General features: G+C 45.0%; 14 protein-coding genes and 1 non-coding gene across 18 annotated transcripts in view; 9 read left to right on the top strand and 6 right to left on the bottom strand.

Moving 5' to 3' along the window:
- Nucleotides 1–53901: 53901 nt before the first annotated feature.
- LOC119174309 (protein SpAN) lies at nt 53902–83591 on the bottom strand. Its single transcript, XM_037425160.2, has 11 exons — nt 83084–83591; nt 82164–82229; nt 80864–81029; nt 79299–79425; nt 72303–72369; nt 68008–68205; nt 66630–66759; nt 61857–61976; nt 60939–61045; nt 59078–59199; nt 53902–56501 (listed from the first exon to the last, which is right to left on the bottom strand). The coding sequence occupies exons 1-11, from the start codon at nt 83147–83149 to the stop codon at nt 56357–56359; spliced, it is 1314 nt and encodes a 437-aa protein (XP_037281057.2). The 5' UTR covers nt 83150–83591; the 3' UTR covers nt 53902–56356.
- Nucleotides 83592–89681: 6090 nt separating this feature from the next.
- LOC119174311 (sulfotransferase 1A1) lies at nt 89682–148367 on the top strand. Of its 2 annotated transcripts, none has more exons than XM_075895791.1 (2): nt 89682–89727; nt 147196–148367. In XM_075895791.1, the coding sequence occupies exons 1-2, from the start codon at nt 89697–89699 to the stop codon at nt 148161–148163; spliced, it is 999 nt and encodes a 332-aa protein (XP_075751906.1). In that variant the 5' UTR covers nt 89682–89696; the 3' UTR covers nt 148164–148367. The 2 variants fall into 2 exon arrangements, with proteins under 2 accessions (XP_075751906.1, XP_037281059.2); XM_037425162.2 differs by lacking the exon at nt 89682–89727 and adding an exon at nt 146184–146342.
- On the bottom strand, nt 95371–115084 carry LOC119174310 (protein SpAN). The gene is made up of 11 exons (XM_037425161.2): nt 114626–115084; nt 113460–113525; nt 110113–110278; nt 108875–109001; nt 106879–106945; nt 101218–101415; nt 100312–100441; nt 99087–99206; nt 98582–98688; nt 96892–97013; nt 95371–96314 (listed from the first exon to the last, which is right to left on the bottom strand). The coding sequence occupies exons 1-11, from the start codon at nt 114689–114691 to the stop codon at nt 96170–96172; spliced, it is 1314 nt and encodes a 437-aa protein (XP_037281058.2). The 5' UTR covers nt 114692–115084; the 3' UTR covers nt 95371–96169.
- LOC119173785 (uncharacterized) lies at nt 122441–135247 on the bottom strand. Its single transcript, XM_037424569.2, has 7 exons — nt 135057–135247; nt 134005–134111; nt 131386–131439; nt 128566–128598; nt 126495–126617; nt 124255–124296; nt 122441–122509 (listed from the first exon to the last, which is right to left on the bottom strand). The coding sequence occupies exons 1-7, from the start codon at nt 135190–135192 to the stop codon at nt 122468–122470; spliced, it is 537 nt and encodes a 178-aa protein (XP_037280466.2). The 5' UTR covers nt 135193–135247; the 3' UTR covers nt 122441–122467.
- Nucleotides 148368–148438: 71 nt separating the features above from the next.
- On the top strand, nt 148439–152641 carry LOC119174312 (sulfotransferase 1C2). 2 transcript variants are annotated; one of them, XM_075895792.1, is made up of 2 exons: nt 148439–148569; nt 151530–152641. In XM_075895792.1, the coding sequence occupies exon 2, from the start codon at nt 151565–151567 to the stop codon at nt 152519–152521; it is 957 nt and encodes a 318-aa protein (XP_075751907.1). In that variant the 5' UTR covers nt 148439–148569; nt 151530–151564; the 3' UTR covers nt 152522–152641. The 2 variants fall into 2 exon arrangements, with proteins under 2 accessions (XP_075751907.1, XP_037281060.2); XM_037425163.2 differs by having other exon boundaries at nt 148519–149926.
- Nucleotides 152642–155244: 2603 nt separating this feature from the next.
- Nucleotides 155245–158875, top strand: LOC119173787 (sulfotransferase 2A2-like). The gene is made up of 2 exons (XM_075894360.1): nt 155245–155757; nt 157809–158875. The coding sequence occupies exons 1-2, from the start codon at nt 155700–155702 to the stop codon at nt 158771–158773; spliced, it is 1023 nt and encodes a 340-aa protein (XP_075750475.1). The 5' UTR covers nt 155245–155699; the 3' UTR covers nt 158774–158875.
- Nucleotides 158876–160480: 1605 nt separating this feature from the next.
- On the top strand, nt 160481–166926 carry LOC119174314 (sulfotransferase 1C4). Its single transcript, XM_037425164.2, has 2 exons — nt 160481–160833; nt 165021–166926. Exons 1-2 carry the CDS (start codon nt 160791–160793, stop codon nt 166010–166012), a joined length of 1035 nt encoding a protein of 344 aa, XP_037281061.2. The 5' UTR covers nt 160481–160790; the 3' UTR covers nt 166013–166926.
- Nucleotides 166927–172308: 5382 nt separating this feature from the next.
- On the bottom strand, nt 172309–172380 carry TRNAT-CGU (transfer RNA threonine (anticodon CGU)). The gene has a single exon. It is a non-coding gene; the product is annotated as a tRNA-Thr (tRNA).
- A 1578-nt stretch (nt 172381–173958) lies between these two features.
- On the top strand, nt 173959–185076 carry LOC119173788 (NADH-cytochrome b5 reductase 2). The gene is made up of 4 exons (XM_037424573.2): nt 173959–174186; nt 175222–175437; nt 183231–183496; nt 184309–185076. Exons 1-4 carry the CDS (start codon nt 173959–173961, stop codon nt 184532–184534), a joined length of 936 nt encoding a protein of 311 aa, XP_037280470.2. The 3' UTR covers nt 184535–185076.
- A 1535-nt stretch (nt 185077–186611) lies between these two features.
- On the bottom strand, nt 186612–188353 carry LOC119173415 (uncharacterized). Its single transcript, XM_037424244.2, has 2 exons — nt 187618–188353; nt 186612–186703 (listed from the first exon to the last, which is right to left on the bottom strand). Coding segments are annotated over exons 1-2 (513 nt in total). The 5' UTR covers nt 188129–188353; the 3' UTR covers nt 186612–186701.
- A 16273-nt stretch (nt 188354–204626) lies between these two features.
- LOC119173789 (membrane metallo-endopeptidase-like 1) lies at nt 204627–217680 on the bottom strand. Its single transcript, XM_075894544.1, has 5 exons — nt 217513–217680; nt 216626–216742; nt 212287–212605; nt 208338–210081; nt 204627–204894 (listed from the first exon to the last, which is right to left on the bottom strand). The coding sequence occupies exons 1-5, from the start codon at nt 217678–217680 to the stop codon at nt 204627–204629; spliced, it is 2616 nt and encodes an 871-aa protein (XP_075750659.1).
- Nucleotides 217681–225785: 8105 nt separating this feature from the next.
- On the top strand, nt 225786–229925 carry LOC119174315 (amine sulfotransferase). The gene is made up of 2 exons (XM_037425165.2): nt 225786–225957; nt 228342–229925. Exon 2 carries the CDS (start codon nt 228406–228408, stop codon nt 229354–229356), a length of 951 nt encoding a protein of 316 aa, XP_037281062.2. The 5' UTR covers nt 225786–225957; nt 228342–228405; the 3' UTR covers nt 229357–229925.
- Nucleotides 229926–252910: 22985 nt separating this feature from the next.
- LOC119174316 (sulfotransferase 1C4) lies at nt 252911–262288 on the top strand. Of its 2 annotated transcripts, none has more exons than XM_037425168.2 (2): nt 252911–253115; nt 261021–262288. In XM_037425168.2, exon 2 carries the CDS (start codon nt 261092–261094, stop codon nt 262043–262045), a length of 954 nt encoding a protein of 317 aa, XP_037281065.2. In that variant the 5' UTR covers nt 252911–253115; nt 261021–261091; the 3' UTR covers nt 262046–262288. The 2 variants fall into 2 exon arrangements, with proteins under 2 accessions (XP_037281065.2, XP_037281063.2); XM_037425166.2 differs by lacking the exon at nt 252911–253115 and adding an exon at nt 256166–256326.
- Nucleotides 262289–268975: 6687 nt separating this feature from the next.
- On the top strand, nt 268976–276259 carry LOC119174317 (sulfotransferase 4A1). The gene is made up of 2 exons (XM_037425169.2): nt 268976–269357; nt 272138–276259. The coding sequence occupies exon 2, from the start codon at nt 272268–272270 to the stop codon at nt 273216–273218; it is 951 nt and encodes a 316-aa protein (XP_037281066.2). The 5' UTR covers nt 268976–269357; nt 272138–272267; the 3' UTR covers nt 273219–276259.
- Nucleotides 276260–278371: 2112 nt separating this feature from the next.
- The window catches only part of LOC119174318 (sulfotransferase ssu-1), a 9767-nt gene continuing 4635 nt past the window's right edge, over nt 278372–283503 (top strand). Inside the window, exons 1-2 of the mRNA XM_037425170.2 lie at nt 278372–278579; nt 282247–282920. Coding sequence (XP_037281067.2) covers nt 282247–282920 — 674 coding nt within the window. The 5' untranslated portion in view covers nt 278372–278579. The remainder of the gene's footprint in view (nt 278580–282246; nt 282921–283503) is intronic.

Genomic DNA, 283503 nt, shown 5'->3' with positions numbered 1-283503 from the left:
CAAAGGTGAAAGCTGCTTTGCTGAAGCGATTTAGATTTACTGTAGAAGGATTCCGGGACAGATTTCGGACAGGAAAGCCAGCTGATGGTGAGACGGCTACGCAGTATGCCGCCAGACTTTGTCATTATTTCGACAGATGGATTGAACTTTCAGGGACAGCGCAGGAGTACGATGAGCTTAGAGAGCTGCTAATTAGAGAACAATTTCTTACTAGTTGCCACCCAAGCCTGTCACTGTACTTAAAAGACAGGAAGGCTGACTCACTTGAAGACATGCTTGAATTGGCTGATCAATTCTTGGAAGCGCAAGGTGGCACTAATTTGGCCAAGGTAAAGAAGGAGTGTCCCGATGATTCGAAGAAATTGGCTCCCGAAGAAAAGAAGCGTGCACCAGAGAGCATTCCGCGATGTTTTCTGTGCAACCGAGTGGGTCATCGCGCGAAAAACTGTCGAACGATCTTTACGAGCCCTACGGCAGTAAAATGTTTCAAATGTGGTCAGACTGGGCACAAAGCAGATGCATGTCGGAACGGAGTGAGTCAAACTCACCAGGTATCCTGTGTGCAAGCAGCACCGAAATCTGATAATAATGCCGTCACTGATGGATTCGTAGGGTTGAAGAATGGGGAGAAAATTCCTATTGTGGGTGCTGTAATGTCAAAACAGCCAACCGGTGTTACGAAAGGAATGCCAACGCTGCCTGGAAAAGTTGCGGGCAAAAAGATTACGGTGTTAAGAGATACCGGCAGTTCCACTGTTATCGTGCGGAGAAATTTGGTACGGGAAAGTGAGTTGACAGGCAGAACGAAACCGGTTTGCCTAATTGACCGTACAGTTCGGCTGCTTCCCGAAGCAGAAATTGAGGTTGAAACCCCGTACTTCAGCGGGAAGGTTACTGCTTTATGCATGACGACCCCCCTGTATGACCTTGTCATCGGAAACATCGACGGGGCGCGAGGGCCAAGTGATCCAGAATGTTTGGGAGAAGACCCGAAGATAGAGCCCTCGCCAACACAGCGGCCGCGAGATACAGCGGAGGAACATCCCGTGACGGATCTCACTAGAGCCCAAGGTGAAGCTGCGGCGCAAGAGACAGCGAAGGAGAAGACGATCGTGTCGAATCAGTTCACGGGCCGAGCAACCGGACTTACGTCGGCACGACCTCAACCGACCGACAGTGTAAAGGAGACGGAGTTGGCCAGCCGGGAAAAATGTAGAGGCATGATCAAGCGGGTAAATAAACAGACAGGACCCGTCGAATGTAATGACGCGTTAACGGTGTCGGAAGAGACAGCGATGGCTGAGCCGACGCATCAGATATCGTCGTTGGAAAGGGCTCGCCGAACGTGGAAACACAAGAAGAGATCAAGCGAGCACCGCAAGAAAGGGCGCAAGCGCCGCTCAAAGTACACAGGATAAGTGCTGAGGTCAAAGCAGAATGTGTTTGGCAGTGTTGAGTGCCATATGTTGTGTTAATGTTGTGGTATCCCGTGTCACAAGTGTCGAAGTGTTGTGCTGTGATGTGATGTATAGTTTTGTACCATTGTTGTAGTGAGAGAACTTTGTACATTTGTATTATTGGGAATGTGTGGTGGAGTGTTGTACTCATGTGCTTGTGGTTGTGTTTTCACGTGTTGTGTAATTGAATTACAATGTACAATCGTATTGAGTGATATATTGTGAATGTGAAGTGTCATGAGCGACGGATTGTGTTACAGTCTGTGAGAGTGTGTGGTGACTCTTCGCGCTCGTTTGTGTGGTTTTGAATATTATGGGATAATATTCTTAAAGTGGGGGGCAGTGTCAAAGAACGAGCGCTAAAAAAGAGCGCGCCGCCAAATTCTTGCGACAACGGGTGGGAGAAACGCCGCGAGGTCAAAAGAAAAAAAAAGAAAAAAAAGAAAGCAAACGTCCGAGGCTCCCCGGGCGCGCGCTCTCCCCGCGGAAGCGTGGCGTCGCAGACGAACCTCCTCACCCCGCATCGGCGGCCCAGCAAGCCCGCGATTTTTCTAGAACGAACGGGGCGGGGTCATACCGAGTTGAATCATCCTCCGGGGAGGGCAGTCGAACCGTCTCGCACCTCTCCCCAGCTTTCGCTGCGTATCGCGCCGACGAAATGGCAAGAAGCGTCTGGAATGTCGCGCGCAAGGTATTTAACCGAGCAGCCGAGATGAGAGATCAGGAGGAGACGGAAGTTAACGCCAGAGCGCGTAGGGATTCCGCCGTGTAGTCGGCGAAGGTTTTGGTCCATAGGGACGAAGCCGGAGATGAAGAGGATTTCCACCTGAGGGGTGAAGGCTCGGGCTACAGACAAGAGCGTGTGTTTACCGCTTTCGAGCGAAGACCCGTGGCAACAGCTGCGGGTGTGAAGCCGACGTGTTCCGGCGAAGAAGTTGAAGTTTGAGGAGTGGCCAATTGAAGACGGGAGGTTTCCTGGAAGAGAAACTTCGAGGGCGGCGGAACGACAACAACGCTGGACTTTGAGTGAGTGATTCTCGGAAGAGTATCATTCAGACTTTTGTTCCAAGGACTTTGGACTGAATAGGTTTTCTATCTCTTTAGTCTTTAAGTGTCTTGGTTGTTCAATGCATGCGACTGCATTGTAGTGCGTATTGTTGTCCGTGTCCGTTGTTTCAAGTGTGGCTGATTGTATTGTGTAATACGTTGATTGATTGGTTTGATTGGTGACATATTGTATGCAACTATGTGGAGTGTGCATTTTTGTGTATTGTTTTCGATCTGCCATTATTGAGAATATAATTTGTTTGTTTATCAACTCTCGGCTCCGACTTGTTCTTTGGGCCACAGCCGGCGTCCGCTGGCGCGCCAAAAAGGACCACTTCTAAATTGTCCACGCTTTCGTGGTGCGGTTCGGGGGGCCGATAATTCGGCCTTTGGAATTAGCCCGGCGATCGCCTCCCTAATTAACGGGACCAGTGTGACACATGCTGAACAGACGTGATTGGTTTTATTGCCCGACGCGCAAACGCCGCTGCAGATTTAACTGAGGCAGCCAACGTTTACGGTAAAATATCTAACAAAATATCCATCCCACATGTCTCATCTTTGTTTTTGTCCACTAGATTGCGTTTTATCTTACCAAATATCCTACAAATACGTGTTCCGCATGGATAAAACTTTGCTAACTCAAAAGGCTTGTGGACTAAGCGTTGTTATATTGCATCTCTACACTAATTTTGATATTTGTGACTGGGTGATATGACAGAAAAGGTTTTTTTTCGTCTTCCTGAGTGCACATGCGAAACGGAGTCTCAATATTACGTTATTGCATCTTTATGATAATATATTTTTGATAGTAAACCCAACTGCAACACGAGTTCTGCCTGTCACTACATAACAGAAATTCGCGCAAAACAAAAGACAAAATGCTTGCGGAAAGCACCTTCTACCCTTCCTGCGTCCAAGATATTTGTAGTTGTCAAATACACTTATTTAGCTCCTACGTTTTAATCATGTCATTCGCCGTTCATTAAGGTGTGACTTCTATAGGATGGCAGGGCTGTTTTATGCAGTTCAGCTGCTGATGCTGAATTTGTGTCATTTTGACCCGGGCAGCAATCATGGTGTGGGTACTCTGGTACCAAATGAAACAGGCGATGCGGGTCGTCAACGGAAGTACAAAACTATGACTGAGAGGTCTTAAAGTATTGACGCAGCGAAAATTACGTCCACGAAATAAGACAGACTTCTGCCATCCTGTTTCAAGCATGATAAGACGTCAGCTTAATGAGGAAAATGCACAGCGTTTGAAGAGTGTTTCACCAGCCTCTGAATACACAAAAAGAAACAAAGAAAACGAGCGCTTCATTATCTGTGGATGTTTCCCACTTTCCTGGCTCACATCGTGACCCAAGTTCAGCGATTTCCGTGACGTCTGTATAGAGAATACTCTCGATTGATCCATATAGGCGAAAGTGTGAAATGTTAATTGTATCCTGCGCTGCTTTGCCATACAGCCATTCATTCGTTCTTCCTCGTCTTTCTTGACTATCGCGTGATATCAACTAATTTCATGCCCGCTAATTTCGCTTCATTTTGTGTTTTTCAGACAGCGCAAGCGGAGATCACGATGTGTAGCCGACAATCGCGAAATATTGTAAACGCGCAACGCTTAGTGCTGACATTTAAACGCGCTTTTAAGAAATGCCGATGAGGACTGATTGCCTGCAGGAAGGGTAGCCAAAGCGCGGAGGAAACCAGTACTTGTCTTTGAACGAGGAGCAGTGAGAGATCCTTTAAGACAACTACTTGTTCCGAACAGGTGGTGTCCACATTAAGATACTCGTCTCCATTGGAAGGCTAGTAGGCATGTTAAGTTTTATTTCATTGATTAATTTGTGGGGTTCAACGTCCCAATATCACCATAAGATTATGAGAGACGCCGTTGTGGAGGGCTCCGGGAATCGCAACCACCTGGGGTGCACCCAAATCTGAGCACACGGGCCTACAACATTTCCGCCTCCATCGGAAATGCAGCCGCCGCAGCCGGGATTCGATCCCGTGACCTGCGGGTCAGTAGGCGAGTACCTTAGCCACCAGGCCACCGCGGTGGAGCAATAGCAATCTCCTATAAGTAACATTGTACTCATGTTAACAGAAGAAAGGCACTTGTTCTCTAAGCAGGCACTAGGTACTCTAAGTAGGCTTCGAGGTTGGGGAAGGTACCAGTAGAATATTTGCTGCAAGTGCTTCCACTTGAAATAAAAAAAAGTACTAAAACAAAAAAATAATAATTTTACACGTATTAGTAATCTTGCATCATAAGACGATCACCACACTCGTTACGAGAATACGCTTCGCAAGCTTTCCGCACCGATATCCAGGATGTCAGATTTTCACGGTGCTCTAATCGGCAGAAATAAAGCAAAATTTAGTCTGATGGTGTCTGAGACGTTGAGTCAATGTGACACACACACACACACACACACACACACACACACACACACACATACACACACACACACACACACACACACACATGCACGCACGCATCCACACACACACGCACACATTGAGAGAGAATAAAATGAGGGAAAGGCAGGGAGGTTAACCAGAAAATGGAGCATCCGGTTTGCTACCCTGCACTAGGGGAAGAGAAAATGGGGAAGAAAGATTGGAAAGAAAGCGAAGAGGGAAATAGACGCGCGCGAAAAAAAAAAGGGGGGGGGGAGGTGGGGTGCTACAGTCTATACAATAGGCCGCTGCCACGCAAAAAGTTCATTAAGGCCTTCACTGATTTTCTGTGAGCACACAAATCATGTCGTCTTTCCAGCACTGATTGTTCAGACAAAGGTCTGTCGTCAAGGCGAGCTAACGCAGCAGCTAGTTGCCGTCTTTGCACGCTGTAACGAGGGCAGTGACAGAGAACGTGCTCTATAGTTTCATCGCTGCCGCAATGACCGCAAGCAGCACTGTCTTCCATGCCGATTCGGAAGGCGAAAGCTTTGGTGAAGGTGACACGAAGCCATAGTCGGCAAAGCACCGTTGTCTCGAGTCGAGAGAGTCCAGACTGAGGCCGGAGTCGACGAGATGTGTCCAGTCTACGCAGTCACGTGTGCCGTAAGCACTCGGTGTTCCTCAGGGATTTTAATTCTGCATAAGCGATTTTTCGGATGGTCATTGCAGCATCAGTCCTTGAAAATGGTATAGATTTTTCTTCACCATCTTCGTGTGCTGATCGGGCAGCTGCATCGGCATGTTCGTTGCCCAATATGCCGCAGTGACTTCGAAGCCACTGAAACGTGATTCTGTGTCCTTCGTCGAAGAGGTGGTGAAGCAGCTCTCTAATTTCCAGCACTAGTTGTTCATGAGGTCCCCGGCGTAAGGCGGATATCAAACACTGTAGTGCTGCCTTAGAGTCCGTGAACACGCTCCATTTCTTGACTTCTTGGTGTTTAATGACTTGAATTGCGCTACGTAGAGCAGCAAGTTCCGCCGCTGTCGATGATGTCTGGTGGGATAAACGAAACTTCACCGTTGTCGCTGTTGCAGGAAAGATCACCGACCCTGCAGACCCATCCACTTTAGTTGAGGCGTCAGTAAATAGATGAGTATGCTCACTGTATTTCTCATATAACAAGAGAACAGAAAGCTGCTTTAGCGCTGGAGACGAGAGCCGGGCTTTTGACCCTATGCCTGGAACCATGAGTTCAACATGTGCATAGGTCATACTCCATGGGGGAGTTGAAATCCTCGATGGAGTTGTATATCCCGTAGGAATGCGTGTGCGATATGACAAGACTGTCTGGCAAAATGAGGCACGAGGTCGGGCTTCTGGCAGTGAAGCTAGATGATAGGCGGGGGGCAAGAGTAAGATGCCTCACCTCTGCTCTGAGCACTTCCATCATGATATGCGTCTTTAGCGGGTAGTCATTAGCGATCTCGACTGTCTCAGCTGTTAATGAACATCGCGGTAGCCCCAGACAAACTCGCAGAGCCATAGCCTGGATGCTTTCGAGAGTCCGAATGTTGGTTCTACAGGTGTTGGTCAACACAGGCAAACTGTAGCGCAAATAGCCAAGAAAAAGCGTCTTGTACAATTGCATCATTGCATGTACTGAAGTCCTCCAGGTTTTTCCTCCGAGATACTTCAATAAGTTAGCAATTTCTGTCAGCCTCTTCTTCAAGTGGACCACATGTGGGCCCCAGAGAGGTCTCTATCAATGAATACGCCTAGAAATCTGTGCGTCCTGACATATGGTACGACTTGGCCATCGATTGATATAGCGTATAGTCTCATTGGCTTTCGACTAAAAGCAACCAATGCGCATTTCGCTGGCGAGATTTTCAGACCCTGGTCCTTGAGGTACACTGATACCAACGTCAGAGCTTTCTGAAGTCTTGCGCGTACCTGAGGTCTTGTCACGCCAGATGTCCAGACGCAGATGTCGTCAGCGTACATGGATAACTTGACCACACTTGGTAGTCGTTCTACAAGACCAATGAGAACGAGGTTGAAGAGGGTTGGACTCAAGACGCCACCTTGCGGGACTCCACGATGCGTTGGGTGTTGGGAGGTTGGACCATCTGCAGTGTTCACAAATAAGGTCGGCCCTTGTAAATAACTGCGTGTCCAACAATACAGTTGCCCGCCTAGGCCCACTGACTCAACGGCTTCGAGGATGGCGTCATGTAGAACGTTGTCGTATGCTCCTTTTACATCAAGGAACATGGCTGCAGATAGTCGTTTACCTGCCTTTTGTTGCTGGACATATATGACGAGATCTATAACATTGTCGATCGAACATCGGTGACGGCGAAAACCAGCCATGGCGTTCGGATATATCTCATAGTATTCCAGGTACCATTCAAACCTGGCCAAGATCATTCTCTCCCTTACCTTTCCTACGCAACTTGTGAGTGCGATCGGTCGGTAAGAGGCAATGTCCAGGGGAGATTTGCCAGGCTTAAGAATTGGTACCAAGCGGCTAATCTTCCAATCTTGCGGACATACACACGCACGCACACACGCACACACACACACATACCCCACATCCCCACACACACCCACATCCCCCCACACACACGCACACACACACACATACACGCGCGCACGCACGCATCCACACACTCACACACACACGCACACACGCACACATACACACACACACGCATGCACGCGCGCACGCACGCATGCACACACACGCACACACACACACACGCACGTGCACACATACACACACATACACACACACACACACACACGCACGCGCGCACGCACGCGCACATGCACACTTTTTTGTCACCACTCTCAGAGGTTCAGGCGAGAAATTTAAAACTTTCTTTTAAATTTTATACCGTTCTAATGAATTTTCATCAACGACAGGAGAGTTCCCACAACATGGTTTATCATTATAAATAGATTCATTGTGTCGCTTTAGTGTGGGTAGTAATGCGCAATGCGTTGGGTGCATGTAGTGCAAGGTGATATGATAAATATACGTGTTCCATTGAACGCGATGGTAAGAACATAAAGAGACATATTTAAATAACATGTGAACGCGGTCGTCACACGTTTCTTGTTATCTTAATGCATATTTATTTATTTGTTTATTTAGTTGCTTTGAATACCCAGAAAACACGAAGGCACTGGGAAAGAAGAAAAGGAGAGAGAAGAGGAATGTTAAACAACCAAAAGCATAGATCTTGATGCTTCAAGAAAGTCACTGTGATCACGTGGTTTGCACTAGCTCTTCGCCATCGATGGCTTGGAAAGGAGTTACTTACTTCCCCTTGCAGCGACGTGGGGCTAAGCAGTGTCAAACACAGAAATTGAAAAAAAAAGTAGTTTCGAGGTTTCTAATTCTTTGGCGTTTGTTTAGATAAAATAGCATTCCTATTCTGCAATGGGTCTGCTAGCTCAGTTTGTTAGAGTGTCTTGCTAATAACGCGGAGGTCGTAGGTTCAATCCGTGCGCAGGCCATGCTTTTTTTCTTTCGGCTAAAGTCGGGCTGAATTATCAAATGTCTAATCCTCTCCCTCTTATTTTAAATCTAATGTGTTTTCTTTGACGTTTTAGAGAACTGCCAAATCGTTATATTTTGAAATAACGCCTTGGGCGCTGGCATCCTAAATGACGCCTTCATTTAGTAATTTATTTGCTTCAACTGCGTTGATCGTAACAGTGCTCGAGGAAATGTGGCAGTTGCAAAATACTAAATAGAGTAAGCAGAAGTGGGAAGAGTGTACCCAGCATTTTACGTTCTTTAGATTCTTTACAGAGCGAAAACAGCGAACACGTTTGAAAACCGAGACGTTTTTCTTGATCGAGGCATTCTAGCCAATGGAGATAATATTATCTTAATATATATCCAGTAATAATATTTTCTGGAGATAATATTATTACTAATATTATCCCTACCCGTACTATACCTGCCCTATTTAACTCTTGTCTCTCTTTTTGTCTCTTTCTTTGGTTTTGTTATCGGTTAGCTTCACACTAACTCGGGATTCAGCAATAGAGTACCTATTGATAGACAAATTTTCCGTTGTCTCGTTGAGGACCTATATCATGCAGTACTATGTCTTCCATTCTCCATACGCTTCTAAAGAGACCCTAGTGATTTCTTGAAATTTGTTTTCCTAAATATATAGCCTTCTTCCATGGACTCGCCCGCACACGTTTGCAGGCGAGTCCATTCCTGGTCAATGCCGCATAATGACCGCTGTGGCACGGAGGAGAGCGAATGTAGAGCTCTCGCAAAGGGTAACTCGACCTCCAATCACTTAGCAGAGCCTACGGTATCGGTTGTTACCGAAATAATCTTATCACGTCGTTTAGATTTTTCTAACTTAAGGTAATGCTGGCTCTCATGTAACTGCTCCACTTGAATACGCGCCGATGTGGCATGAAGTGAAGATTGTGGAGAAGACAGTGCGCACAGTGCGTAAACCAGTAGGCGTGCCCAGGGTCCCCAATCAACGGGGGGGGGGGGGGGGGAGGTGAAGGTTCATCACAGCGCCCTCCATCCTTCCCCAGTTAATGTACTTGTCAAATCTTGCGCCTCACCTTTTAGTGGCTAGGAGAGCGCCTTGCCCCCTAGTCAATCTATGGAGCAGGTCTTGCGCCTCCTCCTTAGGTGACGAGGGGGGGGGGGGGGCGCCCTCTCTGCCTCCCTCATGCACACGCCTATGGCCTATGGTACGGGGGAGGCATTGTCGTTGTACTCGCTCATGTTTCCTATTACAGAGCCAGAATATTGTGTAAGCTCCAATTCAAGTGCCTAGGGCTTCATGGACCCGAGTTAGTCTATCCTCACGGCTGATGTGGCATGACCAGGTCCAAATAAAGTGGTCAACACAGGTTTTGGACAAGGCTAGTAATGCTCAAAACAGCGTTGAAGTAAACGAGGAAGTCCAAAATAATATAACTAACAGGAATAACGAAAATGTAGGGGAAGTAATTAACTTAAGCTTCCTGAAAACGCTTGGAAAACAAGCGCTTGACTACCAGCCGCCTAAGAGAAGGCGCCATCATCTTGCCGAAAGCGCGATTTATTCTCCCACGGGTGTTCTCTGGCGCGTTCGTCGCTACATCTTTACAGGGTGAACAACTTGACCGAACTCGCTGCGAACGACACGTATCTCAACTGCCGTGAAAAGCAGGAAGTCGATAAAGCACCGCAAAAACTTGCGCACATGTCACAAACCGAGCTCGCGAATCTCACTAACACGATTCTATTCTTGTCGGGCAAAGCCTGTATACTTACCTTAAATATTGATGTTGCTGATGGTTTCGTAAACGGAGCAGCGTGTATATGCTACGAACTTGAACCGCTAGGTGCTTGTGCTACGCATATTTCAAGTTTTACACATGCGGAGTATTGCATTTAGCGAAGTGCTTAAACTACACCAATCGCTACACGAGAACATTTTTCTAAATGCGAAGCATTTCTTAGCGAACTTCGGCGACATTGAGCGTATCTATCTATCTAGCCGCCTACAACTTTTAGCTGTCCTGGCCGTTTCGATATTGGTATTGATACCAAACTTGGTATGGCATGACATGACTGTATGAAGAACATATTTCACTAGTCATAACATGAAAATCATGACGTGTATGTCATGAATGTCATGATATACATTTAATGGTACTGCAGCTTTTGCGGTGGTTTCGTTCACATGGCGTATTTCAAAACTGGTATGGTATGGCATGATTGCATGACGAAGAGAAGGAACAGACCCTAAAATGAAAATCATGACATATGTGTCATGTAACAACGTGGCTACATGCCACGGTCATAATGTGCTTGCGGTCGTTTCGCTAGCGTCATGTACCAAATTTGGTATTACAGTACGTGAATGGTTGACGAAAGTATGTGACTGGTGCAAACATGATAATCACAAGATGCGTGTAACGTAAAAACACGACTACATGTCACGCTCATGATGCACTGGTGGCCGTTTCGTTAGCTTCACTTATACCGAAATTGGTATTACGGGGCGTGAATGGATGACGAAGGTATGATACTAGTGCAAACATGCTAAACATGAGATGCGTGTTATGTAACAACATGACTACATGCTACGCTCATAATGCGCTCACGGCCGTTTCGCTGCGCTCGCGGCTGTTTTGCTAGCTCCACATATACCGAATTTGGTGTTACGTGACGTCAATGGATGGCGAAATATATGTCTGGTGCAAACATGATAATCCTGACATGCCTTCCATGTAAGAACATGACAACATACCATGCTCATAGCGTGCTCATGGCCGTTTCTGTAGCTCCACATATAGTAAATTTGGTATCACGGTACGTGAATAGATGACGAAGGTATACGACACATCCAAACATGATAATCATGACACGGAAGTCATGTACGGCATCATTTACCTCCGCTTCGTAACGTATCGCAGATTTTAAAGTGACATATCAACATTCGTCACTCGTACTTCGCATATCATCGATTCCCACTATACGCGGGAATCGCCCATTTTTTCATCTTGCATGTACCTCTCCAAAATTTGGAACAATGGTTTGCCACGCCTCTCCTATATGAGCATTCATAAACGAAACGTTTGGTGTCTCTGTACTCGTCTACTTTATCTTCCTGTTACCGTTACAATGACAGCCGTGTTAAGCGACTGTTTACAAGCATCTCCTTCCGGCCATTTAGCACCTGACACGCACCGCCGCTCCCAGCAACATATGTTGGGAACAACACGTATTTCTTCTTGCTTTTTTCCCTACGTCACTATGTCAGGCCGGTCAGTCCCGGCTGCCGAAGGCTGCAGCGCGTCGGATCGTGATCTTCTGCTTCGCCGTGAATTAGCATACGCGCAGGAGGCGGACAGGGCATCGGCTTTCGCTTAAGTGCGTTTGTTTTCTTTCTTTCTTGTTTTTTGCCACCGGGGCAGCTGCCTGTGTTTGAGTGTCGTATAACAAACAAATGAGGGCAGTATGAACGAGAGAGAGAGAAAGAAGGCTGGGAAATAATCGTAAGGGAGAGGTCCACGTTCGGTCTGACGCCTTGGTAGACATTCAGTGCTTAGCGGCAACTGCAGCGCGTCGGCGTCGTATCACGCCCGCACTGGCTCCGTTCGACATGCGAACCAGCGAACCGGCTGATGTCGTCCGGAGTGTGTCCAGGGTTGTCGGAATTTGTTTTGGTGAGCGACGTGTGCTGTCTATTTTTCGTGCCCTCCCTTCGTTTAAACACTCAGCAGTGCGTCACTTTTGTTTTGTCGCTTTGTGACACACTATCGGGTCTGGAGACCAGAGGCAAGCTTCCACGTTTTTCAACTAGTCTGCGATTACTACCTCGTTTTTTTTTTGTTTTGCCCTGAACCTTGTTTTGTTAACTTATTTTTTTGCGCTATGTCATGAACTTGTTGGAAAATTTGTATTGATTAGAAGAGTCGTTGTGTATAGCGTAGGAAATCCTGCCGTTAGTTCAGAGGGAGTCGTGTTTTCGCGTAGTTTAGTCATTTGAAAAGCAAAGACTGGCGTTTATGTCCCTTTTTGGGATTCCGCGCCGTATTTCATTGTAGAATAGACGAAAATGAAGATTCTGGTGCGAATTTTGTGTGGGAATAGATGGTTTTAACCATACGAGCGAGCGATAAAAAGAAAAAAAAAAAGCCTGGAAAATATTATGGACCATCTCCCCGAAGAGAAAACTAATGGAATGTGAAGCAGCAGTGGTGTGAACAGCGTTGAAACGGTTGAAACGGGCGTTGACGCGAGTGCTGGAATAACAGTTAAAAGCGAAAATCGGTGTAGCGTTTACTCGAGTGAACGTTTGTTTGAAACGCAAAGACACGGAAGGCGGGTTGGGATTCGTGCTAGTTTCATTGCAGAAAGACTACTCGCTTGACGCACACTCGAACGTTGTGAGCGGTGGAGAGGGTGAAGCGACAGAGTTGTCACGCGGCGAGTGGCGACAGGCTAGGAAGAGATTGACGTCAACGCGCGCGCACTGCGAGGGAAGGCATGACCTACTTGGCGTCGCCCCAACACCTGCGGCAAGGGCAGCGCCTTGCAGACGGAGGTACAGCGTTACACAGGCTAGTCAAAAAGCTGCTTCGCATCTAAAAAAACTGCTAATTGAAAGACTTTTGCGTTGTTAGTCACTGTAAGGGTACACCTACGCCTAATAGCAGTGAAAGATGGAAAACTAAACCATGTGTTACGGTTGCATGTCAGGATGCGGCATCGGTAAGTTCGAAAACTTGGGTTTGACTCGCAAATATAGACATGGTGTCTGCGTTTTTATCGGAAAGAAAGAATAATCTTGCGCTTATAATATAAACATGAAATTACCCGAAGTCATACCACATTACGGCTTGCCTCGCAAAAAAAAGCATATCGCCCTTATGAAACGTAAGATCCTAGAATATATAATAATGCTTACAGAAATTATGACAGCCGGAGGTTTAGTCCATCGCAACACCATTTCTGGCCGATTGACGGGCTACATCATCTTTTTTTTTTCACTTTATTCAATTTCAGTCATTCTGTCCTGCTACGTCAATGACGTTACCGTGAGTAACACCAGAGTTTTTTTTTGTCTATCATTGTTCCCGATAGCATTTAGCAATAGCGTCTACCAAAAAAAATTTCAGAGCCACTAATACTCATGTTATACCCTTGTTACACAGGCAGCCTAAAGCACGGTTACGCTAACCGCGGAACCACGCTTATCTGGCCTACCCACGGTTAGGCAAGCTAAGCGCGGTTACGACCAACCACGGTTAACCGGGTTCAACCGCGGTTAGCGCCAACCATGCTACGCTGATGTTACACAGCTACTAGAGAGCTGGGAACGCACACCGCGTTTCTTGCGACAGAAAAGCGTCACCCGCGTTCACGGCATGAACTCATCGGTGGTGGGCGCCGACATTTTCTTGGTTATCTACCTAACCGAGGATGCCAAGCACGGTTTCTTAAAACCGCGTTTAGCAGCATAATTGTGGTTTTGTGTGCCGTTTAACATCAGTGAACAACGGTTAACGTAACCGTGCTTAGCGTAGCCGCGGTTTAGGCTGCCTTTGTAACATATCTATTATTCGGTTCGAGAACATTAAACTTGGCTGGTTTCGATGTCCACTTGAGCTCATGGCTCTGTTTCCGCTTGCTTATCACAATACTGAGTGGGAACACCTGCTCAACCTGAATGATGGACGTAAAATGTTCAGTAACCAACACATAGTTCCACATGACCCAGAGACCTAAGTTGTCTATTGCGATGTGCGTCCGGCAATGCAGCCCGCGGAACACACTAAATGGCATACACGAATCGGCTCAAAGGACTGAAGAAGGGACTAGACATATATCGATAGGTGCCTGAAATTTCCAAGCAACGATAACAGCAGTTTTCAGCTTGTAGAACTTCCCCGCTCTTCATGCAGCAGTGGTCCTCACGTGGTGTAGTGTTTGAACGTGAGGTTTTGCTCCGTCTGCCACATTTATTTTCCTAATCTGAATAGGAGACTTAACAAGTAAGGATAACTCAATCGTGAATTAGTAACAGACCAGTGGCATCAGTTAAGTCACACCAATCAGTGATCATCTAGCAAGCTAAAAACCAAATACTCACAAAATCACTTCTCAGGGGCCCCTCTATGTGGCCTTGCATTCATTTTTGCATTGGTTCAGCCTTCGTTCGGCTCGCAGGCCGTGCCACCAGCAATGCCACAGAACGCAGGAAATAGAACTGCACAAAGAAAATTACTTGTACTCTGATTTTCGTTATCCAAATTGTAAAAATAAATCGCCCACATTGTAGCCCTGTGCCGCTTTACTATACAGCGAAGGTCATACAGTAAGTGTTAAAGTATGCGAAGGCCGTTGTTTTATTTTGTCTTTTTTTTTTCGGGAAACAGATGGCAAAGAGGCCACTACGTGAGTACTTCGATATTTACATGTTTCGTGGTAGTCGTCATTCACGCAGGCGCTATAATAAGTTGTATTTACTTTGCACGGAGAGCCTTGTGAACGAAACGCCTCGAGAAGACAGTAGGAAAAGATAGTAGTGAACGCAATTTTTTTTCCAATCAATCAATCAATCAATCAATCAATCAATCAATATCAGCATATTCACTGGAAATGCAGAAGTGCCTGATCGCATGTAGAAACTGAAGTGTGTTCGGTAAAAGATGTTAGTAGTAGCTGTATGCTTACACTTTGATCATGTCGTGAAACCCGTCTGGCGAAGATATGGTTTGTTTGTCAATATTATATTAGGTTCATTGTGAAGTTACACTGAACTATTCTAAATGCACTTCAGTTTGGGGAATCTTGGAAATGCTAAGTGATGTGGAAACTCGATGTTTTCTACGCATGCCACATATGACAACGCGTCATGTCATTCGTAAAGCACCAATGTACAGCACCATCAAATTCTACACTTGGCTTATCTATATATTTCAGGGCTACCTGTTCTTGAGTGTCCTTACATTTTGCTGGAGCGGTTTAGGCAAAAAAACATTCCGCCGGTTCAAACAAACTGTCCCACGTGGCACATGAAACTCTAACTAATGTAAAATGTGATCAAAGCAATAGATGGTATGTAAAGTGGTCACCCTTTTTATATAGAACAGAACATACGCAAACTTGGTCATTACAGCTTGAAAATAGTACTGAGGTACTGATGATCGAGATTTCGTCCAACGGCGCAGTACGAAAATTTGCGCTTCATATGTGACGTCGTCGACGAAAACTCTGAGACTTGCTTAGTGTATGTATAAGCGTCAAAACAACATCAAACATTATAATCTATTAGGCAGTATCGGACAGCTCGAAAAACTGTAAGTGTGCCTTGAAAGCCCGGGATAAGTCACCCTGTCAGCACACATCCCACTTCAAGAGTGAAAAAAAAAAAAACTCACTCTGTATATTTACATTTTATTCCATTTCAACTATTCATGTATTCCCCTCTCTTTTTGTCTTTCAGTTCCCAATCTTCTTCCACAAAAAGAGGCAGCTAGTCAGTCACATACACGCACCACATGAATTCTCTGCCTTCCAATAAAAAGTACTTTTCCTCTCTCTCCCGTACTTAGCCCCCGTTCATCAATACAAAAGCGTGTACACTCAACAAAAAATTCACAAATATCATTGATGTGGGCGTGATGGTGTCTTATTCACGCCGATTCATCAATGTATGAGCCTGGTACCTGTTGCGGGCAAACATGCGCGTGTCCAGAGCTCATCCTAACCACCGATGTGTACGTAAAGGTACTACCGTGATTCAGTGTGTTGTCGAGCCCGACAGGTGTCATGAGCGTGTCACTCGGGTAGTGCGGCTGCCTCCTCAGGTGTTTCCCTCGAAAGCACATTTTTTGTGACCGAGGCCTTGACTCAATGAGAGATGCCATGCATATACAAAAAAGTGCGCGCAATGAAGCACGCCTGTGGTAGAAGTGACGAGATATTTCGTGCAAGCACCTCTGTATGGATTAGTATAAAACTGTTCAATGTTCCCTACATTATCGCACTGTAATCCTTATCTAGAAGGCTCGGGTCTTCCTCGTCCTTCCTAAGTAGTGCTAATTAATGATGCAATTCGTGGCTGTAATTATTACACCCATTGTGTTTTAACCTGCACGCTTTTATTCGCTGTTGTGACTGTCCCGCCTCATTGCGCTGATTCTTGTGTACTCACTTCATCTCTCCATTAGCCGAAAAACTTTTTGACGAGGTAAGTGCACGATTACATGTATGCCAGTGAAGTTGGCATCTTCTCGTGATGCCACTGCTTATCATTCCTTATGGTGGATGGGGCAGGTGTATACCAAGCTATACCGTAAGTACCTGCATTCTTCTGGTTTCATATTTGTGATGTAATACAACAAGTTTAGTTACGAGGTAACTAATGTTAGACTCGGCATCCGCGCTTTGGTGTAATTTTTGCTGCAGTGTGCTGAGTCATTAGGGTTGTGAATAATCTCCCTGTTAATGTTATAGCGAAGCAATATATTAGCTGCGGGTCCTTTACATCAGCCAAACACATCAATTTACAATATAAGGAAACTGATTTTTTCATTTGCAATAAATTAGTCGCTAATTTTCAGATTGCCAGAAAAATGACCAGTTATCCAAAAAACATTGAGTGAGGCTTCCAAATACTTTGCTGAGTTTATGGTCAACAATTAAAACATGTCGTGTTAATATACGTGTTGTTAGTATTGTATAAAATCAGGTTCAGTAAAGCAAGTAGCGATTAAAGGAAGGAACCACAATATGATTTTTAAATTGAACCCTGCCGACATTTTTTGTTCTCTCTAAGGATTCTACAGGTTTACAGATCAATACGAGGTGAGTAGCATTTCAAAATCTTTGCAATTAAGCAAAAATTATCGAATGAATCAACGAACACATGACGCCATATTAGCCAAATTGTCAGAATACTCATCTTATGTTGACCATTTGAATCCGCATAGTCACTCATCTAACTCAATCTGTAAGATCAGCGCTAATATTTGAGGGGTGTATCTTGAAACGTTATTATTGAACACGAAAATTAATTTCTTGAACATTTACGACTGATTTCGTGGTTTCGGGATGCAGTCTTCCATATCGGAGGACCTCTTCAGAAACCTCATAAACCGTGAGTACCTTTTTTACTTTGAAATGCAGTACTGCACTCAAGTCTTATCGAATCAGAAAACTAATTCTGGTGCAACAAAAATACAAAGCGTCCATAACTATAATAGCATGAAGCTATCATAAGTAAAAAAATGGATATGTTGCGTATTGTGTTGACAACAGTGTGTACGAGCTGGACAGTCAGTTTTAAAAGTGTAGGGACCACAATGCCTGAGAACATTTTCAATTTCCGAGCAAAAGAGGTACGACATTCGGTCAAACAGCACAGTACGCATTGTTAGCGCGTTTTAACTCGCGGCTTAACAAGAGGCTGCGAATCTTAACTCTTGGCTGCGTGCCCATGCAGGGGGAATATTCAGGTTCTTTCTTATGTTTATTGGTGTCTTCACATACTTAACACTAACCCTACGATGAGAGCAAATGTACTAATGGTCTGCTGATGTCATGAAAGAGTTTGACACAGTAATAGTTTCTTGCAATCTCTCGACATCCGAAAAAAATTCTGTCATAGCTTGTTAGACTACTTAAGACACAAGTTAGATGTTAGCATCGGAGTTGCACATATATATATGAAAGCAAGTACGCAATTAAAGGAAGACGCTCAATATGATCGAAAACCATGCGAAATGAGTACAGAAGAGGCATCGTGGCGTCAGGAGCCTCGCAAACAAGATGACTTTCATGTCACATATTGGGAAATCTGACAGTGTTTTATGAACATACAACGACGTATCTCAGAGAACATGAAAAAAAAGAAGAAAATGCTAAACCTATAAGAAAAGCAACAGCAGCTCGCCTAACCACTGTCAGGCTATACCATACTTAGAAAAATTACCCGATGAACCCCGATATACGACTTATAGAAGATGCTATGTAACCTTTATTCAAGGAATATCTTATTTTGCCATAGTGACTGTAGCATGGGTGTTTGTAAATATCGTATTTTGTCATAGTGACTGTAGCATGGGTGTTTGTATTTGTATAGGTTTCGAAATTCTGATATTTAAATATCGCCACATGATTCACTAACGATGTCATTTCAGATTATGAGAGCATTATAGCCTTTTCCCCTCTTATATTTCACTACACATAGGTTTCATCATCATGGCAAAGACCCTTGAGGTAAATCACCTTTGCTTTACCTTTAAAAAAATAAAGGAGGGGAGGGGTACGTGCCCGAAGCACTGCCGCACCTGTTAAATACACCGGGGAAACTGCTCAATAACTCGACGCGATTCATATAAGAACACCAATTATTTAATGAAGCTCAGGTACGATAAACCTGATTGCATGCGTGTAACCTGTGAAAATGGTGCTCAAAAGAACTCTAAAAGCAGCCCTCTTAAATGTTCAATTATCTATGCACTAAAGTAAAGAAGTTAGTTACTGTAAGACTCACAAATTCTGTAAGACTCACTACTGTAAGACTCACGTATCTTGGGAATCGACGTTATGCGAAGCATTCGGAGGGAAGGTGACTGTGTTGTAAATTTTCATTGAGCGACACGTCATGAAACGCCGCTGAATATAGAATACATATGTTGCACGCACAGATACATGTAGAACAGTCGGAGATTCTTATATACCCAGTACTTTGCACTCGTGCAAAGGTGCCAACAGATACGTGAATACTAGCCACACCAGAAGCATTAAACGGACATGTAGTGTGCGTGCTCGCGAGGATGGTATCCCTGAACATGGCTACATCAATCAACTTCAGAGAATGACATATAACAATTGACGTTTACCTGAGGCGTACATATGTAAAGTTTATAAAATTGGATCGCCAGCATCGCAACCAAAATGGTTGTTTCACGAACATTAAGGTGTACTTTAAAAGTAGTTCCCACACCAGGCGTGGCTCTGAGGTACAATACGTGATTGCCACGTAGGATGCTGGGCTTCATCCTGACGTTTACACTTTGAATTCATTTGGTCAACGCTGCCGATGTCAAGTTTTTGTTAATGCTCACGCGTTAATATTACCCATGTGTGTTGTTCGCCGTTCCTGAGTAGATACTAAGTGTCAATTATGTTTGGCCCATTTCCGCATACCACTGGCACACACCCGCGCACGGGTGTATGCTACAGTCCTGCGGAAAGTGTTTGATCACCTACGTGACGGGATTATGACATTATTCATGTCTTGACTAGCACGTCATGTTAGTCAAATCATCTTACCCTCCCATACTAATTTAGGTTCACGCCAAGTTAGGGGATTGAACAAGAGAGCACGCAGACGTAAGCGGCGAGACAGACAGACAGACAGACAGACAGACAGACAGACAGACAGACAGACAGACAGACAGACAGACAGACAGACAGACAGACAGGCAGGCAGGCAGGCAGGCAGGCAGGCAGGCAGGCAGACAGACAGACAGACAGACAGGCAGGCAGGCAGGCAGGCAGGCAGGCAGGCAGGCAGACAGACAGACAGACAGACAGACAGACAGACAGACAGACAGGCAGGCAGGCAGGCAGGCAGGCAGGCAGATAGATAGATAGATAGATAGATAGATAGATAGATAGATAGATAGATAGATAGATAGATAGATAGATAGATAGATAGATAGATAGATAGATAGATAGATAGATAGATAGATAGATAGATAGATAGATAGATAGATAGATAGATAGATAGATAGATAGATAGATAGATAGATAGATAAATAGATAGATAGATAGATAGATAGATAGATAGATAGATAGATAGATAGATAGATAGATAGATAGATAGATAGATAGATAGATAGATAGATAGATAGATAGATAGATAGATAGATAGATAGATAGATAGATAGATAGATAGATAGATAGATAGATAGATAGATAGACGCCAAAAGTACTTGGTGCACGTAGATCAATAGTCTTCGTATTCAATAGTCTAACTGCATACGATTATTACTACTAGTATGACTATGTGCTGTAGATCGTTCTATGTTCAGTGTATAATAATGCAATAATATGCCTCGTCACCAGACAAGCAAAACTTAGGCTCCCAGTATTAAGAATCCGGCGTGCAGCCATTCAACGCTCACTCATTAGTTTCTCTGTTCGTTTGCAGGGGTTTCTGAGATCAAAGTACGTCATCAAGGTAACGTTTTATAAATAGACAGAATACAGACATTATGCTATAATACGCTTAGCTAATCGGCTTCATAATCATTCAGCCACTCGATTTTCTAGCTTTTCACACTTTAAATGAAGTATTTCTTGTTTGTTTATGCGCAATGTCATGAATTCCAACTCTAAAAAGCTATTTGATAATAAACTTTTTGTTTTACGAGTTATAATTTTGTTGTAATCGTTGTAAAATTTCTGGTACTCATGAACAGCTGTTCACTTTAGGTATTGTTGACTAAATAATTAAAATTCATTAGTGTCTTCAATTTTTCATTGTTATAAATGGTGATGTCTTTGAGCGCTAACCGAAGACCGATCACTTACTTGCCGTGATACTTTTCTGCACTTTGTTAACTCGTCACTTCACATTTCACGTTAGGGTGAGCAAAGCAGTACTGCTCTATTTCCGATCTACAATATTCCCGTCAGAAGTAAGTAGACAATTTCTCAGTTTTTCGCACCATCCCTCCAACCATCATTGGACACTTATCAAAGAAAAGCAGCTTCAGACTTCTGATGCCGAGAACACATGCGCCCTCTCGTTTCAGCTAAATACAACGTTGACGACGTAAGTCGCGTTTGGTCTTCTTTTTAATAGCTACAAAGCTTATCTCAATATTGACCACGGAAAACTCCCCAATAACGTTGCAATATTACTTATGCTTTGCATCAATTTTTCTTCTCCCTGAAGGTCAACCGGAAGGTGCTTGGTGAGTGAAATTTAAGAAATGTGTCTGTTTTGAAACGACTCTCATCTGTAACCAAAGAAATCTCTTCTGTTTGTGATACTAAAAAGTGTACTTGTATACTTGTGACAAGATAATATGGCGCCACGCTGTAACAATACGTGTGGATGTGCGGCGGAATCGTGTCTACTAACGCCAGACAGCCGGTCGGCTGTCTAGACAGGCTTGTCGTCGCACGAAAGTATCGTTTAAGCTGTACGTCGATGAAATGACGGAGTTTTTCTTAGCCGATGCTTGGAGGGTAGCAAAGTGGGGGAACGCAGAGGCGGAGACCCATCTCTGAGGAAAGGGCAGTTGATTGATTGATATGGGGGGTTGAACGTACCAAAACTACCATATGATTATGAGAGACGCCGTAGTGGAGGGCTTCGAAAATTTCGACCACCTGGGATTCGTTAACGTGCACCCAAATCTGAGCACACAGGCCTATACAACATTTCCGCCTCCATCGGAAATGCAGCTGCAGCAGCCGGGATAAGAGCCGGGATAATCATCCTTTTTCTTTTTCAGATTACCTAAGCACACTCGCCCAACTCAGGGTAAGAAAGCTTTATTTGGAATCTCATTTCTGGAATATTTTTTTTGTGTATGTAGTGAACACACTAAACTTAATCTGGGTTAGTCGTAATCGTTAAATTGAATCGCCCTAGTAGCGTCATAGAACGATATTTACTCAGTGCGGAATATTAACAAACGTTTTCGTGCCGAAATTCCGGATTGCAGAATAAAATTAGCTAACTAATTTATCGTGCAACGCCGCTGCCCGCATATTTCACTACCTAGGCAGAGTAAAGCTTTACCCTGTTTAAATTAGCACAGACGTTTTATATTACCATCTACCACAAGCAATAAGCTTCACTAGGACAGTCCGTTGTGTTAGTCAGTTTGACTCCGTTAAATAACCTTTGCGCGAGATAATAATGCTTACACACCGAGAAAGAAAACACGACAGACGGGCTCGTATGAAGCACCGCGTTCAAAGTAGAGACATCAAAAGATGTTGGCCGACGGATTCACTAGAGAACTTATAATGTACCAACCCGCTGAACATACCTTCGTCAGCTTTGTCGAAAACGCCTAATTGACCCTAGCACACTGATGCCTCAGTAGGGCTTAAATATAATGGAAACACTCAGGGATGCACTCAGGGATGACAAGGAAGACGAAGAAGCGTGTTTTGAATAGGAGCTACTCCGGCGTATTTCAGTTGTAATTTAAGTCTGTTGATCAGTTTTCGCTGCTCCCTTGGAGGGGATGGATGTAGACCACCCCAGGCGCCTGCCGGCACCAGTGGCGTCAGCGGCGGCCGCCTCCAGGAAGCGGATGGGACAAGCGAGTGACAGCGACAGTGAAGATACTCATGCTTACTATCTCAGCAGTGAGGACTTCTCAGATGACGCTTTCAAACCTGTGCTGAGCCGTAAAGCGAAGAGGAGGAACATGAGGACATCCTCATCCTCAACCATTCAAACTGTAAGTGAAGCGCCAAAATCGAACACCTATACCATCCTGTTTCTGCCTGCACTTCCTACCGTCAGCATGAAACGCCTTAACAGACAGTCTGTGTCGAGGTCTCTGGAAACGCTCGTGCCAAAGGAGATCACGGACATAAGAGTGAACGCCAGAAAGAATATACTAACTGTGGACGTTTTGCGCGCAAGTGCGTTGGGCGTTCTGCGCAGTGTAACTCACTTGGACGGCAACCAGGTGCGCTCTCATGTTCCCTTGGGGTGTGATGTAGTAAGCGGCGTGATCTACGACATAGATGTGGCTATTTCCAATAATGACTTACAATTACTTGTCAAGTCAACAACTGATACTCCAATTGTTGATGTCACACGGCTAGGCAAGTCTCGCTGTGTGAAGATTGCGTTTAAGAGCACATCACTCCCCTCTCATGTGAAGGTGGGGTACTTCAGACATGCTGTGCGGCCTTTCATTCCAAAGCCTTTCCAGTGCCGTAAATGCATGAAACTTGGACATGTGAGCAGCGTCTGCGAGAATTCGGTGGTATGCCACCGCTGCGCCGAGCACCATGAAGCGGATAAGTGCGTCGCAACTGTCAAGAAATGCTCTAATTGCAATGGATCCCATGAAGCCACATCGAAGGACTGCCCGCGGATTCAGAAGGAAATCGCCATCTTGAAGGAGATGGTGCGCGATCACTCATCTCGTCGAGAAGCCGCAGCAAAAGTCAGAAGGCGTCGTTCACGTCGACGTCGGTCTTCGAGGACGCCCGCTACCTCCTCGACACGTTTGCCAGATCCCTCATCAGTACCGCCTCCTTTCCCTCCCAGACCACATGCCATGGGAAAGGCTATAAAGGACAAAGCCAGTGAGCATACCCTAACTGCGACAGAGTGGCCTGCACTTCAAAGGGAAGCAGCGTCAAGCGAACCGAAGGAGTTTCATGACGGCTAGTCCGCGATCCCGGTTCGAGATCTTTCCAACCAAGACAAGCAAGTGACTGCAATCGTGCAATCATTAATTGCCACGATTCGCACGCTACTGAGCAGCATACAATCTCCGTCTGCTAAGAGTGCACTGCAAATACTGGATGCACTGAATCCAGTTCTTGCTAACTTCGTATAAGCACAATGGCTTAACAAAATTTTATCTTCCGCACTGAAGTTAAAAGTGCGTCAATTTTTCAGTGGAATGCCAGAGGCATGAAGTCTCGTATCTCGGACTTTCGCCCATTTGTTCGGGCCAATCAATTTCCTATACTTGTCATATGTGAACCGAACGTATCAACGCCTTATAGATTGTCCGGTTATGAAGCTTTTTGTTCAGCCGCTTGCGAAGAACGAAGCAAAGTAATTGTTTACATTCGCACAGACTTGACTTATCTTACGCACCCCATAAGTTCAAATGACGACAATCACTACTTGTGTCTTTTGTGAAGAAGAATGCAGTTTCGTTCACGCTTATTGGTGGATATATATCTCCGTCATCGCGATTTGACTGCGACAGATTAAAAGACATCCTAATGAGGACCGATTGGCCATGGATCATCACCGGTGACTTCAACGCCCATCACATGCTTTGGGGGAGCACTAGGATGAATGACAGGGGCCGGAACATTGTTACATTCGCTTCCGATTACGACCTTTCCATCATGAACGATGGTACCCCCACATATCTGCGCGGTCTGACGTATGGCAGTTGCCTTGACCTCACATTGGTGTCACGGTGCTTCTCTCACAAAGTTAAGTGGTTTTGCGATAATGAGACTCATGGGAGTGATCACATACCCACCTACGTGATCATAAAAAATTTCTATTCCGGTGTTGCAATTGGCACTGACTGGTCGATGTTTACATCGCGTGTTGAGAACGCTTGCCAAGAAGGCCTCGCCCGCAGCCTGGAAAATACCATAGCGGAAGCTATGCAAGCGTCCAAATGTAAATTACCATTTTCGTCTAAAATAACACAGTTTGACATCAAACTGGAGAAATTACGAGCTATACGAAGGCGTGCTGAACGACGATGCATACGCACAAGATCAATTTACGATCTGAGGGAAGCAAGGCGGCTCCAGAAAAAGATTCAGCGACGCATTTACAAGCTGGAGAGCGAACGCTGGAAAGCATTCTGTGAATCTCTAGACCCTCATAAACCGCTGTCATATATCTGGAGAACAGTTCGTGGTCTTCGCTCCTCTCCGCAACAACGGCACCCTTTTAAAGCTTTGGCACTCCATCATGGAAAAACGGACCTCGAGGTGGCTGAAGAATTTTGCACGAGAGTTGCCGGGAATAGTAGGAACGAGAGCATCGACGCCGTGATCGTTCCTGAGACGCGATCACCAGAAATGGACATTTCATTCACCATTAAAGAACTGGAAGGTGCTTTAGTCGCTTCTAAGCGCATGTCATCGCCAGGTCCTGATGGTATTACTTATAGTGCGTTGGGACACCTTGGACAAAAAGCCAGAAAATAACTTTTAACATGCTTCAACAACTCCTTGCTCAGTGGCAGTGTTCCCCGAGAATGGAAAATAAGTCGATTAATACCACTTTTGAAATCGGGAAAATCACCATTGGACTTGACAGCGTATCGCCCTATTGCCCTCGCAAGCTGCCTCGGAAAAGCGATGGAAAGAATGGTTCTATTTCGTCTCGAGTGGTACTTGGAACGATACACCAAATACCCTTCTTGCATGGCAGGCTTTCGTCGGGGCCGCTCCTCCATCGACTGTGTCCTTGACTTATTGACATTTGTTCAAGAAGAAAAAAGTCGCAAGTGCATATCAGTGGCACTATTTCTTGACGTGAAGGGTGCATATGATAATGTAGCTCACGATGCCATCCTCACTTCTCTCGCAGCAATGGGCATTGGTGGACGAATGTTTCAATGAATAAAAGATTATATAACTGGCAGGGGTTTCTCTGTACAAACATATGAGGGTACAACTGCTCAACATTACACCTACTGCGGAGTACCTCATGGAGGTGTTTTAAGCCCCACACTGTTCAATGTTGCCCTCATTGGTCTGGTGAAGGTTCTGCCAAAGTCGGTGTGCCTATCCATATACGCCGATGATATTTGCCTCTGGAGTGCTGCAGTTACTAGCCCTCAGGTGCGTGCACGAATACAGCGGGCAGCAACCCTCACAACAGCCTACCTTCAGAAACAAGGCCTAAATATATCAACTGTGAAGTGCGCGTTCATGGCGTTTACACGCAAACCAATGACGCCATACCCTGTTTACATCAATGGGCAGAGTGTCAAATATGCACGGGCGCATCGTTTCTTGGCCATAATAATCGACAGAAGTCTTTCGTGGAGCCCACATTGTGCGTACTTGAAGAAGAGACTGCTATCTATTGTGCATATCATGAAATTCTTGTGCGGGAAAGCATGGGGAACTTCTGTGGCCTCCATGCTACAGCTGTACAGGGCCCTATTTCTGGGTCTATTGCACTACAGCTTGCCGGTACTGACTAACACTTGCAAATCGAATACTCATTCATTGGAGAGTTTGCAGTGTCACGCACTGCGTATCTGCCTAGGACTGCCCCGATGCGCTTCTACTTATGCCACAATCATGCTTGCCAAAGACCATCCGGTCAGGACATATAGAGTTGTGGATTACCTCAGAGCACACATTCGACATGCTAGCCGTGTTCCCGACCACCACTTGGCCCTTCTACCTTCCGGAAGACCACGTGCTACGTTTTCAGACGTCATAGCCAAGCACCTGCACCTAAACAGCATTCCATCAGGATATACGCCAGCTGCGAGAATGACATGTCCTTTGTGGTGCCTTGACCAGCCGCAAGTACGTCTAGAAATTCCGGGAATCAAAAAGAAAAGCAATCACTCCAGAGTAGCATTGAAGCAAGCAACACTGCTATTATTACATGAGTTGTACTTAGACCGAACGCAGATATACACTGATGGGTCCGTCTCGTCCAGCAGCTCATCAGGTGCCGCTGTAATTTTTGCTGCAGAAAAGACAATCAAGTTTAAGTTGTCGCATATGAATACATCCACGGCATCAGAGCTTGCTGCTATAAGGGCTGCTTTACAATATCTCGTTCAAGAACGTCCACGAAAATGGCTCATATTCTGTGATTCGAAGACAGCGCTTCAGAGTTTTCAGTCTGCCATGCGTAGGAGGAGTCATGACCGATTGGTACAAGAAATAAGACATTGCCATCATGAAGCTCTAGCACGAGGGCATGATATTATATATCAATGGCTGCCTGGACATATCGGTATTACCGGAAATCAATTAGCCGATGATGCAGCCCACTCAGCCCATGAAGAAACCCGTGTAGTCCCGATTCTTCTATCAAGGAATGATGCAGCAAGACAACTTTACCTGCTGGCTCGAGATCTCACACGCACGTTCTGGTCGTCTACCAGCTTCCAAAGGTGTCAATTTTATGAACTGGATCCTTCGCTCAAGCTAAAGCTACCATCACAACTTTCCCGCTCCGATGCGACACTGTTATGCCGCATCTGGTTGGGTGTTGCATTTACAAATGTGTACTCCTTTCGCATTGGTATGGCAGACACTCCTACATGCGACTACTGCGGAGCTGAAGAGACCATTGAACACGTCCTGTGCAGCTGCGCTTGCTACGACACACAGCGATGCCAGCTCCGGATGGTTTTGAATCAACTTGACCCTGGACCATTTTGTGTGCAGAAGATACTAGGACCTCTGGCATCTGCCTCAGTTGCGCAGAAAGCAACTAAAACACTGCTACTTTACCTAAAGTCAACAAACCTGAGCGACCGCCTGTAGACTGTGTGTGCTCCCCGAGTGTGCTCGTGATTGTGTGTACCTTCTCATCTTTCTGCAACCTCTTTTCTCCCCTTTATCCCTTCCCCAGTGCAGGGTAGCAAACCAGATGTGCGTCTGGTTAACCTCCCTGCCTTTCCTTGCATCTTTATCTCTCTCTCAGGGATGACCCCCATGTACCTATTTATTGAAATATCTCTATTTGTCAATTTTATAATCCAAAGAGACGAAAATCATGGTTTGAGATAACATGCCGTACGGCTGTACATCCCCGAGAAAGATCACCGGGTAAAAATAAAAACAAAAGTGATAGAATGGAGGCGCTTAAATACCTTTTGATGGGCTAAAAAAACAAGTCGTTTGTTCTTATAGCGCAGATTTCACAAAACTATTGGGATGTGAATGTCATTCACTATCAATCTAGTGAATGCCTTATCACGTTGACTGGAACCATACGTAGTGGGTACACGAACAATGGAAATGGAAAATACATTTGTATAGAGAATAGGTTCTGCTCGTTCCTCTAGACATTGCCCACCGAAAAAAGGAAGTCACTATATAATTGGGCCGTAGTGACAGTTGCCACGAATAGAGACAAGTTTAGCAGAGCAATTGACGTCCATATCTGCCAGGACGACCCCCCCCCCCCCTAGAAAAACAAATTATCGCTGTCATCTGAAAACGCAACTGCCATGACAGCTGTGCTAAGCTGGCTAACAGACTTCATAATTCTGTAAGATCATATTAAAGAGTATATCCACGCCACAAAGTAGCGATGTGATTGAGAGAACCACCTTCTCGACATCAATTCAAAGACGTAATTGAATACGCAGCAATTAATCATTTGAAAAACGTAGCAGTTAAGCACTTTGTAAACCATGGAGCTTACCTGAGAGTGTGTGCTTGTAAAAACCACATCCTCATGTCTACCATCTTCAGGCCCAGCGTGTTGCGCCGAGTGCGGTGGTGGACACTTTCGACAAAGGTATGTGAAATCCAAACAGCTATGCATGTTCTGGGGCAAAACGCAGTACACCACGAGGCTTAACAAAGGTTGCGTTCTGTTGATGCGTCATGTTTACTTCGTATGAAGTATGAACTTACCGAGATTTCAGGCGCATAACCTCATTGCGCCGAACAAAATGATCCCTCAAGGACGTTTCACATACCCCGTAGTGAACATGCACGACACGTGACATTTGACCAGAGCTCTTTACTTTCTGAGGAGTAGATGCTGTCAGTATGCAGAGCTGTACGGCTAATCGTCATGACTTCACAATACGACCTTGTGTGCTCACGCGTTGCCAACAATTATAACAGCAACAAGCAGTGGCTACAAAAGTGGGCTTCTTCAAGCCCGCTTTTAGAATGCGTGGCCAAAGTTATTTGGTTCTCCATTCCAAGCTCCAAATTTTTGTGTTGTGCCAGTTATCCTTAACGAGTGCCTTGAAGCTCTGTAATGTTAACCCAAAGTTCGATTTCTTATTGTTCGACCGTGATTTGTATCAAAGTCTTTTTTTTTCTTTTTTCACCTGAAAAACGAACATTTTAATCATGGACCATGAAACATTTTTAGCTACCCAATTTGAAGTCTCTTGAATGCATGCTGCAATTCGTCGACCGGACTAGAGAGAATCCACCTATTTGAGCTCATGTTTAGGACTCAATTAGTTTATTTTTTGTCGAAGTAAATAATGACAAGAAAAAAAAAGGTCGCAGATAGACAAGCTTTCCTGACCTGCAATTGTACGCATATGCTGCTCAATGCATAGGAAAGGAAACTACAAATATGTCGCATATTTTGGAATCGGATAAATACAAAGCCATCCTGAGGCTGGTACTTTATAACTATATGCAACCAGACGTGGTGCGTCTACATTTGTTTTCATTTTATGTATAACGGGTAACACAAAGAAACGCTTATGTATCACAAGAGTCACAACTTGAAGGTCATACAATTAGCTTTTATGTTTGTGCGCTTGAGACGTCGTGCTGAAGCACTCCCCTCCACTACAACTTGCTTAGGTGGATGCACACTGCGATATGTCGGTGATTTTAACTCTTTTTTTTTCCGAAACAAGATCTATTTTGAAAGGTATAGATGAGGGCAGAAACAACAAGTACGTATAATATCGGTAGTGTCACAGTTAGGACATGATAATTAAGTTTAATGCTTTTATATCCCCTCTTAAACCCACTCACAAAGTTCAGTGTGGGTGGCCAAGAATGTGCTCATATGTAGTGGCCGGAGATGGGTGGCAGGCCTAGCCCCAAAAAATTGAGTATGAAAAAAAGTATTTGTTTATGATTCGATATTCCGTTAAGACTTCTTTGTGAATTATAGATGCCTTTGGAGCAACACTACGCATGTAATAAAGGAAGATGGGTGACAATTAGAAAGCGGTATAAGATACATCAAAGCTGAATTTGAAAGGTCCTGTATCTTGTTTATTGAAGTTAGGGTGCTTTTTGCGGTCAAAGTGGTGCGATACTCGCTTGCTATGGAAATGTTATACCTGTCACTTTTTCAGGCACTACGTTCTTTTTTTTATTATGTGAAAAGGAAAAGCTTCATTGGAACGTTTTGTGTTGTTTTCAGTATACGCCGAAGCTATGGACAGCATTATGGTGAGGCCCTAGGTTATTTTAATACCTATACCTCGTCCTGCGATTTCTGACCCCTGTGTCTACACTTTTCTTAGTTCGTCTAATTGCACCCCCCCACCTCCGCCATCCAAACTTCTAAACCTACTAAAAGGATCCCACACCCACATTCGATGACGTGAGTTCTAAATTAAAATACGTGCTTGCTTGATCTGCGTACCCGAAGATGAACGCAAAAAGCTTATTCCTAAAATTGCCACAGAAAAAAAGATTGCGTGGCTTAACCCTTCGCAAAGCACTACCTTCAAGCAAATATTTGTTGCTTACAGTAAGTGAAACAACATTTAAGATTACTTAAGAAAATGTTTGACACCATCTTCAAGAATGTCGGCAGAATAGATTTCGAGAAAAAGAAGTACATATATGTACCACTGCTTCATAGCGCGGTCCAAAAGGTGGTACATATTTTTATCTGTCTTCAGCATGTACCAAACGAAAAAAAAAATCCTGAACAGTCGCGTTATTTATCAATTAATTGCGGCTCTTTAACTTCGGAATTGTTACAAGCATTCAATGCTCAACAAAACTTGGTACTTCTGGCGCTGATAGCTACTGTGCATTTATGCCGAGGACGTGCGATGACGACCTGCCACAGGTCATCATCAGCCAACGCTATTTCGCAATTACAGTAATCAGACGCACCTCAAATGGACCGCGACGAAAGCTGTGCTTCAATAAAAATGGAAATGATGCACATATGCGCAACTCTACCAGTACAATATCTGCCATATTAGGGCTAACACCATCAGCCGAAATCAAGAACTGAAATTTTTCATTGAACAAAAAAAATGAATAGTAAATGCAGTAAAAATCTTGGTGTTAAAAGTGAATCCCTATGTTCTGTTCACTAAACAAGTAAAATGGAACTCTTCATAAATGTTCAAGCGATGCATTTTTTCAAGACGTTCATTTAGGGCACTTTGGCGGATAGAGAGCAGTAATCAAAACACATGACAAATCACACCATATCCACAGAGTGTATGATGAACGAGGCAAAGCGTCCATCCGCCCGTCCATCCACCCGTCCCTCCGTCTATCTGTCCATCCATGCGCCCGTCCCTCCATTCATCCATCAATCCATCCATCCATCCATCCATCCATCCATCCATCCATCCATCCATCCATCCATCCATCCATCCATCCATCCGTCCGTCCGTCCGTCCGTCCGTCCGTCCGCCCGCCCGCCCGCCCGCCCGTTCGTCTGTCTGTCTGTCTGTCTGTCTGTCTGTCTGTCTGTGGATAGGACATGCTGGAGGCGTCGTAGGGACGCAGGACTGCCCTAGGCCATAAGGAGCTTCGCCCCTACGCCCAAACCCGAGGAGAAGCGCAAAAGCAGCTCCGTCGAGCCCTGCACTGTTTTCAGGGAACCAACTTCCAGCTGGCTGATGATTTGTGTGCTAGATACTTATGTCGCGCCACGGATCCCAACAGGAACGCATATGAATACGCAGGTAGAGAAAACAGTCAGCTCGATGCCCCTTTTGAAATGTGCGATCTGAAAGCAGCACTGAAAAAAAATGCGCAGGGGCACTGCCCCGGGCCGAGACCTGATCACGGTAAAACTGTTAGCAAATCTGTCAGACGATTCTTATCGGCATCTATTGCAATACAATAACGCGATCTGGGATGGCCAACCACTGCCAACTGAATGGAAAACAGCAGTTGTCACATTCATCCCCAAACCAGGCAAGCAAATCAGCATGGACAACCTCGGACCTATATCATTAACTTCATGTGCCGGCAAATTGATGGAAACAATGGTTAGAGACCGTCTCGCCACGTAGCTCGAGAGCAAGGGGCATTTCGCAGATTCCATGTTTGGCTTTAGGCCCCACCTGTCTGCGCAAGATATCCTCTTGCAACTAAAACGAGACATTATCCAACCCATTCCCTCGACGCACAACGACAGAGCAATCATTGCACTCGACCTTAAAGGCGCATTCGACAACGTTAAACATGAAAACATCCTGAAGAACTTGAGTAGTGTCCATTGCGGCAAGAAAGTATTTGCCTACATCAGAGACTTCCTCTCTGAAAGACTGGCGTTCATTCGCATAGATAACGAGGAACATGGACCATTCAAAATGGGGACGTGGGGAACCCCGCAAGGAGCTGTCCTGTCTCCGCTGCTATTCAACATTGCCATGATGAAGCTCCCGCAAGCATTGGCAGTAGTGGAAGGAATTTATCATGCAATATACGCCGATATAACAATCTGGACGAATCGGGTCAGTTTAGGAGAAATTGAAGACCGCCTGCAGCAGGCCGCCTCCATTGTGGAGGACTATGCGGCCCAGTGTGGGTTGCAGTGCCCTCCAACCAAATCTGAATTCCTGCATATCAGAGAAAACATTAAAGATAGGACGACCCTGAACTTGATGGTATCAAGATCAACAATACGAGAGGTTTCAGAACTACGAATCCTTGACGTTCTGATTCACAACAGAACAAAAAACAGCACCACGCTAGACAAGCTACGGAAAATTGGAGAACAGGTAGGGCACATAATCCGCCGAGTGTCAAACAAGCGCGGGGGGCTACGAGGAAGGGACGCGATTCGGCTCGCCAATGCTTTTGTAACTAGCAGGATTCTATATTCAATACCGTACATACGAATGACTAAACACGAAGAGAACAGAGTCGATGCTATTCTTAGGAAAGTAATTAAGCGCGCACTTGATTTACCCATCAGTACTTCAAATCAGAAACTCTCTGCATTGGGAGTCTTTAACTCTATACAAGAGCTCCGAGAAGCCCACCTCACAAATCAATATACGCGTCTTACGCAGACGCCCCCGGGCGGCGCCTACTGGACCGGTTCTTGATCCGGCACGAATGCGAAATCGAAAACGCGGAGCGTATCACTGAACTTTGGCGAACAAAACTCTGGGTGTCCCCGCTTCCCCGCAATATGACCAGGGAGGCGCACCAAGGTAGAAGGCAAGCGCGCGCTGAGGCACTTGAACAACGGCTTGGCTCCCGTAATGGGGTCTATTACGTCGATGTGGCCGGGCCGTCACCTTGCGGATACTACACGGCGGCGGTAATACATCGAGGAACGCAGGTGGACGGCCTCACTTTCAAAGCCACAAGCTCAAGTAAGGCGGAGGAGGTGGCCATTGCACTGGCAGTATCCCATACAAACTCAAAAAAATAGTTACAGACTCTCGAAGAGCCTGCGAGAGCTATCTTGCAGGATAAATCTCTTCATCCCTACTGAAACGTTCCGCATATACGGATCCGTACATACGCAATTATTGGACTACGGAAAGCCGCATCATGCGGAAAGATGCGAACATCGGCAGCTTACGGAAAGCGCCATATCATGCGAAAAGATGCGGACATCCGCAGCCTACGGAAAGCGCCATATCGCGCAGAAAGTTGCGGACATCCGCAGCTTACGGAAAGTGCCATATCATGCTAAATTACCCGATAAGCAGCTTACGGAAATTAGCATAATGCAGAAACTATGCAGCTATCTGCTGCATCTTGCAAAGATCAAATGGACATCCTAGATCTCGAGTAAAAGCAATTGGCCATTCACGTTGTTTGCAAAAGCAAATACTGTGTAGAAATATATATGAATATTTCATTCTTAATATGTTGCATGAAGGTGAAATATGTTTGCTATCTGAAACAGCCTTGATGAGTAAACAAAGGCTTGAAAAAAACAAATGTGTTAAGAAGCTACTTTATGAGGGATTGAATCATCGGCATCTTTCTAATTGTCGTGATGCGGAAGCAAAATTACCTTTCAAATAGAATACATTACAAAACTACTAAATTAACATGCTAGCGATCATAAATGGTGGTTACATTGCAACACATTAATGCAGTGTTCTATGCAAGACCTAAAGAGCTTATAAAGTTATTATTATCAATAGAGAAGCATTATTATACACACCAGCCCTGCTACAATCAATATATTTTTTTATTTGTCTGTATGCTCCAGCTGAGAATGGTGACATTGCAGCGTTGATGGTACACAAATGAGGTGACTACACCGTAATTTCACGAGCTCCACCTAAGCCACAGGATGGTGGCACAAAACACAATGTAACAGCAATTTTAGAACGAAATGTTTAAACATAAATAATAATCATAGCACTGTGAAAGTGTGGCGCTGTGTTTGTATCATGAACGCCTTGTGGAGATCGGCGAAATGCTGCTTGAGGCTCCGGCACCACTGTAAATTTGAAAGGTCACTGCCATAGAACTTGTGTGTCCTTCATAAGCACCTGGAAATGAAAATAATTGGCACAAATAATGTCAGAGACACATGTTAGCACATTAGTTCACATACACAAGAAATATAACACACAGAATGAAACTGAAAATGTAAGGCGCACAATCCTTCATGTTATGCATATGTGAATAATAGAAGGAATGAGTGTATAAATTAGTTCTGCCACATCAAAAAAAAAAACAACATGCTTATCACAGTGAAAATAACTAGGTTGTCACGCTTTTCAATAGTAGAGATAATCAATTAAATGTCCTTATGAAATTATGATTTAAATGCTTCCTGCACAGTAAAACTTTAGAAACTGCAAGTGAAAGCTCTCAATGTACATTTAATAGTGTGTGCATGTATATCTGCTGCCTTTATACTATACAGTTTGTGCACAAAATTGGCATCTTGAACAATTTTGAGAGTTAAACCTATGTAACTTATGAAGGTTAAAATCACCATGAAAGCAAGCAGGACAAGGCAGGTGCCATTAAATATCTGTGCAAGCCAGATAACTATAACCGAACTGCACACATATAGGGGAGCAAGAGTACCAAAAATTCGGCTGCTGACCCACAGGTCGCGGTATCAAATCCCGGCTCCATTTCCGATGGAGGCAGAAATGCTGTAGGCACGTGTGCTGATTTGGGTGTACGTTAAAGAACCCCAAGTGGTCGAAGTTTCCAGTGCCCTCCACTACGGCCTCTCTCATAATCATATCGTGGTTTTCGGACAAGAAACCCCACATATAAATCAAGAATAACAGAAATAAACTGCCAACAGAAAAGTTGGGTGCATGTGCTATCTGTAAGTGCTTACACCTTACTACATACAGCATGCTCATTCCATTTTAAATACCAATTTTGAAAATAACTGCTCTATTAGGAATATAAAAGGTAAGGTAGAACTGAACGACCCTACAAAAAGTGACCCTATTATGACAACACGTTTTCTTATAACAAAATTGACTAAGACTCTGAAATATCATTATGCAAGAAAACATCTTCAAAAGAACAATCATGTTTGAAGTCATATATTTTTAATATGGCTACTATGACTATAACCAAGAAATCGACCTCAACATGGCTAATGTCAGTTTTTAAGGCCTCTGTTCACTAGACAACGAAATATACCACAAAAAGCACAGCGTTCAGGCAGAGCACCACACAAAAAAAGAAAGCAGTCCTTTTTGTTGTTATCTACAATGCCTTTAAAATGGTATTTTTACCTCTACTTTCCACTTTTTATCGAAGTAACTGGTGTGAAACAAGTTAGCTCAAAATGCACTGTGCCTCCAAAACCTGTTGGTTGAATCTGAATTTTTTAAAAATGGTGAAGCTTGCACTAAATTAGGCTCCACAAGCCTTGGAACAGCGAGACTGCACGACTCTTAGGACTACTTTGGTTACTTGTGTTTTGTTTCTGGGCCTAAGCATAAAGACAAGGGCTTAACTGAATTGCTGCTAACAAACAAATGCTTTCGAAATTGCCGGAGCGTCAAAGGATGCTCAGACATTTGTTGTTTTTCGCACTGGGCTATTCTACACCAAACATACAAACCATACTGCCTGGCGACCATCACAGATGTATAGTTTAAAAAATTGATGGTAATTTACTCTTCTGAAAATAGCTATTTGCAGAAATGTTTTGAAGAGGAAAAAGTAGTGGTCACGTGGGTACCATCAGAATTTCGCAGAATGTCGTGCGGGTGTTATTTGTGAGAAAAATTTTGAAGTACCGCTTTTTCTTGCCATATCAAATTTGATCTACATATTAAGTAAAGGTGCTTCTTAAAGTATTTGAAGCCGAGTAACATTAGTGCAATTTTTCGGCTACATAGGCTTTGAAGAATTCAGCCAAACTGTTTATCGTTTGCATTTCTTGTATGGCAATACTGCACTTTGTATGAATATTTGAGCCACAAATACTCACTGCACAGAAGTTATATTTCACGAAAAAAAAATAATGTTAGGTCCAGATTACAAATATCACTATATAATCGTTTTTGTCCACATTGAGATGCAACTTGAGCTGTGTGTTTGTCTAATTGAATATTACTTTTATGTGTAAGTTGAAAGCAAATAAACAGTTCTTGTTATATGGCAAGTGTTATCATTACAATTTTTGTTTAAATGAGGAAAATGATTTTTGAAGTCTCCTATTGAGGGCCATGGAGAACTTCGGAATGGAAGCTGTCGTATATCAAATGCAGAAAACAGCCATCATAAGAAAACTTCAAAAATTCATTTCTACTTTAAGACAAAGTGTAATCATATAACTTGCCATATAAAGAGAACTGCTTCCTTGCTTTTGATCTGGCAAAAAAATTGCACTAATATTACTGAGCTTCATGCAATACACACAATCACCTTTACTTAATACCTACACCGAATTTGGTGTAAAAGAGGCAGTATTTTTGAAACACTTTTTACTTTTCACAAACAACACCCAGACGACATCCTGGGAAGTCCAGAAGGCACCAACGTGGCCTAATATTTTGTTCTCTGCGATATATTTTAGCATTTTGCTGTTTTCAATACAGTAACCGAGCACAATATTTTTTTTTTAAAACACATTTAGTACGGTTGGCAAAATGGCTGGGATGTTTGATGTGTAATTGCTTCACTGCCAGCATTTATTCTTCCGAAGCTCAAGCTATCACCTCTCTGTTACTGCCTCCCTCACATACAATGCCTGCATAGGAAAGAAAAAGAAAGGCAGGTCTGACAAAGTTTGCAAGGCAAGATATTTTCAAGTTGGATAAATTCATTACCATAAACAGCAGCAAAACAACATTCATTTTGAGTAGTCCAAGACACAAGCTATATACCAGCATACTAAGAGCCAAGCACAAACTTTTCATTTGAACATGTGTGGTGATAGACAGGAAGCACTTATTGCAAGACTGATCAGTCTGTAATTAACTGAATGAAGTACAATGCACTGTTCAATCCAACACCACATAGGCATCTTTGCTATAGCAAAGCCATGTGTCATTGATTCATGCATTAGATGGGACAATGCCAATGTAACAAAAAGGGTGAAAAAAGAAAACAAGGGAAAAAAAAGAAGAAAAGGGGGGATGCAAAGTAGGAGCAGTGTAGCACTACTTTTACTTCATCCCCCTTTTCTTTCTTCGTTTCTCTTCTTTTCTATCATTTATCTTTTTTTGCTTCCCTTACCCCCAACCTCCGACAGGAGAACACTTTGTATCAGCGCAACCTAACTTGAAAAGAAGCAAGGGCTGCACTCTTCTGCGTTATAGGTTTTTTTTTCTTTCAGACAAACATTTCCAACAGGCACACACGCCTACACCAAAAGATGATGTCATTACTGACCTTATTTAAGCTAACACGCCAAGGATGACAAGGTGACTTCTAAAAATTAGGTCCTCCTTTCGCAACATCGGCCAGCCTGTCTGAGGCACTTCCACTGTTCACCCTGATTATTAGATGTTTCCATCTGTCGACTCACATCTTCACTTTGGATAACACTAAGACGCGCTTACATTGATGAATACCCACGAAAGTTTAGTGATGTATCATGTATGAGATTAAGCAACTCTGTTAAAAAATTATTGATAGCTTGCTTCCAGGCTTTTTATACTGTAGCCTAAAACTTCGTAATGTCTTCTATGAACATGAACCAGATTGACAACGTAATGCACAACATGCTTAAGAATACTGCGAGGAACATGATAACGACAAAACGACCGGCCACCCAAATTTTTCGCTGTACATGTTTATAAAATGTTCATGTACACCCAAACGAGGTGCTTATGATACAAGCCGAAAAAACCTACAAGTAGGGCCTTGGAGCCTTCTGGAAGTAGACGTGTTGCATTTTTTCTGTGGAGGACTTTACACCCATAAGTGAGGAACAAAACTCCTATATAATGAAGAATGTTGGCAGCTATCAGTTATAGAACAACCTAATGCAGCTAATCTTCCCCGACACATCTGTACATTTAGAGAGGTGACGTAGCTTCTGTGATTGTGGCAGTAACTCCAACAGGACCAGTGCGAAAATTGGCACTACTTGGCTAGACAAATGTCCAAACATGCCTGCCCGACTCCCTCTAGCAATCCCGGCTGAATCTGACACATGATTTCTTAACTGCTGGCTGGACAAAAACAAAACCACTGAAGCACTCACAATACACAGCGTGAAGTTCCTCTGGAGTGGTCAACTTCGTCTTCTGCGATGAAAGAGCAGCACAGTGTACTGATAAGGCACTCCTTGCAATGGCTTTCAATGCCACACAGTGACCATGATGTTCCTGTCGAAGAGAGCTTCGGGAGCTTGGAGGGTGCTTGCTCTTTTCTGGGGGCTGCTGCTGCTCCTCGTTTTCTGCTCAAGGTCAACCTGCACAAAGTTGTAGACGAGGCTTTAAGAGTTGTATATAATGATATGCAAATTTTCGCTGAACACACATTTCCTCGTGGCACACTGAGCAATTTCTTATAAAACTTCAGGCCTCGCATATGCAAACATTTACAATCGATCCGAAGATGCACTCGACTCTAAAGGAGCAAGTTTGTTATGTAGTGTATATAAAGAAAGGTCATTCAGCACAACCACAACTACAGTTGCACACGAAAACGACATTTTACACGATCCTGTTTATTTACATGGTCCATTTTATTTTATTTACACGGTACATTTTACACGGTCCTGTTTTACACGATCTGGTCTGCATGAACTCTTGAACCGGGCACCATATAGATTGAAAGACACACACAGAGTTTGAGACAAACCTAGTTTCCCGTGGAGCATCTTCTTGCACTATAACAACACATCTCAATTTAGTTAGTTGGTCAGAACGAGGTGAAAAGAGCTCGCACTTGAAAAGCACGGGCAGAAGGAATGACGCCTGCACCCTGTGCTCCCTGTACATTCTCGTTGAGGGTGCAGTTTTCACCTTATCCTTATGCAATTTCGCATTTATAACATTGTTCGCTGCATAATCTTTGTGGCATTAAAGTGTGTGATACCGTCATGTGTATCCCATGTAATTTATAAAAATAGAATACAAGATAGCTTGATTCAAAAATAACAAAGTGCATCCAGTGCCATGTCCTGTAGCCATTCTTTAGGCAAGTGGCAGAATGATTTATTCTTCAAAACATATCTTACTTGTAACCACTACAAGAGCTAACTCGTGCACTGGCAGATTCTGTTTGCCTCTTCAGATTATAAGGTACCTTTGTTACACCAGAAAGTCTTCAAGAAGAATAGAAGTGTTGTAATTGTGAAGAAAGAAAAGTAGAAGGAAAAAAAGATAACCTGCCCTGTACAGGGACCGAGCCTGCGAACTTCGAATAACATGTCCGATGCTCTATCAACTGAGCTACCATGGCGGCTATCCCTCTTCCATTTTGTACGGTATATATGTGCATTTATACATGGAAGAGTAAGTCAGCGCTGCTTGTTACCATTATGGCGAGTGTGGAACACCTTTTTTTTGCCTACTGGCAATTACATTACGATTGCAATTACCTTACGATTACTTCCAATATCCCTATACTTCTTTGGCAGCATTATACATCTGTCAGTTCTCAGAAAATCTGCTAGTCACAGGAGGTGGCAATGGTTCACCCTCCCACCTAAATGCATGTACTTGAACACATGCACAACTGATCAAAAAAAAAACAAGTCACACACCGCTAAGATTACTGAGATTCACTGTTTCAGATTCATGAGTAAAAGAAAGAAGTATAAATTTAAGGGTTTGTTGTCTTTGTTGAACACATTATAATGAGAACTAGTAGAAAATGATGCCAAACAAACTCTAGGAGATGTTATCAAAAGTAACTTTAACAAAATTATGAAAAGAAAAGTGAACAAAAACGTAACTTGGCAACGTTTCTTGACAATTGAATTGACATTACTTTTTATACCATCCCTATATTTTACTGGGTAATGTTGTCGGGTAATTCTCATTATTAGAGTGGTGAGTAGGCTGACAAAGAAAGCATATGGCATTGATACTTCTTTTGAACACCTAATAGTTTGAGGACCTTAAAAGAGCGGAAGCTATTTTGAGTAGACCAGAATATTTAGTTGGAGCGAAAAAAAAAAAAACGTACACACATTTTTACCAGGCTTTTTAACACATTTTGAGACATAAAAGTGTATGCTGCCAGTAATGTTAAGTACCATTACTTTTGTCACACTATGCACTGTAGCAGGTGTAGTTAGAGTGGTGATAGTGAAGGATTAATCAAGCACGCCACCAACTGTGTTCACATCAATGGTCGCGTATTTTAAAAATAAACCTGCTGTATAATAAAAAAAAGTTTAGAGCATTTATGTTTTTATCAAAATCAAGTTAAACCAACTGGGTAAGCAAACCATTTGCATAAAATCAAAAGGCATAAAGTGATTCATGTATTATAACTATGTGAACAATTTCAGCAATGCAGGGCAAAGTTACAACAGTTCTATTAAAAACCCCTCTCATTATAACATGCATGAAAAGCACCACACCAGAATATTTTATAGTGCATGTAATATCGAGACTACTAGACTGTCTATTGACCTTTCAGAAGAAGGGTATCTCCTTCACGTTCAAGGGGCAACCACTTAGCCTTTTCCAGAGCTTTTCTGTGAATATTTCCTGAATTTCAGATATCATTGGGATTGATTTAGAGTGAACAGATTTTGCTTACGCATTGAAACCTAGTTCTGTATGTAACTGCAATTATGGGTGCCAAACCACCTCCAATTAATTTTTAACATTTACCTCATTTTTTAACTGCAGCAGCACAACTAGCTGTGGGTGCCCAAAATGTAGCTAGAAACAATACCTTTACCTCTTTGAGCCTTTCAGAAGTGTTCAGCTTCTCAGTGCTCACCTTACAACATTTTTTTTAAATACGTGTTTGTGTGCCCACTACTCTTGCTCCTTGTACAGTGAGGAGGAGCACATGGCAAGAAGAGACAAGAAAGAAGCATTGCGAAAAAAAGCGAAATAAGCGAGGACCTCTTTTGTATCGTACAATGTGTGTAACATTACTATTGCGACAACATATAGACAAATTATCACGGCTATGCATCCATTGTAGAATCATACACAGCTGCAACACCAGGACTAAATTTAAACCTTGTGTTGGTTTAGTATCCCTTTATAGTGGCAAGCTAATGATATCTGCATTTGTTTGGCACACATTGAGATGCAGCGAAATGTGATATGGTAATCTCATTTAGAATGCACGTCATGTGGCTTCATTGTATATGTGGCCACAAGTAACTCTGGTTGCAAAGCAATATGGCAGAGCCTAAACAGACGTCACCGACCACTCCAATCTGAACTTGCCTTTGCTACTTGCCCATTATCATCCCAGCAAAAAATGAATAATTGAATCTGCTACAGGTATGTGCTAGCTTATGCTAAGGACCAAGTATGAAGGGTGTTTTGTCATTATTGAGATCAGTTATTTGTTCAAGAACACTTGCTGTCAAACACAAATACATTGCTGTCGAAGCATCAAGACTCAAATATAAAGCAAAAAGAAGTGTCTCTTTAAAAATTACAGGCCACAAGGTGCAAGATAAATATTTGATATACTTGGGATGTAAGGCACACACAAGAGGTGCTGCCATATTATACTTTTTCTTGTGTTGAAACCTGCTTGCTTTACTCACCCAACACATCTGTAAAGATGCCGTGAAAACACCAAGGAGCTGATGCAGCAAGGTTGAACACATGTCCAGGAATTCCACCATTCCTAAGCAGCCCTACAGCCTCCACAGTCCTGCAACCATTTGTAAGAAAAATATAGTTCTACCCAAAGTTCTTGGTTTACAGACACACATGCAAGACGCATAACCACTCTATAGGAAGTTTGCATGATAATGTGCTGGGTAGCAAAACGGATGCCAATATCAAGTATGCCGGCCTGCCGCTTCTTTCTTTCCGTTCTTAATTAATCAATCCATGGTTAATAAATGTTCCCCCAATGTGAAGTGTACTGGCAGTCCGGTGAAGAATTGCAATGTATTTCAAACACAGTCCAATTCATGGCAAGTAAGCATCCAATAGCGTTTTGTCAGCTGTTCAAGAAAAGAGCATGAAGTTTAGCTACAACCCATGTTTTTTATAAACACCATTCAATTTGATATAAAAGTTGTGAGCATTATGTGAAGGAACACGGATTAATGTTTAATCAATGATTTCTTATAATGTACTGATATGAATGCAACTAACTGAATATGAAACGATAATTTTTGCTTGAGAATTTAGAGTTATGAACACTATCGCACTTGCCAGCTGCATCTTGTCCAAAACAGCAGCAAGATAGGCTAGTTTCTGTAGGTGAGCAGTAATGAGCAGTGCAAAGTAACAACAAGAAACACCAGTAACAACAGTATGGAGCAAGCACAGACTGCCAACTGTATAATTTATTGCACAAAAGTTCGCCTGAATATCAGTCAGACAACTCGTGCAAATGAAGGTCCAGTTGGGAATGAACAAGTTACGAAATCAACAATGCCTGCTTTCACTAACAGGACCCTCATTCACATGAAGTATGCAGCGATAGGCCCCTACTGAGGTACGTCACAGCATGATGTCACTGGCACATGTAAAAGGTGTGGCTGGAAAAACACTCCCGCTGGTGGCTCAGCCCGGTACAGTCGTGCGGTGTTTGGGGCAAGTTTTAATTTTTCAAAGCTTACACTTCACGTTACAATGTCGACATTAGCTGTAGTATGTGTCAGCAAACATCTAGCTGTGTGGTAAAATATTTGCCACGCTGTCTGTTTATCTTGAAGAAGTGAACACACGTGGTGGCCTGTGCGAGGAACAGTGGCATAGTCTTCAAAAATGTGCACTGTTGATTGCGGCACGTAGTGTGCATTGAAAGGTATTGAGAATATTGGTTCAACTGAGAATATTGTGTGTGGTGTGTGCAGTGTCAATAACAATGTGTCTTGTTTGCGAAGACGTTAGCACTCATGGCAAGGACCGGTAGATGAAAAAACTTGATTCGACATTTTAGTCAAGGTAAATATGCACTTGACGCGACCATCTGCGAGTGGGTACATCTCGATGTTTGCGCTATGTGCAGAAAAAAATTGCATGGTCACCGGGCTAGAAGATACCATTTGCTGAAGCTGCATGTATGAATCGCCCCGACGAGTACGCAAGCCCAATAAAGGTACAACTCGTTTTATCGAAGGCCTCATATGTCTTCATTTAATAAGCAGAGATTCTTGTTTCACATATACTCAGTACCTTTACCGCTCGATATTCATGAAGTGACAATGCAAACAACAAGTTTGTGTGTTAGGTCCTAAGGGAGCAATGTAAATATGCAAATAAGTTGTAGGTGTCAGATGCACCGATGTAACTGCGCAAAAGATTACGTATATATTAGGCTACAGGTTTAGAATCGCATACATCTCAGTGGTCTATCAGGAACGTCACAAACAACTTCCTTGCCAACCAGCCCTTGCACAGAGGGAGGGAATGGCTGGCACGGCGCTCGCAGTGACGTCACACTATTTGCAAACATAGAGAGGTTTCTTACTTAGGCAACATTTTGCACAATATATTTTCTAGATGCACGACTGTACTCGTCCACATTAATCATACTGATGTCTTTTGTTGTTACTTTGTGCTGTGAATTACTAGGCATTTAGTCACCATGATCTTTAAAAGCTAATTTCAGTGTTCTCTCTCATATTGCTGACAATTGTGTTGTTGCATAAATTGGGCAAAAAAGCAACACAGAAAGGCTGTCACAATAAATACACCAACATGGGTATTTTCCTGCAAACAAAAATCGACACTCGTCCTGTCATTACCCGTCTTCCTTCTCTCTTTGCCTTGTTTGTGCTGAAACAGCCAAACACCTGATGAGTTAGATGAGAAATATTAACGCATCAAAACTATAAGTGCTTGCATCAGCAACTACACAACAGCGTGATAACCGCACCCCTGCCACACAGCAGCGAAACATATTTTGAACATGCTGGCAGTGTATTATTTGATAAAAAGCAACTCTGGCAGATTACAAAATCTCACATTGTGCATGCAAGTTTTCTTCAAAGTCAGGCGTACAATGTAGGTGCTGGCCGGTACATTATTAGTTACAAGCTAAAGCGTCTTGCAGGTACATATGCAGATTGTACGAACACCTCTCTCTCTACACTAGGCACACACATTATATCTTTTAACAAGCACACGCCACTGTTTAGGGGCATAATAACGCTCTACCGTGAACGTATGCTAATCAACCCACTTAGGCGGTTGGCTAGGTGAATCGAGCCAAGTTACGAATTGTATCACCCGCGAACGTAAACAAAATGCTGCTTTCCATCAAATGGCACTGCAGGCTTCGTTTAATCAACAACGTAGCAAGCGCCGTGTGCGTCTTCCTCACTACACTGCACATAAGAAAAAATCGATCACCATACACATGCATGTTGCCGCAGTTGTCTCGAATGAGCTCCAGTAAGGCCGCGCCGATGCGCCATGGCTGTGCTAGCGTTAGCGTTGTCAAAGCGAATCGGCAACCGCACTCGCAAAGGCGCGTAAGGTTGCCGTTTCACGACGCCTCGTTCGAGTGCAGCAACACACACTTGCACTGAGTGGCATATTTGGTCTACATAAAAAAGTGTCCCCCTTACCTTTAGTTTCTTTCACACTGTCCTGAGGGAAGCAACCACTGGCGTCAGCCGTCACCTCGGAGTCCTTCGAGCGCCCGCCCAACCCGCCGATTCCTTGGACGACTCGCACTTGATCCACACTCGAACAACCGCGAGAATAGGGCGCAATCTTAGCACATCACACGAACGAGGAACGGCGCTTCCTTGCGTAAATTTAACATTTCGTGCTCTCGTGTGTAGCAGCGCGAACACAGGAGAGAGCTACCCACGGAGACAAAGACAAACAACATGTGGCTTTAGCTGTGAATGGATTTGGCTTGGATATCTGTGTGAGAAAAAAAAAAAAACATCTGTCGCTGCTATAAACTGAAAAAAAAAATGTATGTTATCTGGCAAAATAACTTTAAAAGTGATAAACGGTTATTCAAAAAACAAGTTACAACTTATGAATATTTTCGCAGGTTTTTGTTTTGTTTTTGTTCTAGCAGACGACAGCCTCCTACTGCTTCTACGACAGACGTAGTGCGGTTTCACGTTCGGTGCGTGTCGCCGACGCAAAGCTCTACAGTAGTGATATCAGAGTTATCAATTCTCAATGAATAATAGCATGGCTACAAAGCAGTAACATTTTGACATAGTGCAGTGCGCAATCTTTCAAGGTACGACATTTCTTTGCTCTGAAGCAAATCGAAGCAAGCCGGCCGGCGCAATCAGCTGATGTCGCCGCTACGCGAGGCATGGTCGTGCGCAATAGCGTCGCGCCCCGCGCTCGATTTGTCATCAAGCGATAGAGCTACTAAGTGGAATACAGCTAGATGCAGGGATTAATGGCGTATCACTCTAATTCCCTGTGGTGGCCGACTCAATCTCAAGAGAGCCCCGGGAAACAACCTTCAACTGCTCAAGCTTGTGTGTGGGTGTAAAAATACTTGTTTTCATCCGCGGCGGGGCAGCAATCTATAGTTGAAAGACATGCGAAAAGCATGTGACGTATATACAATCCCAAAACATATGCACACAAGAATAGATAAGATCGCATATCGTACATAAATATGCCAAGACATAGCGTGTAAAGAGCAAATTTATATACTTAATTTAAACCCACGCACTACCTTCAGCGCGAATAGCTTAGCAAGCTAGCGCACTCGGTTCACGTGCACGAGCACAACTAAGTGGCGCAGGTTCGAGTCCCGCCAAGTTTAATTTTTTTTGTTTTTTTTTCAACGTTTTTATTGTACTGCTATCTTTTCTAATGCCTTAGGTTATAAAACAAAATAAAAGCAATATTGCGTTCAAGTACGTATGTGGGACTGTGTTTTTTGCGCAACAGTTATTAGTATTTTTATTTTCATTATTAATTTTTTATTCATTTCATAATATAACAAAATTAAGGACTAAGGGGAACAATGGGTCTGCTTGATTGTGAAGGGACTCGAGAAGTGAGAAAACTCAAACGAAAAAATTTATTTGAGAAAAAACTGAGCATTTCACAGCCGGACCAGTTTCTTCAAGGGTAGGCCCTAGGTATGCGCGAGACTTGCTATATGACTCCTCTCAAGCTGTGGCAGTTGAGGGAAGGCAATATCACCGAGAAGCAGTTCCAAAATATATTTTGGTTAATGTTTTTTGATTCCTCTAAAATAAGGGCTGCACAATTGTGATCGAGCCAAACCAAGAATTGCGGGCACGAAGTCATCAGACAGAAAATAAATAATGTTGATTGTTTGAAAAATTGCCCTTAATAAAAGGAAGAGTTATGGAGTGCTACGTAGCTTAACTCGCAGTAGGAATTTTATATATACATATAGATAGTTTAAAATGGACAATGTTGCACACACAGACATTGGTTAAATTTCTTTGCAGCACAGTTGAAGCATCTATGTAGAACTGAAGCATCAAGAGAAGCTCATGCGTCCTCACTTTATTGCGCTTTACATAGCTTGTATGCGTCCATGCAGCCATGATATGATATATTTTGAAGCATTTGTTTAACCTATAATTTTCTTATTCATTAAAGCTGGCCCATAAGTTGTGTCTTATGTAGCACTACAATTGAAGCGTAATCTGCATGGTGGTCTGAAACGATGCTTTTGAAGATCTCAAAACGACCCAGCTCTATACACGACCATCCGTGCATCAATGATAAGCACCATTATGTGTTTGTACATATCAGTTGTGCTCTCATACTTAATTATTTTTCTGACCACTCCCTCTGCCCCTACCTCGTTTCTGTCGTGAAGCTGTGGCAAGTTGTGTATAGCTGTATCTATATTGTAGGAGCACATATACTATCAATAAAAAATAATTTTTAGGCTACATGCAATTAGTTTTCATAGATTTTCATTTCTTTTGTTGGTGCTCAGGAGATCTAAGCTCATGGTCGATATTGTAAAATGACATTTCTCTTTGCCAATGTTAATGAGAACAGTTTCATTAATATTGACAAGTTCATTCACATTGAATTTAGTTCTCATTATTATTGTTTCTACCAAAAACAAGCCCTTGAAGTTATGCTTTGCTTGCTTAATTTGTTTTCGTGTGACAGCATGCAAGTAAAATGACAGTTATTGTCATTCCTTGTGAATGACACATTTTCCGTGTGACAGACTTTAGCCCCTGGTCATCTGCAGAAGTTGTATTCATTCTGGAAAAGGGCGAACAGTGGTTACTGACAACACAGACTAGCCTGCGTTATTCTTTTGTACTATATATGTCACTGTGCATTCATTTATAACTTTATAGAGCTTGGATTTCCTGCTGAAAATGTGACAACAACTAGTACAGTTTCCACATTTTTGCAACAATCCACATTCCTTTCATACACTATTGCACATTTTCGTAAGCACCTTACAAAATTTGTATATTTCCGTAAGACCTTACATTCTGTATTTTCCTTATGAAAGCTTCTGTACACTCAATACACTTTCCTTATCCTCCCATATCTTCCATAATGAACTCTCCGTATGCTTCATAAGTCTCCTTATCTTTCCATATTTTCCATAAAACTCCCTCCATCCACGCCATAAAACTTCCTTATCCTTCCATATACTCCAAAAAAAGCATTCCATATATGCCATACATTTTCCTTATCTTTCTGTATACTCCATAAAAAGCTTTCCGTATACGCCATACAATTTCCTTATCCTTCCATATACTCCATAAGAAGCTTTCCCTAAATGCCATACAACTTCCGTATATTTCCATAAAACTCCATTAGTTTTCCGTATGTAGCATAAGGAAATGTTACGGAGTCCATATATTTTCCGCAAGATTTCATACGGAACTTTTCAGTAGGGATTGGCTAATAGACTTTTAAAATTCAGCATCAGGAACCGCGATCCTACCCCAAAACGTCTTATATGGACTCCGGGACATCAGGGTCTACAGGGTAACGAGGCTACACATGCAGCGGCCCGCGTGCTTACTTCCCAGGAAACTCCCCGTTCCCCTGATAGACCTGAACGTCCCACACCTTTAACACGGTTTCGAGAAATCAAAGAATACTACATTGAGCAACGCCGCTTGTATCCCGCACCAGCGAAGGGACTCTCGAAAACGGAGGATCGCATCCTGCGGTGCCTATAGACAAATACGCTGCTCTGTCCAGCCATACTAAAATATTATGACCCTAAAATAAGTGGGCAGTGCCAGTACTGTGGGGAAGTGGCCAACACTTACCATATGGTCTGGGCCTACCAAATGAACCCAAAATTAGCCCCCTTTCGCAACCCCACCCAAGAGGACTGGGAGACGACCCTACTCAACAGCTCCACACTAGAGGAACAGCGAACTCTAGTGCAGCGGGCTCGGGTGGCGGCCTCGACTAATGACGTCCCGGACTAGGGATGTCAACCAGCCCGGTGGGGATAAAGGCTATCTGGCACAGCCAGCATCAATAAAGATTTTTTCCTCCTCCCTCGCCCCTACAATCCAATTAGCTCTCCACGCCGTATGCCATAGCGAAGTAAAAAGCTAAAATAACCTCCTATACCTTGGTAGATGGTAACACCAAAGAGAGCTCCGCCAAGCGTGGCCATTTTCTTATTGAGAGTGCTTGACACGTGGGGAAAATGTGGTACACATTTGTACCAGTACCCCTCTGTGTGGTGACCCCTTGTGTGGTGGTTATGCGGACTTCGAGCATCTCCGTTGGGACTGTGCCATGGCTTGTCCTCCGTTCCACTCAGAGGAAATGAGCAAGCTGATTAAGGCCCAGGACCTGAACTCTGAAGTCCTGGCCGTACAGAGGGTCCTCACGATGGCGTTCCGAGTGGGCCTAGTCATGTGACGTTGAGTTAAATCGCGTCTATTGTGGACCTAATAAAGTTGTTTTATTCTCTCCCTGTGGCTGGGATTTTTGCAGCTCCCGCGTGTTCCGAGAGTTCGGCATGACTGACAAATGACAATCACATGCGGTGCAAGAACGGAAGCCAGAGCGGGGTTCTAGCTCTATGGTGACGACGGCTGAAAGCACTAGCTTTGTCTAGTAACAGTCAAGGCATGTCGCAGTTCGAATCAGTCAAAAGCCACGCTTTCAGCTGTTCCCGTTTCTTTCTATTGCGTCAGCACGTACCTGAAGAAGTTGTTTCCGCAGTCTGCAATGCACATACTGTAGACAATTCGGACTGTTCAGGAAGATCTCCACGTTTCACGCTAGCCCACTTTCCTGCTTCACTTCAGTTTCACAAGAAAACAGCCCAAATTTCCAGAGGGTGAAACGCGCTAAACGCTAAACGCCGCTGTGCTCGGGTTGGAAAGTTTCGCGTTTGATTTGTAGAGCGTCTACTCACATGACAGTTCAGGATGTTGCTTCACCGCGATTGCGACAGATGGTGTGGCGTGCTGCCTAACATGGCTGCACACAGTGAACTTGCTCTGTTCTGGTGTATAGGGTTGCATAAACTGGGTGCCTTTTTAGGAGCGAAGCTACTTAGGTCCGCACTCCGCCGTCACCGCCAAATCTTTTTTTGCCGGGCAAGCGCTCCGAGCGAAACAACAGGCGTGCTCCAGCTGGGCAGCGCGTCGGCAAAAGACCCGTGCGCGCCGCACACTCATTCACTCAGTCGTTTCCGCCACCGAGCGCAGTAGGCACTCTCCCCACCCTTTTCCCACCCCACCGCCAAGCCAGTAACGAGTTCAGGCACTTAGTCGTTTGCATACCGTTTCTCAAGGAGCTTCACTCATTGGCTGTATTCGTACACGGAACAACTGCTGGTTTTTTCCACTTTCCTTCTGATCACAAGCACCCAGTGGAGTGAAAAATATCGTGTCACTGTCAGTGTTCAGGAGTTTGTGCTTTCATAATTGCGGACTTTCTTTGTTCTCTGAATGAAGATCCCCTCGACAATGATCCAGTGAGAGCTAACGCTAAAATAGGCTTGTCATCCTCGAGGCTACTGCGACATTGCGCAAGAGAAGCCTAAGTTAAGAGCCGACAAAAAGAATACCTGAACAAAAAATTGAAGTAGAATATAGCCTGATGAAGCACGCTAGAAGATTCGCCAGAAGATTGCCTAGTTGAGCTGGCTGCATTTTTGTAGTTGTTGGTTCTCACTATAAAGTGTTCCCGTTTACTTTTCAGAGAATCCTAGATGACTAACCGGTGGCATGAAGATTCACGAAAATGCATCCTCCAAATGAAGCAAGAACGCCCAGTGCATAGCGGCCAACGCCACAAGAAAAATACACCTCTTCCAGGCACAATACACTGAACTGGCAGCTCACATCATACGCTTGCTGACACAGACATGAGTTTTTCGTGTTTTTTTTTGTTTTGCTTCATGGTATATATGTCACCAGTATACCGGCCGTACTGTGCCACGACAGTATGACGTTGAAATTATTCTTATTTTTTCTGTCCCATCAAGAAGTGGTGATTTGCTAGCACTGTTGCCAAGATCAGTAGATTGAGATTTTTGGACGATGTGGAAGAAAGAAATCGAGTAATAGAATAGCTGATAACGTATACTGATTCTGAATTGCAGTTGTAAATTCAGAGCACTTCTGGAGCAATGCTCGCTTAGCGGAAACGCGCAAATGTGATTGCCGTTTGCAGTTAAAGGGCAGAGGCAGCGACCATGTGGAAGCGAGCACACGTATCTTCCGTGGATGATGTTTGCACATCACACTGGCACAAGTACCACGCCGTCCAGCAACCAGAGCGCCCTCCAATACGGCGGACTAAGTTTTCTTCTGTGCCACCTTCATGTTCGACTTCATCTCATGCGAGCACTTTTTCATAAGCCTCCGAGCTTACTGGGAATGAATTTCTGGTCATCTGAGGGGGGGGCGGGGGGCGGGGAGATCGCATTGAGGAAGTTTGCTTGCCGGCCTGAAGCGACATAGCGAATGGCCCCGCACTCATGACCCGAAGTCTATATACCCCTAAAGTATGTGAAACTGATACCCAGTTACAAGCAATGGCGTGCTTGTCTCTAGCAAAGCTCGCGATTCTTCCCACTCTTGTGCAGCCCCATCTTTCGTTGGTCACATTCGCTAATGGCTCAGTGGTAAGTCATACTCGACATTCACAGCAGTCATACGTCACACGACATTAGGGACGTAGTACGAAATTCTGGAACGGCCAACCTCCTTGCCATGTACCCTGGCTATAAGTTGATGAGTGCTCCTGACAACCACCCTCCATTTCTTTTCCGCCCTTGCCGGAAGCTGTCTTAATCTTGCAAGACCTTGTTCGCGCCACTTGAAGACTCGTGTCATACTCTGTAGCTGATTTTGGCACGCTATGTGTGACGTCGAGAGGTTAATGATGACCATCGCCAATAAACATCTCGAGCCCTATACTTACACGAGCGACTTCTAATATAGCAGTCTACAATGCCACATCCTAAACTTCACAACCTATTAAATTTTTTATTCACATCAAAACTAGGGGAATGAGGTGAACCTTTCCAGAGTGCAGGTATTGGACTCGGTATCAGTAAGCAAGTATGCTTGTATTGGGCTATGATTTCTGGGGATGATAAGAATGAATGGTGATGTATGATGAAAGGGGGATAAGTTTTTCATGCAGGGTGGTGCTGTAGTATATCTTGCTAAATAGACACATGCAAAAGAACTTATGGCGACAGGCGAGTGACGAAAGTTCTGAAGACTCTTTCATTGAAGTAATTCCTGCGGTGTGACTGTATTGGATTGGATTAGATAAACTTTTATTTGGTCCTCCAAAACACAGATCACTGTGTTGCGGGCAGCGCCTACGTGGGTACTGAAATGCCGAGCTCCTCAGCCGCCTCGCGGGCTTGGTGGACAGCCCAGAGCCTGATCTGCCAAGTATGAGCTGCGGATGGCCGCCTCTCATCTGGCAGAGGTGATGTTCGATAAATGAGCGAATTTGGTACACTGTCAGAGCATATGTTCTAATAAAGCTATTTCCTCACAATGTTGGCAAAGAATACTTAGGTATTGGTCAGGGTATATCATGTGTAACATTTTCAAAGTAGGGTACATCCGCGTTTGCAAAAGCCTTAATGTAAGTGCTTAGGGCCGAGTTAGATTTTTCTGAGGTGGAGGGAAAATCCTTCTAGACAGGTAGAAATGTTTAGTGAGCTTGTTATATGTTGTAAGAATTTTCCTGTTATCCCCTTCACCGGTAGAACGCATCCCCGGGGAGGCACGGTTGGAGAGGTCTCGCGCCGCCTCGTGTGCTACTTCATTTAGTTTGGGAGGGGAGTCGTTGATTTGTCCAAGGTGAGCTGGGAACTAACTCAGAAGATGATGCGTTATGTTCTTGCCATGTGGTATTCTCAGCGTTTGTTCTGAGACCATCTGTGAAAATAAAGCAGATGGATTTATATTTGAACTAGCTCAAGAGCGGAAACGTTATGTGCCCTTTGTTGATGCTTTGCTGATGCCGATGAAGAGTTATGGCTGAGATTTTTTAATAGGTTACAAGAGTTATTTATATTTATTTATAGATATATTTATTATTTATTTTTTAAACACCAAGGTGTTTTATGCCAGAGTCCAACAAGGCTTCAGTGATGTATTTCTGTCACAGAAATGACGTCGAAAAAAATGCACATGATCAGATGGCGAAGGCAAAAAAAGTTTCATCGCTGGGAGTAGAACAGACGACCTATAGGCCCGCGACAACTGATGCGAGGCCAGCTGTTCACTGCGCCCTGGTCACACACTCTGGATACTGCACAAACACAACTTTTATATCTCAGACTTTCCTCTTTCAGTGTTCTTTGTCGGCGTGGTGCTATCACCGCCAGGGATCGGCAACGCGAAGTAATTGATCGTGACCGTGGCATCCGAGATTCGCTCCTCCAAAGTGTCGTTTCCACGCGACTGTCCTGTTTGGCGCGTTTCAGTAAGAAAAGTGCAGATTTGTCGACGCCTTAACATGCGGTGACGTGGCTACCTTAGCCCAAGCCTTTTCCTCGCTAATGACATCTATCCATATTAAAAATGGCTCGGCGAAGCACATCTGCATCGGTTGGCTCCGTGCTTGGCTGTAACACCGCCTACGCCGATCACGCTTACCCCAAGAAATATTTCAACCGGACTAGACGGTAAATATGACGGGAATCGTCTTTCCCTCTATTCCGGGTGATATTAAATAGTTATTTAACATTCCGTAGGGTTGGCGGCCTTAGTTCGAGTTCTTCTTGGACTAAGGCCTAACGACGCTCTTCTGGCTGCCACACCGCTTCTTCTGATTACACTCTCATTTCATTTCATTTCATTTATTTTACCCGCAATCGCACATAGCTTTACAGAGGGGAGTGGGGTACAAAAAATGATAAACTATAAACAAGAGCAAACATAGTAATATCAAAATAATAAAGATTACAAGACATGTAAATTAGATGTTGGGCAATACACTGAATGTATGTGTAAGTACCATCAGGAACATGGGGGAAACAGAGTACAATAATATAAATGTACAATATACACTTCACGCGTCATCATGTAAGTACTCCTGTATTGTAGAAGAAAACAAGTCATGATTTGACATGGAAACCATGTCCGAGGGAAGGTGGTTCCAGACGTTGGATGTGCGTGGGACGAAGGAATGATGGAAAGTGTTAGTGCGGCTACTAATGACGTGTACCTTTTGTTGATGATCTAAACGAGCTGAGTAATAGGCAGGAGTGGTAATGAACTGAGATTTCAAAAGTGGATGATTGAATATATTGTGAAAAAGTATGAGACGAGATGCTTTGCGACGTGATTCAAGTGACTGTAGAAAAAGGCTGTGTTTCATTGACGTAACACTGCTAGTACGACGGTAGTTAGATAGAATGAAGCGTGCTGCATTATTCTGTACCATTTCAAGCGAGTGAGTTAAGTTCAGTTGAAAAGAGTCCGAAATAGAGCCTGCATATTCGAGTTTTGGACGAACTAGTGTTTTATACATTGTTAGTTTCATGGTTTGAGGGGCACGGCTAAAGTTGCGTCGTAGATACCCTAGCATACGGTTGCTATTGTTAATAACATAGGTAATATGATGTTTCCAGTTCAAGTCAGATGTTATATGAATCTCCAAGTATATATACGAAGTTGCAGACTCCAGATCAACGTCATTTAAGATGAAGTTAGCAGGGGGTCCGGTAGTTCGTGAGATACGTAAAACTTTACGTTTGTTAGTGTTGAGGTCCATGTGCCAAGTTCTACACCAGCTGGCAATAGTATTAATGTCACTTTGGAAAGAACTAGCGTCAGAGTTAGATGAAATTTCTCGGTAAACAATGCAGTCGTCGGCAAAAAGGTGAATCGAAGAAGTTACAACATCGGGTAAATCGTTATTATAAATAAGGAATAGTAAAGGGCCCAACACAGAACCCTGGGGCACACCAGAAGTAATGGGAGAAGAGGGTGAGCTGTTGTTGTTAGCAAGAACGAATCGTGAGCGATTAAAACAAGAATTCCGCCATCACTATTAAGGGTTCTAAGCTTATGAAGTAGTAGGTGATGATTAACCTTGTCAAAAGCGCCTCAGAAAAGTCTAAACAAATGCAGTCAACCAGTGAACTCCGACCTACAATGATATGTAATGAATGGGTAAAACAAAGCAACTGCATTTCACATGAGAATGACTTCCTAAATCCATGCTGGGACGTGCTAAAGAACGAATTTGATTCTAGAAAGGAGACCAAGTTAGAGAAGATTATGTGCTCCAAACGTTTGCATGGTATAGAAGTAAGTGAAATAGGTCGGTAATTAGAAGCAGAATGCTTGTTTTTTTTTATTTGTGTAGCGGAACTACCTTTGCCCCTTTCAAAACGCGTGGCATCACACCTTCATTCAAAGACTGTTGGAATATTTTACACAGGAACATAGATGAGCATCGTTAGCTACCACGCTACAACAGATGTTTGTTTAATAATCAATCATGGACGTTAGTGAGCGGGATGCAGATTTGCTGCGAAAAGACAATGGGGATGCATGTACGTTAAATGGGGCTATGGCTACGAATCGCGAATAAAAAGTGTTTAAGCTCTCTTATATCAATTCACATTAAACATACATCTGCTCTAAAGGCAAGTTTCCTATGAGGTAGGGGTCAACCATGTTTGTTTCTTGCTTCGCGCTCTAGCGGTGACGGACACCGCTGGTGGTGGTGCCGGACAACTGCTGCGCCAAAAGAACACCTGTTGTTCTGGTTTCATAACAGCTTTTGCAGAAAAACACAGGAATGTGCAAAGTACACCACGCTCTAGTATTTATTCTTATGTAGAGCTGCGTAAACAATAAATGTGAGTTAAGGAATATTCATTTCCGTGCTACATGATCGTGCATACGAATCGTGTATGATAGTATGTGAATATGATACTAAGGTTCAAGTCACATGGATTCAGTAGTAGTAGCTGGCGTACGTTGCACGCAACAAAGGCATTCAAGCACAAACAATACGAGAGAGAACACCCGATAGGCATGCTGTTCGTCCTTCATGGCGAACATGAAAGCATTTAGCCAGGTGAAATCAATAGACCCACAGCTACATTCCGCATGTTATCGTGTTCTGGAGACACCAATAATCGCTATTTGAAACAACTGGTCATTCTGCTCGGATACTGTTCATTGATGTGACGTATAATTAAAATCAATCTTCTCATCACCAGGGCTTTCAGTGCTGAGGTATGTGAATAGCATGAACTCGGCGTATCGTGCCGAGGTATTTGTCACTGTTTTCTCGTCTCAACAGGAACAAACTTGACTTGGAGTGAGAAACCACGCTTGAACCAGGCGTATGGCCTGTACTCGATGATCACGTTTCGACCCACCGAGGTGACCACTTTTCCTGGCTTCATTTCGTCGCTGCAGAACCTGCGCACGTGTAGCATTAGGTTATTTAAACTGTTAATTGAGGGATGCAATTTAGCAATGTCACTATAACTATACTCTGCATCATACACCGGGCGAAATGCCATGGAAACTATGCGATACTTTCGGTCAGCAAGTCCGCGTGTCACACGCTTAGATTTGGTCGTTCTAGACGTGGACTTCGCGAACGGCCGTGGCTGCTCGCTTCTGGAATTATTTGTAGAAGCCAAGGAGCAAAAACGAAGATACACTAAGTGATCCCTAACAATCTGTTGACAACCACATGAATAACGGGAACAGGTTATTTCTGAGGCACGGCAATGTGTTTTTTCTTATTCAATCTAAAAACGAGGAAAATATAATATTATAGGATGTAAAAATAATTTTAGTGCTTCTTGTGCGAACGCACATACTGTATAAGAAGTCCCGTTGGCAATGATAGCGTTGTACATGACCTATGAAACGAAATATGGGCCGCAGCAATACTTCTTAGCAGACGCGTTCACGCTTTGAGCAATAAAAAGATGAAAAGAGTAAAAAAAAGGTAACTAAAATAGAAGTGCACACCTTCCGATTGAGCAGCAAGAGATGGGGGCCCTTGCTTCAACTGTGGTGCTTTTTTCATGGCTACGCGTGCGGTACCTTCTTAAAGAAATCCTCGCTTTGTGCTCATCCAGATGGCGTAGCGTGGCATGTCTATACACTGGCTTCGATAACTGACATCAGGCATTTGGTTGTCTGCACTCTTTCATGTCTCCCTTCTTTTTCTTTCTGCTTGTGCAGCTAGTCGAGTTTTCAAGGAATATGTGTGAAAGGGAAAGATAAAAGCTCAATCATCAAAAGAAATTATAGATTAATCACTAATGATCATGCGTCGGCAAACGCACTTATGAGTCGATTCACTCGGACTCGGATCGATTCACGTGTATCAGTTTGGGTGAGTCCGGGTAATTAGTATTTTAGTGTGTAGGAATCCGGGTGAGGCCGGCCGAGAAAAAGTTTCTTGAGTGTGAATCTTAGTGAGCCCGCTATAGAGAAAAAGTTTGGTGAGTGTGAGTACGAGCGAGTCTGAGCGGCAAAGTATATTTCATGACTGACTCTTAATGAAGTCCGTATTTTTGTGCCGACCTGTGGTGATGGACTGATAACTATTGAACTGCTGCATTATTACCGTGTCTACATCGGCTCGCGTATATGTTCGTACACTCTCACATACTTAAACTGACTAGCGTTCATACCCCAGTACAATATTGTTACGGGGAAGATTTATTCGCCGACAGCGGGTCTTGCTAACGCAATATTTATTGATCACTATTTATCAATATTTATTGTAATAATATTTATTGACCAGAGGCCTGACTCACGGGCGCATGAGGTGCGTCGACCTCCGTCAGTAAGTATTTCACGGGAATTCTGGACAGAAGTATCTCGTGGGGCATATCTTTTCATGAAAATTCTCGTGCTAGACTTCAACCCCTACTCGCTCGTATTTCAACATAAATGATTAAACGGGGGCGAGTGGATCACCAATGATGCGAGATATCACTGTGAAAAGGCATTGAATATTTGGCCGGAAATCCTTAATTTACGCTAATGGACTCATGAATCGACTCACTAAAACTCCATCAGACGCAGATCGAGTGAGTTCGGGTGAGAAAGACATTGGCGAGATTGAGTACGAGTGAGTTCGGTTAAAATATTTGTAGTGAGCCTGAGTCCGAGTGAGTTCACGGGAGGAAAACTTCGGTGAGTGTGAGTGAGTCCAAGAAAATAAATATATTTAATGAGCAAGTCTGAATAAGCTCCAAGTTTTTCGCACACCTATGCTAATGATTATGCATTAAATAATATATTATGCAATAAATAGTCGCAACGCAAAACTACGTACTCTTGAAGGGCCAGCCAACAGGCTTAGTCTTTTTTTTTCTTTTAGACCCCCCCCCCCCCTCCCAAAGAGGCTCGGCAATCTGTATAATAGACGGTGATGATCACGTTTTCCGAATATTGCAGCACAACCCGCTGCGCTAGAGCCTCCATTCCGAAAAAAAATTCCCGCGCTCCTTTCCTACACCTGACCAATCCTCCTTTCACACGCAGTGACGCAAAGTCGCCGATCAGCGACTTGACGTAGCACGGAGCTCGTCGATTGGTCTAAATCAGCCACAACGACGGGCGGCGCTTTCCCTTTACTGTGAAAGATAAGGGTGGTGAAGCCGCGCGAAAATTTGAAACGAGCTGAAATAAGTTTTCCAACTGCTGTTTATAGCACGTATTCACAAAATTCTTGAGACATGTTCACAAAGCAAAAGTGCACACAGTTCTATATCATTTTTTAAAGCTCGGGGCTGTTTACTGGCCCTTTAAATGTGCCCGGGTCCTGGTGAAAACACTGGTTATAGCTCGAGGCGAGATGTCTACACGCCAGCTTTGATAGTTACGTTCGAATGACGTAGACTTCAACATCTTGTGCTGATTTACATATTATGACCAGTAGGGCCATGTATCGGTTTGGAAACGAGTGATAGGAATCTTGTTTAACATTGTTTTCACAAAGAAGCGTACAGTGTGGCCGTACTCACGTTTGTCCCATGTAGAGCGACTTCAGTCGGATTTCGAACCAATCGCGAGTGCAGAACCCGCTAACTCGGCCGTACAGGTCAAAGCCCCGGAACGTGAGTTGAACCGTCTTGTTTCGTGGAGCCTGTGGATGAGTAAAGTCGCAGGAGCTTCATTTCTCATGCTACTTTCTGCAGTTCTTTTTGCCATACTACCGACAACGAAGTATGGCACGTTCATTTCTTAAGGGCTTCAATAAACATCAGCGTCATTACGCTCTTTGTCACTGCCCACGTTACAGCGTGCAAAGACGGCAGCTAGCTGCTGCGTTAGCTCTCCTTGACGACAGACGCTTGTCAGAACAGTCAGTGCTTGAAAGGCGACATAATCTGTCTTCGCACAGAAAATCAGTGAAGGCCTTATTGAACTTTTTGCGTGGCATATAATGGCCTATTGAATAGGCTGTAGCACCCCAGCTCACTTTTTTTTTCTCTTTCGTGCGTCTATTTCGCTGTCGCTTTCTTTCCCATCTTTATTCCCCATTCTTCCTTCCCTTAGTGCAGGGTATCAAACCGGATGCTCCAATTTCTGGAGAACCTCCCTGCCTTTTCCTCATTTTATTCCCTCTCTCACTCTCTCACAGTATCACTACTTTTGAATTAACGTAAAAAAATAATGCCATTAGGCTCACTTTGCGGAAAACGTGCAGCGAGCCTACAGTTCCGGCATTTATCAAGCACGCGAGGTATGCACAAAAATGTTCGCCAACGTCACACCAGTTACCCTGTGATTAAGCTTGCTTCGACTGAAACCTTGCTTTACTTAACTTGGTTCGACTGCGAAGTTAGGAAGTTGAACATTTTCTCAAGTTGATATAACCATGCCACGGGCGCATCATATGTTCCGATATTACTGCGGCACGCTGAAGTCCGAGGTTTTGCTTGCGTAAAGCGCTGAGACGCGCTGCAGCGAGAAAATGCGAATGAATTACGTCCACCAGCTGGGTTCTTTAATCTGCATTTAAACTTTCGGGGCTTTTAAACTTCGCCGCTGTTAAATGTGTACGCCATGCGTGGCAATCGATTTCGTGTTATTGAGCTTAGCAGCGCAACAGCAGTGCTGCGCGACAGCATGACCACTGAATTAAAATGGAGGGTGCGTTCTTGTAGGTACCTCCATGCCACAGTCTTACTTACTTACTTCGAGACGATGTTGCATGACCAACAATGGTTAGGCCAAATATAGCCCCTCCTTCCCCCTGCCCCCACCTCCAAAAGAAGAAAAGACACGAAAGTACACTTGACTTTGTCCAGATAGCTCCTTAGGAATTAAAAGCCTATAGGAGAGCCTTAAACTGAAGAAAACCTAGACTACATTATACGCGTTTCCATTATCCGAACTATGCAGAACTTCAGGAGAAGATGGAGATGTGAGAAAGTGAAAAAATCTTGAAAAGAAAGGTCTTGCTGAAAAGAACATTTTCCCAATTATACCTGTCTTTTTCGAGATAGCAACTGCCTTGAAGTACAAAAGACCCATTGTTAAAACTTTGCTCGGCTCTATGGTAACCAACCGATGAAATTTTTGTTTTATCTTTTCAAGCTTTCACCATGACAGACATCCACCAATACATGCTGCGCCATGACATGCCTAAGCTGTAACGCGCTTGAAGGATGGCAATACAAAATCTGTTGCTCTCAAAAGACACATCCAGTCTTTCGAAAACCATCATATAGATAGTTTCGTTCTGAAATACTCTCTAAATGTGTCGTTACGACGACTGATTCGAATAAAGATCGCTGCAATAGCATCCTCATGTGGTCGGCAACCAATCGCCGCTGCTGTGCCTCCAGTGTCGGTGAGGCATTCGAGTCGTTGACTTACTTGTATCCACCAGACACAAGTTCCAACCTCCGGTATCTGCATTTTTGGGTAGCCAGGAGAAGAAATGGTTTGCTCGCGAATCACGCGGCGACCACACTTGGTTCGGGCTGCAAAGAAATGTAGGGGAAGCCTTGATTAGCATTTACAACAACCATTGTGCCTCTCACATTCATTAACTTCTGCGTAACTGGATTACATTAGTTGGAGTTTACGAAACGTGAAATAGTTGCCACTTTCCTAATGTTGACTGTGAAGTTTTAAGGACGCACTTCGACGCACAGTTTTATCTGCTGCAGGTTCAAGACATCACCTTAAAAGAAGCATTCAGGTAACCTTGCCGAAGTTGAAGCTCAGCCCCATTTTAAAAAGCTATTACCACTTTTTAGGGGCGAAGCTCCTTAGGGCGTGGGCTGTGCGGCCCCTGTAGCCTGTATGTAGCCACCTCTTGTTTAGTTCTTGCAGTGTTCACTAGATGGCGGTACCGTCCCCTGTATGTAGCCACCTCTAGTTTAGTTCTTGTAGTGTTCACTAGATGGCGGTACCGTCTCCTGTATGTAGCCACCTCTCGTTTAGTTCTTGTAGTGTTTACTAGATGGTGGTACTTGTAGCTGATGATGAAAAGATGCAAGATGTTATAAACTAGAAAACGGTACTTGTAGTTGATGAAAGACGCGAGATCTTATAAAATAGGAATGATGTCACATATGGCGCGTGTCATTGGTTGAAGGCAATCGTTCGATTTAGTGCGGCGACGTACGCTAGGGGGAGCGATGTAATAAAATCGAGTGGGCAAAATGTACAGAGGATTCATGGTTTACCAGGTTTACCTCCGGAGCTTCGCCCACTCATCATCATTCACTTCGTGGATATGGCGGAATTTTTTTTCTTTTGCGCGATAGTGTGCTGACTCGCACTCACGATAGTAAGAATGGCGCCACTTCTGGCAACGCTCTCCTTTCGTGTTCGGCGGGCAGACACACTTGCAGGTGTGATCGACGAAACCTTCGTTTTCACACACTGGTCTGCTCTTGCATGCGGCTGCAATGAAAAGAGAAAATAATGGCATAAAAGATATGTATAAAAAACGTGGGTGATTCTTTTATATAGGAATCGGTATAACGCGAAAGTGAAATGTGTCTTTACATAGGTAGTTGAGCGTTTATTGTGCATTGTTTTAGGAGCGGCAGCTAATTGCAAAGTCACGTTGAGAATGGCCAGCAGCTCGAATGAAGCACACCTGAAGCAGGAAAGCACGCATGAAATTAGCATACACTGATCGAGCGCAAACTAACAACTGTCACAGCGCGATACTGAAAGCACGCTGTTAATAAAGAAAGAAAGACGCACGAAACGAGCGCACAAAAATACACAGGACAAGCACAAACAACTCCCACCCTTCTTCCTGCGTCATGTGTCAGCAGCGCGTGCCTTTCGAAAACGCGGCTGCGCAGCGTGCGAAGTGACCTTCGTTCTCTCCCTATATACGACTCTGATAAGCACAAATGCAAGGGAGACCACGCACCGTGGAGGCAGCGCTGCCTGGAGGCGTCGACCTTTAGAGCACGACCAACGTGAGCCCGTCGCGCCATCTCGCCACTGATAACAAAAGCGCGCTTAAGTTTCCAAGATTTGAGGACCACCAAAACGGTGTACGATGTATATAAATGGCTTGCCGTTACTCGCCCAAACAGCGTACGTTCCTTGGCGTACAGGTTAGCACCGCGCGCTGGGAAACGAGAGGTGACTGGTTGGATTCCGTACGATGATTCCTTGCATTTTTGTACTATATATTTCAACGTTACCTCCGTGACGGAAGCATGTCAGTGGATCCGTGGTGGACCCTGGCATAAAACAGTTTCGTGTTAAAAACGACGACTGGGAGTAGCCATGAAGTGCCGCTGTACATAGGTTTGTTTACCTATAGTGCCTGCTGGACGTTTTTGCTTGAATCTGTCAGTGAGGTGCATCGTTTTTGCATTAGTCTCAGACATATGCGTGTCATCGACACTATACAACTCATTCGACCACGCATGCTTATGAATTGGTCTATAGACTACCGTAAAATGCCGAGCAAGCGCCTTTTCGAGGGTACAGCATAATCCGACAAAACTTCGTTTGGTTTCTTAGGGGGACGAAGGGCATTTTCTCAGCCACGAACCGAAATTAAAGCTGGCGGCGGGATAGCCGCTAAAAACAAAAATTGCCCTTTCATGCTTTAATGAACTTCTTCATTATTGTACTGTTCTTATTCTCACTCATCACTGTGGAACTCGTCAAAAAATTATAAATCGTCAAACTTCTCGCTAAAAACTGGCGCTCTGTTGCTGAGGTTCTGCGGGGGGGGGGGGTGCATGTTTGTCATTTTATTTTCATCATCATCAGCCTGACTACGTCCACTGCAGGACAAAGGCCTCTCCCATGTTCCGCCAGTTAACCCGGTCCTGTGCTTGCTGCTTCCAATTTATACCCGCAAACTTCTTAATCTCATCTGCCCACCTAACCTTCTGTCTCCCCCTAACCCGCTTCCCTTCTCTGGGAATCCAGTCAGTTACCCTTAATGACCAACGGTTATCCTGTCTACGCGTTACATGCCCTGCCCATGTCCATTTCTTCTTCTTGATTTCAGCTATGATATCCTTAACCCCCGTTTGTTCCCTAATCCACTCTGCTCTCTTCTTGTCTCTCAAGGTTACACCTACCATTTTTCTTTCCATTGCTCGCTGCGTCGTCCTCAATTTAAGCTGAACCCTCTTTGTAAGTCTCCAGGTTTCTGCTCCGTAGCTAAGTACCGGCAAGATACAGCTGTTATATACCTTCCTCTTGAGGGATAGTGGCAATCTACCTGTCATAATTTGAGAGTGCTTGCCGAATGTGCTCCACCCCATTCTTATTCTTCTAGTTACTTCAATCTCGTGGTTCGGCTCTGCGGTTATTACCTGCCCTAAGTAGACATAGTCTTTTACAACTTCAAGTGCACTATTACCTATCTCGAAGCGCTGCTCTTTGCCGAGGTTGTTGTACATTACTTTCGTTTTCTGCAGATTAATTTTAAGACCCACTTTTCTGCTCTCCTTGTCTAACTCCGTAATCATGAGTTGCAATTCGTCCCCCGAGTTACTCAGCAATGCAATGTCATCGGCGAAGCGCAGGTTACTAAGGTATTCTCCATTGACTCTTATACCTAACTGTTCCCATTCTAGGCTTCTGAAAACCTCCTGTAAGCACGCGGTAAACAGCATTGGGGAAATTGTGTCTCCCTGCCTTACACCCTTCTTGATTGGTATTCTGTTGCTTTCACTATGAAGCACTATGGTAGCAGTTGATCCCCTGTAGATTTCTTCCAGAATGTTTATATATACTTCATCTACGCCCTGATTCCGCAGTGTTTGCATGACGGCTGATATTTCTACTGAATCAAACGCCTTCTCGTAATCTATGAAGGCTATGTATAGTGGTTGGTTATACTCTGAGCATTTCTCTATTACCTGATTGATAGTATGAATGTGGTCAATTGTTGACTAGCCTGTTCGAAATCCTGCTTGTTCCTTTGGTTGATTGAATTCTAATGTTTTCTTTACTCTGTTAGCCATTACCTTTGTAAATAGCTTGTATACTACAGAGAGCAAGCTGATCGGCCTGTAATTCTTCAAGTCCTTGTCATCTCCTTTCTTATGTATTAAGATGATGTTAGCGTTCTTCCAAGACTCTGGTACTCTTCCCGCCAGGAGACACCTCGTAAACAGGGTGGCTAGTTTTTCTAACACAATCTGTCCTCCATCTTTCAGCAGATCTGATGTTACCTGATCCTCACCAGCAGCTTTGCCCCTTTGCATGCTCTCCAAAGCTTTTCTGACTTCTTCTATCATTACTGGTGGGGTGTAATCTGGGTTACTGCTAGTTCTTATAGTATTAAGGTCGTGGTTGTCTCGGCTACTGTACAGATCCCTGTAAAACTCCTCCGCTATCTTAACTATCCTATCCATATTGGTAGTTATTTTGCCTTCTTTGTCCCTTAGTGCATACATCCGACTTTTGCCTATCCCAAGTTTCCTCTTTAATGCTTTGACACTTCCTCCGTTTTTCAGAGCGTGTTCAATTCTCTCCATGTTATACCTTCTTACATCGCATACTTTACGTCTATTAATCAACTTCGAAAGCTCTGCCAGTTCTATTTTGTCTGTTGTACTTGACACTTTCATGATTTGACGCTTCTTAATTAGGTTCTTCGTTTCCTGTGAAAGCTTGCCAGTGTCCTGTCTAACTACCCTGCCTCCAACTTCTACTGCACACTCCATAATGATACTCGTCAGATTATCATTCATTGTATCTACGCTAAGGTTGGTTTCCTCACTGAGAGCCGAGTACCTGTTCTGCAGTGACACTCTGAATTCCTGTACTTTCCCTCTCAGTGCTAGCTGATTGATTGGCTTCTTGCGTATCAAGTTCTGTCGTTCCTTCTTCAAGTCTAGGCGAATTCGAGACCGTACCATTCTATGGTCACTGCATCGTACCTTGCCAATCACTTCCACATCCTGCACGATTCCAGGGTGTGCACTCATTATAAAGTCTATTTCGTTCTTATTTTCGCCATTAGGGCTCCTCCATGTCCACTTGCGGTTTTCTCGTTTTCGGTAGAAGGTATTCAAAATCCGTAAATTATTGCGTTCTGCGAATTCTACTAGTAGCTCTTCTCTGGCGTTTCTAGTACCAATGCCATAATCTCCTACTGCCTGGTCTCCAGCCTGCTTCTTCCCTACCTTTGCATTAAAGTCGCCCATCACTATAGTATACTGTGTTTTTACCTTACTCATTGCCGATTCCACGTCTTCATAGAAGCTTTCAACTGAAGCGTCATCATGGCTGGATGTAGGCGCGTAAGCCTGTACTACCTTCATCTTGTATCTTTTATTCAGTTTAATTACAATACCTACCACCCTTTCATTAATGCTATAGTATTCCTCTATGTTGCCAGCTATGTTTTTGTGAATGAGGAACCCCACTCCCAGTTCTCTTCTGTCTGCCAAGCCCCGATAGCAAAGGACGTGCCCATTCTGTAGCACCGTATAGGCCTCATCTGTCCTCCTAACCTCACTGAGCCCTATTATATCCCATTTAACACCCTCTAGCTCCTCGAATAGTACAGCTAGACTTCCCTCACTAGATAACGTTCTAGCGTTAAACGTTGCCAAGTTCAGGTTCCAATGGCGGCCTGTCCGGATCCAGAGATTCTTAGCACCCTCTGCTGCGTTGCAGATCTGACCGCCGCCGTGGTCAGTTGCTTCGCAGCTGCTGGGGACTGAGGGCCGTGAGTTATTTGACGTAATCATGTGGGAGGTAGTGGCCAGATACTGCACCAGGGTGGCCAATCCTTCTCTGGTGAGGGAGTGCGTTCTCGGCGGTGTTTGCCGGTGAGGCCGCACCCCAGGCCTCTTAATGCAGTTCCATCAACACGCGGATTTTATTTTAATTTATAATATATCTAAGCGTCATGACTCTAGGACACGATTATGCATGATAACGTACTTCAATCAGTTCTACCGGTTTCGAGAAACAACTACATTGGAAGAGCATCGTTTAATCAGGATAGAGAACGAATTAGGCAGCAGTATCAGCGGAAAGACAGTGAGAACCTTGTATTCGCATAATATCTGGGCTGACAGAACATCTAGCAGCCACTGTTAGTCGGCTTACCGTCGCAACGGTAGAGGAAGTTTGCCTTGCGCCTGTCCCGGAACGTCAGTTCATCCCGTCTGCGGATCAGTGGTGCAAGAAGCGGGTTGACTGGACTCAGTGTTTTCACCCCTGGTGACACTGCGAACGCCTGCAGAGTGACAGTTGGGCTTCACGATTAAGATGTGCCTAATCTCCAATTTAACATCTGTAACACAAGGCCATACGATATACCTTATAATATCGAAGCCCACCCCGATTCTAGTCAGCCCTAACGGCCGTCAAACAGATAGCTGCATGGCGAAAGAACTACGTCTGCGATGGGACGGACAATGGATGGATGATGGATGGATGAAAAACTTTAATGGGGTCCTGAAGGATTCCACCCCCGTTTTATAGGGGCAGGATCGCGGGACGCTCCCACGTAGGGACAAGAGAAAGTTGAAAATCCTCGTCTAATCTTGAGCTATAGTAAATAGTCCTGCCACTCACGGGAAAACATCCCAGAGCTATCATGGTACAGACTCCGCTAACGCCGAATGCCGGGCTTGTCGCGTTACTTTGATAAACTGATTGCTTTGAGGGCAAACTCTAAGAAAAGAGCAGGTGAAAGTGCATGATATCCGGAAACGCGCATTAGCTAATCTTGAAGTTCTAAACCCATTGCACGGTGACATTGCTCTTCCGGTCTGCTCCAGGAGCTTTCAGCTCCGCACCCGGTGTCACACTACCCTCAGGATCGGAGGCAACGTCACGTTATGACGTCATAACACGACGCTACAAAATCTCGCTATTTGTGAAGTCATGATGACGTTACTATATGAATTGATGAGATGGCCTCTAGTTACATTTAGTCCTTCGCGACTTTTTCGATTCACAAGTGCTTATGCCAACTGCGCAAAATTTTTCGACTAGCGATTGTATTCGTCAATTGCTCACAGATAAAGTTTCCTAACATTTTATAAGGGGATCCTGTCGCTGCGATCATTCAACCACTTCGGAAATGATGGGTGGTACACAAATTTGCCTATAGTCTTCGTGCTTGCGGGCTTCGAACGTACTTGTGGCTTTGTTTATTGTTGTGTTTTGGTTTCGTTTCAAATGAGCAAAGTAAATCATTGTGAACTTCTTGGCCCGATTTGAATATGGGAGCCTAATAGGTTAATGTGGAGAAGGGCAACAGCTGCACATTTATTGATTGCTGTCTCGCGAGGAAACACATACAAGCCACGCGAGCATCATTCCCATGATTGCTGAAGCACCGCTTTTGAAGCTCCCACACACACTAGCACCAGAGTTCCTACTAGTGTATTTACAGGAAACTATGCTCACAGAGACTGCATTGTAACACTAGCGTGGATAGCCGTATCAGGCCACGCGCCTCTCGGAAGGGTCTTACCGTTGGCGAGTAGTGCATGACTGAGGTGTAGTCGTATACCGCTCCGTACTCCCGCCCTCTCTGGTCCGGGTCAAACTGGCTGTGCTCTCCTTTCAGGATGTTGGCGTATTTCACCACCACGTAGCGGTCGCGGTCGGCGCGTGACTGCTCGTGTATGAATCCGATGGCATGGCCGATCTCGTGCACCACTGTCCCCAGCTGCCGAGAGAAGCATGGTTAAACAAAACAAAGCTTAATCACGTGATGCCAACTCAAAGTATGGATTGGGCTTCGTTCGATTTCACAAATGTGAGTACTTTCTCTCCCCGTCTCCAGCTTAACTGATAAGCAGTGAATGGGAATCTAGCTTCTACGCACGAAATTAGCTTACACAGGACGAGCGTGGACTAACAACTGTCAAAGCTCGGCACTTCAAGTGCGCCGTTCAAACTGAATGAAAGACGCACAAAATGATTGCACTAATATACACAGTACGGGCGTGAACAGCTGTCAGAATTATTCTTGCGTCATGTGTCAGCAGCGTGTTCTTTTCATAAACGAAGCCACCGTAACGTGCAGAGTAACCTTCGCCCTCTCCCGAATTACGAGTCTTATAGCGTACGCGCAGGAGAGACCACGCTCCGTGGAGGCGGCGCTTCGTTAAAGCAACGACCTTTAGAGCGCTCCCAACGCAAGCCCGTCACGCCATCTTGTCACTGATAAGAAAAAAAAAACGCGCTAAAGTTTCGAAGCTTTGAGGACTGGCAAATGATGGTGTATATAAATGGCCTGCCGTTAGCACCCCGGACAACGTACACATCTTGGCGTGGTATTTAACGTCACACGCTGAGAATTGAGGGGTTGCTGGTTCAATGTCACGCGACTAATGCTTGGCTTGTGGTATTTTTACCTCGCAATATATTTATATATATCTTCAACGATTTTTGCTGTGACCGAAGTACGTCAGCGGAGGCGTGGTGGATCCCGGCATAAAACACTTTCGTTTTAGAAGCGATTAAAGTGCGTTTCGTTTGTGCTTGAGCAGAAAAATCAGAGCAAGTGCCCGGATAAGGCTTCCGGATAAGGCTTCTGAATAAAGTTTTTCTAAACCCCCTTCAGTGAGATTAGGAAGTTTGCGGGCCGCAGCAAGCACAAGACCGAGTTGACTGACGGAACATGGAAGAGGCCTTTGTCCTGCAGTAGACGTAGTCAGGCAGACGGTGATTAAATCACCTCCGATGATTTTCTAACTTTTCATGAAAACTGGCGCACCCAGTTCTATATGCTGTCACGTGATATCTACAAAGCCAAACGCAGTAGCGCAGCGAGTCGTGGTCGACCCACAAGTTTTAAAGGCCTGACCACACGTACACGTTGCCGTGTGTCAGAATGAAGTTTTTTGACGCGACGCCGCGCCACTCTCTCCATGGAGGGAGAAGGCGCGCAGCTTCGCGTAGCCACACACCCTCTCTCTTCGCATGAAGAGGACGTGGCACCACGTCTAGAAAGCCACGCGCTGACACGCCGCAACGCGCACCTGTAGTCGGGCCTTAAGAAACGATTGCTTTCCTTCCGCGTAGGGTCTTTTAGCAAGTAGCGGGAAAAACCGCTACTTGCTAAAACCGCTATGCAGATATAGTGAGGCCGTACGTTAGGGCTGCTCCTCCTTCTCCAGGGTCAGTGTGTCTCCCAGAGGACAGGTCTATCTTTAAAGGCGCCCTCAAACTTTTTCTTGAGTAACCGTGGAATTAATTCACTGGAAAAGCGTATTGCCTCTCAAATTCAACGCCGCAAACGTTTTAATAATCCGTCCAGTACGAGCGGAGTTACAAAGATTTGCCGCAGGCTGCGATCGCATTCTCTCTTCTCTCGTCCCGACGAAAGCGCTGGAAGCTAAGCAGGGAGGGATGGGAAAGGCAAACGAAAAACGTCACACACGCCTCATCACCTTGAGCACCGTATTTCTTTGTTTGTTTGTTTTTGAATACGCGGCATTTTCAGGGTGATCGTGCGCGCACGCGTAGACAAGTGACGGCCTCTCGCGGTTATCTCTGTTACAACCAAACGCACCATGTTCAATTCAGCCCATGGCTGACAGATGGACAATCTACGTGTGATTTTCGAGTGTCTGCCATCATTTGACGAGAGAAGAGAAAACAATTTTTAGCTGACTTTGATAGGTTATTGTGAATTCCAGGCGGCGCGCTGCTCTATAACATTCGGCTCATATGTTCTAGGGAGCCTCTGCTACCGATCGACACCGTTTTTTTTAACCATGTTGAAAAAGTGTTGCAGGGCTCACTTAACAATGCATGGACTGACAATTCACAACGAAGTGTGGCAACCCCGCAGTAATTCTTGGCAGAACCTTTGGAGTCTTGTTGGGGTGCCTTTGCTGGTAAAGGTCAACCACCGGGAAAGGAGAAGCGGTATGGTAGTACAGTTCCGTATTTGCGTAGCATATTTCCGTAACTCGATAAAACTGTCTGGTATCTTTCGGTGACCCGCATTCCTTAACGTTTGGCGTGACGTCATCGTGCCATTCGCAATACTTCAACAGTGTACAAAACTGGGCTAGGTGGTTTAAGTTCATAGTACAGCAGCGCAAAAAGACGGAGACGCGAGATGAAGTACACAGGATAGGCGTTTATTCTGTGTACTTCCTTTGATCCTGCGTACTTCTTGAGCTCCTGTCGTGCGTACTTCATTTCGTGTCTTCATCTTCTTGTGCTGCTCTCTCACAATACTTGAGCAGAGTGACTTGTTGAGCGATCTGGTTCATTTTTAACGTAGCTTACGGCGCGAAAAAGAAATCACAGCATATCCACGGAGTGAATGATGATTGGTGGGGCGCAGCGTTCGTCAGTCTGTCTGTCCATTCGTTCTTGCGTCCGCCTATCTGTGTGATCCTTGGTGCATCCGTCCGTTTGTTCATTCGTCTGTCTGTCAGTCCATCTCTTTTTGCGGCCATCTTTCTGTCTGTCCATCCGTCCGTGCGCCCCTCTGTCTGTCCGTCCGTGCATGTGTCAGTCTGTTCGTTCGTCCATATGTCTAGAGAAAACTCCAAGCACAGCCATCTTACATCTTTTCATCATGTATTCATCATATACAAGTGCCCCCATCTAGCAGACATTGTAAGGACCGCTATTTCGGGTATGTGCCACTGGTGGTTACGTACTACGAGGGACGCACAAGCCACGCCATAAAATAAGGAGCTTCGCCCCTGAAACGAGAGAAGGGCTAGCGCAAACTATCAACTCTCAACAGTACTTGCTGGTCTGCCCGTATTTACGCACGCTCGCTGCTCATCCTTCTCGCACGGTGAAAAGAAACACTCAGTCAGCAGGAGGGCTCTTTTTATATCATCGAACGCGTGTAGCTCCGTCATTAATGCACCATTTTGAAAATTTATCACGGCTGCGTGTTTGCTGTAGGTTAGTGCACAACTGCAACCCCACAACTGAATTTTGACCTCTGGGTGGTTTATGCGCCACATTAAAGCGAAGATGAAAAAAGAGATAAATGGAGAGGAATGGCAGGGAGGTTAACCAAGCTTGCCTCTGTTGGCGACCCTGCAGTTTGAATAGGGGAACGTTCGTGGTTACCAAAGTCCATGGCTAGTAAAGAGCGACATTATTCTCCACGATTTCGTGATCTGGTCCGCAATCATTGCAGCCGGAGCTTTAGAATACGCCAAAGATAACTTCGTTTTGCTCCGCCTGCACGAGCGTGCTGAAAGTGTGGGCGCGCAAACCCCCGTCATCTTTGTTTCTTCGGAAGGCGTCCTACTGCCATCCAACGGATTCTTTCCGCCGCTCACTCACCTGAGCTGTGAGAGCGTTAACGGAAGCTCTAGCGCGTATAGCGAAGTTCACAGTACTGCTGCTTGATTACGATGTCTGGAGTACGAAAAACGGCCGAGCGCTAAACGAGCGCTTCTCGTATCTTCAACCTCTGTCACTACCTCGTGATGGGCTGTTGCTGGAGATAATCACGAAGGCCATGCTTCAGTAGCGCTGCTGTTGCAGATAACGCGGCATACTGAAGATGACGTCAATAAGTTCGCTCAGCATATTATGAAGCCTTGTGGCCGCCGCTGCCTGTTTTTTGCCAACATTGCTAGTTTTGTTCACTTTTGAGAACGCTGACATCGCTTTCTGAGTTCGGATAGAATCAAAGTGTTTTACATTCTCCAAAGTCATTTCTTCAATGTTTTTAGCTTTACATTACGGTAAACTATATAGTGACAACTGAGAAAGAGGAAGAGAGGGGGCGAAAGGTATTTCCTTGCGCCATCATCGGCTAAGTCCACTTACCTTCTCACAGCCCTCCCCAATAGATATCTCCTGGACAGATCCTTTGTAGCCGAACCGGGACCAGCACCTACGCCGAATAAGTGAAGAGTATAGAACAGGTCTTAACGTCACGTAGTGCGTTCAACACACTTGCAAGGCGGCAAGGAAATTTTCTCAAAATGCCACTCGTGGGTTACTAGTATGGATCCAGTGACTATGATATTGAATTTCATCAGTGGAGGAATCGTGGTGGTTCAGCCAGCCGGTACTAAATAGATTTCCCTTAAATTAATCCTTCTAGGTTGAAGTGATTCGGTTGATACTGGTTAAGAGATAATTGTCAAGAAGCTATTACGCTACGTGTGCGTCAACATGTTCGTGAACCACAACAATGGCGCGTATATGCATGAATAATGGGTAAAAAAATAAAAAGCTGACCAGAAGCGAAGCATTTCAGGGAAGGGTGTTTCAGATCCGCTAACGTGTTCGGAAAACTGCGCGTGAAAACAGGTTACACTCAGGTTGTGTTTATATACTATTTTTCTTTTTGCTGCATGCCCGGCTTCAGTTACCTACGACAGGTAGGGAAGGCTGTTTCAGCCCTACTCTTTGTTGGGCTATCACCTTTTGAATTTTTGTGGACAAGTTACTAGTAGCCATATTTACCAGACTTTTGTGCACATACATGTTTTTTTATGATGAACCGCGATGACATTAGACGCCGACAAGATGAACGCTGAGGTGCATCGCAGCGTCATGATCACGTCATGATTACGTCACTAATTTTGTCAACCTTGCGCCGTCATGATGTTATAGTAGGATGGCGTCATCACGCGATGATAACATTATGACAACATTATGATGGATTGAGACTACATGACACTCCGTGACCACATTAGACGCCGACAAGCCGAACGCCTATAGGGTGCTTCGCTACGTAAACTTGAATTAGAGAATTCAGAAAGAGTATAGGCAATGTAATATCATCAATGGCTGAATAAACACGCAATACTACAAGATAAATGTATGCGAAAACCGATTTACAGTGGCAACTAAACAGTGGCCGCAGTACAGATTGCCCTCGAAAACGTCCAGTAAAGTTAGTAGTGAGTGTTTTTTTTTTGTCTTTGTGGCGCGTACTAGCGCTTTATATATATATATATATATATATATATATAGTGGGAGTAATAATTCAATGGGCCAGTTAGTCTTCGTGAAGGTATGGGATATGGCACAACGGGAGCGTTGTCAACAAGGATAAATATATTTATTTCCCAACAGTTTCGGGAGGGGACCTCCCTTCATCAGGGGATGAGTTATACTGACATGAACTTATACTGACATGAACTGTTATACTGACATGAACATATATATATATATATATATATATATATATATATATATATATATATATATATATATATATATATATATATATATATATATATATATATATATATATATATATATATATATATATATAACTACTCCTCTTAGACATCAAAAGAACATGGATTTTCAGCCTCGTTATTATCTTCATAGGTCTTATCAGCAAGGCGGAATAACATTCAAGATGAAATAATTAAATGGCGCTTCCACCAGTGTCGCCGCACCAAAAAGAAAAATAAGCAAAAAAAACTTTGCAATCCTGAAACTTGTTGTTAAATGAATTAATTTTATGGCTAGCTTTTCAACTGCTTTTTGAGCCATGAAAGCGTCCCTTGATTCAATCTTGACTCAAGGGAGCGTGAGGGTCACTGCTGCGCCTATGAACCGTAGTGAATGTATGAGGCTGACTACGTAAAAGTAATTTACTGTGCGAGTACCGTAAAGTGACCAAACGGACAAACATACTAAATGCATCTCGCTCAAGTCACATAAGACTGTTAAATAATAGCGCGGATAAAATTTGCTACGCCCGCGTGAAACACGCAGCACAGTTACAGTGAAAGCTGGACGAATGACCTCTCTAGAGCCTGTTGTAAACTCTTCTGTAGGGACCGTTAAACGGTTTCAAGGTACCCCCTGTGCCTTAGATCACCATAAATTTGCTAACCGGGGAAGTGCCACTGAGCCACTATTCAGCATTCCGCGGAGAAGTGAGGAACCCGCCCTAGATCTGTAAGACATTATGTGTGCGCTGTTAACGCTTTGGCAGATGACGATGAAGAGAGAGGGTAACGGACGCAACCCACGTTGACGAAAAAAGAAAGGAGAACAGTATAGAGCGTCTACTTGCAACCGACTTTTTGAAAGAAACCGAAAGTCATAGATTTGCCGCAAAGGGGAAGCAACAAACGCGATAGCAACTAATTGGAAGGTCACGCGCAGAAGGGCAAGCAGATAGAAACGTGTCCCGCGTTTCTCACGCACAAAGGACACACGAAACGTACCTAAAGTCACAGATTCCTCATTAACGCGAATAAAGAAACCCAGGTGAATAAAGAAACCCAGGTGAATTTGAATACACAATAAACAGCTCTCCGGTAAAAATGGTGCGCGAATACAAATACCTAGGTGTTTTCTTTTGCCCCTCTCTATCATGGAATCGGCATGTGGATTACACTGTAAATAAAGCTTGTCGGAGCTTAGGATTCTTAAAAAGAAACACACGTGCTTTTCCACAGCAAACCCGAGAGGTACTATACAAAACATACGTGAGATCAGTACTGGAGTACGCATGTTGTGTGTGGGACCCTGCAACATCATCAAATAAAGAAAGATTAGAAAAAGTTCAGTCTATGGCGGCGAGATATGTGTTTAATGCACCTATGTACGACAGACAATTCAGTGCGACGGAAGCTAAGCTGAAGTTAAAATGGAAGTCTCTGCAGCACCGAAGGGCATCGTTTCGACTGAAGCTATTGCACAGCATATTTTATTCTCATACTCGAATTCCCTGTGACGTATACATAAGCCGGCCTCACTACATTTCAGCCCGCAAAGATCATGAACACAAGATAAGAGAATATAAATGTAATACATCGTCCTTCAGCAACTCTTTTTTTCCGAGAACTATCAGTCAGTGGAATCGACTTCCTCCCACAATTGTAGAAATTTCTTCAACGGATGCGTTCTTTTCTGCAATAAAAATGATTGAATCTTTGGACCGCTAAGCCCTGTAGACTACGTGTGTGCGCCTGGCAGTCGCCATGATCTGTACGGTAGCTATGTTGTTTTGTTTTGGTGTTAATTTGTCCTTGTGCTAGACGAATGCTGCACTTTGTTTTAATTATCATGAGATTTTCATCAATTTTTTTTTCTCTAATACATATGACTTTTCTGACGCATCTGTGCTCGGTGCAACTGTGTATGTTTTTGTATTTTGGAAATCTACTTCTTTTCTCTTTTTTACTTATGTGAATGCAATTATGTGAACTTATGTGAACCTGCAATTTTCATGTTCTTTTCTGTACCCCCCCCCCCACTATAATGCCTGTATGGGCGCTGTGGGTACTAATTAAATAAATAAATAAATAAATAAATAAACGACTTAGTCGTTTACTTTTCTGTGTCTGAAAAGCGCGCCCTTTTCGCAAACCGAGCCTGTGCAACGATTGCAGTGACCTCTGTGTGCCCTGTAACTACAAGACAATCGTTCCAGTGCAATCCCAACGCCAGCCAAGACGTATGATCCTCCCCACCGGGAGATAAGGGCGCGCGAAAAATCGTCCCCTCCCCTCATCTCCGCGGGCCAAAGTACGCATCACAGATGAGAGCCGCCGCGCGCTTATTGCGCCATCTTGCTGATAATACTGAAAACACGATAGTTCCCCACCCACCAAGATGCCCGCCAACAGCGGTAAGTGGTAGATATAAACAGCTAGCCATTGGAACTTGCAAGGAGGTAGCCTTCGGTGGCTCAGTGGTTAACGCCTCGCATTCACGACGCGGTGATCCCACTTTCGGTTCCGCGCGCCGGAGTCTTTTTCCTACATTTTTTTTCTTTCTTGCATGATTAAATACGCTTCCAAAAGTTCTCGCGCTGCAGTGTTCTTGCTTCTTCCAAGTGTAACATGTCTGTATGCTTATAAAAATAGCTCTTTATTCTAAAATAAACTCTGTTACAAGAAGGGGCTTGAACCAACTATAGCCTAACAAGTTTTAGTAAGACGATAAAGAATTACAGCTGAGCCACTTGTAATGGGCGGGAATCCTTTAAACCATATACTCGTTACGCAACTCGCATTGTGCGACGCCTAGTTGTTTTATTTTTCTACCACGCTACATTACGACTGTTCGCGTGGTTCTTCGACGAACATTTTGCCATTATATGTGTTTTTTGCCAACAAGTGTCACCCATATAAAAAACCAGCAGGAGTACTGTACTTTTTAGAAAAGCATGTCCCGCATTATCGAAGTAGAAAAAAGAGTAAAATATACTCTTCTTTGTTGGGTAGCTGGCCTATTTCGGAGAAGTGAACACACGTGGCGGCCTGTGCGAGAAACAGCAACATCGTCTTCGAAAATGTGCAGTGTTGTCTGTGGCGGGTAGTGTGCGTTGAAAGGCATCGACAATATTGGTACACCTTTACGGACGGTGAAACTGGGAACATTGTGCGTGGTGTATGCAGTGTGAATAACGTGATGCATCCTGTTTGCGAAAACACTGGTATTCGTTGTGGGCCGGCTTCAGTAACCGGTTGTTGATGAAACTTTACGATTTGACATTGAAGCGAAGGTAACAATACATTTGACGCTATCATCTGCGAGTGGGTACATCTCAGCGTATGTGCGGCGTGATGAAAAATAAAAGTGCATGATCTCCGGGTGATATATACGACTACGCATGAGCTATGAGCATGTTGTAGCGTTGCCGAATCTCCATATATGTTTCACCACGGCTATAACTCGTATTATCGAATACCTGATACGTGTTGACGGAAAAAGCGGAGATTTTCGTTTCTTATCTACTTTGTACTTTTACGGCGCGATTCTTATGAAGTTACAATTTGCATTAGAAGTGTGTATCATGCCTAAAGGAGCAATGTAGGTACGAAAACACGTTATAGGTGTCAAATTCAACAAGCTAACTGTGCCACATAATAATATATATTATTAAGATGTCGGGTTTTACATCGCATGGCATTTCACTGGGTTAATGAGAAACGGAGTGGCAGAATTTCACTTTGATTTTCATGTGGATATCTTAACCTCAGCCTGACTCATGTCAAAAAGTGTTTCTTTTTTTTTAATTCACATCCGATGAGATTTTTGGGCAATTAGTGACAATCTTATCCATGACGTCGCGCACAGCAGCTCAAAACCATGTTGCCGCCAATGCTGTACCTCGTTTAAAACTGCATTGCACATGCCACGATGGAAATTGAATACATTTACATCCATGCCATGCAAATATTTCTCAAAGTGTCAATAACCATGTGTATTCAAAACCTTCGCTTTCGAAAAAGATCAGATTTTTTTATGGCTGCCATCTACGTGGGTGAAACCAACTGCGTGCTAATAGTGTCTCTCAGTGCGCTAAACAAAGTTTCTCCATCCATCCAACTACGACGAGCAAATTTGAGCAGTGACCCTTTCGTGACACCCTTCTTTCAAAGCTACGACTTTAGAACATAGCAATGTAGAAATTACTGTCGAATGAATGCAGACATGCAGCTCCGCTATGCAGAAAGATGTCGCCGGAGGAACTTTCTTTCCAACCAGCACCTGCTCCGAGAGAGGGTATGGGGGGTGGGGTGCCTGCAGTGACGTCACACTGTTTGCAAACAGGGAGAGGTCTATTCCCGTTGATGGAACTTTTGTCTTCTGATAATGCTCATTTTTCCGCACAGAAAAAAAATTGACAGATTCCACGTACAAAGCGAATCGAAGACATGTGAAGCACGGATGAGAAATGTTGATATGTCTCTTTAAATACAGCACAACGTTACGAGGTGCAGGTAAATGATGCCGTACATAACTTTCGTGTCATAATTATCGTGTTTGGATGTGTCGTTCACCTTCATCATCTATTCATGTCACTTGATACCAAATTTAGTGTATGTGGAGCTAGCGAAACGGCCATGAGCACGCTATGAGTGTGGTATGTTGTCATGTTCTTACATTACACGCGTGTCCGGATTATCATGTTTGCACCAGTCATATATTTCGTCATCCATTGATATAACGTTACACCAAATTTGGTATATGTGGAGCTCGCGAAACAGCTGCGAGCGCATCAAGAGCGTGGCATGTAGTCATGTTGTTACATGTCACGCATGTCATGATTTTCATGTTAGGGTCTGTCGCTTGTGTTCGCCATGCAGTCTTGCCATAAAATACCAGTTTTGCGACATGCCATGTGAACGAAACCACTGCAAGATCTGCAGGACCATGAAATGTTAATCACGGCATTCATGATATACACGTGATGATTTTCATGTTATGACTAGTCGAATAAGTTCTTCATTCATTCATGTTATGCTATACCAAGTTTGGTATCGATACCATTTTCGAAACGGCCAGGAGAGCTGAAAGTCGTAGGTGGCTAGATAGATAGATAGATAGATAGATAGATAGATAGATAGATAGATAGATAGATAGATAGATAGATAGATAGATAGATAGATAGATAGATAGATAGATAGATAGATAGATAGATAGATAGATAGATAGATAGACAGATAGATAGACAGATAGATAGATAGATAGATAGATAGATAGATAGATAGATAGATAGATAGATAGATAGATAGATAGATAGATAGATAGATAGATAGATAGATAGATAGATAGATAGATAGATAGATAGATAGATAGATAGATAGATAGATAGATAGATAGATAGATAGATAGATAGATAGATAGATAGATAGATAGATAGATAGATAGATAGATAGATAGATAGATAGATAGATAGATTCGCTCAAAGTCGCCGAATTTCACTAAGAAATGCTTCGCATTTATACGTCCCTGAAGTCTCGGTGGACTCCGGCATAAAACGCTTTCGTGTTAAACGATAAATGTGAATGTGAGGTATACTTTTTGTGTCATGCAAAACAGTCGTGCACGTACCCTTCACCCTTGAAGAAAAGGATGTAGTCTGTGGTTATTTCATCCTTCTCGAGCTCGCGGAACACAAGGCACGTGTTTTTCATCCAATGTGCAATGCCCTGCCGAATAAGGTGCGCCTCGTCGGACACTGCGCAGAAAGGTCAGCGACACATTGATTAACGCAAATCGCAAAATTGTAAATTAGAGACGTATAAAAATTAAAGGACATATCTCAGTCGCACAAAATTCAATTGCTAACCTTCGACTTCTTCAATGCTACCCACTAGACTGACTCAGTAATCCTGTAGATGTTCGCAAACTAAAGACGCCGCCGTATACCTCTCTGATATTATAGTGCTACCATCCTAGAAGTTCCTGGATCGCTTGTTGGGTTGCAGTCACTAAACTTTTAAAAGAACCGTCTGCCGTTATTCACTGCTTTTCTGTTTTGTGTCGCAATAAAAAGCGTACCATCTGAAGAGTCTAATATTGCTGTGGTTTTTCTGGAAAAAGTAGAAATTTCAAAAACGATTTTTCTATCTTCGTTCGGTCTCCATTCATCGGTGGGATGAATGCCCACAACTCTGGTCGGTGGAGGCGATGAGAATTGTACTGCCGGCGAATGTCGGAAACTGAAACCACGTGTGGTTTTTGCAGGCTTTATCAAATTTCGTTTATTAAAAATTCAAGTACTTTAGTTGTCGTTTAAGGCACGCATGCACTTTATTCTTGTTGTTTTGAGCGGCGTCGGATGCCATGCAGGTAAGTGAGCACATCACCGGCAGCACCACTGCACCTTTTAAACGCGTGAGAAATAAAAATAAAAAAAAAGTCTCTGGCGCAACATAAAGCAGCCTCAAGTGCTCAAAATGCAATTTGAAGATATAGATGTTTGTTTTTAAGTGAAACAAGTCCACCTGTGAAAATTTCTTGTCCTACCAGTACATTGACCACATCGCTGTTCGGTGATGCTAGCGGTATTTATTTCTTGACTTTCAACTTCAATTTATAATTTTATTTTCTTTTTTATGAGACAAAAGCATGCTCGTTTCCTTCGATGTGATGAACAATGTTCTCAATTGTGCTATAATGAATAAAAAAAATTCCAAGCGGTAGACAGTCCCTCTAAGCTTCTGCAATGTGAAGCATAGGTGTACGTAAACAAGATGTGTGGGCTCTATAGATGCGCTTGAGGTAATAAACTGTTTGAGCTCCACGACAGGTCACTTTGCGTGTGTAGTGTAGTGTCCGTAATGCTTTCATTTGGGCTGCTAACATGATTTACACTTTCCTTCTAAAATTTGGAGAGTCATTTGTTTAGCATGAGGAGAAAAATGCAAAATTTCTAGGGTTTGTTAGTTATATGTTTTAGTTATATGATGGAACTAGAATTTTATTCGGAAACACTAAGACCGAGAATTGCGAAAAAAAACTTGAATGGCCTGATAATATGTGCTTATTCTTTTCATTTATGAACAGGAAAGCGAACAGCGATTCCAGTCAGCGGGCAGATATATACCATGGATTCATCAATCAGCACTATATTTTTGCTGTTCCGTCCTACGGATCGCACTCGCAATACTCACAGCTCTCGTGAATCTTGTACGGTACCATGCCTCCGGGCCAGGTTTCATTCTTAGTGGGGCTCATGGCATACATGTCCATCAGGTCACTCTTGGTCATCATCATATCACCCTGGTACATAGCCTCGCCACCATCCATCTTCTGAACATCTTGCCACATTCGTTCAAACTGTGTATGACAAAGTAACCAATTCGAACGAGATTACTATGCCGAGCCACGAAAACGTGGTTTCTGACCCGTCATTGTAGTACAGTGGCTATGGTTTTCGAATAATTAACCGAAGGTCGCAGAATATGGTCGCGGCCATAGCGGCCTCATTTCGATGAACGCAGACGTAGAGACCCGACTACCTCAATTTACGTACACTAGAAGCTTGAAATTTACGAAGCCTTCCACTATTGTGTCCCTCATAATCAGGCCATGGTTTTATTTATTTTACTTTTAGATTCTGCAGCCCCAACGAGAATATGGCAGGAGCGTGAAAACAACAACAACAACAACAACAACGACGACGACGACGACGACGACGACAACAACAAATCAACATTCAAGAAATTTTTGATGTGGTAGTGAACGAGCACTTCCGGGCAGCGAATTCTAGGCTTCTAAAGTTTGAGAGCAAAAGCTCTATTCAAACACGTCAGTGTGGGTGAAGAAGGCAAAACCTCTACAATTACTGTAATGACGGTAGCTGCAGTAGGAAAAAAAGAAGACTGGTGAGGACGATGTTGTACGTCCTAGTTACCAACTTAAGCGAGTCTTTTGTTTCAACTAGATTCGCGCGAATACACTTTTCCCAATGTTGTGGCATAGGTTTGCTGTACGTTACCGCAGAATGTTGCTAATTTTCGCAGAATATTTTTCACAGACCATCACTCTTGGTTTCCCTACAAACTGTCGTTTCTTTACGTCGAGAGTATGCCCAGTACACGTGTAGTAGACACGTATTTGTCCACTACGCGAATGCCCGGTGAATAACCTAAATTGTACAATAAAATATCTCTAAATAAGCACAATGAACTTCTCCAAATAAGCCCAAATTACACAAAGAACCGAGGGACACTTGAATTTTGTGAAAGACGAAAAAAAAAGTTAGGCGATTGTGTGCTGGCGATAAATTTGATTGCCAGCCTGTTTTCTCTTAAGCTTTACCAACACATGTCATTACATGTCACTGAACTCTCCATTTGGAGAGCACCCTAAAATAGTTTTTTATTGCTTTATCTCGTATATATTGTCGTGTAGACTTCACCGACACTTATATTTAAAAAGCGGTGTATATATATTTATTCAGCCACTTACCATTTCAGATTTCTCTTTTTGTTCTTGAAGCACCTCAGGCTGACCAGAGACGAGATGCTCAATTGACTGTATCGGGGGAAACGCAAAATCACATTAAGAGCATCTGGAGCAGAATGAGGGGCGAACGCAGCAGTATACTGATACCTTTACGAAGCTAAATGGATATTGACATAACCTAAAACTGCTTGTCCACACCAAGGAAAATAAACAGTTGCTGATAGAAACAACGGCGGTTACAGGCGCAGGGATGAAAACAAAAATGGGAAAGGTAAATTGCCAAAGGTAGCTCATTGGGAGGCAGTACTGAACGTTACGTGTAATATTCGTTAACGCAGTAGCCACTTCGTACTGTACCGCAAAAAGTGGCCCCCTGCGAACAGAATTGCCATGTTCGCCTTGGCTTTTGGCTGTCTCCACAAATGAGTACATACAAAAAACTTCGAGTGGCATTTGGGTGAACGAGATTACAATAAACAACCAAACAACAGTTCCTAAACGACAAAAGCTGCTTCTTTAGCAATTTAGCTCCAAAACTTCACTCTTTTTTACTACTGTAGGTGCACTTCATTTAGCACTTGTGCATGAATGAAAAGCGTATATATATCCCATCCACACATATGACTACTCGATAAATGTAGGTCCCTCAGGGCAATGTTGATTTAAGTACGTGGTGATAAACCTCCAGAGTTCTTCTCGAGATTTCGTTGAGTGTGATTTAGTCGCCTTACCAAATTTTCATCACTGTGAAAGAGAAAACAGTGGTAACGTTGAATTTCTTTTTTTTATCAGGCATGAACTTCGAAATACACAATTAAACCAGCTATATCTCGTGGGTGCGAGACTAACAGTCGTAAGCGGCATGGTAGTCGACAATGACGATAAATTAAGGTTCTACCTATGATGCACATCGAGTTTCTTACCTCTTCATACTGCGCACATGTCAGTCCAAGCAGCGCGAACAAAAGCGTTGTTCGTCTCGGTATCATTGCACCTGAGGAAACTGTTCCAGCAGTTGATGCCGTTCACCTGCAGTGACGTCGTTTGCGGAAGCCACCAGCACGGAATGAATGAATTATCTGCCGAAGAAAGCTCTTAGTCCCGACGATGAGTCTGTGCAACAGTTTCCATGGGTTTCTTGCCGTAAGTTGTTAATAGATCGCATGCATAACTAGAAATTTCGGCTCATGGAACTTCCTTACACGGGGCAGGCTTTCCGCCTGCTGCAGACTGGGTGAACGTTTCAGTGGCTTAAAGCTGCGTTCCGCATGTATACTGTGCCAGTACCCCAGTAAAACGATGCCGAGCTTATATGTGTTTCCAGCAGGAAGCGTTGAGTCGGAGTGGACGGAACCACGAGAGTACGACCGCAAACACGTGGGCGATAAGGGGGAGTTACTGCTGTCGTGCGACATCTCGAGAGGGAAGTGATAAAACGGCGACGTATACTCCGTTTCATGCATCAAGTTCAACCCTTTGAAGTCTAGGCACACTTCCGGCAATAGACTTATTGAAACAAAAAAATAGCACAATGATTTAATTACCCGGTATATCTTCACTTTTTTTCTTTTATACTTCGAAGATAAACAGGTCCTCTTATAGGCACCTTGCAGTCGAGTTTTCCGGTGTAACTGCAGCGCCAGAACACACAGCCTAGCAAATGAAATTACACCTTTACTCACTAAAGGGGACCATCACAAGAATGCAAAGCAGTGCTTAGGTAGACTTCTGTTCATCGTGGGCACCTTGCCCGATGCTAGCACACCGTTGCTGGTAGAGTACACCTTGAATCCACTGTAGTTTCTGTTGCTGTTGCTCGTCCTGAACTCTTGTTGGAGCACGTGTGTCAATCGACACATCACGCGGGAACACGTTGGCTCACCGCGCGTCTGCCTAATCTCGTTCCCCAATGCCATCGCGTGATTACGGAAAGAGTGTAAGGGGGAGAGGACAGCACTTGCACACGCGCTATAGCGCATGCCAGAATGCGTTAGCACATGTCAGCGCGTTCTGACGATACTCTGTTTCAGCAGCTACATAATGCAGCACTGTACAGACTACTGGACTCGTGAGCCAATAAAAAGGGCAATTTGCCCCTATTGCTGAATCTTGTTACCCACCACCATCACGTGACTACTGAGAGAGTGTAGGAGAGAGACCACAGCGTCTTACCCAGCACCTTACGCAGGGTGGAACGCGCTGGCGCGTGAGCCTGTTGTGGCATTGCTGGGGCCAGATGCTGCGCATGCGCAGTAAAGGTGGTCACGCTGCACAGCACCAGATGGAACTCCGCCATCAGCTGCTTCCCATCTCAAATCATCATTGAAACGAGGCCGGTAAAAATGGAGTGTGATGTATGGGTCTTCCTCCTAGCATGATTGAACTGATTGTAGTATTACGCGTCTTTCTTTTCTGCGTGCCTATAACGGCCAAAGTCATCGAACTTTAGACGGGCCAGGGCGAGCAACGCAGCTCCTTATGGTCAGCAGTGGACGGCGCTAAGCTCAAGTTTGGGTGCGATGCCCACGCGGCCGAGAAATTCGTTACTGCGGATATACGCTGTCCGCGAAAACGCTGTGTCACTGGATTCAGAAGCGGTGGAAAGAAGGACGTGTACGGGCATGCGCTTTAATTCGGCATTGTCCATTCTTAGTAGGTAATAGTTACATTGTGACGCACCACATCAGATGGCTCTGCGCGTGTGCGGTAACAGCGGCTGCAGTGTTGTACCGATACAGGGGCGCCGCGTTACGATAAGAGCCGTGGCGCTACTGGACGCCGTTTGGAAGCCTATACAGCTGCACTAAGTTGCTCTGAATCACATAGCGTGTATTTGCTTTTGCTTCTTAGGGTTATTTGTAGCATGTTGTGATGCTATGCGCACGCATTCGCGTTCGACTCGCGCGAACATGTACAACGATGAAAGGCAAACGCAGGACTCGTGTTGTCCCATGTCTTGCTAAACAAGCTTCTGGAATAGCTTCCGCAGAGTTGCACTTTATAAAGAAACGTAGTATAAATACTCGGTGGGGAACCCTGCGGAAAGCGTCGTGCAAGGAAGCGGTGGTGAGAGCGGAAGTGGACACGGAAGGCTTTCGTCGTGGCGCAGGCGCAAAACAACAAGCCCCGGTGGCCTCTTTGATCGCTTTAAGCATTGCGTAATTTCCACTTCCTGCAAATAAGGCTTGTCTTCTTAGTTAAAACTGGTTAAAATGCTATCTGTCGCCCAGTTTTATCAACTGACCTTATATATTACGTTCTGCTGAGCCGTGCTCCCAGCTGGGTCTGCATGCAGAATTAGCATCTTTTCTTCTCCTCAACATCTCCTCCTCCTGCTTATCGTCAATGACAACCATGGGTCGTGCTATTAATTATGAACGCTTCTGTTTGTTTTACTAATTAATAAAGCTAGTGCTCCTGAAGCTGAACACGATATTTATTGACACTGTCATCTTGTTGAGTAATGGCAAAGTTATAATAAATGAACAGGCGTTTCATGTATATGCTGCAACCGTGATCTGTGAGAACTTCTGCCTACAAGCTATTCCTAATAATGTTGGGAATCGTGACTTCCCGATTCTTGCAAACTCTCTTTCCGAAAATACGTCCAATGTAGAAGGCAGCCCATGGCTACATACGCAGAAGTGAAACTTGGCGTATTGGACGTTGTAATCCCACACTCGACCCCAAGCGGAAATAAATTAAGGTGTCCCTAACGGTAAGAAAACATATAGCGTTGATGCTATACCTAATAGGGCGCTTTTACGTAACACATTCATAAATGACTTCGGTAAAAAGATAACGCACCACGACACCCGTGTAACGACATTGCATTTTATTCTGTTATCGCGTCTCTTAACTGCACCTATCGATAATATCCCTAGCATGCACATTTTGTGCAGTAGATGTACAATTGGAGAATAGGCGCCATTCTTCGGTACATGACATTTAGGTGCCAGCTTCTCAACTTTTTCTCAACAAGCAGCCTGCACTTGTATGCCAACCACAGCCCTCCAGAGTTTACCCCTCCAATCCTACTGCAAGACAGCTATGCGCAACTTCACGAGTGGCCTCATCTCACCGCTAGTGAACCGCATACTCGAAATCACATCCACATCTCGTCGCCACGAAGTTCACGCACTTGGGTTCCGGGCCATTTGGGCCTTGTCGAGTACAAAAGCTGCTCACAGCGCTGTCCGACAAATCGTACGCCAGGCGCGCCACTCATCATCAGAGTAGGTATACGCTCTCGACGAGTACAGCTGGATGAGGACGAGGAAGTCGAGTCCTGGTGCGACCACGCGAAGAACAGAATGGTCACGTGTAACAAAGTTATGCTTTACCGCAGGGCATCATTGAAGTACTCACCCTTTGACAAGTTGCTAGAAATAAGCACTGGTTGTCAACATGGTGGTTATTACTGACACGAAAATTCCCCACACACCCACACTGTGTAGTCGCATATACAGAGACGTTTATTCACCACAACGCAAATATTGCGGGCCGTCTCGCTACAGTCACGGGGCTGCCCCGCACTGACACACGCCACTAAACACAAACTACGCTTAGGATAACGCCCGAGCAGTGGGATGCCATGCTGCTCAGTGTGTTCTGAGATGAGCAACTCTGGGCAGACTGGCTGGCCGCAGACGCCACCAACACGGGAAGTTTATCTGCCTGCTGGGGCAGGGGTGCTGCGGTATATAGTATTGGTTTCCTGGCCCCACTTCTCGACCCCAGCAAGGACAAAAATAAAGATTTGTCTCCCTATCTATCGCTCTCTCCAGATGATTACTGCTGTAGCATCAGCTCATGCAGCCGCGAGCGCACTCTCCGACCACGCCGGCACCGGGCTCGACGAAGGCGAGTCTTTAGAGGGAAGGCCCACGAGCCCAGGCGCCCGCCACCTATGATGAAATTACGACGCACTATTGATTGATAGTTTATTCATTTTATTTAATTTTATTTCATAATACTGTCAGCCCTCTCATTAGGGCTCTTACCTGCAGGGTACAACCAACTACAAACCAACCAATATGCATTCTATGTGAGGTGGTAGCGCTATCAATTAATACATATGTAACACTTAATCAAATCGGCAAACACTGCCTGCAATTACAGCAACGCTTGGCTACGCATCACAAGGCTTAAACGTAGCTGAGAGAAAGAAAACGAAGAAATTCAAAGCAAGGAAACCAGCAGGCTTATAATCTGGCAGCTCTATCACTCAAATACATGTCCAACAATTTTTGGGACTTGGCAAAGATCGCTTGCATATACTACAATGCCGGGCAACGCATTCCAAAGCTCGATCGCAGCTTAAAAAAATAACAAAACACATCTATCCGACTGTACTAAAATACAGTCGTGATTAACCCCACTGCTTCGTTTCCCTGGCACTTTTAGGTACAAATCTTCGTTAATTTTCAGTTGTCCTTGCAGTATCCTGAAAAGAGCTTTCAACCGGTTCTTTCGTCTTCGTGCCTCAAGTGATTCCAGTTCACATGACTCCAAAATCTGCGTAATAGAATCTAACTGGCGGTAATTTCAGCATATGTGGGGTTTAACGTCCTAAAACCACCCCATGCTTATGAAGAAGCCGTAGATGAGGGCCCCGGAAATTTCGACGTCCATCCGTCCGTCCGTCCGTCTATCTATCTATCTATCTATCTATCTATCTATCTATCTATCTATCTATCTATCTATCTATCTATCTATCTATCTATCTATCTATCTATCTATCTATCTATCTATCTATCTATCTATCTGTCTGTCTATCTGTCTGTCTGTCTGTCTGTCTGTCTGTCTGTCTGTCTGTCTGTCTGTCTGTCTGTCTGTCTGTCTGTCTGTCTGTCTGTCTGTCTGTCTGTCTGTCTGTCTGTCTGTCTGTCTGTCTGTCTGTCTGTCTATCTATCTATCTATCTATCTATCTATCTATCTATCTATCTATCTATCTATCTATCTATCTATCTATCTATCTATCTATCTATCTATCTATCTATCTATCTATCTATACGCATACGTGTTCGTTCACCCCCTTAACTTGGGGGAACCAAACTTACCATGGGAAAGTAAGATGGTTTGACGCGTATGACTGGCTGGTCATGACATAAATAAAAACTTATCCAGTCGGATATGTCGTCAAGTCCTTTCCGCCAGACGTGTGGCGCGTATACCCGCAGGCAGATAAGTGCCACAGGTATGCGACAATGTGCCACAAGTGTTTGACAGTTTATATCCACCAGACCAGTCATTGTTAAATTAAATGCGAGAGCGCTAAGAAAAACCTACATTTCCCATTTTGAACCAACCAATGCACAGCATGATTGTAGTAAGCCCAGCAGAAATCGATACTAAGCAATATGCGCGGAATTTCAAGTATTCTATAGCACGCCAACTTTTGAAACTACTTTTCAAACATACATTACTAATCGTGAAACTTTAATTGTAAATGCAGTAGTGGCTATTCAATTTTATAAACTTTACATACGTACACGTATAATAGAGCCGTCAGGTTGAGTTAGCGTCAATTCAGAGTTAAGCGCCATCCGCTGAAATGGATTTATGTAGAAGTGTCCAGGGCTACCATCCTCGCGAGCACCAGTGCTTCAAGTGAGCTTACCCCATCTGATGTTACTAATATACATTACCCCACAGCATACAAACATATATGTCCGTGGTGTGGGGCCACACCAACTCTGTTTCACATCACGTGGGAGTGTACGCATCACAATGAAGAACACCACAACATGAACAACACAGAGGAACAATGGGAGGCGCTGCTGTCCAGCTTGGCCATTGTTGATCAGCGCTGGCTGCTCCAACGGGTTGAAATGATGGCTAGAGCCAGCGGAGACATGGAATAGGGGCCCGACCATTTGGATTGCTCCGCGTTATGCGCAAATAAAGTTTTCTCTCTCTCTTTCTCTCTCTACTAATATATATGTTGCTGTTGGCATCTTTACGCATCTGTAAATCACTGGGTATATAAAACATATGCATTTGTCTAACGTATGTTTTTCCGTGCATTTGTACGTATCTTTAGCGCCAGTTGGTAAGGTAGCGCAAAATAAAAAAAATATACAACACAGTCACCTTCTATCCACATGCTTCGCATATGATCGATTACCAAAGTATGTGAGTGGGATCTGCTGAATTTCTTTTTCTTTCGAGACCCAGATTTGCCTCTTCATCACCCCCAAGCAACAAAATGCGTCATTAAGGAACAATGCCATCACGAAAACGCTTCCCCTAATTGAGAGACCACGGAAGCGCTGATAAGCACTCATTGTTGACTCGATAAGGACTTGCAGAATTTAAACTGACCTGCGTATGCATGAAAGGTGAACGTGGCATCTACGTGGTCGCGGTATCGTGGTCCGAGGTGCTGTCGAAACGGGCGTAGTGCTGGTGATGCTGAAATACAGCCACCCATTTTTTTTTAACCTACACGCGCGAGCGTCGACTGCCGAGTCTGTAACCTCCTGTTGCGTCCCTCCTGGCAACCGGTTCCTGGAACAGCCTCGCAGAAGACAGATGCAGGGGACTGTTCATTGCAGGCATGCAGGTATTCGCGCTTATTTTGCCGCTGGGCTCCGTCAAACGCCGCTTATAGACTGGGTTGTCAATGCTCGCACGTTCAGGTTAAAAATATGGGTGGCTGCACCTTTGTGCTGTGCTTCAGTTTATAAGATTCCGTGTAGCCAGTTAAATAATATGGTTGTTTCCAGAAAAGGTGGTTTTTAGTGACGGTCTCCGAGAATGGCCGTGCACCTATAGCGTAGAACCCTTCATCTCGGTGGCTTCATTCACCAGTTGATAATACAATCGCAAAAAAAAAAGACGCGACAAAAAAAAAAGCTTACAGGACGAGCTCTGTGCGCGCTTTCGTCTCATATTTCTATACACTGTACTCATGTGGCTGCGTTGCGGCTGCCATGATACCACGCTGTTGTTCCGACTTTCAGATCAGCAGGCAACGGATGTGTAACCTTATCGTAAGAAGCAACAGGCTATCTGTGCTATCTGCGTTCAAGTACCACTCATTCAATAGATCGCTTACCATTATTGAGGAGGGTTCCACCAATCGTACGCTCACTTAGTAGCGTTTGCTGCTTTTTCAAAGTTTATGTTTCATTTTTGTTTATTAGTATAATTTTACCCAGTCAGGCCGGTCTGTGTCAAATATGTTTAATTAAAATTTTTGTTTTTGGCATTTTACTGAAAGTTGTTCGAATGATGCGCATCACTTGTCCAGTAAGAGTCTTTACTTTTCTGCAGTTCTTTTTTACTGCTGTTACAACAAAGTTCTACCAGCTAGCACCCACTTCAACACTTGTTCGTCAGGCCCGGTATATACATAATTTTTATGGTTTATCCCGGTGGTGCGATACCACAACTGACGGCAAACTGTACGTCGCATCGATCCGCATAAACATGTAAATGGAAAGTGGCATCCACAGAATTTCGGTTTCGGAGCCTGAATTCGCGTCGGATATATCCAGTTTTTGGTGGGATTAGACGAAGCAGTAATACTACAGGAGGAACTAGCCATATTAGTGGGTCATTATCCACATAATTAGAATATACCGGCAATGAGAACGAGGACGAAAGAGAGCGAGGCGCTGCGTATACGGTGAATGGCGGTGATAGCGAAAAGGGGTAACGAGACTGGCGAGAGAAAGAACGACAGTGGTGAGACGACAGGTTCCGCGACGGCCACCCGCGGCGTCACATAGAGTTACTGTATATGCTACCTTTATGTAGCATATACAGTAACTATAGCGGATGGATGGATGGGTGGATGGATGGATGGATATGGCTGGACCCTTTAGATCAGGCGGTGACTAGCGCCACCAAGCCGTAATACTTAATGAACCAAAAACTATATTTTTTTTCTATAAATAGTGAGGTTGAGGATTCGTACTTTGCAGCGAAGGGTTCAATTTTCACTCGTGCCTTGACTTTAGCCACCAATCAGATAACCTCCTTCTAGTTAATTCTACCCGCTTAAAGTCTATTTTGCCCTCACTGTCCCTAAACCCCAGTGCTTTGCAAAACTCTGCGCCATCAACCTGAACTACAGGGTGAAGCCCTTTACAGAACATTATCAAGGGTTCCGCAGTTTTTTTCCTCTTCTTACGCACTGCATACTGTGTCTACCCCTTCGTATTTGGCCCGATATGTCTTGGTTCGCAATACTCCCGTCCTGGCCTCAAACAGTAGAGAACTACCCCGAGTATTATCATAGATCCTTTCCTTGGCTATTTTCTGCTTAAAAGTTCGATAGATCTCTAGCGCGGACTTCTTAATCAGTGCCACAGTTGTGCGTGCGCCATCATGTGGTCACTGATGACGTCAACGCCAAGGTATGCGGCGAGGGCGCGCACTGATATCATATATGAAGCATTTTTTCCCCTAAAAGAGCCAAATGAGGAAACCGAAGCTAGGCTAAATTTCTCTGGAACGTAAAGCACGCCTAAGTATTTTCAGTTTATAGAACAGTTATAACCAAAATGCGGCAAGTCCTCATTGTGACAAGAGGTTAAAAAGGCAGTTTCTAATAAAAAATGAGCCAAGTACTCCAACTGTTTCAATCAAAGTGAGCCATATTCTACAAACTAGCATTTCTCCAACAAATATGATCAAAACAACCAACATGGTCCCACCCAAGATGTTTCATTCGTGTCTTAGTTGTTTTGCTATCGTGTTTACGTTCCAGAATTAGGGTTTCTAGTGCCAGTTGGCATTTACTTAAGGACATGATGTTGGATGACAAAACTCGAATGTAAAAAGTAAGAGGCTGACTTGCCTACTTCTTTTTGTATCTTGTCATTCTTTTCCACTTTAGCGCAACAGTATCTTGTCCTCCGTTCACTCCAACACAATATATTTCAAATAAAATTGGCATGAAATAAAGATATTGGGCATCTATCTATTTCCTAAGAAAGAAGTGGTGAGCAATGGCATGGCATAAAACTAACTGAAACACTTTTTAATGCCTTCAATAGATGCCAGAAATAAGAAAACATTGTTGACAGTCTAGAATAGTGCTCCTATTGCCGCGAAGGACCACTCGCTTTTCAAGTCTAGTAATCACCATTACGCCTATGCGTCGAAGCACTTCACTGGTGGATGCACAAATATGATGTCAATTCTATCGCAAAATATTTCTATACCCTTCATTCGAACCGTTTTACACTTATTTTGCGAGCTAATTCATGACCAAACGAAATGTTTCAATCTATATCAGCCAAATACAAACTTTACTCCACAATATTGACGATATTTGTCTATGTAGATTTTAGGCACAATATAGATTTGTGGTACTTATAGGAGAGGAACATACAGCAAAAAAGTTACTTGGGTAGGCCCAACCATATCGTCAGTGGAAAAAGAAGTGCGTTTTTATCAGTTTCATATCGAGTGCATTTGGCTATTTTATAAAAAAAAACCCCGCCTCATATGAAAATAAAGCGCAGCATCAACGGAGGTCAGTTTGCGGCGGATGCAGTGGAACGCGCATAGGCGCTGTCTTTTTCAGCTTCTCGGTTTGCGACCCGATCGTGCTACGCTCAGTGTGTCAATAGGAGTGAAATCGGCTGCACGAAAATGTCCGCGACAGTCACGCTACTCGCGGCGTGGTACGCAACTCTCTACCAATATGTCTGCCTCTAATCATCGCAGAATTAAAACAGCCATACAGCTGCGCTCAGAATTATAATTAGGCAGTATCATAGCTGTCCTTGCATTTTTTCCTCACTGCATGACATATGCTACAATATTAGATGAATTAGATTTCTTCTATTGCAACTAAAATCATAGCTTAAATTGCAAGTCGGGTATACGCCATTAGCGAAGAAACAGTAAACATACCGAAACGTAAACGTTGCTCATAATTAAAAACCAAATAAATACTAGGAATGGCCATTTCAAAGCAAAAGTTTCAAATTCCTATTAACATCACAAAAGAATAAAGTAAAGTTACATGTATTTCCATGAAGCACAAAATAACTGCTCTAATATCACGATTTTGCACAATTATACGGCACAGTCTTTTTCCTATCCGGACACCATGCCGTTTACAGTAAAACGTTATTTTTTGCTACACGCTAATGCTTTTATTTTTATTATCCGACCCTCTACAGGTTTCCCAGAGCGAATGAGAGCCAACAATTAAAGTATGTGCCTCTGCGTAGTTGTAGTGGGTTTGCCCCACGCAACCAACTGTCAGCAGGCCAACCGAGCTGGCATGAACGTTCTTCCGACTAACTCGCAGGAAACCTTTAACGAGAAAAGCACGCACTTCGTGAAAAAGCGGAGCGACACCTTTATCTTACGGGCTATACTGGTATTCGGCCTACTCTTCGTCATTCTCGTTGTCATGCAACTGATCTTCAGAAGGCGAGGGGAGAAGCTTGTCGGAATGTCCGACTTCTGCTGCATCGACGAGGCGAGGCTTTTGCTTGACGACCTCAACACCAGCGTCGATCCTTGCGGCAGCTTCTACGACTTCGTGTGCTTGAAAGGCCCTCATGTTGGCGATTCGTCGCGGAAGTCACCCGGTCTTCGAAGCCTCGAGATAGAGTGGGCTCTCGTCGAAAACCTACCGGACGTGGCCAACACGTCCATCGGCATCACACTGTGGCTTCTGGGGCGCAGCTGCGCCACGCAAGACTGGAGGCCCCAGCAAGCGTTGCCCGAATTCACCAGGGCTGTCGTTGCCGCCGCCAACCTCTCTCGCTCCGGAACGCCTCTTCAAAACCTCACGAGCATCTTCCAGTTTATGGCCCTGATGGAGTTCAGGTTCAACACACCAGTAGCTTTGTCTTTTACCGAAAATAACCGAAGTTCCGCGAGTGACGTTTCCGAACTCACAGTGAGATGGCAAGGTGTCTCAGTGCAGGAAAGAATGGACCTTTGTAGCATCTGCGTGATCGCTGTCGTGAGAACGCTAAACAATGGCTCCGACAGCAACGAGACGCTGCCTAGACTTCAGAACCTCGAACTGCCACCACCTCAGTACCCCGACGACGAAAATCCAGCCGACCTAGAACAGGTCAACATAACGAACGTAGCGCCGTTCAAAGGCGTTGATCCAGCTGGGTGGAATGCCGTGTTGGATGACCTTATGCGACCAATTTTTCCCAGAGTCCAAGTGTTAAAGCGTCGGAAAGGGAACAACGATATTGACAAAGTGCTGGGGCGTCTAGCGGCTGACGCTTCTGTGGGTGCAACTTTCGTAATCCAACACACCGTCATAGAGTTATACGGTCAGTTGCTAAGTTACACGATGTATGATGTAATAAGAGACAGGCGAGAGTGTTTCGCAAATATGCTGAAGATCCCGTTCGTGGAGGAAGCATTCAGAGCGCAGGTGGTCAGTAGCCCTTTGATTGAGATGTACTTGCAGAATCTGTTCGCACGTGTGAGGGAGACACTAACGAGGCAAACGTTATCCAACCCTTCGTTCACCTCGAAAGACGACGCAAGCTCCGCGGTGATTTTTCTGAACAATGTCTCGCTAGAGTTGCCCGACGTCCCTGGAGTCATCGACCAGCCCCCGCCTAGAATGACTTTCTCTTTCTCCTGGAACCTGCTTCATGTACGGTCTTACAACTTCGAGATAGCCCGGCTGCGCACGGCGCGCAAGCTGCGTGAGACCCAGAGTGCTGTGTCGTCACCCCACGTGACACGAAGCGGTTCGAAGATCTTCGTGTACGCCGAAGCCTACGCGCACATCTTCTTCTGGAAGCGCGAATCGCACGTCATGGACTTGCCAGTCTTGGCAGCTCGCATGGCGAAAGAACTTTGGTCGATGCTCTTTGAACGAATGGATGCCCGTTCCAACGAGACGGCGCAGAACGCCACCACGGCATTCCGTGAATGCTTCAGGCGCGCTTATTTTCCCCATGCCGCGTCCGACGAGTACGACGGGTTGGCCGAGTGGGCAGCGGCGCTCGGAACCGTTGTCGAAGCTGCGGACCCTCTCAGGTGGAAGCGAGAGGTTCTTCTAGCAGCGAACGCGCCCATATCCGAAGGCCGGCTCTTTTATCTGGAGTGGGCAAGTGCCATGTGTGTCGTTACGCTGCCGCGAGGGTTCGGTACGTCAGGTGGCGTGAACGTTCCGCTGAGGCACACCGCCGATTTCGCTGCGCGCTTCAAGTGTCCTGAAGGCTCTCCCATGACTCAAAGAACTCATTGTCCCACGTAGGCGAGCAGAAGGCACTTTTCTGTTTATTTATACCGGAACATTGTGTTTGAAAAAGAAAAAAATGCGGGGCTGTATATGACGACGATGGCGTGCTTTTGGTTAGTATTGCCTGTTGCCCAACCGCCTTTTAAGTTATTGTTCGAAAAACTAAGAAATGCACACATTTTGGGCAAACTGTCTACCGTTTGGACTTCGCAGACATTGTTTTAGGTAGAACGTATGGGGTGTATTTCTCATAAGTAATGTAGCAATATTACACAAAACAATTTTAGACCTACTGTAGGATACAAAATGCCTCCGTAGATGGTGTGGCGCGGATCCTTGAGAAAAATGTAGCATAGTTTCAAGCTCTGTGCACGGCTAGCATTTCTAAAGGATTTATCTCTACTAAATGATGATGAAAGAAATCATTGGAATTGAAAGGAGTATCCGTTTATCTGCTGCATGATCTCCCGTGAATCTATGAATCGGATGTTAACGTTGACGACCAGGTCTGCACTGGTGACGTCTTAACACCCAGGTGCGCAACGATGAGGGCACTGCTGTGCGTCTTTTACGGGGAAATCAGAAGTGTTGAGCCGGGTGAAATCTAGTGATCGAAAGCTACAAAGCTACCTTGCACAGGTTCTCGTGTACAAGAGCCACCAATAATTGCTAGCATAAAATAACTAGTTGTTCTCCTATTACAGTTTTCACCGACGTAATCGAAATTTAAGGTCAATCTGCTCGTCGCCAGGGCTGTTTTGGCTCGGGTATGTGAGTAGCGTGGACTTTGCGCATCTTGCGGCGGTATTTGTTACTGCTGTCTTGTCTCAACGGGAACGAACTTGACTTCAGCTGAGAAACCGCGCTTGAATGTGGTGTATGGTCTGTACTCGATGACCACGTTCCGACCCACTGAAGTGACGACGTTGCCAGGCTTGATTTCGTCGCTGCAGAACCTGCAGACGTGCAAAATAATATTATTTAAAATGTTAACAAAAAAACTAAGAGATGTAGTTGGGTGATATCACTAGAACTTTACTCTGTTTCATACTTCAGATGAAATGCTCGAGAAGCTGTGCAAAAATTTCGGTCAGTAAAATGCGTAAGTGAGCACGTTCAGTGCACGAATTTCGTCGTTGTAAACACGGCGTCAGTGATCGGCTCCGCACTGCACGCTCTCGGAATTGATCGTGGAGGCCTCACTTTGAAAACTGAGACGCTAAGCAATTCAGAACAACCTTTTCAGAACTGCGTAAGTAACGGCGATTGTTTATTTCTAAATCGCGAAGCATCGTCATTTATTACTCCGTCTGAAAATGCAAACAAAAAAAATTACGGGTAGGGAAACTATTGGTGTGCACTAGAGGTGTGTGAATATTCGAACATTCTAAGTTGAATAACGGAGATTTCGAGATCTTGCGCCGATTGCCCCGTGAACACAAGCAAAGCTACATATTGGTTCCGAAACAAGTTCTAGGAATGTTGTTTCATTTTGTTTTCACAAATTAGCGTGCCGTGTGCCCATATACTCACGTTTGTCCGAGGTAGAGTGACTGCAGTCGGATTTCGAAACGATCGTAGATGCACAACTTGCGGACTCGGCTGTACAGGTCGAAGGCCCGGAACGTCAATTGAACCTTGTTGTTTGGTGGAGCCTGCGAATGTATAAGGTCGTGGTGACTGTGCTTCTCACAGCCATTTTCACAGTTGTTTAGCCCATGTTACACGCGGAAAAGCATGACATGTTCATGCTTTATGACTTCAATAAACATTATCAACCCTACATGTGATTTCGCGATGAAAAACCACATGTCATTATAGGCTCGCTTGGCCATCGACTCACAGTGAGCCTACGATTTCAGCCCTTATTAGGCACGTTTTGCAAACATAAGTGAGTTCACCGGCCTAATACTGTGTTTGAGATTACTTCTAGTGAAAGATCAATTTGCTTTAACATTGTTCAACTACGCAGTTCAACATATTTCCTCGTTTTGCGTCATAGATAGAGATGATATGACACAAAGCTTAACTTTCATGCCTTACGTGCTAAGAGTAACTTTTTATGACAGAGAGACACGCTGTTCTGAGGGGCACACAAGAAATTTACACCATGACCTCGGCTCCTTCAAATGCGCCTAAATAGAATGGTTTTTTGCATTTAATGTCTATTAAAATGTGTACGCCCTGCCCGGGGTCGATTCCCCGTCGTCAAGGCTAGGAGCGCGACAGCTTGGCCGCTAAGTTACAACGGACGATGCCTTCTAGTCAGCACTTCCACGACGCACTTTCTTTTACTTGAGCCCATATTGCATTGCAAAGAACGGCAATGCCGAAAGGACCCTCCCTTCCCCTCCCCCACCTAAAAACAATAGAAGTCGACGGAAGTCAACAAGATTCTGTCCAGTCGACTGCCTATCTATCTAGACTGCATAACGCACCTTTTCATTATCCAAACAGCGAGTATATAGTTCCGCTGAAGCCAACATTTTCACAATAGTTTCTGTCTTTTTCGAGGCAGCAACTGCCTTGAAGTAGACAAGAGCAGTTGTTGAAAATTCGGTTCCTGTGAGACCCGTTATTAAAGGATTTTTCCACTTTTGATGCCGTCATGATGCCACACATCCATATGAAATGTCATCTCATGAAGCGTCTACACTCTAAGGCACCTAAAGTACGGCGATTCAAAATCTAGTGCGCTGAATACTCAGATTAGGTTTTTCGAACACCCTAGTATTGAATTTTTTTTTCTTAAGTGTTCTTGCGGTTTGAAGCCACGAGGATGTATTTAAATAAATGTCGTGGCAACAGAATTCCCATGCAACGCTTATTCGATCATTCCAGTGACTATAGGCGGCATAACGGTAGGTCAAAAATGGCGGACGAGACGGTGCTCAGGTGCGCGTATCAGGCAGCAAAGCTGGTCAGACTCTCAAGTTTCGCTGCAGACCACACTTTCTCTCGCTAAATAGACGCATAGATGTTGGAATGAAAATGAATTATCGCTTATGAATACCGCGAGACCAAACTGCGTCGCAGATTTATCAGCATGTGCCAGGTTCGGAGGAAAGCCGCGTGGCGCCGCCTGCGTCGCTAGAATGACCGAATGGAGAGCGTACATGACCGGCGGTCGTGAAGGCTCGCTAGCAACGCTATTTTCAATATTATTTAGCTCGCGATTCAGTTCAGCGCCACTGTGAGAGCGACATTCGGGTTGTTAACTTACTTGTATCCACCATACGCAGACGCCATCCTGTGGTCTCTGGCTTTTGGGGTAACCGGGAGAGCTAATCGTTTTCTCGCGAATCACACGGCCACCGCAGTTGGGTCGAGCTGCGAGGAAATCGACGCGACCACTTGATTAGCTTCTCCCTCTGTGCCTCCCACGTTGGATAACTTATTGTTTGATTGGCAGTGTATTCAACTGTTTAATGATTATTTAAGTATTTATTATTTTGTTCATTCAATTGTGCTATTGCTGCGTATAATGTGACTGTAGAAACACGAGAGTCACCGTTTTTCGCATCGCGGTGACAACAAGAAGGCACATGAGCTGAGACAAAATGCTTGCTGAGCCTTCAAAAAATTGCCTCAGGAGAAGCTTTCAGGCAACCTTACGGAAGTCAAAGCTTATCTTCATTTGTGAAATTCATTATTATTATTATTATTATTATTATTATTATTATTATTATTATTATTATTATTATTATTATTATTCAACTTGTACTCACAGTAGTAAGAACGACGCAACCTCTCGCATCGCTCTCCCTCGGTGTTGGGCGGGCAGACGCACTTGCAGGTGTGATCGACGAACCCTTCGTTGGCACACACGGGTCTGCTCGTGCATGCGGCTACAACGACATTAAATAAGAAGGCCGTCAGGGGAATAAGCAATAGCCACTCAAAATAAGCATGACGTGTCGCAGGCATGCACGAACAACGTGCGCCTATTAGATCTTCCTGTTGTCGAACAATGAGAACCCACCACAACGGTCAAGTGGTTTCGACGCTCGACTGCTGACCTGAAGGCCGTGGCGGCCGCATTTTAGATGGTGCCGAAAGTGCTTGAGGCTTGTGTACTTCGATTTAGCCGCACGTTAAACACCTGATATCCAGAGCCTACAGCGTCCCTCGCAATCATGACGTGGTCTTGGGACGTTAAACAGCAACAATGATTAAATATGAGTCAGTGAGAAGGGACGTTTGCGCGTTATTTGCAATTCCGACGACGCTCTCGATGGGTGTACACCTCAATCTATGTCTTGTGTGTTGCGCGCAACGTTAACTTAGTGTAGGTCTCACTCTGGGGCGCGGTGTCTTGCGGCGGTTTCGGACTCTGACGTGGAAAGCCTAGGAGCATGCGCCACCTATTAGGCATGCTTCAAAATGGCAGCGTTGAAAGGTGCACTTGTTTAAACGAAGAAGCACGCTCCCTCGGGGCGCTTGTGGCATCTCGATTCCAAATGATCATGCGTCTTGGCTGAAATGCACGTCATCAAGATGATGCAATCACCCTGAGGAAGCGTGCTTCCTCCGTTAAACAGCGCACCTTTCAACTCTAGTCACTCGTAAAAAGCAGGCCAGCATGTCTAATGGGCCGCGCGTGCTCCTGGGCACAACATGTCAGTGTATGCAACGGCCGCAAGGTGTCGCGCCCCACACCAAGGCTACCTGCTCACGCGCTATACACGTATACGTGGACGCGGCTATACGCACTAATAAATATTATATGATCTTTGAGTTATCGAATGATGAGTGAAGAGCATCATAGCTTGCCCACCCACTCTGTGCCACTGATGGCGCACGTTAGCAAGAGCAGTATTTTTGCCACAGAGCCCTCAAATCAGCGATCAGTACCATATAGACTACAAGACTTACGGGCATTCTGTGGAATCCTTGCGTTCGCGCGAGATACAGGTCTGCAAGTGACTGTGCCACCGCTGGTTGTTCGCTTACCATCGCACCGGTAGAGGAAGTTCGCCTTGCGTCGGTCGCGGAACGTCAGTCCGTTCTGCCTGCGGATCAGCGGCGCAAGCAGCGGGTTCACTGGACTCAGCGTTTTCATTTCCGGCGATGCTGCGAACGCCTGCACCGCGGTAGTTGGGTTTTGGCACTAAGTCATGCTTACTGTCGAATTCCACATCTCTAGCCACAAACTGCCCTAACCTCGAAACGCGCCACGATGCCCAGCAATTAGTGCCGTTGAACAAGTGCCTACATTGCGAAAGCAACAATGGTTTCGTTAGTAACGCGGTCACATTCACTAACTGCACTGCGACGAAAGAAAAACGCGATACTTTTGGTGTGAACTTGTACTGGGACACAAACAACTCGTCTCTGCCACGTTACAGGCTCCGTCGTCGATAAATGTTAGACCTGGGAAGCTGCGGTGAATAATTTACAGTACATTCAGGACACGCTAAGAAAAGTGCAGGTAAAAGGGCATGAACATCCGAGTCTCTCTTCAAGTTACTTTGACGTACTGAGTCGGCTGAATTGCACCCCTCCTTTCCAGAAGATTTATGCGCCTCACTTTGAATTGCACTAACCTCGGGATCGCCAATAATGTTATGTGATGACGTGATGAAATGGCAGCGCAATATTCTGCATTTGATTACAGCGTGAGGACCTCACAATATGTCGTCACGAAGAACGCCATGTTGGATTTTCTTTTTGTGATAGTTTTTTTTGCGTCCTCCTCATCAAACCGAATTCACCTGATTTTTCGACTCTTGGCACTCAGCAGGCTTTCGCCTTTTAAGTATTCCGAAACGGTTACATAGGTCAAATACTCATAGAGGCTCTATTGTAACATGTGCATTGGTTTTAGCGTTATTCGTGTGTTTTTAGAAAGGGTGTTACCGTTGGCGAGTAGTGCATGACTGAGGTGTAGTCGTATCGTGCTCCGTACTCCCGCTTGGTCTGGTCCGGGTCGAACTGACTACGCCGTCCTTCCACAATGTTAGGGTAGTTGACCACCACGTAGCGGTTGCGGTCGGCGCGCGACTGCTCGTGCACGAACCCGATGGCATGCCCGATCTCGTGCACCACTGTCCCCAGCTGTCAACAAAGTGCAGTAAAAGAAAACAATGTACTTGGTGTAAATGCGTAACTCGCATTATTCCTCGTTCGTTTTTATACCACAAATAGAACCCGCTTAATCATTACCCTTTCAGTCCCCACGTGGGAGCTGCCCGCAACACAGTGATCTGTGTTTTGGAGGACCAAAAAAAAGTTTATCCAATCCAATCATTGCCCTTTCTGGTTAAGTAGAGTGCAGGTAGCTTTACGCTAGACTTTATGGTTCTTCGCTCCTGTCGTACCCATTATATGCATCCTACTTAGCAATGTAAATGGTATGTTATGGTATGCAAAAACTTTACTCAAGTCCGTCGGGGTGTGAACTAGCACGTAGCGGGCCGCTCCCGCATCGGGGCAGATAGGCCCAACCCCTCCGCCACGTCGTGGGCCCATTTGACTGCCCATAGCTGCGTCCTTAAATCCGTACTGTGTAGCGCAGCATCCCACTTTGACGATGTAACGTATTCAACCCGTAACGCAGGGCACCGCCAGAGCATATGATTTAGGCTGGCAAAGTCTGGGCAAAGCGCGCAAGTGTGTGACGTCTGAATTTCAAGGTAAATTTTGTGCAAGAGTACGGGACTGGCATATGCCCCGACCTGCAGGAGTCTAAGCGTCAATGCCTGAGGCCTATTCAGTTTACTGTGCCGTGGCGGATACTTTCGCCTTCTCTGATAAAAGTTTTTGCAAAGTTCATTGTATCGTTGGGGGATCTTCTATGTCCAGAACGTCGTCGGTGGTTGGACAAAATCAGCATGTCACACAAGCATAATTATGTTAGTGTGGAGGTTGAGTTTTTCTCTATCTACGCGACAGACATTCCGTGTGCAAATTTGTTCGGTTCGTTCAAGGACTAGCTCGCGCTGGCGCCTTGTACAACACGCAGTGTCCATACGATGCGTGCCATTCAAGAAAGCTGTTCCTTGGTTTTGGAGACAAAACGCGCCATATGTGCCAATGCTTATACTCTAATAAATACACCATGTAGTCACTACAAAACTGCGCGAAAAATCGACAAGAAACAGAGAAGGCACACACACAAGCGCAGACTAACAACTGACAGTTATTGAAAGAAACACTTATATACCTAAAGAAAAACTATGACGTGAAAGATTAGAAGTTGGCAGTGAGATAATCAATCTCTAGTTGGTGCAAAGTCACCGAAGGCCTCGCAACACACGTGTCGCCATACTTGTGTATATAAAAAGCCTCCGCAACTTCTCTCGCTGTCCTATCCCTGTGCCGTGACAACACCCTTGTTTCGTGAAATAAAGGGGAACACTTGCAATCCCTGCAATGTAGGCACAGATTCGACGAAGGGTGGGCCTTCAGCGATGTCCTGTGATCCATTAATCGGTTGTTCAAACATCTTCCAGTTTGCCCAATATAGCACCTACCACATGATAAGGGGATAAGATACACCGCACCAATTCCACACTCTACAAACGTTTCCCGGTGTTTGACCACACAAACATACCACTTTTTTTCTTTTCCTTCAGCTTTCCTATCCACCATTGCGCACACTCGGCCCAACTTATTCCTGGACGAAAAAACGACATTAACACCAAATCTATGTCCCACCTTTTTCATGCGGTGGGAGAAGGCATGAAGATAAGGAATGCACGTGTAAGGCAACCGTTTATCTATGCCCGCTCTGTCATTACCTTCCCGTTTTAGTTTCTTCAACAATCTTTCACTTAGAAGACCCAGCCTTCCTTCTGGGAAGTTCGATAACCTAAGCCTAGTAAGCTGGTCATGAAAAGCCTCCGACATCTGATGCGGGCACGATTTGCACAAAGCAGATTCGAGACACGAAGTGGCGACACCATTCTTGACCAGCTTTGAGTTACAGGAATGAAAATCAAGAATGGGCTTAATCGACCTCGGCGAATACCGCCAGCACGTGTGCTCCTGCCCAATCCTAATTTTCAAATCAAGAAACTGAATGCAGCCATCTTTCGGGACCTCAAAGGTAAATTTCAAACCCCGTCCTTTCTCATTAAACATTTTCAGCACATTGACCCTGGACCTGACACAGTTGTCCATTTCAACAAACACTAGATAATCATCAACGTATCTCATTGTCTTAAGCGCTAAACTTTCTAAGCCTCCCTCAAGGTCTCGATCTATCCTCCCCAAGTATACCTCACTCAGTTTAGGGGCAACACGGGAACCTATGCACACACCCGATTTCTGCCTATACACACCACCTTTCCATTCTACCAAAGTCGAGCGAAGATACATCGACAACAGTTCCAAGAAGGACGCAACAGAAACTCCGCACTCATTTTGGAACTGTAGGGCGTCGTTGTGGTCCTGTATGCAGTCTCTCACACTTTTCATCAAGGTTTCATGCTCCAACGAGTAAAAAAGGTCCTCTACATCTATGCTAAACACTGACATAGGACCGGGGGGTACCGTCCTCAGGAACTGAACGACTTCCTCGGAATTCTTCACCCGAAAAGGATCCTGCACCTTTAGAGATGATAGGTGCTTTTGCAGAAATGCTGATACCAAACATTGCCAAGTTCCGCGTTCTGAAACAACTACCCTAAAGGGATGGCCCTCCTTGTGTGTTTTGACGGTGAAGAAAAGGTTCAGCAAATTGCCTTTCGCACCTCGCACCGCCGCAGCCAACCCTTCAAGCCTCAGTTGTTCCAGTAAGGCGACGGCCTTTTTCTTCACCTCCTTTGGTTTTTCTTCAACCTGCTTGAGGTTCTTGTGAACAGCTTGCATGCCCTTCTCAGAAAAAGTCCTCTCATACATGAGGACGAAACTCCCTTCCTTGTCAGCAACTAATGGCCTGATGCTGCTTGAACCCATGTAATCCACCAAGGAACTGTCAGTTGTTAGTCTGCGCTTGTGTGTGTGCCTTCTCTGTTTCTTGTCGATTTTTCGCGCAGTTTTGTAGTGATGATTTACCAACTCGCCCAGCGTTCAGTACACCATGTAGGGTGCAATGTTGGCACACGGCGAAGAACAACAGACGCTCAAAACTTCAGGAGTCCTCCACTTTATGGCGTACCTTATAATCACGTCATGGTTTCATCACGTAAAACACCAGATAATGTTATTTTACAATTCCATGTGCTTAAATAAATGATCAGTAACAGTGTTCAGGAATAACATGTACTGTAACATCCATGGTTACAAATAACATTACTACCATTGATGATGTTTAAACCCTACTTTTCCCAACTTGCTGCCTCTTGAGACACTGAGGTAAGACCACGTTTACTTGACATTACTATAGAAGTGATACGAAAGAAGCAATATGTATGAAGAACACTAACTTAGTAAAGCTATTAGGAATAACTGTCACTAAACATAAAATAAGGTAGCACGAACCACAAATAAAATATCTATATTCTGTCAAAATATGCCACTGGGTTCACGCTTTATTTACTCGCGCTTTGTTTCATTATTCACGCTTTTTATTTATTCGCGTGTTCACGATTTATTTATTCTTTACTTGTGTATTCAAATGTAACCCCGTATTACTTGTAGGCGTCAAAAAAGAGAAGTTAGAGCAAGTACATGGTCATTACATCATATTTACCACACATTTGCATTTAAAACAATTTCATTATTTAAAGTTTCTAACAAAAAATATTTTGCGAATAGATTCATCCTGGTAGCAATTTTCTTATTTTTAAAACATGGTCAGTTCTAGGTGAATAGTAATAAGGTTCCTTAAGGTATTTTTCTTTGTTAATTGCTGTTAGGCCGTTATGTATCTAAAAAAGAACTTCAATCGCAGTTTTTGCCCACTCGAAGAAAGCAGCTCTCACCAAAATTCACTTTTCATTGGAGCGCAGCTCTCTCCTCTCTCACTGTTCTAGGACGAACCAGGCCACGTGATTTTTAATTTTCTCATATTCATCAACGTGACGTACGCAGAATCTCATACGGCACTTGCATAGCCTACTATGGCTCGAAGAGATGTTAAATAAACTGTACTATTAAAGTTCACTTCCGAAGTTTTTAAATCACGTTGGATAAAATTTATCGCCCTTCCTGCTTTGCAAGCCACATCGCCTACGTGGGCATGCGCATGCGCAGTTCGACGAAAAAACTACAGCAATGTATTTATATTTGACTGCTCTTGCACTCACTCGTTGTTTAAAGTATACTCTGTCGCCATTGGTTCCTGCTTCCTCGTCAAAGGAATGTGGGCACACTTTTTATTATTTCTGTTCATTTTCCACATGGAGCACCAATTCTGAACATATTACCAATCAATTTGCAGTTTGGGTAAGGTCAATGGCACTATTTGTTTGTCTATATACAAAGAACCATCTGCAAACAATCTAATGTGTGGTGAAGCACCTACTGAAATATAGATAATATAAATTAAATAGAAAAGTGTCCCCAAAACAGAATCTTGTGGAACTCCCCATGTCACATCAATGTACTCAGGTCTTTTGCCGTTTTAAAGGATGCGTCTTAGGCACATCCTCTGGGAATGTGAGGTTATATGCGAATGAAATGCGGTCTCCCCAGGTGAAGCTGCGGCGCGGCGGATGGCTGCGTTGCGAATCTAGAACATTAATGATCGACTGTGGGCGGCCATCCAGTGATCCCGTGAGGCAGCAACGAGACAGGATATGGTCCTCCTCGGGGGCTGCCCAAGCCTAGGCCACGAATTTGCCGGAGTCTCTAAAAAAGTTTTTACCACCACTACTGATTGTGGCAAATTCTGCCGAGCAAGTTAATCTCAGGCCCGAATAATATTAATACATGACACCATCTCCCACTAAACCGAACCATGTGGAGATTCAAAACCACGGGCGCTAACGCTTACACTGGTGGCGGCGTTGACGCTGGCGCTCATCGCGGAAGAGAAACATGGGAAAGTGCAAAAGCACGCAGTCATAGACCGCTGTTTTCTGCTGTAACATTCCAATAGCCGCTAATGGGCAATGACAGACAGAATACGCCGATTGGACACAGAGACCCGCGGTTTGCTTCTAGATGACGCACGTGCGGCTAATTTTAATTGTTTCGCAACTCACAGGAGAAATTCCCCACCGGCACTGCTTTGGAAGTCAAGATCCAATGCCTATAACATGGTGTGGCCAGTGCACGGTTGTGCAGTGGGAGCAGTTGGTTTTTGCAATAAAAGAACTCGTTAGAGGATGCTGCCTGCCTCGACGTTGTGAGGTGAGAGATGGGGAAGCTTAGGAGAGGACAGAGAGGTGCAGGGGACGCGCAGGTGCAGTAAAGATGGTCATCCCGAACACCGCATTGAACCTCGCTCTCAGATGCTTTCGTGGCTAAAAAGGGCTGAATAAACTCCAATGTAAGGCTTCCGAATAAACTAAAGCAATAGAAAAATGAGGCGAGAGAAATGAGCTGAGAGGGGAAAAAAACTGCATTCATGTATGTCTCAAGGTGTTATCTTGCGTCGCCATCAGCAACAATGCATTCGCGTCCACTCACCGTCTCACAGTTATAACCAATGGAAATGGGCTGAAGGGAGCCGATGTGCCCAAACCGGGACCAGCAGCTGCAAAAAAAATTAATAGTAAGGAAGAGACCGCGTATTGCTGCGCTCATCACGCTTTGAAGGTGATAATGAAGTTTCTCTCAATATATCACTCGCGCTAGCTCTATGACATCAGATTCAGTTTTCTACCGACGGAAGCCTGCAGTTGTCCACCTCGTTGGATCAGTGAGTAAGGGGGTCGGCTGCTGCATGGAAGGTCGTGGGTTCGATGCCAGCCGCGGCGGTCGCATTTCGATGAAAGCGATAGTATAGAGGGCCTTGTACTGTGCGATGTGAGTGAATGTTAAAGAACACTAGAGGGTCAAAATGTCTGGAGCCCTACACTATGGCGTACCTGATAATGATATTGTGGCTTCGGGATGTGAAACCTCGGACATAAAAGAAATATTTGCCTGGAGTTGACGCTTAGGATATTGATTTCCCTAAACTTGTTCCTTACATCATCAATCATACTTGTCGATTTTGGTAAATAATAATTGTAAACTAAGTGGTAGGATACACAAGCGACGATTAGCTATGGGCATGCAGGCATGAAGAGGGACATATAACTTATTGTGTTTAGAAATATGGGATTGGGCCTGCAAACTGAATTAGTAAAGACATCTAGAGCATAGTCAGTAAAACTTCAGCAATCTCTTAATCAATGCTCACTGCGGTTAGATAAATGCATGCAAAGCCTACATTTTTAGTAGCAACTGAACAGTGGCAGGGCCACAGATTGCTCTAGTGATTTTTGCTACAAACTTTGGGATAAGAATGTTTTTTTTTGTTCCCCGCGCACAAGCCCTTTATCATCAAATACAACCACAATTCTTGTAGGCAATACCACAACTAGGGTTTTCAACGTTTCTCACTATTTTTTGCGCGTTATGAGCAAAATAAAATTACGTTAATGTAAAGAAAACACGTGTACCATCTCACCCTCGTCGCTACAAGATAAATTAATAGGAAGTGAAGGTATCATGCAACGACGAAACTTCATTGTCAAATGAGTCCACTTTATGGTGAGCATTCTAGCTGTTTGGCCGCTCACAAAAGCACGAATATCACTCTCTCTTCGTCACGGGAACGTGAAGGTCACTTACTGCGCCTTCGAACCATGGCAAAGAAATGAGCTTGGCAACGTTCAACTTTGCTACTCTCTGAGCCGTAAAGTTATCAAGGAAAGCCATATGCATAATGCATGTCGCTCTTGTTGCATTCATTTGTAAAACAACAGCGAGAAAAAATATTTATGTTAAACGGTTGCCAAACACTCAGCAAAAAGCTCAGTGCCTGCTAACATGTTGGGTATAGCACAAAAATAGGAGGCATGTCTGGGCACACTTCTCAGCCCCGCGAGAATAGAAAGAAGTTCATCGACGTGCGCTTTTAATAAGTATGGACGACTTACTAAGTTTGCCTGTGGTGGGCTAACCGTATAGTGAGCAATGTTACAGACATTATACCTCCTGATGTTGATTTCAGAACTCGGCAATAAGATGAAAATTGTGCGTGTAATCTTTCAAGTGCTACGACACCCTCGTCTTGTTGCTCAATGTCAACATTACGTTCGTTACGCAATATTTCGGAACAATGTCGTCGTTTGACTATATACAATACGCTTAAAATTAAATTTAGTTGTGCATCCAAATCAGAGTACTTGGTAATTCACTAATGCCTGGCCCCGTTGTCAAACACGCACAAAATATCTTAGGCTAGAGCCTTTAAAGTACTTTTTTTCAGTTCCTATCATCAGCAGACGCGAATTAAATTTCTTATGCATCACTGGGGTCAAAGACAAGCAGCACCACACACTTACAAACCAAAAGCTTCGCGAATTGAGGCGTTTGCTTTTTTTTTTGTTATCAGTGCTATCATTAAAAAAACAAAGACGAATGTGATAAATACCCGTATTGTCTCTATACTGCACAGCAGTCATGAACGTACCCTGCTCCCCTGATGAAAAGGATGAAGTCTGTCGTTGTGTCGTCCTTCTCAAGTTCGCGAAACATGAGGCACGAGTTGTTCATCCAATGTGCGACACCCTGCCGGATGAGGTCCGCTTCATTGGCGGCTGCGTAGAAACGACGTTGAAATTTCGATTAAGGCAATAGAAAACCGGTAACTTAAGGATGAAAGAAGATGTCGCATTTATCAATCCCGCAAAATCTAATTTGCTATTCGGAGATTCTTCGGCACACTCCGGTACGTTGACGGTCTATCACAAATGTTGGCCTACAGAAGTGACATTCTTACCTTTGCTGCAGTGTCGTAAACTTTCCGAAGGGGAGTGAGGAAAAGAGTACAACTATAGTTTACGGATGTTGGTTTGTGCGTTCGTATCTGTGTGCGTGCATATATGTACACAGTTGAAAATTTTGGCGGGGGAGGGAAAAAGCTTGACACTACAGCTCCTTCTCTTGGCTATGCCACTTCTTTCCTGACATTCGCAAGCCACAGTGCTGCTCTCTTAGAAAGTACGGAATGCTTGTTGGGTTTCAGTCAACCAACTACAAAGCTTCCAAAAACAGACTGCCCGCCACGGTGGTCAAGGGGTTATGGGGTTAGATGGCTGACTTAAGGGTCGCGGGTTCGATTCTGGCTGCCGCGGTCACATTTTTGGTGGAGGCGGGAAGGCTTAAGAGCCGCGAACTTCTATTCAGGCAGACGTTAAAGAATACCAGGTGCCCGACATTTTCGGAGCACTCCATACTACGGCATCTCTAATAATCGTATCGTGGTTTTGGGACATAAAGCACCAGCAATTGCTATCATTGTTATCAGAACAGAAAAGCCGGCGTACATGCGCAAGATGTTTGTTGTTCAAAAGTCATGGAAGCAGCCGGACTTGTCCTATAACATGTGCAGTGTAACACGGGTAATGTTTGAATTTGTACTTCTAACTCAATTGATACTTTCCGTCTCGAATATGTGTATGCATTTGGTGGCAAGAGCTGAAATGTGCCACGTTCTCAGTTGTTTTACTGAGGTAGTGAAAATCGGGAAACATGGAGACCGAAAATGACACAGGGAACTGAAATGCGCGAAAACGTGAGCATCTTCGTTACGCTTATGAGCTGGAAGGCAGACAGGTTCCAGTAAACCGGGAAGCGTGTACCAGGTTTCTCTCAATCACCACTATTTCATTGGTTTTCCATTTTTGAGGCATCGTCTATAATACTCACAGCTCTCGCTTATTTTGTACGGAACGATTCCCCCGGGCCACGTTATGTTTCTCGAAGGCACCAGGGCGTACATGTCCAACAGGTCCCGCTCGGTCATCAGCATGTCGCCCTGGAACATCGCCTGGCCACCATCCAGCTTAGGAACCTCGTACAGCATCTGCTGGTACTGAGCACGACAACAGAAAAAGTCAACGTCGGTGCAACAGTTGTTGTAGTAACCAAACTGAAAGACCTGTGAAGACACTGTTATTAGGTGCCAATTTCCAATGTAGATTGTGTTTTGATCTTAATAGCCGCAAGGATTCTCGAAGAACTTCATGCAGAAAAATTGTTGTGCGTTACCGCAAAAGGCTGCTTTTTTCCCCCTTCAAGTATGAAACCCTTTTCGTACAGGCTGACATTAGCTTACGCTAAGATCTTCATGCATGGCTGCGTGTCCGACGTCTATCTTCTTAATATGTGCGCAACCTTAGTATCCCGCTTTTTTAAACTAATGTATGATTGATGACAAATTAGACTTTTTTGTCGGTAGATCGATCTGGCTTCTTAGCTCGGTATATATAAGAATAAAGTTCTCCTGGAACGTGTCAAAAAGTTACAACACTAATTATAGGCTGTACTGCACTCTTAAAACAGGTTACTTATAAAAGTATAGCAAAATAATTATTGACTATTGAAACTTTCTGCAGTGCTTCGACTCAAATATGTTTACGCCAAGACTCTACATCTAGTTCTCAAGATTTTGGTTTAAAATATCCCATAAACACTTGATTCATGCCCCTCATTGATTACAATTAGTTTACTGTCATGTACGTCTCATTTCTTACCTCGTCGAGCAGATGGTACGCCGGAGAGAGGAACAGCGGTTCTGCTAAAGGCTATACTATACTGAGGTTACCTTGGTTCCATCAAAGCTGGATAACTTACATAATACAATTTTCTCAGTCAGAAGTTTGGGGGGGGGGGGGGGAGTCGACACGCTTAGGCACAGTTTTACCCAAATTTAATTAAGGTCCCCATTATCCACGAAGTTTGTAGATCGGAGCGTTTTGCAGTAGGGAAACCAAAATGTTCTTTGTGGTAGTTATATATGAAAAATGCAATTTAACATAAGCAATATAGCATATGCGTCCCCCAGCTTTTGATATTCTCACGCGCCACTGTTCACGTCACTGCATGTATTCTATGGTGAAATCAGCTAACTCGCGTGAAACGATTCAATGCCCAATGTGACTGTGCACGGCAGCCGTTTATTCAGGCATGCTGTCAAGTATCGTAATAGAGAACTAAGATAGAGTCTAACGGTTTACATTGTATTTTGTACTGCAGTTGTTTGAAACGCCCAGGGCAGCTAATTCAGCAGCCGTGAAAAGATTTGTAATTGTAAGAAATAAAATGTGAGAGCTTTGCCCTCTATTGGCTACATACACTTTAGCGCAAATTGTACAGTTGATAGCTTCTCTGTGTCTAACAGATGGTGAAAATATTTGGTTACTTTTCGTGCACGGCAGTTCATGGGTTTTTACGCTGGAATAATTATATTGTCGCGGTATAATATAATAACGGGTCAATATCATGTTAACGCGATAGCGTCGAAGAGCTCGTTTCGTAGAAATTTCGGCGTTGGTGTTGGTGGCTGTGAGCTAAAAACCATCATCGTTGCGTGACCAATAAATCGAAAATAATACAAATAAAATTATAAAAATTCTGGTTCTGGGAGGGGTTGAACCCGGGCCGCCCGCATGACAAGCGGGTGTTCAACCACACAGCCTTGTCTCTGCTTGTGAATACAGTGAACATTACTTTAATGCTCTACAAACACACGCGTCACAGTACAACATAAAACATGCTTCGCAATACATAATTCGCAATACCACATGGAATATTGCCATAATAAAGCATGGTACATTGCCATTGGGCATGAGAACATGAGATTAGCATAATGACTTCATATTTTGAAGCCAGATACCCACTGCGAAAAGCACACATGCTGCTACACCCTTAAGGCCACATGGTAGGCGCATATCAAGTTTGCAAAGATTTCCTACACGAGGTGTTTGATGTTAGCACCAGTAAAATGAAAGCATATGCACGGAGTGAATTATGATGAGTGGGACAAAGCGTCTGAGCGTTCGTCCGTTCGTTCGTGCGTCCGTGTATACATCCACGCGCCCTTCCGTCCATGCGTCCGTCAGTGCAACCGTTCGTGCGTCCATTCACCCGTCCGTCTTTTCGCACCTCCGGATTCCACCGACGAGCACGAGCCGCAGCGGCCTTCCGCAACCAGCGCTCCTCGTCGTCTATGATGTGCCAAGCAGCACGATCCGGCAAGCGTACTCGTGTACGGTGACGATCCAGGTGAATGAGAGATAACGGGCGCGCCGGCGAAGCCCAGCGCAACCCGCGCAGCATCCAATCAGAGAGCGGCTGCACCGCCAACGCCATCTAGCGTACCTTCCATTAAGAACCATACTGTACGCATGTCGATCAAGGGCCTTTACGCACATGTTTACGCATGTGTATGGGACAGCGCTCTCTCGGAGACGAGACGAGAAATGGAATGCGTAGAGCGCCAACTAGCATATCGTCAACCAACTGTAGTTTGCATGCATCTCTGTGGGACTACGGGGTATCGACGCCGCTTGACAACCAGTCAGATCTCGCCATAAGAAGTTTCGCCCCTGAAATATCGCTATCACGTGAAACTCCTAAAGGCGAACCTTAAGGGTCCCCAAAATTTTTACGTGCAGGGTATTTAAGTACAGTTTACGTACTCACTCGTTCACTACGCCCATTTCGGTTGAATACCTCATCCGGCCTACCCGTCATGGTGGTGCAGAGCTTGAGGTGGTCAATTACTGATCCGCAGGTCACGCTACCGAATGTGAGACCGCATTTTCGATGTGGGTGACAGTACTTGAGGTCAACGTATTGATATTTAGGTGCATGTTAAAGAACCCCTGGGCGACTAAATTTTCGGAACCATCCACTACGGCGTCTCGCATAGCCATATAGTGGTTCACGACGCATTACCACAACTTAATTATATGTTATCCAACTTACAGCATTGCGTGAAACAGGCACAGCCGGCTTGAAGTAGCCGCACACATCCTTGTCATTTTCGTGAGGACATCGAGAAAGACATACAACTAATTGTACAAGTGTATGATGGCAGTGGCTTTGAATATCATAGCATGTTTCTTGCGCGTCACTGCTATCTGAGTGTATTGATCACCTATAGAACGTTTTTTATGTAATCTCTTTAGTCTTGTTAGGTATAATTTCCTGATAACACTTCTTAACACTTAACACTTCGTTTGTACATACAGAAAGGTTTAGTCACTTACCATTTCGGATTTCTCTCTTATGTCTTGGTTCACCTCTGGCTGCTCAGGAACGAGATGCTCAATTGACTATATCGGAATAAAATTTAAACCACATTAGGAAGAGCCAAAAATTAAAAGGTTGTGAGCAGGGCAGGATATTTATTTGAATGGTAAGGACAATTAAGGGGTTATTGACCTAATTAGAAATCGCTTGTCAGTACCAAAAATAAAAAAAAATGAACAGTTGCTTAGCGACGCGATTGTGGTTGTGAGCACACAGTTCAATACAACATCGACAGCGCACAACCACCAATGTCAGGACAACTTAAAGCGGTACCATAATTTTCTTGAATTATCTACTTGCACAGAGAGGAGTTAATTAGTGAGGTAACTGGGGAGGGGGGATACTGCACTCTTTTTTTACATGTCTGTATATATGCACGCACATAAAAGCACACGCATGAACATCATAAAGAAATAACAGGAATCCCCCTCCCTGGCTTTCTTTCGCGAGATATAAACTGACGGTTCGCGAACGCAACAATCATTCTCGCCTGGACTTGGGGAAGTCGCCCATAACGATTGCTTAGAGAAGTACTTTGAGCGTTCATTCCCGTGATTGAGATTATCGAAACCAAGGACCAAGCAACCATTGTTACTTGACACAAAGTTCTTGTTTGTCTACTACAAAATATCAGTGTCACATTCTGCTGTAAGCGCTCTTTCTGAATTAAGCATTTGAGCGGGAATAAAAAAGCCTAGTATGCCGCATCCACCCGGTCCATTTCCGCTCAAATGTAAGCCCCTCAAGACAGCGGCGAAAGTTACGCCTCGCGATTTCGCAAAAACAAGTCCTGTGATAGGTGAGCTTTCTTGAAGATATAGTTCAATAGAATTTGATTACCCTGCCATACGCGCCTCACTCAAAAAAAAAGAGAGAGAAAAAAACCAAAGTTAAATCTGTCTTTGACATGAATGATGCATTTTTATTGTTGTCGTTGTTGCTCATTTGTTTTCTGTCCGACGTGCGCTTATGAATTCAAGATTAAATGTACTTTAATTAGCGACATTGTGAGCTCTGCCTGCAGGTCTATTGCTCACGAGCTTTAATTCATGAAGTACGAAGTTGCACTTCAACAACTAAACATGCTCCGAAATACACACGTGACATCCATTCATTTTCTCACCTCTTCATACTGTGCACAGGCCAGTCCAAGCAGCGCGAACAAAAGCATCGTCGTTCTCGGTATCATTGCGCCTCTTCTTTTCGAGGAGTCCCCAGAACGGAAAAGATGAAGTCTTCGAGAGGTAGCACTAACTGCCTGCGGGGAAAATCCCTTTGTGAAGATTGTATATCCGTGTAACAATACCGCTGATTTGGAGCCGTGAGTCCTTGAGATTTGTCATGTAGTAGAACTCTATAAACTTTGGGCTAAGAACCTTCCTTTGCGGAGCAAGTTTGCCGCCTGCTAACACCCGTGTGAACGTCCCGGTGGCTCGAGACTGTGATCTGCACATGTACAGCAGATGTCCCCGGTAGAGCAGTGCCTAGCTTATGCGAGTTTCCACCAGGAAGCATCGGAAGTCAAAGCGGACGCAACTACGAACATACGACGGCAGAACATGGGGCACGAAAGGCGTATTACTGCTGCCGCTTGGCGTATTGAAAGGAAAAATGATAAAACTGCGGCACACCTTAGCCACTCGGCGGGGCATCCTGCGGAAAGCACCGTACGTTGAAGCGGTGGGTGGCAGAGCGGAACTGGAGGCGGAAGCCGGGTGTCGGGGCATTGGCGCAAAAGACCAATCCCCAGTGGCTGGCTACCTTGGTCGCTGTACACAGGTTACGGAATTTCGACTGCTTGTAAGTTGGACGAGCCTTTCTCTTAAAACTGATTCAAATGTTATGTGCTTACCGTTGGTGTACAATTGGCGTACTCAAAACACGACACAAACGAGCCTGGATGTTCCAACGCCTCCCCACCCCCTTCTTTTCTTGCCCTCGAAATGTTTCAGTTTTGCATCTGTAAACACACACGCACACGCACACGCACACACACACACACACACACACACACACACACGCACGCACGCAATAGATGGTTTAATACCCACTTGGATTCTAAGTTATCCCCCCCCCCCAAAAAAAAAATCTTCTGGCTATGACCATGCGTGTCGGCAGCCTTCGGGCTTGAGGAAGCCAAACTTGCGTTGCATCGCACCAAGCGCGGAGGGAGCGCTGTTGGAACTTCGGGTACAGTTGCTTGAGGGGGGGGGGGGGTGCCTTTTTTGCAAATCCCGGCCAACACCCATGGCAATGCCCTGCTGCCTACTCAGTTTCAACGAGCCTCACTGTACGCTACGTTTAATACCTATCGTGACCGTCGATATTGAGCCTCGACTTAGTCGCATTCTTTAACGAGAAAGTGTAATTCATTCATCGGCAGCCACATTAAGGCAGATTTTCGACTTCTGTTTTTATTTCTGGTTGTTTGAGTTTTTTAGCTTGTAGCTTTACCCTGTATATCTTCATTCCTGGTTTTTCGTAGTCAAGTGCGCACCTTCGGGCCACATTTCAAGTTGTGTCATTCTTGCGCATTCATTGCCTCATGTTAGTTCGCCTCGTTTTTTCACGCCAATGCCTCCTGTCGCGTTCAGCTCTGCTGTCTTTTGTTGCTTCGCATCAAATGTCTTGTGCTCATGCGCATATTGTGCCTAAGCTGCAGTGATGCTTGTCGATAAATATTCACACTCGTTAGGAAAGCTTTGAACTGTCTGTCTCATCTTTCTTATCCCATCAATCGCGCTTTATTTCACTAAGTTGATCACCTTGAACGGGATCGTAATATTTCAAAACGCTCCTGACGTTTTAGTGAATGATATAGCTAGCAAGCTCGTGGTCAGACACTCTTCTTTACTCTGCAGGTTGCCAACTGGTGCAGTATAAGAATTGAACTAAATGAGGGTGTTCCATGTAGATGCTGCAACTGCGTCCTATAAGATGTGCGCAGTGAACCACAGACGTTTACAGACCATGCGAACGCGTGGCCAATTAAGAGCCTCTTCACGACATTTTCGCTACTTAAGTTGTGACCGACATCAGCGTCGCGTTCAAGACTCATCTACCGCTCTTTCTCTCTTAATTGATTAACTGACTATTTTTCTACTGGGGGCAAATATTTTTATTTTAATGCATCGCGCCCCTCAAGAGCCGTGGTTACGTACCTCTATCACGAGAATAGTTTATCAACACAACTCTTATAATTTGCAACCTTTCTTGCGAAGTAATACTAAATTGTGGCACACCATTCAAAGGACAACACCTTAGCTTCAATTCTGCTGTCAAAGTAGAAGAATGACACTCATAACAAAGATAAGTGCTTCGCGTGAAAACAATGAACTAACAGTATCCAGCATGGCAGGAGAAAATTAATATATCTGTTAATAACAAAGAGGAGCCCTTTGCCGCCAAGTTCTGTGGTCGATGGTAGGTGGCGCACCACTTGGTGGCATGTACAGGCAGACCGCCTGTTTCTTACCAGTGTAACATTCTACTGAGTTGTTCATTAACTCCAACAGACTGCCATCAGAGCATTCAACAAAGAGTCAGTACCAAAGTTGAGCACATCAACCCAAACTTGAAGTAAGCTTTCGCTTTCCCGGAGCGTCTCCGGATTGAATTTTTTAAGACAAAAGTGTTTCATGCCAGTGTCTACCACATCTCCGCTGACGAATTTCTGTCGTGGATATTATGTGGTAAAATAGGTACTAACAAATCACAAAGGTAAAAGAAACGAAAAGTAAACATCCTGTCGCAGGGCGTCGAATGAGCGACATCTCAATCCGCAGCTCTCGGCGCTAACCACTTGTTGTCAAGAATACTAAAGGCGCATACGTTGTCAAGAATACTAAAGGCAGCTGTTTGTATAGGGATTCATTGGCAAATAGTTTTCCCTCGGAGTCTTAAATTACAGTGACGCTTGCCGCAAACCTACGTCATGAGTTGGTTGCTCTACGACGGATCATGTTTACATAGATGCGACGCGGGTGGACAACACAAATTCACGGTTTCCTGTTGTACCGTCTGTCATTCATTTCACGTAGCCTCCAATCAAATCTTCGAACCGTGCCCCTCCCTGGAAGTTCGCAACGAGCGGAGCTGACAGCCGTACTCCCGCATTCACTCATGTTGCTGTTCTACATAAACGTGCTACTCCTCGAACGTTCGCAGAAAGCACAGCTTACCCTATATTTGCTAACGATCCCGTGCCAACGCAACACCTAGACTCAAATGACATGAACAAACATCTAGTAACGAGTGTTTCTTTTTCATCCATCCACCCATAGATGGATGGATAGATGGATGAAAAAAATGGATTGAGGTCCAACAGGTAGCGCTAGTGTTCCATTCCGAAGTGGGACGCTTCGGCATATAGGGTTTCCCTTAGCTAATTTTGCGGCCGCATCGCGGGCCCGTTGGACTGACCATAACTGTCCCTCTAATTTCGAACTGCGTAAAGCTGCGTCCCACTGTTCTTTAGGGTTTTTCTTTGACCCTGAGTAACGCAGAGCAACGCCTGGGCGCACGAGTGAGATCTATATTGTCGTGGCATTTGCTGTATCTAGTAGAAAACTCACGACTACAAGCCAAGACACCCAGGTCCGAGCCACCAAACTCGCTGACGAGGTGACGACCAGGCATGGCCTGACAGCCCTCGCCACTTAGGAAACCGTCAGCTGCCTTAATAAAGTTGTTCACTACTACTACTCCAAATAAATCTTGTTACTTAAAAGTGGGTTTCCTTAGGTTCTTGTTTGTCAGAGCCTTAGCGTAATGACATTAGCTCTGTGTTTTAAATGCTTATAGATTCTTTCACTCTCACAAATGCCGCAAAGACGAAGTGGACGCGCAGCTCTTGTTCACCCTAGAGCACCCTAAGGTGCACTCTAGGTGACGCTCTTGGTGACGCTTGGTGATGCACCCTAGAGGACGCTAGAGGATTCTAGACGTAGACAGAAGGCGCAAAATCAAGAACGCGTGCCATGTACGAGCTCCGCTGTAAAAGAACGCCCCTAATCATATGGCTAGAAACATTTGCATAATTTTGATTTATGATGATGTAGTTCCTTACAAAAATGCTTATAGCGATTTAGTTGAGGCTAAATTGACTTTTTTCCATAGAATACATTGCATTTAAATTAAGGGCCTATTGACTTTTTCTATTGAGTTACAGAAGAATATTGGCCACCGTGTTTTTATTTAATATGATTTTTGCGAATGAGTTTGTGTCTTATGAGCGCGTCAAATGGGATTAGTGACCAGTTAGAGACCGAGTGTCAATTGAAAGAATTTAAGGGAGTGTATATTGACTTTTTTCTATAAGATGTACTGTGTTTAAATTAAGCGCCTATTGACATTTTCTGTTGGGTTTTACAAGGATATTAGTCACCGTGTTTCTATTGAATATCATTTTTTGCGGAAGAAATGGAGCGTCTTTTGAGCGAATCAAAATGAATTTTGACCAGCTAGTGACCTTCTGTACCGAGTGTCAACTGAAACAATATAGGGGAATGTATGTTGAACCCCTATTGTGTTCGTCAAAATAATCTGATATGCAAGCATGTCATGCACTTATCCAAAATTCGCGCTAACATTTCTTGAAAATTTCCCAGTTGAATATTCTGTTTCAAAAGTGGTACCGAATTAACTACTATTAGTTCGTTCTTTAAGCAGTTGCTAGCAACAAAATAAGGCTGATCATTGAAAACTCGCCCGAGCGACAATTTCTTGTCGCGTGCGTTATTTCAATTAGAAACACGTTCAGTCCCTCAAACAAAATATAAACTGGGCGATAATCACAAATTGGGACACGGGTACACAATTCACATGAATAATACCCCACACGCACGTAAACAGTGATGCACGGTATTCTATAAATTGTACAATTCAAGAAGCAAAAGAAAGATCTGTTAGCATCTATGTTTATTTTTACCAAAACGACAATAGAGACGACTAAAATAATTTAGTTGGAGGAACGCCTGTTTCCGAATAACTAGGATGAGGCCTACCTGTAAGAAATGCAAGAAAGAGAGAAGTTCTTCTTATAAAAATAAAGTATCTATTAGAGAACGGCTTATTATAGTAAACCCAAATAATTACGCAGTTGAATATTCCGAGAACATCTATAGGCACAATACTTTTTCAGTTTTTATAACTTACGAATAGAATGTATGAAGCACTGAAAATGACAAACTTACCTTCAAAAATATTCAACTGAGGCACGTGGTTTGCAGATCCAGCAAATACAGTCAATGTTGATCACAAATCAAGGTGACGGTGTCTATTTGTGTAGTTTGCAAAAAGGAAGGTGCGCTGGAGTCTCCTTGCATGTAAGCGAGGTGTCCATTTTTGCGCTGGAAGGTTGCGATGTTGGGTCTGATGAACAGCCGTGCCGCCGGCACAAATGTCCATGTACCGTAACAATTGCATCACATGTGGCGGAGTAGCTTCTTCACTTTTGAGCAGATAGTCTGCGTAAATCACGGCACTGCACTTTCCCCGAAAGTAGGCCAAGAAAGATCAAGTGACAAGCACGAGCCGCGCGTGTGACTCCAGTGAGCGACTGTGAAGAAAGAAGTGCGATATGGAGGGATGCACAACAGCCGCAAAGCGGCCATCTCAAACTTACACTTCACACGGGTGTAACTGGCAGCTAATAGCGTGAAGCTTGTTTGAGAACAAAGTTTCAATGTTTTAAAACACAATGTTGAACACCCTACAAATTATTTTTTTCTCGTTCTATTTTCTTTATTGCAACCAAAAAAGGGCTCAGGCGCCTTTCCACCCATTCAGTGGTCTCCAACTCCTCATGGTTCCTCCACGTTAGTGTCTGCACGTGCAATGACCGCCACTCTCAACTTACTAAAAAAAGAAAGAAAGGGGAAAAATGGCCCCGTATTTGCATGGTACACTGGAACACGCAAGACTATCGTCGAAAGACGATAGTCTTGCGTCTGGAGAGAGTGAACAAAACTTTTATTTGATGTTCCGCGCAAGAAAATCGGTGAATGGTATTCTGGAGGCGCTGCATTTGAGTGCCTCGAGCGTGCAGCGGAGGCGAACGAGCGCATCAAGTCACGTCGCACGTGAGACATGAGCAATATTGCGCAGTTATTTTGGAAAACCAAGCCCGCGGCGTGCGTGCCTGTCTCAAGGCGTTGAGGTGTAGTACGCAAGGCGACGGGTAGGCGCCACCACCGTGTCGTCTTAGCAAAGGGTTGGAAACACTTGCCTTTTCGTGGAAGCATTGCATTGCCAGCGCAGCGTGATAAGCGCTATGGTCCTTAGAATTACTTATGTATGCCTTTTCTAGTAAAGAGACTCACATACAGAATATTGACGTGTTGTTCCTCATATATGCGCAATAATTGCTTTTTAATTGACAATCGCACAAGTACGAACGCTAAACTTTAAGCAATATTGGTGGGCGCTGCGGATGGGGTCGGCCGTTTGGGGTATCATTTGGTGCCGTTTAAGGTATCACTTATGGCGGACAAAGAGACAAATGTGCAGACAGAGACACACAGACAAGCATACAGACAAGCATACATACATACATACATACATACATACATACATACATACATACATACATACATACATACATACATACATACATACATACATACATACATACATGCATACACACACACACATACATACATACATACATACATACATACATACATACATACATACATACATACATACATACATACATACATACATACATACATGCATGCATACACACATACATACATACACACATACATACATACATACATACATACATACATACATACATACATACATACATACATACATACATACATACATACATACAGACAGACAGACAGACAGACAGACAGACAGACAGACAGACAGACAGACAGACAGACCAAAACTATTGCTTCGAAGGTCTGAAAGAAAGACTATCGTCTTCAAAACTAGTCAGACCGGCAAGATTTCGAACAATGGAGGGTGCATTCCACACACCCCACTCCTCTCCCCACACAAGTCGACAGGCTGAGGGGGAAAAGGCCCGACGTTTGAAAGACGCGGCGAATCTGCAATCACTTCGCGTAGAACTGCTACCACGATATGTCCTATCCACATGCTTACCATACTTTTAATGAATAAATAATAATAATAATATATTATTATATCAATTATAAGAATAGTAAATGAACTGCCTCTCAGTGCACAGAATCTGCATTGCAATAAAAAACAACGAATGAACGATATTTTTGCTAATCTCAGAAGGCAAATTTTTTTTTTGCGTCAATGAAGAAAACACATGTACCACACTTGACTGCTACACGCTAGTGTGTATGAAATAAATATCCGTGTATGCAGTTCACAAGCACGTGTGCCACACAGCTAATACCTGAAAACATTTCTTTGCATGTAGTTTTATGTAATACATTGCTGCTTTCCGGAGGGCTGTAACTGTATGCATGATGCAGGGCCCATATTGACGAACGCATCTTGCAGAAATATACCCGCAATAAAACGGCAGTACACACACACACACACACACACACACACACACAGACACACACACACACACACGTTTTGTGCGTTCTGTTCCTGACGTTGATGTAGCTAGGTGTCAACATTCATCATCAGCTATATTCTTCATTGAGAGTGATCAATACCAGGTCAATTAAACATGTAGTCACTGTGGTTCAGTTGAACGTTTCTTAACGCATGTCAACAAAACTGTAAAGAGTGAGAGTGAATTGTCTTTTTCGTAACTCGTGTCAAAGAACTTTTCAATGAGTGCACTCATAAGAAGATGCTGTTTAATTGACAATCAATTGAGTCGAAAAGGCCTCGGTACGTGGTCAATTGAAACTCAAAGTCCATTTTCGTAGGAGATGGATGTCCGAACTCAACTTACCAAGAGTTGTTTTTTCTCCACAAACGAAATATCTATTGATGCCAGACAAAGGAAAACTGAACACTTTTATTGAGTCCCTGGAAGCATCTTGCAGACCTTGTGAAGCGTCTGCAAAATACAAAAACGTAAGAATGTATGCATCGAGTGCGACCCTCATGACTAAACAACTCGCCGCTAAAGGAGCATCATATCTTACATTCATTGATATGGCTACTGGCATTGCTTCAAACCGTTTTTTTATCAGGGCAACAGCTGTCACTTAGGAAACTCAGATTTATTTTTCAGTAACTGTGAAGATTAAATTAGGCTAGAGAGATTGCATATATCGTCAATCTAAAACCGAGGCATTCTTTGAATATTACATTACCACTAAGAGACCCTTCAGGTGGCTTGCTTAAGGAACTTGCTCTAAGCGAAAGCTTTAACCTCCCTGATTTTGCTATCTCTCATGACCTAAATATCAATTGTAAGGTCGATCGCGCTTTTACCCGCGTGATCATCCTCTTTATGAGTGAACACAAAAAATAAAGAGCTTTTCAAGATATATGTATCCCCGGAGCATTTGAGGAATCGCAGAAAGACAAAAGATACTTAGAAATACTGCTTAATAAAGGTGTTTTGTAATTATAGTAATGGACATACTACTTGACCAAAAGCGAAGAGAAAGACTGCAATTAGCGATCGTTACCCACGCAGCTAGTTAGCCCTTGTGGCAGCAAAAGCCTGTGTCACGTTGCCACGACTCCTGCCATTAAAACACCCTCGTTTGAGTTTACACACCTCCTCGACCCTTTTACCAGTCAGTTACACAAACATAAATTCACCAAGCGAATCATTACACTATTGTGGAAAGAAATGAGCAAATTAAAATAATCATCCAGTTACAAATGCAAATACCTAGACCTTCCAAATAGGCGTAAACCATCAGATACAAAAAAAAAAAAACGTCCGTGTCATGTATAAGCGATTCTCTTCTTCGTTATGCGGCCACTCCGTCTTAATCTAAGATATGCGAATGAAATTGTTTTGTGTCCCGGATGAAATTTTGAAATATTTTATACAGCGTATCGAAAGTTCCGGTCACGCCTACTACAAGAATAGAAACAGTACTATAACACGGCGAAGGCATGCGGACATTTTCGAAGTGATTTTCGTCCTAGACAAGATCGGTTCACAGGAAAATCATTCTTATAAATGTAGCGCGCTTTTCGTGTCTGACAAACAAGGCTATCAATACCAAAAATCTTTGAAACGACTTTTAGGAAGGCACACGAACAGATGTACGATGTTGTGATGCATTCATTTTATGACTTGATGTTTCGTTGCTTCCTTTCATGGATGGCAAACGTTTTATACGACTGGATGCAACATTAAGTTTCTTTTGAACATTGTCTCCACTTAAGAGCCAACACTTTTAAGATCTAACGCAGTTTTCTATCAACGTACCTTTCAACGACTTTCTTCAAGGTGCCTCTAATGAGTAATATGGTTGATCTCATGATTTGCGCTGGCGGATTATAGGCACGGTTTTCGATTATTTTCTCAGTGGCGCGCACGGTGGATTTGCCTGGCTTGGTTTGAACGCTGTTTTAGGAACATAGGAAACAGAATTCATTCTCACTTATAACTAGCTGGCATATATATGTCACCGACTGTGTCATGAAAAAAGCCAATTAAAAGAAAACCTTCCGGCTAGACTTTTTTTGCCATATACGAACGCCACAATAAAAAAAAAAAGAGTTAGCCCTATCCGTTTCCGATTAGTCTTGGACGCCTGGCCGACAATAAAGCTGGCGATAATATGTGTGACAGAAGGAGCTAGGCGCGAGAAAATTGCCACATTAAGTGCTCACCTTGAGGACGGCTGAGCTTGAACACTGGACCCACTCTTCCATCTAAGGAGCAGAGTAAATGAAACGGCACCAGCAATGTCAGATCTTCAATCAATTCTTTCCATAACTTTGTTGCCAAGAGGGGCTAGGAAATTATCAAGCGCCGAATTTCTGCATTATTTTACGAAATACCTACCTAATATGAGCTAAACTAGCTGTATCTTCACAATAGCGACACGCATCGTCAGGGTGCGCGCCCGGAAATATTTTCTGCGAGAATGCCGGGCATGGGTATGTGCCCGTCTGAAGTTGCCTGAACGCGACCTCTTCTGCTTGCATGCTCTGGGGTTGAACCCGGGCACCGGAAGCAAGGATCACTAAGGAAGAGTGGGACCGAGCTCTACGCAGCTCGGACCTTGAAGCACAGCTCTGGGCTGTCCATTGAGCCCGTGACGCAGAGGAGGGACAAGGTCTCTCTGTTCCAACGTTGGAGCGGCCCGCTGCGCGCTAAACGCACGCACCGAAGGACCATAATAAAATTATTTATCCATTTATCTATCCTACTTAATCTCCTTCGGCATAGCAAGTTGGTAGTTGTTTAGTCAATATTTTTATTCGCAAATTCTGAGACCTTCGCCGTACATTAAATCTAGGTGCCTCAATGAGATTCTAGCTGGGCGTGAGTATAACGGAAGAGGACAGAAAAACGCCAGCGGTCGCAGAGCATCAGAAACGTAATTCGACGGGAAGCCTATTTTTCTTGTGCACTTTGGTTCATTTCTATTTCTGTCGTAATGACGGCTCTGCAGTTCAAAGATACTAATAATCTTCTCCACATGATTTTCTTCACTTCACTGTTTGCTTGATTCACCCAGTTTGCGTCTTGCAACAACAAAAAAAAAAAAGACAAGAACATCCATTAAGAAATTTCACTGCTTCTGTACTCTCTGAGCACCTCAAATGTAAACTTTTTTTCTGCACTGAGGAGGACAGGATGAATGGAAATAACTTTAAGTTCCGTGCAGGTTGATGCCACCTGCCTGGATAATCTAATGTCGGGACAGAGAGGTCATGCCTCCTGGCCTGGTCATTGGCTTACAGTTTTACCAAGACTATGGAAATATGGTCGTGTGACTTGATAATCCCTGCTAATAATTCCCGGGAAATGCCAAGAATATTGCAAGGCTACTTGAGGTGCTTTCATAACGTGGCCAGAGTGTATAGAACTCTTGATGCTGCCTGAATTTCTTTTTTCTCAGTAACATAGGTCAACAAAATTTGTGGAGCTTATTCGGAATCACTCACGAAATATATTTTGAGCTTTGAACTTACTCGGACTCAGACTCACGAAAAGTTTCTTCAGTCGGACTCACCTGGACCCAAACTCACAAAAATTTTGCTACCCACCCGCACCCACTCAGACTCAGACTCACGGCTCAGACTCATGGCTCGTTCTGAGTCTGAGTGAGTTCGAGTGATTCGGCTCATGAGGCCGTCAGCCTAGAATTTGCTTCTTCGACAAGGTGTCAATGCCCTTTAAAACCAATATCTCATGCAGTCGGTGCTTTTCTTGGTGCCGTTTGACGTAGTATCTTCGAAAACGGGTTATGAGTGTTTCAAAATCAGTAAGATCACTTTGTTTGAAGAGATGACAGCATAAGATGCAATAATTAAGAAGTTCCCTGCAAGAGTTGGTGGGGGGAGGTCAAGGCACCCTCTACGTAATTCACGCCTCTAATTAATAAATGAAACGATGCATGAACGGCACTGCATTCGAATACGTGTGTGACTAGGCTGGCGTGTAAACGTGAATTCACGTAAGGCTGATAGTAATGCTCAAGATGACTAGCTAACACCTTTGGTCAGCAAAAGAAAGTGGAGCTCACTCAGACTCAGTAAAAAAATATGTTTTGCGATTTGGACTCACTATAGGACTCAGGCTCAACAAAACTTTTGCTGAACCAAACTCGCTCAGACTCGCACTCACCAAAATTTCCTTCAACCGTACTCACTCGAATTCACACTCACGAAAATATTTCTCACCCGGATTCACTCAAACTGAGACTCAGGACTCGATCTGAGTCTGAGTCGGAGTCCGAGTGAGTCGACTCATAAGTGAGTTCACTGACCTATGCTTATTAGGGTATCTAGTATTATTGAAATCATATGCGTGTCATTTCTCCCATCAATGTGCAGTATTTTCGCTAACAAACCGCCACTGATTCTCAAGCTACAACAAAAGCTACTGGTATCACACTTGCCTTCTTGAAGCAGCTGCAACCGACAAGGTCCGTGATAAGCTCATGGAAAAATTCAGAAACGTGGCCGATGCGACTGGTGACGTACTTCTCGATGCCTTCCTTGTTGCAGACGCCGTTCACCGACTGCGAATGCGGGGAGTAGGTAAACATGTCAGCATACTGGTTTTAAACATAGCAGTTACCGAAGACAGTTCTGCTGAGAGTAGCTGAAACTTTCCTACAGCGCTAAGATACAGCGGCAGAAGGGCCGGGGAAGCAATGAAGTTGGAGCGTCTTGGACCTTGCATGAAGTGAGGTGCCATTGTTCGTTATAGTCCAAAAGCTTAATTGCAATGTTGCATTCAACTTTGTCGAATATATTTTCTTTACTAGGCACGAGGTAGCAAGGAATCTATTCTACATTATTGTGCACCCGTTGGTAGACCTTAAAAGTCTTACGTTTTTGACGCATTTTGTGTGATGTTGAAATTGCCTACTCATACAGCTCACAGTTACCACGCAGAAAATGAGTTCACAGTGAGCCCCAACTCTATCTGCTAGCGCATGACGCGCATGGAATATTTAATAATAAACGCCTGATTGTATGGCCGGGCTGATTAGAAATTAGTTTTGACATGTGGATAAGAAAATTAATATTTTGTTACAGGTAATTTGCTAATAACTTTAGCTGGGTTAGTTGCTAATCAACGAATGCTTCCGTAATACGAGCAATCACACACAAAGACTACACTGAAGAATACAGGAGAAACACTAAGCTTCAACCCTTCCCTTCGAATCAGTTGAACTCGGGCGGTTGTCTTGTGTTTCATTTCGCTGTGATCGTTGTGTACGTTTGCCAACATGACATCATTCACTTTAATTAACACTTGTTCCCTTAACGCACCCAACTGCTTCTCTGTAAGCTGAAACATCTTGAATTGAAGGAAGCGTGCAGACTAATTCGGTTTGCCATCTGAGAGCCACATCTACCGTACATACCGACTGCATGCATCAAACCCGAACTCAATGAATCACTTTTTACTTGTATTAGTAAACTTGACGAATAGTTTACCCTTTGTAGGGACTCTTGTTAAGTCAATCATGAACCTTATGAATTGCGATCGCCACAGTATTATCAAAAATAAAAATAAAACAAGTAAAAAGTTTATGTTGTATTCGCGATTACGAACAGTGTGCTCAGGCAGTTTTTCTTCTTCCATCGATATCATTTAGAAATGAAAAAACCCGTCACCCAAAAAAAGTATAACGGCCAAGTTACAAGCAGTGTCACGACAACCATGAGACAAATATTTGCGTCAAAAGCAGCAAAAGCCATCAATGACATCAATAATGTCAGGATCAGTGACTTCAGCAGGCCTTGTGCAATGGTGTGTCGATTTTAAGGTAATTTTAGTGGAAGCCCGACTACACCACCCTACCACTTCCTTTGAATTCAATATCTCCGCAAGAAAGCTAAAAAGCTTTCCGCGCCTTGTTATATCTGGTGAGTTAGCGTCTTGGAAACCTGGCCTCAGATTATTAGTTGAAAAACTGCACAAGCTCTTGCATATATGCAAGAGCTCTTCTTTTTTTTTTGCTATTTTATTTTCTCTCCTTTTGTCATTCAAGGCTGCTAAGATAACATATTGCGGATGCTGTGAGGAAATCTCGCACCTAGCTGGCCTTGCAGAGTCGAACGAACTAGTAGTACTGTTAATGTCAAAACTATTGGTATTGTAACTACTCGCAGGTAACGAGCCCACCTTGGTGGAACAGTGGCCGAAAGGCCCATGGGTTCGATCCCAGTTGCGACAGTCGCATTTCGATTATGTGAAATGATGTAGGCCCGTGTACTGTGCGACGTTAGTACACGTTATAGAACACTAGGAGGTCGAAAATTCCGGAGCCCTCCACTACGGCGTCTCAGATAATCATATCGTAGTTTTGGGACCTATAATTTTACATATTACTAATATTACTGGCTGTTAGTGATAGGAACGGCCTCCTTTGGTACATCGCGCACACTGTTGGCACTTTTGCTTCATACGAGCAAATGGCATTGATTAGCTTGTAGTTGAACTTTTGTACTTACGATTCCCGTCGTATCGGTAAAGCAGGCTCTCATCTGTTGAAACGATAAAAGATATAATATTGCCAGTTTTAGATGACGGCTGTGAAGACTACAACAGAGTAGCTGTCAATTCTACATGCGCTCAATTTAGCCGAGTCAGCGTTAAGCCTGTGAGCAAGGTCTAACATGCTAATGTTATCAAACAGTTAATATGGCTTGTTGTCAGCAAACACATTTATAAGCAGTGATTGTATTTACAAATCTGTGACAATTCTTGTTAGCACTGATGACACAGCAACCGAAAAAAAACATTTAGCGTGAAAAAAACTGTAGGTTGCTTTTAGCTGCTGTATGCGTAATCTAATACTTTAAGTATATCTTACTTTCATTACACAAAAATTCTAGTATATACGAATAAAACTTTACTACAGCACGGTTTTTTGTGTTGTATGGAGGTTAAAAACATACAGTGAGCCATCACAAGCTCAAAAAGAAAATAATAATAAAGACGTTGCCCAGACGATTGCTCTTCCACCATGGATGCGTCAGGGACCCCTCTTGGACTGGTCGAGGTGACCATTAGTATGACAAACCCGGAAGAAATGGAGGGGGGGGGGAGGGACGTGCTTGGTACCATAATAAAAGAAATACAGAAGAAGTGACAGATATTCAGTGGTTTTTTGGCTGTTGTAGCAGGCTCAGTTTTTTCTTATGATGTAGGAAGCAGCCGAGGTGATCTTCATAATGTCGCTGCGGTTGTTGCTACACGACATGAGAGTGAGAATAGGTGAGAACTAGCCTCCCAAAGCTTTTTTTTTCCACCAGCTGCGGCGTCATAGCACCGCTCAAACGGTTTCCTGGAACCCCATTTGAGAACCACTGGGCAAGACGTTCGAGCGTAAGCTACGATAAACTTGATTTATACGACTAATCTGGTGGCTGACCGATTCGAAAGCCAGAACAAAGGATTCATGTGTGATTTGTATGACTAAACGCGTGGCTGACCGATTCAAAGACAAAAACAAAGGAATAATGGATGATTTGTATGACTAAACACGTGGCTTACCGATTGATTCAAAGGCCAAAACAAAGGATTCATGGGTGAATTGTACGACTAAACACGGGGTTGACCGATTCGAAGGCCAAAACAAAGGATTCATAGGTGATTTGTATGACTAAACGCGTGGCCGACCAATTCAAAGACAAAAACAAAGGAATCATGGGTGACTTGTACGACTGAACACGGTGTTGACTGACTCGGAGGCCAAAACGAAGGATTCGTGGGTGATTTGTATGACTAAACGCGTGGCTGACCGATTGAGAGGCCGAAACAAAAGATTAATGGGTGATTTGTATCACTAAACACGTGGCTGACCGATTCAACGGCTAAAACAAAGGATTCATGGGTGATTTGTATGACTAAACACGTGGCTGACTGATTCAAAGACCGAAACAAAGGATTCATGGGTGATTTATGTGACTAAACACGTGCTTGACCGATTCACAGGACAAAACAAAAGATGAATAGGTGATTTGTATGACTAAACACGTGGTTGATCGATTCGAAGACCAAAACAAGAAAATAATAGATGATTTGCATGACTAAACACGTGGTTGACTGATTAAAAGGACAAAACAAAGGATTCATAGGTGATTTGTATGACTAAACACGTGACTGACCGATTCAAAGGCCGAAACAAAAGATTAATGGGTGATTTGTATGACTAAACACGTGGTTGTCTGATTCAAAGGACAAAACGATGGATTCATAGGTGATTTGTATGACTAAACACGTGGCTAGCTGACCGATTAAAAGGACGAAACAAAAGAATAATGGGTGATTTGTATGGCGAAACACGTGGTTGACCTATTCAAAGGGCAAAACGAAGGATTCATAGGTGATTTGTATGACTAAACACGTGGCTGACCGATTCAAAGGCCGAAACAAAAGATTAATGGGTGATTTGTATGATTAAAGACGTGGTTGACCGATTCAAAAGACATAAAGAAGGAATCATGGGTGATTTGTATGACTAAACACGTGGATGACTGATTTAAAGGCCGAAACAAAAGATTACTGGGTGATTTGTATGATAAAAGCGTTGTTGACCGATTCAAAGGACAAAACAAAGGATTAATAGGTGATTTGTTTGACAAAACGCGTGGCTGACTGATTAAAAGGTGAAAAAAAAAGATTCCTAAGGTGATTTGCATGGCTAAACACGTGACTGAGCGATTCGAATGCCGAAACAAAGGATTCATGGGTGATTTATATGACTAAATGCGGGGCTAACTAATTAGAAGACCAAAACAATGAATTCTGGGGCTAGAACCTTGACTTAATTGCTTTGCCCACCAGACTGTGACCAATAGAAACTATCTTTAGTCTTAAGGTATTTAAATTAGAATGGCTTTCAAACGCTTCCCTGATCATGTCAAATGTGGGCTTGCAGTTAAAGAAACGTGTGCGTCCAGGGCTAAAAACCGCTTCGCAACAACAAACGTAAGCAAGCGTGGCCATCCAACATTCCATCATAAGCACAAATTGTTTAAAGGACAGTAACCTGAGTTTGTTGACAGGATCTCTGCTATAAAAATAAATCACGAGCTAGCATAAAAACTTAATCACCTTATCGACGAAAAGAAATTGAATCGATAGCACAGTTTATATTCGTCATAAAATTATAAAACTGCAAAAGCACGACGTGGGTCCAAGCCAACCGTGCACAAATATTTATCGGATTTTACAAGTCATGCATAACAGAAGCTTACCCGAAAATGTAAGCGCCGACGTACGTTCCAAGAAATTGAAAACGTACGACTTCTGTGATGTTGGCTTACCGTGTGTATATCTTTGTTCCCCTTGGCGTAGCAGTCGTCAATGACGGCTGTGTCCTGCGATTTAATGTAAGAGTGGAAGACGTCATTGGATCACCCGTGCCAGACCATTTTCTTCACTTTAGCGACAGAAACCACAGAAGAATGCAGATGGCTGCTTCATGCTTGACATGTTTTAAAATGAATGGCTGAGTTTTTTTTTCTACTTTTATATCGCATTGTATTCCGTAAACCATGCGTTAAACGAAGTGAAATAGTTGGATTGCACAAAGATTAGGTCCAGTGCGCATGATGTATAGTAAAACAGGCATTACGTATTGGAAGAAAGAAATGCTAGAATCACCGTTGTTTCGTGCTCCTGAGAACCCAACCTAATGTATCAAGGTAAAAAGAAGTGTCTTAGAATTAGGTGATATTCCTTTGTTCCTAGTTTTCTTTCCTTCATGCCACCACTTATGAGCCAATTTTAGCCTGTCAAAGCAGAGCACAGCCCTATATCAGTGAAGAAGAAAAAGAAAGAAGTAGAAATAGGTAACGTAGACGAATTTAGACGGACAATAGTATGCGGGTGATTAACGTGAGAAGTTAAATTAGGGGCTGCTCTGATAGCTTAAAGGGGAACTCTAGTGCATTTTGCACCATATTGAGATAAAGCAATTTGCAAACAGTATTAACAATTTTATAACAGCTAGGGTGGTTCATTTTGCTGATAGACTCATGCCCTAATTTTACATAGGCGATGAACTGTGAGTCAAAACATAACCCAAAACAGGGAGCTGTTCAGCTATGAATGCGTGATGATGTCACAAAATAAGTAATACCCCCCCCCCCCCCCCCCGGCTGTCCAGGGAGTAAATATAGCGCACGTGCTTCTTCTCTCACGTGAGAAGCAAGCCGGCGAAGTCTTTCGACCTAAAATCAAGCTGAGACATCCCGTCTGAACTTATCAGTGACAGGTTGAGCGATGATGGGAGCTATACTGTCTGCGCTCGGAAGGTGCGTGCTTTAATTTTGACCCGCCGGCGCGTCAAGTTGCTGACGTGCCCTGCATCGATCTCCTCGTTGCTCAGTGTTGTGCGTGCTAACTGTAACACGACTAACACGACTAACAAAACCAAACTGTGCTTGCGTCGTGGTCACATCGTAGAAGACAGAATGTGCTGCATCCGTCTGATGGCCGAGACGGGGTCACAAAACAGTGGGCACGTTACGTCCCGTACACAGGGTGGCCTGCGTTTATCGGCGTGATTCCGGAATTGGCTGCCAATTTTTAAAGATCATTTTATAAAAGACTATGTGACTAACGGTTGTATAACAAGACACGTCTCATTACGGTACCAAAAAGAATATATGTTGAAAGCTTTACTGAAATCAATGAACACAATAAAATGATCGGAGGTCTTCTTTAAGTGTTTGAAATACAATTAAACTGCTTTTGTATCATAGGGTAATACCAACAGTGCATGTGTATCGGCATGCAGCGCTTTCAAGTGCTCAGTTTTCTTTACTCATTTTAGTTCCGGCCAGTTGACGTTTAGGCCGAATATTCTTATAAGTCTTATTGCGATGCTTTCGTTTTCCTCCTTTGCGTAGGTAAAAGTTTAGAGCAATAAGCAATGATGAAGTACCCGTGCACCGATAGGCATGCGCCCGGCACGAGAGGCAGAGGGGGTGGCCACCACCGCCTGGTCACCCAGGCCCCAGGGGGGGGGGGGGGCGCAAAAGTCAAACTTATACAATTGCCTAATAGGGTGGGGAGCGCTACGACAAACCATTACCCCTACCCCTTAAGAGGAACCATTCGCAAGCTTATGCGCGCACTCCTCACTCTAGGCTGACTATGGCTAGTTCTTTTAATTGAATAATTACTGGGAACTAAAGTCACACCTTCTTATCCATAGCAATGTTCTATTGCACTTTTGTTATACTCACGAGTGTAAGCGTAAAGAAGAGTTAGTCTGCTATAGCTCATTGTTAGCACGATCTTCTACCATAGCGTCGTAACGATCCCTCTGAAGAAAGATGTTTGTGTCTTCACATCAGCAGTGTCAGCATTAGCATTACCTATGCGTTAACTTCTTCCTATGGGGCGAAATTCGCCAAATTTTTCATATCACGCAGAGTAAATCATTCCCACAAAGTGGACACGACTTCATCTCAGAGAGAATTTAGTTCACGGTCTTTCATTCCCCGTATATCTCTTCCAGGATCAGCAGTCGGCAAACGGGAGAACGCCTCTTCCCGCAGAAAGTTAGGCAACATTGTGTGAGGCCAGCAAAAAGGAGTTAATTTGTTCCGTAATATGTCCCCGGTCTTGTTAGTAAATACATAGCGCAGTATATATCACTGTATTACATTTTTTTTCAAAGTGCAATTTTTACGAGCAGCCGCCTCTGTAGTACCTCTGATTTTGAAAGCATAAATAAATAAACAATAAAATAAGTCGAAGTAGCTGAAGCAGTTTTTCTTTAGCGACAACTAGAAGATGGATAATTATTCTGAAATAATGTATAACGGGTTTTACCAAAATGGCTTAATCAATTGGTTTATTCAGTTACCACTTGGTCTCAAATACAATGCAAATTCAATTAGCACATTATATGCGCAGAGTTCTCTTCCTACCTTGGAATCGACGTTTACCATCCTCAGAAGAGAAAGCACAAGCCGGTTCATTTGCGGTTTGTCCAAGCCGCTGTCGACGGCGTCGTAGACCAGCTGAACACTGAAGTCTGCACACACGAAAAATGCCAACGAAGTCGGGAACCAAAGGCTGTATCGTAGTCGTCTGATATCTTTTCACCCAATTAGAGAGGGCAATTCCGTCCAGCTTCAGGATTCTAGTACAGTACAGGCTCCCTCGTCAATGTGCGATAGCGTTTGAGTGAACGAAATTCACAGTGTCCATTTGAAAAAGTGCTAACAGCACATACAATTAATAGAACCCTGTTGTCTCCTCCTTTCCTAATCTATATATGCGATGTTAACACTTTCTGAAACGAATCCTCACAAACTTTCTCAAGCGTCAACACATAAAACTTCAACTACGACAACCCGAAGGCGAAAGGCACTTTCATCTTCATTTTCATTTTCTCCTTCTCATTCTACTGTACCTCTATAGGGCTAGCTCACCTCAGCTAGATGACCACAGTAATGAAAGACAGCGCCCTGAAAAGACTGGGACTGAGCTGATAGGGGAAAAGGGAATAAACAGTACACCTAGTATCATTGCCGTATGCAAGAAGTCCTTTCCTAAAACACACAAATCGGTCATCCCTGAAATATATTCGGAACAAGCATGGAAGCAACATGGGTACTGATTTCCAGAACGACTAAAATTAGGAGACTTTCTCTGAAATGCAGTTCTCCGCACAGGTTTACACCCGAGTGGACCTCATTAGGTGCCTCACGCTTATAATGCTTGAGACCACAGTCACGTCTTTGTAGCTGATGAGCGTGCTTCTTAAGGAAATAAATGTCAGGGGAAAACAATCGTGTTAAGGCAGGGCCGCTAGGTAAACGTTCTAGGGCCGCATGCTGGCCGTGCGCCACGCGTTTGAAAACTCACTTCAGGGCTAGTGCTGAAGAAACATTCTCGGAAGAAAAAGAAACCCCAGCTTTCTGTTTTTTTTTTCGAGGGCGTAGCAACATGTCACTGCCTTCCGAGCACATCTTACCCAGGTCATTTTCGCCAGAAGCAACGACGATAGCCAAAGCCAACAGAACCAACTGCGTTACTCGAACCATCGTAACTGAGCGCGGAGCGCCTTTCCTGCGTACCTCGCTCGAGCTCGACTTGTAGTGCACGGTCATAAATCGCGGGTGCCTTCATGGAGGCTAGACGTCGCGTGTTTGTACAGCGGCATACACGACACGTATGCGATGAGTGCCGGCTTACAACTCATACAGCGAACGTCGGGGCGAGCATGGGAATACAGGGGTCGGATAGGACTGTTCACTTTAGGTCGCAGAAAAATCCTACGCACTTTGCTATTTTGTTTTGGCTTTCTTGTCCCTCTCGAACTCTTCACTAATTCCCCCCTCTTCAATGTACCCAAAACATTATTAGTTTAAAAGATATCTGAAGGCCGACTAATAGAATTCCGGCTTGACATTGCTAAGCTGCCATTCTCTAAACTTCGCCCGAACGGTCGTGAAAGTTGTCGAAGTGTCTGTGCAGCGGTGGGCACGCCTGCTTTTCGTTTTCGCGTATTTCTTTCCTGCTAACGCATTACAAGCATTTCGGTTATGCTATTACTTGCGAAAAAGGCATCCATTCGGTTTGAACAGCGTGTTTTTGTCCGGGACTACGGTTTTAAAAAGTCTCAACTCTAAGTACGCCCTCACGTGCAAACGCCATACAGCGTCAGACCATGCACACCGGTGTACACGTGTCCGTCGTTGCCTCACGCAGGAGGCGTTGTTTGACCTTCAGCCTTCTCTCAAGGTAGGGGTGTCACGCCAACAGCTTAAAAGCTGTCACAGCCCTGTAATGACCTCAGAGGAAGGGGCGGGTCTGTATTTTTGTTTCTGTAACATTCATGACGTACATTATAAAACTACAGAACTGGGTAGAGGAGCAGATGTCGGTTATAATAACATATTTGGTTCTACGTCCAAAAACCATGATATGATTATGAGAGAGAGAGAGACACCATAGTGGAGCACTCCGGAAATTTTGACTGTCTGGTGTGCACTGACAACACATAGTACACGCAGATCTATACGACTTCGCCTCCACCGAAATGCAACCGCCACGGCTGGGATCGGCTCCACTACTTTCAGCCTCCGATCACACTAGCTGGTTCTCCACCACGGTGGTGGACCAGATGGCGGCGATCAACTGGGGCATAAGTGGCTACGCGATGAAGGGTCTGTGGGCGCGTGCTACGTAATCATGTCACTGTATCCGAGCTTTTCCGCCGTTGTGTTCAGTATAGGTGTCGGGTCGCATTTGAACGTGTCAATTTGGTTTCTGCCATACTAATACGGAAGAAGAAAAGTGCTTTTTACAGAATGACGATCACGTATGCAGTAGTCTCCTGTTGTGTGACGTTTGCAAGATGCAAGAAAATAGCAAGCTTCATTTAATTTTATTTTACGCTTCTAGAAAGTCTACGTGAAGGAGAACTCGTCTTTACACTTTGGCAGGTGTATTTTTGCGCTTAAACACGTTTCTGTGAAGCTTACTGCAGTCACGAAGTGGGTGGAAGAAAACGCGAGAACCTCATCACGAACAAAAGAGAGAGAGAGAGAGAGAGAGAGAGAGATAAAATTGTTTCTGTTCAATTTCTCAAGCCCTACCAGAGGCTCATTCCTGATTTGGCATTCGTTTCAGCTTCAATATGGTAGTATGTCTCTACAGCAAGAGCTTCACACTGAAAGCATTTACACTCTTAGTGTGTTTTGCAGTAAGCTATCAAAAGGAAGCCAATATCGTGTTCGAAGAAGTGGATGTGGACGTTAATGCACGCTTTGGCGTGGTTGTGCTGACCGATGACAGCCGTCAGAAAAATGAAATTTCACCGGAGTTACGCTCGGCCCAAGTCCACGGACGCTTTAAAAGAGCGGATGAAGAGGACGGAGGCGGAATCGAGGAACATCACGGCACCATCGGGCACGATGACGCAGGCGGTCACACTGGGCACGGAGAGTTCTCCATTCAAGAGACACCCGTAGTGGTCACCTACGAATCTGACGCTGCGGAGACCGGGGTCCCAGAAATGGCCGTAACCTACGAAATGGACAGTGACATTGCAGAAGGAAGCGGTGTTGGTGGTGGTGACAGTGGTGCGACGTCAATAAACCATGGCAGCAGGCGCTACCTGACACCGACGTCTGGCAGTGGCGGAAACGTTCGTCTAGGACGCATCGTGTATCGTGGTGGCGGCTTGCAACCGGGTTACGGCCCGATAGGAACGTACTTAGGAACTGGCAGCCATCTTGCGTACGGCCTTCAACCGGTACTGGCGACGAGTGGTCTAGCATTGCAAGGTTCACCAGCAATGGGCATATACGGATCTAAGCTCGGACTGGGAGGCACAAGACTTGGTATGGGGGGGAGTGGACTGAGTCTTTTAGGCACAGGTGCTGGTAGCGGATTAGGCTATGACTTACAACAACGCCTAGGCTATGGAATAATGCAGCAGAGAACGCCAGCTTTATCCACAATGGGCACTCAATTTATGGGATCACCAGTTCTTTACACCGGTGGTGCTAGAGCAGTTGGCTACGGAGGCGGTTTAGGCTTATCTCCCATGTACCAAGGTGGATACAGACTAAGTGGCGGTCAGCTAGGGACTATGGCCCTAAGAAATGGCTATGGAGGTGCCCTTAGCAGTGCAAGGTTGGCCATGCCGACTGTAGGAGGCTATGGAATTCGTAATGGAATGCGTTTGAGTGGTGTGAGTGGGCTGGGAGGACTCCGAAGTGTCGGTGGTGGTTCAACAGGTCTTGGGAATGGTATGGGTGGCTCTTTGGTTACCTTAGGTAGTGGTGTCGGAAACAGACGCATTGGTCTAGGAAGTGCAGGAGGAGCAGGTGTTATGTCCCTTGGTAGGCTAAGAAGTGGCTCTCTCGGTATGAATATGGGCGGATCAAGAGGATCAATTGGCGGTGGTGGAATGAGAGGGGGGTCGATAGGTATCAGAAACGGTGAGCATGGCTCCGGCGGCTCTCTTGGCATGGGCGGTGCGTCCCTTGGAGGTGGAATGAGTGGATTGGGAGCTAGCAGAAGCATTGGAGGAAGCCTGTCCGGGGGATCTCATGGTGCATCTTTAGGGGCGAGTGGTGGTGGTCTGGGAGGTGGAGGAGGCCTTGGAATGGGTTTAGGAGGTGGGTCTGGTGGTGCGATCGGGGCCAAGAGTGGGCTCGGATCTGGTGGTCTCGGTGTTGGAATGAGAGGAGGCGGGGGTGGAGGGGCTCTGGGCGGTGGCCTTGGGGGAGGCTCGCTTGGTGGTGGCGCTGCAACTGGCTCTGGTGGAGGAGGGCTCGGCTTGAAAGGTGGCTCGCTTCGTATGGGCGGGGCAGGCGGCTCTGGTGGCCATGGAGGTGGAATGGGTCAATTGGTAGCTAGCAGAAGTATGGGAGGAAGCCTGTCCGGGGGATCTCACGGTGCATCCTTAGGGATGAGTGGTGGTGGTCTGGGAGGAGGAGGAGGCCTTGGAATGGGTTTAGGAGGTGGGTCTGGTGGTGCAATTGGGGCCAAGAGTGGGCTCGGATCTGGTGGTCTCGGTGTTGGAATGAGAGGAGGCAGGGGTGGAGGGGCTCTGGGCGGCGGCCTTGGGGGAGGCTCGCTTGGTGGTGGCGCTGCAACTGGCTCTGGTGGAGGAGGGCTCGGCTTGAAAGGTGGCTCACTTCGTATGGGTGGAGGAGGCGGCTCTGGTGGCCTCGGACTCGGAATGAAAGGTGGTTCAGGTGGATCGTTTGGCAGCGGACTTAAAGGCGGTTCGCTGGGGATAAGTGGTAGTGGAAACTCTGGTGGCCTGGGATTAGGCATCAAGGGTGGCTCAGGTGGGGGAATAGGTAGCGGGCTTAGTGGGGGCAGCACGGGATTGGGTGGAGGCACAGGTGGCCTCGGCCTGAAAGGTAGCGGTCTAAGCGCGAAGGGTGGAGGTATCGGCATGGGTGGTGGCTCAGGTATCGGGCTGAAAGGAGGATCAGGATTCGGGCTCAAAGGTGGGCCATCAGTCACCGGTGGAATAAAAGGGGGCTCCTTGGGTGCCAGTGGGGCCAGTGGCTTAGGAGGAGCTGCACTTGGTAGCCTCGGCGTCAAAGAAGGTGGCGGGATCGGGGGTGGTCTTGCCGCTGGTACCAGTGAAGGGCTTGGGGCGAAGGGCGGTGGTTTAGGAGTGAGCGGTACTTCAGGTGGTGTCAAAAGTGGGTTAGGCGTCGGTGGTAGTGCCGCCCACTAAGTGAGAATAACTCAGCTAATTTTTCGGCCTGACTGAATAGACAGAAAGGTCGTTTTCGGTGAATAAAATTTCTTATGCTAGAATTATTATTATGTGCTTACTTCAGCTGATTCAAGTTTCGGACATATCCTTATGTACGCAACTCATGAATAGAAAGCGAAAGACAAATTTCATGAATTTGGCTCAAGGTGTACTAAGCAGAGCCACCCCCACTCCATTTCATTTTGCATGCTCATGCGGAAGCCACAAAGTTAATCAAGGAATGGTGTAGGCAGGAAGGTAAGCTACAAAAAAGTAAATAACACCCCATTTACAGGAAATGTACTCAGACTATACTAGGGAATTAGTGCTATGCCCTGTTTTCCGAAATATCTTTGTTTATCAACCATGCTTCCACTCACTATGATACATCAACTCATTCGTAAGGCAGCCGTGAGGAGCATATATAGTTCACAGAAATTTTGGTGAAGGCATTAGTCACCTGATAATTTTACCCTGCAATATCAGGCAACAATTATACACCTTCGAATTTATTGTATGTGTTAGTTCGTGCACATGATTCTAGATGATACGTGTGCTGCTCAAGCAATCACAGCAGCGAGAAGGAATGGTTGGTGGCGCAACTACCTAATGTTGTTGCTGTCGACAATTAGGGCTTTCACTTACGTCGCAAAACTCTTCATTCTAAAAAGTGTTCCCCTTTTAAAGATGATAGCTTTTCTTGTGATGGTTCAGCGCCGAACGCTTGCTCTGTCCATCCGCCCATTCTTCCATCCATCCATCCGTCCGCCCGCCCGCATGTCCGTCCATCCGTTCGTCTGTCTGTGCCTGTCGGTCTGCCTGCCTGCCTGCCTGCCTGCCTGCCTGCCTGCCTGCCTGCCTGCGTGCCTGCCCTGCCTGCTCTGCCTGCTCTGCCCTGCCTGCCTGCCAGCCTGCCTGCCTGCCTGTCTGCCTGCCTGCCTGCCTGCCTGCCTGCCTGTCTGTCTGTCTGTCTGTCTGTCTGTCTGTCTGTCTGTCTGTCTGTCTGTCTGTCTGTCTGTCTGTCTGTCTGTCTGTCTGTCTGTCTGTTGGTGCTTGTCCAACGATTCTTCCGCTCAGCGAAAGTTTAAGCCCGTGCTCTTAGATATTTAAAACACTGTCTGAAGAATAGAAATTGTACCCGAGTCTTGCAAGCTCGTTCAAATCATTCTTATCGTAAAACCAGCTAAGATGCCCTTGAGCCTTCAATACTACCATCTAATTAGTCTGACAAGTTGTTTATGTAACGTAACGAAAAAAATGATTGATGCGTAACTTCAGTGGTGATTTAACAGAACCGGTCTATTATCCAACTACTTTACAGGATTTAGGAAACAGAAAGTTATAATGGATGCACTGCTGGACACAGTAACGTATGTGGAGCATGAAGGCACCTGTGGTAGTTTGACTATCGCAGTATTCGTAGACATTGAAAGGGCATTTGAAACCGTCAGTCACACTCATGTTTTGTTAAGTATGTTGGAACCCAGAATATCCGGCATGTCTTCGCGGTGGATCTTTAAATTTTTATCGTATCGCAAAGTATTCGTTCAAATGAGCGGAGGAAAGTGTGCTGAGCACGACGTCAGGCAGATAGCGCCACAGTGAAGCGTACTCTACCTTTTTCTTCTCAAAAGTGCTATGGCTGATTCAGTAAAAAGGCAGCTTTATCAGTTGAGATACTGACTATATGCTGATGCTGCATGTATTTGAGCACCTGGGACGTACTGAAGTTCAGTCAAATCAGATGGCATTTCAAGAGGGCATAAATATTATTAACCAATTTTAAAGGAAACACAAATGATTCTGTCGCACGCAAAGACAGCTGCAGTGTATTGCCCTTCAGTCGTAGGAAGCTAAAATTTTGCACTCTTCATTTAGAAGCATAAACACTAAATACAATAATACGGCATCAATTTCATGAAATTTATAAACATTACATATGTTTTAATATACTTTAAATTTGATAAACATTACATATGTACTCCTACAATAAACTTGTGACGCCGGGTTGACGTCAATTGTGTTATATGTCATGCGCTGAAGTTGATTTACGTAGCAGCGTCCACGGCTACCATCATCGTGAGCACCAGCGCTTCATATCAGCTTATCGCTTCTGGTGTTTCAAATACTCATGTTCCTGTTCGCATCGTTGCGCAAGTGCAAACTGATGATTATGTAAACATCTGCAACATATGTATGTGCGTGCAACATTTCATTGATTGATATGTGGGGTTTAACGTCCCAAAACCACTATATGATTATGACAGACGCCGTAGTGGAGGGCTCGGGAAATTTAGACCACCTGGCGTTCTTTAACGTGCACCCAAATCTGAGCACACGGGCCTACAACATTTCCGCCTCCATCGGAAATGCAGCCGCCGCAGCCGGGATTCGAACCCGCGCCCTGCGGGTCAGGAGCCGAGTACCTTAGCCACTACACCACCGCGGCGGGGCATGTGCAACATTTGAGATATATATATATATATATATATATATATATATATATATATATATATATATATATATATATATATATATATATATCCTGATGAAGGCCAGACTCTAGGCCGAAACGTAGAAATAAACCACGCTGTGACCGCTCACGAAGGATCTACTGGACTATATATATATATATATATATATATATATATATATATATATATATATATATATATATATATATATATATATATATATATATATATATATATATATATATATATATATATATATATATATATATATATATATATATATATATATATATATATATATAGACCACGCTGGCAATGCGGCGCTGTGAACAAAAAGTGGGTGTATCCAACGCTTCGCTGGATGGATTGATGGATGTATATGGCTGTACCCTTTAGATCGGGCGGTGGCTAGCGCCACTAAGCCGTAATACTTAATGAAACAAAAACTAGATTTATTTTAGGGGCGAAGCTTCTTATGGCGTGGCTTGTGCGTCCCTCGTAGTACGTAACCACCAGTGGCACATACCCGAAATAGCGGTCCTTACGATTTTGACCTCCAAGGTGGTTCCGGAGAGAGATTTCTTCTGTGCGTTGTTGAACAATAAAAGATAGTGCTCAATGCACATGTTGATGGCTGCTAAGGGGGAATGAAAGACAGGAGCATTCGGCCTTTAGGTAACGTGCACGCTGCGATCCCCATTAGCAGCTATTGGCATGTACATTGAGCACGATCTGACAAGAAAGGGTTGCTACGTTATACTCGCTGAGCGTAACCTCCTTGGTTTTAGAAAGGTTTAGCGAGCGTTGGGCCGCAGAGCCAAGAATACAGTGAACTAGTATATACCATGAACTCGAGGTGGTTAAATGTGGGAAGTAAACCCGAAGCGCAAGCCGTAAGAAAGTGTGCATGTGCCACCTCCCGTTTAGTCCTTGAAATGTCCGCTGGATGGCGGTGCTTCTATATGGAGAATATGTGATGAAAAGATGCTAGATGGTGGTACTTGGAGTGCTGAATAGATGGGCGAACGGACGCACAGACAGATGCATGGATGGACGCATGAACGGACGCAGGCGCGGATGCATGGACGAACGCAGGGACGGACGCACGAACAGATGCACGCACGGACGGGTGGATGGACGTATGGACGGTTACACAGACGTACGCAGTAACGGACGGAAGCAAGAACGAATGGATGGACGAATGCTTCGCCTCACTCCCCATCATTCACACCGTAGATATGCTGCCATTTTCCCCCCTTAAATAGTGAGGATGAGGATTCATACTTTGCAGTTAAGGGTTTAATTTTCACTCGTGCCTTGACTTTAGCCACCAATCAGACAACCTCCTTCTAGTTAATTCTACCCTCTTAAAGTCTATTTTGCCCTCCCTGTCCCTAAACCGCAGTGCTTTGAAAAACTCTGCGCCATCGTCCTGAACTATAGGGTGAAGCCCTTTACAGAACATTATCAAGTGTTCGGCAGTTTCTTCTTCCTCTCCACACGCACTGCATAACCGTGTCTACCCCTTCGTATTTGGCCCGATACGTCTTGGTTCGCAATACTCCCGTCCTGGCCTCAAACAGTAGAGAACTACCCCGAGTATTATCATAGATCCTTTCCTTGGCAATTTCTTGCTTAAAAGTTCGATAGATCTTTAGTGCGGACTTCTCAATCATGCCAACTCTCCACATATCGGTCTCGGCTTCCTTCACCTTCTTAACCGATAATTCTTTTTGGTTTGGCCCCCTGCTGTTTTCCAAGTATTTACCAGTCAATTTTCTGGTTCGCTTCCGCCATTTTGTATCGACATTCTTCATGTACAAGTAGCTGAATACTTTCCTAGCCTAACGCTCCTCCCCCATTTCTCTCAACCGCTTCACAAATTTTATCTTGCTACTAGCTTCCCTGCCCTCAAATGATGTCCATCCCATATCACCTTGTACTCCCTGATTTAGTGTATTCCCGTGAGCTCCTAAGGCAAGCCTACCTATTCCACGTTGCTTAATTTCTAAGCTATCAGGACCCGGTGCTGCCACCTATCAGTAGTTTCCGTGCAAAAAACTTTAGTTTCGTCACAATATCGCCCGATTACACCATACCTCATGCAGCACTCACCAATCTTCTCGCGCAGATTGTCACATAAACGTTTTATTTTCCCTATCCAGTCACAACACTATGGTCTTTCGACCTCCTTTGCAGAAAAGCACGCAGATAAGCAGCCAGTTTTTAAGCAATCTACCACTTACTGGTATTGAAATTACTTAGTTTCTGCCGGATTACTTGTAAACAGCAAAAATTCAGCCCGGAGTAATTTTACATGCGAAGCATTTTTTGCTTGCAAAAAACACTTTGGCCGTCTCTCTTACGGGCCACCTACATCTGGATGCTCTAGTGGTCGTTTCCTTAACTTAATGCCTACTGAAATCAACATAGAAGGAAACAAATGAGTGAGGAAGCCACACCATGATAGTATATAGTGGCTAAAGCAATCGGCTGCTCACTCGTAGGTCATGGAACTGAATCCCAGCGGCGGCGGTTGCATTTTCGATGGAGGTGAAAGTGCTGTAGGCCCGTGTAATCAGATTTGGGTGCACGTTGAACAACCCAATGTGGTCGAAATTTCCGGAGACCTCCACTAAGGAACCTTTCATGTCATAAGGTGGTTTTGGGATGATAAACCGCACATATTAATAAATCGATGAGAAACCTGACTCACACGTCAGGATATGAATAATGTGGCATGGATGTCACGAGCGTTGCGGTACGTTTTTTTTTTTTTTTTGCGACGTGCGCGCTTACGCGCTTTCCAAGTCGCTGGGGATGCGGGAAAGTGGCAAACGCAAATTGCAGTCGATATCACCTTGAAAACAGCTAAATCAGGCTATGACGATCTTAACGCGAGACCGTTCAGTATCCCTTATCACAGAAAATATCATGTCAGCATTGGGAGCGTTGTTAGTGACGAAAATATCAGATGTGTGGCCAGTATATATCGATACAAGTTGCAGTTAAAATCCAACCCATGCAGTCTACGTATCACTCAAGTATTGCACCTTGAAGCAAAGCCACTGCTTGAAACAGCGTCGGCGAAAATTTCTATGCAGTCGTTTTGTCACGGCCACGTCAATTCTGGTTACAATGTTGGTTATCCACTTTCGTAACAGTGCGATAAACATTACATATGTGCTCCTATGATTCGGCAAGCTGTAGTCAACCGTTGCTCGAAGCCGGAGGAATAAAGCGAAAACGGCTCTTGTAAAACGAGTTAAACGGACATCACCACACCGTAGTTCGCACTACGTTTCCAGAAAGCTGACCTCTATTCTATAATGTAGGTGCCATCGTTACGTTAGAGTGACTGCGAGCTGCCCTTCACGCATTAGAAATTGATTGATTGATACGTGGAGTTTAACGTCCCAAAACCACCATATGATTATGAGAGACACCGTAGCGGAGGGCTCCGGAAATTTCGACCACCTGGGGTTCTTTAACGTGCACCCAAATCTGAGCACACGGGCCTACAACATCTCCGCCTCCATCGGAAATGCAGCCGCCACAGCCGAGATTCGATCCCGCGACCTGCGAGTCAGCAGCCGAGTACCTTAGCCACTACATCATCGCGGTGGGGCGCGCATTAGGAATGCCAATGTCTTCTGAAAATATATACTCGCATAGCTAGCTAAAGTGCAAGGACACGTCCATTCGCGTCGCAGTGCCTAGAATACACAAAAAAAATGTGGCATAGGCTGCTACTCGCCTACTCCTTCGCATAACATCGACAGCCACAATGAGTGGAATCTGCTGTGACTTTTTAAGAACAATATATTCATCGAGCGATTGAACAACGTCACGACTCATTGACGTACACTTTACAAGAAACAGGCACGTATTTCTGAAAAAATATCACAATGCATTTTCGAATGACAGCTGAAGTCACACATAGCGCACTCACATTCGTCCTAATGCTACGGTGCTAAACTAGCTTCATTCATTGACTTTGACGCAACGTAACCATTGCTTATTTGTGAATCGGTACAATTTGGAGTATAGTAGAGACTCCATCGAGACCATAGTGGTTGTTCCTGTTTCCACGTATCCATGATAGCCAAAGTAACACCGAATAAACAAAAGAGTAAGCGGCATTCAAGCTCCACTTTGGAATTCCATATCGTCATACCACAACATAATCACGATAATAATGGTTAGAGTCAAAGGCGGGCTCAAGCTGGTTATTATATCGTTCCCTTGTCTACGGAAAGGTGCCTCTTCAGCAGACTTCTGTCGCGACGTCGACCACGCCAGATATCGCATATGAGCTATTGTTTAGCGAGACAAACAACGAGATAAAGAGGAGAAGCACTTATTTCAGCCATCGCCACCCTAATTGCAAACATTCGTTGTTAGTAACATTAGAGACTAGACACCCTGCTGCGTGGAGTTCGACTTAGATAAATCAAAAGGTCCACGAAAGTAACGAAGCTTTTAGCGGCGAGCTTTCCTTTGCGTTTCTGCTTGAAGACTTGCGCGACCATGAACAAAGAGGAGAGCTGTCCTTGTGAGTATTCGCATGTTTTGTTTGTTGGTCGGAAGTACTGTCCAGTTCTTGTGGTTGTTTTTTTTTCTCTGTTCCTGATAATTGAGAGACGTCAAGCCAAATCATGAGCGACTGGAAATTTTCCTACTACTAAAAATTCAAACTAGCTAAATGGTTGTGCCTTCACTTGCGAGTAAAATGTGAATTTCTGCATTTTTTGTTTTGAGCCAAACTGCCGTGTTTTATTGATTGTCCAAAGAGAGTACCTGACTTTATGAAACACAACTAAAGATAGTAATATCACTTATACAATCAAGTAAAGGAAAGGTTCGTTGTTGCCGAACTCCGACAAAACAAGTTATTTATCTTGCATTTCTATACTCGTGTAGGAGCATCAGTTTTCCAATAAGTAACTCTCTCAGGTTTTCTTATACTGAAAGATCCTTATGCGCGCCTCAGGAGGAAATTAATCGGTTGTAGTCATTATCTCTATTGAGAAGAAAGTGCATAGCTTTTGATAATCTCATTACTTGTTACAAAACGGTCCCTATCCATCTTTAAGTTCAAGAGTGAAATAACACCAATTTGATTGCTGAAAGAGTTAGCATAAGGTTAAGTTTACAGTTTCTGACATTTGGAGCACTTAACTGTTTACAGAAATATCAGAAAGCTTGAAGAAATGTTATTTCAATGCTTGAGTTTGTGCCTAACAACGCAAAATTTTCGAAGAAAATAACGAAATGAAGCAAGCATTTTGTTGCATATTGTGTCACGTGATTTTTTTTATGTCATCACTGCCACGTGAAAGATTTCAAAGCGGAGATTTGTTGTTTTTGTTAAGAGTGCTAATTGCAATTTTATTCTTTTATCGCAGCTTCGAGCGATGTACCGAAGTCGAACAAGCCGTGTCTTCAATACTACAAGGGTGTGCCTCTGCCTGGCTTCTTTCCACGAGAGTGCATCGAATCAGCCTGTAAGTACAAACCAACGAAGGACGACTTGTACATCGTCACGTACGTCAAGTGCGGCACCACGTGGACACAACACGTGGTGTACTTGATCCAGACGGGAGGCGTGCCACCTTCTAACGCGGAAGAATTCTACAGGGCTAGTCCGTACATCGAGGCCTTCGGAGCCGAGTGCGTAGAGTGGATGAAGAAGCCCGGAGCCCTGAAGACGCACCTGCCGGTGCAGTTGCTGGAGTACAGCCCTGAGGCCAAGTACCTCGTGGTCGCCCGCAACCCTCGTGACGTCATAGTGTCTCTGCAATATCACTGGCTCTCCTTCGTCGGGTACCACTACAATGGTACCTTCGACGACGCATTCGAGCATTTCATGAACGACGAGATTGACTGCGGTAACTTCTTCACTTTCTACAAGGACTGGTACGAGCGAAGTCGCGACACCAACGTGCTTTTTGTCGTGTACGAGGACCTTAAACGCAATCCCGAAGAACTCATCCTGAGAATCGCTCGCTTCATGGGCGAAGAGTACGAAGCCAGACTGCTCAAGGACGGCCGCAAGAGACTCCATGACGTCATCAAATACAGCAGCGTGGAGGAAATGAAGAAGTACACCAACGACATCATCCAAGAGTTTTTTCGCGGTAGCTTTGACTTCCAGGGTCCGGAATACGAAGGATTCAGGCAGTTCCATCACGGTATTCATTCAGCTGGATTAGAAGCGGCGAACAACATCAACTACGTGCGCAAAGGAATTGTCGGAGACTGGAAGAACCACTTCACTCAAGAACAACTCAAACGACTGAATGAGAAGTTCAAGAAAGAAACCGAAGGAAGCGACATTGCCGAGCTCTGGCCGGAAATGAACTTCCTCGAATGAGACAAACTGCAGCACTCCATCCACGAGGACCAAAATGCACAGTGGCCCAATCTTCTTACTAATTAGCAAAAACTTTCGGTTACAACGTAAATGATTGATCATTTGTACTGTCATATGCCCAACAAGCGTATTCCTTATGCATGCAGTATTTAGCTGTTCTGTTTATGGATGGTGTTGCGACAACTGATAAAACTGCAAATGTTAGTTTTGTGGCTCATTGTACTCTGATCTAGTTGGCTCATTCAAGACCTAATGCAATTGTTGCTTTAAAATGCTTTTTTTTAATGTCTCACTTCTCCACCCTTCCCGACACCTGCCTGGCTTTTTGCTCTGTTACGTTGATGAAAGCGCTGGCATTCCCTTTCCCTCGGTGACCATATGTGGCAGTCGCCCTATGCATGGTAAGGTGAGTCTCCCAGAAACTCATAAAAATGATTGAAATCAATCAGTCAATTAATCAATCAACCAATCAATCACTCAATTAATCAAGTGACTTAGTTCAGGAACAAAGATTATAACATTTGCCGGTTTAAGTTGACTTCATCATCGCATATTTTTTGTTCGCTGTTTGAAATTGATTTAAGCTAAAGAAATGTAACATGGTTTTAAACAACACAAACTTTATTCCTTTAGATGCCTTCAACTCGTATTCCAATATCGACACCAGGGATTGAACCGACTATTTGGGCAACAGATGACACGGTGCACCAACGAGAAAAAGCTGAAGGGAAATTCTGATGCCGTTTGTATGATTGATGATTGTATGATGATGATAATACCTTTGATGATTGATATGTGAGGTTTAACGTCCCAAAACCACCATATGATTAGGAGAGACATCGTAGTGAAGGACTCTGGAAATTTAAACCACCTGGGGTTTTTTAACGTTCACCCAAATCTGAGCACACGGGCCTAGAACATTTACGCCTCCTTCGGAAATTCAGCCGCCGCAGCCGGGATTTGATACCACGACCTGCGGGTCACAGCCGAGTACCTTAACCACTATACCACCGCGGCGGGGCTTATAGTTACCTTTAAGAAACGAAACGAATGCGAATTTAAATTCCTAGTTTTGTATGCGTTATTTCAGTATTTTTAAAGGCTTTTCTTACTGGCACTTTAACTTATATTCCGAAAAAGATTGAAGTGTCTCATCTGAATCAGTGAAGCACAGTTATTGCACTATTTATGTTGTGAGTACGTTGTTATTCTCTTCATATCAAATTCAGTAACCGATAAATTTAACAAATTCATATAATAAATCATGGCCAGTCTCTCTAAATGGTATGAGCCATGTTAGAGGTCACAAGAACGACAACAAGGAAAGGAGCAACACACAGCTATGTTATTCCTTTTTGTCGGATAAGCTGTCCCTTTATTTTTATTTTTGTGCCACGCAGGTTTAAGAATGACAAACCAACTTGCCCAGTCCTAAAACATCACCAGACCACCCAGGTAGCACGCAAAGTCAACTCGCCGATTGTCGTACGTGTTCACAATCGGCCCATAAAAAGGTCAAGTTATCGCTGATAGCACGCCTTTACAAAGGAGTCATTCATTACACCTACCCTGATAGCCGCAAAATGGAGCGCATTGTTGACATAGACTGATTAGATCGCACCAAGTGAGCGTTTAATACCACAAGGTGGAAGCTGCACAATTGGAGACATATTCGCTCCATACGAAAGGTTGGCACTTTCCACCGGCGTCTTCTCAGCCGCGCCACGTCACCAACGCTATGCAAGCGACGCAGGAACACGATGGTAAGCTTTAGTGTAAGCCACGTCGGGGCAACTTGAGTGTTTTGTCATATATAACGGAAGTGCCGAAAAACAATAAGGTCGTTCAGATGAAGGTTCGAATTTCCAACCATCGTAAGTTGATTTAAGATGTGCACCACGGGTCTTAATAACTCGAGCGTAAAGTTTAGCCACAGTGCATATATATACACCACAGTTAGTGCATGTATCTGAATGTCCATGGCACTAAGTTAGGAAGACAAGTAGAATAAACTGAAGAATTGCCGCTGTATATTTTTTATCCTTTCTAGCTCATTTTATGATCTAGCGCGCAACTTGAGACTAAGACTGATTGAGAGCTGACGAATGCAGGCGCCTGTGTTTGTCTAATGCCACTCAGTACTTGCCTTAAGTTGTTGTTTTGTTGTCTTCTCCATTACCTTCTTGATCGATGCCTTCAGTTCACACAGAGCTACAAAAACTGTCAATAATTATTTCGGCTAGCATGGCTTCTAAATAAAAAGAAATTTATATTCGATAACGCGTTTACACAGCATAATACTCCTTTGTAATTCTCATTTTACGTAAACTCCACATAATTTCAAGAGCTGTGCGTTTGCGTTATGGATTTTTAATGAATATGTCAGCTCCGAAGTGTCGGTGGCGAACTCTCGGCCCCCATGCATTATAGTCAGCTGGCGTGCACAGTTCTAATCGCAGCGTAAGACTGGCGCTGACATACTAACGCTGGTTACTGCACCGGCTGTCCCGAAAGGCAAACACTGAGGATTACCTTTCAAAGAATATTTAAAGCAAACTGCGGTGTCTTCCAAAGTTCTGCTTCTACTGCACCTGTAGATAGGACGACAGCAGTGTTATTTTTGTTCTGACCAATTTTTGTGCATACACGAAAGCCGGTGGCCGTGACAAAAATGTATACTTGAAGATTCAGCTGTAAACCTTATTGTTTTTCCATAGCCTATTAGCTATAACATCTATCGTAGAAGAAAAGTGAGAGTGATAGATATCTTGCTGCTAAGAATCGGGCTTCAAGTTCAATAGCACGTGGTGGCCGTATATTACTGAGGGGCAAAACGCGGGAGGAGTTGGATGAAACTTCATTTTGAGAATCCGGTGACCTCGATGGTGCGGATACCCCGCCTTGTCATCAACCAGGAGTGCTTGGGTCCCGGCGTCATCATGTAGCTAGACGCACGTATTTGGCAACCTGGCCGGAGAAACTATTTCGCATCGTGTCACTGCAGCATGCTTCATAATCAGATTACAGATTTGGCTCGTAAACTATGAAAATCGTCTTTTAGCTAATGCCCGGAGAAGTAATTCTTGCGTGCCGAGAACCCAACCTCTATTGGAACCTTTCGTAAGCCCCACCTGTTCGTTCTCCTTGTTTCAGTAAGGTCGTTTCGTAAATATCACGCAAAAATATGCCGGATATAAAGAAAATAGTTATATTATATATAGGTAAAAAAACCTTATGAATCGTTGGAAAGGTACACAAAATTTAGGTAAGAGCGCCAAAATGTTGCTTTTAAATGAGTATTCCTCATTAGGAAGTCTGAACATGCAGAAGAAAAATGATTTTTTTTTAATTTTCCACTTTGTTCAGGATTCAAAACAAGCACCAGAAAACAGCCTAACCTGATGATGGTGAGGGGTACTCCCTTTGCGGGGTATTTCTATCGCGAGTACATCGAGTCTGCTATGGATTACGTTCACCGCAAGGACGACCTCTTCATCGTCACCTACGTCAAATGCGGCACTACATGGATGCAGCACATCGTGTACCTTATCCAGAACGATGGAGTGCCTCCAGCTAACGCCGTAGAGTTCTACAAGGCTTCGCCATTCATCGAGATCTGCGGTGCCGACTGCATGCAGTGGGTCAAGAGACCCGGTGCCGTCAAGACCCATCTACCGCTGCACCAGATGCGCTGCTCCCCCGAGGCTAAGTACATCGTCGTTATAAGGAACCCATTCGACGTCCTGGTGTCAATGCACCACTTCTGGTTCATGATATCCGCCTACGAGTACGAGGGCGACTTCGACGACTCGTTCGAGAATTTTATGAACAATTACATGGAGAGTGGAGATTACTTCGCCTTTTACAGGGACTGGTACGAACGTAGTGCTGATCCTAACGTGCTATTCGTTGTCTACGAAGACATGAAGAAAGACCCTGAGGCAGCCGTACTCAAGGTCGCAAGGTTCCTAGGGCCTGAGTATGAGCAACGCCTGCTGGCTAATGACGGAAACATTCTGAAGGACGTGATCAAGTACAGCAGCGTCGATGAGATGAAGAAGTACACCAACGATATGATACACGACTTCTATGCGACCGATTTCGCGTTTCAGGGAGAGCAGTACTCTGGCCTGCGTAAGTTTCACGAAGTCGTCCACAACGCGCGTAGTCGTGAAGACGGACCTGCTGCATCTGCGGACAAGATATACTACGTCCGCAAAGGCATGGTCGGAGACTGGAAGAACTATTTTTCTCCGGAACAAGAGAAAAGGCTAAAGGAAAGGTTTCAAAAGGAAACGCGGGGATCCGGAATCGCTAACTTGTGGCCGGATATGGGATTCCATGAAAGAAAGGAGTGACTTGACGGCAACAACCAAGAATATAGCCAAATAATTGTGCTAGTGTCGCTTCTGTAGTGCTGACATAGAGTCAACGTCACTTATCGTATGTAACAGAAATGCAATGCGTTTGGATATGTTTCCCATTCTCCTGTGTGCATTTCTTTTCACCTCAAAGTAACCAAGACTCAAGTGCCTCCGTCGTGCCCCGTCACTCCTTCTACAAAGCGGCTTATTAAGCTGGACATACGTCCTATAACACGTTCATAGGGTAAGTTGAGCCAGACACTTGCGAAGTCACACTATCAGCATTCTATTGGACACTGCATGAACTTCGTCTTCTCTGTCGATCAATCGGTCAATCAATCAATCAATTAAATTTTATTTTCCTGAACAGAAAATGCATACACAGAGGTTATTCTGATCGACAGCCTAAAGTGGTCAGTGGCTGGTTCAATAAAAAAAATGCAAGAAGGTGCGCATGTATACAGGTAAGCAAAGAGCTAACAAAAATGCATACATGTTTATGCAAGTATAGATTTATTCTTGAAATACCGGAAATAACTAAGGAATAGTTTAACAACTGGCCCAACGGTACAGGCAGCTGCTACAATTGTCTACAATGGAAGATTTTATTTGGCCATTACAGTTGCAAAATGGGGTGCATAACAATGTTTTCTTCTACTTGCGGTTTAAATACAAGTGCAAGAACCACGGTGATGAAAATTATTGCGAAGCTAGCCTGCCGTCACCTGCTTAGGCCTGTTCACGGTGACCTTGCTTCACAGTCAAACGCTAAGACATAGATCAGAATCAGGTGTAGTTAAAAAACTTAAAACCTCAGAGTTTCAGCTTTGTTATTTATGGCAGTCTTTTATTTCGCCGTTAGGACACATGAGGTGCACAAGTGGGTGGCATATGCTCTGACGTAAGAAAGCTTTTTCCTAGTGACTCCTTAAGTGTATTACGCAGAAGCATTTTACTCATTGCAAGGTAGCAGCGATAAGAAAATGAGTCGAAGATGCCTGAGCTTCGATTCAGGAGTTGAACGCGACGGCATAATCAGGCCTTCTCAATCAGTGGCCCAATCACTCCTCACTGTGTGCATCAGCAATGCCGAAAAAAAAAAAAAAACGCCTGTTCGAGTAATGTTGGTTTTTTAAAAGTACCCTATAATCCCTACGTGGGACCAGCGAAGTGGCACGAGGCCTCCCCTGCGTCTCCTGTTAATATTTTTTGTGCACCACTTCACTAAGTGTATTCTTCCGTCATGGCAAGAAAAGTTCGTGTTCCGTAAAATCACCTGCGTATAACGCAACGTTGCGAATCTGCAAAAAATCTTTGAGTTAAACTACGTGCGCATAAAATAAAGCACATTACTGCGGTGAAGTTTTTTTTTTTCTTTCAGAATTGCCGGACAGTACCTCCTTCGGAGCATATTTCAGGAAAAACTTCCATTGATCAGTTTTACGGTGGCTTTTAGAGCAGTTTTTGACACAGATTCATGTGCCCTCGTTAAATAATTTCAGTTGTTGTACAAACAATATCGAGCCATTCATGCGTATGTGCAGCTATCTATGAACTATTTGCGGGTAGGGAGAAATAAACATTATTAGAAAGAAATGAGAGTCTTCACAGTGGGCAGTCTTCTTAGTCCGCAAAACTGCAGACTCTAATCATCTCCCTGCTCAGGTCGACCTAGCTGCGGTGCAGGCCTCCCAGCTAGGCTTCCCTCTGTGCTCGGGCCTAACCTATTGCATTGCTGCAAGGCACCACTATTGTTTCAAGCTACAATATAAATTAAGTTAAGCGAGATTAGTATATCGAACACTATAAAAGCACGCCATTTTTACCTCTCCCGGCTCAGCCCCCCTGAAACACGTATTTCTACGCCTTCGTTGACTCACGGCAGCTGGGATATAAAAAAAGCCGTGATTTAGTTTGTTTTCTAGATAAGGTAATGTTTTTTTAGATAGGGTAAGGCGGGAACAACGCGCCACAAAGGTAAAGCATTATCCGCCTGCTTCGGCGTGATCCATGACGTAAGTTTGGGTCGGGCAAACCACAATGAAGGTTTGACAGAATGGTGTGACGTTCTGTAGCCCCTGCTAAGCGGTAGCTTCCTCTGCACTTTTCGAGCGTAAGGCACGAAAGCGTTGCATGAGCGGCCCGCAATGCAGAAGTCCTACAGGGCACGGCCTCGAGACACGGAGAAAACCTCACAAAAAGCTTGGAAAATATTGTGAATTCTCGTTATACATAATTACGTGACTGCTGCGCTGAATGAAAATTTCGCCTAGTTTCGTTTCTCAGTAGGCAGCCGAGAAGGACCACTGCCCAAGTGTGTGCGGGGAGTGGGGGGGGGGGGGGGGGGGGGGGCTGGCGCTCCGTTTGCTCTTTTGGGAGATACGCCTATGGGTTTACCTGAGCCTTTTGACGTAAATTCAAACGAACGAGACCTCTGACGTCTTTAAAAAACTTTTTGTGGAGATAAAACATTGCAACATAAAGCTAAGCGTCTGCGTTCTTGAAATGTCAAAACTCTGTTATTTCTCTAAAAAAACATAACGAATGCTTGCATAGCTTTATATGGCGCTTGACGACGAAAGCACTGCCGAACACCGATGTTTAAGTTTAGCGCTGGACCGGCAACTCTGAGAGTTCGCAATGCTGAAAAATATAGGGGAAGTAGTTTTTTTTTTTTTATCAGCGCTTGATTTATGTGCGCAAATTATGTGAAACTCGACAGTCAATGAGTAACTATATACGACTCAGGAAGCAAACACGGGGGCATCAAAAGTGCCGCATGCCACGCGTGTGCATGATGAATATTAATTTGAATACTTTCATTCAGAGGTGAAAACGTAACTCAGATGTGTAGTCTGGAATCAGACCCGTGGTCTCGCTCTGCACACAAAGTCGCAATCTTTGAACCGTCCTGTCGAAAGAAGCGAATGGTATCTTCACACATGCCGATGACAAACGCAAGCCGAGACACTTTATCTCTGATGGCCCGGAATTCCAACACGGTCACCGATTACGTCTTACGCTGACAGCCACGAAGAAAAGTGCGTGGCTCACTTCAGCCCATAACATTGGCGTGATTAGTTTGGTCTGGGCAGCGCACGAGTGGCGTGAGGGGTCAGTCACATAGTCAGAGGTATTGTCGCTCCCGAATAATAAGTGTCACGTGAGGCCGATGTCTTCTAAGCCAAGTCACGTCGTTGACGAGATGCACAGGACACGCGACAGAGAAGGTAAGTGCTAATAAAAATACCCCTCAAAATATACATGCGTGTAGCACGGTATACAGCGACCAAACAATATTTTTCTATAATAGAAGAGAAAAAATGAAAACTAAAGCAAATTATATAAGTTGTTTCTCATTTAAGTTTAGTATTGCAGAATACAGAAGATTTTGCTATGACCCAAGCAAAGTGTGACGCCATGGAAATTGGCGTAGAGCTCCCAAAGTGTGGTATTCTCAAACATAGAGTTAGTACAGACTACGGTGGAAGAGCTCCCCATAGCATAGAAGTTCCAATAAATACACTAAGGGGGACTCTAGAGTTAGGGTCCATGGAAGCTACTACTACAGTGTACCGCTATACGCACGCTGCTTCAGCGTGCATGGGGATGATGGGTAGTACACAAATTCATATCTTCAAGCTTTCGGCTCCGTTCAGCTTCGCGTGGCTTGGAACTGCTTTGCCACGAAACGACAAGCAGCAAAGGTTAAATAGTTGCACTTCACCGCTTTAACCTTGCCGGTTCACTAATTCAAATCGGGGGACGAAGCTCAAAAAGGTCCTTCTAGTACTTGTAACAAAATCCAAAACACGGGAATAAAAAAGCATCAAGTGCGTTCGAAGCGTGCAAGCACGAAGCCAAGGCGAATTTGTGTATTACTCATCATTCGTATTGTGGCTGAACGATCGCAGTGTCAGCGTCTCTTCTAGTTAATTTTAGGAAACTCTATGCTCCATAGGGACCATGCATTAGAGATTTTTCCCTCTCAAGAACCACTATGAGTCTACAGCCCCAAGGGCACCACCATTACCGCCATTTCGCTACCGTATAAAGGAGCACTATACCACCTCTTTAGACGAGTGCTGGGCTCTACGTGGGTGTTCAGTTTTCATCGTAATTAATGGAAGTGAGCTGACGTCGTGCAGTGTTCTAAGTACGCGTGAATAGAAAGTGCAGACGACGGCACACTGCGACGCACGGTTCAGTCAGGAGACGCGCCATCGACGGCGATTTCGAACTCAAGGGGGTATGGCGGCGCCATCTAGCATAAGTGCGCGCAAGCCTATCATGCTACGCCGCGAACCAAGCACAAATTGCTGAAATAGCCTTGGATTTTACCTGAAACTTTTCTAAAAAAACACTAAGCACTGCACGCACATTTTAGTTGATCAAAATGTCCATGTTTTATTTATAATACTAAAATTATAAACTGCTTATTTTAGCCAACATCTAAATAATTGTGCCCCGCCGCGTTGGTCTAGGGGCTAAGGTACTACGCTGCTGACCAGCAAGTCGCGGGATCGTTTCCCGGCTGCGGCAGCTGCATTTCCGATAGAAGTGGAAATCTTGTAGGCCCGTGTGCTCAGATTTGGGTAAACGTTAAAGAATCCCAGGAGGTTAAAATGTCCGGAGCCCTTCACAACGGCGTCTCTCATAATCATATGGTGGTTTTGGGAAGTTAAACCCACATATCAATCAATCAAATCTAAATAATTGAAAATGTAACTATGACAATGGCACAATAATGGCGGTGTTCTTGCGGTCAGCGCTCTTGAGGCCCAACTTTTCCTTTACAGTCTGTACTGACCATATATGCTCTTAAACGAGGAAGCCAAACAAAGACTCATTAGAGCTTGATTTCTATAGATATCATGGTCTAAACTTTCAAAAGCGCCTGCTTAGCCTCTTTTCAAGCGAGTAAAGGTTTCTCTTAAGATATCCTGCGTCAGCGTGGTGGGTAATATGTCGCGCTTGGTACATGTGTCCTAACTCCAGTCACGGCTGCCGCATTGAAACCGGACTCCAAAGCAAGAACACTTGTGCATTAGATTTTGCTGCGCGTTCAATCAACCTCTGTCGTATGCCTGACAATTAGCTTGCGATCTTCGCGCGTAAGATTACAGAAAACTTTCTTTCAATTTAGCGTTAATTAGTAAAGATATAATTTCAGCAGCACGGAGAAGTCCACCTCAAAATTAGAGCAAGCTAAATGCTTATTAGTCACTAAGGAAGCATTAACTTATTGCAGTAATCTAATCTGTCGTACCTGTTACCCCAGTGCTACAGGCAAGCAACAGAAAGAAGCCCTACATGATGGTTGTCAGGGGTACTCCATTTGCGGGCTACTTTCATCGCGAGTACATCGAGTCTGCCATGGACTACGTTCATCGCAAGGGTGACATCTTCATAGTCACCTACGTCAAGTGTGGGACCACATGGATGCAGCACATCGTGTACCTCATCCAAAACGATGGCGTACCTCCAGAAAATGCTGTAAAATTCTACAGGGCGTCGCCGTTCATCGAGGTCTGTGGAGCTGAATGCATGCAATGGGTAAAAACACCCGGTGCCGTCAAGACCCATCTACCGCTGCACCAGATACGCTACTCTCCCGAGGCCAAATACATCGTCGTCATAAGGAATCCATTCGATGTCGTGGTGTCGATGCACCACTTCTGGTACATGATATCAGCGTACGGTTACGAGGGTGACTTCGACGACTCCTTCGAAAACTTCATGGACAATTACATCGAGAGCGGGGACTACTTTTCCTTTTACAGAGACTGGTACAAACGCAGCGCTGATCCTAACGTACTCTTCGTTGTCTACGAAGACATGAAGAAAGACCCTGAGGCAGCCATACTCAAGGTCGCAAGGTTCCTCGGACCTGAGTACGAGCAACGATTGCTGGCCAATGACCGAAAGATTCTCAAGGACGTGATTAAGTACAGCAGCGTCGACGAGATGAAGAAGTACACCAACGATATGATACACAAGTTCTACGCAGCGGATTTCGCGTTCCAAGGACAGGAGTATGGAGGTCTACGTAAGCTACACGAAGTCGTGCACAATGGGTCTGCCACCTCCGCCGACAAGATAACTTACGTCCGCAAGGGCATGGTCGGAGACTGGAAGAATTACTTTTCTCCAGAACAGGCGAAGAGGCTGAAGGAGAGATTTCGGCAGGAAACGAACGGCTCTGGTATGGCTCTTTTGTGGCCTGATATGGGATTACACGAGTGAGAGGATGGAGGTGCATGATTCCAGTGTTAAGTCTGTCGCAAGATACCGTGTCCTAGCATCACAGCTGTCGTGTAGGCAAACAAAAATGGACTTTACTTTTCATTTTTTGTGACTGCTTCTGTGTCGTTTCCTGAGCGGTGGCTCAATCAAATCTACATTTCACTGCTAAGACGACACTGAATCAATTTCGTAAAGCTTTTCAAGGATGCTCAAATTTTGCACTCGTGTTGTTCATAACCTCTCTATGTGTGAACACACTTCTGAGCACTTTTAGCAAGATAGTATTTTGCACATCAGGTATATATATAAAAATTAGTCTGAAAAACCATTTTTAGAATTCAAAAATGACCACTAGAACTTATTTCGACGTATGCCAATGTCACAACCAACTACACGTTAAGACCTATAGGGACCGTGATAAAGCGGAAGAACACAATTAACTATGGAAACCAATATTACAATGACAAATTGCTAATCTCCTCATTGACGAATACGCGTTATTTAAATATTATAGAACGTTTGCTCTGTCAACATTAGGAAAAAGTCAAAACAACACTTTCCGGAAAATATTTTGTTTTGTTCAATTGCTACATCCTGTGATTGATGTTCTTCTCAGTTATTCATTTGCTACTGTGTTCTCAAAAATATACCGCTTTTATCATTTAAAAACAGTGCATCTATACTTCTTTGTTTATTGTTTGTACTTATTTGGTCTATACATTTTTTTCTTAGGTTGTACTGAATATGTACATTAGTAATTGCGCCATTTAGGTAGTACGTGTCCGCATATGTATATAGATATGAGCGTGGGTGTTCTTTTTCCTTTCTTTCGTGCAGTTGGGCGCGGTTGTCTGCTGTACTCGTGGTGCTAGTAGCTTAGTCAGGCGGGCGTTAACATGCCTTTTGCTCCAGCACTATAACGATTGATGTATCATGTATTGCCAGAACTGTAAGTAAACTTCAAACAATTGACCAACCGAGAAGTATCACATCCCATTCCACCAACTTCATATGTTTCTCTGTATTGATTGCAGAAATTCCACATATTTTCTACATTGCTGCCTTATATTTCCGTAACTATTTTCCGGAAACATAGGAAATTACTGAGATGAAAAATAATGAACCATTTCACAAGTGTAACCAGGTATCGTAAGTTCTTCCACTAACGGTCCAATAAGCGTCCTGACCCCACCGCCCAGTTGAAGACACCGAGAAGGAATATCACGGCCGACAAGAAACGCCAATTATTCACAGCTCTCTTGACACGAGACTTCTTGTTTCAATGACACCTGAAATTATTCACTGCCATTCTACGTAACCGCTTATATATTATCAAGAAAACCGTGTCACGGGCACTTTAAGGTGTAAGATCAACGAATCGTAGGTAGGCTGCGTTAGCCTATTCGATGGAAAGTAGTCCGTCTTGGGCTGAAGCACTCCTATAACCAAACTACTATTCCCAGTGGAGCAAGAATGAGACGGTGGTCACTCGAAAGTATTAACATACCAACGCGTTCAAAGGAAAAACACGGCGCACCTGCGTCAACAAACACAAGTTTCCTTCTTCGATTGGCCATCGACTCTACCAAGAAAATAAAATCACTTCCTTGTAGGCAATACACTCCACGCGCTGATGCAACTCGTGGCAGTTTCTCGTTAGCTGAGGTCACACCAGTGCCGTACGAATCCCTCACACTCCCCGCTCACTCTCCTCCGATATCTACCACACAATCCGCTAGGCATTCTGAGCGAAGAGCAATGCAGAGCCAATCATCGGCCTATATCACCGCAAGCATAGCCAAAGTGTTTTTCTTTCGCTGATCATTGTTTTCCCTGTGTCCTATTAGTCATCCGTTGGTCCAATCTACCTGTGACGACACGTGTGTATGCCCTCAGCAGATTAGGGACCCCAACCCCCCCTCCCAGTGTCTGATACGCTCAGCTGCGCACTCACAACAAAGAAGGAACACCACTAGGAGAGCATACTGTTTTTTCGTCAGCCAATACAATAACAAACATGCCTCAAGCCAAAGCCACCGACGACACTCTAGCGATGCAAGGTGAGAATTTTTATATGTGTATTTAACTCGTTTGTGCGGCCTTGTTTTTTCTTCAAATTTTATTGAAACAGCATCGCTACAGGCAAGCCAGTCGTAAAGATCTGTCGTTGGCTCTGTCTTGCAGTTTTGTGGGGACATAGCTTAGTAAAACTAGGCTACGCTGAGCTACTAGCTTATGACAGAACGTGTGTTACTTCTTGCGAACCTTCCAGATTCATAGTTTGAATTTCCACTGTCTTACATTTAACGAACAAAAGTATCTTGCAAGGTAACGAAATCGGCTATAAGTGATATAAAACCTGCAGAGAGCGCAAACAGTCACTGAGCGCAGCCATTTCTTGTTAACAGGTGATGGCACAGGATGTGCACCCGTTTCTATATATATATATAGATGATCAGAGTTTCTTCCGGCTACCGTAATAAAAGTTATAAACTTCGAGAATAGTGCAGTATAGTAAACAAAACAATAAAATACTTATTTAATCCTAACAGTTTCGGCTGGTGGACCAGCCTTCTTCGGAGGATCTAAGTGAAATGGTACAAGTTCCCGTAGCAGAGGGTCAGCCTCACAGTTTGAAGACCCTCGAAAAAAAAAAAAAAACCGATGCAAACGGGCGAACGAGGTAGCAACAGACAACAAGAAGCAGAAGGAGGAGAGAAACTAGAAAGGAGCGACGGAGAGCCGCCGGAAACGAGCGTCGCTCCGTCCCTCCGTCGCTCCTTTCTAGTTTCTCTCCTCCTTCTGCTTCTTGTTGTCTGTTGCTACCTCGTTCGCCCGTTTGCATCGGTTTTTTTTTTTTTCGAGGGTCTTCAAACTGTGAGGCTGACCCTCTGCTACGGGAACTTGTACCATTTCACTTAGATCCTCCGAAGAAGGCTGGTCCACCAGCCGAAACTGTTAGGATTAAATAAGTATTTTATTGTTTTGTTTACTATACTGCACTATTCTCGAAGTTTATATATATATATATATATATATATGGTGGGGTGATATTCAATGGATCCGGTGGAAAATGCAGTATAAAAAGAGGTCGACAAACGTGCGAAATAACACTAGTTTTACTAACGTTTCGGCAGGTGGGCCTGCCTTCGTCGGAGTGAATCAGGACATTCACTCCGACGAAGGCAGGCCCACCTGCCGAAACGTTAGTAAAACTAGTGTTTTTTCGCACGTTTGTCGACCTCTTTTTATACTATATATATATATATATATATATATATATATATGTATATATATATATATATATATATATATATATATATATATATATATATATATATATATATATATATATATATATATATATATATATATATATATATATATATATATATATATATATATATATATATATATATATATATATATATATATATATATATATATATATGTGTGTGTGTGTGTGTGTGTGTGTGTGTGTGTGTGTGTGTGTAAGTGTGTGTTTGTGAAATCTAGCAGACAATAATGCCAAGTAAAGTATGGGATAGGGGAGGTTATTAGACCGAATTGTAAGGTAAACGTGAAGAAACAAAAGTGCATGAAAAGATAACTTGTCGTGGGGGCAGTAACCGAACCTGCGATGAATAACGCGTTCGATGCTTCATTCGAAGGTCGCAGGTTTGGTGCCTGCCACGGCAAGCTATCTTTTCACCCACTTTTCTTTTTCACGTTTACCTCACAATTCGGTCTAATAACCTCCCCAATACTTTCCTTGGCATTATTGTCTGTTAGATTTTATATTTATTGTGTCAAAACATGGAAAAACGAGCCCTTAAGTATACACTTTTTTCTTATATATATATATATATATATATATATATATATATATATATATATATATATATATATATATATATATATATATATATATATATATATATATATATATATATATATATATATATATATATATATATATATATATATATATAGAAACGGGTGCTCTAGCGCACTCCCTTCCGATTGTAACTTTATCATTCAAAAATATGTTAATCTTCATGCGTGTCATATCAGGTCTTAATAAGAGAAATCCGAAATTGACTTCGGGCTCTATTAGCGCTTCAACTTCGCACTTCTCGCCTCCATACTCCAGGCATATACTTCCACCCATCTGTTACTACAGTGCCTCCGCCTGTCAGTCACCGCGGAATTTGCGATATGACCAGAAATAGCAATGTTTTTGAAGTCGGCGTAGAATGCTTTCTCCCGCCTTATGGAGACTGTGCTCTACATATTTTTATGTCTGAGCAGCGGTGGTTGAGTGGTCCTTTACGTGGGTCTCACATCAGGTACCCAATGAATGAGTGCTCGGGCTGTCACGTCAGCGTCCTTGTTCTTTCCAAGTCGATGATGACCTGTGGGGCGTACCAAACGCTTTAGAGTGATGACAGAGACCCTCATGCTCGAGTGCAGAACTTTGTAATGTTTCTGTGCGCACCTTAGACAGATAATATTGCAACCAGTTAATTAGCCAATCCGTTAGTCAGGGTGTCCACACAGAGCGTTGTTTTTCAGCAGAGGGGTCACTGTTGCGAGGACATATCGTTGCTGGGAGCTTCCATCTTGCCAAATTGACAAAAGAACGAAAGGGGAAAAAAGCGACGAAACAGAGACCGCTAAGATCCGTTGACGTCGATCGCTTTGGAGTTACCAAAGGCACTCGCGCTGCACCGAGCTCCGCCTAAAAGTCGTTAAAGACAACTGTGGTTTGCTATAACGGCCATTGCGAATGCCTGCACACCAAAGGTGTTGTAGACTTTCGCACTTTGAAGGCCTATAACCTCTACACCGTTAAAACGGCTAAAGCGACTACATGAGACTTATTATGTGTCTCCAAGTCATCGCAATTTTTAGCGTGCAAATCTCATACCATGAGCTGCTTAAGATGCCATGACACGTAAAATAAATACTATGCGGAAAATCAAGTATGTGTACGTTCAGAAAGGGGGCATGTTGCAGCACGGCCTTAACAAATAACCGTATATAAATACTCGTACCTTATAGTGAAGCTTCATCCCTCATCAAAACAATGTGAACGTCTGAAATCTTGTCAACGTATTTCTGCTCACTGTGGTTAGCACGATTTTTTTCCTTCCTCAGCAATGAAACCAGTTGCCACGAATATTGATCGCATTGAATCCCGTGTCTTTTATTAAATCAGTTTAAGCGTTACAGCGCCTGTCCTAGGCCGAGTACGTCGGTAGAATATTAGACTTTATGTCATATACTTACGCTAATAGATCGCATTGTATTTTCTCAGTTTTTCTGCAGTTATTACTGGTGAAACGGGGTTTATTGGCGCAAGTAGTACTTGCACAGCAGGTCTAGTGATGCGGAAAGCGGGCGGCAGCAACGGACCCAGAAATCACAGCACTCGGGGCAAACGCTCGCGCTTGGCTCGTCTCGCAAAAGGCGTGACTCACTGCGGCACATAATCTTCTTCCTCTCTACACTGGCTACAGTTCCCTCCCCGAGATCCAAAAAAGCAGGCATATTTCAATGCATAGTTTGTCTGGTTTTACACGAAGGACTGCGAGGCTTCCAAAAGGTTGTCCGCGCCCCAACCACTACATGATTGTGGCCCGTTGCGGTGGAGCAGTGGATATATGGTGCTCGCTAGCAGACCCGAAGGCCGCAGGTTCGATCTCCGCTTCGGCGGTGGCATTTCGATGGAAACGAAATGGCAGAGGCCCGCGTTCTGTGTGATGTCACTGCACGTTAAAGAACACCAGACGGTCAACGTTTTCGGAGACTGCCACTAGGACGTCTTCAAAAATTATATTTTGGTGTTGAGACGTAACACCGCAGGTAGTATTATCACAGTACAATTATGATGAACGCCGTCGTGGGGGACAACTGATTAATATCGACCACCTATAGGGTAATTTCACGTGTGTCTACAGCAAAATTTCCAGAAAGTAACCACTTTCCCTTTTCTAGAGATTCAAAATATGCGCAAGGAACTTAGGACTGTCTCGCACAATGTTCTCCTAGACAACTGTTCGGCAGATGAGGAGGCTACCAAATGTTAACACTTCCCTCCTAATTTCTCGCGACTTCTGCAGCTCTACCGGCCCCTTCTGTTCTCGCGTGCAGCGCTGTTCTTTCTTTCATAAGAACATTTTTTTTAGCTTTGGTTATGTTCTGAATGACAACATCTGTTGTTTTTATTATTGCTTTCAAACAGGTGACCCAAACGTCACGATCAAGAAGCCAAGTCATCAGATCGTCAGAGGCACCCCGTTCGCCACAGCTTTCCGTCGCGAGTGCATAGAGTCGGCCATGGACTACGTGCACAGAGAAGGTGACCTGTTCATCGTCACTTACATGAAGTGCGGTACGACGTGGATGCAGCACATCGTCTACCTGATCCAGAACGGTGGCGTGCCTCCGGCGAACGCGGCTGACTTTCACGCTGCGTCCCCGTACTTCGAGGTCTGTGGCTCCGAATGCCTGCGCTGGGTATCGGGGAGACCCGGTTCCCTAAAGAGCCACCTACCACTGCACCAGACAGGCTACCGTCGGGAGGCGCGCTACATAGTCGTGATACGCAATCCTTTCGACACTGTCGTGTCCCTGCACCACTTCTGGCGCATGATCGCGTCGTACGGGTACGACGGGCACTTCGACGACTCCTTCGAAAACTTCATGGCGGGCACCGTCGACAGCGGGGACTACTTTGACTTCTACAAGGGTTGGTGCCGACGCATCGACGATCCCAACGTGCTATTTCTAGTATACGAAGGAATGAGGAAGAACCCTGAAGCAGCCGTTCTGAAAGTCGCGAAGTTTCTGGGACCCCGGTACCAGGAAAGCCTGCTTGCCGATGACGGCAAGGTGCTCAAGGACGTGCTAAAGTACAGCAGTTTCGAGGAGATGAAGAAGTACACAAACAGGATGATCTACGACTTCTACCGAGAAGAGTTCCCGTTTCGAGGCAAGGAGTACGACGGTCTGCGCTATCTACACGCAGTCGTTCGTGGTGGCTCCGGCTCAGCGCCTGCTGACGACTCCGGAAGTTCGGCCGACAAGATCGACTACGTGCGGAAGGGAGTGGTAGGAGACTGGAAGAACTATTTCTCCTCGGAGCAAGTCAGGCGTTTGAGCGAGAAGTGTCGTAGGGAAACACGCGACACAGTTATTGCCGACTTGTGGCCAGAGTTGAATATTGGCAGCTGAGAGAGATAATTATAGAGAAGGAAAGGGAAATCAACCAATCCCGGATAACCGGTTTGCTACCCTACACGTGGGAACAAGACGGGGCAGATCGAAAGAAGGCGAGGAAAGGAAGATGAGAGACAGAAGGATAGCACATCATACTGCATGTGCTTAAGCACCTGGTCAGTAAAACTCCATCAATATGGCCTAGAAATGTGACATTACTATCACAGCCAAAGTTATTCAATCATATAGATAGCGCAAGTGAGCAGACTGTCGCACCATCTATTGACAGGAAAACTAACTAAAACACGCAATATTCTGTGTTTTTGCATTCAGCAGGATTGTGAGCGCCACCGCATTCTGCCAAACAGCATGGCAGCGCCTATAACTTGTTCTTCGGCACGACCTCATCTATGTTCATAGGTGAGTTGGTGCCCAAGAGTGCTGAGCATGTTACTTTGACGCAGTGGTGGAGACGTGACAAAAGATAGAGGAGCTCCTTTTTCTCTTATTGTTCTGTCCTTTTTCACGTTTTCCGCATTGCGCTAGCAAGTAACGTGGCTATAGGTGGCGTGTTCTTGCGTTGAACGTGCTTTTTGTTATACTTACGTTGCGCAGAATCCGTCGCCGCTCAGTTTCATTGACCACACAGCGTAATGGACGGGGCAGTGAAGTCGGTAGTTTACCAGATTCATGTGTAGAGCCCACGATGTTTACATTCCGGCAAAATGACGAGTGGTAAGGCGTGAAGCAAGTGGGATGCAGTGTTGATCCAGGTGGATCGAAACTGTAGGTCTGTCAATGGCAGCAGACGACGTTGCCCGAGAAGCGAACGCTGGTGCCTTCGGAAAGACTCCACGAACATCGCACCTGAAAAGAAAGGAGCGCTTGCAGTGCTAGTTGCAAGTAAATAGGAATGTTCAATGTTCCCACTTTTTTGTCGTCGTACTTACATGATTTTATGGTATCACAGCCTGTGTTTTATTGGTTTCGGTATTACTGGAATGCGACCACTGCGCGCAAGGCAAAGCAGCCAACTCACGGTAAGTACTAATTGGTTGTGTTGTGCTTTAGTTCGAACTCCACCGTATCAGTGTCTTGTTTGTGCGACGGTCACTCACGTCGTGTTTGTGAGACACATCGTGAAACGCAGAGCGGAACGCTCGGAGGATTTGTCATCTCAAACTTCCCGCAAGCAATCTGTCTCGAGCGCACGCTTTCAAACGAGGAGTAACAAATAATGAGGGCGCCGCGTTAGAACCATAGAATGTAATGATAAAACTTTATTTCAGTCCTGCAGGACGCGCTTAGCGCGTAGCGGGCGTCTCCCATGTAGGGACCGATAGGTAGTATACCTGGCCGCCGCTTCGTGGGCCTGCTGGACGAACCATTGCTGGTCGGCGAGAAGTGAGCTCCTGAGGGACCATTTGTTTAAGGTAGAGTCGGGAGGAGTGTTTCTGCACTCCCAGAGCATATGTTCGCGTGTCGCCGTGTGTTCACACGAGGGGCATGTGTCACTTGGGTAAGCATCAGGATAATAAACGTGAAGCTTGGCAAGGTTTGTGTACGTGTGTGTCTGTAGTAGGCGTAGGGCTAGCGCCTGCGGTCTGTTAAGTTTTGGATGTAGGTGTGGACGAATGTGGTGTTCAAGGTAAAAGTGCTTTGTTATGTCGTTCTACGAAATGGCTGCATCCCGATTGGTCTCTAACTCGTGCACCATGGCGCGTAGCAGGTGCGTCCACTGCTAAAGGCTTAGAAACGCATTAAACGCATTAAGCGCACTAAAAACGAGAAAATACACGCTTTCGCAGGCTACGGCGCGCATGCTCCCAATTCAGACACTCTATAGATCTTCAATACCATGAGACTACAGCGCCGCCGCTACTGTCACCCGCCGGAGAATCAGCCGAGATACGGCGCAGCCGCCTCGTTCATTCCACTGCCACCTTCTAGTACACTGTAGACGTGCAAGCCAGCGCCATTGAGACGACAACGCCAGTGTTGCATGCGGCGTTGATAAGCCTATAAAAAGCGCACGCACTGGTGACGATCCAGTGTTTTGTATTGTCGCTCCCAGATGGCGCGACGGTCAGTTCACTCCCGACAGTCAGCAAGGTCGGCCAAGTGCATGTCCACTTTCGCAAATTAACTCATATGATTGAATAACTATGTATCAAATCCCCTGTCCTGGTCAGTTTTTTTTTTTTTTTGAAAAACCTCAGCAGTATTTCAGTCCCCTTCATCAGCAATATCTTTAGTCGACGACATGCTAAACGAATTTCACAGACATTTGTCTATTGTGAAGGCGCGCTATAGAGCGGACCGGACAATGGTGAAGGCTCTTCTTGTGCCTTGTAAATGTTCCATTATGGGTATTTCATGGTGAGTTATTCATTAATAAGCGTTCCACCCAGCGCGTTTATGTGGAACGTGCAGATACATCTTCTAAGACGTGTTTATGTGTGTTGTGGTCTTTTTTTGTGTGTGTGAGTGTGTGAGAAGATAAAGTGACCATAAAATGAAATTCAACGTACCAAATATTTAGTTCGGAACATGCGCTAAAAGACTAACAAAGCATTGTCGAAGGGCACGCAAGAAAGAGAGCCGCTGACGAAACACCACATCGTCATGAATTCTGACACCAGACCCATACGGCGAAATCCCCATCGCGTCGTCCGAAAGAAGCGTGAGGTAATTCAAACACAAGTGAAAACTTTGCTGCAAGATGGCGTTATTCGGCCATCTAACAGTTCTTTGGCAAGGCCTGTCGTACTCGCCAAAAAGAAGCACAGCAGATTGCGTTCCTGCGTCGACTACCAGCATCTCAATCAGATCACAAAAAAAGTACGTCAATCCTCTGCCACGTATTGATGATTCATTGAATATACTACGAAACACACGCTACTTTTCGTGAATGGCCTTGAAAAGCGAATACCGGCAAATTGAAGTGAATGAGAGAGATCGTGAGAAGCCCATCTTTGTCTTTTTATGAATTTCAGCTATTTTCTGTTTGTGTTCGGCGCCAGCAACATTTCAGCGTCGCGTCTGATGGGCACATTTACCGTCAGGAGTTAAGGGGCAAACGTGCTTGGTGTACCTTGTGGACGTGATTACCGTTTCTGCGACATTCGTGGAACACTTACAAAGGCTCGAAGCAGTTTTAGAAGCGATACGCTTGGCCGATCTTACACTAAAACCTGAAAAGTGCCACTTCGGCTTCCACAAACTTCAATTTCTCGGTCACGTCGTAAGCAGCCAATGGATCCGACTTGACCCCGATAAAATGGCTGCCGTGGCGAAATTCCTGGCTCCATCAGACAAAAATCAGTGCTAAGTATTTTTAGGACTCCTATTTGTTTTAGGCGCCTATTGCCGGTAGTGTATTGGTAGTTTTTCACGCATAGCATGGCACACAGCTCACCAGGAAAATATTTCCTTTTCCGTATTGTTAATTTTTGGGTACCGTTCTGTATTATTATTTTATTTTTCGCTGCAGAACTTTGTGATATGGAGTAGCCGAGGCAATAGGCTCCTCAACCTCTTCACAGCAAAACAGTTAAAACAGAACAGAACATACCCTTCACATAAGGCGAATACCAGCAGCGGGCACTTTAAGAGCTTCGTCAGCGCATACAAACACCTCCCGTGCTCGCCCTCTTCATTGAAGACGTGCCAACAATACTACTACATACGGACGCTAGTATAATGTTGGCATTAGAGCAATGCTCGTGCGGTCGCAGGACGACCACGAAAAGGAGATTGCCTACGCCAGCAGGTCACTCTCCAGAGCAGAAGTTCACTACACTACGACATAGAAAGAATGTCTCGCAATCGTATGGGCAGCCCTGAAGTTTCGTCCTTATTTGTACGGTCGGCCATTCATTGTTATCAGTTATCGCTACTCGCTCGGTTGGTTAGTCAACTTGAACGACTGATCTGGTCGTCTTGCTCACTGGAGTATTCGACTCTAAGAATTTGACTGTTGCCTACAAGCTGAGAAAACGGTGCATCGATGCCGACTGTCTTTCTCGGTCTCCTGTTGAGACGGCAGCCCGGAACTACGACGACGATGACACCACCTTTTTTGGGAATCGTGGACACTGCTGCCTTTTCTCAACAGCAGCGGGACGACGCGGAACTGTTACTACTCGTAAATCACCCAGAAGGACGAACGAATAGCGTGCCGAAGTTGTTTGCGAGAGGGCTGGCGTCGTACTGCCTCCATGACATCGGCAAAGCTTTTAACTAATCGGTGGAAGTAAGAACGGAGGCCAGAGAAACTGCGAACGCATCTAGCAATATCCATGTTGAAGTTGGCATTGTTATGCAACTGTGAACAACTGCTAATATAAGATATATGCGGCTGTTTAAAGTATGTGTGGGCGTGGATGTGTACATGCGTGCCTCTTTTTTTACACTTTACTGTACATGCTGAGCTGTAATACTGTCCATTCAACCTTTTACTTTGTAATCATTTCTTTTCTTTTGTACTCTTCTCAATTTGATATGTATATGTACATATAATTTGTACATATAAATAAATATATTGAGCGACCCTTCCTAACGTCTCGCGCAACAAAAAAAAAATACTTTCACCTTGCTTCCTCGTGCTTCGCATAATCTTGATTCCCAAGGCACGTGGGATCTGCTTTTTTTTTTTTTTGGCAACAAGCGAGCATTATTTTGTGAAACAACAGACACTTTCAAAAATGTGCTGAGGTATAGCCGGCATTCTCTTTTTTTTTTTTGTAGCTGTAGCTGAAGGCCTCGGTGCCTTTTATTGTAGCTAGGCTCGACAGCCTAGCTATAGTACGTGAACTAGTTCACTGAACGCTACAGCACAGGCTAACTAAAATAGAGAGCCTTAGTTGGTATAGCGGGAAACAGCAAGGTCAAGGGTCTAACGTTAGCGTTAGCTTTGCGTGTTCCAAACTGACCAGGGGCAGAATGTTAACGTAGCCTGAAGTTTAAGCACGAACGCTATTTCCGGAATGTAGCGTTCAATGATAACGCACGCAAGATATCATGTACGTAGTACAAGATGGCGGTGATTGTTGAAGCGAGAGCCGTTCACGTCAAACTTTATATATATATATATATATATATATATATATATATATATATATATATATATATACAAAAAACAAAAGTGATGCTGGGTCCGGGAAATATTATTCGTATAGGAAAGAAGACGCACGTACGAAGTTATTTTATTTGACGTTTCGGCCGTGGGTCCGGCCTTCATCAGAATACAGTTTATGGCACGAGTGCTGTTTATATACATGTGCATATCAGTAAGATACAAATGTCAAAACCGACATGAAAGGCTATATATGGGCATATATATATATATATATGCAAGTCACACAATTTAAAGAGCACCTAATCTACGAGTAAAAAGATATTGCTTCCATGCGCGAGCACGTTGTTTACAAATAAAAGATGAAACGCATAAAAGATAAAGCACATAACATGAAGAGTAGTCCGACCGGTAAACTACTCCGGTCGGACTACTCTTCATGTTATGTGCTTTATCTTTTATGCGTTTCATCTTTTATTTGTAAACAACGTGCTCGCGCATGGAAGCAATATCTTTTTACTCGTAGATTAGGTGCTCTTTAAATTGTGTGACTTGCATATATATATATATATATATGCCCATATATAGCCTTTCATGTCGGTTTTGACATTTGTATCTTACTGATATGCACATGTATATAAACAGCACTCGTGCCATAAACTGTATTCTGATGAAGGCCGGACCCACGGCCGAAACGTCAAATAAAATAACTTCGTACGTGCGTCTTCTTTCCTATACGAATATATATATATATATATATATGTATATATATATATGAGATCTAACAGACAGTAATGCCAAGGAATGTACAGGAGAAGTTATTAGAACCAATGGAATGTAAATAAGAAGAAAGAAAAGTGAATGAAAAAATAACCAGCCGTGCAATTTCCTGCTCACGGCTGGTTATTTTTCATCCACATGTCTTTCTTCTTATTTATATTCCATTGGTTCTAATAACTTCCCCTGTACATTTCTTGGCATTACTGTCTGTTAGATCTTATTATTATTGTGTTAAAACACGGAAAAACGAGCCCTTAGGTATACACTTCTTTCCCTTATATATATATATATATATATATATATATATATATATATATATATATATATATATATATATATATATATATATATATAATGAGATCTAACATACAATAATGCCAAGGACTGTATAGGGAACTCAATAGAACCAATGTAAAGTGAATAAGAAGAAAGAAAAGTGGGTGAAAAAATAACTTGCCATGAGCAGGAATCGAACCTACGACCTCCGAATTACGCGTTCGATGCTCTACCACTGAGCTATCACGGCGGCTATTCCCCCAGCCACTTTATTGGGTTTATATGTGAATTGAAACGTGGGAGTGTCCGTTAGATGTCATTATATTGTGTCAAAACACGGACAAACGAGCCCTTGGGTAAACATGATGATTTGTGGGGTTTAACGTCCCAAAACCACCGTATGATTATGAGAGACGCCGTAGTGGAGGGCTCCGGAAATTTCGACCACCTGGGGTTCTTTAACGTGCGCCCAAATCTGAGCACACGGGCCTACAACATTTCCACCTCCATCGGAAATGCAGCCGCCGCAGCCGGGATTTGAACCCCTCGGGTATACACTTCTTCCCCTTATATATATATATATATATATATATATATATATATATATATATATATATATATATATATATATATATATATATATATATATATATATATATATATATATATATATATATATATATAGTCATCCTGCACTGTTGAACTCCTATACACTCTCAAATACTTGTCGTAGTTGATTTAGATTGCAGTAATGAGGCTTCGCCAGTTGCATAATGCCGATAAAAGAATTACGTTTTTGAGAGACACACTGGATACTCGATTTGGTGTGCAAAAGGCTTTGAAAAATTGACTAAAAGGTTCACTCATGTTTTCGGCAGTCACGCAGACATGGTGATGCCGTACTTTTTCCCTTGTTTCCAAGATACGCCAAATGTGCCCACAAGTCAACCTGAGCCATGCAGGTAATAGGTATCTTGAGGGATACTCGATTACGGCATACCTCTAATAATAACGGTGTGTTTCGGACAGTCAGGCGCAACACTGAACCAAGCTTGGTACGGCGACGCAGCAATGGTGACTTCGGGTCAACTCGATTAAGTGGCGCACTTGAAGTTTCTACAGTGCATACAGTGTTTTTATAAAGAGTTGGCGCAGTAGGTGTTTTCGTTTGCTCTAGCGGGAATGCCTTACGTTGGACTAAAATACCACCAGTTGGCGGGCGGTGCGTTCTGTTGTAGTGTTAACGCTGAGATACATGCTAACGCGAGCGTCTTGCGTTATACTAGAACTCTCTAATGTCAAACAGCGACAAACCCGCGTAGGCACCAACGTTAAAGCTACCGGGACACGATGGCTGAATGGATATGGCTAGCGCGCAGTACGGCAATATGCATGGTCAGCCACAGTCAACATGTCAGTTTACGTTCTAATCTTATTGTGCTCTTATTAATCATTCGTTTTGTTTTGAACTAATACGCGGGACTATCAATTTTTATTTGCGTTATTTCGTTGTTTTTTCAACGGTGCAGGACACACCTGTCCTGTAAAACAGGACACCGAGAAGGAACACACAACAACAAAAACGCTGAGTAACAAATGGTTACTCGTTCTCTGTTCTTTCTCATTCTCCTACTTTATGCGCGCTGCACTTTTGGAGATACTAAGTGATAAGTTGGGGATCCCGATTCTACTAATTATGTGTGCACGCCTTTCGAAAAGAACTATCATCACCATCGTCCATCAGGTGACACGTATATGCCACCATTCCTTTCGTGGCCGCAGTGACTTCGCTTTTTCGTGTCACCGAGGCTGATTCTCGATTATCTCAATGCTCGACCAGTTCGACACGAGCACTCATCAAGCGCTGCTGCTTCTAGCGGCCGGCGCCGGCATCCTGATCCTGTGGGCTCGGCGCAACGCAGAAAGCTCGGAAGAGAAGCCCGACATTGTGCTGCTGAAGAATATTCACTGTGACTACATCGTCCACTTGAAGGAGCGGGTGCAAGTGACGCACAACACGGTGCTGCTACGCTTCGCGCTGCCCAGCGAGGACCAGGTCAGTAGCGGGCCCCACCGCGATGGTCTAGTGGCTAAGGTACTTATTTGGCTACTGACCCGCAGGTCACGGGATCTAATCCCGGCTGCGGCGGCTGCATTGTCAATGGAGGCGAAAATGCTGCAGGCCCGTGTGCTCAGATTTGGGTCCACGTTAAAGAGTCCCAGGTGGTCGAAATTTCCGGAGCCCTCCACTACGGCGTCTCTCATACACATATGATGGTTTTGGGACGTTAAACCACACATATCAATCTATCAATGATCTCTTAGCGGGAAAATTAAAACAAGCGAAGGATGGTGGGCTCGTCGATAATCTACTCTTCTTTCTTCCTCTCTTTCTTTTCTTCTCTTTATTATGTTGTGAAACCTTTCTTCATGCTGACAATGGGCCCTTGACACGCACGCTTAGCAGTCAGCAATATTTCACATGCTGCCGGCAACAACGCTGGCATTTAGTCAACAGTGAAAGGCAAAGCAAGGACATGCAAAGTTTCCAAGGTAACTAAAAATTGATCTGATTGGATCTGAGTGGAGTTTAACGTCCTCAAAACAACCATACGATTATGAGACGATGTAGTGGAGGGCTCCAGAACTTTCGACCACCTGGTGTTCTTTAATGTGCACCCAAATCTGAGTACACGGGCCTACAGCATTTTCGCCACCATGTAAAATGCAGCCGTCGCAGCCGGGATTCAATCCCTTGACCTGCGGGTCAGCAGCCGAGTACCTTAGCCACTAGATTACCCCGGCGGGGCCCAAGGCAACTGAAGACCTTGCTTGGAGAATTATAACGGCGAACGTCATAGTAGCTTGCGAGTTGTTTGCACATGATCTTGTTCTTGTAAAACCGAAGCTACAGTCTTGGACGGACTGTATATTATAGCTTGGGCTTCCAGCTCGTAAATGCTATGACCATGTATTGTCAAAGGACTTTGCTTTCAGAATTATATATGTGACATATAGAACCTGGTAAGCGACCTGATAAAAAATAACGTTATTTTTTCTGCTTCTCTTTATTTTTTGTGTGCACAAACAGGTGCTCGGTTGCGCCGTTGGACAGCACGTGTACCTGAGCCTGTACAAAGGGGAGCGGCTGCTGGTTCGTCCGTACACACCTGTCAGCCTCTATGGCCAGCGTGGCACTTTCGACATCATCATCAAGGTGTATCGGCAAGGAACATCATTGAAATACCCAGATGGTGGGATTATGTCGCAAACGCTGGACAGCCTTTCACCGGGTGATCCCGTGCAGGTATGTGTTCGGCTCAATGACGCCTACTGTTCCCAGTACAATAGTCTTGAGAGCCTTATGAGATGTGCGACAATGGCGCTTCGACGGCGGCGCTCGGTGAAAGCTATATAGCCACCTAGCGCAGGCAAAATTACCTTACGACGTCATTGTCTAGCGCACCAGCGCCACCTATTCCGGGTACTGTGTAACTGTGTTCCTGAGGGCGCTGCCGTTTGACATCACAGGGCCGCCTATCATATTGCATACAAGGTGTCCCAAATAACTTGAACCAAGACTTTGATAATGAAAGACACTACAGTGGCGAATTAAACCAAATGCGTACTATAGAATCGCACTGGCCTACTCAGGCTACTTTTATTTCTCCCCCCACTAATAATTAATATTTTAATTACCGTTTTTAATTATGGGGTGGAAACCCAAAATATGAACACTGAGATGTAGAGCATTTTCAGAAACCCCCGACTAAATTGGTTCTTGTCGATACGTCTATAGCACTGTTATATGTAGAGAATTTTCAGAAACCCTCGACTAAACTGTTTCATGTAAGATACGTCTAGCACTGTTATTTTTCCCACGTTGTAAAGAAAGCTCGCGAAATGTGAGAAGAAGCCATGTGACGGACCGCGAGCGCACTGCTATAGTGCTGCTATAGGCTTTCTTTACAACGTGTAAAAAGTAACAGTGCGAGACGTATCGTACAGGAAACAAATTAGCCGGTGGTTTCTGAAATGCTCTACATCTTAGTGTTCATATTTTGGGTTTACATCCATAATTACAAAAATATGTAATTGAAAATTCTTATTAATTAGTGTGCGGAGAAATTAAAAATAGGCGGAGTACCTACTGGCTAGTGCGAGTAGTACACGTTTGGTTCAATTCGCCACTGAAGTGTCTTCCATTTTCAAATTCTTGGCTCAAGTACGCCAACTTCCTAAGCTTCGTCGTTCGCTGAGATTTGCCGAGCTCACTTCAGCTCTTCATTTATGTGCACATTTATCATATAGACCCGAAACACGCACAATTCGTGCTGAACATGAGCATCAGGAAACCCCTTGAAAATCCTCTTTTGTACTAAGCAATGCGATGTCCCTTTGAATGTGCGCCGAGTATACGTTATACACATAGGCGTCGCCATACTGGGATGTCAAATAAATGTTTTCTAACGTTCGTATACCGCAACGTTAATTAATGTAATGAAACGTCAAATTCACCCAGCCAACTGTTTTCATCCATCTGCGTGTATACTATAATAGTGTTCGTATAGACTTAAAATGTGCAAAACTGCAAGATTAAGACCAAATACGGGGACACCAAAGTGAATTTATAAAATATTCTACAAAACAGCGCATTCAGCCGCCATTGTCAATTGTAAAAGATACAGCAGAAGGTGCCCATACTCGAAACCATGTCTTCTTCACCTGCATCATTTCAGTGGTGTACAGGTTGTCCAAAAGTAAAACTCAGCACGCGAGGGGCTCCAAATTAGGCAAGACTAGATGCCACTGCGCTCTATCGGAGAAGTGGTTCTTTATTTATAAACAGAAATGCGTCAGAAGATTCAGCGATTATTCCCGTTACTAACCACTTCTTTGATTAGCAGGCTGGCATGCATGCAGTTTTGCGTATAGTTTGGCCACAGATGGTGGGTTCCGCTTCACTCTTGGGGCACCTGTATGTTAAGGGACCACGGTGTCAAAGATTAATAGCTTACTGCGTTTGATGGAACACCACCCAAGCATCGATAGTAGGAAACATGAGCCCCTTTGAACGGAGGGAAGCTGCGAGGGTGTTGATAGAATTGTGAATGCTCACAAAGTATACTCTCGACGTGCGAGCGCGGTCTGGTACACTCTGGGCCTTGTGAACGCATTTTCTATACTTAATTTCACTCGCTAGCTTTCATGCTCATTTTCTGTGACAATGCCTCGAGTATCTGCAGCATCAACGGAACTAAAATAGCACACGTGAGTGGCGCCCGGAACCCCTCAACGCTGAACTGTGATATGCGGTGCTGTCGTTCACGAACACGCCGATATAGGGAGATTCCAAAGCACACTCCATTTCCTAGCAGGGATCCGGCCAACGAACCGGCGGAAAGCAGCCCACTTCCTGTTGGCTCATCCGAAAGCCCACATCTTACAGAAAGGCTTGTTCGTTGCTTTTCTCGTAATGTGGCTGTGCGTGCGGTATCCTTCTTGTTCTTGGTTTCCTGCTTTCGTTACCATTGCGAGCAACCGTATCCTGAAGGCAACTTTACAAAAAAAAGTTGCCTGTTTGAGTAATTTCCACCGGCCACCCCTGCTTTGGAAAATGGACTGCGCGCCTCGGCACTTTAGGCGAGCAAGACCTCGGACTCGAGTTTGCCGCGGTAATATCGCAATATATGATGCGCCCACAGATGATTTGATTGATGTGTGGGATTTAACGTCCCGAAACCACCATATACTTATGAAAGACGCCGTTTTGGAGGACTGCAGAAATTTCGACCACCTCGGGGTCCTTAAACATGCAACTAAATCTGAACACATTAGCGTATACAGCATATCCGCCTCCATCGGATATGCAGCCGCCGCAGCCGGAATTCGATCCCGCAACCTGCGGGTCAGCAGCCGAGTACCTTAGCCACTAGACCACCGCAGTGGAGTGCCTTTTTCATCCATTTGATAGAGTAATGTGATATGAAGGTACTGCAGTAATACGAATACCATTTATCTGCAAATATTAATGGCTTATGTTAGTGTATATGTTTGCCTAAAAATCTTTCTTCAGTTCTTACGCTAGCTACTCTACATTGCTGATCTATCTATCTGAATAACATGCAGTGTTGTGAATGCAACAGTTTATAATAACTACATACCCACGCAGATGCCAAGGACCTTGTCCGGGCTAGAAAATGGCAAATGTTCAAAAAATTCTACAATATTTCAAAAGTTTGAAGCCACAAGTGCACCAAAATGACAAAAAGTATTGGATAGTATTCTGAACTGATATTGATCAACTGATATCATGAAGTGATATTATTCTTTACTGCCACCTAACCGTTACTACTTATCACTACGCAATACTAATTCCTATGACATATGAAGAATCAAAGGCCACAGTATGCTGTGCTTGTATAACATTTCTATAATAGTCTATAGCAGTGCAACAGTAAATTAAAAGCACTTGGTCACATGACCCACCACGGTGGTTTAATGGTTAAATAGCTCGACTGTTGACCAAAAGGCCGCGGGATTGAATCCCGGCCGCTTGATGATATTGATTGATATGTGGGGTTTAACGTCCCAAAACCACCATATGATTATGAGAGACGCCGCAGTGGAGGGCTCCGGAAATTTCGACCACTGGGGGTTCTTTAACGTGCAACCAAATTTGAGCACACAGGCCTACAGCATCTTCTTCCAATCGAAAATGCAACCGCCGCAGCCGGGATTTGATCCCGCAACCTGCGAGTCTGAATCTCGGCCGCATTTTCGATGCAGACGTAAATTATTGAGGCCTGTGAAGTTCAATTTAGAGGCGTTTAAGAAAACCCAGGTATTATTGTTATTCTTATTTTTGTCGTCGTCGTCGTCGTCGTCGTCGTCGTCGTCGTCGTCGTCGTCGTCGTCGTCGTTGTTGTTGTTGTTGTTGTTGTTGTTGTTGTTGTTGTTGTTGTTGTTGTTGTTGTACTTACTCACGTGTTGGCATGCTGGTAAACTGCGTCACGTGCTGGCATATTGGAACCATCTGCGATGGCGGCTATAGCACAGAAGTGGCAGCGTGCATTTGCTTTTCTCCCTCACACGCTTCCTACATCACACTGATTACTTTCTTCCGTTCCTGTTCCTTTGATGATTGGTCACTGCTCTACACTGTGACTCATATGGCATGCGCTTCAGAACCGCACGTTGTGAAAGGCATTCGGCAGCCGCCCACTACGGCGTAACTTGAACCAAGTAGAACCCCAAATTCCATACCGTTTAATATATGCCACGATATTTGTATATTTTTATATCGACTACCGTTCAGCATAGTGCTACGTAGTGAACTTTGACAAATTGAGCTTGACTTACGTATACTTTTCTAACAGCTTTCTTTGTTCTATCGCCTATTTGTGCCTTTCGAGAACTATTCATACATGAACGAGAAGCCTATGCTGAAAAGCTTTCCATCGTCGGCAGTGGTTCTAGAACACAAAGGCCAGGCCAGTGAACGAGGGAACGAAAATGTGAGCTGACGAGGTGCACACTCATCGCCATACCTCACATCCTAATGCGAATGGAACAGTGCACGCAAGGACGGAGTATACGGAAGACTTCATAAGCGCTACTCCGTTCCGCTAACATCGTCCTTGTAACGTTTCAGCTATGCTATTCCGCCGAAGTTTTGTGCCAACAGGCCTAAGATGCTTTTAAGGCGAAAACCATAGGTGCCCCATCGACAACCGAAGCATCCATTCATGCTGTCAACACCAGTGATGCAAAAAATCTTTTGATTGTGCCCCAATATGACGTCAACAGGAAGTCAAAGATCACGAAAATTCATAGCGCCATCGTGACGTCCCCATGTCGCCCAACGCGAAGTCACATGATGACTTCATCACGTGACATCCTCGCTTGATCAAAGGTGGTTCGAGCATATATATATATATATATATATATATATATATATATATATATATATATATATATATATATATATATATATATATATATATATATATATATATATATATATATATATATATATATATATATATATATATATATATATTTGTGATTCATACTTGTGTTTGTGTGCGTGCATATAGACGGTTTCGGTGTTCGTAAACAAACTGGCTCGCGCCGAACGGCCTACCCCAACATACTTCCTGTGCGGCACTTGCGGCAATGCTTTTTCAATGGTTCTGGCGGTGCTTTCGTGGTGTGTTTCCGTTTTCTGCTCTGTTATTTTTGACGCATTCTTTGGGATGTGTTTGCAGCAACGTCTAGTGGCTACATGATGGTGCTCGACGTATTCACGGCAAGTGCAGGTTTCTATACAGCAGGTAACACTGCTCGCGTTGCCGATGGGCGCCGCGCAAAATATACGTCGTGGCGTTCCGATGAGCGCGGCTCCCTGCTCCGTGTAACCTCTGATTGTGGTCACGCCTACACAAACATAAAATGCATAAACTGCAGAAGTTTGTCAGCGAACTTAATTAAGCCAGTTGGTTTTGCATGGCAACGATGTGGATGCGCTTTGAACATGCGGATCGGGAATGGACAGCGCACACCTGCCTTTTCCCTGTCCGCGTCTTCAAAGCGCTCCCACATCGTCGACATGCAGAACAGTCGCTTCATTAATTGTGAAGTTGTTCAACTCAGATTTTCGACAAGAACTGGAAACCTTCCTCCTGTTGAACCCCGAACATATTTGTGTTTTCGTCTAAGCATACAACTTCAAGATAAAATGCTTATTTCTGCGCCTGTGTCACACCAGGCAATGTTTAAAGAGATCAATGGTGATCAGAATCGGTTCATGTGACTGAGAAATTATAAAATGTACTGATTTGATGACGTCAACTGTGGCTGCAGGGTCACGCGAACTATTATGGTCTGCTCACGAGTAAGCTATTCATGAATCAAATTAAGATGAACCTACCTAAATTTACAGTCCATGTTCACACCCAAAATATACATTAGCTTAGAGTGTGGCGATGTTGATTAGCGCAAAATGACAGGCGATGAGTCATTTGCTCGCACAGATGAGAGCCCACTCGCCGACGTCGCTTTCAAAACAATCAAACGTAACGACAACGAAACGTGGTCACCACGGCGTACACTGTGCAGCGATTCATGTTAAGCGCGGGTACTTAGTGTCCCGTGTTGTTTTGAACAGTGCACATAATTTATATCACTCAAACTAAAATAAACACCTTTGCGATGGATTTTCAGTGTCAGCTTTCACGCTTTGCTGTCCATTTCAGGCGTCAGTACACTTACGTGCCATGGGTGAAAGACGACAGCGACTGCATGATGTGTTCCCAGTAACCGGGTGCCTTTGACTAGTCTAACGTCTGAGTATCGCCTCTGTGTCATCATTCTGCGCGCTGAGCTTTACATTGCCTTTGATGAAGTGCAGAACAAACCTACGCACTCTTAGTGTGGATCCAGTTTTCTCGCGTGATCGCTACAATGCAGGCACTCTTTCTATCGTCATCAGTCAGAAAACAGAACGTTTTGACTAGCATATAAAATTAAGTCATGTAGACAGCATCCTGGCTTGACATAGCTGTGCTCGAGTTGCCAGCGCTTCATGGAATAATTTTATCCGCATAAAACATCGGAACACAAGCAGCTGCGGCCAGCAACAAACGCAAAAACAAGAGAAACCGGAAGCATCCAGGGGTGGTTTTTCGGTGAACGACAATGTTGCTAGAAATCAGCAGGCTCTGGTGAAACCGTCTATACACACTTTGAAAATATTTTTCGGGAGGAAGGATTACAGCAGCTTAAATTGAGAATGAGTAGCAGTATGACTCTCGCTGAAAACAAGCATATGCGAAGAATACAATCACAGACGTAACGCAATAAGTTTTCCAAACCATTTACTTATATGAACGAAACTATACTTCGTGCTTAGAGAAGCCCGAAAATTGATGAGAATGCGCACACGCTGAATAATGGTGTACTCACCGAAGAGAAGTAATTAATCGTTAGCGAATTTATTGGAACCAACTACCGTAGTGTCCGTCACCCTCATTCCTATGCGCAAGTTTCTGATTTGTGCCGTTCTCCGTCGCGCATCGTCTGTGTCCGTCAGGAAGTAATAGAACGATATGTTGCCATCTATTCACCATGATGACACGCATTGCGAAAAAATGCAATAGCCTCTGGACATCACTTTCTTATTTTTTGGGTTCGCGTGTGGCATGGCGAAAAAAAAAAGAAACTATGCGGCCACGTCTCAACAGACGCAACGTAGTCACATGTCTCCTTTCACGGTTGACCCTGTTAGCGCCGTTTTGCGCCGTCGTCGTCGTCGTCGTCGTTTTGTTCTCGCGCTATAACTATCGTCATGCCATACCAACTAGCCCAAGCTGCCACACTTCTAAGTTACGCACCCTCCGGAGTCTCAAATACATACGGGCTGGCTAGGAAATAGATGGGAGCGCGAGCAATCAACTTTTTCAGTCAAGAAACTTGCTAGCCCACGCTTACCCCGCTGCGGTGGCCTAGAAGCTAAGGTACTCGGCTGCTGACCCACAGGTCGCGGGATCAAATCCCCGCAGCGGCGGCTGCATCTTCGATAGAGGCGAAAATGTTGTAGGCCCGTGTGCTCAGATTTCGGTGCACTTCAAAGTACCCCAGGTGGTCAAAATTTTGGGAACCGTTCACTACGGCATCTCGCATAATCATACAGCGGGTTCTGGACGTTAAATTCTACACAACAATCGACTGCGTCGCCGTTGCTAGGGAAGGTATAGGGAGGCGTGCCTGCATCGCCGTTGCGAGGTGAGAGAGGGTGAGCGTATGAGAGGGGAGAGAGGGAATGGACGCACATACGCAGTAAGCGTGGTCACGCCGCACACCGAATGAGCTCTACCATAAGAAGCTTCGCATCTAAAAGATAGTGGTGGCTTTCGAGTACAAGTCGTCTGAGGGGAAGGCATAAGGAACATCGTTTCTTTTAATTACGTCGGGTCTTGCCTCTTGCTTTTCCGCACTTACGGCTCCAGAAATTATTATTTCGATTAGCTATCTGTTGTTGTTTATTAGACGGCTTGGTAGCTTACGGTATGTAATCATTGTCGTTGTTCGTCCGTACAGATTCAGGGACCGAAGGGGAAGTTCGAGTACATTGGTCGTGGCCGGTTCCTGCTGGACAAAAGTAGCGTGATGTACGTCGCCTCGCACATCGGTCTGGTGGCTGCCGGTACGGGAGTGACGCCCATGTTGCAGCTGCTGCGCCAGACGTTTGCGGACGCGAGCGATTTCACGCGCATGTTCATGGTGAACGTGAACCACTCAGAGAGGGATATCATCATGCACAAGGAGCTCGACGAATACGCCGAGAGCCATCGCAGGACATTCAGGTAGAGCATTTGGTCCACCATGATGTGGTGGTTTTTGTGACAGTGCAGTAAATAGAGCTTAGAAAGAAAGAAAGAAAGAAAGAAAGAAAGAAAGAAAGAAAGAAAGAAAGAAAGAAAGAAAGAAAGAAAGAAAGAAAGAAAGAAAGAAAGAAAGAAAGATATACGCGTCTCTGAAAGACAGAACGATCTACGTGTACATTCATGATAAAAGGTAGATGCGCAGAGACGAACATAAGGGAAGTAATAAAGACAACACAAATACCGCCTGTCGAGTAAAAAGTGCGCTGCACAAGTGCCGGGCCGAATACACTGCATGTTTGCGCATGTGCAGATTACTCGTAAGTGCGAAGCATTTCTGTTCGCGAACCGAACGCACTTCTATCTATCTGTCTGTCTGCTATGCACGATTCAGTTAACATGTCAGAGTTTAAGTTCCCCGCCACTTTGAACTGGTGGCTGCGTTCATACTTGTGAAGATTGTCAATCAGAAAGCCAATATGGGGCATATCTCAGGCGCAACATAGGTATGTAAGGATTGAGTGGTGTGTTCTTTTACTAGATTATACCTACACACGTAATTTAAACGTCCCTGGTGTTCTATAGGTTGTGCTGAAAATGTGACGCTATGCACAAAAGAATGCCGGCAGGAGACTATCGCCTTTCTAGGACATTTGCAGCGAAGTACGCAGATACGCGGTCAATTTTTCATTATGAAAAATCTGTGATTCTGATCTGTCCGTGTCTCTACGCGAGCTTCTTTATTTGTTGGTGATAACAAATGTGGGCCCGTCGCTTCAACACCGGCCTCGCAGGCTGTGCCACGTGCTCACCAAGATGCCAGAACGCAACAGGTTTCGCCAAACGCACGTGGGCTACTTGGCGGGCCCACTGACACAGGCCATCTTGGAAAAGTACCTGCCACCACCTTCCTCGTACAGCGTCATCCTCGTCTGCGGTCCACCTCTATTGGTCAGCAATGTGTGCCAACCTGCGCTGAAGAACATCGGCCACGACCGGAAGCGCGTGCTCGTCTATTGAGAGGCCTCGTTTTACCTGTGCTTCCTTGCACGGGGTCTTTTGTTTTATTTTCGTTATGAACTATCTTACGATATAACCTGCGCATGTTGGTACACGCGGTGGTGATACATAAAGTCACGACTCATAAAAAAAAAGAAAGTCAACGCACTGATTCACATCATTTTGCCACTGCAGCTTCCCTAGATATCCGTTTGTTTGATATTTTCAGTGCCAACTGTCTAGTCTTTATGTACCGCTTGTTAAAGCTACATGTTTCTGAACATTCGCGTGCCCTCGAGAGAATAATTTGATGTATCAATAGATCGCTTCAAAATAAATCTCTGAATTGACTGTCATTTGCTCAGACGGAGCCACTGGAAATGTCTTCAAGCACACACGAAAGCAAGTAGCTTGGTGTTCGGTAAAGGAGGCAGTTATATGATGTAAGTTATGGGCAAAACCCACGATAACAACGGGAGGGAGAAACGGCACAGCTTTGTGATGTTAATATTGGCACAAGGAGTGAAGAGTTTCGAGGCCAATAAAGAAATAAAAAGGTGTAATCGTCCGAGGAGTTGAATTTGGCAACTCAGTTGTGTGCTTAATTGATATGTGGACTTAATGAAAGCAAAATAACTCTGGGGTGCGCGGACTGCCATGCTCGCAGGGACGTAGTAAGGGGTTGGCACATCGGGTTCGTGCCCTCCGTCCCGAAATTTTGTTTCGCCATGGCATATAGACAGTGAAAGAGGTCCATTTCCAGGGGGTACGCGCCCCTGAAATCAAGGAGGTGCCCCCTTCCCCCAGCCTACCGAAACAAATTTCTTGCACAGTGCGATACAGTTTGACTAAGCTTTGAGTACGAAAGATAAAAAATAAAGTTTGAAGAAAGTCAAAGGAAAAGAAAGTTTGAAGAGAGTCTAAGGAGTTGGAGAGAATGTATGGAGCCTGAGAAAGTGCTTTAGGTATTGGTGAGAAGTGGAGCGCGGACTCGCAGGAGGAGCAAAAAAAAAAAAAAACGAACACTCGGCAGTTAGTATGCGGCTCTAGTCTACGCGATATGGTAACAACAAAAACGAAACTCCGGAGCATTCTGCTCCGTGAAGTTGGCTGACCAGCGTAGCTGCCGGGCACACACTGCTCTCGTCGCCGTTCTTCGTAAGCTCGCTGTTCCTCGCACATTGCATGGCCTCCCCATACTTGCTGCGAAGAGCGTGCCAACGCAGCGCCCGAAATCGACTCGCGACAAAACACGTACTGGCTGACTTTTATGCCTGATGTCTTTTTCCAAAGCTTCCTATAAGTCACCAGAGATGTTTAACAGTCGAACATTTCAAATACACATTTGAATTTAATGTCATAACACTACGATGTCCTCAAGGGAGCGGTAGAAAAAAAAATTGCAATAAAGCTGGTTTTGTCGAAGGAACTCCTGATGTTTCCTAAATAGAGCTAGGGGTTCTTTCATATGGTCACGGACGTCAAAAAATCAAGGAGGTATGCACAGTGTATCTCTCCACTGTGAAGAAGTCCAACCACGGCGAGTTTAGAAAGGTGCACTCGCACGCCTTTTCAAGCGTGTCCAAGGCCCAACGTCAGAGGGGCGGAGAAAATTTATTGTATAGGACGATGGGAAGAAAAGCGCTTAGTGCACGGTAGGCAACAAAAACATAAGGACGAAATTGAGAGGAAAACGATACATGGTAACTCGAAGGTTAAAACTTGAGTGGTTTAAACAAGGTTGGTCTGCCTTAACACGCGTAGTTTCAAGCCTAAATTCATTGGAGGAGATCCATATGCTTGCTGTGATCAAAAAGCTGCTATGAAAATGATGGAGCGTGTTCTGTAGTACGGGAACAGGTCCGGCTTGTGGATATCTGCACATTTATGCCTCATTCCGCGTACGTTTCTGGTACTTCATTCTCAGCAATGTTTGATACTAAATGAACGCTTTCAGCTGCTAAGATGACCTTCAGTCATTATTACGAAGAATATTATATCAACTGGGTTGGAAAGAAGCAGAAATACAACTGTGTGCCAAAAAGCTAGGGAGTCTTAGATGCCACTGAGAATTGTCTATTACCTATCGTACCAGGTGTTTTCCTTTGAATCACAGCTGTTGGCTTTATTTAGGCAGGTTATTGAGCCACGATTCCGGGCAAAAGTGACATCCCGGAGGCAAGTGGTATTCTGCGAGGTAGAAGAGAAAGACATCACGTGTTAGACACCTACTTAAAGGCACAATATTGGTTGCTCAACTGCAATACCCGGAATTCAACGTGACAGCGATAAAAGCACTAGTCCACAACGAGATCCCACTCGGGGAGGGCGCAAACGTAATTTCTCATTGTGTGTTTCTTTAGGCTTGTGTTTATACAAAAGTTCCTTTTTTAGGGTGCTCAATTGAAAAAAATTCCGGTCATCGTGATTGCGCCTATAAATGAGCGATTGCAATGGGAAGGCTACCACTGTGCTACTTCGAGCAAAAATGTTTCTTAATACAGTAACAGAAACGTAATTCACTCAGTTTGTAATCTGTCAGAGAAGCCTCTAATTGGGCATTCACCATGGCTAAATTTTTTATTCAAATTTACTAGCATCAGACTTTCAGAACCAACCTACTGAATTACGGTGTAAGAAGTTTATCACCGATCATTAAGGACAAACGCTACAGTTAGAGGTCTAGACAATTAATGCCATAATACTACTGAGGTGATAATTAAGGAACTTGACATGACAGTTGAGAGTAAAAACCTCGTAGTATCTTCAATTTTGACCACAAAAAAAAACAGGGCTCATAGCCACGAGGGGCTCTTATGCGCTATCATATCGTGACAAGAACTGACAGCCAATTCTGTTAATCAATACATTATTAGTGAAAGTATCCCATCAATGGCAGTAAAAACTTATTTTTTTTTTGTCGATTTGAACTACGAATATTCTGCCACGGTCTACCACTTATGCTGCTAGCGCACGTCACCAATGTACGTATATTGCTTTCTTTGCTGCAAACAAAAACGAAGCTTAAATTTGTATCTTTCGTCGGATCGTATAATCATCGAGCAAGCTTTCGTCATCAACTGTACATTTCGAAAAGGGCTTACAGTTCCGACGTCCCCTCGGCGTCGCTATTGTAGATGGCATCTTGTTCTTTTCCTTCGTCATCATCGTTGTCATACTGGTGCTATTCCCACCGCCTTTCCCCGTGCCTCCCATTTGTTGAGCGGTGCAGTTTGCCTTCGTCATGCCCATGTCCCCTTTGCTCTTCATGTTTTTCATTGGGGAGGCTGTTCCGCCACCTTTCATGTCGCCGTTGGCTATGCCCTTTTTTGCGCCCATGTCCATACTCGACATCGTGCAGTTGTTTCCACCTTCGCCCATCTGCGCAGCTTCCATGCTCTCGCTTTCCGCGGACTCGTCTTCGTCTTCTTCGCTCGGTGCGCTGGACGGTGACATCGTGCTCTGCATATTGTTGCCACGTGACAAGCCTTGCTGCTTCCCGGCCCCCTTCATGCTTCCATGGTTCATCATAGCCTTCTTAGTCGACATACTTGAAGCGAGATTCAGCGTGGAAATAACAAGGTACGCGAAGATGAGACCGTGGAAACCATTCATTTTCACCGGTTTGTGAGGTTTTACGTTACGAACAACGTTGTCAGTCGCTTCGGTTTCAGCAGTTTGTAAAATGTGAACAACTGAGTAATTTGTAGTGCGACCCGCGGGCAAAATCAGTCTAGGATTTACACAATGAAAACGAGCGTGGCCGATGGCGTGACTCGGAAGGGGGCGCACATCGGAGCAACTATTTGGAAATCTCTATCGTGGGGACTCGCGTGCATATATATACAATCAAGCACGCATGCATGGTCACGAGCGTCTACGCTGAATGGCTCCTTCATGGCGTCGTTGGTTTTTTGGGGTCGTCGCTGTTTGAACAGCGTGTCGGTGACGAATCTCGCGGCACACACTGCGAGTCGCGATACCTCGCGAGAATGGTGGGAGGAGCATTAGACATTCTGGGCTGAAGGTCGTCGCGGTGAGAGGGGTGGAACATGGGGTGGGATGTCACTGAGGCGACGTTTGCGCAACCTCAAGGTGTTAACAATGCGGCTTGTGTTGGCGCATCACTCGTTACGTTTAGCAATGCAGGAACGTAATCTTGCTCTGTATCACGCCGAGCCTCGCACGAACTTCGCTGCTGTAGCTTGACAAGTGGTGATCTCACACAGACGGGAATGAAATGGCTATTTTGGGCAACACGAACTTCAAGTCCCACGTTTAGTGCTGCAGTTGTATCGATTTCTATTGCGATAGCAATTATTCTGACACTCTCAGCACGTTTTTGCCATCACCGTCACTGTCTCGTTCCGGATGAATTTAATATATAAAACAGCGTCTCGAGCATTGTATGATCTACGCTCCAGTAAAAGGACGTGAGCGCTGGAGAAAAACGCGGCTGAAGCAGAGATGAAACAAGCGTGTCACTTCCGTAGCTCGAAGGTCGCGTGCAATAACATTGCCTCGCGTGCGAAGCCTGCCATCGATGGCTCCTCAAGCAGCTTGACTGAGGAGAACGCCCCGGCCATCTTACGTTAGGGGACGGAGAATTAAGGTACATGGAGGACCGGGGAGTGGAGTGTGTCGCTCGAAGACCAACTCTGAACATTGATCATGATAGCGCAGTTACCCGCCCTGTATGTATAGTGCTCATGCTGGTCGACTGCTGACCAGGAGGTCACGGGGTCGAATCCCAGCCGCGGTGGCCGTATTTTTCAATTACGCGGAAATGCTGTAGGCGCACGTCAAAGTGCCCCAGGTGAACAAAATGTCTGGAGGCCTCCCCTATACGGCGTCTCTCATAATCATATCCTGGTTTTGGGACGTGAAACGATAACAATTATAATGGCGAGGTCGCGAAAGCTCGTGCGCATGCCATTTCAGACATCATCATGGAAGTCGCTCTTCTCCCTGGGGCATCTGAGCTCACTTAAACCAGCGTATATAAAGTTACGTGAAATCTGATTGAAAAGAATTAACTGCTAGCTTACTTCGTATAACACTAAAATTTGTTTTTATCGCAATCACTGCTTCGTCCAAGGGGTGAAACTGTGATCTTTTTAACCGCCCTTGCTAAAGCGATACCGAGAGCCTCGTCAGAGCTGCTCTTGAATCCGCCTGGCACTAGGTAATACATCCACCCTTTTATCGTTTGGAGCCAGCCAGTTGGGTGCGGGCCGCAGTGTTATCCTGTCAGCGCTACATAAATTCATTCAGGCAAACGGGAGGATAGGCTGCTAGTGGTTCTGCCAGATATATCCAATTCTTCGTCCCCCTTCTTCATTTTTACTAATTTGTTTTATATATTCTGGTTTATCAAATTATTACGCACTTTTTCAAGTTTTTAAAGGAACATTATTATTATTCTTATCTAATTTTTCTATTTATTTGCAAGCGTTGTATAAAAAATTTCCATTGTAAGGCACAGTGTGGTCAATCCCCCTTGTGGGTATGAGCCAAGATCATCTAGGCGACGAGACAAGACAAGACAGCGTTAATTGCTGTAGTATAACTGCACTGCGCAAAATATCTTCTAAACTAACGAATTTTTTGGTAGTAAATCTCAGCTCGTAAGCACATCTGGCTGATTACGAATATATGGTGTACAAACATAAACCATTGTTCTTCAACGCTCATTCAAAAACGTATATAAATCATTATTTGTGGCCCCCTATTCTTTCTTCCATGGGTAATTTTTGTATGTTCTAGCGAGCTTTATATTGCTGCAAATATTTATTTCAGCTAGCGCGACCTCTCATAAGTCTATGTAACAATGACACCGTCAACATGGCGTGAACGTTAGAACCAGAATGTTATATAATGTTGACAATAATGGTGTTTCACGTTGCTCCCTTTGAAATGGTGGGAAAAGTAGGTGACATACAATCATTTTAGCTGTTTTTTGGTATTTGCTTTTAGATGCGGAAGCATCTTATACTCGCGCCTTGTAGTGCGCCGTCCGCGCCGTCCGCGCCGTCCGCACCGCTTCTCGAACATTCGACAGCTGACGCGCGCGCATGCGCCGTCGCGCCGTCGCCCACTCTTCCACCATCTGTGCATCCCTTCCTCCTCTACACACCGCGCGTGCTTCACTCCTCCACCATCTGTGCACCCTTCCTCCTCTACACACCGCGTTCGACATCTACAATTCTCCTGATTCTCCAGTGGACGCGCATGTAGCGTCGCGCTTCGAGAACATTCAACAGCTGACAGTGCATGCGCCGTCGAGCTGTATATATACTCAAGGTCGGCGCTCGCTCGCTCAGTTGCCGCTCGTCGGTTGGTTTGTACGGCGCGTCGACGTCCAAGGTCGCGGTGAAATGAATTCCAACGAATCCACAAACACAATGATCGACGTCCCTTCGACCAGCGCCGCCCTTTCGCATACGTGTGTACGTGTTCACTCATTTAACACCCCCTCCTACAACCACGTTAACCAATTTAGCCATCGACCCAAGTAAGTCGCAATTTAACACCCCATTTCACAACCACGTTAACCAATTTAGCCATCGACCCAAGTAAGTCGCACTTTAACACCCCGTTAACCAATTATATGCTCCGCATCCTCCTCAGTGTTCCCCCGAGGAAAGCTGCGGGCAATTTTTTTCTACATCACCTGTACTCCTGAATTGTAGCAATAGTTTTCTTATTTGTCTATATTTCTTTTCCATTTCTTCATAGACGGATGCTTACAGTGCCACCTCGCTGTAGAGATATGCAGATGCCATGCTTCTGAGCACAATGCTTAAGCACGATAGCACAGACCATTAGCATTATTCTGTCTCATTGATCAGACATGGCGTGTTGACACAGGTTTCCAGGTCACAACTGGCCAACGTAGGTCGCTGCCCCGACCGTTTCAAGTTCCAAGCCACGCTCGCTGTGGAAGCTATTCAACGGCATTACAAATAAGCATCACTCTTTCCTGTAATGTCCAGTGGTCTTTTCATCCGGACGTTTCATCTGCAAATGGCGTCCTCGTGCCCAATGTCCCAGGGTGCTGTTTTTTTACTCATGAGCGCCCTTCGCCCGAGTAACGCGAGCTTTGTTCGCGTTGCTCCCGATTGGCATTTCCGTCTGTTTTATTCGTCTCAGTTGCGCTTTCACAGAGCGTAAGCATGGCTTTCACAAAGACATGACATTGTTGAAATATGCGCAAAAAAAACTATTTGTCGTCAGCCTACATCAAATGCATTCGGCATATCCGAGCACCGAAGGCACTTGAATGTATTATCGACGGTTTGGGAAAAAGTTTATTACCACATTAAAAAGCAACACAAAAGTCACGTCAATAATTAGAACCACATGTCTTACTAACGTTGCGTTGTCTGCCTCTCTATCAATAGCGTGAAACGAACGAGGAAACAAGAGCAAAAAAAGATGAAAGAAAGACAAAATGCTGAGCACACCGAGAATAAAAACAGGTAACAATGTCCGTGGCTTCTTTTCTTGGGGATATTGCATGGAGCAGCGCAGACGCACGCAGGATAGTAATCCAGTCAGTTCGATACGGTCAGCTCACCTATGGCTCTCAGCGGCCACGATGTGGTGCAAGGTCATAGGGGCACAATGACGGGTCGTTACGCATTACCGAACACGTAAGCCCCAATTTCATACTTACGCTCCATAAGTCAGATGTCATGTATATATACCAGCACCCTACGCACCTCGTCATCTCGAGTCACTCCGGATCGTTGTATCGGTCGCCGGAAACCGAAGACCTTCAAGATAAGCCTGCGCAGACGTTGCATGTGTGCGACAAGACTAGGAGACTTCGTGGTCATTAAGATAGCTTAAAAACTTTCTTTGTGAATGTGTTAGGGCCCATCTGCCTCTCTAGTTACCAATTCTGCTCAGCTTTGCAGAACTTTCCAACCCTGTAAGTGTGTTATAGAAAGCAAAGACACTGTTCTTTTGGACAAAAACGTACGTTGAGCATTCGTGTTATACGCATCTAGGCTAAATCAGCCCAAGGCCTTCCTAAGACTATGACGTCGTTCGTGGGTCCAGCAACTTCGAAGCATGTTCTGGCCATATCCTGCATTCTGCTGGCAAGCCTGCCTCTTGTACGCTTGAATGAACCTAACAGCGGGAGCGAGAATGCCAGCCCGGCCAACAACACGCCGACAAGAATGACGAGAAGCAGGTCTGACGTCATCATCGTGCAACCTGCATGCTGCGGAAACGCGCAGGCTGCCCCGGCCCCGACTACACTGGCACCATTGTTCTTCTTGGGTCGCTTTGGCATCGGCTTCCGACCTCCTTCCATTCGAATAGTGGGCAACGTGGACACCCAGTTTGGCCGCCGATGACAGTGATAAGCAACAAGCGCCGTGTGAATGTTACTCTACTGCCATAGATGTAACCCTCCGCGAGCTTGAAGTTAGAAGCCCTGAATAAACAATTCATTGCACGGAACGGGATTTTGTGCAGTTGTGCGGATGTTGTCAGATTTTTATGGTTGGTGGTAACAGGAACACTTTATTTTTTATTTCATAGACGCTTTCCTGTGAAAAATTCTTATACTCAAGAAAAGCAAACCAGTAGCACTGCAAACCAGTAGAGCAAGTCTGCATGTAGCCAATAATACTGCTGGCTACAACATTAGAAAACGCGCCAGCTTACATAGCCGAGACTTCCGAGTTCAGCCGTTACTGTACAGTTGGTGCTGACAACACTCTAGCAAGGACGGGCCTCCTGCTTGCATGGCATGTGGTGGCTTCCCGGATAACTCTCACGTTCTGTGCGACTGTCCGGGTGGTCGAGCAGCCATGGGAGAGAGCCTCAAGCACGTACATATAAACCCAGGACCTGCGACCCTGGCGGAGTGGCTGCCAGACTCGTCCCCAGACATCATGAAGACTCTGCTCCCATATTTGAAACTTCTAGGCCTGTGTGATGGCTATAGGCCTTTATTTTAGCGGACCCGCACTGTGGTTCGTTTATCTTTAATAAGGTTGTTCTCTCTCTCTCTCTCTCTCTTTCTCTCTCTCTCTTGGTGCTCATAACCTTGCAAATTTCTTGAAGTTTAATATCGGATGTGCGATTCGACGCAGGGCAACACAAAGTGTAAATTAAATAAATGAATAGAAGAAGGAGCTTCAGACAAGCTGACCGACATTTATATATGTGGGCTTATCTTTGTCCACCTGTAGGTATACTTACCAAAACATCGGTCAGCCTGTGTGAGGCACCTTATAGAAGCTTAACACACAATTTTAGCAAATGTCATCACGCTTCATTCCTGGTTAACTCCAGGCCTCTGTTCTGGAGTTAAGTATCTGTTACGAGGGTTGCAAAGCCGAATAACTGTGCGGAAGCTAGATTTTCTTTTACACCTATTTCACGGAATTTGAATGACGTGATATTCTTACCGAGAGCACTAAATCATTTAGAAATAGCCTCATGTCACACTTCATGCTGGGTGAATATTTAATCACAAGACCAAGAGTGCGGTAAATACCCTGCGTTCAAGTTGGATCGCTAAATTGCATGCATCCTTCATGCATTCTTGGCCGCATGGAGGAATTTAACCTAGGCTTGCGCTCTCTTATATCTAGTCAAGAAAATTTTGAGGTTTATTATGGTGGATACCGCCACACGCTTGCCGATGATTGAGCAGGTGATTCTTGTTACTGCTCGCCTTTTACTGTGGCTCATTGATACAAACATTTTTTTTGTCTTCGTCCTTTATTACAATACCAACACTGTGCATACGGCAAAGCTGCGTGCATTATAGTGAGCCACTTTGAATCCCGTATAACCGCATTCTCTCTCTTTCTCTCGAGAGGAGTTATATTGGTTACATGTAATATTTGTGCGTAAGTTTGTTTAATACAGGTGTCAATAACCATCATAATAATTAATGGAAATTAGTTTAGTGTGTTCATTGAACGAGCAGACGCTTTTCTTCTGAGCACTTGGGACCGTTCAGGCACCTGGTGGAGGAGATCTCAACCGCATGCGTCTTCGTACGTGGCCTCCGAGATCCACTTCGGCAGTCTGACTGGAATAAAGGCAGTAAAGCGCCGAGGTGCGACTGCCGCTGTCAGGCACCCAAGTCAAAAATTGTGGTCACCTCAAATTTTTCACAGTGAAGCTGATCAGCACATTGTTTCTTGTTCACCACGTATACAAAAAAACGCTATCATCACTATAAACGGACATGCGCCACAGAAGTTGGTTAAATTCCACCACTGACCACTGGTCCTCAAAAAATGGAAAGGGTAACAATAGGCCCAACAAACAGGTGTCACAGAAATCTGTGTGGCCTTTTCGAAAACTATCAACGTAATTAACGTAATGAACTATCACAGTAATAATAAAATAATAAAGTACCACAGATGTTGAGTGAATAGGTCCACGCATAATTGCCAGTGAAAAGGACAAAATTAACAATTAACCCAACATTTGCGTCCGAAGCGACGGCGGCGAGCCAAAAAACCTCGAGTACGTAAAACAAGAGAATACTATAGGGAACGGGAAAAGCGATGGCGGCTGCAAGAATACCTGAAGCGATGGAAGGACTTCGTCAACGACGGCACGTCTGCGTCGTATCTGGGAATGTCTGTGGTTTAACTCGATTCTATTTCTGCTAAAAATCAACGCAGGGAGAAGCTAGCATCGCCTAGCCAAGGTCCAGAAAGTATAGAAAAGCGAACCTGGAAACAACCTGCATCAACTAGCTAAGAACCATAAATAACTTATAGACGCAACTAAATTAGTCTCAAGAACCGTCTGGTTCCACTGTTTCAGGGCTTGCGTGGCTTCGTTAAAAAAACTCTGGTAGTTCTGAATCACAAAAAAATAAAAAATGAACTACGTACGCTTTGTTAAGCTTCATTTTCTGTTTCCTTCATGTTTTCACACGTTGCGACTTTCCTCTCTCTCGCACTTCCTCTTTCTCTCACTCTCTGTTGTGTGGGAACAGGCAAACTGGGACATAAGCGTCATACGTGGAAATCCCCTCAAATGACCTTGCGCTGCTGCTTCAAAACGGAAAAAATAAATAAACCTGCCTCACGCTCGCTTTCAGCGGATTCGAACAAAAGGAGTTAGCACAGCCGTGAAGCCTGTTTCGTGTTCGTTCACGTTCGCCCGCTGCGCAGCTGGTCACACGCAAATCTGTCCGGACACAGCTCACTATATACAAGTGTCTTCTATGGATGTTCTCAAAAGGGCGGAGGTGGGGGGGGGGGGGGTTCTTACTAACGCTTCGTCTGAAGTAGTTCAGCTTTTCCTGAAAAATCGTTGTCTAACTAGACCAAATATACAATTTTAGTATACAGTATCCCGCCCCTAAAAAGCTCTTAGAGCACGAAATTTCCGCGAAAGGCATATAGTCGATCCCTTTAAAAGGGGCACTGATATAACGGACAATTGAGTATTAGAGACACCATTGTGACTGCATCAATATAGATGTTGATAATAAAACGCATACGTAGTACCCCGCTGCTAAGAGACACGTCATATAAAAGACAAAAACTGCTTTCTACTGTATTGTGATTCAACTGTTTTGTCGCTTTGTGAGAGGACATAGCCTCCACAGCCTGAAGTGGTCCTCGCGACTTGCACAGCTACCTGTTTGGTTAGAAGCTTCGTGCACTAACAGAGCAGCAATATGCGTTTGCAGTGGAGCCCCACTCGGTAAACATTTAGGCGCATGAAGTTGTACGTACATGTTTCAAAGTGTAAGGGGCAGGAGTGTTGGCCGCACGTTGAAAATTTTGGAAAAGTTACTGACGTTTTAGCGAACACAAAGGCAACTGAAGCAATGTGTAATTATAAAGGTGAGTCGAGAGCCAAGCACTGCGAACTTATGACGCCATAATAACGCAATGTTTAGGCCTACAGGTCCCAACAAATGCTTATAACTAATACTCTAGATACATGACCTCATGCTTGGACCACAAGGTACTACTGCGGGAGTGGTTTATGGTATTCTTTCCCTGTTAGTGCCACTTTAGGTTTGACAAGAGTGCGTGTGATAGCTTGGCCTTTTGAGATATTCGAGCACGGCAAGCCATCCACGTTGCCGAATCCATTTCGAATAGGTGTCGTTAGAATGCAGAGGCCAGGTTGGATTAGGTTGACACTTAAAGTGCATTTGACAAACTTGTATGTTGCGAGCATTTACACCTATGTGGCGTCGAAAAAGCTTGCATTCATTTCAGTGTTCCGCAGCTTTTCTCGATACAATCCAATTCGGGCCTATATGGGACGCTTTGAAATCTGTGCACCGCCACACTTGTCAAGCGGCGGGCGCGCAATGTTGACAACCGTATAGCAAACAGCAGCTCCTAATATCTTTGACAGCTATTGTGGCGAAAGCACCCGTGGCCGGCTCGTTGATTCTTCGAGCAGGATTTTAAGATGCCGTAAAGATAAATTTTTCTGATATGCAACTATGAATAAATGGCACAACCTGCACAAAGTCGGCCTCATTCTCCACGTTAGTGAGCGTCTTGCTGCCGGTCGTCAGCCCTGACGACAAATGCGTGCGTGAGCAGTGCGCAATGCGAGATTCCTGCTTCATAACTGTCGCGGTAAACTGTCTTTTTTTCACGCCTAAATTATTATTGGTGCGTGCACCCTACCCGTGTAGTTGCAAAATACTCAGAGAATTCAGAAATATTGATAGCTCCACAGCTATTCGCCATGAAAACCATTGCGAGTGGTCGGCGGCATGTTCGTTTGTTGCGGCTTCGTGCCACGGGGATTTTCAACCACTGAGTCTCGCGAATCGTTTTGCTTGAAATTGTCGTGGCGTCATCCTCACTCATCATGGTCACAGTCTTCACCTCCCCGCTCGCGCAGCTATGCTAAGAGCTTGAGGCGCGGACGAGAAAGAGAAGGTGCTTCGGCCAGAAAAGGTGCCGCAGCTTCGTTTAGTTAATCGCTTCACCTTGTAACGCGGCGATCACTTCGGCCACCATGATGTCTCTTTCATTCACTGCAACCTCTTGAGTATGTAGTTTATGTTGCTTTCCGAAACGCACATTCATCGCTACAGTATTGGCAAGACCTCGTTTTTCAGCCTGTGGATCAGCTACCCTTCATCCTGCATCATTTCTTCTTAACATGCAGATCGTTTACCAATCAAAGGAAAAGACTTCTGGATGAACCACTTCGATGGATGCGATTCCATTCATGTTTTTTTTTTTTCATTTGGTGCTACATCACTGGGGTTTAGCCAATGGAGCGTTTGCGATGACGAACGTGAGGCGAAACGAATTGAATGCTAAGAGTATCTAAATCAAGCTCATTCTTCAACAACATTGGTGTTTGTTTTTTCGTATATCAAGCTAATTACTTGTTTCGAAAACGATCTATTGCTATGCATTTTGAGATTATCATCAAATTTTTTAATGTAACAAGTCGCCACCAATTTGATGGCCGATCACTCATGTGCATGGGTTATGCCAGTTTAATAAGGGTCAACCAACCCATCAAAGTCTTGCCTTGATCCGATCACGTTTGCATAGGATAAAGCTGGGCGGCTAGTTGTGTTTACGGTAATATGCTACGTAACTCAGTTCACCCTTTAACTGATGGTCTTATCAACGCTGCAAAGCTCTAATTGACCTAGCAGCATTGCATTCCCCAAAAATGCGAAGGGTAGACGGCCTGTTAATAATCATGAAGGTCAATTAAACCATTTCATTAGCCTATAGATGAATTCGAATTCCTTGCATACCTTATTTTCTTACCACCTTTATGGCAGACGAAACATCACGAAAGATCATTGCAACTGCAGAGGTGGTGTCTGAGACAAATTCTAGCATGCAGTGCCAGAACCAGAGACGGCAGAGGGAGCGGGAACCAAACAAGCGTTTTACGTCTCACAACAGTGATCCACCAATTTCGCTGCCCAATAAATCAGGGACGAGTCGATAAACTGTAAAACATTGTTCCTGCAAGACACGACATGTATCTTTTGGTGCGATCGACTACGCAGCAGTTCATAATTTCGATAAACTACCTGCTAGCGGGCGTTGGGAGATTGTTTGGTTCCGCTGTGGCTCTCAACGGCTGTCTGTTCTGACGGTCGCGGGTTGGCGTGCCAGTCGCCATGCACAGAGTGTATAACGGAAGAAAATGTTTCGAATAACACCTGTTCGCAAAAAAGCTGATCGCGAACTTCTGAGTAATTATGGGCCTATTTGTATTCTTCTATTTTTCAGCATTATAATCGAGCGTCTTGTGCATACAAGGTTAATGTTCTACCTGACAAAGTTTAATCTGTTGACACCTAAACCGTACGGTTTTCGGCCTGGATATTCCACTGAGCTTGCGCTTCTAACCCTCACCGATAAAATATAAGGGGCAATCGACCAGGGCTTCGTAGTTGGTGGTGTGTTCATAGATTTAACGAAAGCTTTTGACACAATTAATCAGAAAAATTTTATACATAAACTTGAATCGTATGGCATAACTGGCCCTGCACTTCAAATTTATATCTAGTTATCTGCTCAATCATACTCAAGTTGTTCAGATTGGCGGTAAAGTTTCAGCAGCTAAGAAAGTAAATCAAGGTGTTCCTCGGGGATCGATCCTTAGCCCACTGCTCTTTTCGCTATTGATTAATTATCTACCTAATGTTTTGACCGCTACAGACTCTATGTTATATGCAGATGACACGACCATTTTACTTATGCTAATAATGTCGATGAGCTAAAACGAAACATTAACGTGGATCTACCTAATATAAGTTCCTGGTGTCAAATGAACATGTTAAGAATTAATCCATCAAAAACCATTTTTATAGTTTTTCATTCCTTTTCAACTTTACTTTCAAAATCTATATTAGTGCGTCTGGACGATAATTTACTTCCCATGTCCGACAATACAACGTTTCTCGGTGTAGTTCTTGACCGGCATGCGGAATGCAATCTTCATGCGCAATCACTCATTCGCAAGATAACCTTTGGAATACGCGCCATAATCAAAACTCGTTCATATTTTCAGCCACACATATTCCACTCCCTTTATCACGCACACGAGACACAAGATGAAGAAGGCACGACAACAGCGCTGTTAGTAGACACACTAACAGCGCTGATAGTGTATCGGACAGAGGTGCATGCCTCCGCGTTGTTGTCGTGCCTTCTTCATCTTGTTTCTTGTATGAATTTTGTGCCGATTTTCTTCTCCACAAACCCAAAATCGACAACTTGAAACATCTGGCACAGTAACTGAAGTCATTCAGGGTTCTCAGAGGTTAGAGCCAGCAGGAAAGATATTGGCCCACGTGTAAGGCGCTTCACCAGGATTACGGCAGTAAAAAGGGACGCTTCGTAGCGCATGCCGAAATACAAGTGCTAACGTTTTGAATCCTTAAGTTTACGTAAACTTAACCAGATGTAAAGCACGGAAGACGAGAGAAAAAACAAAAGGCGAGAAACAGTGTGTGCCTCGGCAGTATATAGCGAGGCACTCACTCCCACTGAGTGGTCATCATTAACTTCAAGCATTCTCATCACACGAACAACATTTTATTACAAAGCTTCATTTCTTATACATTGGTGCACACTGGCGTATTGACGAAGGAACATTTTGACAAACAGTCTGCCACCCAACAAACAAGGCTTTGATGTAAGGGTGCTCTCGAGAACACACAATTTCATTCTGGCCTACTTGGTCTTCTGCTGCCTCTCTTCATCCTCCTTATCCTTGTCGTCCTGATTGCATTTGTCGTTGCCGCTGTTGTTGTTGGTCATAATACCAGGACCACCGGCGCGCGGCTTGTTGGTCCTGGCCGTCCACTGGGGCGCCTGGTTGCGCGCACCAGCGGGATGTGCTGCTGTTACCACAATCGCCAGTAGAACGACGAGCACGCAGAGGGCAAGGTGAACTTTGTGCATGATAACACGATATCTCCTTACTTGAGCTACTCTCTCGCTTGCAGGATCACTCGCAGTGGGGCACTGCCGTTCCCTGCTTCGGGACAGAGTCGATGTGCTGTAGACTAGTTGGCCGTTCGCTGTCAGAGCTGCAGGTGCGTTCTGGCATTCGACGCAACGAAGAAAACTGGAGCACAAGCTTCCACAAGATTGACAGAGAATGTAATGAAACCGCAGAGCAGAAAATGCTTCGCAACAGACACTGCAGCGAGCAAGCCTGTGTTGGCTCGGGCGGAGTCGCTGAACAAATGGTTCGTTTAGTGTTCCAAGCCATATTTCAAGACTCCGGACACTGCGTGCCAGTTTCAGTTAACTCGCAGTGGCATCGTTGCTTATGTCTCACTTTTTGTTCTCAATTGAGAACATAGAGGTATTGTCAACGCTTTCGTCGATTGAATAGAGTTTTCAGTAGACTGCTATGTTTGCACTTATGGTGTTTGCGGCGCTGAGACCACAGCCCGCAAGGCCAGTGTTCTAGTCTTTAGAAAAACTCAGTGCAAAATGGACTTGTAAAATTATACCTCTCACGAAATATCAACGAGTCAACGTCATTGTATTGCTCAGCTATTGAGCAGCTGTGACACTAACTATGGTGGGCGCTCGCTTTCATCCTTCCGATGCGCACGCGACTGCTATCAATGATACGAAAAAAAAAACGCGCTGTGTCAACCTCTAGAACTGCTCTTGCCGCAATTTCCACACGTGCAGTTCCGTGGTCGTTATAAACATCTTAATTAAAGAGCGACGACATCATTATTATTTAATGAACCTCTCATCGTGCCTACAGTTAGGTGTAGGGATGATGCGTGGGGTTCTCTATTTGGTGGGGCCAAGCCTCACCACAGTGCCTCCACCCTATTTCACAGGCAGAGCCCAAGAGAGCGCAACTTTTACGATAGTTGAAAAAAGTAAGAAAATAAAAATTGAAGGCCAGCTTCTCTCGAGGGGTGCCACTGCCAAGCTTTAAGAAAGTGCAAAGCTGAGCAGACATTGTTACTCTTCCATTTATGTTTCTGTTTTCTCATCTTTCTTTTTTTTTGCTTTTTTGTCTTTATTTAATATTTCTTTATGTATGTTGATTGCTTGCTCTTTTTTTCTTCCTATTTATACCCATTTCCTCTCTCGTTCTTTATTTGTTCTTTCTCATTTGCATGCGTGGTTCTATCAAAATTACGTCATTCATTCAAGGTTATTCTTTTTTGTGTGCGTGCTGATGATGATGAGTGGTCATCGTCAAGGCCCTCGAAGAACATGCGAAAGTAGACTTCTCCTTGGCGTGAGCGCACGATCGCTCAATATGATACGCATGCAAGATTACGCCAAGTGACGACTGCAGAGCGTGACAGAATACGAAGCAATGAACACTGTCAGCGCTGCTGTATGCCTTGATGTAAATATATTTTGTAGCGTCATCATCATAGCCATTCATCATCATCCTCCCTTCTAGCCACCGCGCCGTGACCCTCGCGCAGCTCATGCCTAGCTCGAGCAAGAAAACATAACGAGTTCACGCACCTCGCTTGTCGGACGCTGGCAGCCGCCACCGCTCTCTTAGTGATTCTGATGAGGTAAAGGACAGAGAAGTGCCGCCCGTGACTGTCAATCATTTAGGTGACACCTCAACAGGTCGGCATAGGGAATGGGGTAGTATGAATGAAAGGGAAAGGTAAGAAAAAAAAGAAGAGAAGAAGAAAAAAATGGCAGATCCCACGTACAGCGCGAATCGATGATATGCGAAGCACAAACAAGAAATGTTGATATGTCACTTTAAAATCAGCACAACCTTACTAGATGGAGGTAAATGATGCCGTAAATGACTTCTGTGTCATGATTATCATTTTTGGATGTGTCGCTTACCTGCGTCATCTAATCACATCACGTGGTACCGAATTTAGTATACGTGGAGCTAGCGAAACGGCCACGAGCACGCTATGAGCGTGGTATGTTCTCGTGTTCTTGCATGACACGCGTGTCATGATTATCGTGTTTGCACCAGTGATATACCTTTACCATCCATTGACGTCACGTAACACCGAATTTGGTATATGTGGAGCTAGCGAAACGGCCTCGAGTGCATCATGAAGGGCCCAATATACTCCAACGTGACGTTGACAAGCGCACACGCTGGGTACAGCGACGTTACCTTAGAAAAATGCGAGCACTCTATAGTCCGACTCCACGCGTGACCAGCGTCCGTCGGCGCGGCCCGGCGACAACCGGCGCGAAATGCGACATGCTGCATTTCGCGCCGATGCGTTACCCAGACAACACTGCGTCTCCCTCTTTTCGTGACGGAAGGACGCCGGATGAACTGAAACCCGCACGCGTCAAAGCAACGCAGCGCGGCGCGTGTCTGCCAGTATATCCATGGCAGAACAGCCGCCTGGCGTGGCAACGCCGGCGTGACGCGATGAAATGAACACCGGCGAGCACACGCAACGCATCACGTCTAAATGTATTGGCGCCTTGACTGTGCCATGTAGTCATGTTCTCACATAACAAGCATCTCATGATTATCATGTTTGCACTAATCACATACCTTCGTCATCTATTGGCGTCACGTATTACCAAATTTGGCATATGTGAAGCAAGCGAAACAACCGCGCTCGCATCATGAGTGAGCATGTAGTCATGTTGTTACATGACACGCGTGCCGTGATTATCCCGTTTGGATGTGTCATTTACCTATGTTGTCCGTTCGGGTCACGTAATACCGAGTTTGGTACATGTGAAGCTAGCGACACGGCCGCGAGCGCATCATGAGCTAGCATGTATTCATGTTGTTACATAACACACGTATACGCATTTCATGTTTATTATGTTTGCACTAGTATCATACCTTCGTCATTCATTCACGTCCCGTATTACCAAATTTGGTCTAAGTGAAGCTTGCAATACGGCCGCCAGCGCATCATGAGCGTGGCTGTGATCATGTTGTTACATGACACGCATCCATGATTATCATGTTTACACCAGTCACATACCTTCATCATCAGTTCACGTACTTTAATACCAAATTTGGTATATCTAACACTAGCGAAACGGCAGCGAGCGCATCATGATTTGATTGATATGTGGGGTTTAACGTCCCAAAGCCACTATATGATTATGAGAGACGCCGTAGTGGAGGGCTCCGGAAATTTAGACCGCCTGGGGTTCTTTAACGTGCACCCAAATCTGAGCACACGGGCCTACAACATTTCCGCCTCCATCGGAAATGCAGTCGCCGCAGCCGGGATTCAAACCCGCGCCCTGCGGGTCAGCAGCCGAGTACCTTAGCCACTAGACCACCGCGGCGGGGCGAGCGCATCATGAGCGTGGCATGTAGTCATGTTGTTACATGACACGCATGTCATGATTTTCATGTTAGGGTCTGTCGCTTGTGTCCGCCATGCAATCATGCCATACCATGTAGTTATGAAACATGCCATGTGAACGAAACCGCTGCAAGAGCTGCAGGACCATAAATTGTAAATTATGACATTCATGACATACATGTCATGATTTTCATGTTGTGACAAGTCAAATATGTTCTTCATACAGTCATGCTATGTCATATGAAGTTTGGTATCGATACCATTATCGAAATGGCCAGGAGAGCTAAATGTCGTAGGCGGACGGACGGACAGACAGACAGACAGACAGACAGACAGACAGACAGACAGACAGACAGACAGACAGACAGACAGACAGACAGATAGATAGATAGATAGATAGATAGATAGATAGATAGATAGATAGATAGATAGATAGAGATAGAGATAGAGATAGAGATAGAGATAGAGATAGAGATAGAGATATAGATATAGATATAGATATAGATATAGATAGATAGATAGATAGATAGATAGATAGATAGATAGATAGATAGATAGATAGATAGATAGATAGATAGATAGATAGATAGATAGATAGATAGATAGATAGATAGATAGATAGATAGATAGATAGATAGATAGATAGATACGCTCAAAGTCGCCGAAGTTCGCAAAAAATGCTTCGCATTTAAAAAGTCGCATTCGATCCGCCCCCTGTATGCCCGCAAGAACACACGCACGCAACACGCAATCGACCGTAAGACCACTGAGAAAGCCGGGGGTACAGTGGTGCACACGATTTAACGTAGGCAAGAAGAAGAGTGGGGACCTCGGAACTCACTTAGAAAGTCCGGCTATCCTCGATGCCTGCAGCTCTTTGGAGGTGTAATCCATGGCCGCAGCAGCAAATTCTTGCTGCTCACAGTTCAAAGGGAGCAGTGGGAGCACGGAAAGAATTGACTGCACCAGCAAGTTAATTGCTGTGGCCGACGAGGGGCAGGTAGGGGCCAACGGCTTGGAGGAAGCCGCCGGTGCCGTCGTCGCGTTCTTGGGTACGGCGGCAGGAGCCGGCGGCAGGAACCGGTGGTTGCGGAACCACTTCAGCCTACAGGAATAAAGTAGCGAGATTGGCACGGCCACGCTGGCCGCCTTCGACGTCGTCTCACGTCTCTCTTTTATTCTCGCCGCTACATATTTCTTACCGCTCTCATAAGGTGTGGTTTATTCTACGACAGGCCTAGCCCATTTAAGTGTTCCGCCCTTAAAATGAATATAAAGCAACAACGTGCTTCCCACTACAGTGGGCCTTTGGTCCCCTCATTTAAGGAAGCTAAAGTGGGCAGTAAAGAATATAGTTAGAGTATAGCATCACTCGCCCTCGGCCGCCGTTATTATCAAAGACTGCCAGGCCTGTGCTGCACGCACAGCACAATCGCAGCGAGAGTTTGAAGAACGTCCTTTCTAGGGCCTTTTTTTTTTTCAAATACTCTTTGGGTAACTGCTCCAAGCATACTTGAAAAGCACCCCATATTCCATTAGTCATAATTTTTGTGTTGTGTGGAGGCATGCACAATGCCATCCTTCATCACTCTTCAGAGAAGCGTAGTACCTGCTAAACATTTGCAAGGAATTTGAGCAATTTTTGCATGCTCTGGCTGACGATGATGAAGTATCATGCCTGTAGCTTCAGTAATGGGTTAGAGCATTCGACAACCCATGCACTCGTTACGCAATTCACATTGTTTGACGCCTGATTGTTCCTGGGTGGTACTGAAACGTTTTATTTTACTAACGATAACGTTATTCTTTTCTCGAAATCAAGCATGCCCAGGGTAGGCTTACAATGGAGTTTCAAGAAACGGCGTGGCTCAGTGGTAGAAGACAGGAATGAAGCGCAGTTGATCCGGGTTCTTATCCCATCGTGATCTTGATGTTTTTATTCTTAGTTCCTTTTTATTGCGGTAATATTTACATTACCACTTTAGGCTGACTTTTGATGTCGCCGTCATTTCCCGGATATGCATAGGTATGTATATATCTACAAAGGCACAAGGAAAAATAAACAAGAAGATCAAATTGCAATGAACCATCCGGACTATGCAAACCAGCGACCAATTGCTTTTCAGGACGCTGCATTAACCAAGTATACCACGCCGCTCGTACTGTTCATCACACCAACGGCAAGCTATGTATACTGTATACACCATTTGTAAGTGGCTTACTGCCAATGAACTTAAAAGAATTGCATATGAGCTCTGCGGAAGCCCGCAAGGTGGCAGAATGTTTGAGAAAGCGAAAGAAGACAACCAGCCGTTTGTAGCACAAAGCCACAAGGAAATTCTACTTTCTCGGAAAGAAAAGCCTCTTGGTTGCCGAGAAGTTGCCCCAGACCAGGACAAATTTTTCGGCAACTAAGACACTGTTCTTTCTGAGAAACCTGTCAGCGCAATTTTTCGGCAACTAAGAGGCTTTTATTTAAAAATCCGTCTGGATTTCCTTGTGGCTTTTATTTCTAAATCCGCCTGGATTTCCCCGTGGCTTTCTGCTACAAACGGTTGGTTGTCTTCTTTCCCTTTCTTAACTTAAAAGAAACATACTTGAACAAGGCATGTCTTTTGCTTTGACAAGCCATACATGCTTTTCCAAAACATTGACGAGTCTGGTGGGTTGATCGATCAAAGGGTGGGCTCACTGAATCACATACAGTTAGATTAAAGGGGCACTCCAAAATGTCTCTGGCTCCACTCTCACCCTGAAGCAACAACAAAAATCGCTCGCATCAAGTCCAGTGCCTATGAATGCGGTTTCCCTTGAAATGCGCAACGCCATTATCGCTTTAGACGGACAAACTCAACTCGCTGCCTCATGTGTGTTTTGGTGACGCTTGCACTATTATAATACCGCACGGCTTTGTCGTCGCAACAGTGTACATTTCACCACAGACACCACAGACCCTGCAGACTGACGTCATGCACTTCTTGCTGCATAACTACTCTGTGCGGTGTGCCAACAGAATGTTGCCATGATAGCCACTGGAGACTTCAACGTTAATGTACTTTCGATGACGAAGCCTGTCTTCTTTCATTATATCAGACTTCCTTTCTAAACGTGACAAGTCAGTGGCTTGTCACGTTTCTCAATACCGAAATTTTACTTCGCCTCCTGTCATACGTTACGCAGTCATTAATTTACATCAGCATCCGTTTAGAGAACAAGGTTAATGCATTGCTGTCGATTCTATCAGAATCGGCCCGATTCACTACATTCCGTATGGTTCCCTAATCTCTTAGCCTTACTTCGTAGAACAGCCCGATATATTGCTATCGCGTTTATCGATGCAGCATTGTTCCGGAACTGTGACTTTTTTTCTCATTTCGCGTGATAGTGGTTGCGGACAACTACAGCGCAAACGACCCTTGTAGTGATTTTATAACCGGCTTCGCTGTAAAACATTCATGCCCATAACCTTGCTCTCTTAACAATGAAGGTTCATGGCCGAGTGAGTAAATTTATTCGGCAGACTTGGCACCCCTATAGATTATTATGGCAAGACCGGGCTTCCTTACACCACCCCACACACACACACACACACACACCGTGTGCGCATGCCTGTAGGTACCCCCTGTTACCCATGCTCTCCATAAAAGCCCCCTAAAATGGCTCTGAAGGACGGGCATCCAATACCAGGGGTAAATATTCACGTTCAGCTGATAAAACTCACAACCTCTCCGACTCAACAACAAGAAAATTTCGAGTAGGCATTCCGTTCCAATAACATTCCGGCTTTTTACTTTCCAGTAATGCCAAACATAATTAACAGGGGAATGAGCTATTGCGGCATGCTTGAAGTTACCGCGGGGATATTAATACTTCCGAGACGTGGTGAGATCAGCCCACTGTTTAGGTAAAATAGAAATATCGGCAAGGTATGGTTGCGAAATGCCAAATAACCATGCTTGAAAAGCTGTTCGTACAGGTCACAATGCCCCAGAGTTTTGCGTATACCCAATAGCATGCAGTCACAAGATTGGTTATTGACAGGCGTAGCTTATAATATACGTCTTTCAAGTGTCATGTACCCACCATTAGAAAGAGCACTTCGTGCGACAAGTCTACATCACGGATATACATAAAAGCAATTGAGGAAAACCTATATCATCCATGCCGTTTGTGCGGCAACGTCTATCACTCGCATATTTAGGGAAATAAATCGATAAATTTGAAGAATGCCGTGCTTCAAAATGTTTATAGAAACGATAAACGTGCGCGTGGGTTCAGAAGCATGAAAAACTCTGCATCTTTATTTCAAGGATCTAGTTCGCGGAAAAACGACCACAGTGAGAATGCTTGATCATCGATAAACATTAAGACTATAACAAATTACACGCAATGACAAGGCCTACTGCGAATCGCCACAGGAGTCAGCGAAACGTCTCATGCACCTGAACAAAGGCTCGACAAAAATAGATAGCAGCGCGAAATGGCAGCTATTGTCCCCCAAAAAACCTGCACTTTCTTCGGGGGTCCATTCGCGAACCACGTTCGCACTTAAACGCTTTAGCGAAGGGTGCGAAGTTCCCGAGTGGCACGTTGCAACTGGCACCGAAGTCGGCACGGCTGTCGGCACAGAGAACGTAGCAGTAGTTAATGAAAAACAGCTGGTCATGAGTGTACTTCTCGAGACCCGGTAGCCTCTGATCGTGCGACGTGTTGAACGCGCTGAAGGCGATCTCCAGGCCCGGAACGGAAGGGAATAGCTGTACGGGCGAACAGCACTCGGTGGCGTTGAGGTCACACGCGAGCCGCTCGCGGTAGTTCTGAGACCGATTGGACCCCCACCACAGCGCTCCGCGGCCTTCTTCGTCTAGCGTGACGCCCTTGGAGTCGAACGCGCGGGCGACCTCGCGCGCCAGCACGGAGACCGCACCAGCGTTGAGCACCTCCATGCCGCTGCGATTGTAGTAGAGTGGCGGCTGAAATAGGGCCATCGGGAAGCGGACGCTGTTGAGGGCGTAGATGTAGAAGGACCGCGTGTAGCCCGACGACACGCGGCGACCGTACAACCCGAGGCGATACCGATCCTTGCGCGTCGCCTGAAACCAGTAGGACGCCTCGGCGAAGTTGGCGGCGAAGTCAGCGCCCATACGCGGGAAGGTGCCAAAGAGCTTCTCGCGCATCTTCGAGTCGAGAAAGGCCGGTCGCGGTATAGAGCTGCTTGCCAAGTACTTAGTCTTTTGCAGAGCGGCGTGACGGGCGTTCCCGATCCACGGAAGCCGATCGATGAGCGAAGCTGCCGAGTTCACGACCGACTCGAAAATGAGCGGTGAAGTCGATGGCAGGTCGCCGATTGTCTGACCAAACGGCAGGAGCGAGCCGAATCGGGATTGGACGTATTCGAGGCAGCTGTATGTCTTCAACGTCGAGAAGAAAGTGGCGTCGTCGCTCCCGGTACTGTGGAACCTTAGTTTCGGAAGGTCCAGAATGACCCACAAGTGAGTCTGCACAAAAAACCATGACAATCCGATCAAGAATTCCGCCTTGCTGTACTTAGCTAGCAGTTTCTGCACGCCGTCGACAAGCCCGTAGTCCTCCACCACGACCCAGTGGTCAGAAGACCAGCTCACGTCTGGAGAGAAGTGTTTGTTGAGCAGGCCGAGCCAGATTGCGGCATCGACCCACGGCGTCGGATTGTCGAACAGGTCTAGTCGGAACCAAGTCTGGTTGGGGTCGCCCTTCGTGACTTGTCTCTGGACGCTGAGCATGTCGCGGGTCAGGTTCCTCAGGAGGAGAGGATGTGCTTTGTCGCCGCCAGCTGCCTGGCTCAGACCCATGTACTCGACGTACTCCTGCACGTGACCCTCGTAATTGTCGGGCTCCTCGTAGTGTACCCAGCTGGTCAATGGCTTTCCGTGGCTCAGGAACAGCGTGACGGGACGACCACTTACGTTCACGAGCTGGGCGTCGAAGAGGAAGTTCTCGTTCCAGTTGATGGCCAAGTCGAGCATGACGTCCAGTGGTTCTATGGTCTGGTTGGGCATCTGTTCGGGCCACGGAAGGTGCATTCTGGTGCGCAGCTCTCTGAATTGCTGAAGTCTCATCTTCGATGTGGTAGAGGTCGCGGACGAAGCATTGCCGTTGCTGTCGGGCGTGGTGCAGCTTTTGAAGAACTGTGACGCCAGATGCGTTGCTGCATTGGCATCTTGCGAAGTGGATCCTGTGATCTTGAATAGGTCCGACTGTAGCTCAGCGATGGCCCGTTCCGCGAATGCCATCATCAAGCGGTCCGTGTACACTGCCACAATTAAGAAAATATTGTGTTCAGTTCAAAGCATGAACTCAATCTTGTGCGCCATAAAAGAAAGAATTAGATAATCTGGGATACACCACGTCTTCGTTACGTAAAAAGATTAAGACATTGCGCAACAGTTACAGGAAAAACGCAAGTTAAGGAGGATTCACGTTGAGGAATATCACACTTGACGGAGTCTGCAATCTGTTATAACTTTGAAATTCCGTTTTCTCGAGTTCTTTTTCCTTCGTGTTTCAATTAATACAGTAGATATTTTTCACCTTTTACGGTACTTCGTCAAGTGTCTCCTCCCTAACTTCCGTTTTCTCTGAAGCTGCATTGCAGTTTTTACTACGATGGTATTCACAGTCTCGACAGCTTTTTGCCATCGCACGCATGTCCCGTATAGTAAGTCCACACCCGCGAGTAATAGCGCGCGAGCGGGATCGACGAACGCGGTTGAAGCAGACATCAAACGAACTGGCCCATCTCTGTTGCTCAGAGGGCGCATGTGATAAGATCTCGCCTGATAGATCACCCGTTGAAGGATCAAGCACAGGGAAACGCCCCGCCCACCTTTAACGAGCATGAAAAAACACGAGGAGAGTGGGTTTGCTCATGTAATAACCATGAACAAAATTTTACGGGCGCAGCCCCGCCACGGTGGTCTAGTGGCTAAGGTACTCGGCTGCTGACCCGCAGGTCGCGGGATCGAATCCCGGCTGCGGTGGCTGCATTTCCGATGGAGACGGAAATGATGTAGGCCCGTGTGCTCAGATTTGGGTGCACGTTAAAGAACCCCAGGTGGTCGAAATTTCCGGAGCCCTCCACTACGGCGTCTCTCATAATCATATGGTGGTTTTGGGACGTTAAACCCCACATATCAATCAATCATTAGCTGCCATTTTAAACTCGAATGCAGTTCTTAGTCGGGCTGTGCAAGGTGTCCGTCAGGATCCGTCCACCACCCTCTCCCGTAGCAACAGCTGTGGGCGCGCGGGCTTATCCTCGCCCCTTGCAACCAGGGTCCTCACCTCATTGACTTGAACATGACTTGCCACCGCCTCAATGCAGGGCGTTGGAAACGCGTTTGTAGCGTTTGTGTTGTGTTCGCTGACATTATGGCCGTCAGGTACAATGATGCAGTGCATCGTCTCTCGTTCTCTCGCCGTTCGCTATCTCTCCTCCCTGCGCCCCACTCTTTTGTCCGATGGAGTTAAGCACGCCCCCCCCCCCTCTCGACCATTCGCTGGCTTATTAATGTGTAAATAAATGGTTACGGTACAAATCCTCGTCTCGTCAATAATTTACGCCATTAAAATTACTATGTTGTGCACTCGCGGAGCAAGAAATGCCTTCGCATTTCCTCACGATTCCCTTTGAAGAGGAAAGGTGGAATATTTTTTTTCTTTGCCGCGTTTGTTTTCGCAGTCATACTTCTCGGCGGCTGATCGTGAGTGCATGGCCGTGGCGCAAGCTTCGAAAGTTTTGTGTTAGGTGACACTGCAGTCCCGTGTTCGTAAGAAACTCTTGATGTATACCATGCAAAAGTGTGTCACAGTTTTATGTGCTAAGGTAATCGAGAGCTGCGAATGCTAGGTGGCGACAGTTGCACCCGGCGGCTTCTCCTTTTAAGAGCTCTCTCAAACCGAAACTGAAACTGGTCAATAATGAAGGGCTGGTGAATAATTATCTGTCGCGTGTTGAAGCAAACGATGGGTCGTGGAATGACTAACAGGTCCCCAGCAACACGTTGCAGCAGAAAGCACCGCCGCGGGGGTCTAGTGGCTAAAGTTCTCGGCTGCTGACGCGCAAGTCACAGGTTTCAATCCCAGCTGCGGCGGCTGCATTTTCGATAAAAGTGAAAATGCTGTAGGCTCATTTACTCACATTTGGGTGCATGTTAAAGAACACATGGCGGTCAAAACTTCTGGAGCCCTTCATTACGGCATCTCTTATAATCATGCGGTGTTTTTATGATGTTAAACCCCACATATCAATCAATTAAGTCACATGGCAGCAGACCAATGCGAGGCCAAAATTTTTGTGTCAGTACCCCTTTAAGCGACAACCAATTTGTTAAGCTTTCGTCACGAAACAAACATCCTTTCTATCGTCTGTAATTCCACCATCTCTCATGTCATAGGCCATCATACATAAAGCCTCCTATCTCTCAATAGATCAACAAAGGTAGAGAGATGTCCTCACCCGGTGCCGCGTTTGCAAGACCCTTGGTTAGACGGCGCTCCCAGGAACTGCAGACGAACGCGTGGAAATCATCGCATGGGTCGATGGACATGTTGAGCGCGGTGAGCAGCACCTGTGCATGGTGTAGGCATCCCTCGCTGGTGCATCTGGCGAATGGCTCGCGCCTGATTCGCTTCTTCACAAACAGCGCGAGCAGGAGCAGCGTCCCGAAGAGCAGCGCGAAGCACAGCAGCTGCACAAAGCCCACACGCGGGGACTTGTGGGTGCGAGGGGCTCTCTCCAGCACTTCTTCCACTCGGCCCTCGTTTTCGCCTTCGACCTGATCACAGAAATTCCCTTTTGAGTCATAGGTGTGAAAGCCAGAGACTGTTTACACTGATCCCCAGCTGAATGAATCAGTGTTTATTCTATAAACCTCGAACCGCGCTTGTGCGAAAGCAGTCATTGACCTACAGTATTATTGGGTTGAATTTTTATTTATTTTAAGACAAAATTGCTTTACGCCGGGGTCCACCACGGCTCCCCTGACGTATTTCTGTTACGGATATGACATCATAAAATATATAATTGCAGATTGCATAGACAAAACAGAGAAGAAAAAGTTTCACATCGTGGCGTCGAACCAGTGACCTCGCGCTCCTCAACGAGCGACGCTTACCACTACGCCACAAAACGAACGTTTATAAACTAGTGAACGGCGAGTCAACTCTATACCTAATGTTCCACTGGCGGCCCTCATACCTCAGCAACTTCAGCGCGTTTTCGCCATCAGTAGCGACATGGCGCCACAGGCAGGCGGTGGGCGCCTGCGCTCTACCATCCCGCGCGCAGCTAAGTGCGCGCACCTCCACATGGTGAGATCAAAGGGCGTGTAGATGTTGTTTAGCGTGATGGGTCACTCGCACGAGCACTTCTCTCGGGATTCGGGCACTTTGTACCTCTTGTGTTTTCACCAGAGCTCTGCTTTGAAGTTAAGTGGTTAACTAAAGCGCGAACGTCACTTCGCATGCTGCCGCGGCCGCGTTTGCGAAAGGAGCGCACCGCTCACACATACGATGAAGTAAAATTGTGACAGTTGTTCGCGCTCGCCCTGTGTATACCTGTGCGTTCGTTTCGTGAATACTTCTTTCTGTTCAAGCAGTATGCTTTCCGTGCTCAGCTGGGACAGTTGTTTGTCCGTACTCGTCCTGTGTTTGTTCCTTTCGTGTGTGCTCTCTGCTTGTGGTGCGCGCTGAAAATTTTGAGCTGCTTGCCCTTCTTCGCGTGACGTTACAAGTTGTTGCTGTCAAATTCATTTCTACGCCATTGTGGCGAAAACATCGCACAACGAACGCTCAACTACCTCTGCAAGGACACGTACCGCTTTCGTGTTATACCGATTCCACGAAAGAGGAATCAGCCACTTTTTAATTGATTAATACCACAAAGGACCCGTAATAGGCAAAGGGTGAGGGGGTAAGGCACACAGTACTTCTATACACGTATTGAAGATTAGCACAGAGTGAAAACAGGAAAAAAGAACTAATTACCCTCAAATACAGCTTCTCGAATAAAACAACAGGGAAAAATAAATAACGGTTACATATCCAAATGAAAAGAAAGTTGCCTGACATAACATTAAATATTGTGTAGTGAAAAAATATTACGAATAACAGATCCAATAAATATTAAAACACAGCCACATTACTATTTCGTCATTCTACATTATGTACCAAAAACAAAAGCGCGCGAGAGTGATATGTAAGAACCGTCATAATAAGATTGAATAGCAACCTTGCATAAGCTTATCACAAGAATAACATATAGATACATACAAAAAGTAAAGAATACTAAGTGCAATGTGTGGAAAAATGTTGAATTGAAGGCAAAAAGTATCTTGGTTTTTAAATGAAGCAATGTTGCACAGTAAGCTGTTCCAGAGACGAGTAGCACGCGGTACTAGTGAAAAATTAAATGATCGCGTCACACCGTATACGTGGTCTTAATTCGAAGTGTTGTGCAATTTCCGCGATCTGTAGACTGGATGATTCAAACATGGTAGTGGTACGAGTGAGGGATCTCATGAAACAATGACTTCATACTCCTGAAATGGCGCCACATAGTAAGACGAAAACACAAGAAAAGACCACGAAACGCAAGCGTCAGCTCTCTGAAATTTTCTCGACATGCGCAAAACAAATTATGCCCACACATGTTTTGTGCTTGTCTATTAAATTTCACTAGAGAATCAGCGCTTGTGTTTCGTGCTGCTTTCGTTTTACTTTGTGGCGCCGTTTCAGTAGTATGAAGGCATACCAACTTACCCAGTTGTCAATCATTCTAAGAAAAAATGACTGCAATGGAATATTACGGCGGCTACCAAACGGCGGCAATGATAGTTTTGTTTTGATCTGCGCGATACTAGACAGGGCCCTGTAGTTGTGAGCAATGAAATGGCTCGCCCTATTTGGAATGATTTGGAATGCTGTGATAAGGTATTTCTGATGTGGTGACCAAATGGAAGACGCATACTCCTGCTGCGGTCGTACAAACACTAAAATTTGATAGTACATTTTGATACTCTAGTTAATGATGGTCTGTTATTCACAATTATAATGACACCAAACAACGTTGCCAAGGAAATTATAGGGTATTTTATTAGTAGTAATTGTTATGTAAATATAACGAAAGAAAAGTGGACGAATAGATAAATCGGGCAGGGACTGAATTTGCGACCTTCGAATAACGCATCCGATGCCCTACCACCTGAGCTACCATGATGGCCTTTTACCTTGTCCGCATAATGGGATATATATCTGCATTTTAACGTGGGTGTGTCAGTCAGCGCCCTCAGTAGCCATGATGGTGAGTGGATGAGGGGACAGTAGACGGGAGAATAGCCAACGTGGTAGCTCAGTAGTAGAGCGTCGGACGCCTCATTCGGACTTCACAGGATCGGTCCCTGCCCTGCCCCGCCACGAAGGTCATGGTTAACGTACTCGGCTGCTGACCCGCAGGTGCGAGATTGAATCCCGCCTGCGGTGGCTGCATTTTCGATGGAGGCAAACATTCTAGGCCCATGTGCTCAGATTTTGGTGTACGTTAAAGAACCCCAGGTGGTCGAAATTTCGGGAGCCCTCCACTACGCCGTCTCCCATAATTATGTGGCGCTTTTTGGGACAATAAATTCCACATATATATTTATCTATCGGTCCCTGCCCAAGGCAAGTTATTCTTTCATCCACTTTCTTCACATTTGTATTATATTTAATACTAACAACTTCTAAAACTTCCGTAGCAATGTTGTTTGTTATTTCTCATTAATATGGTTTGTGACAAAAACAAGCACATAAAGTTTCCATTACTTTCCTTCAAAGTGTTCTTGTTGTTTACGTTATCGTTTTTCGGACTCATGATCTTGTTGTAGTACATTGATTATAAGGCATTATAGAGATAAACCTATTCAAGTTGTCTCTGCGATATCCGCTGGTTTAAAAAGTCATAGCTTCGCCGCAAGGGCGAACCAATGAACACGACTGCAAGAAATTGGAAGGTCACGCACAAAATGGCAAGCAGGTCAAAATATGCCCCATGTTTTTTACGCACAATTGACGCATGAGGCGTACTCAAAGATACACATGAACGCGAATAAGTGTCTCAGTTGTTAGTTCGCTGTGTTTGAAAAGCGCGCCATTTTCGTAAACGGAGACTGTGCAACGATTGCAGTGACCTCTGTGTGCCAGGTAACTACAACAGAATTGTCCCAGTTAAAGCCCAAGGCCAGCCAAGACAAACGATCTTCCCCACCACTAGCTAAGGGCGCGCGAGTGAGCGTCCTTCCTCCTTCTCTCCGCGGGGCAAAGTACGCGTGGAAGATGAGAGAGCGCGCCGCCGCGTCATGACGATGTGGCGACGCGCGCTCGTTGCACTGAAAACACAATAGTTCCCCCCTAGATGCCCGTCACCAGCAGTAAGTGGAAGATATAAATAGCTCGCTGTTTGACCGTTGAAAGAGCTTCTCCTGCGTAGCTCAGTGGTTAACGCCTTGCACTCACGATTCAGAGGTCCCAAGTTTGATTCCGTGCGCCGGATTCTTTTTCTGGATGATTTTCCTTTCTTGCGTTTACCTATATATAGACACGTATACATATACGAAGAGCGACGCCAGCGGCAAAATCTAGCTGAGAGTGTTCATATATTTCCTATCGCAATAAAATGATCTGAAACGTTTTCACTACCACAGTCGGACTGGAGAGACGCGTGGGTACGCCCTCGCATTTTCATTCTGGCGGTGTCCCTACACATATTTACAGTTAAACAACTACGAAAATGAATGGCCAAGGAGCATACGTGTACTCACACTTCTTTTCGACAATCTGCTGACGTCGACGTCGGTGCCTTTCTTCTTGCGAGCACCGTCAAACGAAGCGCCCAATCGCTTGCTGAGGTCGCTCGCATCCAATTTGCCTGATATGACCTGAAAGGAGAAGAGACAAGATTTTAGCAGCCATATGTCACTACACCAAAAAGCCATGTAGTAACGTTGCTTGCTTGTCCACCACATGCGTCACACCACATGAATCATCACTACCAGAGTCCTTCCTGCTACTCATGCAACCATGCAAACCATGAGAGTGAATGTTAATCAGCGCAAGTCCCTCGAGTGGAACCACCTGTCGGGGGATATTCTGGCCGTTTATAAGAAAAAAAATAGGTTTGCGAATATTTAACTAAATCATTACAATAGTGAGAAATATTTCTGTCACTCAGTTTCTTATTTTTTTTTCGTTAAAGTGTACCGTGGCGTTTTTATTATCTCTACCTTGTGTAATGCCACACCCTGGATATTAAACAAATAAGCCCGACAGACAGACAGATCTTGAATATTTGATTGATTGATTGATTGATTGATTGATATGTGCGGTTTAACGTCCCGAAGCCACCATATGCGAGACGCCGTAGTGGCGGGCTCCGGAAATTTCGACCGCCTGGGGTTCTTTAACGTGTGCCCAAATATGATAACACGGGCCTACGACATTCCCGCCTCCATCAGAAATGCAGCCACCGCAGCCGGGATTCGATCCCGCGACCTACAGGTCAGCAGCCGAGTACCTTAGCCACTGGACTACCGCGGCGGGGCAGATTTTAAATATTTACCGAAGGCGACAATCAGATGAGGTTTTACAGCAAATTTGGCGCTTATGAGATGTCGTAATCATGCCTCAGTCTCAAGCCATGGCTGCTTACCTTGGAGCTGCTGTCCAGGCTTCCTTCCTCTCCTTGGCGGCGGCTTCGGCGACGACGCCTGGACTTTTTGTCCTTTTTCTTGCGCTCGCGGGTCTTGGTGTGCGTGGATCGCGGCGTACCCCCCGACGTCGACGGACCGGCAGGTTCTTCGCCTCCGACTGTCGACATGCTTGTCTTGCCGTTGGCGTAAAACGGCAAGACAGTTGCAGTGGTGATGTGTCTGAGGAACGAAGCTTGCGTCTGGAAAAAGCAGCGCGTAGGCCAGGATTTTGTAGGATCAGAAGTGGAATGCTGCTGCACGAGCTGGGTGGGTTCTTCTTCTTCCTACACTTCTATTGGATAGTCGGCTCGTTTATTGGGAAGCGACCCAAGCCGTTGCAAGGTACGTTTGTTTCCTTTTAAGGCCTTTCATGCATCACCGAAATTTGACCATTGGCGCTGGCGTTCTGCGGTGTCGGGGATGAATGATGCAAAAAATGATCACGTTACGTCGCCGCCATGTAACGGCTGATGGCCTCAGTAATCACCTAAATTTGCGTCGCAATTACGACGCCCCTGTGACGTCACAAGACACGTCACATGATGACGTCTTCACATGACACCATATTGTGTTCTAAGGTAGTGTGATCACGGAGGCAATGCAAGACCATGTTAGGTTGCTCAGATCTTGGCGGCAGAAAGCTTTAGCATGGTGTCTGAGCAGGATCGATGCCTCCAAAGCCGTATGTAAATATAGTCTGGTGAATGGATGGGACAGTGACATCGCGGTGGGGTGATGACGCTTACCACGTCTTTATCGCACTGAAGGAACGCACCGTTTAAGTACTGTTCGCCAAATTTACGCTACCTGCTAGGTGGCTGCCCAGCCAAGCTTGCTTACGTTCTGTTCGGGCGTGAACTGTCGTGCCACTAAATAAATTTAGAAGGCCAGATAGCAAAGGAAGACTGTTCTTCAACTTTAATGACGAGTATTGTTGTCAATGGCTCTCGCTGGCGACATGATGTTCACGAGAAGTGGACTGGAGTCGAGACACCTTGATCCTTCCCAGAAACGGGCTTACCGCGGCGGGAAACATGCCACAAAAGGAAGGGAATCTTGTGAGCTGCATTGTGCGAAAGCGCCGACTGCCACCCAGGATGAGCATGCCTCTTATTGGCAGGTTGTGCTTCTCTCACTAGTAATAGTAACGCTGAATAAGCTTCGTGCATCGTTTCAGCAAGGAAGAGCGTAGATGTAACCAGTAAGCTGCAATCAACGCATTTCATTCACCGGTAATCATCTCAGACTGCTCAAAACGAAGCACCGCTATGTTCATCGTGTACGCACCGCCGACCGTGGACACTCACACTACCGCAGCGATGATGCCGCCACCTATAGCCCGACATTTCGACCAATAGACAGCTTCTGCATTTCACAGTGGACCAGAAGTGAGCAGTGGGGCTTGCCCGAATTCTGTGGCGCATTTTAACTGGGTACTTCAAAAGACGTTCCAAAGGGAATGATGTCGACTATAAGCATAGTCCTGTTACGCTGGAGCAAATCTAAAAACATGTATCCTGTCTCGTGGCTAGTAAGAATGCTATGAAGCCTCTCATGACCACGTTATTACTGCTGATGTCAAGCGAAGGACCTAACACTACCCTATTTATTAAAGGGACACTAAGCGCAACAAACAAGTTCACGTCAGAGTGAAAGACCAATGTTTCAGAACATACAAAACGTCAGTATTATCAACAGCAGTGCTCTACTAATCTAAAAATCAGGGTAAACAGACGAAAACACGTGCGCCACGAGTGGGACATTTCGAAAGTATAGTAATACCATCAAAGCGTATGACCACAATTCATCACTGGTAATCAAACCAGGTGCAGTTAAAAATCTAACCATGCGTAGCATTGCAACAGGAAATGAAATACTGCTTGTCCGTTTCTGATTGATCTATTGAAAAAAAGAGAACCACCTGGCGTTATACGTGGAATTATGCGAGTTGTACAAAAGTTCCGTTGTCGCAGAGTTAGGCTGGATAGGTTATGCCAACTGATGAAGCCCAGCTGAACCAAACAAGCAGAAGTTTGTCAGCTACCATTGTTGCTGCTGTGGCTCCCACTACTTTCACTCGGGAAAGGCGGGCAACGTTGGGCAAGACAATTTATACGTCAGGTGGTCTATTTTCAGGCGCTTGATTTGAAGTGCGCTAAAGCGGTGCGGGCCTCTAAAACTTGATTTTATTTCAAAATAAGCATTTCTTAGGCACGAAGTTAGCACTGCGAGCTGTCTGGACTGCTATTTCGGCAGTCAACGTGGACTTGATAGTTACCTTAAGGGTCCCTTTGATGGAATACTGATATTCGGTCAGATTGAAGAGATCAGTTTTTAGCGTTCACAAGGGATATTCTCATCCCCATACCTGACCATCGTCATTCAACACACTTCCTGTTCCCTGCCCGCCCCTCCACAGAGTAGAGCAGCAGGCCAGAGCAAACTGTCACTCAGATCAACCTCTCTGCCTTTCTGTAAATAAACTCTCTCTCTCTCCCTCTCGACTCTGAACAGCTCCGCTGTTAAAACCAGGCAATGCCACTCACATCCAGTCCGCTGAAATATCAAATAGTGTGTATAATTAGCCTAGCAAATGTGTGTAACTCCGCTCCTCTAACTAGCCCATAATTATAACTAGTGTAAAAATAGACTAGCAAGTACTTAACCCTAAAATCTGGCAAGCACCACTACGTAGACCCTATTCACCAAAACTGAAGAGATATATACCTAGCCTTGCGGACTTGCGGAAAGCAGCTCTCAGAACTAGTCTATAGTTGCAACCCATCTATAATTAGTCCAGCAGGTGTGTCACCCAGAATTCGGGCAAGCACCACTGCTCACATCCAGTTTACTAAAAATGTTTTCATTTTTAGGGGCGAAGCTGCTTATGGCGTGGCTTGAGCATCCCTCGTAGTACGTAACCACCAGTGGCACATACCCGAAATAGGTATAACATTTGACCTCCAAGGTGGTGCCGGTGAGAAATTTCTTCTGTGCGTTGTTGAACAATAAAAGATAGTGCTCAATGTACATGCCAATGGCTGCTAATGGGGAATGAGAGACAGGAGCATTCGGCTTTTAGTCAACGCGCACGCTGCGATCCCCATTAGCAGCCATTGGCATGCACATTGAGCACTATCGGACAAGAAAGGGTTGCTACATTATACTCGCTGGGTGTAACCTCCTTAGTTTTAGAAAGGTTTAACGAGCGTTGAGCCGCAGGGCCATGAATACACTGAACTACTATATACCATGAATGAATTCGAGGTGGTTAAAGGGGGGGAAGCAGATACGAAGCGCAAGCCGTAAGAAATTAAAAGCTGAATCCTCCTGTCTCTCATTTCAGATTAGCAGCCACTTGCATGTACATTGAGCACTATCTGACAGGAAAAGTTTGCTACGTTATACTCGCTGGGCGTAACCTCCTTGGTTTTAGAAAGGTTTAGCGAGCATTGGGCCGCAGTGCCATGAATACAGTGAACTAGTATATACCATGAGCTCAAGGTGGTTGAAGGTGGGAAGTAGACCCGAAGCGCAAGCCGTAAGAAAGTGTGCGTGTGCCACCTCTCGTTTAGTCCTTGGAATGTCCACTGAATGGCGGTGCTTCTATATGGGGAATATATGATAAAAAGATGCGAGATGGTGGGACTTGGAGTGTTGGATAGATGGACGAACGGACACACAGACAGATGCATGGATGGACGCATGAACGGACGCAGGGGTGAATGCATGAACGAACGCAGGGACGGGCGCACGAACAGACGCATGGACGGTCACACAGACGGACGCATGGACGGACTAATGTTTCGCCCCACTTTCCATCATTCACTCCATGGATATGCTGCCATTTTTTAGTGTTTTTATTCGTCTTAATTTTCTTTAGTGTTCTCTTACTTTTTATTTCTATCGCAATCTTACTCTCTCTCTCTCTTTTTGTCTAGTTTCGCTCTTTCTTTCAATATCTCATTCTCTTTTTCTTTCCATCCCTCTTTCTCTTTCTGTCTTCACGCCTTCGTTTCTGTTTGGCACTCACACCTGATGCCTGTAGCACATATTCACCTCTAGAGTTTTCTGGTGACACCGCACAAACTTCAGCGAACCACAAAAGCCTCACTGTTAATAAAAGAGTTTTATAAGAATTTGCACTTGCTTTGATCGCCAAAACTCCCGAAACACCTCTCTCAGCCGTCCTTCAGACAGTTAAACCAGCTTCACTGATTTAACGTCGCAAGATCTTATCCGACAGCGCGGCTAAGGGCACTTAAATGCAAATAAACTTTTACAGTGAATGAAAGAAAAGCCTAGCAAGTGAAAATAAATATAAAATAAAAATATCAAGCAATGGAAGCCAGTGCTGACAGTAACGCATTAGAAGTATCGCCGTTATTGATAAAGCATTAATTTTTTTTCGGTAACAGAACATAGTCGTTACAATTTCTTAACTGTGTAAGAGGCCGACAGCTGCCCAGAACATGAAGTGAGACGCATGCACGGATGGAAAGATGGTCCCTCATAGTGGCTAAAACCATTTATCGGGAAAGGTGGACCTATATTTTCATTTATTCATTGAAAATATTGAAAATAGCCTGTGGCGCCACCTGGGGGCATGAGCCTCAGTTAAATGAAGAACCCTGTCATGGGACCGTAAACTAGTGTACTGGTCAACCTGACTACTAGGCCACGCATGTTGCTGACAAACAACATCAGAGCTTGCAACTGCCTCAAGCTGTCACTTCGCAGAGCCAAAACCGGCTGCTCGCGTGCTCTATACAGACGTGGCCGAGGCTGTACATAACACAACACTTACGCATTCAACGATGGTCACAGGATATCAAATTTTATGAATACTACGTATTTTTTTCACATGGTCATAACGTTGATTAAGGCACCAGAATGTATTTTCAAGATGAAACTTTATTTCGCCGACCTTGTGCCCGGTAAATGGGAAGTCAAATTAGAGCAAAACACACTGCCACTGATAACGGTGAACGAAGCGTCGGCCGTCGATAACTGATCACCGTTGGCATGCGCCTCCACTTACACATGAGGCGTCAAACTTTCCAGTCTTATCAATGGTGGTTGCACAATCTCTGGAAGAAGCTTGAATGTTTGCGTCTCGCGCACATTCTTATTAAAATGATGTACTAAAAGTGGGAAGCATCTCGAACACTGAAATGCGATCTACTCAGAGCATTGTTCACAGTCTTTGTTGGCGTAAAAAAGTACAGCTAAACTGAAACAAACGCGCGTGGCAATATGTAGTACTTCTACGATGGCTCTGTTACACTAGCTTAACGTCAATAGTAGTTGGGTGTCATCCGCGGAAGTTGATTGATATGGAGTATTTAACGGCACAAAACTACCGTGTGATTAGGAGAGACGCCGTAGTGGAGGGTTCCAGAAATTTCGACCACCTAGGATTCGTTGACGTGCACCCAAATCTGAGCGCACGGGCCTACAGCATTTTCGCCTCCATCGAAAATGCAGCCGCCGCATCCGGGATCTGATCCCGCGACCTGCGGGCCAGCAGCCGAGTATTTGCTGAAGTTGATTCAAACAAGCAGTGGCCAGGGCTACGATCCCCGCGAGCACCAGTGCTTCATATCATGCAGCTTTCGACTTCTGGCGTTGTTATTATCCACGTTGCTGTTGACATCGTCACGCCCCTAAGCAACTGGTTATATGAAGAGTGCGACTGTTTAATGTAATGCTGTTCGTGGATTTGTACATATCTTTAGCGCCACTCCGTAATTTGTCGCTCAATAAAAAAATTACAATACAGTCACGTTTCATCTGCATGCTTCGCATAACGTCCATTCACTAGGTACGTGGGATATGCCGAATTATCAGTTTACGGAATGAAATCTTCTCAAGACTTTTCTTTTAAAGAAGTATATTCAGTGCACGATGACAAAAGGACACTCATTGCGCTGTTGTGAGTCCACAGAATTCTGAAATAAACATTCATTCATTCATTCATTCCATTCATTCATTCATTCATTCATTCATTCATTCATATATTTCCTGTACGTCTTTTTCATTCAGCCTGCGGAAGGAGGCTAAGGTCCATCGGCTGATGTTTAGTCAAGCAACAGGTTCTATGTTCACATCAATTCGACCTTTGAAGATCGTTTTTTCAATTCACGCATATTTGTTTACAATGTACTGGTGGGTTAAAGATGTCGCCTTGTCTTGTGGTCTCAAAAATATCACTTTGCGCATGCGTATCGTGTATTGCCGTCTAGAAGGTGACTTCAGGCTTCGACTCACGTACGCGGAACAAACTATATGCATACTAACAACAGTGCAGACGCGCTAGCGATTACCGCGCCGGCTGTAGATACAGGAGCTGCAGACACGGCATGTTCCCAAGCAGCATACAAAGCGCTTTGATTGATTGATATGTGGGGTTTAACGTCCCAAAACCACCATATGATTATGAGAGACGCCGTAGTGGAGGGCTCCGGAAATTTTGACCACCTGGATACAAAGCGCTTTAGGCGAAGTTTTTTTTTTTGTTTACGTGTCATTTCTTAACTATTTCATGCCTGAATAATGAAACTGTCGAAGAAAAGAAAAAATGTTTCCATTTTACCGCTTTAAATAGCCACCTTTGAATGATTCCGTTGTTAAATTATCTAAAATGCACCTTTCATGCATACCTTTATGTATACATGTCGTGAATTGTGCACATGCCACAGAAACGAGGACCTTCCAGTGAAAAACGTACTTCAGAATTACGCAACATGTCGTCTGCCACATCTTGAGCGCGTAGACAGCAAATAAACTTAATCATTGAAGATAAAACTTGCGTCAGCCAGGCGAGAATGAACGAAGTGGGCGCTCTTGCACGCGCTTCGCGCTTTCCGCCATCAGCTACAAAACAATTGGTTCTAGCCTGAAATGCATTGAACAAGATAGCACTAGATTTTTCGTGCTGAAAGCTACGTTCCTCGTGAGCACCTGACAGCCGGAATTAAAAGCGGCACGCATTCCCTTCCGTGACTTGCTTGTTCGAAGTTTTAAGGTATGTCGGGGATTCGCGATACCAGGCAGTAAAGGGTTAAGCACTGTTTATCATTCGTATAGTGTGCCTAATTGCTTTTGTTTGTTTCTTCACGCTTTCTTCACAGGAATTGTTGTAGGCCCGTGTGCTCAGACTTGGGTGCACATTAAAGAACCCCACGTGGTCGAAATTTCCGGAGCCCTCCGCTACGGCGTCTCTCAGAGTCATATGGTAATTTTGGGACGTTAGACCCCACACATCAATCAATCAACGCTTTCTTCAGGTCCTACGTCCACCCATTTATTCACTAGCTACCTTTTCATGCCACTTCTTCGGTGAACTATATACTTTACGAGCTTTGTTGGTGCTGCTATTGGGGGAAAAAAACTGCTCAGAAAATCTGCGCTATGAGTTGTATGTCGCACCAAAAAGGCCAGAAGTCAGCCGTGCTAAGTGCAACAAGCTTAATAACACATACCGAAATTATTTCAGCGCATAGTGTGTTTAGTAGGCTACCCGTCCAGTTTCAAGTGCTGTTCAGTCCCTTTCTAATAACCCTGTCACCCAACTCACCAACACTGACCATAATAGCGTTCGTGTAGCTTTTTTTTTTAATACCATCAATCGTTTCTTGTCGGTTCTTGTTAGTTGTAATAAAGGTTGATTGCTTGATATTTTAATGTGGGATTTTACATCCCAAAAAGTATGGTACGATTTATGAGGGAAGGTAATTATTTAGTAATAAATAGTCATATTTAGGTAATACATTTTAATAATACCTACCTAAATGATTGATTGGCTGAATGATTGATTGATCAGTTAATGCTTGGTGGATTGATTGTCTGATTGTTTGGTTGAACGAATCGTTGATCAATTAATTATTTAATTAATAATTAACTATTTATTTATTTATTGATCGATTGATTGATTGATTGATTGATTGATTGATTGATTGATTGATTGATTGATTGATTGATTGATTGATTGATTGATTGATTGATTGATTGATTGATTGATTGATTGATTGAAAACGCACCTCATGTATCGCCAGTCTGTCTTTCGTATAAATACTGATAACAATGCCACCGAGACGCAGAGCGACCTTACCCCTACGGCACCGTTGACCAACTGCAGCGCCTACTGTCCACAGTGAGTGCCTCCAGCTGTCTGCGCTCTCCTCCGCTATGGCTCGCAGAAATGCCAGTAGATGCCGTCCCTTCCGCAGTGCGCACCTATTTTAATCCGCTCTCAGCCGTTTCGCGAGCCCCTGGTGTTTCCTTTCGCTCGTACACGGCTGTGCGAGCAGCAATCATCCACACATACAGGTGACAGTGAAGCAGCAGCGTGCATTATTTACGGAACACTTTGACGTCGCATTGGATCAACCCTAACGGGACAGGTTAGTCACTTCATAACGATATATTTGCTCTGTATACGCGCTTGAGTGCAGCGCAAACTTCGCCGCATGCCGCGCTCATTCGTGTTTGTGGAGATGCTGAGCGCGCATGTGCCTTATTTTATGTGTGTGCACACATATGCATTCTCCAGAGGGACGTTCCTGATTGATTGGTACACAGTAAAAAAAATTTTACCCCAAAAAAGGTGTAAAAAGGATGCTTTTACGTTAGAGCAGTTTTTGCAACACCCTTTAACAACCACAAATGGTCGATTAAAAAAAAGCATCTCTTTATTTGGGTGCGTGCCTCGACAGCACCCTAGACTATGATCTTAGGGTGCTTTTCTGCCTAACAAGGGTGTAGGTGACGATGTATCAGATGAAATATGCAGCAATAGAAGAACACAGAGTTACGATATCTGGGGTTTTACATTCCGAAACCACGATATGATTATGAAGGCCACCGTAGTGGAGAACTCCAGAGATTTTGACCATTTGGTGTTATTTAACGGGTGCTGTTATCGCACTCTGCACGGGCTTCTACCATTTCGCCTACGTCTTAATGCGACGATCACGAGCCGTATCGAACCCGCGACCTTCGGATTCGCGGCCGAGCAGCGTAGCTATACTGTATACAAATATGTGTACCTTGCATTAGATGACTGCCTATTTGACTTATATGTGTGAAGGTGCTCTTCGAAGACAGCGAATACCAGCAGAAGCAAATCGCGGTTCATATATGTAATGGCGATTTACTGCAATCCATGTTACGAAAGCTTTCCTTGGCGTTGGTTATAAGCTACATGTTTGCTATGGGTTATATGCACATGTATGTGGGGCTTAACGTCCCTGAGGCACATACCTACTTACTGAATAGCGTGTGGTACTTTTACAGTGAATCTAGTAGCTTATGGATCATAACTTAGTAGGCCCATCATGGATATACATTAGCAGTGTTTCGCTATACAAATATAGTTTTTTTTCCTCATTTTTGGGATATTCTTGGAAACATCTCGGCGCGCACACAGTGGACGAGAAACGAAAGTGAAACGAAACAAGAGCGAAACAAGCGTTTGTCTTCTCGTCTTTCATTTTCCCGTGCACTGTGTGCGCGCAAAAATGTTACCAAGAATGTCTTCAAACCAACTCGCCTAACTTTCCCTTCTACTAGGTTAGTTTTCAGGATTTACAGTACGCGCTCAATTCCAGGCTCAGTAAGATGACATGATTCCTTGCTTTATTCGCTATAGAATATATGATGTTCTTTTATTTTCAGAAAATTTCATAGCCAACAGCAATAATAGCCCCCTCGGCATTATTGCGTCGCGACGAGTTCACTCTGTCGAACAAGGCTTAGAAAAATATTTCTGGTTAATCTCATTGTTATGGTGTCAACGTAATATATCTCTTTTTTAGCTCTTCGTATAACTATTTCTCTCTCTCCCTCTCTCTCAAGCATTCCATTGCACCGAATTTAGACCTTGAATAACGAACAGAATAACAAATTATACAGGTCATATACAATAAGTTGACGAAACTTAAGTGAATTAAGTTCCGCAGAAAAACTTGCATTCGATTTTTTTTTATCTGGATGCTGAATTGTACAGCAGTTCATGATTAAACTGACATGATTATTATTGTTGTTTCGTTTGGATACTCAAAAACCCCGCACCTCCCCCAATGATGTTATGCGGAACAAAGTATACACGATGAATATAGTGGCGAGAAAATTCGTACAACGCTGCTGCAGTCCGAGCACGTTCCCCTCAGCACTTCGTCGTCGTCATCCTCAGGCATCTACTTAGCCCGTGACAATAGGAAGACAGGTAATAGGAAGAGAACAAGCTGGCAAAGGCTACTTAAATGGTCACAACGTCGGGCAACGTTTTTGAGCAGAGAAAACATAGGGGGAATTAAGGGGAAAAAACAGGAATGATGAAAGCAAACAAATGACACAGAAGCAGACATGCCAAGATTGATGACAAAGTTAATTCAAGCACTCCGGAAACAACTCTCTCGCTGACAAACGGTGGTCTCCAACGTCGCAATCTACTCTGCAAAAATAGAAAGTCAAGGCAAGAGTGAAAACACGGCATGACAACCATTTGTAATTTTCTCTTAGCGCTGGCCTCTTTATTCCTCACCACATGTACGCGCTGCAGCGCGTCAGCACGTAGCGTGGATGCTCGGGCGCCGTGCCTTCTCCTTGGTCTAGCATGTGTAGCTATACGAAACTGCGCGTCCCCCTGAAGCTACATGAAGCAGGGCGGCTTCTATACGTCTTGGTTCAAAACGTTCTTAGCAGCAGCTATAGGTCAATTTAAAACTTCCTTTAAATACGAATCTCATCCCCAAACATTCAACTCATGCATGTTCTTGTCTTACAGGTTTAAAGGGGTCTCCAACTTCGTCTCCCCTCAAGTTTCAGAAAGTGGCAAAGCAGCTTCAATCATGTCCGTAGACGTGAGATACCCCAGGGGACCCCTGTACCGAGATATCGACGGTTTCAGGTTGAACGCCTACGTTCTCGTCGACCTCTATTGTTCCGCGTTGAAGTACAAGCCCCGGTCGGACGACGTCTTCATCGTCACGTTTCCCAAGAGTGGGACGCTGTGGATGCAACAGATCGGATACCTCATATTTCACGACGGATCACCCGCTCCGGACGGCCTGGAATTTTACAAAACCACGCCCTTTTTGGAGATGTTCGGTGCCGAAGACGTGGTGAAGATGAAGCGTCCTGGTCTCATCAAGACGCACCTCCCCTACAATCTGGTACCTAAAAGTCCCTCTGCGAAGTACGTGTACGTGTGCAGAAACCCAAAGGACGTCTGCGTATCCTTCTTCTACCACACAAAAGGTTTCGTGGCATACGACTTCGCCGACGGCAGTTTCGAAGACTACTTTGACGTGTTCACTCAGGGCGCTAACGATTTCGGAGACTACTTCGACCATGTACTCTCCTGGTACGCCCATCGCAACGACCCGAACGTGCTCTTTCTGCGCTACGAGGACATCAAGGCTGACCCGAGGAGCCAAGTGCTAAAGTTCGCCGCTTTCCTGGGCGAAGAGTACCGCAAAAAACTCGAACAACCGGCGACACTGGACCGTGTTATCGAGTTCAGTGGGATAGATTTTATGAGATCCAAGACTGGTGCCGACATAAAGGCGTTCCTCACTAAGCCACTCGAGAACGACGACGACGTGTGTCCCGGTCTGAAGCAGTTTCACTATTTGGCCAGAAAGTATCCCAAAACAGTTGGGTTTATCCGGAAAGGGCAGGTCGGAGACTGGAAGGAACACTTTACGCCGGAGATGAACGCAATAATGGAGGCCAAGATTTATCAAAGACTCGGGGACACGGATCTCATTGATGTCTGGACGAGATATGGTGTGCTGTGAGCGTCAGAACTTGCAGATTATTCTCAGTTGTCGCGGACTTAGTTTTCTTGACTGTGCACACCAGATGGCTCTCAAAATGAATGTTTTTTTTTATAATTTTATGCAGTGGGACGTCTTGCTGGATTGGATTGGATTGGATAAACTTTTATTACTGGAAAGTTGACGAGAACTCATAGTGGGCACTGCCAGAACTTGAAGACACGCTATATTACTATTTGTTTCAACGCTTTGTTATATTTGAAGAGAAGTTAGTAAACGAAGAAATTATAAGGTAATCGTAAAATTAACGTGCATATTAGTGTGCATTGTTGCTGTCGCCACCAAGATGAAGATGTGCGCCGTCGCCGTCTCTATCTCAAGTGCTCAATATGTGAAGCACGACAGAGTGTATTCAAAGCAAGCCCATTCATTTTAAATCTATTATACAGCCATTTTACACGAAGCTCTGTATAGCTTGGATTCCCGCATTTCTTCACAGACATCTACAAAACAAAACAAAAAATTCTACAAAACTGTACGAGAATTTCCTTCGACCTGTACACCCAAGAATAAATTATTTTCTTCGGGTATTTTCCATGTTTGTGGAACTGCAACATAAAATGTGTCATATTCCCGACGAAACTGACAGCTTACGCTGTGTACCTTTACCAGATTCAGCGATTGCATCGCTTTTCATAATTAAACCAAGAACACATGTGCGCATCCACTTGCACTAAACGTTCTTCACATGTGCCGCCAAGCAAACAACGCATGCAAAACATACTACAGAATTTATATTTAACTGACAGGTCTACATGAATTGGTAGTCGACAATCTACATGTATTGGTTGAATAGACATTTTTTTCCCTGTAAAGATCATTAGTGACCTAGTTTTCGGCCACACGAGGGAAATTAAAAGTATGCTAACTAAACGGTACACGAGGAGGCACGTTCGAACAATGCAAAGTCGTTGTGCTCCCCCCACGCCTTTCTCGTACGGAAAAAAAGCCACCTAGAAACTCTTTTTGTTTGCGTTGCTATAGAACTTTGTGAAGGCCACACACCCTTTTATCGCGCTGCATTCAATTGTGCGACTGCCAATCGTCTCTCATACTTCATTGCGCAATCGTTCAAGGGAACGTCGAGCTGGCCTGTCATATCAGTTAATAACCCGCCTTCACTGGCGAACACCTTTCGGACAATGAATAGGAGAACATTTTTTTTACTGTCTATTTCTTCACACGTGTGCAAGCCCCGCCAAGCACCCCAGCGACACGTGCCCCTCGTGCCCACACACGGCGACACTCGGACACATGCTCTACAGAGCGCAGAAACGCTCATCTACTTCAGACAAGTGGGAGAGGTCCCTTAGAAGCTCACTTCTCGCTGACCAGCAATGGGGCAACCCGCAGGTCCACCAAGCGGCCGCGAGGTATATTCCCTGTCAGTCCCAGCGGGGGAGACGCCCGCTACGCGCGAAGTGTCCTGCCGGAAAGTTTTTTTCGTTCCATTCTTCACGCACACCGAGGAGCAGCGCATCGAAAAAAACTCTACCCAGATTCTCCTTCGGGAATAGTACAAGCTATGCACAAGCATAACACTCTCATACAGTACAAGCACAAAATTTTTCAAAAAAAATTTTATTGTAGCGAAGTGCATAGCTGAGGTCTTCTCTGGAACGTTGTTGTCTGGTGGTATCGGAACGACACCATTTATATTCCTGGCATTCGCCAACTGTATGTAACAGCCCCACGTTATAGGCGCATACTGTGAATGCTGAGACGTATGTTTGGCTCCAAATTTTCGCGTAGTCATAATATCTCATAAGTCATAAGAGGGTTTTCATTCCACACGTATGAATATAACTGTGTATTTTTTCAGGCGAGTTAGTGCAATTCTAATTTTATCAAATCAATTGTAAATTGTTTAGATTAACTACTCAAACACTTTTTCATGCAATAACGAAAAAAATGGTGCCGTTGAAGTACGTGTGTAAAGCACTCGGCTTCGCAAATTAGGGCCCTTTTGTAGGAAAACCACGCTTCTCAAGAAGATTCTGAACGTTTTATGGAATGCCATAATGTCATAAAACGGTTCACCTGCGTTTACCTGAGTTTATGTAGTGCAAAAACGTGCAAATACAGATATTTTGGGCTAAAAGCCCCGTTACACCTCTTTGAATCGTCTTTACGAAGTTTCACGTAGGGTAGCAAACCAGCGTGAACAAATTCGTAAGCTCTTCGCTCGCAACAAGCATCCTAACTAGAGTACGAATGTTTCACTCCGTGAGAAAAATACTCGCTATAAATGACGCAACACTTTGACGTATGACCTCTTTGTTTTCTTGTAGCCCCATGAAGACACATAGCTTTTAAGCCGTCTCAAGCCGTTCATTGTCTCCGGTGAACCTAAAACGGGAACGTTAGTGGCCTGAATTACCCGCATCAAGGACGGAAAACATACTGAAGCAATAATCTTTTATGAGCGCCTAAACAAACAAAAAAGCAAAGTTTATGAGTCATTCAAGTTTATTGCCCTTCCTACCTATCTTTGTGGGGCAATGGGAGGACATCCTTCACTTATCCACGGGATAAGGACGTTCGCATTTTCTCGTGTATGTCAGGTGAAATTGGGACACACCATCAATGTATATTTCGCGTTTATAATCAAGGAACGGCATCCTACACAAAAATAAAAACAGTTAAGTGTTGACCGGAGCTTACAATTAAGGACTCTTTACAATTAAGGACTCTGCGATAATGTATCGATGTATACATGCCATGTCTCAGCCCCTGTCACAGCGCACGTCCGCGTTCGCTCTCATCAAAATGATGAATGTATACATCAAACTTTTTATTATTTAAATTAAGCGGCTACAGATGTCAAAACCACGATATTATCATGACACACGTAAGGGTGAGGGATGCAGATTTAAAAACAATTACATTATGAAACTCGTTAAGTGTGACTGGTATACCGCACTGCCCACATATTGCTGACAGCTGGCTGACAACTCTCTGCGACGTGGCGTGATTTCTGGAGGCGTGACTTACTTTTGCCATTTATCAGCACTCTTTGCAAAAAAAAAATATACTTAACACTGAACTAAACATAACTTAGACATTCGTTTTGCCTGAAATTCCATTACATCGAATCTGGTTGGAGTATATTGTAACAATACTGATTGCTGGCATAGTTGGTACTTGCTTAATGACGTGCTTTGGCTGGAAATAACATAAACACAAAGTAAGGTAGAAGTGTTTGGCTGCACATGATCGAAATCGTGAGGGCACCACTTTGTTTAATTATGAGGCGTTGGGCAGGGGGTTGCCGCGTTTGTGGACAATGGGACAATTTGGCTACCTTTTTAGGCTGGTGGTGTTAGAAAAAAAATGCCTTGGCCACTTTCTGGTTACTTTTTTTTCCTCTATATTTAAGACAGATTATCAATATGTAGTTACGTCACAGCCACTGGCTTTCGAGTATGCGATGTCAGAACATGGCAGCCGAGGCATGTTTCTACACTTGCCAAAAGTTCAATTGTAGCTTGCGGCACACAGATGCAATGAAGTTGTGTAAGTGGCAAGGATTCGAGGAAAAATGTTGCTTGTGGCCTGAGTTTGCACACCCCTGCTACTCATCGCAACGTTTAAACGCTATGAGGAAGTGAACAGGAAAAGTAAAAACATTCCGCATCCGAGGCCCTCGGCATTCATTGGCGTTAAAGATCGGTTGCCCGACAATCTGCTTGTGTCATTTCTGAAGATTAGGCACAGACTGAGACTCACGAACATTACCTTCTCGGACTTCATCATTCTGTAAGTGATTGCGAAAGTGGCTACAACTAACGCTTTAATTCTAGCAACTTTGAGCACACTCATGTCGTACTTTAAAGGACCCCAAAGGCAGTTATTTCCGGTGTTTTCCTTTCAATAAAAAGCACCCAAGAAATGTGAAGAAGCTGTCGTACTCGAAACATCGTAAGCACATTCGTCATGCTGCACGAAACGATCCTTACTGTCAATATTTTATGCTTGAATATCATCACTCAAAATTCTGAAGTGTTCATCTGGTACACAAGCCCATATAGCCAGGTAATTTTTTCTAGAAAAGGCCGTTGCTGTAGGTCTACATTATTTGAGACTGACAGTTATTTTTTCATTATCTTTAGTGACACACCCTAATCCCCCCTTGGCTACGGGCTTTGGTGTGCATACGTACTTTTTGGCAGAGAGACATTTCCATTTAGTCGCTTGACATTCTGCACCGCGCCCATAAGGCATCGATAGCTCATTGTCGATAGTTTGACTTTCCAACTTCGAGATGTTCCGCACCGTTCACGGACCCACCGCGCTATTCATCGGGAACGAGAACTATAGTGTTTGTCTATAGATTCTCTATACCACCAATGTCACGACGCAAAGACAAAGGTCGTTGTACACAGATAAAGAAAGCAGTGACAGTTCAGTCTTTTAATACCGTGCTCCAAGGCATTCTTCTTTCTCGTTTCTCAATTTTGTGTAAAGCACATGTTCCATTGGTGATGACGATGGTGAAGAATATATATATATATATATATATATATATATATATATATATATATATATATGTGTGTGTGTGTGTGTGTGTGTGTGTGTGTGTGTGTGTGTGTGTGTGTGTGTGTGTGTGTGTGTGTGTGTGTGTGTGTGTGTGTGTGTGTGTGTGTGTGTGTGTGTGTGTGTGCGTGCGTGTGTGTGGGGGGGGTGCGTGCGCGTGTGTGTGTGGTCAATTATTTATAAGAAAAAGTGATATGATCACTTTAAATGTGTGTACCTAATGGTTTATATATCAGCTAATATAAATTAGCATGATGATGCTACTTTAGATGCTAAAGATCAATTGAACCCACCTTGACTAACTTATATTTTTTTTTTACTTCTGGATGGGGATCCCGGTCTTCGCTCTCGTCTTCTTTTTCCTCCTAGCACCCACGTGGCAATTAGTATTCTTTTAGGCGCGAAGCTCCTTAAGGCATAGGCTTGTCGGCCGTAGTTGTCTGTCGTAGCTACCCCTAGCACGCGAAGTGTTCACTAGATGGTGCTCGCATTGCCCGAGATACTTCGATAAACAAACAAGGCGACAGAGAGACGGTATACAGACATATGAACAGACAGACACCTTCATCATCATTCACTTCCTAGATAGGACGTAATTTTATACAGTATTTGTCCAGTCTTTGATGATCGACTGGGCATAATTCACTCTCACAGGATTAACGGTTTGTCGTTGTACTTCCAGAGCTTCAGGCATTCATTATCATTCGCCCCGTGAATTTGCCGTGCTTTCGTTTTAGTTTCGGTAAAATTCTAGTTTACTCTTTTCTAAAGATGTGCAACAAAATATTTATGTCACGAGATTGGTAAACCGTAGGTTAACAGTGCGTCATGAAGAAACGGAAATGATGGCCCGAGGACACGCCTTCACCTTTATCGCCATGCAGCTATACCATCGACAAAGGCAATCTGAGCTGCGGAGGAAGAGAAATAAACATTTATTGAAGTGGCATACTAAGCTTTCTGTGCGTTGAGCCCTTATTTCAGGGCCCCACGGGCCCGAGCGACTCGCTCAGCCTGGTCCAAGGTTGCCCGCTTGCTTCCCAGGTCCTGCCGCGTGAGTCGCACCTCCCACGACCTTTTAAATTTGTTTCGTGTGATGATGGGTGAGAGTTGCCCTCTGCTGGTCTTCGTCGGCAAGTCCAAGTGATGTGCTGGAGTTTCGGTGTGTCCCGCACCAAGGACAGTGGTCACCATATTTGGATGGCTGGATTTTGCTAAGTGTGTGTATGTTGGAATATGTGTTCTTCTGTATTCGTGTCTAGTCCCTGGATTGCCAGCGGGTGAGATTACGGTGGGTTGGCGCCATCGTCTGCCGAGCCAGTCTTTGGCTCATTAACTTTCCGAGCCATGGACATGCCGACCCGGGTGGATTACTTCACACCTACGCTGCCGCGAGATATCGCAGCTGAGAAAACTTACTATTGCGCACGTGGCTTCATCAGGTTTTGCGACGCTAGATGCGCTTAGTTATACTAAGCAACTGGCAAAAATTACGACGTGAGCCTGGCGCTGGAACCAGCCCCATCGCAGCCGATACGTAAAAAAAAAGTTACAGCATATCGACAGAGTGAATGAGTGGGGCGAAGCTTCAGAGGGTTTTATCGGTAAACTATAAATTATCCATCCGTCCGTCCTTTCATCCGTCTACACCTGCTGAGCGAGTCATAGAAATGGGCGGTCACGTACCAAGAGACACATGCATGTACAGACCCATGGCTTCAGGAGCTTCGCCCCTTAAAAAAAAGCCCGGCATAAATTTGAGGCAGCAAATAAAGCGACACACACTTTTATTTCGTTCCTCAGTTGTCCTTAGGAAACAAGAACACTCAAAACTTCGTTCCATTTGCCACGACTATGCGCCACCCAGCATCGCCCAATCAGTCGGATTTGCAGCCGTACACATTGCGAACATCCAGTGAACAAAGCGCGCCACATATCCACGCTTCAGTTCACGGACACAGAAAATCACGGTCTTCTCGAGTTAAGAATCAACAAGGACATCAGTACTGCACGCCGCGAAAATGTTCGTCAGGCTTGGCAATCCATGTTTGTCGAGCGACGAGAGGAATCGTAGTTACGTCTGTGCAGCGAAAAATGGCGGCCTAAGTGGAGTGACGTCGGGAATGACGTATATGCGTGTGATGGAGTCAGGAATGACGTACATGCGTGTGATGTATTTATTAGTGTTCACTTCGAAATAAAATTTTCAGTTGCTAGTAAAAAAAAAAAAAGATGAGAGTTCACTAAAGGGATCCTCTTACTCACACTTAACGATGCACTGCAAGGAGTGCACCTGCCAACCGAAATTTTCCGACACACGAATAGTTGACAGGCAGAATAAACGGACGACGAGAGAAATAATGTAAACGTATAGAATAAGGAAAAGAGGGGACAGTTGCGTCTGTCAAGCGTCAGTGCTACTAACAGATGCGGAATTTGCTTTTTTGGACGTCACATAACCCAGTTTTTTTTTCTTTTTGTTTTTTTTTGTTTTTTGCTTTTTCTGTTTTACTTTTTTGTTTTTTTCTGTTTTACGTTTTTTTTTCTCTTAGTTCTTGACACGTGTTTGTTTCCGGTTGTGTACCATCGGTTATGGGAGTGCATATTTTGTTATATCACGTTGTTGATGATCACAGGGGAAGTCGGGAATGACGTACATGCATGTGATATATTTATTAGTGTTCGCTTCGAAATAAAATTTTCAGTTGCTAGTAAGCGCTTGTCTGTGTCCTCTCTGAGTGTGTGTATTTTTGCGCTTGTTTCATCATGAACCTTTACCAACACGCCCAACTGGCAGTCATCCTTCAGAACCCACGGCAGAAACAGTGAGCGGGCCTGCAATTCTCTAGGTGGCATTGACCCAGCAGACAAAGTGCGCATTTCCTGCTGGAAGCACATAGCCCCCACCCTCCGGGCCCCCGTGGAGGGGGCCCGGAGAGGCAGAGGAAATCTAAGTAAGAATGGCGATCTCCGGCAAGACTGACATTCTTTCGCTTGCATGTAGAATATAAAATGCACGGATTGATGCATGTCACTGGTTTGTGCTTTCTACAGAAGATTAAGCCGACGGCAAGAATGCGTATGTGATGTCCTTGAAAATTCTTACCGCAATTGAACAACTGCCCCGCGCGAGCGGCGACTTGCATGGTCTCATTGCTCAGGTCACTTCAAAATAACTTTCTGACAAGATACAAAATGGAGCACACAGCTACGCGATACCCTTAGATTACCTAATGTTGTTATTCTACAAGCTGAAACCACGGCATGACTAAGAGGCATGCCGAATTATGGGACTACGGATTAGTTTCGGCCACCCGGGTATCTTTAACGCACACATATTATAAAGTGTGCGGGTTTCCTTCACATTTCGCCCCTATCGAAATGCGGCCGCCGTGGTTAGGCGTCGAACACGAACCATCGACCATAGCTCACACATGAATTGCTAAGCCACCACTTTGCTACCAGTTCCTAGGCTAACGCACAGTCATGTGGTCAGTCCTTAGTATACATTAACGTTAAGCTACAGCTCTTTGTCAGCCGGAAAACAGTATAGCATTGTCAGTGACATGCCTTGGAATTGGGACAACAGGATTATGTCGTGATCCCACCGCTGATCACCAGTTGTTGTGATCCCGGGGTGCTGTGGTAGCGTGGTGTAGCTTCCGGTTGAGGAAACGACCGCTTACAAGATGGGGATACGAAAAACAAACAAGGTTTATGGCACTATTTACAAATATTTACAGCATAAGGTTAAGAGTTCACAAACCACGAGCGTGGTGGTTAAACCTTTACTTGGTTCAGAGCGACGTCCTGCACTCTGCGGCGCCGTTATAAGCCCTGTCGGGCTCCTCCTTCTTCAGTGGAACACCAATCACACACACACACAACAGGTGAGGGGTACGAGCATGCACGGAGCACGTGAACATCCAATTTTGAGTCAAGATCACTGCACTGAAAGGTGGCGCCGGAGGGGCTCTTGCTCGTCGTGTGTGTCACTGGTCGAGGGGTCCCCAGCTTCGGACAGCAGACATCAAACGGTCCGCCAATCTGTCTGCTCAATTAGCAGGGCACTTTGTGGCGGCGGTCGCCGTTTCTTCAAAGGAAGACGCTGTCTTTGTTGTCCCCTCTGGAACGGCTTACAGCTTCGTGGCGACACGACGTCTCATCCGCCGGCTAGCCGGGACAATACCTGGCGGGCATAAGCATTCGGCGAGTCGGCTACTTGTTTGAGGGTTAAAAGAGCGCCGCTCCCCCGTCAGATCTCGACGCTGGTTCCAAGAAAACCTGGGTTCCAGGCGTGGGAACGCGGCCCGGCTACGCTTCTCAGCGACAGCATGGCGCCTACCGATGGCGGTCGTAACAGCTTCCCCCTCGCCAGATGAGTCACGGAGGGCAGCGGTCAACACTGCTGCTCGCAGGGACTACGAAAGTATGGTGGCTAGAATTGGGAGGTGACGCCAACGGGAGCTCGGAGCCGCTCCTTCGTTTCGAGCAGCGCGGCGGTGGCGCTGTCGGCGGAATGGTGATGCTAGTTACGCGCGCGCGCCTTGAGCGCGCGGACCTTTCAAAGATGCTGTTGCTGAAGCATGATTCAGATAAATTGGCGATTCAGATAACTCACTGTGACGATGGCTGATAGAACGCCATTTCAAGCATTAAAAGAAATTGGCTGCCGCTGCAAGACTTCTGTGACGTTGAATCTGCGCAAATTAAAGCTTTCGTTCGCATATCCCTGCAGTGTTTTGGAGTGCAAGGCGACGGCGTTTTTTTAAAAAAAAATATTACCAAAGTTCTGGGCGAGGAAAATAAAACAAATATTTATTGCACATCATATTATTAGGAAGATCTATTGCACATCATGGAATACAGGGTAAAATAAAATAAAATGAAAAAATACGCACATTTACATACGCTCGGGAGTAGTTAAAAACATTGAAACATTGCACACAGACAGCGCATCGCTTGGCACTAAGTAATAAGAGGCATACAATCACTTTCCACTCGGCAAAAAAAAAAATCAATAGAGCTTAAAGTTACAATATCAAACTCAGAGCACGCGTCTAAGCTTCAGCAATTTCATTCTTTCCTGCTTAGCGTTTCGTTTGCTGTTCTGGGCTTTCACATGAAAGTGGAGCCTAGTAAGAACATAAAACTTGATAATTTTGTTTGTGAGGGACATACTGTGGTCAGGGCAGCCAACAAGTGTAAGCTTTCTTAACTGCAAGAAGGAAACCAAGTCCATGATGCTGTCAGGTTTGACTTCTGTAACACTGAAGCAGTGGGTAAAAGTGTTCTCGAGAGTGGTCACGAGTTCATTGAGCTTGACTGATGGGTACAGCAGGCCTCCTCGGTCAACAGCAGCCGTGAGGGATGCTGCAGCTGGAGATGGATCGTTCTCGCCTTGTAGGAGCTGCTGGCTGCACTCTGCACATTTGGTGCTTGCAACGCTTTTTCTTGCCACATATCCAGCCATGTAGAATATGAGTCTGGCATCGCTGCTTTGCACGACCATGTCTGCATGCTCGGTGCCGTGGCCGTATTCATTGAGCACTTCATGTGCTTCGGCAAGGTTTCCTACGTCAAGAAGCTCGTCTAATTTCCTCCGAGGAGTGAGGTCCTTTCCGTTGTCAGCTCCCAGCAGACTTCTCAGCAGTCCTGAGGACACATTGCTTCCTTTCGGTGGTTTTGCCAAATTCTGGAAGCTCAAAGTGTTGACCGAGATTAGGAACTGGGAGGCAGTCAGATGATCATTGCATCCAGACATTTGTCGGACGATTCCAAACAGCCTCTCCAGGGGGTCCTGACTCAAGCGGCATGTCATCATATAGCTGAAGTTCAACTTCATCGTCAGGTAGCGGAGAAGGTGTAGCGTGCTTGATAAGGTAACACGAAGCCCCTCGGCTGTACTGCGGCTTAGGAAACCTCCGGAGCCAGCAGCTGTTTCCCAATCGTCCAGGTAAGTCAAGAAGTTTTGAATGCACTTCTCGTGCATCCCTGCAGGCTTAAGTGCACCCGAACTGCACCTTGAAGTCATGGCCTCAATGAGCCTTCTCATTCTTTCCACAAAGCTGACTGTCGCCGCTGTGCTCCCATGCTTTTCTTCGATGGTTGCATTGTACAAGAAAAGGCCTCTGAGGACTTCATCACTGTAAAGCCGCACTGCATAATTTACCCTCATTTTCTCAAAGCCATTGGGATGCACAACCGATTTGCTAATATGAGGCATGGCTTTGAGAGTCGTGTCATGCTGTTCATCAAGCTTCCGGGCACAGTCAATAGGGTCAACACTGGCATGGCCTTCTGGCAGTTTCACGCCCGTTCGAACAAAGGTGTTCCTCACACATTTAAGAAGGTGTGGGAAGTCCGAGATGAAGTGCAGAAAACGTTCTGGGTCTGTAGGGTGCTGCCTTCTACATACTGTGTTTTCTTTCCTGCCGTGTATGCCGAATGAGTGCCACATGCTTCTGTTCCACGCAGCTCCATCAGTGGTGATAAAGTCTACGTGCAGACCGGCGTTTTCGCTCATGACTACTGCTTCGAGGATTATTTTGCCTAACGTCTCGGACTTCACATTGCTGCGTGATGCGAACACACCAATAATCTGGTGCCACGTGCCTGTAAAAGGCACGAACAATACTACAAGGCCATGGTCACATGCTACGGAGCGCTCACTCTCTGGTGTGAACTTCCCAAGGTCCACAAAACCTTCGATGGTGCCATCGGTTCCCAAGCTCAAGTGTTCAGATAGCTTAATCTCATCAATTAACAGCCCACCATGGCGCTGGAACAAGTCCATAGATTTTGTTTTTTCCGCCACAGCAGCAAACACTTTTTCGCTCAGGCCGAATCCACTCCTGTAACGCTTGAGATATCGACGTAGTGATGTTCGAGAAGGCAACGCCATGATGTTGTTTTTGCGTATATGCTCATAGAGGCGTGGGCTTTTCATGGACATAATAAGGCACTCTAGAGCCCATTCACTTTCATACTTCATCCCTTTCGTGGATTTTCTTTTAGCCGCAGCAAAGCACGCCTTGACTTGTTGCTGCTGCTTAATGGGTAGGGCCTTCACCGCTTCTTCAAATGCTGTAGAATCATTCCGTGCATTCTTTTCTTTCATTTGTTTGATGAGTGATTTAGCCTGCAGGACACTCAGGCGACTCCTTTTCGCTTGCGCTGTTCGCAGCTTAAGCCTGTATGAAAGCTTTTGGGACTGGGCCACATTTTTGCCTTTTCTTCGCCTGTAGGACTCACGATTCAGGAGTAGTCTTCTGAGGTGCTTGCATTGTGGGCAGGCTTTTTCTGGCGTTGGAGCAACCCCACGGCAAGATGGGCTGAAGGTTCTGCCATCAAAAGTCTTCTCCTTGTACTTTAAATTCACTCCAAATTCACCAGTTTTACCAAACCCTCTGCATGGTATCATGGAGTCGACGTCGCGAAGCAACTCTTCTGCCATTTCGATGTCGGTAATGTCAAGGGTCTTTATTTTTGTGGCTTGCACAAAAGCTGTCGCTTGAAGTTTGTTTTCATCTGATGTCATTAGCACATACTTGTCAATAGTCAACTTGTCACCATCTAGTGCGCAAACTGTAAACACCGTGGCGTTGTCGGCTCCAGCAATTAGATGTCGAGCCCAGTAAGCGCTGGGAAGACCACACTTGCGGACGTCGGGAATTGCGGGCACATTCGGAACAGGTATTTGGTTACTGTCGCTTTCTGTGCTGTACGAGCCAGCTGTCTCCTCGCAAGCAGACGTGCTTGGTTCCTGACGCCGAATTTTCGATGGTAGGCCGCAAGTGGATGTTCTTGACGTCCTTTTCTTCGGCACTTTCTTTGAAAGATACGCAGGAACATTTGGGAATATGGTTGGCACCGCGTCAGATTTCAGCACCGGTTTCCCTCGGGGAATCTGAACAGTTTCGCCGTTTATCACATGCGTGTAAAAACGCTCAATAAACTGCTCGTCGAAATGAAGCTCACATAGCGCCGACTTCACGTCCAACGACTTGTCGGCACGGGGTACGGCTCGTTGCCAGGCTTCGAAGAGGGCAGGGTCTTTGGGAACAGAGAAAAGAGAAGCACGCTGACCTTGCTCCCTCGATGACACATAGCCGCTCGTGCAGCCAGGAGCAAAGCAGTGGCGTTGCCTCGCTTTCGTAGTGCTGGAGTTCATCCTAAGGTCGGCACTCACACTGTCATGTCAGCAACTAAATACATTTTGCCATAAGCGAGACATCAACGCGGAAAACTGCACACACCCAGACACGCTTCCAGAGGCGAACCAGCGAACCCAGCGGCGAGTCGACGAGAGAGCGCGGAGCGCGCGCTTCGCCCGCATCACTATGCCGACAGGAGCGCCGTGGTGGCCGTCGCGGCGGCGCTTGAAAACGAGGATCGCGCGCGCTCGGCGAATATGCGGGCGCTGGCGTCACCTCCCAATTCTAGCCACCATAACGAAAGGGTCAGTAGTTGAATGCCAAGAACTGGCCTTCGCTTGTGGCATGGTCCGGGTGATCGCCGAATCTTCGACAGCATCTCTGATACTCGACCACATGTACAAGTAAGCACTCGGCCCCCTTCGAACAAACCAAGCCAAAAGAGGGATAGCAAACCAATTTTAATTACTAGCTTTAACAAATGCTCACACTCAGAACTCTCAGGATTCACTTGTGCTGAGAAATCAAACGTGCTACCTTAAAAATTTGCATACGATGCACGAAAAAAACTAAAATATCAATTTTGTTACACCAAGAGCACTCCAGAATGGTTTAGAAAGAGCGGCTGAGCGCGTCCGCGTTTCCATTCAATTTGCCTTTTTTATACTTAATATCAAAATGATATTGCTGAAGAATCCAGCTCCACCTCAAAAGGCGACTGTTCTTCGATGTCGCAGTTTTCAGCCAGGTAAGGGGACAATGGTCTGTTTCTACTGTAAATTTAGCACCTCCGAGGTAACACTGCAACTTATGAATGGCCCACACAATGCAAGCGCACTCCTTTTCTGAAGCGCAGTACGCCATCTCACGAGAACTCAATTTCCGGCTCAAATAGAGCACGGGATGTTCTTTACCATCGTCATCCTTCTGACATAGAACGGCTCCTAGACCTCGATCGCTAGCATCACATTGGACCGTGAATTCGCGGTCGTAATCAGGAGCTTTCAAGACTGGACGGCTGATCAATGCTGCCTTCAGTTTTAAGAAGGCAGTTTCTTTCTTTTCATCCCAGGCCACCTTCGTAGGCTCTGTCCCGCGGAGAGCATCGGTCAAAGGACTTGCCAACGTGGAATAATCTCGGATGTAATGATTGTAGTAGCCTGTGAGTCCTAGAAACGCCCTGACGTTGGTCTTTGTTATTGGCCGGGGATAGTCAGCTACTGCTGAGATCTTTAGCTCGCAGGGTTTCCTGAAACCTTGTCCTACGTTGTGACCTAAGTAGTCGACGGTTGCTCTCGCAAGACAACACTTCTCAGCCTTTACGGTAAGCCCTGCTTGACGCAACCGGCCGAGCACCTCCCTTAAATGCATCAAATGATCCACCCAGGCATCGGAGAATACAGCGATGTCATCCAAGTAAGGTACAGCAAAACCCTCGCAGCCCTTTAAAACCTTGTCCATAAGGCGGGAAAAACAAAACGGAGCATTTTTGAGACCGAAGCTCATCATAGTGGGTTGATAGCTGCCCGCGGGAGTAACGAAAGCTGCGTATCGGCTGGCTCGCTCAGTGAGCGGCACTTGCCAGTAACCTCGAGTAAGGTCCAACGTAGTCACGTAAGCTGCTCGACTAACCTGTTCCACTCTCTCTTCAATGTTCGGAATCGGATACACCTGATCCTTTGTGAGAGCATTTAGCTTTCGATAGTCAACTACAGGTCTCGGGTCTTTGCCCGGAGCTTCTACCAAGATCATTGGAGAAGCATATTCGCTCTCTGAGGGTTTAATTACTCCTAATTCCAGCATGCGCTTTACTTCTTTATCGAGAATATCTTTCTGTCGTGGAGATAAACGATAACAATTGGACTTCACGGGTTCCTCGGAAGTCGACTCAATGTCGTGCTCAGTCAAATCAGTCCGACCCGGCTTGTCAACAAAGCAGTCGTCAAACTCTCCTATCAGCCCGCAAAGATCCGAAAGCTGGGATTCTTTTAGTTCCTTTCTTTGCTTAGTTTTACTAAGGAGTTCTTTAGCGCTGCTTTTCCCTCCATTTAGACAAACAAAGTTGTCCTCCATCTCTTCAGGAAGATTCAGGGTCATATTCACCACAGCCTCTCTTTGCACATAAGGCTTCATTAGGTTGCAATGATAAATGCGTACCTCTTTACGTCTACCTGGGATTTTCACTGCGTAGTTGGTCATAGATAGCTTTGCAACTACTTCCGCAGGCCCTTCCCACTGTACTTCGAGCCTGTTCTGCCTTGACGCTTTTAACAACATGACCCGGTCCCCTATATTGAAAGTTCGTTGACGAGCTGTTCTATCATAGTAAACTTTTGATCGGGCCTGGGCTGACTTCATGCTGACCTCCACAAGTTCTTTGGCCTTATATAGCCGCTCCAGTAGATTGAGAATGAACTCTACCACGGTCGGATCTTCTCCGTGTCCTTCCCACGCTTCGCGCACCATTCTCAAAGGTGAGCGCAATGACCTACCGTACACCAACTCGGCGGGGCTAAAACCAGTGGATTCGTGGGGTACCGTCCGCAAAGCAAAAAGTGCCGCTGGGAGGCATGCATCCCAGTCTCGTTTGTTCTCGTAACACAATCCTCGAAGGACGCGCTTCAGGACGGAATGCCATCTTTCTACGCTATTGCTCTGAGGGTGATGAATAGAGCTGTGCACTATTTTTATGCCACATCGTTCGAAAAAAGAGGTCGTGAGGACACTAGTGAATACGCTGCCCTGGTCACTCTGTATCTCTGTAGGAAACCCTACTCGCGAAAAGACGGACAACAGGGAATCCACAACACTCTGTGACGTAACCTCACGCAGTGCCACTGCCTCAGGAAATTTAGTGGCTGGGCATAACATAGCTAGAATGTAACGACATCCTGTCTTTGTCACAGGGAGTGGTCCCACTATATCGATCACTAACCGTTGAAACGGCTCGGTAATGATCGGCACTAACACCATAGGTGCTTTACACTTATCCTGCGCCTTTCCAACTCGCTGGCATGTGTCGCACGACCGCACAAAATTTTCCACGTCTTTGAAACAGCCAGGCCAGTAATACTCTTGTAATAGCCTCAGCTTAGTTTTTCTGTGTCCAAGGTGACACGACCACGAACTGCCATGTGAAAGTTTCAGCAGATCTGCGCGATATTTCTGGGGAACGACTAGTTGGTCTCGTTCCACTCCGCGCTTATCCCTGTATGAGCGATACAACACGCCATTCTTCAGATGGAAAGAAATATTTTTCCTGGCCTGTTTACTCGTTCTTTGGCGCTCTCTAATCTCCTGAATGGTGGCATCTTCTAACTGCTCAGTGGCCAAGTTATCCCTGTTCGCACTCAGAAGTAAAGTAAAGCTATTTGATGCTGGTGGCAGTAACGCACACTCAAGTTCATTATCACGAGATTCCTTCTCCGGCTGACCGATTTCTGGTGCCTCGCTGCCACGATTGCCTGAAATGTCTTCCTCTGTTTGCACCACTGTTACGTCATGCGCTTCCTCAGTACTATCTGGCTCCGAGGATAGCTGAGTTGCCAATTTTCGCACCTTCGAACGGGTTAACGCTTGAACTACCCTGTCACCGAAGAGAATGCCCTTCTCTCGCAATAACATATCCGATTTGTTTGAGAACAAGTACGGATAAAATTTAGGGAGTTTTTCTGAAACTGCTGCCTCAGTTGTTAGTTTACCAAAGGGGCCCTCAATTACAACGGTTGCGACAGGCAAGCATACGCTCTGCTCTTCCACCACCTGGCGGATCCACGAGCACTGTCCTGTGTAGTCGGATGGTGACACAAACGACGGGTGGACAACATCCATTGTTGCTGCCGAGTCACGCAGCACTTTGCATGGCTTTCCATTCACCACCAGGTCATGCATGTAAGGCTCCAGTAACCTCATGTTTTCTTCGCAGTCACTGACAAATGAAAACGCCATCTTTTCCTTTCGGCAGTTCGCGGCTATGTGACCAGTCTCATTACACTTGAAGCAAGTGAACGGTTTCTTAACCTCAAAAGCATTTTTCGCTTTTCCCGCGTTTTGCCCTTTTTCGCCAGGTTCACCATCGTCCTTCTTTTGAAATTTGTTAGAAGAAACACTTCTTTCCCCTTTTTCATGTCGAGAGCTCGAAAAATGTTTTACGTAACCTTTACTTGAATTTGGCTTGGAATTGTGGGCTCCATCTGCACCCAGGTTATTGCTAAAATATCGTCGCGACGCATACTCCTCCACGAGTTCAGCAGCTGTCGTCGCAGAACTTATGTCACCCCGGTCCAGTAACCAGTTTTTTTCCTGCTCTGGGAGACAATTCAAAAACTGTTCTAATAGAATTCTCTCTACTACAGCGTTCTTGTCACTGTATGACTCTGTGCTCTTAAGCCATTCTGTCAAATTCGCTCTCATTTTGTACAAAAAGTCGGGATAGCTCTCGCTTTTAGACTTTCTAGCGCCCCTAAATCTTTGTCTAAAGGCCTCTGCGCAAAGTCTATACTTTCTTAGAAGGCAAGCCTTGACCTTCTCATAGTTGTCTGCGTCCTCCTTGCTGAGTCGCGCAACAACCTCTGCTGCCTCGCAGGGCAGAACCGTGAGTAGCCTTTGGGACCAGGTGTCCTGCTCAAACGACATTTTCTCGCACATCCGTTCGAAATTTGCCAGGTACAGACCAATATCCCCTGACACCACGTATGGCTGGATGTACTTAGACATCTTGAACTCGGCCTCCCTGTGGGGAAGAGCTATCATTTCCTGGGGACTGCTACCCGACCTCTTTCCCAACTCGAGTTCTAGTTTACGCATCTCGATTTCATGCGCTTGTCTTTGTGTTTCACGCTCTCGGTCTAAGCGACGTTCCTCTCTCTCAGATTCCCGTCTTTTTGTTTCACGCTCTCTTTCGCGCTCACGCCTCTCTTCCTCCTCCTTCTGCTGTCTCTGTCTCTGACTGATGAGGTCCCATGCTTCACTGAGCTCCTCATCCTCAGCCCCCAAATCATTAATGACTTGTATGATTATGGGTTTCCGTGCCAAACCCTTTGTATTGATCCCCAATTCCTCACACAACAGCAACAAGTCCGGCTTCTGCAGCTCCCGTAAGTTCATGATCGTACTGAGTGCTCGCTACTTCCAAAATAACTTTCCGAAACGGCGAAACTGAGTCTTTCGGCAAAGTTAACTACCAGTTCTAAAATTTAATCCTCTTTTAGAACCTGGTTCACTCAAAGGAAAAGCCAAGCACTCACCCATACGTGATCCATGTCTCAAGCCAGCTGCTTCTCCTGGGCCGACTGTTGTTGTTCCTTGTAGCTTCGAATCCCACCGCTTCCAACCAGTTGTCGTGATCCCACCGCTGATCACCAGTTGTTGTGATCCCGGGGTGTTGTGGTAGCGTGGTGTAGCTTCCGGTTGAGGAAACGACCGCTTACAAGATGGGGATACGAAAAACAAACAAGGTTTATGGCACTATTTACAAATATTTACAGCATAAGGTTAAGAGTTCACAAACCACGAGCGTGGTGGTTAAACCTTTACTTGGTTCAGAGCGACGTCCTGCACTCTGCGGCGCCGTTATAAGCCCTGTCGGGCTCCTCCTTCTTCAGTGGAACACCAATCACACACACACACAACAGGTGAGGGGTACGAGCATGCACGGAGCACGTGAACATCCAATTTTGAGTCAAGATCACTGCACTGAAAGGTGGCGCCGGAGGGGCTCTTGCTCGTCGTGTGTGTCACTGGTCGAGGGGTCCCCAGCTTCGGACAGCAGACATCCAACGGTCCGCCAATCTGTCTGCTCAATTAGCAGGGCACTTTGTGGCGGCGGTCGCCGTTTCTTCAAAGGAAGACGCTGTCTTTGTTGTCCCCTCTGGAACGGCTTACAGCTTCGTGGCGACACGACGTCTCATCCGCCGGCTAGCCGGGACAATACCTGGCGGGCATAAGCATTCGGCGAGTCGGCTACTTGTTTGAGGGTTAAAAGAGCGCCGCTCCCCCGTCAGATCTCGACGCTGGTTCCAAGAAAACCTGGGTTCCAGGCGTGGGAACGCGGCCCGGCTACGCTTCTCAGCGACAGCATGGCGCCTACCGATGGCGGTCGTAACAATTACTTCAGAAAAAAAAGTCACAAGTTAGACATACCATTGCGAGGAAGATACGCTGCGTTGAAGTCATTGTTTCCTTGTTTGCTCCAACAGGCATACTTCGCAGAGCAACCTGACTGTCTCAAGCAATTATATTCGCAGACTTGACCATTCGTTGAAGCTGCAAGTTCCGTAGACCTTCGGTTTTCATGTGTAACTTCACTGTGCCGCCTCGAGCTAGGGTCGGTGGTGACACGGGCCTGTCGAACAATCTGCGTTTGTAGCCCGATGCGGCACACAGTCACAAAAAATCACCCGAATAAATACGAACACATCACCATGCGCATGAGCATCGGCAGGATTTTGTCTTGGGATGTACACCCGTTGACAAAATAAGTCGGGACGTGCGAGCGACGACCGCAACCCGATGAAACTGCATCGCCGCGCCATCTGACGTGGAGAGTGCGCGTCCTTTCATGATAAAGAGTGCTTACCAGCGCAAACGACAGGGCCGGAGGGTACAGGAAAAGAGACGAGACAGAGCGCCTGTCCCTTCCTGCCCTGTCGTTTGTGCTGGTAAGCACTCTTTACCATGTTATACCAACACGCCCAATCCTACTGTCTGTTGCGTTCTTTCAATTATGCAGCCATATTTTTTTAATATCTTGCAGCGTACCAGTGATTAAATGTAGCGTTCTGTGCTTGGCATCGTTTTCTTCATTTTGTGACGCACTCAGTTAAATGGAGGCAAGGTGGCGGTGAAGTGTATGCGACTCACTGCACCCTGATTAAAGGGATATCATATCTTGTCTCAGTGGCAAACCGGTGCCACACATGTCATTAATTCTCTTCTCTGCACGTTAGTTTTAGTTGAAGCGTACCATGTGATAGTGAAACACAAACGAGGGCATCGAAAACGAAAAAGCGTGAGCCTAAAGAATGCTTCAGTATATTACCCTAATATAACAAGACGCAGGCAAATCACCTTGCACATGCAACAAAAGGGGTGAAGGAACTAGAAAAAAAAGAGAAAAAATACCATTGCTGTCACAGGCGAGGCCATGAGTTGGCCTTCAAAGAACAAAAAGGGAAAGCAACTGAGGGCGAGCGAAAAATAGCAACAGCGAAACTTATGATTTCTGCTTCCCTCACCCCGTTTGTAACAAAATTTTATTAATGCGTGAAGTGGCCGTTCACAGAAATATATTTCTGGCATCTTTCTTGGCAAAGATTTTTTAACGAGGCGACATAATTGCCGTCCAACCGAAGGGTCTCGCACTATTCTTCAATCGCGTTCCACAGCGCGTCCGACGTTGCCCTGGACAAGTTGCGCCTGGACAGACCCACTCCATTCGAGCCTGCACATTCTCGATCGGGTTTGCGTCCGCGCCACAGAGAGGCCACAGCGAGATGCGTACGCCAAGGTCTTCAAGCATGGCGGTCACCTGACGTGCCATGTGTACGGGGCTTTTGTCCTGCTGCAAGGTGAAGCAGCCATCGGGGAAAGGTCCGTCCAGGGCGTATGGGAGTATGGTGTCTTGTAGCAGGGAACTGTAATAGGCCGCTGTGAGTTCGCCATTAATGCGGACAAGTGGCCCTAGCCCATCTTTGCTTAAAGAACCCCATATGGACACTGAACACCGGCCACTTCAGAGGACAGTCTGAGTGTAATCAGGGTGGTACCTGCAACTTCAAAAGACGGGTAAAAGGTGTAGAAAAATAATTTAGGAATTGATTATGCGCGTTTTGCTTAAAACTGTTGTGTGCTTTAAACCGCCGAGCGAAGAACGCGTACAACACGCTGTGTGAAAAACTTAAAACAGGTGTATTTAACGTGTTGCTAACGAGGAAATATATGTGGACGTTCTGTTATTTGCAGTACATTTGTTTTTATATTGATATTTTAGGGTATCTTTACTCGTTGAAGTAAGTTTGAAAAAAAAGTCAAGAATATTACATGTAGGAAAGTATTTCGGCATTTTCAAAACAGCAAAAAATTAATACCGTGAAAAGTGAACGCAGTGGTTACCTTGAATTCAAGGACCGCCACACCCTCCTCTGCTGATCCCACTGAGTGCAGAAGGTCAACTCGTCAAAAAAAGCTGTGTTTTTCATTCTTCTTATTTCCAATGCTGGGGGTACAAAGCGAAGTCCAGGCGTTGTTGGCACTGTCACTCAGAAAGAAAAGGCTTTTGTGAATTCCGGTCTCCTTGAATCGTCGGCTCACTGTCCTTGTAGAAATTTGCAGTGACAGCTCGTCCCGGATTCCCTTGGCGGATAATAGAGGATCTACGATAGCTGGGGGCACAATCGAAATGTCGGCTTCGTGCGTCGTGACTCTTGGCCGCCTGGACCGATTATTGACATTCTTAAGTGTTCCGTCTTCTCTAAAAGCGCGTATAATCTTGGTGATCACTGTCTTCGACCTCCCAGTTCTTCGGGCGATTTCTTTCTGCGAAACACCCTCCACAAAAAGTGTGGTGATGTATCGCCGATCTTCAATGGGAACACGAGGCGCCATTTCAGTGGCTAACAGACCTTTGTCCGGCGCTCGACATTTCTACATGTTTAACAAGTATACCGCTAGCCACTGATGAAAATCCCGAACGCATGACGGACGGGTGAAGATGAGAGAATGGCGTGACAGCAGTATTCTAGTCGAACAACTGAAAATCAGCTAATCAACTGCGTAGATAAATCTACGGTCGCGCGGCGCACCTCTGGCTGGCTTTTGATAAATATAGTTTTTAATCGGCGCATCAGTGGAGCTTGGTGTGCCATGCAGTCGTTTCTTGAGAAACATGTGTTCACTAACAGGAAATTTCTTAAACACCTAATGCCGTATTGAGTTGTCATTAAGTAGAGTGAACCTGTTGCATCACGTGCGTGGTCACGCTCAGACACTCATCGGCAGGTTTTCCGACTGGATACCAAACGATGCCAGTCCTCAAAACTATTAGCTGTAATCACGCTTCTTCGGAGCTGGCGATATCCTAGAGCGTAAAAATCACAACGCGGTTTGCTAGCCTACGCTGGGGTAATAAGAAAGGGGAGTATTAATGTGAGAGACAGAGGACAGGGAAAAGAAAGAGACAAAAAATTGTCAGTCAGTGGGGTGACGCGTATGCAGTGGTGACACTACACAAAAGTTAAAGGCATTCACATAGGCATGTATTTCTCAAAAAGTTTTGACTGCCTTTTGAGCCGACGGAAGAGGAGAACGGTTCTCCTGCAGCATCTGCACAGAGAATGGCCGATCGTCCAATGGCCGCAATGCACCAGAAAGCTTTTGTCTCTCGGAAGCAAATCGAGGGCAACGGCATAGCAGATGGTCTATGTCTTCTTCGGTGCCACAGATGTCGCATTCCGCACTGTCGTTCAATACAATGACGGTTGTATGTGCTTTTGTAAAGGCAACACCCAACCAAAGGTGACAAAGAAGCGAAGCTTCACGTCGACGAAGTCCGTATGGAGGTCGAAGTTCCAATCAGTTTAAAAAAACAGTGGCACATGCCCGGGGCAGTGTATGAGCCACTGGTATGGTGGTATGTGCCACAGGTGTTATGTCTGCCCAGGAATGGCGAGAACACGCATGGGTGATTTTAGCGCTTAATCATTAAGAAAAAGCGGACATCGGCAGCGTTTACCACACGAATGCAAAAAATAAATGTCATTTCCATGTCAAAGAATTGAACCCATTCTGTGTGCCAATCAAGTATTCCACCACAGAGCCACGCCAGATCTCGGAACTACCTTTCAAATAGACTCTATAGTGTTCGTGAAACGCCAATTGTGGTTGCTGCACTGGATTTCCAATTACATAAGCATTACATATCTACTCCTACCATAGAGCTGTCACTTCGGGCTTACATCAGTTGTAGTCAGGTGTCGCACGAGAATAATTGTCATCTATCTTGCGCTCCTTTCCGTGCACTATACCGCCGCGTGCCCGACACGTTCAGGTAATGATCAGCATACGCGTTATCAGCGTGGTATAGAGTCCTTGATAGGAAAAGTGCTAGCGCTGAGTTTTCAAGAAAGGAAGCGCTAGCAACCTGATTGATATGTGGGGTTTGACGTCCCAAAACCACCATATGATTATGAGAGACGCCGTAGTGGAGGGCTCCAGAAATTTCGACCACCTGGGGTTCTTTAACGTGCACCCAAATCTGAGCACACGGGCCTACAACATTTCCGCCTTCATCGGAAATGCAGTCGCCGCAGCCGGGATCCGAACCCGCGACCTGCGGGTCAGCAGCCGAGTACCTTAGCCACATAGACCACCGCGGCGGGGCAAGCGCTAGCAATCTGAATGATGAATATTGTTGTGAAAAAAAAAGCCACCTTCTTTACTCAATATTTTAGAGGGTATCGTATAATTAAATAACATTAAAATCAAGTGTCTTGATAACTAGAACATTGACACGATTTTGAGACATATCGTAGTGACGAACCGCTGATTATTTCGTATCACCCGATGTTCTCCTACATGCGCTCAAATCTTGTAGTTATAGTCATGTTGTTGCATTTCGCTCTGCTCCCCCCCTTCCCGTCCCCCTTGAAACAGATATATATGTATAGGGTGAGGCTTTTCTAAGCGAGCAGTTTTCCCGTAACTGCTTGCGTTAGCAGCGATAATTCGCGGTTGCTGTATCTCGCTATCGGATGGGAGGGGGGCTCTACCTGCGGGCGCGTGCTGAATGACGCCACTTGCCTCGTAATTGCATACGCATGCTCACGTTATTCAAGCCGAAAGAAAGCAGCTGCTCGAGCGACATACATACACCTGCACCACGGGGAAAATATACGTTTATACCGTGTCGTACTTAACGCGCGGACGACAAGTCCGGGCATCTCGTGTGACGATTGCGCGCCGAGAGTTGCAGGTATACGTACGGGTTCGGCCGCTTTTCTGGTAAAACCCGGCTCTTTCGAACCCTTCAAGGTGAGTACAGGTGCCTTACGGACCATTACCAACTTCGCTAGCAATACCGAGGTTAGGTGGTCAGCCTATTACAAGAATAGTGACTTAATTACTACGAGAGGTGGGTCAGTATTTGAAATCGGGCAGCTTTAGAAAAGCGTGCGCAAAGTTTTCTGTTATATAGCATTTGTTGCCGCAGTGCAGTATGCACGCTCCTGTGCGGGTTTGCGCCTTGCGGGTTCCTGTTAAATATCGTAAATAGGTAGTTTTAGAATACCGTTGGCAAGCACTGCGGGCGTTACGGGCGTATAGCGGGCGCCATGTGAGCTTTAAAATAGCGTTTGTCGTGCTGCGAACCGCAACGCACGATCGCAGCGACACCGTAGCCTCGAATCCAGTGTTTGCGGGCCACAAGTGGGCCGCGATTGCCGCACGCTATTTCGGATTTCCTGCGCGCCGGCCGCGAACGCGAACGCAGACTGGCGTTACGACGCATGCGCAGTGGCGGTGACCGCACCGCAAGGGCTCGCGGTGGGCTATTCTAAAGCTTCCTAATAGCGGGTGACCACAACGAATGCCATCTTTGCGTATACGCTATTCTAAAAGCGCCTATTATCAAATAGCTGATCGAAAATCGTTGCATTCGCCTAAGTATACTCGAGTCGAACAATGCATATTAGAAATACCGAATATATTTTGAATAATAAGTCCTAATGAAAAACCCCAGAAAAGAATAACACGTTCGAACAGAGAGGTACTGCGTTTCTTGTTTTAACCGTATAGTTAGTACCAAGCTGCATGCAGCCTGTGGTATTAGCCGTGTGTTCATTTCAAGATGAAGGCATTTCTGCTTAAAGCATCGCCAAAGCGACATAGTCGTCAATCCCCCGTCTACATCGTGACATTCATGACGATGTTGACTCATGATTATTATTTATCTATATATCAGTTTCCTTTAAGTGCTGTTGACAATGTGGCACCTAGAATACTAAATCCAAATATACGCAAGAGTCAAGGGATGGTGGAAGCTTGTGATAAAGAAATTCAACGGGAGGCGGGCTGGAGCTAACGTCCCGACAAGTGTTCTTGTCCCCATCAAACCTGCAACAGTCACTTGCAACTCTGAAGTTGATCAGTCCGCTTATGAAATATCGGCACAAAATCCGTTCTCGAAGGGTAAAGCCACTGGGTATTTCAAGACGCAGTTACAAAATATTTCTAAGTGTTTAGTTGTTGTTGCATGCAAGCTTGCCTCAGTTTTCACAATGGTGCTATGGGTTTACTTATTCATTGGTTAAACGTAATCGCAATGTTTTTTTTGTTTAATATAGTGAGCATTTGCTTTCAGTTAAACGTTGTAGAATTTTCGAGCTCTGTAGACGATGGTCACTTTACCATTCTAAACCTGCTGTGAAAAAAACTTTCTTTAGCATTCGAATGGTCTTGGAATTGGTGTCATCCCGGTTCAATTTGTGTTCGATTCGGTTCTGAAATTCACATTTCGCACACCCTTACATCTTTATTTTGTTTCATGTTTGTTTTGTTGTTCTTGTTGTTTCGCCTCTTCGGTCGCCTTGCCACATTCTTTGCTTTTGCAAGAAGTGCTTTTGGAAACTTCTCGGCCCATTGTTCTTATCGTTCACGCGTGAGCCTTCGCTCCGGATAAACGCCACGATAGCGCTATCTGTCTTCAGTTATCGTCCCGATATGTGCTTAACGTGGAGTGCTCCACTTGTAAGACACGAACCGCGTGAGTATACTAAACTTCTTCTGAGGTAAAAGTTCTCGCGGTCGATTTTCTCTGACAAATGCGTGTCTGTGCACGCTGCGATTGATATAAGAAGGTTGTGGGGGTTTCGCATGCCCAAACAAAGATTGGATTGTGAGGAACGTCCAGTGCCAAGTTTCGAACGTGGACCTTGCCTCTACAGAGGGGACGAAGGTGTGAAAAAAGCAAGTATGACGCACGAAGAGACGGCGGCATCAGTGTACCAGCGGAAAAAAAAATTTTCGCGTGATCGATACACTTTCTACCAAATTCAAAACCTCTCTGGATCTTTTTACGAAGGTTCAGGGGGGGGGGAAGGGGTGTAGTTAAGGAGAGCCTGAAAAATCTCGTGACGAGATTGTGCTAACCCATTTAGTGCTCGATAACTAACATGCAAATCAAGACACTTTGTGTATAGTGTAGTGACAAAGAATACGGTTTTAAACCGGTTGATAAATGTTTTGAACTGCCATAAGCGTTCTGGGTCGTGTGCGTATTTTTTTAAAAAAAAGGCGGACAAGCTTAATTTCAGAACCTGAACCAGCATGGACCCATGTGAAAGGATTCTACCCTTCAATGCATGGAACAAACATGGCAAACAAGTCGTTGTCCTCATTATAAAATTTATACATTTTTTTCGCATGGAAACTGATGGTGTCCATATTCGGCACCCAACAGTATACGGAGGGGTGCGGGACAGGTTGGCAGCGATCGTGGGCGAACATGCCCGAGTGTCGTGGTAGACAGAAAGCCTGTTAAAGTGCATTCTTCTGAGGTTGGAAGTTTCGCGAGATTGAAGCATAGCAAATTGACACGCTCCACACTCAAAATTCGCGAGTGGCATACGTTTGCCAGAAAGCTGCAACAATCCTTATATTGTGTCGTATTGACAAAGGCATGCGCTCTGGGGGCTGCAGGAAAGTGCAAATTCCGCCCATTACATTCACAAATAAGAGAGGGGAACGCAAAATCTGCCCCATATATTTATATAATTTGGAAGGGGGCTCTGAGAAGACCCTTTGCCCTCCACCCCACCCGACTCTGAAGGGAAACGCTGCGCACATTTGGGTATATGTGCGCTTAAAAAATCGCAGCGAATCGCATTCCTTGCTTTTATGGTGCATGCTTTCGCTGTTGTCGAGGAAAAGAATCGCGCAATAAGGTAGCCGTCGGCCCGTACGTTCCGAACCGCCGACCGCGTTTACAGACCCTCTCGCACGCGTCGGCTTGCAGGCACCATTTTCTAGACGGCGGGCGAACGTGATTATCGCTTCGGAAGTGTGCACGGCCCTCGTTAAGGCGCGGTCTCGCTGGGCCCTTCTGGCGTTACCGCTCCGCCCGAGAGTTTCTCGGGAGGTGACGCAGGTTTCCGCGACACACGATCCCGCCGTTACGAGGCAGTCGGGCGAGCTCAGCGTCGACGTTCGGCCGAACCGCCGAGGCAGTCCAGCGACGCTAACGGTGGTGAGTACAAGGACGCCCAGGTCCACTTCGCCGGCCACTCTGCTCTTTTCCGCGTCAGTGTCGCCGTAGGTGCATGCACCGTCTAGCAGGAGGTCCGCGTTAGCGGCAGGGAAACGTCAATACGTGGAGAATGTTTTTGCTTGCGGACGTGAAATCAATTCGAGTGGAGAAATTCGATGTTTTAGAACGAACAAACAGCGTGTGAAAGACGGAACACACGAAAGACACACAGGTACAGCGCTTAACTATCGAAATGGTTGACTTCAGCGCTGCGTCTATCTGTAGTTTCCTGGGTGCCGGGTTTTTCGCACCGTTTAAGCTTTTGTAAGCATGCACGAACTCGAGATCCGCTACAGCTAAATGCGCTCGGTTCAAATCGACGCGCTTTGGTCACAAAGGGCTCCTAGGTGGGAAGTTTTGACTGCATACGACATCATTAGTGAAAGTCCCCATCGAAATCTTTGTCCATGCCGTCATGTCGCATCCAAATTTTTCACCACTGGCATGTAGAAGTGCATTAAGTAATGTTTCCTTGTGCGCCATGTGCTATAATATCTCGACTTTATTTGTCCGAACTACAGAAAGTACAAGGCACTTCAAAGAAACATGCATGTAGAATTTTTTTTACTTGGCTTAAAGAGAGTTGATCATGTTTGAACGAGTAGGCCATTGCCACATTTATTTTAAGTAATCTTTCGTTTGATCCTTATCAAAAGTTAATATCGCGTTTTTCAGGTCAGACGTATATTGGTCACTTTTCTTTCCTTGCATTTTTAAACAAGCACGTTTATGGTGCGATTCTGGCGGCGAAAGATTTACCATGAAAGCTTTATCAGCGCGTTTATGAGCCATGATTTAACTGAATGACGATGGCAGATGCCGCTAAACCTTGGCACGTCATAACTACAAACAAGTAAAAGGGGCCTGGAACAATTGGCAGCGTTGGTCTTTGTCTGCAACTGTATTTCGTTTCCCTTCGCTTATATAGTTTCTCTGATATCGTTGGTAGGGTGATTTCACGTCAACAGTGCGACCCATTAGGAGCCATTCCTTTAGCGCTTGCTTTCTAGAAAAGTGTGAAACATAACTCTGTCGCGGTGAACTGATGCGCGGCTCTCCCGAAGTTGATTCACGCCCGCCGTGGTGAGACAGTGTTAAGAGACTCGGCTGCTGACTCGAATGACACGGGTTCCATTGCAACCGTGGTGGTCGCATTTCAATGTAGGTGAAACGGTAAAGGCATGTGTGCTGTGCGATTCCCGGGGCTTGTTAAAGAACAGCAGATGGTCGAAATTTTATGGCGTCTCTCGTAATTATACCATGGTGTTCGGGCGTCAACCCCCAGATATCGTTATTTCCATTGAAGTGGAGGGATCTCACGGACTTTACTCTCAACCGGTCCGCTTTTTCATGCAAATGAATTCTGTGGAATCCCAAAAGGTGGCGGAAGGGTCAAGAAAATTAAAACAAGTACTGGTTTGTGTCACGAGGCCCCAAGAGAGAGAAATAGAATAAAATGAGAGAAAGGCAGAGAGGTTAACCAGAATTGTAGCATCCGGTTTGCTATCCTGACATAAGCGGAGGGGAAATGGCGAGCACGGATGAGAAGGACAGTGAAGAGAAAAGTACTAGCGCGAAAAAAAAAATTCAGATGAGCGGGGGCGCTCTAGCGTATTCAATGGGCCACTACCACGCAAGAAGTTCAATAATGCCTTGACTGGTTTTCTTTGCGAGGAAAATTGTATCGGCGTTCAAACACTGACTGTCTGACTTTTTTGCGAGAACCCACAAAAAAAAATAGATCGGTACTAATTCCTTACGAAGATAAACCTTCTTTGTTGCCGCCAAATTTGTCCTGGTCTCTGGATGAATATTTCGGCAACTATGAAGGTCTTTTTCTATAAGGAATCCGTACGAATTTCACTTTGGCTTCGTGCTACAAACCGGCGGTGGAAAACTTTCCTTTTTTTTGTACCACCGCTTTTTGCGCGGCAATTTTTGTTTATTTCGAAGCTTGTGTAACATTGAAAAACATTGCAATGTATATATATACAAAAAAGGCAAGTGGGTGAGGGGTAGACAGAAAGGTGGACAGATGTGATTAAAAAGCGTGTGGTTATAAAGTGGCAACAGCAAGCACAGTACCGAGTTGACTTGCGAAACATGGAAGATGCCTTTGCTTGTCTTGCAGTGGGCGTAGTCATCCAAATTATATATATATATATATATATATATATATATATATATATATATATATAATTTGGATGACTACGCCCACTGCAAGACAAGCAAAGGCATCTTCCATGTTTCGCAAGTCAACTCGGTACTGTGCTTGCTGTTGCCACTTTATAACCACACGCTTTTTAATCACATCTGTCCACCTTTCTGTCCACCCCTCACCCACTTGCCTTTTTTTGGGAATCCGGTCAATTACCCTTAATGACCAACGTTTATACTGTCTACGTGCTACATGCCTGGCCCATGCCCATTTATTCTTCTCGATTTCAACTATAATATCCTAAATCCCGAATCGTTCCCTGACCCACTCTGTTCTCTTTTTGTCCCTTAAGGTTACACCTGTGATTTCAATATATAATGCGTGTGCGCGCATGTGTATTATATGCACATTCCGGTAGGCGTTCACTGTCTATGAAACACACAGCTCTGTCTGCGAAACTGCTCGTGCAAGCGCATGCACTCAACTTGCGTTGTTGTGCGCTCTCGTTCTCTGCCATCCACCCCTTAACTGAGCTCCACCCCTCATGCATCACATCTGTAACCATATTAATTACCAAACTTCGCGGGCTACATCTGACGGCTACGGTTTGGTCTAAGAATAACGTGCATATATTCGCCCTGCCGTCGAATAACGCTCTGTTCGTTCGGTGTTTTGCTTGCGGGTTTGTTATGGAATCATCGTGGCGTGCCATTTTAGCGCTGTTGCGGATGTCGTTCTCAAAATCTGCATGCTGGCTGCGTATTGCACACTTCGTGGCTAGCGCTATTTCGCACGCATCGCGTGTCGTGGGCGAACTACGCTGAAAAGACGTCAACGTACGTGATTTCGTTCTATTTTGTTCAAAGAACTTTAAAATTGGCGTACGCCGATTCTAAAGTTCTTTGAGGGGATTATAAAAAGGACAACGGAAAAGGAAGCGCACTAATGCAAGCAGAATTCCCTTCCTCGCCCATTGTCCCCTCTCCCACTGTTTAACACAATGCAGTGGTGGTCTAATTGGTTTGAACCCATAGTGACATTTTAGTGTGAAACGACAAGCCAAAAATGAAGACAGCATGAAGAACTACTCTCAAGTGACATCAATTGTTGCGTCACTTGATTCTTTAGCTTATACCGACCAGATACCAGAAGCGTATACGCACAATTTCGCATTAAAAAAGAACGTTCGGTGCTAAACAAGGTTCAACTAGGAATACTAATGCACTGCGAACCCAGTAATGATAGTTGAGAGCATAACGGTTGGTCCTGCCTTTTTTGTGTGTGTTATTGTTTCGAGCTTTAAAAAAAGCCCTTTGGCCTCGCAATCATGTTTGTTAAACTTGGATTACCAACCACGGTGTATGAATAAGTTTAACTAACTAATGCAATCTCGAAACTTGGCTCAAAGAAAACCTATGGCTCCGTCCTAGGCCCTTCACGTTTATTTGGTAGGTGGCTGGCGGATCGAGCAGTATTACTTTAGGCCACCTGTTTTTAAAAAATTGCTGCTATGATATATAGGCCAAAGAGCGAAGTGGCTCGGACAGCATGTGCCTACTCATGAAATGACGATTACGCAACCACAATTACCATGTCCCGGCCTCGCTTACAGAGAGAACAGTCAGCCACCGACGCATCTGTGCAAAGTCAATGCAGATGAAACAGCGGTTCAGCCGATGATACGTTTATATTTGCGAGGCTCTTCACGGTCAACTCCAAGCTACGATATGCAATAGTCTAGAGGTTTGCTGTAGTGTTCTGAAGAAAGAAACAAAATAAAACGTTGAGGGCTGTTGACGGCGTGCCCTAGAGCCTATGGTCATTCGAAGTCTGCAACTCGTAATTCACCTGTACTAATAATGAACTTGATAGAGTTGCGAACAGAAATGGGGGTCCGGCTTTCACGAAGCCTATTGCGCAATTCACTTGTTTCGAATGTATTTCATTCGTGCAGTGTAACTTTTTGTTGTGCATTGTCGGTAGGTACTATTAGTATTAATATGTACTGAATGTATTCGTGTTCTTATATACACCGTACCTAAATGACTGACATTCTTTTAGTACGGGTATTTAACCTTGCGACAGCCCATGTACTAGGAACTCTTATACTCTAAAAAGCCCACTGTCATTACTGCCCATAAGTGCCCGCCACTCTAACCCCATCAAGCTGTCAGCTTACATTTTTTTTTTGCCAGGAAGTCCTTTCTTTCTCGGATTTGTTGAACCTAGAATGATGAAAGTTTATTGTCGCTAAAATACATTACCTCCCATATAGACCACCTAGAACACTATAAGGCAGCGAAAGAGACCATTGGCAAAAATATAAGAGATTTAGAACCTAGGCTGTACTATAGGTACAAATTTGAAAATATCGGAAACAACTTTTAATAAAATATCGTACGCTATAACAAAACTCTTTATTTAGTTTTTTATCTGGACTTCTACTGAATAAGCTGTTTGTGCTTCCCACACGCAGGCAAACCGGGCAGCAGCGCAGGTGTACCTCCCCATCGAAATTCACACGCGAACGTTCCTGACCAGTCCGACATGCCCGTCGTCGACGTCCGCATCCCCAATGGCCCACTGTACCAGGACATGGACGGCGTCCTAAGGCTGAGCCGAAACTTCACGGTCGAAATGCTGCGCTCTGCGCTCAACTACAAGCCTCAGCCGGACGACAAGTTCGTCGTCACCTTTCCCAAGTGCGGAACGACGTGGACTCAGCACATCGCCTTCCTGATCTTCAACAAGGGCGTGCCTCCGTCCAGTGGGCTAGAATTCTTTCACAGAAGCCCCTTCATCGAGATGATCGGCGCCAGCAGCGTGACGGACATGACGCGACCAGGAGTGATCAAGACCCACCTACCGTACCATCTGATGCCCATGCATCCACAGGCCAAGTACCTCTACGTCTGCCGCAATCCTAAGGACACCTGCGTGTCCATGTACTACCACACGAAGGGTTTCACCGGATACGATTTTGCGGACGGTAAGTTCGACGACTTCTTCGAGGTCTTCGTCACCGGCCAGACTGACTACGGGGACTACTTCGATCACGTCCTGGGTTGGTATGAGCACCGCAACGACCCAAACGTCCTCTTCCTGCACTACGAGGACATGAAGGCAGAGCCGCGAGATGGGGTGCTTCGAATCGCCGAGTTCTTCGACAAGACGTACCACAAGCTGTTGCTGGAAAACGAGGACATACTGCAGAATGTGATCAAGTACAGCGACGTCAAGTCTATGCAGGACTACGCCTCGCGGAACTTCACAAACTTCTTCACGAAACAGATTGAGAAAGAGGCACCCGATGGTCTCAGGGTCTTCCACGAGGTGTCGCAGAAGAATCCTTCCACTGCTAGCTTCATTCGTAAGGGTATCGTCGGTGACTGGAAAAATCATTTTTCTCCAGAACAAAACGCAAGGCTGGAAAAGAAGATTCTAGAGCGACTGTCTAATACAGACTTGGCTGACACGTGGCGAAAACACGCTGTCATGTGATCGACTCTCTGCATAACTTCTCTTCATATTGTACAACCTTTATTCACCTTGTCAAACTAGGACGGCCGAGCTTACTTTCAGAAACACCCTTTTCTTGTACTCGTAAGTACGCTGTAAATCGAGAATACGTTTTCTGTTTTCCAGCAATTGTGATTGTGCTACTCGAAACGTGCATTAGCTTTGTCTTGAGGTTTGTACACATACTGCAAATGTGATATAATAAATTTCTGATATTGGACAATAGTTAATGCTTATAATCTGTAATCATACATATGCTGAAAAGAAATGGTGTTTCTTGTGTCAGTGCGTCCTTTCATCTTTGGTTCTTGATAGCTCATGCAGCTATATTTCAAGTAACAGTTCACGAAAAGGTGGACCACTGAAAAGGTAAAAAATGCTGGTAAGGTAGATACTGCAGGTGGTGTCGCTGTCCAGCGGCATCCTATATACAAAAAACTTTTATAACGCAAGTTGCACCTTTATTTAGGCATTATTTTGTGTATATTAAGCAAAATGGAGCTTGTTAGCCCATATCAAAAAATTAAAAACGATATGAAACTCTGTGGTATTTAAAACACCCGTGATTCCCTGATTTACTACCCTTAGGAGCTGCTATCAGAAGGCTGTAGTACGTAAAAAATTTGTCAATAAGCGGAACCAGATGAAGATTGGGATACTTCCGAAGTGTTTCTTTTTGTCTTTTGGCACAAGATTAATTTCTTTAGTAGCTTATCAGGTGACAAACTGGTTCTATGAGTAACAGATTTCGGTGCAGACAGCGGCTTCGTTCGCCGAAAACCTGGGCATCGGTGAGGGCACAGAAACAGGTGTTTCCACAAATCCATCCTTGGAATAAGCGCCCGATTACACACGTACTTGTTTGCGCCGTTTCTCAATACCTCATGCTCGATTTGGGTTTGTTGGCGACTACCCGTTTCTGGTGTAGAAGTCTGGTCTTCTATGAAGGTCACCTTGCCATTCATCTTTGCCACATTTCATCTAGTCTTTTATTGCTGCATTGCGTTGCTACACGCATCATTGCCGTCCCAAGTAAGTGTTGCGTAGCTAGGCACGTAATAAGGTATTATTTATTTTTTATTTTTTTATTTTTTTATTTATTTATTTATTTATTATCAAATACTGCGGACAAGTAGTACGAGGCGACAAGGCATAATATGGTACAATGGTGAACATATCGGGAAAAAAATAAAAGCACAAAGGAAACAGAAAACATTAACACAGAACTAAAGTTAATATGTCTGGCGAAACGCTATAAAAATAAATAATAATCAGCATTATGATGTAGCTTCGACTATACAATTAAATTCAATTATTATACGAGGTAAATATAATTGTTTGTTCTGGCAAAGTAATGCATTGATGCACCTTGTCTATGGTGACAATTCCCGGCAGTAATAAAGAAAAAAAATCGCAGCTTATCAAAGCAATGAATGATAATGAGTTGGCGAAACTTTGGAGCCACATCGGTAAACCGTGAAGTCTCCGTAAATCCTGCTTACTCGATCGTCATGTAAAGACGCGACAACCACTTTGTGCGCCTTTCAGCGCCTCTTCGTCGGCTCTCAGCTCAGGATCGTCTTCCCGGGTCTTCCGCGCAGATTCGGCTTCGCGGACTCTCACTGCAGCGCGTGCTACAGCCGCTTTCCGAGCCCTCCACTCAGCCGTCTTCGTCGCTCGTACTCGAAGCAGCCCATGCCGGCGTAGATAGCAATTACAGAGGCGTAATTCTTACACGTTCGTTAACGTGGAACGTATGCGCGTGGAACGTATTCTGCGTTCGTTAACGTAAGTGCACCATACGAGCTGTAATTGCGAGTGCATACCGCAACCCATACAACGAGGTCGACTGATAGTCGAAGTGTCCCAACGCTCACTCATTCGGCTCATTTGAGTGTGACAAATGCTCTCTGGTGTGTCTCCGTTTCGTTTTTGTCGTATAAATAGGGAAGACTTCGTTACTGAGCAATTATTACTAACAGACATTTTTGTTTCTTTTTTAAAAATCTCAAAGCTGCAGTGAGTCCCTCGCATAAAGTACTTCAATTATCCCATTTGTCATAATCGCCATCTACACTGATAAAACGTTCACTAATTCCACTTTTTGAATGCTGTCCGCAATCAAGTCGTTAGTCATTTTAACATACCTGCCACTACGGAAGTAATTCTAAAGGCATCGCACAAATATTGCATTTTCCTAATTTTTGATTGTTTTAGACAGATTTGTTGGAACACCATGAATATAGTACACACACGCAAAATTGAAAGATGTCCCGAGAGGGCGGGGGGGGGGGGGGGGGGGGGGCTTCGAACCACGGCATGCAGCCGATATATAGAAAAGGCAGTACAGACCTATACTCACGTTTAACGAAACGTCGTTTGATAACAGGACCTGTGTGCACCGCATGCGTACCTCACATGTAACAATTCCGACCATTACTCCAGTACCCGAGCCGAAACGTCATTTTGTTGTTTCTTATTGAGCATTCTTTAGCAGCCGGTAACGCGTTTGCTTGAACCCTTTCTGAGCCAATACAGAGGAGTATCGCTGTCTATGGAAAAAGCGGCAATCTACCTGGCACCACCACATCTTTTTTTATCGTCAGCTCTGCCACTGATTCTGACTGAGGTGCTATTTTCTGAGGCACGTTATTACTCATCATCATCATCATCATCAGTCCGACTATGTCCACTGCAGAACAAAGGCATCTCCCATGTTCCGCCAGCCAACTCGGTCCTGTGCCCACTGCTGCCAATTTATACCCGCAACTTTAATTTATCTCATCTGCCCACCTAACCTTCTGCCTCCCCCTAACCCACTTGCCTTCTCTAGGAACCCAGTTAGTTACCCTTAATGACCAGTGGTTACCCTGTCTACGTGCTACATGCCCGGCCCATGTCCATTTCCTCTTCTTGATTTCAACTATGATATCTTTAACCCCGGTTTGTTCCCTAATCTACTCTTCTCTCTTCTTGTCTTAAAGTTACACCTACCAATTTTCTTTCCATTGCTCGCTGCGTCGTCCTCAATTTATTCTGAACCCTCTTTGTAAGTCTCCAGGTTTCTGCTCCGTAGCTAAGTGCCGGCAAGATACAGCTGTTATATACCTTCCTCTTAAAGGATAGGGGCAATCTACCTGTCATAATTTGAGAGTGCTCGCTAAACGCGCTCCACCCAATTCTTATTCTTCTAGTTGCTTCAGTTTCGTTTTCGGCTCCGAGGTTATTACCGGTCCCAAGCAGACATAGTCTTTTACAACTTCAGGTGCACTATTACCTACCTCGAAGCACTGTTTTCTTCCGAAGTTGTACATTACTTTCGTTTTTTACGTTATTTGTACGGGTGCGTTTTTAAGTGATATTCTTAAATACTCAGTCTTTATTCACTCTTTGAAATGGTAGCACAAACACGCATTTGCTTAAAGCATCTCCGAGCGATGTTTATAATGAAAGTTTAGCATAAGCCCACACCAAGTTATCACTAATACTCACAGAACTCTAATGCCCACGAAGATGTTACGTGAGTACAAGCAAATCCGTAGATTATATTGTGGACAGTATCCGCCTCTAATTCGTGGGATGTGCGTTTGCACTCGTGCAGCGGCAAGTTATTTCATCCTCCACGCTGGCTTCTCTTTGTTCCGTTTTGGTCCGCCGCGGTGGTCCAGTGGCTAAGGTACTCGGCTGCTGACACGCAGGTCGCGGGTTGGAATCCCGGCTGCGGCGGCTGCATTCCCGATGGAGGCAGAAATGCTGTAGGCCCGTGTGCTCAGATTTGGGTGCACGTTAAAGAACCCCAGGTGGTCGAAATTTCCGGAGCCCTCCACTACAGCGTCTCTCATAATCGCATCGTGGTTTCGGGACGTTGAACTCTACAAATAAATCCATCAATCAATCAATCTTCATCACGTTTGAGATAAAACTACAGATTATTTCTGCTACCCTGTGTTTGCATTCGCCAAAGCCGATGTCCTCGAAAGTAAAGAACTCAAAATACTTTTCTTTATTATTCGCTAAGCGTTTTGGTCATATATGTCTTCGACTACCCTCTGAGGCAGAAGCTCAAAAAATTCGGAAGCTTCAAGAGAAAAAAAGTTTTTCGACATGGTTTGTCACTGGTCGTGTTCAAGAGTCTTTCATCAGATTCGTCGATGTTATTTTACTAGCTTTAGGATCGTCTCGTATTCCCTCTTACAGATAATCCTACCACAGTAACTTCTCCTCTCTGTGTGAATGTATGCTTTGTACGGTATACTCGCGGATTGAAATAGTACAACATCAGGTTACGTAGCACGCGCATCATTTTGTTTCCACAGTATTCAACTCTGATTATATCGGCGTGATTTTAACTAGGACGCGTAGATCATAATAGACATCATATCTAGAGACCAGATTCGTCTTCACATGGCGTAGTTATTTTGAGTAATTGCGCATACCACTCGTTACACTAAAAAAAAAACTTATGTCACCTTTAAATCTCTGAGTATTGTACCTACCCAGGCGGTGTTCTTCAACATTAGACTGTGCTCAAGCTATAAGTATTCAATATTGGCAAATATATATGTAGTCTATCGGCTGTAGTTAATATATACAGCCCATACCTATAGTTAACTGGCGCATTGTTTTTTTTAATTCTGAACATTTTCAGGCCACAAAATGTACGATATTATTGCCAGGCACGCAGTAGTACATAGGGGCACCGGAAATAACATTAATTCACGGGGGGCGCTATCCTGCTTCTAAATCTAAAAGCGCAAGCGGTCTTTTGTGTGTGTATGTGTGTGTTTGTGTGGTGTGTCTTCTTACTGCGTTTTGCCTCTCCTATATATTGTACCGGTGCACATCGGCGCTAGCTCTGTGCCAGTGAGAGGAAAGACGACGAAGTTCGTGTGTCACGCTCTCGGCCTCCTGTTTCCTGTGCTGCAGCTGTCTTGCTTGCCCTGGCGAGTTTCTTGCCGAAACTCCTCCGAAGAACACGCTTGTTACAATATATAAGTTGCCACCGTTTCCAGGAATTGAGCTTACGCTGAGCCACTAGACCTTTACATGCTGGATAGGCAAATCTTCTGATTTTATTTATTGGGAAATAATCTCCGCTCCCAAGTCACAAGCTGGTATAATTATATGCCCCTAAACTTGTTGTTTATTCACTTCACGTGTTACAAAATTTGGTATGTGGAGCTAGAGAAACAGCCGCGAGCACGCTATGAGCGTAGCAGTAACTCAAGTTTAACATGACACGCATGTTATGATCATCATGTTGAGACGTGTGATTTACCACTCCCACGTTGCAAGCTTGTATAAATGCCCCTAGACTCGTTCTTGTTTCACAGCGAAAGGTGTTATGAGACCACAACACAGGTCACGCGCGGCGCCGCAGTTGTCCGCCGCCGCCGCTGGTGTCCGAAACCACTATCGCACGAAATAAGAAAATAAAAGCTTGAATAAAAACATTAAAGACTTGTGGCATTAGACCCCGGGTCCACTGCGTGCCAGCCCAGTGTTCTACCGCTGAACCACGCCGGCGCTTGGGACTCGTTCTCAAACTTGCCTTCGGCAGGCGTGATGTCGAGAAAGGCGTTAATATGAGTAATAATGCGTTTTATAACAGCAAAGGCCCAACATGCTTCACACATCCCGCCGCGGTAGTCCAGTGGCTAAGGCACTCGGCTGCTGACCCGCAGGCCGCGGGATCGAATCCCGGCTGCGGCGGCTACATTTGCAATGGAGGCCGAAATGTTGTAGGCCCGTGCGCTCAGTTAAGGTGCACGTTAGGAACCCCAGGTGGTCAAAATTTCCGGAGTCCTCCACAACGGCATCTGTCATAATCATATGGTGGTTTTTGGACGCTAAACACCACATATCAATCAACATGCTTCACACAATTCACGTCGTGTAGCGAGTGTCGTCGAATGCTCCAACAAATAAAAAACTTGTTCTTCATCACCTATTAACTGTTGCACATACGCACTTTAGACGTAATTCTTCATCGTTGTCAGCCATTGCATTAAAAATAAAATTTGCACGAAATTCGTTGCAAGTGTTTAGCAGATACCACGCTTCTCTGAAGAATGGCGAACGATGACACAGTGACTGCCTGCCTATTACACTATGATTAATGGCGTAGTGGATACTCTGCAAATGTGTGTGCAGCGTCTACCCAAGGAGTGTTAAAAAATGCTCTTAAAGGCCACTCTTCTACTTTCGCCGTGACAGTGCGGCACGTTCAGCGCAAGCCTGACGGTTTTTTACCATGATAGCCATATTTTTCGTCGTCATGCTCATGCACATTAACCGTAGCAGCTTTTGGAAACGTAGTCGCGGTCACCGACCTCGTAGCCCGGCAGGATGATGCCCTAGGCCCACCGCGAATTGACGTCACAATGCATTGTCACTGCCTCTGCCCCCCCTCCCCATGGCTTCTTGCATGATCTGTGAGAGTTTTTGAAGAATCGACTTAACTCAGCAAATAGTAGTGAAAAAAAAAAAACGCGACGAAAATGAGACCAGTTTCTTTCCTGAAGGAATGTTTCGCCACTTGACGCCACGCCATTACCTTCCAATTTTTTTTTCGCATTTTAGTATTTTTTATGGCTGGGCGGAAGGAAGCCATCATGACGCCGACGCAATATATTTGCGCGCACGCTGCACAGCAATGCGGAACTCGGCCGTAGTAGGAGCACGCCACCCACCCTATAGGATAAAAAAAGAGAGCGCGAAAGAAAAGAGAGTGGGGGAGAGAGATCGTTACGAAGTTCTTCACTTTTTCCCTTTTCCTTCAATCGTCCTGGCTTTGCTTGAGCGGCTCTAAATATGGCTCCCACCGAGTTATAGAGCCAGCCGAAGCCATTTCCTCAAGCATGTTCGTTTGGCATTTTGCATACGCTACACCACCTTTCTCCCTTACTTTCTTAGCTCCGTGACTCAGACACCGATTGTTTTCCTGTACCCTTTCCCTTCTTGCTATACGTTCGGTCACAGTCTGATTATGACTTCTCACTTCCTTCACTACAGGGTTCCTCCTTCTTCTGCTCACCTTTCCCGTCTCGAAGAGTGCCCCTTTGCCGGAAAGCAAGCTAGGTAGGTCATCGCTCCGAGAGTGGCTCACTGACAAGACAGTGCGCAGTGCGTTAGAAGGAAGCTCACGTCGGCCTGTGCTTGACGGTTTCGCTGAGTGAGCGGCCGGCCATATACGTTGTTGTCCCAAACCAAAGGATACGAGTTTTAGCCCGGTGGATATACGTTATCGACAGTGCGCATCAAAAGGTGGAGCTGTGATTAGGATACACGTAAGGTAAGCGGCACGGACTCTATGAGAGTCAATACTATAAAACACAAGGAGCACGTGATTGACGGCAACGCACATATGTTACGCCATTACGAAACTTGACATCTGCCTTCGGTGTTGTTTGGATCAATGATATCTTTTGTCGGTCTCGCTTTTCGTTTAGGCTCCACGATCTGTCACGTCTTCAGAGGTGTCTATATCGTCCGAAAGTGGCAGTAGTTGTTGGGATTTTACGTCAGTAAACGACGATATGATTTTGATAGGTGGAGTACTCCGGAAGTTTCGACCAAGTCAGTTTCTTTAACGTGTACCTGAATCAATTAGACACGGGCCTCAATCGTTTGTGGGCCTCGTCGAAAATGCGGTCACCACGGCTGGGATTCGACCCCGCGACCTTTCAGTCAGCAGTCGAGCCCCACAGCTAACATGTCAGGTGAAAGTTAATGACGGTTATGGAAATCTGTCGAGCGGTGTGTGCGAGCACTGAAATGTGGCTTAGAGTTTCTGTGCCGTTCATGCGACAGCATTTGTTCATTCTTCCGTTCTTTAAGAAAAATTCACTTAACCAATGCATAGAAGTGCTGCAGACTTGCGCGTGTTGTCTTGTTATTCATCTCATTGCTCAATATTGCACTGCTGTAAATCCTGCTCTTTCTGCACGCAATATGAAAAATCGAGAATAACAGCGCCTAGAAAAATACATAAACGCCGTTATCTTCAAACTCGTAAACTACAGGCATCCAAAGGTGGTTTGGCAAATTATATGTAAAGCCAGAAGAAAACGAATGACTGAGAGCACGTTCAGCAGGCATTCTGAAATCATGACTGGTATAGATTGTCATTATCCCTCAAGAGGAAGGCCTATGACAGCTGCATTTTTCCGGTCTTACGTATACGAAGCAGAAACCTGGAGGCTCGCAAAGAGGGTTCAGCTTAAATTGAGAACGCCACAGCGAGTAATGGAAAGAAAAATGACAGGGGTAAGCTTGAAAGAAAAGAAGAGAGCAGAGTGGATCAGGGAACAAACCGTGGTCAATGGTGCTGAAATCAAGAAGAAGATACACATGGGCCGGGCACGTTGCGTGTAGGCAGGGTAACTGCTGGTCATTAAAGGTAACTGCCTGGATTCCCATAGAAGGCAAGCGGGTAAGAGACATAAAGTTAGGTAAACAGATGATATTTGGAAGTTTGCTGGTATAAAGTGGCAGGAGCAAGCGCAGAACCATGCTGACTGGCAGAACATGGGAGAGGCCTTTGTCCTGCAGTGGGCGTAGGGAGGATGATGATGATAATGTAAGGCTGGGAAGGCTACAGGCTGTGATGGTTCACGCAATTCTGCCTGGCACCATGGCGTCTACAGATCGTGGACGTTGTGACCAATAGCGCCAGTTACGTAAACGTGTCATTTAGTTGCGACATCGATGTAACTCCAAGGGTGCGCTAAACAAGAATCCACGCAACGTTACTAGCAATAGATTCAAACCACGCTGTTGTTTCGCATCGCCCACAATTTACGCACCTGCGATTTGATGCAACGTGCCACCTGGCAAGGCGCCAACGCGTTCGTGACGTGCTCCGTATTCTCACTGATTAAAATTTATGTACCATTTGGGGCAATTTGTTTGCAGTGTGTTCTCACACCTGGTTCATGCTTGAGTAAATATTCAACCGATCCTTACAAATTAACGATACTCTGCTGTGAAACAGTACACATTGCACCCTTTTTAGTACACGTCATACAAGGCAGTAGTAAACGTGAGTTCTCTCCTAATACTCTTTCACACGAGAGGAGGCTGCCACACTTTGCCGGCTGCAGACCCGAGCTTTCGCGAACCTCCACTTCTGGCATAAAATATACCCCAGTTGTTAGACCAATGCATGTCCGGGTTGTGACGCTATCCTCACAACCTTTCACGTTACCGTAGAGCGCACCCCCTCTCCACCCTCTAATCATTCAGTCCAACCATACGTCAGAGCAATAGGAAGAGACCCTTCACAACGGTGCCCCCGAGGACTGTCGGGTGGTTGTTCTGCGGGCCCGGGCTGTCTCAGAGGTTTCCATAGGTGTCCTGGAATAGGGACTTTCCCCGTTTTCTTCAAAAGTGCATAATAAAATGTTTTCATTATTCAAAAAGTTCAGGCAAATAACTAAGCACTCAGAAAGATTGCTTTTCAGTGAGCTGCAATACTCGAATCTTCCTATAAAATGGTCACATGTATCGTTATTTGCCAAGACTTTTGACACTACATGCGCCACATGCTAATGTAAAAGTGACAGCGGCAAGAAGGTAATTGAAAGAGTTTCCCGGTTAAAAACAAGCAGCTCTACGTCTACAAACAATGATCGATGTAGTAGTTCAAATTTTGACTTGAACAGGGTTTTCGCGCACACGTTGGGTCGTGTGGACACTTCACAAGATACGCGTCTCAAAATTGGCCTCAAAAGTTGTCTGTCTTTATTCCAGTGCTATATTTCCGTGCTCTGAGCAGCCTCGGGTTCAGTTATTATACTCTCAGAAAAACATAATGAACAAGTCATTGAACAATTTTTTGCTGCGTATGTAATTATCACGTGTACTGTAACTCCCTTCTAAGCGGCAAATTAACTTTATGTTACAGGGTCGTCTGTCACGCGACTTAGTTAAACGCTCAAGTGCTCAGTTAAACAGTTATATATACAATTTATATAGGTGGCAAACGACAGTCAAACGATTCTTTCCTTATATGCGAGAGTGTTAAACGTGAACACAAGAGGTATACAAGAGCACTTCTTTCTTCACCAACAGGAATCCGTTATTCAAGCATTTCAGCGCTGGTGGCGTTCGTGGACATTTGGACGTTCTGGGTCAACAAGAAATCCGTGATCTGCCGAAATCATCGTACAAGACTCCCGAGGAGTAAAAAAAGGGGGCCAATATGGAAGACGAGCGCGTGTTACCGCTCTACGAGTCTATCTCTGGACTCCGGCTCGCCAACTTCTACCCACCATACGCGGTCGCCTCGGGCCTTCAGTACAAGGCCAAGGACGGTGACGTCTTCCTCGTCACTTATCCCCAGTGTGGCACGCTGTGGATGCAGCAGATTCTCTACGTTCTGCTGCACGATGGGTCTTCACCCAAGGACGCCGCGAGCCTCTTCGGGACCTTTCCTTTGCTCGAGCTAGAGGGATCCGAAGCCGTAGAAGACGCCCCCAGGCCGCGGGTAATCACGTCGCATCTTCCGTACGACTTCATCCCGAAGTCCTTGCGGGCTAAGTACATCGTGCTCGTGCGCGACCCTCGCGACGTCTGCGCGGGCATGTATCGGCGTCTCCGAACGTACCCCGCATACGAGTTCAACGACGGCCAGTTGAGCGACTTCTTGGACCTCTTCTGTGGTGACGCCGTCGACTACCAGGGATACTTCACCCACTTGAGGTCCTGGTATGATCACCGGGATGACACCAACGTGTTCTGGCTGACCTACGAGGAACTGCATTCCCACTTTCAAGACACCGTGAAACGCCTGTCAGCGTTCCTGGGGGTGGAACACAAGCTGTTCAAGAGCAGAAGCGTGTTCAAAAAGTGCCAGGAGAAGAGCACGGTGTCTTACATGAAGTCGAAAACCAACAAATACATGGAAGAGTTTCTGTACATCCCGTTCGAGAACCTGGCGGCGGATATGAGGTACTCCGAAGGGGTCAAGTCCTTCCACGCATCGGTGCAGTGTGCAGGGTTCTTGGACGCAATGTCTAGTGTCCGCTGTGTGCGTAGCGGTAAAGTAGGCTCCTGGAAAGATGTCATCACAGCCGATGATGCCAAGAGAGTGGTTCACCGAACGGAACAGATAGGTCGTGACGTGGCGAACGCTGTCTTGTACAACAGGTGATATTGCAAGTTTATGCGCGTCGGTGAAATCCCAGCGAGTCCTGGGATAATTAAAGCGTTTTTTTTACAAGTTGACTCGTACTGAGTCTTATGCAAGATGCCGCAAACAGACCTATAATATTAGATCATAAAAGCTGAAACCAGCAGAGCGTTTCCGTACATGGTGAGAGTGAAAAATAATTTCGCAAACGTGCCCGATAGAAAATAGTTCGCAAGCTATCCTGTCATTATTGTTGTTAAGCAAGAACGGTATAAAGAAACTAGCTATGTTGATAAATTTCAGCAAATTAACTATAAAATTACAACCACTTTACTATTAGAAGTTATCGGAGAATTTCAGAAAATGGCATGAGCGATGTTCCGTTCGGGAGTAAATAGTTATTCCAAGATCAGGTACAAGCTCGTTGAATATATTAAAACCTCAGTAAGAGGTAAGAGCGCCTGATCTAATTTGAACATGAGAGCGATGGGCAACATGCACCTTGAGTCTCTATAAAATTGCTATCGCAATGAAAAAAAAATATCTTTTCAGTGCTTTTCTATAAGGCTGATGGTTTGCTCTCGGTTGCATCTCGCCGCATACACCAACGAGCCACGAGTGGTTTGAGCCACAAAGCAGCGCTGTTCATCTCCAGAAAAGTTTCTCACAGATGACGCGGAACCTAATCTTGAATCTATATTTTAGTTAACCCACTCCCTCCCCCTGCTTATACGGGGATGTGTAAAAAAAAGTCACAGCTTTGCCGCAAAGGCGAAGCAATGAACGCAATAGCAACAAATTGAAAGGTCACGCGCAGAATAGAAAGTACATCGAAACATGCCCCGCGTTTCTCACGCACAAATGACGCACGAAACGTACTCACAGATACGGATGCACGCGAATAAGCACCTTGTTTGTTACTTCGCTGTGTCTGAAAAGCGTGCGCTTTCCACAAACGGAGACAGCAATGATTGCAGTGACCTTTGTGCGCTCGGTAACAACAGTAGAATTATTCCAGGTAAAGCTCGAGAGCAGCCAAGACGTACCATTCTCCATTACTCGCCACCGCGAGATAAAGGCGCGCGAGGGAGCATTGCTCCCCTTTTCTAAGCCGGGCAAAGTACGCGCAGGAGATTAGGGCGAATGCCGCCGCTCGGTGTGGTGACGCTCGCTCACTCCTCCATCTTGCTGGTAATGCTGAAAACACAATTCCCCCAAGATGCTCGTGAGCAGCGGTAAGTGGCAGATATAAATACTTTGCCGTTTGAATAGCGAAGAACATGCTCCACGATGGCTCAGTGGTTAACGTCTTGCTGTAATGACACAAACTTCCCACGTTCGATTCCGCTCACTGGAGTGTTTTCCTTGTCTTTTTTTCTTTCTAGCATTTTCATGTATATGGATACGTATACATGTACAGTTAGTGATGGCGACGCCGACGCCGGTGGCAAAATCCAGCCTAGAGTGTCCATATAGTTGCTATCGCAATAAAAAAATATGTAGGCAAGATCAAATTTTAACGACACACGACGTGATATCGCACAAGAGCTCATTTCGCGAACTCCGGTGTCGCCGTCGGTTACCGGTGTCGGCGTCGTTGGTCGTCAGCGAAGAATCGTCGCATTCTGTTTGCGAATGTTCGAGATAGATGCGAATGAATGAATAATGAATCTCCTGTCGGAGTGAAAATCAAACCCAGGCCTTCTCTGTGGCAAGCAGGTGTTCCCCCATGAAGCCACGCCTTGTTTCTCGTTAGTCACGGCCGTCATTCGATTCAGGCCACGAAACAAGTTCTCCCAGCAATACATAAGTTTTGAAGTTTTGTATACGTATAGGCTTTGTCGCATGTATAAACTGGGCAAAATTAAGAATGATGAGTCTTTAATACAGCCAGCATCTTTACAGTAACATAATTGCTTTTATAAATTTCGTCGGACAGAACCTTGGATTGTCAACAAAAACACAACTGTATACGGTGACCAAATGCTACAGTATTGTTTACCGACTATTTCAAATCGGTAACATAAAGAAAATGGTCTCGATATATCCAATCTGTCGCTGAAAAGCGTACGTGACATATTCGTATGATTGCCTGTATTGCCTTAGGTTCACCTGTTCTTTTTGTTTTTTGCTGTCTTCATCACAACGGGTGTTTTTTCATTTGGTTTTCAAATGTTTACACAATACCTTTGTTCATTATTTCTTACCGTGTTTGCTTACTGTTTTTGCTGTTCTGTTCATGCATTAGGTATAGCGCATGCCTTGAAGTGCTGTAACTGCTCGGTGTGGGAGGTGGCCAGAATCTCCTCAAGCTGTTCAGTGCAGCTTTTTCGACTGATTGCCACGCAACCTTCTTGCGCAATAAACTTAATCCAATAATTCGAAATGAGCCACAAACATTTCAGATAAGCATAGACCGGAGTTGTCCGCACTGCTTGTAATAAACGCATCTGGCCTCTTTTTGCGCCTAGCCGCTTGTAGGATTCTCCAGTCATTCGTCACATTTTGGGGCTTTTTTTCATTTTCCCAGCAAAAAAAATTATTTTAGTCTTCCTCATGTTCATCAATAGCACGCTTCTTCTTCACTAATAGCGCGTTTGTCGATTGAAATGAGCAGTAGAGTGGTGAAGTCAAACATTTGCTGAGGCAACGAACAGGTATACTCTTAATCAATACTGGTATATGTGCAGTGAACCGAATAATGAATATCATGATTGATATGTGGGGTTTAACGTCCCAAAACCACTATATGATTATGAGAGACACCGTAGTGGAGGGCTTCGGAAATTTAGACCACCTGGGGTTCTTTAACACGCACCCAAATCTGAGCACACGGGCCCACAACATTTCCGCCTCCATCGGAAATGCAGCCGCCGCAGCCGGGATTCGAACCCGCGCCCTGCGGGTCAGCAGCCGAGTACCTTAGCTACTAGACCACCACGGCGGGGCGAATAATGAATATCATAGTGACAATTTTATTATTTATGTTGGCACTTTCTTTTTTCGTTGAGCATATTATCGATATGCAGTATAATAAAAATTATTTTTTCAACGAACCTTAATACTGAGTGACAATTTTTTTGTACTAAAGTAATTTAGGGATGCAAACATTTTTATATTTTTTGCATTTTTCGAGTTTCTTCACGGAAGTCACAACGCTTCTCTTGGGCTTCCATTTGACGGTGATTACTTGCTTGTTAACATATGAGAACTCTTGCATAGACTGTGAAGGGACATAATTACTCAGGCATGTCCGTGAGCGTTTTTCACTTCAATAGCTATAGTCCAAGTCCTGGCTCGTTGAGCTTGTACAACCTAGTTCTTTGGCCAACTAATTTGCCTGCATAACTCGTCATTTGCTTTGCGTCGAAATCTGCATGATGTATGACCACTGTGGACATTAAGACTGCTTCGTAAAAAAAAGTCCATGAAAAGGCCTTCTAGTGGGAAGTGTCTCCTTAAAAATTGCAACAGGCGTCACAGCATGTGAACCGAGTGGGGGGGGGGGGGGGGGGGCTAAATATGCCCTCAGATGGTGCAGCCACAAGTGGGCCATAGTTACCGGACTTAATTACGTAAACACTATTCACGCGATCTCTCACAAACTCTCGAAAGAGAAGGCCTCGCTAAACGTATACAGTACCCACGCATTGTACTAGGACAACTCAGCCTTGAAAACGCACATACTTTCGTCTTCCCCGTCTTCAACTAGGGTCACATTGGCGTATAATTTCCACTCGAGCGCTTAGATCAGAGACAGCAATATGTTCAGAGGCCAGATTCGTTGTGACGTGACGTGCTATCTCCACCAACTGCGAATAACAGTAGTCAAGCAAAAGATTTAATGGTTCAGTTGAATACGAGCCTATATGGTATTTTCCAGTGCTTTTACGGTTAGTCCGTTCGACAATGCCGGTATTCATACTCTATTCACGCAGTGTAATATGCTCAAAATGCAATTCTGGATTTTATCAGGTGTCAGTAACGCTGCAAAGAGGCCTGTTAAGTTGAAACGTCATCGTGTTGCCTAATGATGCAACAAATAACTCCGTTAACTCCGTTATACGTGCACTAAACACACTGGTATATTTCATAAATGTTCTGAAACAAACTACCCCTTCTTTTTATTCTTGGGAATACTGAATTTCATGCACACAGTGAATTCGAACCCCCAACTTCTGCGCAGCAACATGACTGCTGAAAAAAGAAGTTCCATCACCACATCAACAGAAATGGGACAATTGGGATCTGGTGCGTTACGTTCTCTGTTTTCCTGTCATTAGCCTTAAATCTGTTACGTCAATGCGACAACTGTCAAGCTCGTGAAGGGTTTCACCGTTTTACAGCTGGGAGCGGCAGTAAACTTTCTTCTAAAGATGAAATTTTTAAATCAGGAGTGTTTCGCCTTTTTCGACTGCCTTGTTTGGATATTGAATAATTGAACTCATTCTGCAGAGAAGCGCTAGAGAGAGAAAGAAAGAGAGAGATAGAGAGAGAATGATGACTTACAACTTTGCAATTGTCTTAGTTTTATTTGCAATGGTTTCTACCGGTAGAAACCGTTGGAAATAAATTAGGACAACCGCTAAGTTGTGTTTTATCTCTTCCCAAGTATGTTTGACCCATCGAAAGAACTTGAAGAATGTCTATATATATATATATATATATATATATATATATATATATATCGTTAGTGATATAACACACAATAATGCCAAGGAAAGTATAGGGGAAGTTATTAAACTGCATTGTAATGTAATGGTGAAGAAATAAAAGGGGGTGAAAAAATAACTTGCTGTGGGTAGGAACCGAATCTGCGAGTTTCGAATAACGCGTTCGATGCTCTGCCATTAAGTTACCATATATATATATATATATATATATATATATATATATATATATATATATAGAAAGAGAGAGAGAGAGAGAGAGAGAGAGAGAGTCATCGCAAATAACACTGTCCTCAGCGGTCAACCACTTTACGTCCATACACGGCGTCCCGTTTGCTGCGGAAATTCGGCGGTGCCGCCATCTGCCATAAGCGATGAGAACCGGGAAGCCCGCTCAATATCTGGGACGACAACCGAGTGAAGAAAAGAGAGCGAAAAAAAAAAAGAAACCTTGAAAGAATGTGACTGGAAGAGAACAACGTACACGGCAAAAAGAGAACGCGGCGGCCCTGCTAGAGGTGACAACGCGCTCCTCTCACACTCCGTCGGCTCCAGTCGTCCGTAGCATCGTCACTTATTTGGAGTCGAGCCAAGCGGGTTGGCGACACGGACACAGCGCCCAGCCCATCGACCCTGCTAGGACGGCTCGCCGTCGGCATTTGTTTACCCTGTGCCCACGACTGGAACAAGGAGCAAGGTTTGATTTGCAGCGGTGAGCATCGAAATCGTCGGTATCTCCGTTTCTTCCGCCTCTTTTAGCTCGCCGTCGCGTTTTCTCTATTCCGTTGCGTACTTTTACTTTTCGGTCGCCCAGCCGTCCTTGTCCACGTGTGCGCGTGGTTTGCTCTGCTACGAGTGCGGCGATGGACGCGTGTCAAGTGCTATCGTTGAGCACACATCGCGTGCCTCTGCAAGGCCGGTGTGTCTTGGCATGTCGCTGGCGTTCTGGTTGAAGCAGTTTACTGCTTGCTGCCTACAAATCGAGGAAACCGAATAGAAACTTGGAAAAAGCAACGTTTTGCTGGATGCGCGAAGGCTCAGTGTTGTTTCGGCAAAACTTGACTTAGTTTTCCCTGCGCCTTGATATATGCCAAGTATGTTAAGCGCAAATAAACAGAAACAAGAAAGGGCGAACAAAAGTTCAATATGAAATCCGTGGTTACAGCTATGTACCAACAAGCTGAAGCTCATGCGCTTTCAAAGTTACGAAGACGAAGGAGCGACATATGGACGATATATCGTTTGTGTGTCTTCACTTTGCCTTCGTTACGTTGCACTGCAGATACTTCTTGTACATAAATCTACGCACCAACTAGTCCGCCAGCGCGTTCTTCCTCACACCATCCGTCGGGCACCAACAGACTCTAAACGTCTCCTAAACAGCTAAATTTGTCAGTACAAACATATCGCGCGATCTTAGAGTCACATCTCTTGAGGGCGCATACTCTCAGGTATGCGTTCCCGCACAGCCTGCTCGGTCGCGTCATTGCGAAATGTTTCTCGAGGGAAAACACGTGCTTCCAACAGCTCGGATGGCTTCGCGGCCAAAAACAATGCGCTGAGCGCCGCGTGTTCTCGGTCGCCACGGCGCTAGGAGTATCGACCGCCGCAGCCCGGAAGCGTTGTCGACTCGAGAACTGCGCGCCACGGGGCGCCTCGAGTTCAGCCTTGACACAACTTGGCACGTACTTCAGACACGCCCACTCTTCGCGGCTGAAGCCCCTACACTTTACACCGCGGCGGACTCCGCTGAGCATGCGTCTCGCGATGCGTCTGGCGCGCAGCGGCGACAAGTCCCGTTTCGAAACCGCGAGTCTCCCTCATCACGTCCATTTGAAACGCTGTTGTACACATGCGTGTGAACATAAACCAGTATAAATTAAATCAAATCGAATTAGTAAAGCGGCGTTTCTGGTGTGTTGGCATTATGTTTGATTTGTGGGGTTTAACGTCCCAAAACCAATATATGATTATGAGAGACGCCGTAGTGGAGGGCTCCGGAAATTTCGACCACCTGGGGTTCTTTCACGTGCGCCCAAATCTGAGTACACGGGCCTACAACATTTCCGCCTCCATCGGACATGCAGCCGCCACAGCCGGGATTTGATCGCTCGACCTGCGGGTCAGCAGCCGAGTACCTTAGCCACTAGACCACCGTGGCGGGGCTGTTGGCATTATGTGACGACGCTAATAGCCCAAGAAAAGATGCGAACAAAGGTAGAAGTTTATTAATATCTCGATTTTATGCCCTAAATCAACAGATATAGAAACAAAAGAGAGGTGATATGTATGTCACTTACATCTTCGTACGTGTCGTTCCTTGTACTAAAAAAATTTTGCACGCGTGACCATCGAACTCGCTTAAATTCGATTAAAGAAACGCGTAGCACTGGGTAAACTGGTGTGCGCACAAAAAAAACAGACAAACGACAGCAGAGAAGAGACAGGGACAAGCGCAGACTTTCAACTAAATTTAATTCTTCGTCAACCTTCAATTTACAGTCGCACAGAACATAGTCAAGTGGTCACGAGGACAGAACCTAAACGCGTAGCGCAGATTCTACGCAAACGTAACATGCATACATAACGCAGATCATGTGCAGGACTAACTTAATCTCTTTCTCAAAGCGAGAGAGAAATACTGTATATAGCAAAAGCACACTTCGTGACCCTCATATATATTTATTCTTGTTTGTGTTGTATGTATCGACAAGTCTGCCAAAAAGAAAGCCATAAATATGTATGTAAAAATGTGTGATATTTACACGTCTTGTCTCACAAAATTCTCTCGTAAACACACAACAGCAGGACAAAGCGTAGCATAGAGGGAAGCTGCACATGTAATTGCCATCTTAGCCCTGAAAGAAAAAAAAACGGCACCAAGAAAGAGGGAATAAAAAAAATGGACGAGTATGTATTTATTTAACCTAGTTTATGCATACATAAAAACGAAGCTACAACAAAATAAGCCCTTCGTTGATATATACACAGAGCAAGACCTTTTCATGGTTTACTTTTGATGGAAACATTTGTTCACATTGATTGGACTTTCAAAATATTCATGCCACTACGTTGCAAAACATTTGTTCGAAATGGATTATTGTTCGCACCAAAGCAACACGTGGGAGTCCTGATAGCGATGCATCTATTATGCTTGGGAAAACCAGCAATAAATTAGCTTGCAACAGCGCAGTTTGCTATGCCGCATACAGGCGATCGCGAAGAGGCTTTTAATGTGGTATTTACCGAGACCCGGAAATTGAAAAAGTTGCACACTAAACCGCCGCACAAGCAAAATTACGCAACCTGTTACAGGACACGAACTACGCATTCTCGAACAAGGCCTTATTCGTAATACGACAACATATCGTAAAGATTGATTTATTTATATGTGGGGTTCAACGTCCCAATACCACCTTTTGATTATGAGAGACGCCGTAGTGGAGGGCTCCGGAAATTTAGACCACCTGTGGTTCTTTAACGTGCACCCAAATCTGAACACATGGGCCTACAACATTTCCGCCTCCATCGAAAATGCAGCTGCCGCAGCCGGGATTCGATCCCGCGACCTGCGTGTCAGCAGCCGAGTACCTTAGCCACTAGACCACCGCGGTGGGGCAACATATTGTAAAGAGAACATAATTTAAGAGGTATTGTCAAAAATTGTACGTTATTCAATTTCCGAGCTAATCAAATAAGCAAGGAAGAAGCGAGCTTTGCCGATGATTGCGGACGGGCGGCAACATGAAAGAGACATGGAAGAGAAGAATTAAGGTTAATACGCGATGTACTCAACGTCTGGTACTAACGAACGTCTGGTGCTAACCACGACTTAGCGTTCACAGGTTAGTCTCGCACACAGTCAAACGCTAAGCGGTAAGAAGGGCCGGTAAGAGAGGAGGCTGGTATGTGAACACGTTTACGAAAGCGATACACAATATATGGGCGCATATAAAGGAAGCACAAGTCATGCGGTTGCTTATTCATTTGCCTAAAATGATACAAAGGCGAAAGCCATTTTATTTTATTATGTCGCAGTTCATTGTATAAACCACCTCTATGCCACCAATGCCCGAAAGTTTTCTTCGTCCAACGTTGAATTCGTTGGTCATATCATCTAAGTCATTGGTCATATCGTGTAACGACTTGAAATGAGGTCACGTGATGTAAGTGATGCGTACAAAAAACATCGCATATACCATCGCGCGAACCCACGGCGCCGGAAAAGTGCGGTTAACCGGCGAGCAAAGCAAAGCGCCGTAGCCGCCAGCCTTGGTGAGCCATCCATGTGACACCGTTTCGCTACGATTATACCTAAACAGCCAACTTGCGTACACGGAACGCTTGAATTCAGCTACCCCGTACATTAATTAACGCAGATGGCTGTCACCGAAGAGGACCCGAACCTGCGACCTCGCTACGTCGACTTCGACGGCTACCGACTTTCCTGCGCGTTCCACGCCGACCTGCTTAAGTCGGCGCTGGAGTACAAGCCTGGCTCGGACGACGTGTTCGTTGTCACGTATCCAAAGTGCGGCACGACGTGGGTGCAGCACATCGCCTACCTGATCTACAACGACGGCGAGAAACCGAAGGACGGCTTGGACTTTCTCAAGAACAGCCCGTTTCTCGAGATGACCGGAGTCGGCTGCTTGAAGACCATGAAGAGGCCCGGGATCATCAAGTCCCACCTCCCGTACTCCATGATGCCCATGTCTCCCGAGGCGAAGTACGTCTACGTGTGCCGCAACTCCAAGGACTGCGTGACGTCCTTCTACTATCACACCAGAGGATTCCCGGGGTACGACTTCACCCGTGGTGCGTTCTCGACGTTCTTCGACATCTTCTGCGAGGGCCAGACGGACTTCGGCGACTACTTCGATCACGTCCTGGGTTGGTACGAGCACCGAAACGACCCAAACGTTCTCTTCTTGCACTACGAGGACATGAAGGCACAACCACGGGAGAACGTGCTCAGAATCGCCAAGTTCCTGGGCCAGTCGTATTACGAAAGGCTGCAGGAGGACGCCCCATACCTCGAGAATGTGCTCAGGTATAGTAAACTACCCAATAAGTGTTCAGTTTACAAAAGTTCCCTTTGTAAGAGATTCGGTACTGGCCAGGAGATGGTATTCCACCGGCAAGTGGAAGGAATAGTCCACGTGGGAAGCGCTATATATGCAGGTTGTAACTCGAGCCACGAATTTTAAAATTAAATGTGTGTCGGGAGCCAAGTAAACGGACTTTATTGTATTTTCTCCAGGATACATACATATTATCTTTGTATTTCACAATAACTAAGCCAATAATTATGTTTACAATACCCAACATTTTAGTTATTACCTGAAGGCCCGATTAAATTATGCATAGTTGTCGAACACGTTCAGAAAACGCCGAGACGAAAATTCAAACGTAGTCTATTCATGGTCTATTTTTGCCGTGTCGCAAAAAAGACTGTTAACTAAGAAAACAAGAACTCATGTGATGATGTTCTTGCGCACTGTTATGTTGATCTTAAGAGTAGCTCAAGAGTAGTAGATCAGTAAACTAGGGCCCTAATTACCTCCCCAATGAGTGTTCATTCAGTGAACGCGTTTTCTTCGCGTCCCTTTAAGCAAACGGAGCTTGGTCCCGTG

Source organism: Rhipicephalus microplus, chromosome 5, assembly GCF_043290135.1.
Source record: "Rhipicephalus microplus isolate Deutch F79 chromosome 5, USDA_Rmic, whole genome shotgun sequence".
Taxonomy (NCBI): domain Eukaryota; kingdom Metazoa; phylum Arthropoda; class Arachnida; order Ixodida; family Ixodidae; genus Rhipicephalus; species Rhipicephalus microplus.
Note: the sequence above shows the minus strand (reverse complement) of the source record. Positions and strands in the feature narration are given on the sequence as shown.

Bases quoted from the DNA above. Each gene is read 5' to 3' on its own strand.
- LOC119174314 (XM_037425164.2), top strand. From the start codon at position 160,791: ATGCCTCAAGCCAAAGCCACCGACGACACTCTAGCGATGCAAG. The intron at 160,834-165,020 runs GTGAGAATTTTT...GCTTTCAAACAG, and splicing joins CGACACTCTAGCGATGCAAG to GTGACCCAAACGTCACGATC.
- LOC119174310 (XM_037425161.2), bottom strand. From the start codon at position 114,691: ATGATACCGAGAACGACGATGCTTTTGTTCGCGCTGCTTGGACTGGCC. The intron at 110,279-113,459 runs GTAAGTGACTAA...TGTCGTGCTCAG, and splicing joins TAAGAGAGAAATCCGAAATG to TACCAGCAGATGCTGTACGA. The intron at 99,207-100,311 runs GTAAGCGAACAA...ATGTCGTTGTAG, and splicing joins CTTCCTCTACCGGTGCGATG to CCGCATGCACGAGCAGACCC.
- LOC119174312 (XM_037425163.2), top strand. From the start codon at position 149,902: ATGCAAGCGACGCAGGAACACGATG. The intron at 149,927-151,529 runs GTAAGCTTTAGT...CACTTTGTTCAG, and splicing joins AGCGACGCAGGAACACGATG to GATTCAAAACAAGCACCAGA.
- LOC119173785 (XM_037424569.2), bottom strand. From the start codon at position 135,192: ATGACCGTGCACTACAAGTCGAGCTCGAGCGAGGTACGCAGGAAAGGC. The intron at 128,599-131,385 runs GTAAGCCAACAT...TCGTTTCAACAG, and splicing joins GGAACAAAGATATACACACG to ATGAGAGCCTGCTTTACCGA. The intron at 124,297-126,494 runs GCAAGTGTGATA...TCTGCTCCTTAG, and splicing joins GTTGCAGCTGCTTCAAGAAG to ATGGAAGAGTGGGTCCAGTG.
- LOC119173789 (XM_075894544.1), bottom strand. From the start codon at position 217,680: ATGTCGACAGTCGGAGGCGAAGAACCTGCCGGTCCGTCGACGTCGGGG. The intron at 212,606-216,625 runs GTGAGTACACGT...TTCTGTGATCAG, and splicing joins GCAGATTGTCGAAAAGAAGT to GTCGAAGGCGAAAACGAGGG. The intron at 204,895-208,337 runs GTGCGAACGTGG...TTATTCCTGTAG, and splicing joins CCCTTCGCTAAAGCGTTTAA to GCTGAAGTGGTTCCGCAACC.
- LOC119173415 (XM_037424244.2), bottom strand. From the start codon at position 188,128: ATGAATGGTTTCCACGGTCTCATCTTCGCGTACCTTGTTATTTCCACG.
- LOC119173787 (XM_075894360.1), top strand. From the start codon at position 155,700: ATGTCTTCTAAGCCAAGTCACGTCGTTGACGAGATGCACAGGACACGC. The intron at 155,758-157,808 runs GTAAGTGCTAAT...CTGTTACCCCAG, and splicing joins CAGGACACGCGACAGAGAAG to TGCTACAGGCAAGCAACAGA.
- LOC119174315 (XM_037425165.2), top strand. From the start codon at position 228,406: ATGTCCGTAGACGTGAGATACCCCAGGGGACCCCTGTACCGAGATATC.
- LOC119174309 (XM_037425160.2), bottom strand. From the start codon at position 83,149: ATGATACCGAGACGAACAACGCTTTTGTTCGCGCTGCTTGGACTGACA. The intron at 79,426-80,863 runs GTGAGTATTGCG...CTTTCTGCGCAG, and splicing joins GTACAAGATTCACGAGAGCT to TGTCCGACGAGGCGCACCTT. The intron at 56,502-59,077 runs GTGAGTACGGCC...ACACGTGCGCAG, and splicing joins TCGCTCTACATGGGACAAAC to GTTCTGCAGCGACGAAATGA.
- LOC119174317 (XM_037425169.2), top strand. From the start codon at position 272,268: ATGGAAGACGAGCGCGTGTTACCGCTCTACGAGTCTATCTCTGGACTC.
- LOC119174311 (XM_075895791.1), top strand. From the start codon at position 89,697: ATGCAGGGGACTGTTCATTGCAGGCATGCAG. The intron at 89,728-147,195 runs GTATTCGCGCTT...CTTTTATCGCAG, and splicing joins TGTTCATTGCAGGCATGCAG to CTTCGAGCGATGTACCGAAG.
- LOC119173788 (XM_037424573.2), top strand. From the start codon at position 173,959: ATGCTCGACCAGTTCGACACGAGCACTCATCAAGCGCTGCTGCTTCTA. The intron at 174,187-175,221 runs GTCAGTAGCGGG...GTGCACAAACAG, and splicing joins CGCTGCCCAGCGAGGACCAG to GTGCTCGGTTGCGCCGTTGG. The intron at 183,497-184,308 runs GTAGAGCATTTG...CCGGCCTCGCAG, and splicing joins AGCCATCGCAGGACATTCAG to GCTGTGCCACGTGCTCACCA.
- LOC119174316 (XM_037425168.2), top strand. From the start codon at position 261,092: ATGCCCGTCGTCGACGTCCGCATCCCCAATGGCCCACTGTACCAGGAC.